Below are 288,358 nucleotides of genomic sequence, written 5' to 3'. Positions count from 1 at the left end.
CCCAACCCCACCTCATTGGACACATTATCCCTAGGAGTGGATCTTGAACAGAGGGGAGAAAATACACTTGTGATGGAGGCCCCCCTGAACAGACCCCTCTTGCCATGGGACATCCCGACTAATCCTACACTCTTGCCTCCCGGAGCTGCGCATACTCCTGCCTGTTTCCAAGACCAAGTCCCCGGTCTCCTGCACTGACACTGTGAGCGCTTGATATTCTTCCAATAGGTCCCTCTCTTATTCAATTTAGACAGAGTTAACGTCTGTTGCTTAGGACCCAAGAATCCCAATTGGTATGTCAACCTGCTGTGGCCTTTAACGTGTAAGGCCTCCATACCTTGTCAGTTCTCCCTTTATGAGATATTATATCTGTATCTGAATGCTTACCATGGGTTAATAGACTTCTGAAATGAAGCTGATAGTTTTAATGACTTTTGACATATTTGAGTCATTGATTACATTTTGATAGGGTGAGCCAAAGGTAACACCAAAATTTTATTTATACAGTAATATTTGAATAAATCATCAGAATCACTTTTCCCTGAGTTGAATTTCTCATGTTTGGGGGGAAGGGGCCTGGGAGACGGTAAGGTTAAGGTGGAGAAATGGTATGTAAGTGAGCTTTTGCGAAGGTTAGCATTAACAGGCATTGGGTGCTTTCAGCTTTGCTATAGATTATAAAGCTATTAATGACTTGCGTAAATGAGAAGGAAACTACAAATTACTTTATGGTTAGGAAATTTCAGAAGACTTATGGTACTGACTTTCACTGACACCATGTAATAAGAGAAAAAGCAAGGTGATTTAAGATGAAAATTGATTTACATAAATGTTCATCGTGGCCTTTTCATTATCATGGAAAAGGACGATTGATGTATTACTCATATTTTGATGTTTACAAGCCCATGTGAACATTAAACTTTCACATAATACAAAAAAGGGTTGTGACAAATTGGATTTCAAGCCAGAGTGGTTGAAGTTTCAGTCCCAAAGATCAACTGAGCCAAGACTTGTAGAGGTGTTTGGAGCAAAGGAGATGTTTATTCAGTTAACTAACTCAACACACAGCGATTGTGCCAGCTCTGTTCCTGCTGCCGTGGTGTTTGTTAGGCACACAGGTTCACAACATGGCCCTATAGAAGCAAAAAGGATACCGTCTAAATGAAGACACAAAGGTTCACATTTCAGAACAGTAAATCATAGACACCAAGACAGACTTATGTACGAGAGCAGGGACGCTCAAAGGAGAGGCTGCTCAGTTTTTCAAGTGGAAGGTGGGGGAGCATCCAGGAAGGAAGTGTGTATGTGTACACGTGCACATGTGTGTGTGTGATAATTCGTGATAATTTCAGAGAGAGCTCACACCATAGGGAAAGTTTGTGAGATGAGATACAGGCAGGCAGTTTCAATTCCCCAAAATACTTATACCAATTTAACACTCTGACCACTAGAGGATGCGTTTGCATGGGCAGTGTCAACGTTTTGGTAATGTCAGATTTTTTTCCCCCCACTATTATCAAGCTGGTGGGTCACACAGCTATTCTATTGAGGTTTTAACATGTATTTCCCTGGTCGATTAATGAGATTGAACATTTTTCGTATGTTTATTGACCATCTGGATTTCCTCTTGCGGAGAGCTGCCTACTTGGGCGGGTATTTTGCCAATTTTCTAGTTGTGTTGTCTTTCATTATATTGATTTGCAGGAGTACTTCTAACACTCTAGATACTAGTCTTCTTCAGTTATCTGTTTTGCAGATATTTTTCTCAAATTTATGGCTTGAAATGGATCTGTTAAAAATGCCTACCAGATCTTGTCATGTCCTTGTTTAAAGATTTCCAGTGGCTCCCAATCGCAATTAGCTGTAGAATCTGAACTCTCATGATCCTCAAGGCCCTCTATGATCTAGTCCCTGTCTACTCTTTACCCTTATCTCCTTCCTCCCTAAGCGCCAGCAACACTGGCCTTCTTTTTGTTCTTGGTTACGTGTGTGAGATAGACTTGAGCTCCTTCTCTGGCACAGCTTTGGACAAGTGCCAGTCCCTGGCAGAAGCCCACTTGTACCTCTGCAGCCCTGCAGGAAGTTAGCAAGTCCCAGCTACAAGGCCCACAACAGCAGCTCGGACAAAAATGCTTTCTTGCAGTTTTGTAATACCAGGAAAAATCATCTCAACCACAAAAGAGGAAGATAGAAACTGATTTGGGTAATGTCTATTGTTAAAGCTTGTATCCAATGGAAAATTAACAGCTTATGCAGTAGACTAAATGTCACTGATAAGGGGAATTATAAACAAACAAACAACCTGATCCAAAAATGGGCAGAAGACCTGAACAAGCAATTCTCCAGTCTCCAGTCTCTTAAAGACATATGAATGGCCAATAGACATATGAAAAAATGCTCAAAATCACTAATTATCAGAGAAATGCAAATCAAAACTACCATGAGGTATCACCTCACACCAGCCAGGATGGCCATCATTCAATAGTCCACAAATGATAAGTGCTGGAGAGGCTGTGGAGAGAAAGGAACCCTCCTACACTGCTGGTGGGAATGCAGTTTGGTGCAGCCATTGTGGAAAACAGTGTGAAGATTCCTCAAAAAACTAAAAATAGACTTATGATATGATCCAGAAATCTTACTCCTGGGCATATATCCAGAGGGAACTATAATTCAAAAAGATACACATTTATAGCAGCACTATATACAATAGCCAAGACATGGAAACAACTTAAATGTCCATTGATAGATCACTGGAAAAAGAAGTTGTGATATATTTATACAATGGAATACTACTCTGCCATAAAAAATGCCATTTGCAGCAACATGGATGGACCCAGAGATCGTCATTCTAAGTGAAGTAAGCCAAAAAGAGAAAGAAAAATACCACATGATATCACTCATATGTGGAATCTAAAAAAAAAAAAAAAAAGAGGATACTACGAACTCATCTACAAAACACAAACAGACTCTCAGACTTAGCAAACAATCTTATGGTTAATGGAGAAAGGCAGGGAGAGGGGATAAATTTGGGAGTATGAGATTTACAAATGTTAGCCACTATATATAAAAGCAGATTTTTAAAAAAGTTTCTTCTGTATAGCACAGGGAACTATGCTCAATATCTTGTAATAACCTTTAATGGAAAAAAATATGAAAATGAACATATGTATGTATACACATGACTGGGACGTTGTGCTGTACATGAGAGATTGACACATTGTAACTGACTGTACTTCAGTTAAAAAATAAATAAATAAAAAGCACATGTGAATTGTTAAATAATTATGATAAATAAAATAAAATGGCTTCTAGCCTAAAAAAAAAAAATATGGGAAGTCGAAGTGGAAGCCCTTCAGATGAGGCGATGTCCCACCGACCGCTGGCAGGTCTGTTGGAGGCCAGAGGTGCAGAGTGGCTTGAAGCCTGCATTCCTGGGAAAGAAACATCAATGGGGAATATCACACCTGAAAATATAGAGTGTTTCTCTATCTTTCATCAGAAGTTCAGAAATTTAGCTCTATATCCCTTGTTAAAAATAAATTGTGATCCAGACGTAGAGAACAAACTTATGGTTACCAGGGGATGAAAGGGGTGGGAGGGATAAATTGGGAATTCAATATTTGCACCTCCTGGGGAGTGATGGAAATGTTAGGTACCTTGATCGTGGTGGTGGTTTCATGGGCGTATACATCTATCAAAATTCATCTAATTGTACAACTGAAATATGTGTAGTTTACTGTATAGGAATCATATAGTAATAAAGGTGTTTAAAAAATAAATAATTGAAAGAGAGGTAACAAGACCTACCTGACAAACACTAATAAAAACAAAACTCAGCATCTATAATAATATCAGAAACCAATAGCCTTTAATACTGAAGCAGTATTTAAATTAAGAGGATCACATCATGTTGATAAAAGGTCCAATTCACCAGGATGACATATTTATGCTTAACTTGTATGTACCTACTAAAGTGATCTCAATATACATTAAGCAAAAACTGAGTTTAAAAAAATGAACTGTGATTAAGTTCTGCTAGGAGAATTCTCCACTCAGTCTGACCCAGTGAGTCAAACAGTTCTTGCAACTTATACCAAGTTTATTTTAGTCTTAGGGCATTTGTATTTACTGTTCTTTTTAAAAATAACAGCTTTGTAAGAGTGGGAGAGGGAAGCAAGGAAAGCCACTGTGGAAAACAGTATGGAGATTCCTCAAAAGACTAGGAATAGACTTAACATAGGACCCAGGAATCCCACTCTTGGGCATATATCCAGAAGGAACCCTACTTCAAAAAGACACCTGCACCCCAATGTTCACAGCAGCACTATTTACAATAGCCAAGACATGGAAACAGCCTAAATGTCCATCGACAGATGACTGGATAAAGAAGATGTGGTATATTTATATGATGGAATACTATTCAGCCACAAAAACCGGCAACATAACGCCATTTGCAGCAACATGGATGTTCCTGGAAAATGTCATTCTAAGTGAAGTAAGCCAGAAAGAGAAAGAAAAATATCGTAAGAGATCGCTCATATGTGGAATCTAAAAATAAAACAAAACATAAATACAAAATAGAAACAGACTCATAGACATAGAATACAAACTTGTGGTTGCCAAGGGGGCGGGGGGTGGGAAGGGACAGACTGGGATTTTAAAATGCAGAATAGATAAACAAGATTATACTGTACAGCACAGGGAAATATATACAAGATCTTGTGGTAGCTCAGCAAAAAAAAATGTGACAATGAATATATATATATGTTCATGTATAACTGAAAAATTGTGCTCTATGTTAGAATTTGACACAACATTGTAAAATGACTATAACTCAATTAAAAAATGTAAAAAAAACAGTTTTGTGATATCATTCATATAGCATGTAATTCACCCATTTAAAGTATGGAATTTAATAGGCTTTAATATATTCAGAGTTGTACAACCATCACCACAATCAATTTTAGAACATCCTCATCACCCCGAGAAGGAACCCTGTACCCATAAGCAGTGCATTGCCCTTTATATGCCTAAATGCTAACCTCCAGTTTTCATAAGACTGACAACTTCTTGATGAATAAAATGTCACCATCTCTAGGGAGGCCACCTTGCGGCCACTTTAATTATTCCCTGACTCTCTGTGGAAGGCAGTGTTTGTTGCTTACAGTATTTCCCTGTCCGCTCCTCTTCTCTGTTAACAGAACCCGGATTTTGTTTGGGTATCGGGTGGCCATAGGCTGCAGAGGCAGTGAGACCCATTCCCAGCCCAGGCAATAAAGTGACTGATTTAAGCCAAAGATGGTGTCTTATTTCCCTTTGCAATAACTGGGTTAGTCATGGTATGTGCTGTAATACTGAGGGCTCTGCTGGGAGTTCTTCTAGGCAAGTATTCTGTGCTCTTAGAGAGGGAGATGCAAGAGAGGGTAGGATACAGCTCAGCAGTAGAGCGCATGCTTAGCACGTGCAGGGTCCCGGGTTCAATCCCCAGTACCTCCATTGAATAAATAAATAAACCTAATCACCTCCCCTTAAAAAAAAAATCCCCTCCCCCAAAAAAGAAAGAAAAGGAGATATGAGAAAAAGCAGGTCCGTTTTCCCTGCCTCCCGCCACCTTAATGCAAGAACACATTGCTGAGACGCACAGAGCCATCTTACAAGCGTGAGAGGAAAACTCGAGAGGATCCCAGAGATGCTGAGCTGTCACAACATCATGGAGCCAGTGAGGTACCGGCCTTGGAACCATCCTAATCCGACTTCTCATATGAGATAAAAACCTTAAAGTTAAAGCCATTTTGAATGGGATTTTCAGCCAAATCTAACCTACCTAATAATCTGTTACATCACCCTCTTTTATTTTCCTCTTAACGCTTAACAGGCTCCATGATATTTTGTTTATTGTTTGTCTCCATCAATTAGAACGTAAGCTCCTTGAGATCAGGGACCTTCTCCTGTTTGCGGCTGTTCCCAAAGCACCTTAGGTAGCGCCTGGTAGCTAGTTAATAACCACTAATTATTAGTTGAAAATGAATGAATGAACAACAGCTTGATTTCTCTCTTTCCCTTACTTCCAGTCCTTCAGCAAGTCTCTTGGTTCAGCCTTCAAAATACACCCAACTTGGACTACTCTGACCATCCCTGGGGCTGTCACCAGTGCGTGTGCAGGTCAGAAGTGTTGTCTCACCCTCCTGTTCACCTGGTAAACTCTCTACTCTTCCTCTTTTCATTGACCCTACTCTACCGTGAGCGATGCAGGGCGTTGGGCTGTCCGTGTGACCCGGCAGTCTAGTGGGGGAGGTGGGAGAGGAATGCTATGACCCAGGTCATTACTGTGTGACGAGTAGGGGAGGCAGAGGTGGGTGTGGTGGTCTGGGCGCAGGGAGACCTCGAGCCCCCACTCCAGGTGCACAGACGACTAGGCAAGGAGCAAGGAGCCAGTCCTCCACACTCTGCATCGTGGTGGAGGCTGGGGTTAGGCCAGGGGATCAGGAAGGCTTCCTCTGTGTACATGAGGAGAGGCCAGGCAAACCTTTGCATCTGTTCTTCCCCTCAAATAATATTCAAGACAAAAATAATCTCTCTGTCCAGAGGGACTATACCTTGTCATGCTGTTTCTCTCATGTATTTAGGGAAGGACCAGCCAGCTCCATTTGACAGACAGGGAAACTGAGATTCAGCGAGGAGAAGCCATTTCCCCAGGGTCATTCATCAGTCAAGAGCAATTCACATTACAGCTCACTGAGCACCCAGCCCAGAAGCTCCCCAGAATAGGGGCTCAATACACAGGAGTTTCTAACCCCGCCCCCTTTCTGGCTCCTCTGAGAGGCCCTCCTGTTAGAGACGAAGAATCTGAGAGGAAGAGTGACTTGCAAGGAACAACAGAGCAGACAGGCTGACCTGCCCCAGAACTCTGATTCTAATCATAATAACTGCCAATACTTACGGAGCTCTTCCTGTGCGCTAAATCCTGTTCAAAGCCCGTTACACACAGTATCTTTCTCCATCTCACAGAACCCTGTAAACTTAAACAACACAAGTCCACAATCCCTTATCTGTAATTTGGAAACAATAACAAAAAATCTCTGAAACTTTTCCTTTATTTGCAGCCCAAACTCTTTTGGTGGCAAAACTTGTCTTGAACAGATGTGAGGCCATTTCAATTATTTAAAATTTTTTATTTAGTAATTTTACAAATCAGGAAAAGGCACGGATAAGCCATTCTTTTATTAGTTTTCTATTGCAGTGTAACAATATTACTACAAAGTTAATGACTTAAACCAACACACATTTACTATCTCCAAGTTTCTGTTGGTCAGGAGTCCGAGCAGGGCTCAGCTTGGTCCTCTGCTTAGGGTCTCACCAGGCTTTAATCAAGGTGTCAGCTGGGGCTGCAGTCTCAACTGAGTTCGAATGGGGAAGGATCCACTTCTAAGCTTACATGTGTTTTTGGCAGAATTCAGTACCTTAAGGTAGTGGGACTGAGGGCTTAACTTGTTTTTGTTTTTGGTTTTTGGTTTTTTGGTTTTGGTTTTTTTTTTAATTTCTGCCTATCAGCCAGAGGTTGCCCACATATTTGCTATGTGGGGTCCTCTAATATGACCATTTGCTTCCTGAAAGCCAGTGAGAAAGGAGTGGGGTAAGACTGAGACAGATTCCAGCAAGATGGGTGCTACGATCCTACGTAACATAATCACATAATCATGTACATTTGATCACATACGTCCTTTTATCTGTGCCTTATTCTTTCAGTTAGAAGCAAGTCACAGGTCCTGCCCACACTTGCAGGGATAGCAGGATCACATAAGGGAGTGAACCCATTATATCTTGCAATGCAGAAACATTATGCCCTAGAACCCTAGGAGGGTGTCTCATAATATCTGGTCCTGTTAGAGCAGGCAGAGAGCTAGATATGAGCAGAGAAAGGGGGACACAGACCAAATGGCAGGAATTGGGCAGAAAGGAGGGGCATGAGCCAAATGCAGAAAACCCTACATCATGTAGGCACTAGGGGTCCCTAGGCAGAGAAAGAAAAGCAGGAACCTTTGGGCTGATAAGGGGCCACACCATTTGAGATGATGAGTGGCCTGGAGACCAACAAAGAAAGGTAAGAAAAGGCAGGAATTTCCAGTGTCTGAATGGAATCGTTTGCTTATTATGCCCTCATTTCAATAAAATTAGCCTTGCAGATTAGAAGTACCCATCATGCACCTTTTCCAATCCAAACTAAATAAGGACAAAAATCCCTCCCTCCTCACTTTGGGAAGGTGGAGTTGGGATGAAAATCAGGGAATACGACCCCAAACCCTTCTCTCCCCAATGAATGTTCCGCCCATTCATTTTTACACCCTATGTAACCAACTTGCCAAAGAAATTCAGGACAGCTGCTCACCTGAGCCTGCCCACTCTCCCCTTGAGACTGTACTGTCCATCCTTTAATAAATCCTCACTTTGCTTTTTTTAACCACTACGTCTTGTCTTTGAACTCTTTCTGGGACGGGACAAGAACCTGAAACACCGGTTACATCCACCGGCAACAGTACATGCACCATGATATCTTTCCAAAATCCTGAAATTTTTGAATTCTGAGACATGTGTTTTGGATAAGGTACTATATTACTATCACCATTTTACAAGTGAAGAAATTGAATTACTAAGGAGTTAAGTGACTCATATCTAAGGAAAACTCACTTCTGATTTTCTCCTCTGCTCTCAGTACTAAACTAGTACATAACGTCACTTCTGACACCAGCTGTGTGAGCTGTCCACGCATCAAGCAGTTCTGTGACACCAGCTGAGTGTCCCACGATGAAACTCAGTTCTGACACTGTTCACTTGGAGACAGCATCATTCCCAAGGGTTCAGTCCCACAAGACTGCCTTCCCTCCCTTCACCCCCACCAGGTAACAATCACGAGTCCTGGTTGTCACCAGGGCTTCTGCCCTTCCAGCTATAAATTGGAGGTTCTCACGACCCCTTCCCGGGATTCCTTTAACTTGCCTAAGTGGCTCACGGAACTCAGGAAAACATTTTACTTACTAGACTACCTGTTTGTTATAAACGGTTATAACTCAGGAACAGCCAATGGAAGAGATACATAGAGTATGTTTTAGGGGGAAGAGGCACTGAGCTTCCAAGCTCTCTCTGGATGTGCCACCCTCCCCAAATCTCCTTGGGTTCACCAGCCTGGAAGCATTAGCCATTGATGATTGATTCAACCATTGGCCCCTTTCCCCTCCCCAGAGACTGCAGGGGAGGGGAATGAAATTTCCAACCCTCTAATTAAGTGGTTGTTTCCCCTGGCCGCCAGCCCTCATCGGTAGGAGCTTTCCAAAAGTAACGTAAACTCAGGTATGGTTGAAACAGCTTCATTATGAATAACAAGATGCTTCTTTTGCTTTTAAGTCTTTGGAGCTATTTCAGGAACAAAGACACTCTTAACAAAAATACTCCCATTGACCTTACTGCTTAGGAAATTCCAAGGGTTTTTAGGAGCTCTGTGCCAGAAACAGAACAAATATATTTCATGTTATATATCACAATATCACACTCACCTTAGGCCAGAATAAGGGTTCAGATACTAAGTTCAGAGCCCAAGCTCTTAGCCACGTGCAGGCTCTACTGCTCTGAGATGTGGGAGTCTATGATGAAGAGATTCCAAGAGCTGTCACTGCCATGACAGCAACCCAGGATTGAAGGCTTCAGATCCCCAGGCACTGAGGTCCTGTAGAAACGTATGCTGCCTGTCACCAACAATAACACCACCACCACCACCACCACCACCACCAGAACTGCTGTTCTTTTTCCCTGGAGGGCACGTCTCACCTCTCGTAAGGGGGCTGAGGATACCAGGTGGGGGCTTGGGAGAGGTGTAGACTTTGGAGAAACCACCACCAGACTCAGCTCCGTCCAAGACCTGCTGTGATTCACTCACTCCCCACAGCTTCCTCCGTTCTTCACACTGTAGCCCAAGCGGTATCCATCCCCTTCTTTAAAGCTTGAGCGTTTTCCATTTCCTTTTGAATATAACATGCAGACTCACACGAGCAAACAAGAAACCACGCGGATTCAGTCCTTTGATCACCAAGGTTTTACCTGATCTGTCCTCTGGCTCTTGCAGTCTAATCTCCTACTATCCTGCACGCCATTCAGGCACCCTGATCTCCTTCAGTCCTTCAAACTTTACTAAGCACATTTTTTTTTTCTTCAGAGCATCAACCAAAAAAAAAAATTACGCAGAAGGCTGCAAATAAGAAAAGAGTTTATTTGGGGTCTTAAGAATGGCATTTTGAGAGACACAGATTCAAGTGACCTGGAAGGAGAGTTCTAGGAAGAGGAAGATTCAGGAGCTTATAAAGACAAAAAGCCACAAGGCTGTTAAAAGTTGCCTGGCAAGATTTGTGATTGATTCTGACGTGAGTCAGAAAATATTTGTCCTTAGGAGCAACAAGTTGTTTCAGGAGAGGGGTCCCATAAGACTGTCACAAGTTATTTTAGGGTAAGGGTCTGATAAGTATCTCAAGTTTCTGGAAGGCGTTAAACTTCATCAGGTCAAAAGCTCAGATTGCATCCACGGTGAGTCATGCATAAGCCACACTTCTTTAATGGCCCTCTGGCTCCATTTTAGAGCGCTCTCTTAGCAATACCGACTCCATTTTGATTTTCCTTTCACAAGAGTCTTCCTCTTCCCTCTGTCCCCAGATCGCTGCATGGTGAGCTCCTTTTTATAGTTCAGGTCTAAAGTACAAAACAACTAAACAGGGAAACAATTAGATTGAGGTATAGCTCAGTGGCAGAAACAAGGTCCTGGGTTCAATCCCAAGTACCTCCATTTAAAAAATAAATAACAAAACTTAATTACCTTCCCCTCAAAACAAGAAAAAACCAAAAAACTACACACACACAAAAAGATTGAGGTTGGCTCTCATGCCATGACAGCCTATGTAAGCCAATCAAAATCTAAGTTTGTAAATGCCTCAAGGTTATGATATCAAAACACTAAAGATAAGCAATCACAAATTGCCAACTGGGCTTTAAGCTACAGCCAATCAAACAATTTCCTTCTTTGTGTCCTCACTTTCTCAATATAAGTCTTTCCTCCCAAATCCTATCAGGAGAGCACTCCTAAGTACTTCTGATTCGGTGCTACTCAATTGCAATCAATTTTTGCTCAGATAGCCTCTCAAAAGTTTTAAGATGCTAACATTTGTTTTTTAATAGGTTTCAGCAAAAATGTCACAGCCTCAGAGAGGCCTCCCATAACCAAAGGTCAACCCGCTCTCTTCATCTCTCCCACTCTCCCGCATCCCTCTCTCCCCTCCCCTATCTTGTTCTGAACAGTCCTTATCTCACACATCGCTTGTTTGTGGGAAATCCAGTCTCCAAGAGGACATGTTTGTTTACTGATCTATGCTCCCTGACACATAGTAGGTATCAAATATTTGCTTGTTTTAGTATTTTATTTATTTATTGTTGTATTATTCAATTTTTTATTTTGGCAGTGGGGAGGTAATTAGGTTTATTTATTTTTATAGGAAGTACTGGGCATTGAACCCAGGACTTCTTGCATGCGAAGCATGTGCTCTACCACTTGAGCTATACCTGCCCCCTCAAATATTAGTTTGAATGAGTGTAATTAATGGATTTTAAAAGTCAGACCATCTGACAAAAGTACCGAGCATTTGCTCCCATTGTAAGTGACCAATAAATGTGAGTTAGGAATCCTATAACTTTGTTAAAATGAAAATAACAGGTGAAGCTAACTAGGAAAAGACAAGGCTTAGCTCTTATTGCGCTGGCTCTCCATCCTGATCACGGACAGCTGTTATCCCTCTCACTGTTATAAACCTCTAATAATTATTATTTTGGCTCAGACTAAGCTATTATTCTTATTAATTTTCAAAATGTTCACGATATTTAATTACTTTATCTAAAAATCAATGGTGTGTTTAAGAACTGGATATCTTCCACTCTGTCCTTCTCTGCTCTGGGCTCTAACAGACTGACCTTATAAACCACATAAATTGGGCTCCCTCGACCTCTGACTTCTGGTTGGGTGGAAGCCTTAACGGCACCAGCAGGAGATCAAAAGTGGGGGTGGAGAACGGGTTGGAGTGTTTATTCTTTCAGCTCCCTCCTGGCTGCGTTGTCACAGACTGGCTGTGTTCCTCACCGACCCAAAGGCCATGGCTCCTTTTGGGTGGCCTCACCTATGTCCATTCTCTCCAGGTTGTGGTAGCAGCTTCCTCCAGGCCCTTTCAGGACTGGGAGAGTCCTGACTCCCTTCCTGCTATTGCCAGTCCTAAGGCATTGAAACATCCTTGCCTCTGCTTTCCCTTAGCTGTGCTTAAGCCTTTGTAAACAGCCTCTTTATTATTAATACCTCCTCACTACCCTGTTTGAGCTTGCCCAGTTGTTTCCTGCCTTTGAGCCTAAGTCATAAACTGTATGCCTCAAACTCATGAGAATTTGAAAGGCACGGATCCACAGCCTAGAAGCAAACTGAATCAAGGGTCCAGCTAATGGAACATTTTGACAGTGCCCAAGAACTCACGATCATGGGCACTGTTGTTTCCAATCTGGAGTATGATATAAAATGAGATATAAAAAGAAATTAAATAAAAAGAGCACATATTTTCACACTGGTATAAATTAAGGACACTCATACTGAGAAATAACCTGTACACAGTAGGATAATAAAGTAGTGATTCACGTGGCTTACCTTTATTCTGTTTGCCATTAGCTCCTTTCAAAGTTATAACCTAAAGATCAGGTTTAGAAAATGTATCAGACAAGGGACTGGCTACATTTTAGTCTTATTTTTGCCGTTTTTCTGCCCAGAAGTCTTGAGAAATTGGAGATGTGGTCAAGTTGGCAGAGTAGAGAAACCCTGAGCTTGCATCCTCCCACGGGCACACCAAAATCACAACTGTTTATAGAGCAACTATCTAAGAGAACCTGGAAACGAGCAGAAAAGATTTGCCGCAACCAAAACATAAAGAAGAAACCACAGTGAGATGGGTAGGAGGAGTAGAGACGCAGTGTAGTCAAAACTCACATCCCGGGGTGGGCAACTCACAAGTGGGAGGGTAATCACAGTTTCAGAGGTTCCTCCCAAGGAGTGGGGGGTTGAGTCCCACATCAGGCTTCCCAGCCCACGGGTCCTACGCCAAGAAGGTAAGCCCCCAGAACATCTGGCTTTGAAGGCCAGTGGGGCTTGCTTATGGAAGACCCAGAGGGCTGTAGGAGACAGACTACACTCTTAGAGGGAGCATGCAAAATCCCTCATGCTCCAAGAGCCAGCACAGAGGTAGTAATTTGCAAGAAGCCTGGGTCAAACCCACTTGCCGATCTTGGAGAGCCTCCTGGGGAGGTAGGAGGCAACTGTGGCTCCTACTGGAGACACAGACACTGGTGGCAGCCATTTTTGTAAGCTCATTCTGCCATGAGGACAATGCTGCTGACAAGCACCATTTTAGAGTCTTCCCTCCAGCCTATTAGCGCTGGGGCTTACCTGCCCACCAGTGGGCAGGCACCTGTCCTGGATCCCTCCCCATCTCCAGACCCAGCCCCTGTCACCAGTGGGCCAAAGAAACTCCCATAAGACTGTCAGCTGACTTTTCAAGCAGAACCTTTTGCAGGCCAGAAAGGAATAGCATGATATATTCAAAGTGATGAAAGGAAAAAAATCTACAACCAAGAATATTCTACCTGGCAAGGTATCTATCATTCAGATTTGAAAGAGAAATCAGTAATTTTTAGACAAGCAAAAGCTAAAAAAATTCAGCACCACTAAACTGGTTTTATAAGAGATGTTAAAGGGACTTTGCTAAGCAGGAAGTAGAAGAGCACAGCTAGAAATGGGAAAACTACGCAAAGGAAAAAAAAGTCTCGCTAGTAAAGGCAAACATACAGTAAAGTTAATAGATTAACCACTTATAAAGCTAGTAGAAAGGTTAAAAGACAAAAGCAGTAAGAGCAGCTATACCCACAATAAGTAGCTAATGGATACACAAAACAAAAAGATGTCAAATATGATGTTAGAAACAGTCAACGTTGAGGGGAGGAGTCAAAATGCAAGACTGTTAGAAGGCATTCACACTTAAGAGATCATCAACTTAAAATAAACAAATAAATAAATAAATAAATATATATATATATAAATACACACACACATACATACATACATACACACAAACACATACATACACTTGTTTTCCCTCTTGGTAACCACAGACCAAAAACATACAAATACACACTCAAACAAAGAGAAAGGAATCCAGACATAACTAACACTAAGGATAGTCATCAGACCATAAGGAAAGAGAGCAAATGAAAGGGGAAAAAGAACTATAAAAACAATAGAAAACAATAAACAAAATGGCAACGAGTACATACCTATTAATAATGAAATGTAAATGACTAAATGCTTCAATTGAAAGACACAGGGTGGCTCAATGGATACGAAAACTAGACCCATTTATACGCTGCCTCCAAGAGACTCACTTCAGGTCTAACTACACACACAGACTCAACGTGAGGGGATGGAAAAGGTATTCCATGTAAAAGGAAAGGAAAAGAAGGCCCGGGTAACAATACAATATCAGACAAAATACACTTAAAAAAAAGACTGTACCAAAAGACAAAGAAGGATATTATATAATGATAAAGGAATCAATCCAACAAGATAATAATTGTAAATATATGCTCCCAACTTAGGAGCACCTAAATATATAAAGCAACTATTAACAAATATAAAGGGAGAAATTGACAGCATCACAATAGCAAGACTTTATTATTTTTTCTTCCAATTTTATTGAGACATGATTGACATACAGCACTGTATAAGTTTAAGGTGTACGGCATAATGATTTGACTTACATTATGAAATGATTACCACAATAAGTTTAGTGAACAGCTATCATTTCATGAGATACAATAGTCAAGAAATAGAAAAAATTTTTCCTTATGATGAAAACTCTTAAAATTTACTCTCAAGACAACTTTCATATATAACATTCAGCAGTGATAATTCTACTTATCATGTGGTACTTTACAACCCTGGTAGTTATTTACCTTGTACCTGGAAGTTTGTACCATTTAAATGCCTTCATCTAATTCTTCCTCCCCACCCACTGTCTTTGGTAACCACAAATTTGATCTCTTTTTCTATGAGTTTGTTTTTGAAGTATAATTGACTTACAACACTATGTTAGTTCCTGTTACACAACATAGTGATTCAGTATTTCTATATATTTCAAAATGAGCACCATGACATATTTACTACTTACCACCATACAAAGATGTTATTCAATTATTAACTATATTCCCCACAATGTACACTTCATACCAATGACTCATTTATTTCATAACTAGAAACTTGTACCTCACATACTTCTCTTCTCCTCCCTTCTGTGGCTATGACTCTGTTTCATTTTGTTATATTTTTTCATTTGTTTTGGTTTTTAGATTCCACATATAAATGAAATTATACTATATTTCTTTCTCTGTCTGGCTTAATTTCATTTAGCACAATATCCTGTAAATTCATCTATGTTGTCCCAAATGACAATATATATTTTTTCCCAGTGGAAATACTGGGGATTGAATCCAGGACCTCACAATTGCTAAGCATGTGCTGTACCACTGAGCTATATACCCACCCTCCCGAGATTTCTGTACTTTTTATACCACATCTTTATCCATTCATCTATTGATAAGCACTTAGATTGCTTCCATACCTTGGCTGCTGTAAATAATGCTGCAGTAAACATAAGGGTGTATATATATTTTTTGATCTAGTGTTTTTGTTCTCTTTGGATAAACACCTAGGAGTGGGATTGTTGGGTTATATGCTAGTTCTGTTTTTAATTTTTTGAGGAATCTCTTTAGTCTTTTCCATAGTGGCTGAAACAATTTACATTCCCACCAATAGTGCATGAGGGTTCTTTTTTCTCCACATCCTCACCAACCCTTATCTTTGGTTAATACCATTCTGACAGGTGTGAGGTGATTTTGATTTGTATTTCCCTGATAATTAGAGATGTTGAGCATCTTTTCATGTATCTGTTGGTCATCTATGTGTCTTCTTTGGAAAAATATCTGTTCATGTCCTCTGCTCATTTTTTAATTGGCTTTTTTTGTTTTTTTGCTGTTGAGTTGTATGAGTTTTGTATATTTTAGATATTAATCCCTCATTGCATGTATTATTCACAAATATCTTTATATTTAGTAAGTGGCCTTTTCGTTTCATTGATAGTTTCTTTTGCTATGCAAAAGCTTTTTAGTTTTATGTAGTCCCATTTGTTTATTTTTGCTTTTATTTCCCTTGCCTGAGGGGATGTACTCCGCAAAATATTGCTAAGACCAATGGCCAAGTGCATACTGCTTATGTTTTCTTCCAGGATTTTTATGGTTTCAGGTCTCACACTTAAGTCTTTAATCTATTTTGAGTTATTTTTGTATATGGTGTGAGGAAGGCATCCAGTTGGATTCTTTTGCTTGTAGCTCCTAACTATGGGCTTAAGAACCCAGCTCTACAGCCCAATTGCTTGGCTTCAAATCCCAGCTTTACTACCGATAAGCCATGTGGACTTGGCATGTTTCTTAATCTCTTTAGGCCTCTGTTTCCTCATCTGGAAGATGGATGATAATGTTAACAATACCTACCAATCAGGGTTACTTTGAGGATTATATGAGTTAGAACTAGTGAAATCCTGAGTGCAAGGCATGCCTCTGACCACCCTATAAACATTCACAGTTGTCACTGACACTGTTAAAAGAACATTTTCCAGACACAACTTACTGATAAGTAGGCTTTTATTCAGCAATTCATGAATGGGCAGCATCTAATCTAGCAGACAGAAAGGAGCCCCAAAGAGCCATACAAGGCAAGAAATGTTTACAGACCAAAGCAAGGAGAAATAAGGAAGTTATACTGGGCATCTGATTGGTTAAAGCAGGGTTACATCTATTATACGGAGCAAAGCAAAATCCTGGAGCCAGGTCAAGTACCTTGTGCTGAGCAGGAAAGTGTTGACTGCCTGGCCTAAGTCTTCTGTTCTGGGGAGAGCAAAGCATAGCAACTTAGTTAATCTCTGCTTTGCAGGTGTGGGCTTAGTATAAATGACTCAATCTTGGGCCTAGTCTGGCCACTCTAACAATAGCCAACTGAAGTGATACGGGGTTGGTAATAGACAGTGATGTATATGTTATACTGAATTGAAAATTAATATTAGAAGAGCAATTGCTATTTGAATCCAAATATAAGCAGTATGGCTTAAGAATGAGGAACCTAACTCATAGTCAATTCTTGTATTTTCAGATATGACATGTAAAGATGATTTGAACAACTTATTGCCATCTACATGTTCTCACTGACCCAAGATTCACGTACATATAGCATGAGATATACTTAACCATTTTATATATAGATATATATACTTATATTTTTATACACACACTAGGAATTAATAGCATGATTTAAGGAAAGTAATATTGCTTATATGCTTACGTAACCTACCCAGAGGAACAAACAATATAAAGTTTTCTTTGTATGATAGTGAGGGAAGGAAATGGAGGAGGGTCTAAGCTAGAGGAAACTACAGCAAAGCGAACACACAAGCAAAGAGGCAAGAGAGGGAAAATGACATCTTGCCCTTTGCCCAGCCCTGGCCACAAATCACTGATCATGTGCCAGAAAAGACTTCTGTTCCTAGTAACCTTGCATTCCAAGATAAACCACGAATAACTGTAACCTCCTAAAAGCCTTGACAAACAGGAAGTCCTAGAAGCTTTGCCTCCCAAGATAAGCCACAAAAACAAGAACATCCTGTTTCCCTTACCAAAGACAGGGACATCTTGTTCTTGTCCAATCTGAGCTGTCAACTGCCGTATCTGAACTTATCATCGGAGCTGTAAATTCCTCTTAGTCTTTCTGATGAGCCACTAGTTCTGAAAGCCTGGTTCCCTAGCACTGCTTGTAAAAATCTCTCCCTGTGTTCACATTTGTCTCTGAATTTTATTTTGACAAGAGTTCCTGAATCATCAGTAGTTAGAACTGATTTTCTCGGGACGTCCTGAGGCTGGATGCACTGAGAGCCAGCTTGGGGGATAGGCCACTTATGCAGCTGCACGGGCCCCACCCTGGCTTAATGCTCTGCCATCACCATCGTGAAATGCTTAATCCCTTTTCTCTTGCTGGTCCTGGATGCCATAAGCCTCTCTCCTGAGCACTCAAAGGTAGAAGAAGCATGGTCTTTGGAGTCTGACACATCTTTTATTTGGGAAAGCTCTCTTTCCTCCATAAAAATAGCAGGATACTTCAGACTTATCTGACGATGACAGGAGCTCACGTAAGTATTTTATCATGCTGGACAGCTGGTAAATAGGTCCATAAATGGTAGGTCTGAATTGCCCCATTTTACCTTCTTTGAAGCAGAGCTCGATAGCCTTAGACAATCCACTTTTCTTCTCAGCCTGAGTCTAAATAGAAGCGCAATTCATCTGATCAAGTATTTGTGAGTAAGAGTTGGGCTATTTAAGTGTTCTTTTCCTCATCCCCCATTCATTCCTCTCATTATAAACAGGCTATGTCCTCCACCACCACCTCAGTGACCCTCAATGACCTCGTTGTTGCTAAATTATTGTCAAGCATTATCTCAGTTGACCTCTCTGCAGCCTGTAACAATTTTGATCATGTTTATCTTCTGAAGCACCCAGTTTTTTCCCTTCCTCTCTGGCTGCTCCTTCTCAGTGTCAATTGCCAGCCAATTGCTATTCCTGAGCTCTCTCTCCAAAGAATTGTTGCTCTCACTCTATATACATCCATCAGGTGAGCTCATCTATTCCTGTATCTTTAATTTCCATCTATACGCTGGTAACTTCTATGAATATATAAGAAACAGAAACCCCAAGTCCACTAATTTTATCAACAACAAAGGGGATTAACTGAATGATGTAACAGAAAGTAGCGTGGAAATCAATTTCTAGGCCCAAGATGGAGCTGCTCCTGCCCGGGGTGCCATGTCAGCAAACCCAAACTTTGATAATTTTCTTGTTCCTATAAATGCTCTGCTTGACCACAAGTGCAGTATATCCAACCAGCCAATCCCCAACTGCCAAGAATCTGTAATGATTTCCTTGTTCTCAGATATGCAACCCCAGGCAATCAACTTAAGCCAAATACTCTCTCCTTATTCCCCGACTGAACTGCTAGCCTTATAAGGAAATCCCTGACCTCCTAGTCTTCCTCACTGCTGCTTCAGACACTAAGATTCCCTCTTACCCAAACATCCCTCAGGGAGAGTGCTGCACTGCTTGTGAGGCAGTGTATCCCCCCAATCCATAGATTGTTTCCCCTTGAATAAAAGGACATCACACTCGTTGCTAGATTGTTTTATTTTTGTCATTTGACAGTAGAGAGGAGCGGTGGTATTCAGGCATGGTTTGATCAGGACTCTGGCTGTTCTGTGATTCTCTTACACTGTTTTCTTACTTCATTTCATTCAGAAGGATAATGCTGAGAACAGTGTTGCTTCATAAAGCACTGTAATAAATTTGATGAAACTTCTTTCCCAGGAATCTGCAGAAAAACGTTTCTTGCTTATTGGCCCTGAATGAGTCACATGCCCATTCTTGAGCCCATCTCTGTGGCTGAAGGAATATTCTGATTTCTTGATTAGTCTAGGCCTGTTGACCCTTGAATCAATCACCGCAGTAATCACTGATAAGCCTTAATCCAGACCCACCTCTGAAGAAGGGGTCAGTTCCTAAACCACATCACTGCTATAGAGTAAGGGAGGAATGAGATGAGAATGTTAAAGCAACCACAACAGACATCAGACTTACCTTATTCAACAGGTAAGTTGAATTAATACATTTACATTTACAATAAGTATCTGAATACATTTACGATAAGTATCTTAATACATTTACAATAAGTATCTGAGAGGCTGGTTTGTAAATACTTGCAGTCCTAAAATCTGCAGGAAATGACTGTAAAAATAGTTCTAAGAACTGTGATACCATGAGGGTTTAAACATCTTTGACCTTTAAAACTACTGGCTAGAAATAGCTAGAACTTTGTTATCCTACGTTTTTATATAATTGACATTTTTGTAAAAAAAAAAAAACTGTTGTGAAATCTTCTTTTGATTATCTAGAAGAACATAGGCACTCAAAGCTAAACAGTTCATGATACTGGGGCAGTGACTTGCATTTTTCTGATCTTGAAGAACCAAGTAATCAATGGGAAGACCTAGACAGTCAGCTGCGCAGCACTCAGACTTGGCGGCACTCGACAGACAGGAAGGACCATGAAGACCTTCCCTTATCTGATCTGCCAAGGTCTTCCAAGACCTAAACAACTTCCAGAGCAGCAGAGAATCAGAGGATTCTTCCCCCAAATTACTCAAGTCGTAAGTAAATACATGTACTATCACTGCTGTTCAATCTCTCCTTTAAAAGCAAACCAGCATAATTTCCAGATCTATAGCTCCAAGCCTGTATTTTTCCATAGACACTTCAAAATTCACATGTCCAAAATTTAATGCCCCCCCTCTTCAAAAGACCCCTCTAATTCTCTCAGCTCATTAAGTGGCACCACCGTATGCCACAATTCTCCAAACCCAAAGCCTAGAAGCTAGCCTTGAGTCTTCTCTTTCGTCCACCCCAATTCCAACCAATCTCTAAATCCTACTGTTGGCTCTCCCTCCATTACCTCTTGAATCTGTCCACCCAGTCGACTGCTATTACTTTAGGCTATTATCAAAGACTCCTGTCTGGTCTCCAAGCCTCCACCGCTGATCTCTACAATTCATTTACCACTTAACAGCTAGAGGTCTTTCTAAAACTCATCCTTCCTATGCATGTCCTGTCCTTGCTTCAAACCCATCTATGACTCTGCACAAAGTACTACAGACAAAGCCCAAGGTGTTTAACACAAGCCATCATGCCCCATTTAGCTTTTTAGATCAGAAGGCACACTGCCACAGCCACCCAAATTCAGCCCACTGCCTGTTTTTTGTACAGTTTGCAGTTTAAGGTGTTTACGTTTTTTAATGGTCAAAAAAAATCATATGATGATCTTTCAGGACACTGAAAACTATATGAAATTCACACTTCAGTGTCCATAAAGTTTTATTGGAACACAGCCCCACCCCACCACCCCATTCGTACCATCTACGGCTCCTCTTGAGCTACAAGTTGAGTAGCTGTGACCAAGCAAGGATGAAACCGAGTTCCCCCGCAGAGTTTATGATTAACTGCTCTTATCCTAAACTTTATTCCCTTTCTTGTCCAGCCCCTCTTCCCTTCAGGATTGAGGAGTATCAAAAAGGGGTGACTGAAACAAAGCAAGACCCTGCAGGGTCTTCCTGGGTACAAGCCCCTCATGTCTCCTATTTCTTACGTGGCATTCCCCAAGTTCCAAACAGCAGTCTCAAGCATTTAATGATTAGAACAATAGCCACAGGGCTCCCTAGTTCCTCCTGAAAGGCTACAGATAACAATCCAGTGTACAGCTTTGAATTATTCTGCAAAAACTAAGATCCCTACCTGGGAGAGGATGTTGACTACCTGCTGAACATAAGCACTTAGACACCAGAAGGTTGATGATTCACTAAACATCACCCTGTTACCTCACCATCAACCAATCACAGAAACGTCCACAAGCTGATCACACACACTGTGACCGTCACCCCTAATGCTGCCTTTAAGAACCTTTGCCTGAAAGCCATCGGGAGAGGTTCTGTCTATTTGAGCATCAGTTTGCCTGTTCTCCTTGCCTGGCGCCCTGCAATTTCCTTCACCACAAGCCAGTGTCAGTAGACTGGCTTGGCTTCCAGTAGGGTGAGGGGACCCTAGTTCAGTAACAAGGATGTCCCACGAAATCTAAAATATTTACTATCTGGCCTTTTACTGGAAAAGTCTGCCATCTCCTGCTCTGCATCCGCTTCTCACCTCTCTCCACTGTAGCCATTCTGAACTATTTGCAGTCCCTAACAAACCAGGCTTTTCTCTCTGACCTGCTCCTTCAGCCCCTCCATGGGTGTTCCCGTAACTCCGTCTTAGCATTTAACAGTTATTCTGATTGTCCTTTTATTCGTCTCGCTCAAGCGTTCACCACAGAATCCTCAGCACCCAACACAATCCCTGCCCTCTTCCAGTGCTTGGTAAACGTGTGCTGATAAAACGAGCAGCAACCTGAAGAGATGAAAAAGACTCAGTTCCAACTTTCAAGAGTTTTCAAAAGGGAGAAAGACATAGACGACAAATTACTTTACAACAAGAATGAAAGCACACACCAAAAAGTAGCAAGGCCCCAAGGAGAGAGAATTCCACCTGGGGAAAGGTGTCCCTTCTTTAGAAACCTTTCTGATTGAACAAGAGCCCCTTCCCCGCCGTGAAGAAATTCTTACTGAGCCTCTCTGGAGACACGTAGTGTCCTCATCTGGCAAATACGGATATGTAATTCCGAGTTCACAGGATTAAAGGAACAAGGCTAACTACTGAGAGCACGTAGCTCAGCGTGTGCATCACAGAAAGTGCGCGGTAAACGGCAGTCATTCCCGGCTCCTCTAAACGCTCCGGCCGACGGTCATGGAGCGTGTACCCAGGGGGCCTCGGGTGTGCACCGCCAAACGCACGGCCCGGCATCGAACCAGCGCGGTGGCGAGAGCGGCGGGCGCGCGGCAACGCGCGGCCGGAGGGTGCCGGGCTCGGCCGCGCGCCGGGCGGGCCGGGCCGCGGGCCGCGGGCCGCTGGGACAACGACTCCCGCCGCAGAGCCCGGGGCTCCTCTCCGCCTCGTCGCCCCGCCTTCCCTGTGCCGTCGCGAGCGCCGCGGCGCGCGGCCGCCGGAAGGGGCGGGTGACGTCACGGTGACGTTGCGCGGGGGCGGGGTTGCCGGGCGGTCTCTGTCGGCCAGGCTCGCACGGCCCCGCCACGGCGGAAGAGGCTCCCGAGGGCGGCCGCCATGCCCTGCCCGCAGCGGGTCAGTCAGCTGCTGGATCTGTGAGTCCGCCCCGCCCGCCTCCCCTTTGCCCCGCCCCGGCACCGCGGCGCCCGCCGCCCCGCGCCGTTCCCCTTCCCCGCCCCCTTCCCGCCTCCCGACCGCTGAGCAGGCCCCGCGGTTGTTCGCGTTCCCGGGTCCCGCAGGTGGTGTCGGCTCCTCGTTGAGGACAGTCCTGTTCAGTGGGCTGCGGGCAGGCTCGCCCCGCTGTTCCCTGCCCGCAGATGGGGTCCGAACCCGTAGTCAGCCTTGACAGCTCCGCGCCCGAGCGCTTGCTGGCAGCGGCCTGTCTCTGACGGGAGCTGAAAGCCTTGGTCAAAACAAAACAAAACACTAGATGGGGCTGTCAGAAGCCTTCAGCCAAGTTCCACCCAGTTACTGTAACGGGAGTAGATACCGATTGTTTGACCCAGCGCTCAACTCCCTGAGTGCGCTTGCTGAGTTCAGCTCCCGGCTCTGCCATTAACCAGCTGTGCAACCATGGGAGAGTAACTTGACCTCTCTGTGCCCGAGTTCTTAATCTACAAAATGAGTGTAATAACGGTAGCTGTCTCATGGCGTTGTAGTGAGGAATAAATTTAGCATGTTTAAATACTTAGAAGCCTGCCTAGTATTAAAAGAGATTTCAGAGAGCTTTACTTGTCATGAATATTTTATTGAGGGAGAAACGAGAAGCACAGTGATCTTGAAGAAGTCGCCTCACCGTTACAATGGTTATTACAGTGGGCGTTTACAGATGGCAGGGGACTTGTTAAAAGTGATTATGTTATGCTGTTTTAAGAAGACGACTTCAGTTGAGGCATTTGCAAGAAATAACCTGTTAGGTTTCATTTATGTTCATGAAATAGACTATATTTGGTTTCACTTACGTGGCCTAATTGGTTTGGTCTACTTGGAGATTTTCAAGCATCGTCTCCACTTTATTTTATTTTTTTAAAACTCCCCCTCTTTTGATCATTCAGCAAGCTGAATGTAAACCAATATAGTGTTACTCTGGCTACCACCTTTGATGTGGTCTTTGGGATGGATGGTCACATAATTAATAGCTGTTGTTGACAGTTGCATAGTCACCCTAGATGTGGGCAGTGGATCACTGAGGTCTTCTGGTTGTCTAATCCTAATGGATAATATTTGACGTGTGAGTGGCTGCTGAAAGGCATTTAAAAATCTTGAGGGGATACAGCGCACTAGGGAGGTTAATATGCTGACTGTGGGGAGAATAATAGCCAAGGACTGAAAAATTCTTCAGAGCATAGATTTGCAAGAGCCTTGACTTAACCAATTGAATAATCAAGGGAAGAAACGTTGCCTATTTGATGAAAGATTGGCATCTAATCTTTAAGATTTTTTTGATTTATTAACATAGAAACGACTTTTTTTTTTTTTTTTGCCAGTTACAGTACATGCCCCTCAGTCTTGGGTGGTTTGGGTGTCTAAGGCAATGCAATTGTCTAATGTAACTCTGGTTAGAGAATATATAGATTCTTGCTGTAATTGTAGAAATTTTGCAGAGGATAAGGTCTCTCCTAATGAGATTTAAGTTCAGTCTTTTGTTCACGTCTTTTCCAATAAATTAAGTGTCTAGGTTCTGATGTGTGGGGCACATTGTCTTCTTTGGGAAGCAGATCCCAGAAAACTTTTTGGACCTGGTGAAAATAAGCCTTTTAATATTGCGTTAGTGCCTTACGGTACTGAACCATGTCATGATGACTTAGGATAAATAGGAGGAAGTCTTATTTTAGGAGGCGGTGTTGTAGGTAAGTGTCCATCTAGGTAGGCTTCTACATGGTGTGAGCAATCAGGTACTTAAGAAGCATTTCTATGGAAACAAAAGAAAGACAAAGTTTAATAGTTGGAGCAAATTATAAAGGCAGTTTTTGAGTCTAGAGAACCAGCCGGTCAAGAAAATTTCTGGACTTGAGCACTAATGTTTAGATGGTGGAATAAGATGGCCGTTTCAAACTGATAGATTTTCCTGGTTTGCAGTTTGAATGTGTTTGTTGATGTCATCAGGTGTTCTGGGGAGCTCTCTGAGTGGCCCGCACACAAGTAGTTATGAAGGGTTTTTTTGTCTATACATGACCTGTTATGGTGATTTCTCTGAAGTTGTATCAAGACCTACCTACAGCTTTAGCTTGTAGGGTTTGGGGAAAAGGTAATTTTAGTTTTTATTTCAGGTCAGAAGGCTGGGAGAAAACTGGAGATACTAGATTGGAGAGTCATAGCCAGATATTGGAGAAGACTCACAGAGTTCAGGATCCAATCCAGTTTACAGAAAGATACAGAATCTCAAAGGCAATGAACAGGATTAGACTCTGATTATGGGTATGCCAAAGTTTTCTGTTTAAACATAATTTTTTGTTCTGTAGTCACCTCATTTTTACCAAAGATAATCAGAATGGCTAATTCGTTTGTAAAACAACTCTATAACTTTAGTCTTTTAAACTTGGCTTATTTACGTAAGTGCAATAAGAATAGTGATTTTATGCACATCCTCAAATATGATATTCCAGTCAAAGCTCTGGTTGTTTTCCAGGGGGTTTTATTGGCTCCATAAAGTCAACCTTAAATCCTTAAAACTGATAATAAGAAAATTCAGATTAGATCTTTAAAAGCCTCTTTATGCTAAGAAGCCAAGCAAAGGACTCGTCCAGTATGTCGTGTAATAAGGAGAACTGATTGTTACTGAATTTGTGCAAATATCTATATTGCCATGAAAATAAGAATACTTGTTAAGAGGGGTTTGTTGGTTTGTTTGGTTGTTTAATTCTGAAGGGATCAGATAAGGAGAAAAAGATACATGTTTCTTTTTTGTTAACAAAAGTATACTACTTCAAGTTGTTGTAAGTTATAAATAGCTTAACAGAAAAGAGGTTCTTTAAATCTGGAAAACAGACATTAAAGAACCAACAGTGTTTCAAACGAAGTCATAAAAATCATAATTATCTTCATCAGTTCATTTGGTCCCATGTAGTTAATTCTTGTTTTGCTTGATCTTGGGTTAGCAGTTTTATGAATTAAATAGTTTCTCCATTAGAGTTCTCCATCCTTACTCAGTTTGAAGTGGTATGATCTTAAAGTTATCAGATGCCTTTATTATAGAGTGCTTGTCAGGATCTTTTCCATGAATCTCCATAAAGACAAAGCATTTTGGCCTGTAGATGATTGTAAATGCTTTCAGAGAAGAATTAAGAGTAAAACAGTAACTGGCTGTGAATGACAAAAGATTTTTAATAGCCATCATTAAAGATCTGGTGAGAGTTCACTATAAAAAAAAATGATGCAGTTGACAGGTAAATTTGATTATTTCTGTGACACAATATTATAAGATAATAACTAGAATAGTAACTGATAACATTATACCAAGATATGTCAGATTTCTAGGAATTTCATGTAATTTCTGAAACACTTATATCAATAATATATATCCATACAAATATAACCTATGAGAGGTAAAACATCACCTTTATTTGACGATGCTTCCCATGCAATTTAACGTATTAAGAAAGAGCCTAGTTGGTTTAAACATCCTCCTTTCCTTCTGAAGGTTTTACAGTACACTTGTGATCATTAACCAGTTTTTTTCTATTTTACTTAAATGGCCAGTTGAGACAAACAATTCTGAGACCGTTCTTCCACCATTAAGAATGGGATGGCAGGTATTGGGGATAATATTCATTTAGCCTTTTGAGCTTTCTGTTCTTGTCCACTGCTTTGAGAACACCCACAGCAGATCACAGAAAGCTTTTTGGACCTGGTGCAAATAAGCCTTTTAATATTGCGTTAGTGCCTTACAATATTGAACCATGTCACGATTACTTACCACAGGATAAACAGAGGGATGTCTTATTTTAGGAGGCAGTGTTGTAGGTAAGTTTCCACCTAGGAAGGTTTCTGTATGGTGTGAACAGTCAGGTCTTATGTCACGGACAGCAAAATGGCCCAGAGGAGTATAGTGCTTAATGACAAAAGAGGAAACAATAACACATTAAGAAAAATTATCCAAGACTTGGAATTAAAACAAAAAGATGACCGTATGACCTTCATTGTCATACAAGGGTGTTGTCTCCCATGTAAAGGTCCATATTTGCCTTTAGAATAGTATTTTCTAATGTTTAGGGACAAGTTATGGTCAGACTGACAGTTGGTCAGCAAGTTATTTCTGGGTTACCTTGGTTTCTATTACCTTAGTAACAGGATAGCTTGATCCAGAATAGCAGTGAACCGTTTTACTGAGTGCACTGTTTAGTCCAGAGGATGGGGCTTCTCCAGGAGGGAAACTGCTCAGCTTACATCCTTGACTAAGCTCCTGATCCCCTTACTGACTAGCACTTGGAGTAGCCCTGCCACAGAGAATCCTCTGGATCTGAGATATGGCGAAGAGTTTTGAATAAAGGAACCAAGGAAAGACAAAAGTAAAAAAATACTCCCAAGTTTTTAGCTTCATTGACCAGGAGAATGCTGGTATCATTAGATAATTGTGGGGGAGTAAATGTCCTATCAGGAAAATTAATCAGAACATCCAGTTGAAATATCAAGTAGGCTGTTAGAAATACATATTTTTAAAAATTATTATACAATTTCTGTAAACTAACAACAACAGTTCACCCACTTCTCCCCTTTTCCACAGTGCCTCTACCAATTTACATTCCCACCAGCAGTGCACAGGAATTTCCTTTCCCCACATCCTCCCCAGTGCTTGTTATTTGTTGTCTTTTTGATAATGGCCATTCTGGCTGGTGTGAGGTGATTTATCATTATAGTTTTGATTTGTATTTCCCTGATTTGTGATGTTGAGCATCTTTTCATGTACCTGTTGGCCATCTGTATGTCTATTTTGGAAAAATACAATATTTAATCTGAAAGAGATATCAAGGATTAAGTCTAAGATTAGGAGTAAATACCTTGTAGATGGTGGAGGAAGCCATGGTTAAGTTTAAGGGAAAGGATATAGAGTGAGGAAGAGGAGGCCAAAGACTAAATTTTACACAACGCTGACATTAGAAGCAGGCCATTTTGCCCAAAGCCATTGCTTTTTTAGATTAATTCATCATATAACTTACTGGCTAAATATTAATAGGTTGTTTCTTTTAACTATAAAATTTGGAGCAATTCATACTGGATAAGATATCTACCTCTTTCCTCACCACAGTTTTTTTGTTTTGTTTTGTTTTGTTTTGTTTTTGTTTTGTTTTGTTTTTTACAGCTTTTAAAGATTTGTTAAGTTTTAACTGACCAATTTTTCATTTTTTCTTGAGAACTGAGACCACCTGTGTCAACCTTTAGGCTTGAGAACTGAGATTACTTATGTTAATATAACTTTTTGTTCTAGAAAGTGTTTGCAGTCAGTTTATGTAAATAAACATTAGTTTGTTAGAATAAATATTTCATTGTTCAGTCAAGCATTATGTTTATCAGGATAGATTGTCCATAAGCCTGACGTCAAGACCCTGTGTCCATCAGTGAGACTGCTGGGCCACAGATTCTGCCTAACCCTGACCCACTCCCATCCTGGGGGGGAAGAACTTTCTTAAACTGCTTGGGCTACTCCCCAAATCCTGAGGGTGCTCTTCCCCAGCTTTCCCCTACGGAGACATCATCAAAGCCCTGGTAAACTTTTGCAGCAGCAGATTTTTGAAACTTGCTTTGTTTGACCAACAGGCTTTTTGAATGGTCTTTATGAGCCTTTTAATAATTCTCATAGCAGCATTTTAAGAAATATTTGTTTCTGTCTCAGCTCCCTGCTAGTGCTGCTGGAGGGAACTGGAGCAGAAAGAGGACACCCTTTACTGTGTGGAACACATGGCACAGCCTGAGCTCAGAGAAGAGGCCAAGAACAAGATGAAAAAGTCTTAACAGGAGAGGGAGGGGGGAGACAAAAGGTTGGTATTGTGGAAAAAAGGAAACATTTAAAATATAGCTAAAATCTGCAGAAAGGGAAATATTAGGGGAGTGACTGCAGAATTTGACTTGACTCTTCCTTAAGCTAATACGTGTTTTAGCTTTGTCCTGTTTCATGGCTGCTGGTAGAAGACCAAAGCCTTGGGTGAGAGACACAAAGGATTTTATTACTCATTGTACAGCAGGCAGCGTGAGCAGTAGCATGTTGATAATACTTCCTCTTGACCTCCACGCAGCAGCAACACAGAAGGCCCAGATGGTTGCCTGCACAAACAGTGGGTTGGATTACAGGAGAGAAACACTGGATTTGGGGACTCTCCATTTCGTAGCAAGCGGTAAACAACTTCTCTGTCCCGGAGGGAGACATCACTTTACCCCGCAGTGCTGCTCCTTGTAAACACAACCCTGAGAGGGGCCCACATCAAGCTTATCAGGGTCTCGTATCCTTGTCAGTCCCAGCGAGATGGGTAGGATCATGAAAAGCCCATAGAAGACTGCTTTTCCCAACATTTCACCACCTTGGCTTCTGACAGATTATCACCTGAGTATGCCAGTCCTTCACCACACTGAGTAATCTAATCAGCAGAGGCTAAGACCAGATGTATTCAATTTGTGTCATTCAGTGATCAACTAAGGTATTAATAGTGCTCAGAAAGGAGGATGAGGGCAACCTACCGTGTTGACTTCAGTTGTGCTTCCAGGGTCCCAGGCTCAAGCAACTATGAGTACATCCCAGGGGAGGCCAGCAGGCCTCCTTTCAGACAGCCAGGATGTAGTGTCAGCCTGGGATAGTCTCTATTATGACCCGTACAAGGAAATTTAAGCTTACCTGTTAATCTCTGGTGGTGGTGTCAGTGACTGCAGGGACAGTAGGTGAGCCGAATGGAAATCCCCACCCCGACCGAGAGATATTCCACGGCCTGTTCTTCTTTACATACAAGCACATGAAACAAAGAGACACAGGTCACTTTAGTTTAGATTTATGGTTAGACTTGATTTGGATTACCATGACATTGTTTTGCCTGTATCACATGGGCAAGTGTCACTGAGTAGTTGCAGCCTTGATTTTTACACATAAAATGGCCCACAATCACTTGGACATCAAGAGTAACATGCATTTATATCTCTAATGTTGAAACAGAGTTGTGCCGGTCCATGTCTTGATACCCTCATGAAGAGACGCTAGGCAAAGGAGAATAGTTCAGGGCCTTCCATATCCACGTGAATTTTCTGTTACCGTAACACAGGGACAGCAAGGAGAAACCCAGCGGAGGTCGGATTATCAGCTGCAGCTGCTGCTTGCCTCACCCAGGTGGACCATACAGTTGTTCTGCCAAGGTGCAGCGCTGGATCTAGAGGACGAAGGGAGCACTGATTCCTCCCCTTCCTGAAGCACTTCCCGGGGTCTAAAGTGTTCTTCCCTAGGTCCTGGAATTACTGCTGTCCCTTACGGTCACAAAATTGGTGTGTCCCATACTGGCACATATGACTTCACTTTTTTCCAATCATCTCCTACTCACAGAGGTCAAGTGCAGAAAGAACAAGGGTCTTTTTACAACATTTATAGAGATTCATCATATTTCCCACCTTGGTGGATAGGGCTACTATAGTGTGCTCAACCAAGTGGTCGTTTATCTTCGTAGGACAGAGGTTGGCAAGATTTTTATGTAAAGGGCTGAAGAGAAGTATTTTCAGCTTTATAAGTCTCTGTCACAGTTACTCAACTCTCCCATTGTAGAGCAAAAGCAGCCATATACAATATGTAATGAAGAAACAGTCATGGCTATGATCCAGTAAAACTTTATTTACAAAAACAGGCAGCAGGCCAGATTCAGCCCTTGGCTTATAGTATGCTGACCCCTGATCTAGAACCAATTCAGTCCAGAAGGAGAATCCAGGTGACGAAACCAGAATTAAGTTTGAATTCTGTAAGCTCCTTTTTGGCTAAGCTGCCACCCAGGTGCACCAACCAGGCTGGCTTGGGGTCGCTGTTAGGGAAAAGAAGAATGCACTATGCTCAGGAATTGTCAAAGTGGAATCCTCAAATTTCAGGATAGGTCAAGGTAGCCCTCCACCCCTTTCATCCTGATCATTATCTGCTAAGGTTACCAAGAGGATGTGAACTCTTTCAGTGTATGCTTGCATTTAGTGACCAAGCTGCCTCACTTAGATGTGTGGGACCCGGAGAAGGTAAAGTCAGAAATCTCTTTAGTTGACTCTTTTAAAAGGCCATTTACCTCTTGGAGCCAGGAGCCTGAGGATGATAAGGGATGTGAAATGGCCATTGAATACTTAACTATTGGTCCAGTGTTGAGTGGACCTTTGCGATAAAAGACATCACATTGTCAGACTGTAAGCAGTCTAAAAGGCCAAAAACATAACAAGTGTATGTTATGGCCAGCGTAGCTGACGCTGGTTGCTGAGACTGGAATAGTGACCCCATAACCTGAAAAGGTGTCAACAACAGTTAAGGCATCAACGGAGGCCCCAAGACAGGTGGTCAAAGGCTCAATATAGTCCACTTGTCAGGAGTAAGAGGGGACTTGCAGTGTGGCCTATTTTGCTAGAAGACAAACAGGTGAACTTTTGAAGGAAGCACAAGGCTGGCGTGCAGCGGCAGCTTTAAAATCAGACACACGTAATGCCTACTTTCCCAGGCCGTGGTGGTGGATGTGTTGCTGTGTTCACTGTGATGTTGGATTCTCAGTAGCAACGGCAGGGATCTGGGTGTTGCATACTTAACAGCATGATTCAAGCCCATTCTATTAGGGAATGAGCCATTGCCATGTCTGTCTACTTGTCAGCTGTAATTTGTTTCTACAGTTCGCAGTCCTAAAGAGGGATATCTTTAATCTGCCAATCTGCGGTCTTCCAAATGGCAGACCAGGTTGCTAGGCAACTGGCTACAGTCCAAGAGTCAGTAACAATATAATGTGCCTTAATCTTAGGAGTACTGTCCATTGTCTAAACTGCAAACTGCCTATAAGTTCTACATAATAAACATTTTCAGCTTTGCAGGCCGTACAGTCTCCCTCACAACTACTTAGCTCTGACATTGTAGTGTGAAAGCAACCATAGACAGTGCGTAAATAAACAAACATGGCTGAATTCCAAAAAATTGTATTTATAAAAGCAGGTAACAGGTCAGATTTGGCCCATAGGCCATAGTTTTCTGACCCCTGACTTTCATTTACCCAGAAACTGCCTTTTAGAGGAGCTAGATGTTGGACTTAGCAAAGACTTAAAAGAAACTACTATAAACATGTTCAAAGAACTAAAGGAAGCCATACTTTAAAGAAATAAAGGGGAAAACAGCTTGGAAGTTCCTCAAAAAGTTAAACATAGAATCACCATATTACCCAGCAATTCCACTCCTGGGTATGTACCCAGCAGAATTGAAACAGGGTACTTGAACAAACACTTGTACCCAGATGTTCATAGCAATACTATTCACAACAGCCAGAAGGTGGAAGCAACCAAAATGAATCAATGAATCAATAAACAAAATATGGTGTATCCATACAGTGAAACAGCATTCAGCCATAGAAAGGAGTAAAGTACTGCTCCATGCTACAACAGAAATGAACCTCAGAAACATTATGCTAAGTGGAAGAAGCCAGACACAAAAGTCCACATTTATATGCATTCATTTATATGGAGATACCTGAAACAGAAAATTCCATACCTAGAGAAAGCAAATTGGTAGTTGCCAGGTATTGTAGGGGAGAGAGGATTGGAGACTGATTCTTTAATAAGTGTGGGTTTCCTTTTGGGCTAATGAAAATCTTTTATGACTAGATAGAGGTGGTGGTTGCATAATGTTGTGAATGTACAAAATGCCACTGAATTTTAATGCCATTCTTTAAATGATTAGTTTATATTATGTGAATTTCACCTCAATTTCAAAAAAAAGAAAATAAAGGGAATATTCTGCAACATATTCACAATGAAAGTTCAAACCATTACGCTGAGCATATGCATACACTATGAGCCAGGAGTTTCACTCCTAGATTGAAACACAGGCACATGTGCACCAAAAGACATGTCCAAGAATATTCATATTAATATTCATAATGAAAAAAATCATAAACCACCACACTGTACATCAGCAGTAGAATAGATAAATAAATTGTTCAAACAGTGAAATATTATGCAGCAATGAAAATGGACATGAACAAACTGAAACTGAAAATGAACAACCTGTAGCTATCTGCAGCAAGGTAGATGAATCTCACAAACATGTTAGCAAAAGAAGACAGAAACAGGTGGTGGAGCAACTGTAAAGCCAGACTGAATAGAATCTAAAGTGAGACACATCCACAGAGATAGAGATATTACTTAAGGGTAAAAGGAATATTCCACAAAAAGATAAACTGATCATGAATTTGCAACTAACACCATAGTCATATAAAAGAAACACTGTCACAGTTACAAGGACAATTGACCAATTCAGTCATGGTAGGAAGCTTAACACAGTACATTTTATAAATGCAAAAACAATATGTTCTTTATGGGTATATACTTTAGTATTAAAAGTGTAATAAAATCATGGACAGAAACTATTTTTAAAACTTCATGGTAGTAGTTGCCTCTGCAAAGGGAGATAAAGAGAGTAAACCTGAATAGGTAGACAAAGGAGGCCTTAATTTTATCTGAAAGGCTTTATATCTAAAGAAAGATATCTGACACAATGTGATAAAACAAATTTTAAAATTCTAGGTTTTGCGTACATTGACTTAAACTATTTTATTTTTCTATATTTTGGAAAATTTTCATTATAAAATAATGTACATAAACTAGCAAAAACTAGTAGAAATGAAAATTTGATTTCAGTCTATGAGTATTGTAAACTAACAATTCTATAGATTTAGTAGAAAAAATAAGAACACAAGAATTAGATAAATACTATCAATAAACAGTCATTTACACATATTTCTGTGCACATACATATGCCTACAAAGAGACAGCATATATAGGCATGCATACATAATACACAGAGAACATTACTTCTCTCACATAGAAGATATACATTCTCTGAATATTTATGGAGCATATACAAAATCAGTCATGTATTCGGCCACAAAAACAGCTCTTACAAATTTGAGTAAAAACATAGCAAAATAGGGTAAGGATATGAATAGACAATTTAAAGAAAAGAATATCCAGATAGCAAGTTTATGAAAAGATACTAAATTTACTACTTAATGGAGAAATACAAATTAAAGTAATAATGAAATACCACTTTTCCCCCATGAGATCTTCCAACATTTAAGAGTAGCTAGATCTTAAAAACAGTGCTGAGTGAAAAACTAAACAAATCTATGACAAATACCATATACATAAATTAGAAATACATGCATAATCATCAAGTAAAAGAGACACATACAACAAAAGGATACACATTAGACCTTAGAATCATCTCCTGCAGTGATGGGGGATGCGATTGGGAAATGGACATAATGGAAATAAATGGAAAAATAAATGAAATGAACGATCATATGTATTGCTTGAGGGATGTAGAGGAAAAGGAACCTTCCCACATCACTGATGGAAATGTGAAGAAAACAACCTGACAATGTATGTTAACATATCCTAGAAACAGTGGAAAACTCATCAATAGGGGGTAACTAAATGAGTCATCCACACTGTGAAATACTGTATAGCCATTAACAGAGGATTAAAACTACCCTGGATGCTTTGAAGAATTTCATAAGATATTATTGAATGAGATAGAATGTGGAAAAGTGAGGATACAATGATGCCAGTCTAGGAAACAGTGATCTCCGCCCACCCCCAACCTAACCCTTTAAATGTGTGTGTGAGTATATACATACATATGTGAGTAAATGTTTGTGTGTGTACAGCACAGAGGGAAAATAAGGAAAGAACATACACTGAAACAGTGTGAAAAACCAAATTAACGGAAGAGGGAGGGGGGTAGGAGAGAGAAAGCAGGGGCAACCAAAAGAGGAAAAGAAAAAATAAGATTGCACTGAACCAGGGGGGAGGGGGTGGGAAGGGACAGACTGGGAGTTCGAAATTTCTAGATACTGACAGGCATATGTAGAGTAGACAAACAAGATTATACTATATAGCACAGGGAATTATATACAAGATCTTGTGGTAGCGCACAGAGAAAAAAATGTGACAATGAATATATGTATGTTCACGTATAACTGAAAAATTGTGCTCTATGCTGGAAATTGATACAACATTGTCAACTGACTATAACTCAATAAAAAAAAGATTGCACTGAAAAAATTCAAGTGTATGACCATATTTATTTATGAATATAAAATTGTATATATGTGGGGGTATTCGTAGGCAGAAATTCAGTAAGATTTGTACTTGTTTAAAGTATGAGTTTCTCACATAGTTGGAATTTCAGGCCACACGTGAGATATGTAGGTCATACGAGTCTTGGTGGTTGCCTGCTTTGATAACTCTACTTTATGCATATATAATCCTGGCACTGTTTGTTATCTCTGTGAGTTGTACTGTTTGTGGAATCTTTGTGGTTATAGTTCTTTCTTGAGTGATTTCAATACCTGCATAATTTTTAAGAAAAATAGTGAAAGCAAGTTTGTTGGATTAACAAATAAAACCTGTAAATTAGTAGGCCCTGGTTTAATGTCTGCTTAGGAGTATGTGACTGAAATCTTGGCGGTAGCTGTGTCTTAGGAATTAGAGAGACTAACTTAGGAAAATACTTTTTTCTTTTTTGTCATTTAGAATGCATTTTAGTAAATGAGATATGCTGAGAAAAAGTTGTAGAGGAGAAGTAACTTGTCCATAACTGAGCACTAGACTAGGCTTTTGAATCTTACCAAGCTAAGTTGTAAATATTCATATAAAATGTACACCCAGTTTATGAAAGGGTTGAGTGCTAACAAATAGCGTTAAATAAATACTAGGAATCGGTACCTGTTCAGTGTGATTGACTGTGTTGTCTTTTGTATTTCAGATGCCTTTGGTGCTTCATGAAGAATATTTCCAGATATATCACAGACATCAAGCCTTTGCCACCCAACATAAAAGACAGACTGATCAAAATAATGAGCGTGCAGGGGCAGATAACAGATTCAAATATAAGTGAGGTAAGGCCATATGCTAATAACTACTGTGAAGCAGGCATATTTTACCGTTTAGATATGGTTTCAGATTTTTGGAACAATAGTTTGTAATAGGATTAGTGATCATTTCAAAGTATAATAAAGCATTGGGGGTCTTTTTTTTCTCCAGATAACTAAAATGTCCATGTGTAATGGCTTCTAAAATATCTTCTCCAACCATTCTTTCAGTTATTTCCCTTGTCTTCATGGTACCAGCACCTGTGATCTCCAGTACTTTCAAAAAGTTTTAAACTTTTTGATAAAAATAATACCCTTGGGGAAAGGGTAGAGCTTAGTGGTAGAGCACAAGCTTAGCATTCATGGGGTCCTGGGTTCAATCCCCAGTACCTCCATTAAAAATAAATAAATAAAACTAATTACCACATACTCCCCCAAAAATTATCCTTAATAAAGCTGGGAAAAAACCTGCAATGCAGGGTGAATAAACAAACGGAAAAAAAAAAAATCACAGTAAGAAATATATATGTTACATCGTGATTCTAGGACATAGATCGCACCTGTGTGTAACAACACTGTGTGCAGTACACTTGGATAGTTTCTATTTTATTCTAGTATGTCTTATTTCATTAAAAAAATGTTGATCATGGCCTACTAGATTGATTTTATCCTTTCATATATAACAGTCAGTTAAAAATCACTCTTCTAACCTCTTCTCATTCTTTAGGATAGCTCACTCCAGCTAATTTATACTTAACTCCCCTTCCCTACAACTCAGCTAAAATGAACTATTCTGTAAAACAGTAACTATAGTAAAGGCCTCCAATCTGAATTAAAATCCCGTTTTTGCCACTCTTTCTGACATTGAACCTCAGTTCTCTTAACTGTAAAATGGGTTTGTGGCTGTCATCACTCACTGCCTACAGAGACTGGAGGTACTTACTGCTGACTTTACTACATATTCTGCCCACAGTCTGTGATCAGAAGGAGGCAGGCTTTCGTGATAACGCTCCACGTACATCTACAGAGGTCACTTCACATTGTGATTGTGCTTCAATGTGCCATTTAAATTTCCTCTGTGTTAAAGGCATGTGCCTTTAGTGGTTTATTTTCTTCATGTTAGCTTGCATTTGAACAGACACATTTTAGTGTTGTCATCTGCCTGGCTCTGTGGAGGCAGATAGAACAGTATCTCCAGGCTCTCACTGTTGATGGTTCAGTGGGTGCATATGATACATGTGTGGCTCACAGATGAAACACTATGATGCTGCAGAAAACGTGATTTTCTTCACTTCCCCACATCCCTGTAGCCTATTTTTCTACTTAAATTTTTCTTTTATGGCAATCCTGAACATTCATTTAAACCTAATTTTACCTGAATTAAAAAGGGCTAAGGGGGTAAATGAGATAAAAACAAAAGCATTATTTCCCGTGCTGTTCTCCTTTTAATCCCCATCCTTATGAAAGTCCTGATTATGAAACTATTTAAAAGGTCAGGTCTAACATCCTTTGAAAAGTCACACACATCTTTGGATGGCTCTTTTTGGAATATTTCATAGATCTTTTTACAGTCTCTGGGTGGGGAAGGCCTTTTTGAACATGACACCAAAGTTAGAAACGAAGAAGAAAAAGCTGTATGGATGAAAATATAAACTTCTTTATGACAAGAAGGAAAAAAAAAAGGAACAAAGTCAAGTAGCAAACTAGAAAAAATATTTGCAGTATGAATGAAATTCTGTGGGTATTTTAATTTGACAGTGTACAGAATGCCTGCAAACCAGTAAGAAAAATCAAAACAAACAAATAATAAAACAGAAGAATCAGGAAATACTCAAAAGCAAAAATATAAATCACCAATAACATGTAAAATGATATTTAACCTCATTAGTAATCAAAGTCACAGTTTGTCTTTCAGTTTAGCAGAGACTTAAAAAATAATGATACCCAGTGTGGCAATAAAGTCACTTTTATCCCCTGCTGTGAGAGTGTAAATTGATTAAAAAAACCTTTTTAGGAGGACAGTTTGGCGTTAATTATCAAAAGTCCTAAAAATTTGCTTACCACTGATTCAAAACTTTTACTGCTGGTATTTTTTTTCCAGCTTTATTGAGATATAAGTGACATATAACATTGTGTAAGTTTAAGGTGTACAACACAGGGTGACAATTTGATACATATATGTTGTGAAATGGTTACCACCGTAGGGTGAGTTAACACCTCCATCACCTCACATAATTACCATTTACTTCTGATATTAATCTCAGGAAAATAATAATTTAAAAAGCACAGAAGAATGCTCATCACAATATTATCACAATATTACTGATAATAATAAAAATAGTTGTTACATATAGCATATTATAAGCAAGGCACCTTTACTTCTCACAAAAGATTATCCTTGTTTTACTGAGGATAGTGAGGCACAAAAAGAAAGCAGAGCTTGATCACAACCACGGGGTTCAAGGTCAGGCAGCCTGCCTCCAGAGTACATGTTCTTACACTCTAATACTATGGTGCCTCTTAAAATCAGTCTGAATGTCCAACTTAGTGTTTGCCAGTGTAGGGTGCACTTAGTAAGTTATGGTGCATGCATAAAATGGATCTGTATGCAGCCACAATTATTTTTATAAAAAATGCTCATTTACAAGCATATGTGGTCTGATCCCATTTTCCTTCAGATGTTTTTTAAAAAACTCAAAACACATCAAAACGAGTATTATGTTTGTCTCTGGGTGTTGGTATTATGGATAATTTTAGTTATAGTAGTTAAAAGCATTGCCTTTGGAATTAGAAAGACCTGGTTTCCAGTCCTGGCTTTGTTCCTTTTTTCGCCGTGTACTTTTTATTGCTTCTTAAGCTCTGGATGCCTCAACTCCATCATTTATGAAACAGCAATTACCAGTCTGTCAGGGGTGTGTGCATGTCAGAGAGACAGAGAGAGAATATTAAATGATACAGTGTATGTAACACAGTTAGGACGCTTCATGATAAGTGCTCAATACATAGAAATAATTATTCTTATCATTTTTATAATTTTTCTATGCTGTCTGAATGTTTTATACTAATAATATATCACTTTCATATTCAGAAAAGTTAAGCCATTTCTATTTTGGAAAAAAATAATGCAAAAGGAGAAGGAATAAAGAAGGAGGTATACTCAATGGTAGAGTGCATGCTTAGCGTGCACAAGGTCCTGGGTTCAATCCCCAGTACCTCTGTTAAAATAAATAATAATAAATAAATAAACCTAATTACCTCCCTCCTCCAAAAAAAAAAAAAGGAAAGAAAGAAACCAAAAGAAGAAGAAAAATACCCCCAGAAAGAGAGCTCAGGATGCTTTGTAATTGATCTGCTATTTGTTGCCATCAGGTAAACATTCAATAATGCTGGGTTTGTTGTACTGTCTCCCAAAAATACAGATAAAGGAGGGAAATGTTCTAGACAAGCATTTGGTATATCAGTGATTGAAGACTCGTAGCCACTGAGCAAAGAGGCAGGTAGCCAGAATCTCTGATAACAGTGGGAACTACTGGCAGAGGATAAGCACCCGCTGCTACCTTGGTTCTGCTTCCAGGCCTGGCGGTTGCTCATTCTGGAGCGGCTGTCTCCGCAGCGCTGCGCGTCCCAGGAAGGGCCCGGGGCACGCTGGAAGCTGCACCTCCAGTGGAAGCAGGCTTGGTGTTTTCCTGCTGTGTGTAACTGTGTCCACACAGATGCGTTTCTGCATTCTTTGCTGTATTTTCCATCCGCCACTTGTCTGTTACGACCATCAAAAGACTGAATATGGAATGAACGTCTATATTTATAGGAAAAATTGATTTTTCAAAATCATGTATTTATTACAGATTTTACATCCTGAAGTCCAGTCTCTGGATCTGCGGAGCTGTGATGTTTCAGATACTGCTCTCCTGCACCTGTGTAACTGCAGAAAACTGAAGAAATTAAATTTAAATGCCTCGAAAGGAAACAGAATTTCCGTAACTTCAAAAGGTGTGTTTATTAACAGTAAATGAATTGGTAGAGTACTATTCACCATCTGGCATAATTTTGGAGTAAATAAGGGGAAAACATGTCAAAAGAGAGTATGAAGATGTGAAAGAAATAGAAACAATGTTAATAAAAATATTCAAACTAAGCTAAAGAATCCAAACTAAATTTCTTGTTTATAACCAACGCCGAAAGTTAAGAATACATTGATTAAGTCACTACCTTGTATTTTAAACATATTTAAAAGAAACATGGATGGATACCTCTATATTTTAAATATTTTGCCTAGTATAATGAAACAAGAAATGACCAATTCATATTTTATTAAGGCTTTCTTGATGCAATATTACAACAGAAAATTAAATTATCATCAGATTAAATTTACTAGGCACTCTCCTATCCCTCTGTACAATACATGGTTTTTTATAGCGAGACAAAAACTGCATTTTTCAGTGTGATTGTTACATGAATTAGTGGAATTTTACTTTTTTCAATGTAGGATTGTTTTCTTTTTCTTCAGTATAAGAAAGAGGGGGTTATTGGGCTAACTAGGTTTCTGGAAAATTTTGTGGGTAGCTGGCTCTGTTTCTCAGTCAGCTTGCTTAGCAAGTTAGGATGTTCATAATATTGCCAAATAAGCTTAAGTTTTTAAATGTTTACACAAATATTGACTTCCTAAAAAGAATTTTCATGCTGGATAGTAATGAATAAAATAATAGTTCTTTCTTAAGATTTTGAAAAACAATAAAAATGGCCTACACATGAATTTACCATCTTCCATTTTGTGTCGTTTGCCTGTGAAAAAGCTGTAGTGTCTGTCCGTGGCTGAAGGGCCCGGGGTCCCTGAGGTGCCCTTTTATTTATGTGGCAAACTCTCACGTACCCACCACCAATGTGCGTTTCCCCCATTTAATTGGATTTAAGGGCTTCTCTTTTCTTGAGCCTTGGTGAAATGTAAGATTGGTCCAGGCTAGCAGTGAAGGAACATGGTGGCAGAAAAAGCAGAGTCAAAGAGGGAAGAGGGAACGCAGGTGTGAGTCCTAAGGATAAGGATGCTATTTGGGCCATTTAACTTTTGATTTCTTTTCGGAGTCTACAAGAAAATTAGCTTTATTATTTTAAAACTTTTAACAGGAAGGAGACTCACCTGCTATTTAATTTACCTAATATGGTTCTGAATGACTTTTGGCTGTTTTCTAAAAGCAAATCTAAATTATAAATAAGATTTGCCATTAACTGCAGATACTCTGAAGAATACACTACAGACTTTGTAGGGAATTCCTGAAACATTCCAAAAGAGTTTTAAATAAGGATAACATCACTGGAAACTAAGCATATCCCCACAGATGACGACTTTGAAAAAGGCTAACATACAATCGGATGTATCAGGCGTGGGGATTGCTAACGTGAAGATCAGTCACAGTTCTTGTATATGGACACGTGTAGCTCATTAATACAGAATCATGCTTTCCCTCAGGAATAAAAGCTGTGGCTTCGTCTTGCTCATACCTGCATGAAGCGTCTTTGAAAAGATGCTGCAAAGTCACTGACGAGGGAGTCCTTGCCCTCGCTCTCAATTGCCGGCTGCTGAAGATCATTGATTTGGGTGGCTGCTTGTGCATTACTGATGTGTCCTTACAGGCGCTGGGAGAAAACTGTGCATTTTTGCAGTGTGTTGATTTTTCAGCGACTCAGGTAAATGAAACACAGGCTTGAAATGTAGAGAACCTATGCATTTGCCCAGTGTGTTTCCATGACTCATCAGAATATAATTAATTCTTCCTGTTATTAGTGAAACTGATGACCACTTCGTGTTTTGGTAGTTAAATAACTGCAGTGTAATTTGGCACATTCCCCTCAATTATTCTAGTAAGGGTGCAAGGTATGTGTGGCTAAAACATGTTTGCTAAATGGGAGGCAATAAGACCATTATCTAAACGATTAATAAATTTTAGAAAATTTTGCTTCGATCATTTCCATTTACTTGCTATGTTCCTTTTTCCCTTTTCTTAGGTATCTGACAATGGTGTGGTTGCACTTGTTAGTGGACCTTGTGCCAAGAAATTAGAGGTAATTTTAGAACATCTGTAAAGATGATGCCAAATGAATTTTTATATTATCCTCAGAAATTCTTTCTCAAACCTAGCCGACAACCAGTGCCTTATTATCAATTAGGTATTTGCATGGGCCTTTTTTTTTTTTTTTGCTTCTACGTCTTTATTCCCACAGTAAAAAAAAAAAAAAAAAAAAAAAAAACTGGTAAAGTCAGATTAAGTCTGCTTTATAATAAAATGCATTTTACTTTCAGTAAAAGTTCTTATTTTCCAGAAGTTTTAGCTTCTAATACATTTAAGCAGTCTTATTACGGATGATGATAGTGAAAATTTATCAGTGCAAACTGACATTGTTTCAAATGTTCATGTCTGATATTTTTATCAGGGGTGCTTATTCTCTCGCCGTTGTATTTTTCTGGATCCTGGAAGGGATCCAGAATATACCACTGTGGCATAAAAATTATTTTGAGTGAAGATGTGTGAGAATCAACGGATGGGAAAAAAAAGGCTTTATCTGAAACCCTACCTTTCCCATCTGCCTAAAAACAGACTTCCAAAAGGATTCAACTGCCTTAAACCCCATTTAAGGAAGATTTCCCATATGTGGGGGGATCACTTCTGTCACTGGAGAAGTCAGATGAAAATTGCACTAAACAAACACTGTCACAAGATTGTCGTACCTCCCAGCTCCTGTCCTGACAGTTTTGTCTTCCCAAACAGCCATTTGCTTTTCTGCAAGTGTCCTTTCTCCCCCTTCACTTCCCTGTTAGGATGGTATATAAACTCTAAATTCTAGCCTTTTCTTTGAGCTACTTTCTTTGTGAGCTTTCATGTGAATAAACTTTGTCTTTTCTCTTGCTAATCTTTTGTGAGTTTAATTCAAAGACTTTTAAAGACAAACATAAGAGGATAGAGAGGTTTTTCCTCCCCAGCAGCCACATTGTGCAGCCATTTAAAAAGATCTTAAATTAGTGTTCAGCCCTTTGTATTCAGTGACTGACGTGGCTCCTGTGTAACCTGTTTCTGAATATACATATTAAGAAGCCTTCTGTCCCAAGCTTTTGGCTTGTTTCTTTCCCAGTTTACAGTGTTTTGTTTTTACTTTCAATATAGCTGTGCTTTTCAACAATAAGTCACATCAAATCCTCTTTGGAAGTAAGCAGGCTATACATGAGTTATAAATGTCAGTAATCACTATTGCAATAGAATGGGTGGTGCCACATTTTTGCCAAAATATTTCTACTTGACTTACTGCCCAAGAAGATTTTTCTGTGATATTTATATATCTGTATCCTGCTAGCATGTATGTATTTGTATGTGTGTGTATAAAATAGCATATATGTTTTTACAAATCTTTTAATTAAGAAATTACCATTTCTTAATACAAAGTTCCAAATCCGAAATTGCATCAAACTATAGGGGCAATAAACTCTGCCGTAATTTCTTCTCTCTTAAATACTAACATTTGTTGAGCACTTGCTGTAGTCTGGCCTCCGTGCTGTTGCCTCGTGCTCGTTAGGCTATTTAATTCTTACAACAGTATTCTCCTGTAATCACCATCGTTTTTAACAAAGCTCTCAGATAACCTAGCTTATCACTTCCTAATAAAGCCAAGGAAATTAGTTGTTACGCAGCGGTGGGAAATACACCTACGCATTTACTTCAGCATTATGAAACTAGGAGGACCCACTTAAGATCCAATAACTTAGGACGTAGGAAAAGGTCCAGTAACCAATGCATTCGTGATTGTTGGTGCCATATCATGGAATTTTTCATTTTATGAATTTTCCAAAGTTTATTTCTATAAGTACAGAAACATTGTAATGGAAATCTTTCTAAAATTTGTTAGAACTTAATTCCCTCCTTAAATGAAGTAGAGTGAATATATTTTAACCTTTGACTCATAGCATCATTGTGACCACAATTCCTGACTGAAATTGAAATATAAATGAATTTATCTCTTTAACTGATTCTTCTCTTTTGGGTGATATGTATCTCTACCGTTTATCACATACCCTGTTTTAATCTGGTACTTTTAATTTGTTCGATTCTGGGAAATTAAATTACCAATGTTGCTAAATTATTTATAACTTGAAAAATAAATTTGATTAAATCCCTCCTAAAGGTTGACATTTAGTACAGATGTATGTTACAGCATTTAATGAATGTCAGGATTGCCTCTGAAATCTTTGTTAGTCTGAGTTCCCAGTGAGCACAGACCTTTTTGTGCATCATTTTGTCATCATTTTATCTGCAGGTTTACTGCAGTCCAGATACATGGTAGTCACTCAGTAAATGTTATCAGATTCTTAACTTTATATTATAGTCATTTTATAATTTTCTGCAGTCTTCATGATTAAACATTTAATTTGCTGTATAAAACTATTTTTTACTAAAAGAATATTTATTATCTGCTATATTCTAGGCAGTAGCTTATCAGAGAACAAAATCTGTCCATGTTATATATCATTTTTTCCTTTAATCATTTTTCTAGTGTTGGTAATTCAGATTATTTACAGCTTTTAGCTATTAGAAATAATCATATGTTGGGACATATCAAATTTTTCTTCCATTGCTATGATGAACTCCCAAAAACGAAACAACTGGGTCAATAGGTATGAATATTTTTAATGGTCCTAAATGCATGATGCTGAATTGTTTCCCATAAAGGTTACATTGTGAATTTGCAATTTTTGCCAGGATCCCAATTTGCCAGAATTGAATATTTTCTCTTTTTTTTAAATGCTTTTCAAATTCAGTATATTTTAAATGGAACCTGAGTTGAACATGGTTCCTTCCATCTGTTCTCAATTGTATTTCATTGTCTGTAGCTTTTGCCAATTTATATCATAGGATGCCTCTTCCAGTTTATAATAAGGATGCTTTTTGCCTCAATTTTTATGAATTTTCAACATATTCAGGTTTCCTTTATTTCTAAGATATGATTGATCATAATATGTACACCAGCATAACATCAGCATTTCAGGAGAAAAGAAATACTGCTACCATAAACATACACATCAATTATTAGCTAATTTTACTTCCAGAATCATTAAAATGTTTTTATTGTGGTCAACTGTACATAAAATTTACCATTTTAACCATTTTAATGTGCAGTTCAGTAGAATTATGTACATTCACATCACTGTGCAGCCATCACCGTTACCTATCTCCAGAATTTTTCATCTTTCCAAATTGAAACTCTTTATCCATTACATGATAACTTCCCATCACCCTTTCCCCCAGCTTCTGGCAACCTCTGTTCTACTTTCCGTCTTTATAAATTTGCCTGTTACAGTCACACTTTGTGTATGTATCTGTTCATCCATCAATATGTTTCCACATTTGGCTATTGTGAATACTGCTGCTGTGAACATAGGTACACAAGTATCTGTCCAGGTCCCTGCTTCCAGCTCTTTTGGGTGTATCCCTAGAAGTGAGGTAGCTAGATCGTGTGCTAATTCTAGGTATGATTGTTTGAGGAACTGCCATACTGTTTCCATGGCAGCTGTATCCTTTTACATTCTCACCAGCAAAGCAAGATGCTTCCGAATTAGAACACCAAGCAAAAGATAATACATTTCAAATATATGGAAAAGCATAGGAAATAATATGATAGAGACCTGTGGACCAATCACTTGAATTTTAACACTTTCTGCAGTTACTCTAGTTCTTTTTTAAAATTAGTACGTCGTATCTAAAGCTCCTCCCCTCACGTATTTCTCCATCTTCCTTCAGAGGTGACCACTATTCCAGATTCCTTTGTATCTTTCCTTCCATGCTTAGATACTTCATCTCTCTATGTATATATGTGTGTGTGTGCGCGTGTGTGTATCTCCATAAACAAGATATAATATTCTATGTTTTTAAATTGTACATAATAATGTCATAATGTATGTATTGTTTTACAGTTACTTTTTTAATTCAAAATTATATTTAAAATTTTTTTCAAGCATATTGAGGTATAATTTACATACACTAAAATTCACCTATTTTAACTGTATAGTTTGATGAATTTTGCTAATTGTTCCACAGCCTTGTAACCACTACCGCAATTAAGTATAGAACATTTCCGTCACCCTAAAAAGTCCTCTCATCTCTTTGCAGTAAGTCCCCTGCCATGGCCCTCCCCCTGCAAGCAACCACTGATTTTGTCAATATAGTTTTGCCCTTTCTAGAATTTTATATGAATGAAATCATGTGCTATATTGCCTTCTGGGTTTTTTGTTTGTTTGTTTTTTGTTTTTTACTTTTTTATTTTGCTTCCTTCACTTGGCATAATGTTTTTGAGATTCACCCATGTTGTTACATGTGTTAATACTTCATTTCTTTTTTTTTTGCTAAGTAGTGTTCCATAGTCTGAATATGACACAGTTTGTTCATACATTCACCATCTGATGGATATTTGGGTTGTAACAGTTTTAGACTGTTATGAATACTGTTATGGACATTTGCATATCAGTCTTTGTGTAGATATATGTTCTCATTTTGTGGGGGTGAATACCTAGACTGGAAATGCTGGGTCAGAAGCACGCACAAGTATATGTTGAGCTTTATAAGATGCTACCATTACTGTTTTCTAAAGTGTCTGAGCTAACGTTATGTTTAAGAGTTATATCTATTAATAAAAGTAGATATTTTTCATTGTAACTGTTCTATTACGTTACATTAATGAATCGCCATTTATTTACCCAATCTCCATTTCTTTACTATACAAATAACATTTCAGGGGGCATATTTATAAATTACTTCCTTGCGTACATGTACAAGGTTTTTTTCTCTATATAGTGGATATCTGCAGATGGAATTGCTGGGTTCTGGGGCAAACTCACTGTCAGCTTTAATAGATATTTCCAGATTACTTTATAAAATGGTTGGGCATTTAACTTTTAAGGTTGCAATACCTTCAAATTACTACAGACTTACATTGGGCCTTTCTACAGAGTTTTTCATACAAGTAGATATTTGGTTTCTCTGCTATCAGAGTACAGAATTTCCCAAGCTTTTTCATACTGTAATTATTGTCCTGTTTTTTTTTCTTTCGCTGCACTTTATGTTTAAACAGGAGATTCATATGGGACACTGTGTGAATCTGACTGACGAGGCGGTAGAAGCTGTCCTGACCTGCTGCCCGCAGATCTGCATATTGCTCTTCCACGGATGCCCCTTGATAACAGGTTAGTTGTTAGGCTGTTTGGGTTCAAGTCCGGATTTCATTTTTAATAACTGTGACTTTGAGTTAATAACTTAACCCATTCCATTATTCCGTGTCCTTATCCAAAATGGATGAAATGACAGCACCCTGCCTCGTAAGCTTGGTCATGATGAGTATCTGACAACACTTTACATGGTGCCCAGCACATAGTAAGGGCCCAGTAATTGTTAGTCATGAAGATTGTGGTGATGATGGTGGTGGTGGTGGTGGTGGTGGTGATGATGGTGATGATGGTGATGATGGTGGTGGTGGTGGTGGTAGTGGTGATGGTGGTGGTGGTGGTGATGGTGATGATGGTGATGATGGTGATGATGGTGGTGGTGGTGGTGATGGTGATGATGGTGATGATGGTGATGATGGTGGTGGTGGTGGTGATGGCAAGTGCTCAGTAAATGTTCACCACAATGAGGATGACGACGGTGGCAGTGGTAGTGGTCATGACATTAAACAAGATGCTTTATGTAGTCAAGTTTGTAATACTACATCAATCCGATATGCTAAGTGACCTGTTAGTTGTCATCTCATCAAGCTGTAGCTTGAGAGACTGAGATTCAGAATAATTTGGACTCTTAGGCTACATGTGGTTCTTCCCTAAAGGAGAACAAAGCAGTCACAGCCCTTCTGGCCTGTATGAGAGCCGCAAGCCCCCTTTCACATGACCCCGGTGACAGGTCGCACACCGCAGCATCACCTGGATCTTACTCTAAGTCGGTGCTCACGTCCAGCCCTTCCACCTCATCTCTCTAATTACAGTCACTGTCCTAGAAGTCCTTTTGACAGCTTCTGTTTTCCCTTATGTTTGGACTACCAGTCTAAACCACGCCTGTAATGGGCTGTATTTGGTTATCAGTGACATCCATGATGAAGACTGAATCTTATTTTAGGCAGACATTTCTCAGAGCACTAAAGCCAGAAGAGGCATTAGAAACTCTTAACAGTGGGTACCTCTAGGGAAGGTTGCGGAGAGACAAGAGAAAGAAAAAGCCTTCACTACATACCCTTTTGTACCTTTTGAATTTTGTATCATGTGAATGATTTTACCTATTAAAAATTAATAATCATAATTTTTAAAAAGTAATTTAGAACCAGAAAAATTCATGGGCCTAAGGACAGGGAATTGGTACATGTAAACACTATTCTAGGGGTCATGAGAAGGTAGGCAGAGGCCCTCTGGTCATCAGAAAAAGCAGAAAATTACATTGTAACAAGTGGGCTGTCACTGTAAGGTGGAGGAGACCACAAAATGTGAAATGTAATAACGGCAACATTTGGTAATAGAGCTTTTCAGAATAACAACTAAAAGTGTATAAATCTACTCACTGGGCTATGTGTACATTTAATCAATACATTAAACAAGAAGATGTACTCAGAAAGTGACTCCATTTTCCTCTCACTGTTTCAATTACAAATCTGCTCTAAAGGGGCTGATTTTTCCCAAAACCAATGAAAATCTCAGACATATGTTGTTGACTTATCATTCTCAGATAGTTAAAAAAAAAAAGTCTTGTCATTTCATTTCAGTCGTTAAAATGTCTTTGACCCACGTAATACTCTAAACAAGCTCACATTACAGGTTTTCGCTCCTCCCGCCGGCCCCAGTTTGCCAGGGGTGGGTGAGGGGACATCGTTAGTTTCCCTGCTGACCACTTCATGCTTCTCCTCTTCCTTCCCCAGCTTCCCCACCGTGGTTTCTGACCCACTGGTGTCGGTGCAGGGTAGGACGGTAGTGGGCAGGAGGGGAGATAGGGAAAGAAAAGTCTTACTTGACCACAGCACCCTGGGCTCTGTGGGTGAGCTGACCCTGATCCGTACTCTCCCCACGGGGGGGGGGGGGAGGGGGCACCTTTCATATTCTCCAGGGTCCACCCTCTCCCACTCCTCTCACCATTGGGTTTCTCTCTTTATCTTCAGTTCTCTTGATTGAAGCAAATGTGTCCTCTGGCTCGTAGCTAGCTAGCGTTTTGTCTTCCTCTGCCCCCAGGCATCTGGCCACACACCTTCAGTCTCTTTCTGTTGAGATCTCCGAACTCACCCAGGTTGCTCTCATAAGCAGAACATAAGGCAACCCGTGCCAGTCCACATCTGTCCACAGAAAACCCGTGCTTTAGACAGTGAGATGGCAGGTGTTTCTTATCTTCAGTCCTCTCTCTAGCTTCATGGACTCTTACCACAGCCCTGGGTTTTAGTTGTCTTAGGTGTGGGTCTGATGCTCATGTGCTGTGTCTCCCCCAGGCGCCAGGGGGCACACCGGATTCTCCAGCCGGTCTCCTGAGAGCCCTCTCACTAGGCTTCAGGGGAAGAGCAGGCACCTGCAGCCCTCTTCCTAGAATTCAAATCACAACTGTCTTCAAAGAAATCCTTTCTTCAATTTCCAGTTCTCCATCTCTTCCCACTTTAACATTTCTGTGTCTTTGGTTGAGGCACCACGGATTCCCAAATCAGTTTTCAGCGAACCATTTGCAAGTCATGTATAGGTGGTCTGGTATCTCATTTTGGAATGAGAGGGTGGCTGTTATCTCCAGTCCTGAAACCTTAGCTGAAAAGTCCTATTTTAACATTCCATTTGTCTCAGGAAAACTTGGCTACATAACATGTTATAAAATCAGCAAAGGCTTGATTACCTTTCTGGTTACCATTTGGAAATAAATTTGCATTTTCCCTCTACTTTTCATAGAAGTCAGGACAGAGTGTACACAGTCACCCAAAAAAACTTACTATTAGGCAGACTGCTTAAAACAGTTATCAGAGGCCCTGTAGATAATGAAATCTTTAGAAGGTACAACCAAAAATTTATTTGAGTACAAGATTAATATTAAAATGCTTAAATGTGCCTGTGTCAGTGTAGAAATGACTGACATTGCTTTCTTAAAAAAAATTAAAAAGTAAAAAATAAATAAAAAAAGAAATGACTGACAAATACCAGTTTTCAAGTCTGGAAAACATGTTGCAGTGGTTAATCTGATTTTTAAAGCAGAAGACTTTTGAGATAAAATTATATAATTATTGAGATCACTGGTAACCAAAGATACATTAATAGCTGGTGAATTCAAGAGAAATGCCTGTCTGGTATGACCATAGACACTAGGAAAGCTTAATCCTACTAAATTTTTCCCCATCCACGTAATGACTCAAAATACTGAATTTACCAATTACCTTGCTGCAGAGCAACCACATGACACGTAACTCCCCTCTTCAGTCTTAGCTTACTCTCTTTCTGAGTAGTGTCCCTTCCCAGCTGACCAACGCACACGCACACCCCCTTTGAAAGGTCTTACCCTTGGAAGTTCTCCTGTTGAGAGGGACTCTCCTCCCGTGCAAACCTATCAAAGCGCTGCCCGCGTAAATCTCATTGTGTGCTACTGCCGCCTTGTGGTCATACCGTTTTCCTTGATCTGCTCCATGATCCTTGATCTCACTAACTGCAGCTGCATGGTGTGGTATTCCAGACGACACTAAGGGTATAGCATAAAACAAAAAATGTTTATATGTCCAGAAAGCTGGGTAAATGTAATATACCACTATAATGAATGTTAATACATCAAAGGCTGAGAAATACTATAGCTAAGAAACAACTTTTTAAATCCAAGTGCCAGGGAGGAAGAAATTTCCCTCTGCCCCTCTAGGTCCTTCTGGCTGGTCTAAGAATTAAGTTGACATGGGACAGAGTAACAGAAGAAAGTCAAACAAAGTTTAATGATATGTGTACGCGGGAGAGACCCGGAAGAACTGAGTCACTCACCGAAGTGGCCGGAACTCTCACCCTACATTCCCCCCTCGGCAGCTAAAGACAAAAGAGGATGTTGGGGACAGTGGTTTGGGACTTCAGAAGGGAGGAAGGAAATTCACATGAAGATGGAAAAGCAGATGTTTGGTACACAAATATTTGTTGAGCCCCGTGGAGGCAGTGGGACGCAGAGGTGCTCTGATCCCTAGGTCCTGCTGAGTTTCCAGCTCCACACCTGGCCCATTTTCTTTGCAGACGCTCTCTGATGATAGCTCTATTCCTGGAAAAGGCCCTCACTCCATAGACAGTGAGGGGCAAGGTCAGAGTTTCTTCTTTTGAGTCTTGATTGTTTTCAGCTGAAAATAATCCACATGCCAAAGAGACAATTTAGGGTGGCAAATTTTGCTCCCATACGGAAGCATTTCCCGATTTTTTTTCTTAGCACAGAATAATTATATATTATTTTTTGATCCCTGCTCTCACAGAATAGGAGGTGAGTTACTGAAATGTTTGCTCATTGTGACATGGTTTTTAATAATAGTGCTTAGATTAAAACAAAATCTCCAGATAGAGTGAAACGGGCCCCCACCCCCAGCCCCCTGCCGTCGCTCCAGAACACGGAGTGACGTAGCTTTCATGGGCCTCAGCTTTCCCTCACACATAATTGCCAGTCATGAAATCAGGAGACCTGATAATGAGACCAGTTCATACACAAGGCTTTTATCAATAAAGGTTCTCAAGGAGCAAAAAGCTGAAGTTTTTCAGTTACTCAGGTCATCTCTGCTCATCCTCCTTTCCCGTCAGCATGCCATGGTATATTTTTGCTACCATCATTGAAGGAAAATAAAGTGGGCTCATATATTTACCTTAAATTTAATTTTAATTTCTTTTTTCTACAAAGAAGACAAATGCCTTTTTTTTTTTTTTGCCTGATAAATGAAAGTTCTTTCTCTTTTCATGGCACCTTAATGTTTTCTCTTACGTATTCATGTGATTGCTCACATCTGACTTGATAAGACAATATAATTTATATTCAATAAAAGTGTATATATACATATATATATATCCAATTGTTTGTGCAATTCTAATATTGTGTTAAACTCAAAGCAACCTGACCCCCCAATTGTCAGTGTCCACTGTAGTTACCCATCAGATTCCCTGAATAGTAGGTTTATCTTCACTGTATTTCTAAGTTTTTATAACATTTCTTAATATTACCATCAGAATATAAACAGAACTCCACATTATAAAGTAGGTCTTGAAACTGTTAGAAGCACTCTGATTTTATCTCTGCAGAAGAAACAAAAAAACTGTATTGTAAATTATAGACACTATGGAAACAGCAAAAGAATTTTTAAATGAATTAAATTATTTTAAATTCCATTATGTCTGCAAAGATTTTCAGTAATTTCAACTCACCCAGTTTCATTAGTCTACAATGGCCATGCGTTTCCGTTTCTAATCACTGCGTACACACATTTCACCGTATTCGCAGGCGTGGACGTTTAGATTTTAGGAGAGCAGCAAAGCAGCTAGGCAGCAAACACTAGAGCCTTTATGTTTACACTGAAAGGCAGGAAAACCCAACAGGAAATCTGCCGCTTTTGATTGCACTGACTTGAATTTTAGTGATATCTGAGGATTTGTTTCAGCTTGATTACTTTACAAGTTCTTTACTTAAATTCCTGAATAATAAATATGTCAAGATTTACCACAAAGAGCCAAGCAGTTTGCTCCAGAGTTTCCCTGTAATTTAAAAGCTGATTACTTGCTTGAAGGACAGCTCCTTTTTTAATTTCATATTTCATTTTCTAAGTCCTATATTATTTCCTCCTCATCATTTATCCATCCATTACTAGTCCAGCAGGACAGAGCTGCTTTTTGCCAGCCACTGTCGTGAGGCATCAGAACCTTGATTACTGTTTGTAAAAATGTGCCCAGCCTCCCTTTTTTCACTGTGTACTCTGTGAAAATGTCTAAATTACATTTTCCTTGATCATTTGCAAAAATTAGCTTGTTAATTTCTATTTCACATAGTTTCTTCTTTTTCTTGGGGCTTCAAGGTTTAATGCAGGACCAAGGAAGGAGGACAGGTGACTGATGCTTGAAAAACCTGAACTCCTGGATGGTTTTTAGGGAAAAGCTTAGATGAAATTTGGGGTGAGGGCTGCAGGGTGTGTGACTTTCTTCTGATTGGTTGGTGGTGAGATTTCAGGGCAGCCTTCCAGGAATCTTGTGCTCAGCCTAAAGTTACCATCCTCCACCTGGGTGGGGGGGCCTTACTTCCTGCAGAAGAGCTCAAAGGTGTTGTTAAATATATTCTGTTCCTTGAGGAGGAGCCAGGACCCTGCCCCGAGGCTGCACTGTTGCTTCTTGACTGTTCTCCCTTGTCTGCACTCCCTCCCTTCCCTGATCAGCAGCTGTTTTAATCTGCCCCTGGGAACTCAGGGAAGGTCAAGGAGGCTGAATGAAGCCTATTTCTTACAAGCAGGAAACGGGGCACACAGGAAGGATTTGTACCAGGGAAGACCCTGCAGGGTTCTGCTCTGTTTCAGTGGTAAGTTTCCTCAGAAGTCACGTATACAAACTCCCTTGTTTTAAAGATAAAGGAACGAAGATACAGTGAATTTAGGTGGCTTGCCCCACATCTTAGAAGTAGTTAATAGTAGAACCGGAAGTAAAAACCTAAGTCACCTAACCCACAATCTCTACTCCTTTCCCCAATAGAGCAATTTCCTAAGGCTCTTGTGCCAAGTAGATTAACTATTAGTAAAATGGGGGGGGGGGGGGGATATAGGAGAGTGACATCAAGCATCAGCGGTGTGATTGGTGTAAATTATCTTTTGACTCTTTTTCAGTCCTTAGTCTCTGTTTTGATGAGTGGCAGAATAAGCCACCCCAGAATCTGCCTCTCTAGCCTAAGGATTCTTTTAAGCTAATTATTTTTGGGAAACAGCAGACAATGGAGAAGCTCAGAAAACAGAGCAGAAGTTACCCTCTTGTAAGGAAAGCTGACATTTAGAAAGGAAATCTCCGTTTGTAAGGTGTCTCCTTCAGTCAGTATCTTCCTCTATGTACTGACAGGGATGACTAAATCATAAGAGAATCTTACCAGCGGAGAAGGCACTGATTTAAATCCGTGTGGCAAATCTTACTATTTCCAAACCAAACTCAGGTCCACTCAAGTGACACATGGCAAAGCCAGCCTGTCAACCCCAGGTTGTGTAGGGAAGTGCAGGGTGGTGAGTAAGGAGAACAGACAGCTACGCGGTGCCAGCTGGTGCCTGATGAGCCCCGTGACCCCCAAACTGCCAACCCTTAGGCATCTGCCTGCTCCTCTTCAGAAGATAAAGTGCATTCTTCCCTGACACGCATTTACCTCAGCGGAATTAACCGCCCTGAAAAATGGGCAGCCTCCCTGGAGCGCAGGCCGGCTTGTCCCAGCCCACGTCTCCTCCTTACCAGAGTCATACATCCACTACGTTGGTTGTCTCAGTCCATGTCTTCATCTTATTGGGGTCATAGATCCAACTATACTCCCATGTACCAGAGCCCCTTACCGCATTTGTAGCCAGTCAGACATCTGTTCCATCCCTTTGTGTTCACAGCCCCTTCCCCAATAAAATACCCTGCCCGTCCACCCCAGCGCTCACACAGGCACCTCTGGCCCACTGTTGAATCTATCAAACTTTTCCTTTGTTTCTTAAACTTTCCTGTGTCTTTAGTAAATTCTTTTCCCACCTGGGACACCCACTCATGATGTCCCCCAACAGGCTGTGCTCAAAAAACCCTAACGTCCCGGAAGGCTTTCAGGCAGAGGCAGCATTAGGAGTGCGGGTTGCAGGGTGTGTGATTAGCTCGTGGACATTTTTCTGGTTGGTTGGTGGTGAAGGAATAGGGTGATGTGTAGGGGAATCTGAATCATCAATCTTCTGGTTCCAGCCTCTTGGGGTCTGTGTGCTTGTGTTCAGCATGTAGTCAGCATCCTCCACTGAGCGGGGGGCGGGTCCTAGTGTCTGCAGAACCTCTCAGAGGTATGTGTCAGATTGTTACCTCTGTCCCTTCGGGAGGAGCTAGGAGTCTGTGACTGTCCTTCAAGCTGTTTTTACTTTTCTTGTTCAACCACTTTCCTTTGTTTCTGCATTTTTCTAATTTTCTACTTTTCTAATCATTAGCTGTTTGAGTCTGCTCTTTGGAATTCAGGGAAGGCCTAGGAGATGGAAGTTTTTTCTGCAAGTAAGAAATAGGGGACACGGAGGGGCTTGTACCCAGGAGGGCCCCATAGGGTCCTGCTTGGTTTCATTACCCTCGTTTATTGTGCTTTTCCTGGTAACTTCCCATAACTGGTCTCCCCACAACCCCAACGTCTTTCCTGTGTCTTTAGCCAAAGATGGTATTTAAAGTAGTGGCTTGAGCCATCTCAAGGAGTTTACTCATTTTCCCAGGGTGTCTCCCACGTATACATGAGGTATACTTAATAAAACTTGTTTTTCTTTTGTTCATATGTCTTTTGCTATAGAGGATCACAGCCAAGAACTCAGAAGAGTAAAAAGAAAATTCTTTTTCCCTCCTCCACAGTTGCTACAGTGTTCTGGCAAGGGATCATGAAATACTTAGAGACGCCACAGTTTCTCCCTATAGCATAATAAACTCACAGGCATTTAATATTCCTAGTATTGAAACTCACTGCCCTAAATGGGAAAAAGATGCTTGAGGAGATTTGGAGTAATGTAATGCTGCCATCTAGCATCCAAAAATTTTAATTGCATAAAAAATATACTATTTGCTCACAATTGGAGGGAAAAGTATCTTCCTATTTATGTGCAATAATAAATTCCTACAAGAGTGACACAAATATAGTCAGAAAACAAATATTTACATATTATACTTGATAACATATTCATAACTAGTAAAAATGCCAAAATAATCCTAAAAACATCAACTAAAATGAAACTAGAAATTACATATTTCCAATTTTGTTCTTTTTCAAAACTGTATTGTCCCTTGAATTCCCATGTAAATATTAGGATTATTTTGTTAATTTCTTTTCTTTTTAAATCTTAGCTGGGACTGTGCTAGTGATTGCATTGAATCTGTAGATCAGTTTCGGGAGTATTGCCATCTTACGTCTTCTGATCAATGAACATGGTTAATTTGTTTCAACAATATTTTATAGTTCTCAGAGTATAAGTTTTTCACTTCTTTTGTTAAATTTATTCCTAAGTATTTTATTCTTCTTTATGGTAATGTATATGAAATTACTGTCTTAATTTCACTTTTGGATTGTTCACTGTATAGAAATACATTCATTTTTGTCTATTAGTCTTGTACCCTGCGACCTTGCTGAATTTATTAGTTCTAATTTTTAGTGGATTCCTTAGGAAATTCTGTATATCATATTACCTAATCTACAAATAAAGAGCTTTACTTTTTCCTTTCCAACATGAATGCCTTTTCTTTTCCTTCCCTAATTTCCACGGCTGCAACCTCTAGTGCAGTGTTGCATAGAAGTGGCAAAGCAGAAATCCTTTTCTTTCTTCCTGATCTTAGAGGGAAATATCTGGGCTTTCCCCATTAAGGATGATGTGAGCCGTGGGTTTTTCAGAGTTGCCTTTTATCAGGGTGAGGCAGTTCCCTTCTATTTCCAGCTTGTTGAATGTTTTTATTGTGAGTGTTAGATTTTGTCAAATGCCTTTTCTGTGCCCATGTTCTAATACTCGGAACCTGTGAATAAAATAGGAAGGTTACTGTGGGTTATCCAGGTGGGCCCAATGTAATCATAAGGGTCCTTAAAAGTAGAAGAGGGAGACAGAGGGAGAACCATAGAGATGGCAGGATGCAAGGGATTCTGTCTGATGTTGCTCACTTTGAATATGGAGGAGTCCAGGGGATGAGGTGGTCTCTAGGAGCTGGAAAAGTGAAGGAGGTGGATTCTCCCCTAGAGCTTCCAAAAAAGACTGCTAACCTCCTAATACCTGATGTTATCCTAGCAAGGCCCATTTTGGAATTCTGACCTCCAAAACTATGGCAAAAAATTTGTATTGTTTTAAGCCATTAAGGTTGTGGTTATTTGTTACAGCAGCAAGAGGAAACTAATACAGTGTATTACATTAGTTGATGTTTAGATGTTAAACTAAACTTGCATTCCTGGGATATGCATATAATCCTTTTTCTGTTGCTAGATTTGGTTTGCTAGTGTTTTATTGAGGATTTTTGAGTACATATTCATAAGAGATAATGGTCTGTTGTTTTGTGTGTGTGTGTGATATCTCTGTCTGGTTTTGGTGTCAGGGTAATACTGGCCTCATAAGAAGAAGGTGGACAGTGTTCCCCACTCTTCTATTAGAATAGCCATTCCCGCTTTGTTATAGTTGCTATTTACATGATACATCTTTGTCCATCCTTTTACTTTCAACCTATTTGAAACCCATCCTTGGTCTAGAGTTCCTGTATAATAGACTTCCTCTCTAACAACTGATGATATTTTTATGACAATGAAAGCTGCATTTGTTATATTCGTAGCTGCTGTTTTTAAAATTAGCTACTGATGTAAACCTTTGTTTTCACAACTATAATAACTTCTTGTTTCTATATTCTCTCTGGTTCTCTTTCTGGCACTAAGCCTTGGTATTTTGGCTTGTTTTTGTTTTACATAAAATAAAATTTAGTAACCATATGTTAGGCCTACTTTTTTCTTCCTACTGGTCTACCAAATCTTTTAAGTCTAAGAATCACTACACTAGAAATTTTCTAAGACTGGGTTAGAGATACGTTGTACATACAACATAGGTTGTATCTCCGGAACAAGTTTGTTAAACTCCTGAATAATTTTCAAAGTAATAAAATTTTAGGAGTACCTTTGTTTTAACGTATTTTACTCATTTAATTCAATTTTTTAAAGACATTGTAAAACTGACTTTACGAAAGATATGTAAACCATATTAAAATCTCTATTATATGTTGTGAATACTGAAACCCATCTAAATATCCAGTCATACAGACTGGTTAAATTGCAATGAATTCATATAATCGTTATCTATTAAAAATCATGTTTTATAAAAGCATTATATGACATGGAAAAATGTTCAACTGCAGGTCAAGTTGTCCTGTTCTGGTAACTGCTCTCCCCACTAACCTTTCTGGACACGATGCCGCTGCCCAAGGTGTTTCAACACACCCGTCGGCTTTCTTTAATCACTTCTTTGTAAATAGTCACTTCATTAAACCCTGTTCGGACACCCACTTCAGTATGTCATCTACTTCCTGCCAGGACCCTGAGACAGTTTATACACAAGTTAATGGTGAAATTAACCACTGGAAATGGTAAAATTACACCATTGACCTGTTATTCTCTGGTTGGTGAAATTAGGATAAAATTAGAGAGAAAACAGTAAGTGCCTGTTTAAACTGTTGCTATGATATGTGCACTGCAGTGAACAATAGGGATGGTTACCATCAAATAAATGTATTTATAGTTGTATGCTATTTTTTATATATCATCTCATTTAATCCTTTAAACAACCCTATGATATATCATCATCATTCCCCGTTTTACACACAAGGACACAATAAATATCTTTGATGACTGTGAATTAATATATCGTCATTGTTGTCTTTTGTAGATCATTCGCGGGAAGTCTTGGAGCAGTTAGTCGGCCCAAACAAGCTAAAGCAAGTGACGTGGACTGTTTACTGATTCTCACGGAAGCTTATCAAAGCTGTGCCCTTCACCCTGCTTTCCCAGGGAGCAGTGGTCTTTGAGGCTGGCTTTCCAGTGATATGATTTATGCCTTGACATTAACCAGACTCTTCAGCATTTGAATCCTGCTGTTATTCTGTGTTTGCTTGATGAGTGATTGTCCTTGAAACTTAGTCCTAGCGTGCCCTCTGATGTGCTGGGGGATGGTCCTGTGTTTGTTTCTTAAATAACAAAGTTTTAAATTACCTGTTTTCCCTGGGGATTCATTCTACCTAGATATTTGAGCTGTTACAAGAGAAATTGACCAATATGGATAAACAATAGGAGAATTCTAAGTAAAGAAACTTCTGTAAGCATGAATACCTTCCTAGCTTCCGGATACTACCTTCTGAAGTATTTAAATGTCTGTTGGCCAAAAGCAAAGCTGAACATCAGGCCTGTGAATTCGCCATGGAATTTACTATGTCGGTGAAACAAGAAGCATAATGGTTCACTGTGGTAACTGAGGACACCACGTACCTCGGTCTTCAAGCGCCGGGGTGCTCCTGGGCCCTTGCCTAGCCGCTTGTTATGCTGCGTTTTCCGGCTGCTCTTCCCAAACGCGTGCTGTTCGTCTGTGAACTTTCTTCCTTAAAAGCTGCGTTCAAGAATGTGTAAGAATGAGTAAATGCAAACCATCATCACGAAGCTTGTATCCTGAAGCTCCACTGGTTTCACACTGTGAAATAAACAGCCCGGGGCTCAGTTTTCCAGTGAAATGTACTACTGTCTGTAATCCCCAAATCCTCGGACGCTTCCTGTGCTTACACCGCCCCGACGGTCAGCAGATTCCCTGGGCCGTGAGCCTGTGTCAGGGGGCTTTCTTAAAGATTTCCTATTTCAGCTCCGATGTAGTGAAGAACAGGGAAAATACGGGATGGTAGACTTGCTTGTACATGTTTAGAGGAAGAGTTTCCATATTTAGCTCTTGTTTCTTGTCCTTACTATTAATTACCTTGTAAGTGTGATACGTTTATAGCATGGATGTACATCCTGCCACTGCAAGGGTGGTATGTGTGTATATGTGCGTAAAATGGGGAAGGTCTTCCACGCGTGGAATTTTTGCTAAAGACAAATTCAGTAAGATTTATTATTGAACACCCAACCATGTCAATAGCTTTTTCCCCTTTTGGGGAAACTGATTTCAAGATCTAATGTGTCAGACTTTTAGGATCTATAAAGGCTTTATCATCCTGAAGCAGTCTGCAGCCTGATTTTCTAAAAAATATTTCTCGTTCCATTAGCTATTTCTTACCACGCTGTTTAAAATTTTTATTCCCCCGCCCTATCTTACCTATCCCTGTCACCCTTGCCTTTTTCTGTTTCCCTTTTCCATCAGTCACCATCTGACATGTTTTATTTTTTACTTCTTATGTCTCCCCACCCTAGAATGTGAGCCTCATGAAGACAGAATTTCTTTCTTTTTCTTTTTTTTTCCACTGGTACATCTCCAATGCCTAGAACAGTGTCTGGTACAAATAAAGAACCCAAATATTTGTTGAATGAATAGACAAAATAAATAAAGGATAAAATAAATAAATAAAATATGCAGATGTCCAGTTTCTAATCTGACGTGTGCAGAGGAAGTCAGCACTCCTGTCCTCACGAGATAAAAGCTGAACAAGCTGAAAATCACGAAGCAGTGCAGTATTATTTGAAAGTAGACTTGGATTAGTTGTAAATATATACTGCAAACACTAGGACAACCACTAAAAAAATGTCTTTTAATAAATACAGTTGATAGCCTAAGGGAGGAGAGAAGATGGAATCACATAAAATGCTCAATTAAAATCGGAAAACGCAGAAAAAAAGGAACACAAAAAAGAAACCAAGTACAAGGGCAGTGAGTAGGGAACAATTATAAACTTGGTGGACATTAATCCAACTACATCAGTAACCTCTTTAACTGTGAACAGTCTCAATCCAAACCTGCTTGTTAAGCTGTGACGTCATTTCAAGGCTCACCATTATATAAATATGGATGGTTTTTAAATATTTTAAGTAATATTTGGATATCTCAAAGACCTTCTTGTACCCTCCTTATACATCGAGAGGAAAACAGAAACAGGGTGATAGATATTTAAAATTAAATCCAGTCTTTGCCTCATCAAGTTGACTTCCACAGTTCTCCAAAGTGTAACTGGCTCTACTTTCCTCTTCCTTATCTTGCTGAGGACAACACTCAGCAGAACACCCTGAGCTTTCACAGAACACGTCGACAAAAACCCCTTCTCTCAAATGCCATCCAGCGCCACTGCAGCCTGTAGTTTCTATTAATTTTAACTAAAGCTGAATCAAAATTGTGAGTTTATAAGTTTTAAGCCCCAGTAGACCAATGGAAATTAGATTCAGCAAGAGCTGACTCACTGGGTTGTAGTAAACTTTGACGTCCAAAGTTCAAGAACCCTGAGTAAGTAAATTCCGAGGTCCACTGTGACCCCAGCTCCAAAACTCCCATCCACCTTTCTTACTTCCCTGTCTACGCAACGACTGGCCCTTTACTGGTGCCCTCTCAGAAGGTAACCACTGGTACCAGGGCCTCATCTTCCCAGGGATATCCTATGTTTACTGCCAGGAAATGCACACACATTCATATGTGCGCGCATGTGTCCTTTTTACATAAGTAGTGGTGCACTGTGCATGTTCTTCTTCATGTTGTTTCTCATTTACGTCCTCATGTCCTTATTGATACATGAGATCCTGACCCCGGGACACGCAGTGGTGGCATCACCAATTTCTAGCTGACCTCAGTAAACCGTAAAAAAGGCATCATAAGGTTTCACAGTACTGAGTGTGTAGGAAATTCTAACCCTGTATTTTTATCCATGTTCCTGAACTGGGGCCCTAGTAGGTACTAATCCTGTATGAGGCACTTTGTACTTTCATTTAATACAATAACCCTTCAAGGTGCGGTTCATTAAAATTTATTACTGTTTTATGAAGAAATTAAAGCTCAGAGAGCCTACCAACCCCAAATCCCAACTGGAAAGTGACAGCAGCCTGACTCCGAAGCCATGTGCTCCATGCCACACTAACTGCATCTCTGACCTTTACAGGTGATTTTTCAAAAAATACAGTATTCTTCTGTATTTTATTTAACTCAAAGACACATCATCATTAGTGTAACCCAAAGATACACTCTGCTACAATATCTGATTCCTCTCTGCTACTTAAATCACATGTTGTCATTATTGGGCTTTGCCTTCTGTAATTACATTACACTACAGCAGTAGAACTAGAAAAAAAAATACTACAGAGAGAGATTTCTGTATTTGGCATAACACAGAACAAGTCTGCATGACAAAGGCTGACAGAACAAGACCTGCCATTTAACACTGAACATGCGTTCTTTGAACTGGAGCTCCTTCGAGGGTTAAACCCAGACGTAGCTGCATCCACACTGCAAGTAACCTCGATGATGTCCCCCCAGAGAACGTCCCACTCAGCAGGCTCAAGGCTGAAACTCCCACACCGTGCTCGTCGTCAGGCCATTGTTTTCCCGCCTCGTGGGCTCTGGGAGCGGATACTCCACCACCTTGTGCAGCTGGTGCTGAATGCCGTGGCCGCTGAACTGGGGTCGCCTGGGGTCGCCAATCAGGACTCGAGTTCTTTGGGCCCGAAAGCAGTTCTTCAGCCACTGATGCAGGCTGTCTGCCAGGTCTTCATCATAAAACATATCTCCAAGCACGACAAGGTCCCACTTACCTTGTTTCAAATCCAGAATGTTTTTGGTTAAAATGGGAAAAGGATTCAGTCGGTTCAGTTCACAATTTAGTGTAATAGCCATTCCTGCAACTTGAAAAAAAGAAAAAAGAAATTACATAGTGAATTGGTATTGGTATGTGCTAGGCTGTTTTAATTCACTGTTGATTAAATAATTTAGAAACTCTCCTTTTTCTTTCCCTTTCTGTTGAAAGTTGTTTTTTTAGATAAAGAAGCCTAAAGTATATGGCAACGTAAGCTATTACCTACAATTCTCAAATACATGAATACCCTGAAAACAAACAATACGAAACATCTGGAAATGTTGAGGTTTTAAGGAACATTTGCTGATCTTGGCACAGCTTTCTAGGAGACAGGGAAACAAGCCTTGGGCTTGAGCAGGATGGCAGGTTAGAGCTGAGAGCCTCTGAGGCTCTCGAGGGCTAGGTCCTCAGTGAAAGGGAAGACCAGAATAAACTCAGATAACGTTGCTCTAACGGAACAAAATCACCCCCAAAGACACAGGCCTCTCCTCCCTTGGGTTTTGGTCAAATAAATACTACCACATATTTCAGGGAAGTCCTAGCCCAGAAATCCAGGCAGTGCTCCCAGGCTGGCATCACTTTGGGATATCTGACAGACACAAAGTCCTCCCGTGAAAAAATGCACCATCAACTCAGGCCCCACAGATAACGTCCCACTCAGTAAGTTCACTATGTCAGATTACAAAATACACACGGAAACAGGCCATCATGTTGAGGCACCTGTAAATATTAATCCTGTAAGAAAAAAAGAGACGTGCTTTAGATATTTTAAAATACGAAATCCTTACTAGGGTCTATGTCATTGGCCAAGATCCTTAAAGCTCCACTCATCTTAGCAGCAATAGCCGTGGCTCCACAGCCACTCCCAACATCTAACACGGATTTCCCTCTGACGACACCAGGATTATCCAGAAGATACCTAAATTAGAAAGAAAAGGGAAAGCATTATCTAAGAGGGATGGGAGAAGGTCAGGAAGCGGTGTCCCACATGTTTTCTTTGGATTGACTGGACAAAGAAAGAGTGGAGCTTAGCAGAAGAATTTGGCCCAGCATTGGCAAGTCTGGCCCGACCAGACTGACACAATGTCAATCTTAAGAGCTGGGCCGAGGGGGCAGAGAGAGGACCTGGTCATTTTGGTCTTTGTCTTGAGCGGGTTTGAAGAGCCGTTCCCTACGACCGACCACTTCTGCTCTTCAAGTCAACTGTTGAAAAAAGGATTGAGCACTTGCTGTGATCCAGAAACCACCAAGCACCAAGAATACAGACTGGCCGAATGCTGCTGGAGCCAGGATTCAGTAAGCCGGATCCAAAAGCCCTCGTCTCCTTTTGACCGTTCATCACAGGGCGGCTTTCCCCACGGCTTGAGGCATGTTATAATGAACTCACCGGTAAGGTGCCATCGAAGTCCAGTTCAGCCAAAGAATCTGGACCAGGGCTAAGTAGTTACCAAACAAATGAAGATGAATGGGAAAATACTGAAATAATAAATGCCACCGACCCTTGACCTCGGTGTTGGAATAATAATGAAGGGCAGGAAGTATGGCCCAGTGAGGATGTAGCGCCCTGTCTTAAAGGGACAGCTGCTACCCACGGTGAGCTGTTGCCACACAGAAATGCGATGTTATCAGAGATTCTTGTTTTTCAAATCAAAGTAAACTTTCATGTGAAATCCCTCGAGTATTAAATGTTAGCAACTACTTTTTTATTTATTTTTTTAGAGGAGGTACTGGGGATTGAACCCAGGACCTTGTGCATGCTGGGCATGCGCTCTACCCCTTGAGCTGTACCCTCCCCTTAGCAACTGATTTTTTTTTTTAAAGTTTACAAGTAAAGGCCAAACAAAACACATTTGTGGATCACCAGTTTGTGACCTCTGATTCAGACAGTCTCTTAAGGAATTTGACTGCATTTATATTTGGAGTTGATAAACAGTAACTTTCACAGACGTCACTTAAGATGTTATTTCAAAAATATGATGTAAGTAAATAAAGTTTGAAATTTTGGCAACACAACAACCAGAAAATTGGGATTGATACTACCCGGAAAGCTTTCCAGTCCTCAGGGTTCTCCAAAAAGCTCTATGATCACATTTATTTTTTTGTATTTAAAATTATACACTCTGAATTCTATTAGACCCCACCATTCCTGTGAAAGAGAAGTCCTTATCCTTTTCATTTCACAGCTCTGTAACCTCAAGGCATACACAGATTAAATACTCTACCAATCTAAGAGCAAAGACTAGACTGAAACGCTCAACATTCTTGCCTTTGTTTCAGCAGCTGCATTTTAATAGAAAGCATAGTGTGAATGTGTGAGAAAATGTCCTTAAAAAACGACCTTTGCAGTATGGAGCGTCGGAAAGGGGGGACCTTAAAAACGCAGATGCAAGTCCAGAGTTCACCTGCGATGTCAATAAACCACTGCAGAACAGGGAATCCTTGAGCAGCCCAGGGACTCACATCCCTTGTTCTTTGAGAGATTGGAAAGAAGCAATGATGGAGGAACTGTGAGTTTTAAGGAGCAAGATTTACAGGATTAAACCAGGAGAGCCGAAGGACTGGGGCTGTTTAGGCTCCACCAAGGAACTCTGCATTAGGAACCACGGATCTGAGAACGGTGTGAGATTTCTGGATCAACAGCTGCCCAGGGTCTTAGCGGACCCAGGATTTCTCTTGGGGAGAGAACTATATTTGGGGAAAGATCTTGATGAGCTTGGAGTAGAAGGTAAAACTATGCAATGAAGCAACCCCCAACTATTCTTAAACTGCTCTAAATTAAGAAAACAATTCTGGGTTCAGCTCTGGTTTTTTGAGAGGAGCAGGGAGGATGTGGAGCTGGAAGGAGCTGAAGAGAGAAAGGATGTGAGGATATCCCTAAAGGCCCAGCTTCACTTAGGGCCGTACCTAGACAGGGCTTGGCCTCCTGGCCAGTAGATTGCCCAGTAAGGATCGCTGTGGGGCCACAGGTCAGCTCTCTCCCACCAGAACTTGCATCTGGGGGTCAAAAGCCGCAACTGGATTTCAGGGGTGAGGCTGCCACTGCTGGTGACTTCAGTGTTCTCCTCCAGGAAAGCTTTCATCTCAGGGTCCAAAAAGCTTCCAGTTCCTCTCCAGGGGCAGTGGCCCCAGGGGAACAAGGGAAGACCACTGCTTCTCACAGCCTTCTGAAGGGCACCACGGCAGTTCACGGGAAAGGGTGCGAATGCTCTCCAACCTGGGCTCAAAGCCATCGGTCCTGCCCTTAGCGCAGGCTTGTTGGTGTCGCTGTTGATAAGAGTTGCTCCTCGTGGGGAAAGAATAAGGGTCTGGCTGCCAAACTGAGCTCAACTGGAATCTCCGGACCCCTAAAAACAGAAATGATACTGAAAATTCCAAGGCCCACCGACACCTCGAAATCCTATTACATGGTAAGAAAATATAGTGTTAGCTCTCTGGCAGATGATTCACAAGTGCATTGGTGCATTAACTTAGGAAAATCCAACCTTTTCAAAGATGCCTTTTCACAACAGAATCCTTTTAATAATTTAGAACAATAAACATACAAGCATTTGATTGTGAAAGACTCCCTCAGGAACATGCCTGTCACAAAAAATAAGGTATACCTTTAAGTGCATTTAATAAATCACCTACTTTTAAGTAGGCACTGCGTTTGGCAACTGTGAACAAAATAAACAAAAGTCCCATCTTCAGGAAGCTTGGATTCTAGTGGTGGAACAGAGCAATTAACAGGACAAACATGGTTCTTACCTTTATGAAGTCTAGCCAAAGAGCTCTGCAGGTTATCAAAATGTAACTGTCTGTGGGCAGAGATATACAAATGATACTGACTACGTTCTATTTCAATTAAAATAGTCCTAGCATAAAAGCAGTGTCATTAAGATTCAGATTTTTTTCCTTAAAAAAAAAAACAACTATGGATTTAATTGTAATAAAAAAAAAAAAAACCAACTCCCAAATCTCTTTCTGTAAATCAGTTGAGTCATCTTTATCAAACCTGGACTGAAAGGCTAGTTCTAATAAAGAGACTTTGATAAGATTAAGTAAGAATGAGGAACAGTAGTTTAAACACATTACATACCCAGTTGTTTGGGACCTCTGATCGGTTCTGCATAAGTGTTTTAAATAGTCTTATGTCCACGCAAGTATTTAAGAGTAGGGGTCCCAAGCACAAACGCCAGGAGAGTAGGGGCCAGACTGGTGATGCACGCTGGTCATTAGGTAACAGACAGGCTGTGGCAAACTGGAAACTGTTTCAAACCTAGTCCAAAGGGGTCAGCAAACTGCTGCCAGGCAGGGGCATCTCGCCAGATCTTCCAATTTCACAAGATAATCCAAATATTTACACATAAACTCCCACTTTTAAACACGGGCAATTAATTAAAATATCAAGACACATGGCAGGCCAAAATGGTTGTCCGGCTACTAGTCTGTGAACTCAGAAGAGACCTTCATTGGGTGTTCAATTAGCCCACATTTATGCCCCTGCAATCCCAGGGACTCGAACAGCCTGACCTCACTGGCCTAACTCTGTTAGGAAGGATTGCCCTTGAATTGTACAAGCCTAAGTTTTAAAAAGCGAGCAGGGCAAATAAGAGATGCCTTTGACTTTGGACACAGTGTCTTCCAGGCCGATGCCGCCCCCTCCCACGCCAGCACCAGCGCAGCATCCGTTTAGGAATATGCGATTATGTGGCGGACCCTTGGCACGTGGGTTAACTGGTAAGGAGAGAAGACGCCCTTAAAGGGGGCAAGTTCCAAACGTGTTAGCACGTTATTTCCCACCAGGGAGGAGGGAGCACTCAGTCTTAAAGGGGCAGGCACAGCCCTCCTTCCCTCCTTACCCGGCTGCGCGAACACCGCCCTGGGCAGCTAAGCACAGGGCACGCCTCTCACTCGCTTTTGCGTCTCTTTCCGAGCCTCCTCTACGACCGCTCCCGGGGGTCGGGCTTCCCCCGGGGAGGATGCGCCCGCGCCCGCGCCCGCGCCACCCCGCTCCGCCCTCCTTCCCGGCGGCGCTTCCCCCGTCACCGCGCTTCTTAAAGGGACAGGAAGTGCGAAACCCGAGGGCGCCCTGACCTCACTTCGGAGATAGGAATGTCAAATTCGGATTTCTAAAATAACCACTCTGAAACCGTGGAGCGTCTGGTTTGTGCCGATCACACTAATAGGCATAGAGTGGTGAGCAAAACAGACACAGTATATGACGCTTTACATACAACCGAGATTAAGTCCTAATATGACCTCCCTCATAATGTTCATACACGTACGACGTAAATCTTGAGGGATACCCATATGTCCATCTTCCAACCCCTCAACACGTTCCAAAATTAACTCACCATCGTACCTTACAACAATTAAGACCTGCTCTGTCGTGCCAAAGGCAGTGGGGGGTGGGGGTGGGGGTGACCCAAACTTAGAAATAGGCAAACACGTTTCTGCATCGGAGTTTGCAGTTCGAGAAATGAACTGGCAGCCACCTCTTCAAAAGTAGAGCTGGTGGCTTGCGTTGTCTGCTTCTGTCCCTGTAAACTGGAACCTCTAGAAACCACTACAGGAGAATGAAACTTTGTTACTGCAATTAACAGCCCCAGAGGCATCCTTATCGTTTGCTTCTTTGATGAACGGCTGTATTTATTTCGGATTGATGGGCTAAGCACTTTGTTTTTCAGAATATTCTGCCCTAGATTTCGTCTGTAAGAATACATGTGTTTCTATGATGAATAAAACCATATTCATTAACTTATTGGCTTTTTTTTTTAAAATTAGCAGCTGAGGTAAACCTTTTTCTCAACTATACTGTCTCAATAACACTGTCTGATTCGCGTGCTAGCAATGATTCTTAGTGGGTGTTCACGATCAATTTGTCTAAGAGCTGTTGTTTGTAACCAGCTTCTGTATCCTCCCCCAGTCGTCGTTTTTAAATTGATCTGCTGCCTTCCATTCCTCCTGCCAGTGCCTTAGTTCCGCCTTGTAATGGCCTGCCTGAATTCCTGTAGCTGGTCTCTCTGCGATCCTGTCTTCCTCTACACCATTCTCTACAGCGCAGCTTAAATGTTTTCTTCTGAAACGTTCATTCTCTAGTCCAGAAAACATCTCACATTCCTCTAGGATATGGTAAGCCGGATAAGCCATGAGAAACAGACCTGAATTTTCTTTTTTATTGTTGTTTGTTGATGTGTTTTTTTTTTTTCTTTTTAGTTGAAAGAAAGAATGGTCTCACTTTTATCACAATGGACCCAAATGCAACCAAGCAAGCTCATCAACTCCCTGATAACAATTGAGCTATCATCCGCCCTTGTGATTTCGGCCTCTAAGTGTCTGCCTACTTTTTGGTACACAGAGCCGTTTCTCTGGTAATGACTGGACTCTCTTGCAGGTGCAAGTTAAAATTATCCCATACTCAAATGCCTTTAAGGGTTTTGGGGACAGATATTTAATCATACTTATCAGCTGTGTGACCTTGGGCACGCTGCTAAACCTTCCTGATGACAGGGGTCAGGACAGGCCCCTGAGGCACAGGAATGTGCTGAGCGAAAGGGATTTGAGTTCCTGAAATCCCTTATCTGCCTAAAGCAGAGTCTCCCAAAAGAACTCAATTGTCATAAACCCCCACCTGTAGCAACTGTAATCATCTTGGAATTGAGACCTGGTCGCCACACCCAAACAGCCAGTGTCCCAAGGCCATCATATCTCCTATCTATTCTCCTAAAGGACCATTTATCTTTCCAAAAAGTCCTTCCCCTAAGGGCCCTTTCTCCCCTTCCCCATCCCCTAGGATGGAATAAAATGTATGTTTTTTAAAGCAGGACAAGAAAATTTCAGCAGAACATATTCCCGGCCCACCAGGGCCCTTCCTGCATCTGAGTTATACAGTAACCAGACCTCCTCAAAGGCAGGAATGTCTGCTCAACCATAAAGATCGTTTTTCCCTTCTTCTGACGCCAGTAATGTAACTCCTTAGCAGATAACATTCTTTTCCTAACTCTGCAAGGGGTTACAGTGACCTGCTACTCCCTTTGTCCCGTGTAGGTCTGGACTGTGTATCTCTGGTGAACTCTATGTAAGATATCAATGTGTCATTTTGATGAACGATCCTTTGTCTCAAAAATGTATATAACTGTGCTTTCGACTTCCAACCAGTAGAGCAGTCCTCAAGAGTTTTCTGAAAGGCTGTCTACAGGTTTATAATCCTCAGATTGGCACAGAAAAAAGTCTGTATTTTTTCTTTAGGTCTACTATTGATTAATTTTTCTTCAACGCCTACTACGTGAGGTATATAAGCACAAAGTTTTAACCCCCCCACTGTGAGTTAGCATCACTGAATCCTCCTCTGTGTGTGTGTGTGTGTGTGCTGTGTGTGTAAACTCTGGTGTTTTTCTCCTGTTAATCTGCCTTTTGTCAGTTTAACTTGCAGGTCCCAGTTACTGCACTTAAGAGGGTGAAGGAAAGCTCTTCCTCCCCTGCACTATCAGAGTTTTCACCTGTTAGATAATGATGGCAATAATAATAATGCATTTGGAGGATTTGAAGAGATAAAGGCAAAGATCTTAGCACAGTTCCTGGAATATTATAAATGCTGTGATTGTCACTGTTGGAACTATGGTGTTAGGACTGGTAAGACACAAGACTGGAGGATGAAGATCAGGTTTTCAGCTAAGAGTGAGGGGATCAGATTGGAGTTTTACAAGACAGTTTTAAGCTGCAGGTATCAAACAGAGGTAGGACCGAAGACAAGGAGACCACCAGTTGAAGGATGCTATGGTAACCAAGCAAGCTCTAACAAGGGCATGGAAAGAACTGAACACATCTGAATGTGATCCAGGAAAAGCCATTAGCAAGACTTGGAGACTAATAAAATATGCTTGCTTAACCACAATGAGAGACAATCTAAGGGCACTATGTGGTCTTTTTTCTTCATCACCTTGACCTTTGCTGTTAATCACTATGCTATCTGATCAAATTCTTCCTTGCTTGATATCCTCCCTGGCTCCCCAGGCCTTCAATATCAGCCAAATTCCTGACCACATCTTCCCAGGCTCTCAGTAATCAGTTCCTACCTGCCTTGTTTCAAAACCCTCCTCTCTCTGCTACAATTTGCTTTTCTGCCACAGGCCCTTGTCCTCTCACAGCATGCCTTGCTTAAGACAGAAAGCTGCCACCATGACCACACATCCACCCCTCCTCCTCACTGTCCTGAACCACCTCTTTGTCCTCCAGAACACGGCTCAGGGTCAAGGCCCTCTCAGAAGCCTTCCCCAGCGCACACACGGACCTTGACATTTTCTTAGCTTCCTATGTGTATATCCAACAGGAATACCACGCAGGATTGTCTTTGCTGGGCTCCTCTACTGGACTTAGAGGCAAACCATCTCATTCTTCTTTGATCTTCTGCCACAGTTAAGACACTCAATAAATTCTATTAAACGAAAGAAAAATCAGATAAAGGAGGAAATAAACAAATATTACATATCAGTGTCTCATTCCTCAATTTTATCCGTAACAGCTTTATTGAGGTATCCTTGACATACAGTAAACTTCATATATTTGAAGTGTACAATTTGATGTTTTGCTCTCTGTAAACACTCGAGAGACTGTAACCAAAATCAGGAGACTGAACATATTCAGTGCCCTGTGTTATCCCTCCCTCCTGGCCTTCCCCATGTCCCCTCCATCCCCAAGTGGCCACTGACCTGCTTCCTGTCACTATAGATTAGTTTGCATTTTCTAGATTTTTATATAAATGTAATTATACAGTATGTACTCTTTTTTCTTTCTTTCACTCAACATGATGATTTTGAGATTCATCCATGTCATTATGCATCAATTATTCACTCTTTTTCTTTGCTGTGTGGTTTTCCATTGTGTGTGCATATATAATGCATTTATCCATTTATCTATTGATGGATCTCTGGGGATTTTGTTTGTTTGCTATTATAAATAAAGCTGCTATCAGCATCTGTGTACAAGTCTTTGTTTACATATACGCTTTCTTTTCCACTAGGCAAGTACTTAGGAGTGGAATGGCTGGATCCCATGGCGCCGTGATTAACAGCAAACTTTCCAAAACGGTTGTCATTTCACATTCCCAGCATCAGTGTGTGAGAATTCCAGTTCCTCCGTCTGGTGAGAAAAACAACTTTCTTTTTCTGAGTTGCTGCTGAGGCATTTTATAGTATGATAACCCTACTCACACCCAGAGTCTGAACACTTTGGGAAAAACTAGGGGCTGCCCGCAGTAAGTTCTGGTTTTGTTTGTCCGAGGGCACCTTTTAAAATAACCGTTTAGAGTTAAGCCTGCCGAAAGTTAGTGACCTCGGCCCGGGCACCCTGTAAGTAAAGGTGCTTGCCACCTGCTCTCCAGCTCCTGCTTGCCGGTGACCTGGGACAGAGGACTGCCCTTCCCCCAGTTCATTGTGCCCCCTTGCTTCTGGGATCTGTAAGAAATAATAAATCTTGTGACTCTACTTCTTTTGTGCAGTTGTATTGAAACTGCGCCTTCAAAAAGAAAAATCCAAAATAAAAAAATAATAATAAAACAAAAACAAAAACGTAAATGGGGGGAGGGTACAGCTGAGTGGTAGTGGGTGTACTTAGCATGCACAAGGTCCAAGGTTCAATCCCCAGTCTCCCCATTAAAAAAACACAAACTAATACGAAATAAATAAAGCTAAGTTAAATGTCGAAAAAAAAAAAGAAACTGCACCTTCAATTAAAATGACTCCCACAAAGTGAGAACTTGGATGTCGAGGGAGCTACCTGCTGACCCCATGTGGGTGTCTTGTGCCCCTTCATTCATCAAGTCATAATCAACACATTCTTTTTTTAAAATATATTTTTATTGAATTACAGTCAGTTTACAATGTTGTATCAATTTCCGGTGTACAGCACAATACTTCACATAGGAACATACATACATTCATTCTCATATTCTTTTTCACCATAGGTGACTACAAGATATCAATACGGTTCCCTGTGCTGTGCAGTGTGACCTTGTTGTTTATCTGTTTCATATATATTAGTCAGTATCTGCAAATCTCAAACTCCCAGTTTATCCCTTCCCACCCCCTTCCCCTCCAACCCCGGTAACCATAAGTTTGTTTTCTATGTCTGAGTTTGTTTCTGTTTTGTAAATAAGTTCGTTTGTCTTATTATTATTATTCTTTTTAGATTCCACATATAAGTGATATCATATGGTATTTTTCTTTCTCTTTCTGGCTCACTTCACTTAGAATGACGAGCTCCAGGTTCATCCATGTTGCTGCAAATGGCATTATTTTACTCTTTTGTATGGCTGAGTAGTGTTCCATTGTATAACTATACCGCAGCTTCTTTATCCAGTAATAGACATATTCTTAATTCAATACACCAGCTCCGGCTCCTCAACACACTCCACACCCTCACCAACACTTACTATTGTCTTTCTGATTAAAGCCATGCTAGTAGGTATGAAATGTATCCCATTGTGGTTCTAACTTGTATTTCCTCAATGACTAACAATGAGCATCTTTTCATGTGTTTGCCATCCATACATCTTCTATTCAAAGTACGTCTCATTTTAAATCCAAATTGTTGCATTGTTTTCCTGATCTTTCGTAATTTGGGTACATTAAAAACAGGTGCATAGGTCTTTCCTCAGGGCTGGGAGAATGATTCATAAAGCTAACGGCATTATCTGGAATAAAGAGAGAAAAATAACCTCTCTTGCTGTTTTTTGGAGAATGTTATTTTAAATATAACATATAATTTGCAAACGTTTATAAATATAAATTCTAAATAAATTTGTAAATATATTTCTAATAAAATACATACCTCACTTTAGTTTTAAAAGCAGCCTCAAGATGCAGACAACATAAATTAAATTGTACTCAAGCGTGATTTGCCTCTGCAATCCCAGAATGTGTTTCTCCCCAGACTTTTTCTTTTTTTCTTTGAAGTATAGTCAGCTTACGATGTGTCAATTTCTGGTGTACAGCGTAATGTTTCAGTCATACATATAAATACATATATTTGTTTTCATATTCTTTTTCATTATAGATGACTACAAGATACTGAGTATAGTTCCCTGTTCTCCCCAGGCTTTGGAATGAAGTTTGAAGTGTTGGATTTTCTAGAACTTTGGCTTCTTTCCACCTCTTTTCTCCACCACATGGCCCTGGCGCTGGGAACGTGTAGGCTTCCTCTTTTCAGTTCCTTATCTGCATTGCAGTTGCTGCTTCTTCGTTTGGTCACTAGGTAAGCTTTTAAACACTGGTCACTGAGTCACAGCCAAACATCCCGACATCTGGCCCTTTAAGATCAATGTGTTGTAAAAGGGCTGAGCCCTCACAGCGAAGTGAAGTCCTCAGCCAACTAAAGCCATAGTGCCACCTAGTGGTCACTTAACCACGGCCCCGTGTGTCTGAGCTAAAATGGTAAAAACAGAAAAGAGCAAAGATTCTCACCCACGATTTGACCACACATGCTGGCATGCCTGCTGTAACATGTGGCAGAAACACTTACCACTGATAATATTTAGGGCCTAAAGGTTACGAAAGATTTGGTATCTCCCGTGACACATTCCCTGTCTCTATCTCTCTCACACACACACCCACACACACACACACCCAAAGGCGAATCCACCAGCGAATCCTGTAGGCTCTGCTTTCAAAATAAACCCAGAATCTGACCACCTTCCCCACCTGCACTCCTTCCCTCTGGTGCCAGTCACTACCGCCTCTAAGCTGGATCATTGTGAGGTTCTCCTAAGTAACCCCTCAATTTCCACCCTTGCTCCCTGCAAATCAGGTCACGTCTTTGCCCCACTGGAAACCCCCCAACACCTCCCCTTCCCACCTCATCCAGCCTAGCCCCTGCCCTGCCTCCCACGCCTACCACTTTCCCCCTCTTGACGACTTTTCAAATATACTGGACCATCTTTTTTTCTTTTTTTTTTTTTTTTTGGATATTTTGTGATTTATTGAGCCCATAGTGAAGTGCTTACTAACACGTGATTTACAGTATAATAATTAGCATGTAGTTTTCTTTTTTTTAATTTTTTTTCCAGGGAAATATAATTAGGTTTTATTTGTTAATGGCAGTACTGGGGATTGAACCCAGGACCTCGTGCTCGCTGAGAATGCACTCTACCACTCAGCTATACCCATCCCCAGTTAGCATATAGTTTTCAACGTTCCAATGGACTTTTGCCGTAATTGTTTCTAACACCTTCACTGTGTTATGGTTCCTCTTGATGTTATGCGAACATGTCTCTCTGTTTCCTGCTTCAGGGTCTTTGCACTTGCTACACCGCCAGACTAGGGATGGTCTTCCCTGCAGCGTGTAAACAACTAACCCCTCATCGCCTTGATTTCATCAAATGCTTTTTCTGCATCAACTAAAATGACCGTGTGCGTTTTTCCCCTTCCTTCTCTTCATGTGGTGTGTTGCACTGGTCCGTTTTTGTATATTGAATCATCCTTGCCTTCCAGAGATAAACCCCACTTAGCATGATGTGTAATTCTTCTAATATGTTGCTGAATTTGGATTTTCTAGTATTTTGTTGAGGGTTTTTACCCCTCATTTCCTTTAAGTCTTTGCTCAAATGCTACCATCTCCCTGAGGTCTCACCACTCTATTTAAAACTGCAAAAAGTTTCCCAGCTTTGTCTGTCTTCGTAGATACTCATCACTTATTTTGCTTATTGAATTCTCATGAGGACAGGGACTTGCCATGATGACAGAGACTCGTTTCCTTTTCCCCTTTTTCCTAATTGAGGTCTAAGTCACATACACTGAAGTCACAAATCTCAAGTGAACAGTTTGATGAGCATTTTGACAAAAGTAAGACACATAACCCACCACCTGTCGAAATACAGAACAGTCCCGTTGCCCCAGAAGGTTCCCTCCTGCCCCTTCTCAGTCAATCTCACAACCCCCCAGCCACCTCTAGGCCAGCAGCGTGCTGGCGTCTCTCACCACGGGCTGGCTTCACCTGTTCTAGAGTTTCTTATGAATGGAATTACACAGGCTGTGCTCTTTTGTATCTGGTTTCTTTTGCTCAGCATTTTTTTGAGATGCAGCCGCATTGTTGCTCGTACCGGTCCTTCGCTCCTCTTCCCTGTCGCACAGCATCCCCCTGTGCGACATACTTCGGTGTGTTTACCTCTTTTCCTGACTATTGACATTTTGGTTGTCTCCAGTTTGAGGCCGTTATTAATAAAGCTATAAAACTGCTATGAACATTTCTGTAGAACTCTTCTTGTGGGCGTATGTTTTCCTTTCTCTTGGGCAAACGCCTCGGAGTGCAATCACTGGGCAATAGGGCAGGTGTATGTTGAATTGGACAAGAAACTACCACATGGGTTTTTGAAGTGGTTGTAAAGTTGTAAGATTCCCACCAGCTGGGCATACGAACTCCAGGCCATGGACGGTGGTGTCACCATTTCAACTTCAGCCATTCTGCTGCGCGTGCGGTGGTGTCTCATCATGGTTTTTAACTTGCATTTCCCTATAACATTTCCACGTGCCTATTGAAGACTAGGATTTTGTCCGTTTTGTTTATTGCTTATCTCGTGCACACCCGTGCAAGGTGGGGCCCATATTAGATCAACGAATATTTGTTGAATGAATGAATGAATGATTTACTCTAAGAAATAAACAAATTAGAGTGGATTCAGGGTCGTTATTCCTTGATGACAACCCAGAAAACATTCTCTCTGACTCGGATGCTGAAATCTTTCTTGAGTGGGAGAGAAAAGAGAGCCCAGCCTAGTTTGCTAGGAATGATTTTCAACTCACAGCTCTTTTTCCCCATTATTTCCCACAGCATTTTCCCATTGCTGATCAAGCTGATCAGACTGGGGGTAGGTAATTGAGGTAATATTTGATAGACCCATGAACGATCATCACATTGCTAGTCATGGTAATTAAAACTTGCCACGGTGCTTTAGTTCCCTAAAAATTTGTTTAAGATTTTTTCAAAAATTTTATGCCCACAGGGCTGTGTGGTACTTTCGAACATCATCAGACTTTCATAGATTGAGGAGGAAAAAATGTGAGAGCTTTAAATAAAATGTATGCAACAGTTTGATTGGAAATTATCCTTGAGTTTTCATTTAATGTGCTCCGAGCTTTCACATAAACTATTATCTAATTTAATAAAGAAAAATCAGGCTGGGAATAGCGGTATTAGCTCTAAGGATCTCCGTGGTTAGAATTTCTAACGGTAACAGGGAAAACTTTGTTTCAGTGGAAAGCTATGCATTGTTTAGCCTACAGCCTCTTGGCCATCCTATCCTGATTCTCTGGGAACTATTGTTCAACTTTGTAAATTGTAGACAGCTAGTAACAATCCTAAATAAATCTTAAGCTCAGACATGCAAATCTTGTCCTGTCCAACTGCTTTCTCTCCTGCTCTACAGAAAAAGAACCAAGTTTTGCCTCCATTTGCAGATTCATTTCAATATTCCTGCTCCATGAATCCCTCTGTTGGCATCGCCTTTGAATTGGTTGTAACAGCTTCCCCGGGTCAAAAGAAACTTCAGAGAGCTTTACTGGATGTGATTATTTTATTGAGCGAGAAACTGTTGACAAACCGGGAGACTTCAAAACCGAAAGCAGTAAGCAGCTCGCTTTCAGCAATTACAGCTCAGTTCATAAAGCCTGAATGGAAGGCACTGTCTTCTGTTGTGATCGGTCAGCAGACACATATTCTGGTCCCGCAGTGACGTCACACAAGCTTATCTGTTTGCAGCTGATGGACTAGGGAGCAGCAAGGTCACGCCGATGTGAAGAAAGCTTACGTTTTTAAGGTCAGAGGCAGTATTTTGGGAAATCAGGACAATTGAAGTTTTATTTAGGGGACTAGGGGTGATTGACTTAGGGTCCACTCAAACTGTGGCCTCCGTTATAGTTTTTTTTTTTAACTTTTTTTATTGAGTTATAGTCATTTTACAACGTTGTGTCAAATTCCAGTGTAGAGCACAATTTTTCAGTTATACATGAACACACATATTCATTGTCACATTTTTTTCGCTGTGAGCTACTGCAAGATCTTGTATATATTTCCCTGTGCTGTACAGTATAATCTTGTTTATCTATTCTACATTTTGAAATCCCCGTCTGTCCACAGTTTTTTTTTTAATACCAGTTTCCTCATTAGTGAGCTTTTTAAGTATCCAACACATGTTCATTTTACTTATCTGTATGGGAGTAATGATTTTGCCCTCTTGAGGAAAATCATCCTTTAATTAAATAATTGGTTGATCAACTTAAAAATTAGCTAACCATATAAGAAGGCTGGTAATTAAGTCCTAACTTTGGGAATCTGGTCCACGTAGGTGCATCCTGAGTAACTGGGATCTGGCTTAGTGTAACCAGGAGTAGTTTGGCTGTTTCTTCCCCCCAACACTGACCAAGCGGATCAGATTGGGGACAGATAATTGAGGTAATATTTGATCAGAAACTTGGTCTTCAATAGACATGGTTCTTATGTCTTTTAAAAGCAAAAGTTGTCTGGGACAGACTAGCTTTAGAATATGTTATTTATTATCGATTTATTTAATTAAAGTGTAGCCAGTTTACGATGCTCATCAGTTTCTGGTGTACAGCACAATGCTTCAGTCATCCATATACATACGTATATAGAATATATTTTCTATGCTTCAAAATATATTTTAAATGTGGCTTATGACAGGAGCTATTCTTAAAAACGAACACAATGCTATCTTTTTCCAACAATTTCATACTGAGAGGCTGAATATGTCAAGGGACAATGACCAGCCTGTGTGACAGCAGAACTCTGACCCTCAGACGCCAAACCACTGCCTCTGAAGCCATTAGCCCGATATGATGAGACGAGGTCAGTGACTGCCAGCTTCCCTGTATTTGCCCCACTTCCAAGTCAGGATCAATTAGGCAAAGCCAAATATGCTCCTCAAACCCATCTCGTAAAATGCCGTGCTTCTCGTCAGCCCACCTCCTCCTTCCTGGTGCCACCAGCCTCCGTCACAGCTAGCCCAGAGACGTCCCACTCCCCTATGGGCCCCTGCCAAACATGAGCACTGGAGGCTGCCTCCCTTGCTGGAGCAAACTCTGAATACACAGCCTTTGTTCTCATCGGAGGCCCTTCACTCATTTCCGCAACATAGTACACTTACTTAGACAACCAGGAAACATCGAAGGGCTTATTGTCGGCCCAGAGGAAACACTCAGAAAACCAGACTACTCGTTCCTCCTGGAGATCAGAAAGGATCTCTGTGCTTCAACATCTTTGTCTATAAAACAAGATAGCGGAAAGTACCTGAGTCACAGGGTCGTGGTGAGCATTAAATGAGTCAATGCATATAAGCTTCTTTATTTTTATTTTTGGGGGAGGTAATTAGGTTCATTTATTTTTTTAATGGTGGTAGTAGGGATTGAACCCAGGACCTTGTATGTGCTAAGCACACATTCTACCACCGAGCTATATCCTCCCCCCACCATATAAGCTTCTTAAAAGCAGAGCCTGGAATATAGAAAGCACTCAATAAATAATTATAATAATTATTATTATTTAAATTAACAATAAATGTATCCTTGCTTGAGTCAAATAAGCTAGAATTTTTATTAACTTAGCATAGGAAGTCGTGTTCGTTATTTCAGGAGTGGGAATACGAAGATCTTTGCACAGAAACATTGTAATAGATTATGCTTGGTTCCCAGGCCCTCACACAAAAGACTCTCTAAGCCATGTTATCCCTTAAGGCTGTCATGTTTGCAGTTTAAAAACAAATTTAAAACCATTCTGTCATAATAATAGAAAGTAACCCAAAAAAAGATTTAAAAATACAATCGGTAACTTTGTATTTATCTTGAAAGTTGACACTTGAAGAAAAACAGGGTCGATTTTTAAATGGGTGAAAAAGTATATGGAAATTTCTGACAAGATGAAAAGAAACATCTGAGAGCTTTTAGAAGCTAACAGTAAGTTTTTAGAAAGTATTCTTTCATTCAGGACTTAGATGGCTTTTTTTTCCCCCAGCCACTGCGAGCGGTGATTTTGTACCTGTAGGTGGGATTAAAAGAAAAAAGGACAAAAGGTTTTCCTTAAAACAATGCGTGTACATATGGAAGAAAAAAACCGTTTGGAATGGAATTAATTCACTTTGAGAAAAAAAGAGCAGGATAAAGTCTCCAAAAAGGAAAAGAAAATATAACAGTCCTTGACTTTCATACTTCCAACCCCTGCACGTTACACACCTGCACTTAACATGGTGAAGAGCGGTGGGCAGCAAGTGGGGGACATGGGCCCTCGTTCAGAGGTGCCTGTCAGCCAGCAGTACAGGCTGGCATCTTTGTCTGACACTGTTTGCCCTTGTGACTTAATACCTAACTGTGTTCCCTTATTTTAATTTAAAAAATGAGAGCAAATTAAAAACTAAAGACAACAGGTAGACCACATTAAAATAAAACAATTGAGCAGAGGTGGCTCTCAGCGCAACACATCCTAAATCTCAAATGTCCACTGATCTAACTGCGCAGGAAAAGAAGAAAATTAAGAGTATGTGCCGACTATTAGAAATATTTGAAGAGTGTGAAATAAAATTAAAAATTTGATTATCCATTTTAGTCCTCTAGAAATGAAAACTCCCATCACACGCAAAAGCATATAGACTACATAAGTCCAACTTTTTTACTTTGGATTTTCAGTAATGCTGTACGCAGGTCCAAGAGTGAGGAGACCGCCTCACGAAACGAGGCAGCGGTTTTGTGGCAGGTGGTTCCCGCGGCGGCCACCAGGGGGCACCACGAGCTCGGTCATAACCGCGCGGCTCGGGGAGCTGCAGGTGAAGGAGGGCTGTTCGCAGTGCGGTTCAAGAAGGAAAAAACGACCTGCCCTTTAATGCATTCACTCAGTCGGGCTTTTACAGATTAGTGATCGTAACTGAGACTGCCAGATATGCAGGCTGTAATTAGGTTTTTGCCGTGTCACCAACATCCTGCGTAGCAGTACTTTTAAATGCCGTCTTCAGGGTCACGGACCGACTTCTCTGTTCTCTGAAGGGCCTGTAAATGACTCCGGTTCCAACAAGACCCCGGGAGCTTTTATCTGCTGGACTAGATTATCTTATCTCTTTGAACTCTGAACACCAAATCTAAGTAAGACTCTGACCTCAGATTTTTAAAAGTCTTTATAAGTCTTTAAATGAGATAAACTATTACACTTGCATTTATCTGTACTATTTGTCAGGACAGAGTCAGATTCCAAACTAAAACAATCCCCCGTCAAGACAGCGGCAGCTCCGCTCTGCTCCCGCGGCTCCGCTCCCGGGAAGACACGTGGCGTCCGGCAGGACGGGGGCAGGCCTCCCTTCTCTTGCACCAGTGCAGTCCAGCGTGCTTTTCCCTTCCAGCTGTTTCCTCTTGCTGACAGGCTGCTTATTTTAAGGCCTAAGTTACTCTAAACCATTTAAAAGACAACTGGGCTGCATGAGAACCTTTGGCTGGGAAGCCTTGCCGGCTGCTGAAAGGGTCTTCCTGGGAAGCAGAAAGCTGGTGGGGACCTCACATTCAGGGTCTGGTCCTCCTTGCCACAGCCCAAAAAACAGCTTCGTAGGACACAGAGATGGGGGTGACACTACCATGTTCCCGAGAGACTCTTGCACACAGAACAGTCAACTGCAATTTATTAAAATCATAATGAACCAATAGGACTTCCGAGCACTGATGGTGGCACATGGTTTAGTAGAAAGAGATCTTGAGTTATTGAGATTGTTTCAACAGATGGTAGCCTGGTCCGTTAAATGTGGGGTTTGTGTGTTGATTTCTCAGTGGGTACATTATTTCCAAGTGTGGGGGCTGCATTTTCCTGCAGTGTTGCATACATATGACAAGGTGACTGTGCCTTATTCAGTAGTCACTTGCCACCTTTATACCCACATGGTGCCCTCCCCGTATTGAGGTGATCCTCCACTCTGATGAAGAGTAAGGAAGATCACAGCATGAAAGCAAGATAGGATGGGCTATGCTGGGTAACAAATAACCCCTGAAATCTCAGGGGCTGAACAGTATACAAATTTGTCTCTCGTTCGTGCTGGTGTTCCTGGTCAGAGGGTTCACCAGGCAGCCGTTCTCTAAGCAGCAAATTCAGGGATGGGTATCTCTCCCATCATGTCCCGCTGCCATCCTGGAATCTTCATTCCGGCTGTGCGGATGGAGAGACCGCCAGACTGAAAGGTTGTGAGGAAGTTTTATGTAGGGTTGCTGAGAAATGTCGTCTTTCTCTGGGCTCAAAATGAAAATGAAATGGTTTGGTGAACACATGGAATCAGCCCTGCCATGATCATTAATCATTTCTAACAAAGGAACTTTCTGCAAATATCAATTTCATCTTTCCAGTTCAATTGCACCTTCTTGGATTCTGTAAAATTTCTAATAACAGGGAGAAATTAGATAAAACTTGTGCATCCTTGTGAATTTACCACCCATATAACCTATATAAGCATTTTAATCTACATAAGATTTCACTAAACCTGGAAGAATAGTCTTTTTTTTTTTTTGTCCTTTTTTAATTGAAGTAAAGTCAGTTTACAATGTTGTGTCAATTTCTGGTGTACAACACAATGCTTCAGTCATACATGAATATACATATATTCGTTTTCATATTCTTTTTCACTGTAAGCTACTATAAGATACCGAATATATTTCCCTGTGCTATACAGTATAAACTTGCTTATCTATTTCACATATACCAGTCAGTATCTGCAAATCTCGAATTCCCAATTTATCCCTTCCAACTATCTTCCCCTCTGGTAACCAACCATAAGTTTGTTTTCTACATCTGTGAGCCTGTTTCTGTTTTGTAAGTAAGTTCACTTGTCCTTTTATCTTTTTTTTTTTTTTTTTAGATTCCACATGTGAGTGATATCATATGGCATTTTTCTTTCTCTTTCTGGCTGGAAGAATATTCTAATGATAAACCACTCTCTGTAGATGGAAAGCACTGAACGTACTCCCCTGCACCCCGCCATTCCTAACTTCAGAGTTCACACCGTGTTACAATCAGGACCTACAACCATTTGCTTCCCCACAGTTGCAAAAGCTTAACCCTCCCAAACACAACAAAGAACATTAAACTAGAGTCATGTTTCCAAATTCCTGGCAGATTTTAATCTTTGGGAATTCAGGATGAGATGTGAGAATTCCCAAGAATTCCAGAAACCATAAATTTTTCCTACTCCTTAATCCTGATTGAGGTATCCAAAACAAACTAAAAATCATTTGAATAGGAATAGGAATTCATTTATCAATGAATTACTTGTGGAGTTTTAAAAGTGAGGTAGAGATACAAACAGTCCTTGTTAGAAATGTTAGAAAACATCACATCATATAACAAAAATACCTGTCATTTCATTAATACAGGTTTTGCATTTTCTACAATAACCTGAAAGTATCTAAAAGAAATACATAGGAATCTGATAAAAATCATATTGATTTTTTATCATAGGAGAGGATCACCTTAGGAAATAGCTAAAACAGTGTCAAAGAAAACTGCATTAATGTGCTCCAATCACATTGTCTTAGAAATCTCTTGTGCTGTAGTCATAACGGAAGTTAGAACATGACAAGTCCAGCCGTTTTCATTCCCTGGTTGCTGGATAGAATCGTTACCATCACTGTCTGCTGCAGTCATATCATGTCTATTTAAGTTTCCACATCATAAACTTATATTCATGTGGCCGAAAAAGTTCCAGAAACGTGCTGCTGTCATATTTTCATTTGGGCCACAGCCATGTGCTAACGGACAACATGTTGTATTCTAGGTAATAAAAAAAAGTCACAACAAAAATAAATGTTTTAATTTAGAGCCCATGTTCGGTACTCATCAAGAATTTTCTGTGACTTTTTTTTTCTAAATGAAGTATAGTCAGTTTACAATGTGTCAATTTCTGGTGTGCAGCATAATAGTTCAGTCAGACATATAAATGCATATATTCCTTTTCATATTCTTTTTCATTATAAGTTACTACAAGATATCAAATATAGTTCCCTGTGCTATACAGTATGAACTTGTTGTTTATCTATTTTATATATAGTAGTTAGTATCTGCAAATCTCAAACTCTCAATTTATCCCTTCCCACCCCTTTCCTCCCCTGGTAACTGTAAGTTTGTTTACTATGTCTAAGAATCTCTTTCTGTTTTGTAAATAAATTCATTTGTCTTTTTTTTAGATTCCACATATGAGCGATCTCATATGATATTTTTCTCTTTCTCGCTTACTCCACTTAGAATGATGAGCTCCAGGTCCATCCATGTTGCTACAAATGGCATTATTTTATTCTTTTTAATGGCTGAGTAGTATTCCATTGTATAAATATATCACAACTTCTTTATCCAGTCATCTGTCGGTAGACATTTAGGTTGTTCCCATTTCTTGGCTATTGTAAATAGTGCTGCTGTGAACATTCAGGTGTACGTATCTTTTCAAATTAAAGTTCCCTCTGGATATATGCCCAGGAGTGGGATTGCTAGATCATATCGTAAGTCTATGTTTAGTTTTTTGAGGACTCTCCATACTGTTTTCCACAGTGGCTGCACCAAATTCTGTGACTTTTGTGATTCGTGTTTGGGAATATTAGTAAGGACAATAATTTAATTTATCCTTCATTTCAAGTGTGTACACTTTGGGAGGAGGGGCTATGGCTGAGCTGCTTCTGGAGTTCCTATTCCCACCCAGAGAGCCTAACTGTACCGCCCGAGGCCTCTGTGGACCCCTCTCCTCGGTTTTCAGGTGTATTAAGAAAGCACAGGGACACGTAATGGCTGAGGCATGGGGTAACCCAGCTGGCGAAATTGAGTTGAAGATAATTGAGAGACCTCTTCAGTGTGGTAAACCATTCACACTGCCCCAAAGGAAACAAAGCCTTTTCCGGAGTCTGGGGGATGCGGGAGGGAGCTTGGGGAGAGGATAAGAAGAGAGAAGAAGGAGGAGGGCCAAGCAGAAAGGGGCAAGCAACCCTGGGAGGGGTCTTTGAGGATCCAGCCTAGGTAGAAGCTCCTGCGATTACAAGACACAACCACCAGGTGGCGCAAAGGAGCGCATCCTAACCAGGCCCTTAGCGGGCTGCCTACCGGCTTGTGTGAAAGCCGCCCGCCCACCGGGTTCGCACCTGCACACAAATAACGCACGGGTGACGATGAACACCGGGGGACTGCGCCGCATTTAGACAAGAGGGGATTAGGAGGGACTGGCAATAGGATTTGGGTTTCCGCTGGGTGATTTGGGGGAAGTTTCAGCAGAGTGAAGATTGCTGTGGATTGGGTGCTGTCAGAAAGTGGGCGTCACTTGGTGACTAAGCCGAGTATCTCAGTCATTTTTATCGAAGAGGTGGCGGGATCGGGATCGGCTAACACTGTCGGCGATGCAGAAGCAGCAGGAGCTCGTGTTAGCCGGAACGGAGCGGGGGTGGGGCGGGGCTGTTGGGTCGTCTCTGTGGTTCACACGGTTGTCCGGGCCCGTGCTAAGGGCATGGCTGCAGAGGGGTCTCGGCCTCACTCCGCAGCTGGTCTCGGGAGGCAGGGCCGGCCTGTGAAACGGCTTGTGATCCGTAGGTGTTAAGCCAGTTCCCAGCCGTGGGTGCCAGGCGGGTTCCCAGCTGACAGCTGCCGGGACGCCTTTTTTTCTTTTTCACGGGCTCCCTGTCCACAAGGGTGCAAGCTGTCAGAAGGCGCATCCCAGGACGTCATCCCTCAGGAAAGCCCATGGCGTGGCTGCTAAGCGCCTGAACGGGGGCCTGGGGCCGGCCTGACCTTGCCTCCCAGCCCTGCCGTCCACTGGCTGTGGGGCCCTGGGTTCGTTATTCAACTTCTTTGTGCCTGTTTCCTCATTTGTAAAAGAGAGCTAAAAATAGTACCTACCTCTTCTGGAAATTGGGACAATTAAATGAGATAACGTACATAAAGCATTTAAAACAATGCCTAACGCATGATAAGCATTTGACTTAGACGAATCTACCCCATTCACCATTTGTCAGAGTTCACAATGCGCAATGCATTCTGGAAACCCATTCCAGAGGCTGAAGAATCGAACAATATTCAGCTTATAGGAAACATCTACTATCAGAAGATGCTCATTAAGGAAGCTGATGGGTTGTCGTCCGTTCCTGGTTTGTCCAAAATACACATATTCCAGACTTAGTAAGGAGAGACTTGTATTCAGAAGGATTAGTGCAAGGGGGCGGGGAACTATTGCCGGGAGGCAAGGCTGTGACCATGCGGCCCGCAAGCATCTGAGAGTTAGGCAGAAAGATCTTCCTCTGCTACAGAGAGGAACAAGCAAGGCTTGGAAGAGCGGACTTGGGGAAGTGAGATGAAAGTGCGGCGTGATGGGATGGTAGATCAGGGAATGTTTGACTCCGAGGCCAGCCCATTCTCAGAAGCTGAGGGTGGGCCAAAGTTCAAGGGCCTGGAGGAAGGAGAGAGGCTTCACCAGAGTTTGGTTAACAGCATTTTGGTGTGTTGATCAGTGGGGACAAGCGGTCCAGCTAATCATTTACAAGGCAAAGAAGAGGAATTGTGAGGGTCTGTGTCTCCCTGGTCACAGGTGAGCAAGGGGGCATCTCTGAGTCTTATCTAAGTCATAGGGGCAAGCACGGGTCTTTGCATTAAGCAAAGGCTCTTGGGGGGATTTCTTAAACCTCACTTTTCAGGATCACAGGACTCAGGTAAAATTCAGCCCTGTCAGGTTGCAAATGACGTGTTTCCTATTTCTCAAACTGCTGTGTTTCAGATAAAGGATGAAAGCTGGGCTTTGATATGACCTGAGAGATCCTGGATCCTTACATATAGAAGCACAGGTCTGTAAGGCAGAGGGGCTGAGGATGGGCTGGTTTCTTTGCAAAGTCCTCAGCAAACTGGACTGTTTAGAACATACGTATGACATTGTGTAACTCATATGGGTCTTGCATTTCTTCTGATCTACCAGTGGATCAATAAGAAAGAACACTTAATACGAGGCCACATCAGCACAAGTGCTGAAATCACACTTCAGCTGAACCGTGTCGAGGGCCCAGCTCTCTTGGCAAGTGCTTTGGGGAGTCTGAGCCTTGAAACCTGCTCGGCCCACACCCCCTGCAGAGTGCCCTCTGCCCTGTGATCCTGAATGTCTTCCAGCGCCACCAACTTCTCTTCCCCAGTAAGGATCCAACTGTTCCGCAGGTGTGTCAGGGCTTTCCAGACCAACTTGCACCTAGAACACCTCCCCTCTCATTCCTTCCTCTCCTTCCACTGCCTCTGGTTCTGCAGTGACACGGCTTGAGGGCTGCTCTGTTATCCGGGCAGTCTTGTGACTCCAGCAATTTGCGGTGCCTCCCGGAAGCCAGCCTGGACACGCAGGGACCCTGAGAGGCGACCTGGCTCCCCACGCCTGCCCCACCCCTCGGGGAACATTTTTTTACGCCTTCCTGCCAGGTCCTGAGCGGTCAGGCTTTGAGTTACTTTCCCTTCCAAGAGCCAAGGGAATAAAGCTGTCAAATATAAGCTGATGATTTGAACTCATTCTGTGGATTTATGAAAGTGCTGAAAATCCAAGTGGGGCGTGAGGAGCGCCAGCCTGACGACTGCAGCTGGGAAGTGGGTGCCGTGGTCTCGGCACCCACCGCCACCCACACCCCCCCGCGCCCCTTCCTCTTTCCTGACGGGATGCCTCCCCCCTCCTCCTGCCAATGCCCTCTCCCCTTCTGGAAAACAAAACCGAACACTGCCTGCCCTGAGAGAAAGGATGTGAATCAGAGGATCCTGTAAACCAGGAGGAACTTTACCGAGTTGTCTGGTCCAGCTGTGTCTGTTGGGAAAATACTTACCATTCCACGTTTGGAAAGCTGGCTCTGGCCCTTTTGCTTTACATCTAGGAAGGTTCTGGTTAGGTATCTTCCTAGGAGTGGACCAAGGAAATTTTCATCTGTTGGTCTCATTCCTTCCTCCCTCCAAGGGATGCTTCTTTTTGGTGGGGGGAGGGGTTAAGTTAATTAATTTAGCTTTTGGGGGTAGTGGAGGAGGTAATTCGGTTTATTTATTTAATTTATTTTTAATGGAGGTACTGGGGATTGAACCCAGGACCTTGTGCATGCTAAGCATGTGCTCTACCGCCGAGCCATACCTCCCTCGGCAACCTGGATGCTGCTGCTTCTGTTATAAAACTGTGTTTTGTGGCACCACAAAGGAGAAGTGACAAAGCATTTAGAAGTATCCTCGCATCCAGTGCACTGAAAGATTGCTGAGGCAGGGTGGACCGCGGGTGTAGAAACAACACTCTTAGAGGGAGGTGTTGATTAACTAGAGGGGTGGGGGTGAGCCGAGTATTAGTCAAAGGAGGTTCCAAGCTGCTGCTGCTCGCAGTGATACCGGACTGTCCGCAGAGAAGTCCCGCACAGGAGGAGGAGCAGGCAGGCGGATGCGATGATCCGCAGCTACATCCTGAGCAGAGCACCCTCTTCCCGGCCCCGCTCTCAAGTCCCTCTGCCCCCAAAGGTGCTGACTCAGTGCCAGGGGTGGAACCTGTGGCCCAGCCCGAGCCAATCAGCACAGCCTCGTCCCCCAGGCCATCGTGGCTGGTTCACAAATGGGCGCAAGATCCCAGATGGTCCAGCCGTTGAATGCCAGGACTTGTGCTCAGCTCCCTGGATGAAGCTCTTTCCCTTCCTTGACCTTGAACCTAGGAGGCTGTGAGGCTGGAGCCCGAGAACAGGACCGGCACACGGAGGCAGGAGGAGCCGGCTAAGAAACAGGGAAATCTGTCTCTCCTTCACATTGTCTGAGCCCTGAGTCAGGCCCTTCCCTGAAACCGGCCCTTGATTCCACGCGCTGATGAAGCCCCGTTCGTGTGCATCCAGGCGGAGCTAGCACCCGTCACGGGACGCTCAGAGTGCCACCCAACAGCGTCACTGCACCGAACGCTGAGTAGGCCTGGAATGAGTGTATGACTCGAGCATGTTTGTGTCTTTAAGGCATCACGCAGGTGTGCACACACCCTCGGTCCTCTCTGGTTCCTTTCTTCACATGAGTTCAAAGAGCTTCATGTGTTTAAGTTCAAAGCAGGTGAATGGTAGGTGTTAGCTTCGCTTGAAGATGAGCCAGACGTGAGGAGGGGGAAATAAGAAAGAAGGAAGCAAACTAGAGATGCGAGGCTGAGGAAGCGGAGGGGGGCTTCCTCAGCGAGCGGCCACCCCCTCAGAAGAGAGGGGAAGTGAAATCCCCCTCAAGGAGCCAGGGGCTTCGGCTCTGCCTTAGCTGGAGAGACTCAGGAACAGTTACAGAGAACAAAATCCTTCCGGGACTCACACCGTGAAAAGCATGGAGACATCTGAAGGCACTGCTAATTGTATAAGCTGTTTCAATTCTGTTAGAAATGCTTTTGCCAGCATTTAGGGAAAAAAAAATTTTATCTTTGAACCCATGTTTTAAATTCCTATTACTAGCTACCTATTGCAAAACATAGGGCTTAATACAATCATTTATTTTGTTTGGTTTGTGTGGGGGGGGGGAGATAATTACGTTTATTTATTTATTTTTTATGGCGGTACCGTGGATGCACCCGGGACCTCGTACATGCTAGGCACACGCTCTGTCACTGAGCTATATCCTCCATTTATTTTGCATGTGGTTTTGTGGAAAAGGAATTTGAGAAGGAACCTGCTGGGCAGTCTGTCTGCGTGGCTTCATATGGGGCAGTGAGGTCAAGGTGATACACTTCGCTCACACGTCCGATGTTTCAACGCCGCTGGGTTTTCTTGCTGCCTGCCTCACGCCTCAGACCCCAGGGCTTCTTCGTGTGGCTTGGGCTTCTCATGGCATCGTGGTCTCAAGATAGTTGCACTTTCAAGAAGCAGGAAATAGATGTTATCAGGCCAATTAAGGGCTATACCTGAAACAGGTGCAGTGTCATTAGTGCCGCATTCTATTGGTCAAAGCAGCCACAGAGGCTGTCCGGGTGCCAGGGGGGCGTGTCAAGTTCTTGATGAGATTGGGAGATATTTCATGGCCATCTTTAGAACATACATTCTGCCACAATCCATAATCTTCTTAGGAACTTGTTGCATGGAAATAATGCCAAAGAAGATATAAAAACAGAGAAGTTCATCACAACTTTTGTAGGAAAAAACCCCCAAAACAGTGGAAACAATCTTCATGTCTGCCAATAGATAAATGTCTAAACTGTCACACACAGACTGACAGGAATAAAAAGCCATGATAACTGAGAAACTCATGACACAACGTGAACAAGTGTTGCTATAAAAGGAGAAAATGTAAAATTAAAAAGCACTCGCACTATGCTGATAATTAGGTAAAAACCTGCAGACATCTGGACTGAGTCCGGAAGGAAATACGTAGAAATGAATATAAATGCATCGAGGAGATAAGATTCGGCATGACGTCCGTTTTCCTCTTTATTGTTACAGCTTCGCAAAAAATGAAAATTAGAAGAAGGGAATTAAAGCTTTAACTATCAGTGCTCAGTACCTGGCAGGCATGTGGACTGAAGGAATGAAGGAAAGACACAGGGAACCACAATTCTCCCCTAGTTCACTCAGATTCAGATAAACTGTCAGGTCAGAGGGTCCACAGATATTTTCATTTATAATTAACTTTCTGCTGTGACCTCTCATCTTCGGGATGCTGATTGTCATGGAAGCAATAATTATTACATTAGTCTTGTTATGTTCCTAAGGCTGTTCATGATACGACTGAAAAAGCTTTAAGTTACTGTGACATGTAAACAGAAGGTGATATTTTAATCTTTTTCATGACGACTCCATCATATCAAGGGTTTTTTAAATTGTCAGGGGCAGTTTGGCCCAGGAATTTATCCTACGATGCCCTCGTGAGAACTAGGTTGCCTCTCGCCCCACATCCTGTTTGCTGGGTGGCGCCATGTTTTGTAGATAAGCAGGCTATGGAGTCTGGAACAATCCATGCTAATCAAGCTGCAAGTGGAATTTCTGGAGTGGCCCTGAATTTGACCTGGGTCTCGGAGACCAGGGACCAGCCCTCCTGGGACTGAGACGCTCACAGCTGTAGACGACCTCCGGCCCTTCACGGTCAAATCCAACCTTTGTGCGGGCATTGCTTTCCGATACTACTTTAACTTGCCGGTCGCTAGTGTGTCTTTTTTTTTTTTTTTTTCTTTTTGAAGGCCTTTTTAAAGAGTTATTGAGGAGAGTGCAAGAAGTACAATAAAGGTCAAAGTCTTAAGAAAGTCTGATTAAAAAATTGCAAAACCAAATTACAAAAAACCCCACCAACTGTCTGATTAGTTGGCATGACCACTAGCTGTGTTGAAATAGTTAATAATTAGAGCAAAGTTGGAAAAGGGGAGGGTTTACTTTGATTTAGCGCACTTACCTTTTGGCAAGTTAACAAAATAAAACTTATCCACTGGTTGATAAATGTAATTACTGGTGTTCTTAGAATTAACACTTCAGTGCTCTTTTTTTTTTTCTTCTGAAATTGGTGTTTTACTTAACAAATGCTAATCTGCCAGTCATTATGTGGCATTCTCCTGTACTTTGCAGGTGTTAACTAACTTCATTTTCAAGAACCCATAATGCAGGTACTGTTATCACCATTTTCATTTTACAGAAGAGGAGACTGAAGCGCGAGAAGATTAAGAGACTTGCGCAAGATCGCCAGCAATAAGCATCCAGTTAGGACTCAACCCCACACGGCCGGCTCCGGAGTCCTCCATTACTGTGCTGTGCAGCCTGGATAAGGATCCCAGTAGAATTACTTGTTAACAAACACAGCTGCGAAGAGTTTAATAAAATATTTCCATGTCTAGGTGTGTGCTTTTTGATCAAATTGCAGCAAAGGCTCCTGTACTCAAAATAATTCGTCAGCTTTCTCTTGCTCACGCAGCTGTGCATTAGGAAAGATGCTGTAATTTACAGTACAACCGAGCACTTCGGAGGACTTCCTGCCTTTCCAGTCACCAGATACTCATAATAAGAACAGGTAGAATATCCCATGTCTTTCTTTGCATGGTGTGCTTGTCAGTTTCACAGGCTACACCCCCCCCCTCCACCCCGTGAAACACTCCTCCTGGTATACGGCCTTTATGGGGTCCCTTGAACCTGGCTGGCCTTGCTGGCCCTATTGATCAATGGAACATGGCAGAAGTGATGCTGGGCTAATTGCAGGCTTAAGTCTTGAAAGGGTAGGAGCTTCCACTCTTTTGCTCTTGGGAGCCCTGACCTGCCATGTAAGGAACCCAACTACCTTGTTGCAGAGAAGACATGAAGAGGCCACGTGGCCAGGGAGGAGCAGGCCCAGCTGAGCCCAGCGCCCAGTCATTCTGGCTGCTGATGGCTGATGCAGGAGTGACTACTGGCAAAAAGCAGTGGGAAAATCACGCAGCTGAGCCCAGCCAAAGGAATCACTGCGTTCTGGGGTAGTTTGTTACTACAGCAATAGGTCACTGAAACATCGGGTGCCTTCGCCTTTTATTAATGCACTTACTCCAAAATATTTATTGAATCTCCACTGTGTGCCAGCTCTAGGAACTGGATATCGTGGTGACAATGAACAATTAAACAAACAAGTAAACGCCTTCTAAGGAAGCTGGCTTTCGAGTAGAGATCTGAGTGATGGGAAGGAGCCAACTGGACAAAGCTAGGAAGAAGCAAGTTCCAGAGATGGTGTAGAGATGCAGTCAAAGAAGCAGGCGGGTTCCAGGTCCTGGAGGGGCTTGGATTTTCTTCCATGTGTCACGGGAAACCCTCGGAATGTTTTATAAAATGGAATGATACTCTCTAATGTGGGGTCTGGAAAAGATGACTCTGGCAGCTGTGTGGAATCAAAGCTCCAGGGGCACCAGGCGGGCTCGGAGAAACTGGGTAGGCAACCCGTGCAACTGTCCAGGCAGCAGGCAGTCTTGTCAGCTTAGGGATTCCTCCTAAAGTTAAACACAGAGTTGCCGTACGACCCAGCAGTTTAACTCCTTGGTATAGACCCAGGAAAACTGAAAACACATGTTCACACAAAAACTTGCACACTGATGCTCACAGCAACATTGTTAATAGCCAGAAAGTGCAAACAACCCAAATGTCCGTCAGCTGATGAACAGATAAAATGCAGTCTATCCCTGCAACAGAATATCGCTAAGCCATGCAAGCAAGTGAAGTACTGATAACATGCTACACAAGAACTTAGAAAATATTATGCTAAATAAAAGAAAAAGCCAGACGGAGAAGACCATATAAAGTCTGACTCGGTTTTTATGATGTGCCCAGAATTGGCAAATCCATAGAAAAAGAAGGTGGATGGGTGGTTACCAGGGGCTGGTCTGAAGGGCAATGGGTAATGACTGCTAATGGAGTGATGGAGGTGCTCTGGAATTAGATAGTCGTGATGACTGCATGACTTTGCAAATATGCTGAAAACCACTGAACTGCAGATCTTAAAGGGGTGACGTTTACGGTATGTAACTTATAGCTCTATTTTTTAAATTGTTACAAAGTTCTTGGGGAGCCCTGCAGATCCCTGAGACATTCTAGTGGGTCTGCAAGGTCAAAAAAGTATTTTCGTAGTAACACATTACTTGCCTCTCTTAGTCTCATTCTTTTGTGAGTATATAGTAGAATTTTCCAGAGTCTACATGACATGATATTGTAGCAGGTTGAATACAGAAGTAGATATGAAAACACAATCTTTTTTTCTCTTTTTTAAAGCCAGACATTAAAGAGATTGGCAGAAAGGTAAAACAATGACAGTCTTCTCACTAAATTTTTTTGGGAAAATATATCTCCTTAAAAATATATATTACTTATATTAACATGATATGGATTTATTTTTAATGGATAAATTAATATTTTAAACTTGTTTCAGCTCTGATTTCTAATACAAATAACAAATAGTAATAAATATTAGTATAAGCCAGAAAAACAAAGGTCTTTGGCATCCACAACACTAGTTTCCAAGAATATAAAGGGACGCTGAGACCAAAAAGTTTGAAGATTGCTGAACTACGGTGATAGCAATGGAGGTGGTACAGAGAGGGTGGATTGAAGATGGATCTGAAGGCTGACCCCATTGCTGGGGGTTCACGTTAGCGGTGAGGGAAAGAAAAGGGTCAAGAAGGGCTTCTGGTGGGGAGAGGTTATAGCTCAGTGGGTTCAATCCCCATAAATTTTTTAAAATTTAAAATTTAAATTTTAAATAAATAAATAAATAAAATTTAAAATTTAAACATAAATAAATAAAATAAACCTAATATCCTCTCCAAAATATAAAAAAATTTTTAATTAAAAAATTAAATTAAATTAAAAATAAACTTAATTACCTCCCTCCCAAAAAAAGAGAATGGCTTCTGGTCTGGGGCTAAGCAAATGTGGACGGTGGTGTCACGAGCTGAAATGGGGAAAAATGTGCAAGGAGGAGGCTTGGCAGAGAAAACCAGGGTCTGTGTCAGAAATACAGACGTTTGGACATTGAAGGATGACCTCGTTCAATTCTCCCTCCAGTCTGATGAGTTAGATATGATTATTCTCTCCATTTTGCCGATGAAGACATTGTTACTCGGAGGGAAGACGGGAAATGGATCCTGATCTGAGCCAGGTCTGACTCTCCAATCCACGCTTACCTCAGTCATCCTAACTAAATTCACTTAAACTCCCAAACAGGAGGAAACAATAAAGGGATTTAGGTAAAAGTGATACTTAAAAGTTGTAACAACCAGTTTGGTGCCCTGTGGAGGCTGTGGTTCCCACAAGTAGTGACAGAGGTTTTCCACAGGAGGGCACAAGGTGAGGGGACCCAATGGGCATCTAGCATCGTCCTCGGGGTGCCGGCAGAGTGGCCCCGCAGAGCCCAGGCCTGCCCAGCTCGGGGCCAGAGACGCCAAAGTCTGGGCTGAGGGGACAAGGAGGTGGAAGCACTGGGGTAGGTTCTCACCTTTCAAGAAGAACTTGAATATTTTTCACAGAGTACACCAACAGCAGTGTAAAGCCAGCAGAAAGTCAGCCATGACATTAGGAAAGAGGATATTAAAATATTTCTCCTTCCATTCTGGATTCAGAGAAATTATTTTCAAAAGTAGAGAGGTTAGGTTTCAGTCTTACTCTGTTTCTTGTCTTGCAAATAATCAACCAACCGACCTATCAGATATGAGTAAAATTACAGTCCTTGGATGAAATCAACCAACCAACCAATCTATCAAATGTGGGAATGTGATTTATAAGATATATTCATTTTAAAATAATTTCAACACAACAAAACAAGAAATGGAAATACTTAAACTCAAAATTCAAGTTCCTGCAAGTTCAACCTGAAAAAAAAATTGTATTACCACTATTATCTAAACAAGGTGACTATCAGTAAGACTTTTAACATTACTGACTCTATTTGATTTGATGTTAAGGTCTTTATTTTCTTATGTTTGAAACTGGCATTAAGATTGTGCTTTCAGGCCTCTCTCCCCCTTGTCTTCGGAGATGGCCAGCACTCTGTCTATGGAGTGTATACCTAATTCTGCTTTAACCTGAGCATCCAGCCCCCACACCTCATGCCCTTTCTCTTGCCTTCTGAAACAGCCTGCACTCTATGGAGTATGTATCTGTCTAAGTAAATCTACCTTTACTCAACTGCGGCTTGCACTTGAATTCTTTCCTACAAGAAGCCAAGGACTCACAGTTGGCAGGGCACGCCCCAGGGGCTCAGCCTCGATGTGACCCTTCTCATGCCTTGCATCTGTTTCTCCTGCATCATCTCTCTGGTGCCCAACGTGGGGCATTTAATTAAAGAAATGGGGCTCTAAGGGCATAATCTCCATCCGCCTATTGGGCTACAGCTCCCCTCTCTTCCGAGGGTGGCAGGGGGGTTCTCTGCGCCGTGCAGATTCAAGTAGCCTTAGGAGGCGGCTGGCGCTGCCTGCAGGATCTGGCAGAGACCAGCTCTCTAGCCGTGGAGGAGCCCGCCACCGAGCCCAAGGCTTTTCTCCCCTCGATCATTTCTCATGCTCCTTTACTGCTCTATCTCTTTGGACTCGAGAAGATGCACCCAGGCAACGCTTGGACGTCCAAACTAAGACCACGTGGCAAGTACCTGACAGCCTGATTGGGTGAGCTAACCCACTGTGGCTCCTTGAGCCCAGTTCCTCCTCTCTACTCGGTCTTAGTCTCAGCCCGGTTGTGGGACGCCAGAACTGCGAAGGGGACCCAAATTAGGGGATTCCAGAAATTCCTCTTTAAAACTTTGCAGCCTGGCCCTCCCCGAGTGCCCTTGGGGCTTATAGCCTCATTGCATAGCCGGGAGTCCCAGGCAGGCGGGCACTCCCTTTGCGGATTGGGGGTTTTACACCCTTAAGCAGGAGTCTCTGGTGAGCGCTCCCTTCACAAGCTGTGGGTTTTTGCACCCCTCCTGGGGTCGCAGTTTCATTACACCCCTGAGTGGGATTCGCAGACGGGTACCCCCTCATGGGGCCCATGGACCTCTGGTCTAGGAACATCTTGGCTGCACACCTTCCCTCCTTGCCCTGGATTTCTCTTATATCCTCCTCTGCCCTGACTCCTTAGACTGTCTGCTGATACCTGAGACTCGCTGTCATGCTCTGGCCCTGCCCTTCAGCTCTATTTGTCTACCCTCCTTCTTTTGCAAAAGGCAATCCACTTAGCTGACACAGGGCCTAGGTCTCCTCCCTCCCTCTTGAAAGGATTAGGCCCTGGGACTATGGTCACTTTTTCGCCCACTGGGTCACTGAATTACAAAGGGAAGGTAAATGGGGAAAGCCCCGTGTGTCCAAGTGTTCCTGACCTGATTCCAAGGCCCAGGTTTAAGGAGTGCCTGCCAGGGGTGCCTGGCTTACGCTCCCCTCAGTGTCTTGCCCCACACGAGCCTGATGATTTAAATGACCACTTATGGGTCCACGTCCCTGAGGTTCACAACTGGGAAACTTTACCTCTCAGGACTCTGAGTTTTCCCAGTGATCTACCCCTAACACACTTTCTGGGCGGCTGGGGTCCCCAGGCCCCCATGAATCCCCTCATGGATCTGGCATTTGGAGTATTTAAACAGTAGAGACAGGGTTAAAGAGGCAAAAAGGATTCAGGGACAACAATGAAAGGCATCACTCTTAGCGGCAGCCCTAACCCCTGCCCCACCTTAGGGTTACCCTCGCTTGCGAAGACCCATGGAGAGGACAGGATCCAGGACACTTGGATCAGAGCCACTGTCTTGCCGAGAAGGGACCTGATTTAAGTGGAGCCAGGAGGGCCATTGCAAGGACAAATGCCCCATGTTTGGGGAAAGTCCACCAGGACCCTACCCGATATGCAAATGAAAAGGCCACAGGAAGCAGGCTGCTCCAGGTTCCAAAGGGGGCTTAGGGCTCCCAAACCAATGATGGCCGAGGTGGTCAAAGACTGATGGGGCCCGGGACCCTCCCTGGCTCCCAAAGGACACCTGGTCATTTTTCCAGATGAGCTTCGGGTAACCCTTGATGTGGCAGGCAGGAAAGTTATTTTCTTACTAAATATGGGGGCTGCCTACTCTGTGCTGACTGACTTCCCTGGACCCTTGTCCTCTCAATCCTGTGTAATAACGGGGATCAATAGAAGGTCCTAAACCACGTGCTTACTACGAAATTTATTTTTGTGCATCAATTTCTGCTGGTGCCTGAGTGCCCCATCCCCTTCGTTGGGAAGGGACTTGCTCACTAAATTCCAGGCAATAATCCAGTTTGGAGACCCTTACATGCAAGACATCCACCAAAGAAAATGTCTGCTCTTGGCTTTGGGAGCCTGCCTCAGTCTTAAGCCAGAAGAGGTCTCCCTTCCACCCCATATTGTTTCTCAAGTGAACCCTGCTGTCTGGGAAACTGAGGTCCATGATAGAGCTACTACTGTCAGGCTATCATTAGAAATGAGACCATGTGGGGCTGCAGGCCAGCCTCTTTAGATCAAAGGTTGAATTGAGAGCCATAATTTAAAAACTTCTCAAACCCAAAAAGGATTCTCAAAGATGTTTGTAAATAGATACCCAAGTGGGAGGCCATACGTTGGACTAAACTGGCCACGGCTGATGTTCAGAGCCTGATAGAAATTTTGGGAGGAAGCCTTCTGAGGAAAAACGGAACTGTCTTTATTTTACAAATCTAGTCTTTACAGGATCAAAGGTGTGGCTCCAGAAATAACACAAAGCCCACCAATAATTGTACAGCTCCCCAAACCTCCCCTACTTACCTTAAGAGACTTGTAAGTATTAAAGAAAGTTGTTTTTTGGTTTTTTGTTTCTGTTCTCCCTCTGGCTTTAAGGAAACAAAGTCTTTCTAGGAAAAACTTGCCTTCCTATACCTTTGAGATACAAATATTCTACCTTGTCTTCTCCAGAAACTCTGACCTCATCATCTTTTTAAAATGCAAATTTCAAAAAAGGGGGAATAAAAAATTTGGAATTAAAATTTTAAGGACAAATAGAAATTTTGTTCCTTTTTTTCATGAATATTAGTAAAAAGGTTTAGCTGTTTAGACAGGCAACTTTGATTTGTTCTATCTGCCAGAAACCCAATTTAGATCCAACCTCTTTTGCAGCTGATGGGTTTTACATTGTTATATCTGATTTATGGCTAAAATTTTGAAATGAAAACTGTAAGGTCTCTGTTTTGTTTGTTTATATGTCATAGATCTATGGTACTGGCAAAATTAAATGGTGAAAGAACACTATTTAATTGGCTTAAAGGAAATTAAATGTGTATATAAATACTCAAAAATATAAAGAAAACTGGCCAAAATGAATTTCACATTCACATTATCTAAAAAGAATTCAGTACTAGTGTTGGCATTGAAGCTAGCTTAAACTTGTCGGTTTAATATAAACATGTCTTTAGAGCCATCAGTGTTAAGTATAATACTTCTGTTGTACCTAGGTCACTAAAGGTCAAATAAGACCTTATTGTATCTGTTACAAATTTGTCAGAAGGGAAGTAGCTCAATATAAAAAACTTTAAAGAAAAAAAAAGTAAACAAAATAAGAGCTTTGAGGTAAACTCTGTAGGACTAGTTACGTCTTGGAAATGTCTACCTAAAATTGTCTCTCCAAATGTTGGTACTTGAAACTTAAAACTAAGTTAAAAAAACCTCACTGACTATCTAATGTCATTTATAAAATATTAAAACATTAATTGCTGGGCAGGTCTAAGTTTACCTACCTTTGCCTTCTTAGGAAAAAAAACCCCAAAAACTGAAGAAACTAAAGCATAAGTTTCCAATCAGGGAACGCTGATATGACAACCAAGTCACAATTGCTTGCTTCTTGGTTTTTGCCAGAGATTTAAGGTTTTTAAGGCTTAAAATTAAAATGTATGTAATGCAAGCTACTAAAATGATAAGGAAAATATTTCAGTATGCTAAAAAAAGTAAAATGTGTGTTTTCAGTAAAAGGTTTGTGGAAAAATATTAGAATAGTTTCATACGTGATCAGGATTTTCTAACATTGAATTAAATTTAATTAGGTAAAAAATTTTGTTATTAAAAATAGGTTGATACAAGACTGGAGTTTGATTCTCTGAAATTCTGCTTTTGATAACAGATTGTGTGTGATTCTTTCAGTGATCTGTATCTGCTTTTAAAATCTTTGGCTAAGTAAGTAAGTATTTAACAAATTCTAGAAGTTGTAGCTCCAGCTAACTTTGAGATGCTTTAAAGGAACCCTGAGTCATCTTAGATATTAAATTAACTAGGATTATTTGGTACGTTAAGTTAATTAGTCATAATTTTAGTAATTGCAAACAAGTCTATTTATCGATTACAGGTGTTCAAGCCTTTTAACTCTTTTGTCATTATAGGCAGTTGAACTGCTGTTACAAAGGTGCTTCACCTTTAAGAAGATTCATCGGAAGTCTACAGAAACAGGTTACAACAGTTGTATGTCAGGTGATGGCCATGCGAGGATTCCAGCACATACTGCCCTCTGACGCAAAAACAAAAAGCTCTCCCACCCCTGGGGCCCTGAGAATAGGCACTCAGAGATTTTTACTCCCTGATGTGCAGGGTCAACGCCCCTACTCAGCCCTGAAATAGTTTTGTAAGACAGACTGTGCCCACTCTGCACCTCCATGAGATTATGAGAGTAAAACCTGTGGGAGGGGGGTGGATGAGACAGGAGGGAAGGGGGCAGGGCATGGTCATTCAAGGAATGACACAGCAATTAACACCAGGATGGTGGAAGATTCAACTCCCAGGAGGCCTTGAGGCTCAAGACAGCTGGAGATTTGACTTCCAGTAGACCTTGAGCCTCATTATACACTCATTGTCATATATTAACATGATAAATGACACTCCCACAGGTGCCATGAGAGGTTTGAGGCTTACCATAAAAGGTTAAAGAGTGGGTGTGGGGGGGTCAATTCCTGGGAATCCCAGCCCCTTCCCCAAGGTAGTTGGAATGGTCCTCCCATTTGTTGTCATGTGAAGCTACCGAGCCCATAAAAACTGGCCACACCAGACCTTACCGCCTCTCGCTCCCTCGTCTTCAGAGACGGCCCACTCTCTGTCTGTGGAACGTGTACCTACTTTTACTTTAACCTGAGCTCCCAATTCCCACACTCATGGCCTTTGTCTTGCCTTCTGGAACAGCCTGCACTCTATGTAGTATATGTAGCTCTCTAAATAAATCTATCTTTACTCAAAAAAAAAAAAAAAAAAAAAAAAAGACTGCGCTTTTAAAAAAGAGTCAATCTCTTAAATATACATATTACAGAATTTTCTGGTGAGATGACATGACATCTGACCGTTGATTTCCAATAATCTAGTGTAGTGGGGATGGGGACAGTGGGGTTATAAATGAAACAAGATTGGCCATATATTGATAAATGTTGGACCCAGGTAGTCAATACATGGGCGCGCATTATTCCACTCTTTCTACTTTGTATACGTTTGGAAATTGCTATAATAAAAAGTTTGAGTTCAATATTTATCCAATGTTTGGAGAGTGCAGTTGTTCAGAAAAAGGACACACAGGACACAAGACTAAATTGTTTTCTATATTTCACTTGCTTTAGGTCTTTTTTATTTTTTTTCTTAAACGGATTCTGTGAAATTGTGCATTTGAACACGAATATAAAAAGCAGTGTGTATTTATCTACAGTCTTTACAGAAGCTTCTGGGTACCTCCTATACACTTCCAATTATAGCAATGAAAGTAAATAATCCCCCCTAATTTGGTCTTAACACTCAGCTGCTGTCACATTAATTGCTACCTTTGTGTAGCTGCTGCCCGCCTGTAGCCAGAGATAACATTTTAAAATACATTACTAGACAAGACAGACATTTTAGTGTCTAAATTCAGACGTTAACTTAGCAAGTTTTCCATTTTTCAGTAATTAACTTTTTTAGGTTAAAGATTTAAAATCCTGTCATTGACTTTGTTCTTTATTACGATCTGGGCATATTTTGCCTTAGAGGACTCTCCAGAATTCACTTTTACCCCCTTCTTCAATCACCTTTATTTTTAAATATTTTTAGAAATTTGCAACTCTCACATTTTTGAAGTATCTGAAACAACTAAAATTGTCTAATATCTGCCTTGTGTGTATGTGTGTTTGGCATCAAAAGAAAACGTTTTTATTTTGACTGCATATATTTAGAAATGCTACATGACAAACACTATCTTAAAACAAGGAAGATGAAGAAGAAATTACAAAACAGGAGATGGTGGTTGCAAAATCTCAAAATTTTCTAATCAATGAATTTAGCACTGAACTACTCTTAGGAATTTAGCACAAACTATAAATTAAGGATAAGGTTATAGAAATAATATGTAGTTTGAATGGGGTGTCTTGCTTAAGTTTTTTCAGTTTCTTTTTTTCCCATTTTTACCATTTTTTTTGTTTGGTTTTGGTTTTTTGTTTTTTGGTTTTTTTTTTGCGCTTAGGTTTTCAAACCAACCAAAATTTATTCAGGTCAATATCCAGCAGTTACTTCTACATTGTAAACAGTAGCCAAATGTACAGAGAATTCTCATTGTCTCGAACATCTCTACCAGGACAAATTTAGAGGATGCCTTAGGTCATAGTGGGCATTCAATTTCAACCAAAATACAACACTATAGACAGTAGTCCTAGGGGTTTCAATGGGGAAATTAGTTAATTACGAGATCCACGTTTAAATGCGGCTACCATTGGGTTATAACGCTCTACTAGCTGGAGTCGCTGACTGTGGCACCGATGTGGAACCAGGACAAACTAGGGAGAGCTGGGTGGGGGAGTCCTCCCCAGACGCGCGTGCGGACGTGGTGTGGTGGTTGCGGGGGTCAGAGCCGGGCGCTGGGAGCTGAGTCATCCCTGCAGGTGGCCCCGGAGCCCTGAGCCCTCAAGGGGACTCCCTCCTCCTTGCTAGGAGCCCGATGCCCGATGCCCCCCACCTCCGGCCCCCGGGAGCGGCGGGCGGGGCAGCGGGAGCTCCAGAGCCCCGCGGGAAGGGCCCGGGGTCTCCCTGGACCTGCGGCGCCTGCCTGTGGCGCTGGTGGCCCTCCCTGAGCTCCTGGAGCTTTCTCTCCACCCCCACCGCCGCCATCCAGCTCGCCTGGGCTCTCTTCTCAAGGAAGAGGATCTCCTTCAGGTGACGGGGAGGGTTTTCCTCCAGGTGCTGGCCCAGGGCCTCGGCCATCTCCTCATAGGTGCTGCGGATCTGCTGCGTGGAGGCCACCTGTCCACTGGCGGCGGCCAGTTTCCTCTCCAGCTCTGAGCAGCGCGCTTCCTCCTCGCGCCACTTCTCCTGAAGCTGCGTTAAGTGACCCACGTGGACTCTGGGCAGCAGCATCTGGAGCCTCTGGCGCGGCTACCGGATGTCACTGTGGAGCTGGGCGTTCTCCCACCGCAGACCTGCCTCCCCGGCCGGCAGACTGGCTGTTTGTCCCACGAGCTCTTCACTCATCCACTTTTCTTCCCCCAATTGTCTGGCTCTTCCTTGAGGCTCCAGCTCAGGACCTGGACGGGACACTCCGTTGTCACCCTGGACCCGCATCAGGTCACCTTCTGGACCGAGGGACCGATGGGGGGCCCTGTGCTGCCCCCGCTGGCCTCTAGCGCTGCCGTCTTCCCCCCTCCCCCCAGCAATGTCCCAGGGGCCCAGGCGGGGGTGGGGGGGGTGGGGGGGGCGGGGAGGCCCTCAGCAGGCGCTCAGCCAGGGACTCCAGCTGGCTGACCTTGTCCTGCAGGGCCCACTCCCTTCGGCGTTTGCCTCCTCCAGCCTTTCTTTCTCCTCCTTCTTCTCCTGGACTCACTGCTTCCAGGTTGCGATTTCCCGGGCCAGCAGCTCTGGCCTTTCTGGAACAAGAGGCATTCCTTCAGGTCCTCCCTTCCTCTCCGCTGGGGCTGCTCCCCCGTGCTCTCTGGTGCCTGGAGGCTGGGTGTCTCAGCGGTCACTTGGGAGCGCTAAGGAGGTGGGCTCCTCCGAGCCTTTTCTAAAAAGTCCGCAGTGCCCTGGGAGGATGACCTGCTCAGGCTGGTGCTCAGAGCTGACACACACACACACAGTTTGTAAGAGTGGAGGACTGGCCTCCCCGCCGGGCGGCCTGCCGGCTCCCTCAGCCTGGGTCATGGGTCCAGCTGTCTTAGCCTCTTGTCCAGGGGCTTCATTGCTGGAAGAGCACCCCTCGCCTGGAATCTTCTCACTTTGGGAAGTGTGCCATCTCTTTATTATCAAGAGCAGCCCTGCCGCACACACCAGGGTCCCCCAGGGAAAGAGAAAGGTCAGGCTTTCCCAAACCAGCAGCAGAGCACCCCACAGGTGCTCCACCATCAGCGGAGAATGTGGGCCTGGGGGCAGGGAGCAGGCCCTCCATGGCTTCCAGGGCCCCACAGCTCTGCCTCTGAGGCCAGGTCCTCTTGGCCACAACTGACCACTCAGAACCCTGCGGGTGTTCCATCTCCAGGTATAAACAGGTCCCTGAAGATGGGGGCTGACCAAATTTGGGCCAAGGGAGGGGAGGCCAGCCAGGTTCCAGGAAATGGTTCCCCCAACTTGGCTCTGGAGTTAGAGTGATGTCCCTTCTCCAGGCACTGGGGGAGAGGGAAGGGCTGATCCCAGCCTGGAGCTGGGCCACTCTGGCCCCCGCCTGGCCCCACAGGAAACCCAGGGGGTCAGAGAAGGGCCAGGCCAGGACCTTATCTGTGCACAAGGCAGGTCAGAGCCAAGTGGGGGGGCCCTGTCCCTGGGTGGGGGCCAGTTCTCCTGAGTGAAGGCAGAACTCATTTTTTTACCCAACAATGTTGAAAAGGTAGCTCCCCAATATTTTAACATTTCTAGTTACAAATTATATATATAATAAATATATCTCCCTATTTAGGGATATAGAATCTTAAGCTATAAGAATATCTTAAGATATTCTTGGGGGAAGGGTAGAGTAGAGTGCATGCTTAGCATGTGTAAGGTTCTAGGTTCAATCCCCAGTACCTCCTCTAAGAATAAATAAATATGTAAACTTAATTACCTCCCCCCAACACACAAAAAAAGGATAGATAAACTTAAAAAAAAAAGGATATTCTTACCACCAACCCCACCCCCCACCCCCACCCCGGATGACCATGTGAAGACATAACTTGAACATGGCTGTCTGCAAACCAGGAAATGGGCTCTCCCCAGATGCCTAATCTGCTGGTACCTTGATCTTGGCTCTCTCAGCCTTCAGAACTGTGAGAAGTAAATTTCTGTTGTTTAAACCTCCCAGTCTATGATAATCTGCAGATGTAGCCTGAACTGAGGCAAGGAGTTTGGTGTTTTATAAGCCTAGAGAGCAATCTTGTGAAGTGATAAAAAGTTAGGCAAACTTAGCTCTTAACTAAATTTAAGGACAAAACAGCTAAAGACAAAGTTGAAGTTATTTTATCCATTTCAAACCATGAAGAAATGGGAGTATCTATAAATTTAAAATGTGTTGTTTCATGCTTCTGGCTCCTCGCTACTAGATAATGCTCCTTCCTCCTCTTAGTTAATAACATGCATATCTAAAATTAAGCCTCTTGTGTTGCCTTGGATTCTGTTACTTTAAATAGGCACCCGCCAGATTATAATTTTTACTTGTTTGAAGATTGTTGGAGTCTGATATTAATTTCTTTCCTGCCAAATAAATCACAATGGGCAAGCTGGAAGTCAGAAACAATTATTCAGGATAGTACAATTAAATTGGCTTTTCTCCCGGCATCTTTCTTGTTACCTTTAATTATCACTGGAGCCTGAAGTTCAAGGAAATAGTCATAGGAGAAGAATTCTTAAAAAAAAAAAAAAATAGAGAGAGAGAGACCATAGTTTTCCTAAAACATTTTAGGTACTTTCCACAGTATATTCCAAAAACTATTATGTAACGTAAAACTGCTCCCTAGAAATGATGGAGGGGGTTATACACTTGAAGGGTAACAGATGCTTAGAAGCAACTAAGGTGAATAAACATCCTGAAATTTCTTCCTATGATTTCAAGCCTAATTCAATGATGAGATTATGTCTAAATTGCTAAGCTTAAAATAATTGCCTCATGAATAGTCATATTGATTATGACTGAAAAACACAGAGGGTCTGTGTTCTATTTTTAGTTTAGATGTATGCTCTCTGTTGAGGAAGCTGAGGGATGCATTTAGTCAATTTTCTGAAAGAATAAACTGATGTGTGGATGTGAGGAAAGAGAAAACATTTCCTGACCTCCATAAGCTCTCAGCCACACAAGCCGGAGAGAAAAGACTTATGTATCTGAATTAATTAATACTGCAATACTAAATTGTATGGGGCTAATTACAAGTGCCTCTGAATTCAGAGTGGGAGAGAACAGATGAGTGAGGTTTCTGTGATTTAATAAAAAGAGGCAATAGAAATTGTATGTGAGGTCTGGGACTGAGACCTCAGGTTTAAATTCTGGCATGTGGTAAGGGTCTAAAGATGCTGGATCCAAAATATACCCAAATCAAGATCAGTAGTTTTATTTAGTGGGCTCTTCAGTTCTGTGCTTTCAACCGTGATTTTTATGGTTGAAACTGAGGAAGATGACAAATTTATAACATGGAATTGAGTTCATCACTGAATAGCCAAATTAAATGTTTTTGATGACTGCAATTTATATGTACATAAACATATATACTTTGCTACATTTTGACATTTTATAGTTACTTATATTTTAAAAAATTTTTATTGAAGTGTAGTTGATTTACAATGTTAGTTTCAGATGTTATAGTTAACATATTCTTTTTTATTTTTTATTCTTTTTAGTTAACTTATATTCTCAAGACTATTTTGGATCTTATGTGCAATATTATAAATCTATAGGACATTTTGATATGTCACTAGAATGCTGCCTGGCATATAGTAGGCACTCAATAAGAATTGTTGAATAATAAATGAATTATCAACATTCATACTCCATCATGCATGCATGTACATAAATGCATATATGAATATATCTATAGTTATTCAAATCAGTCTTAAAATAAGTCAATAAAACAGTTACAAGTTTGAGTTATTTATATAAGAATAACTATAATTCACAATGTTGGTAGTCTTTTCTTACAGAAAAATACACATATGCACTTAAAAAGGAAAGGTTTTTGAATTACAAAAAAATTGATGCTTTTGTAAAATTTTTTTAGCAATTTATAAATTTCACGTTTAGAGTGATGAAAAATAAAGTGGAAGCCTTTCATATTTTTAAGTACAAACATGTATATATGGTTTGTTTTTAATACAAATAGGATCATATTATATATTTTTCTTTCATGATTTTTTTATTCAACTGTATATTAGATAAATTTTTTCCATCAGTGAAGCCTCATTCTTAGCATTATATCACATAGATATATCAGAATTTATATAACTATTTCCTTTTTATAGAAATAAGGTTGTTTCCATTTTTTTAATATAATGAACAATGTTTCAGGGAATATCATTGTACATGTATCCTTTGCTTGTCTATTTTGTAGGAGAGATTCTGAGAAGCAGAATTGATGAACCAAAATTTACCAGTGTTCTAAGTTTTGATGGCAAATCTGCATCTTAATCACTATTCTTACATTCTCAGTCTTGGTTTAGTGAGAAGGAACCCATCCAAACAAGGAAACTATGCCCTACAGATGACTGCTAAGTTACCTTCCTCATCCTACGGGCCCTGATTCTCAGTGGGGAGCCTGCCCTAGCTGCCAAAGTCTCTGGTGGCTGATCATTGTCACCTCCTTAAGCAGAGACAGCTCTGGGATTTTCCCCAGATCATAGAATTATATGTTCTTTCCTTCTAGATTTCGAATATGCATTTTTCTTAAATTGGGAGAGATCTATCACCGTCCTTATCTTGGGAGCATACTTTTAGCTGCAAGTAAAAGAAAATAACTCAAACTGGCTGAAACAATACAAGGAACGTATTGGCTCACAGTAACTGACAAATTCGATACTGGGCAGACCTCTTGTGTGATGTGATCCGGAGTTTAGGATATAATCTGCTTTTCAGGGTTTCTTGTGGCTCTGCCCTCCACGGTACATCGGCTTCATCCTGGGCCTGGCTTTCCTTGTAGGACTATCAACAATTCTGCATACTTCCTTCATTACATCCAAGATGAGAAGAGGGTGTTCCTTCCTCCGACCATTGAATGAAGATCCCGAGCCTCACACTAATTAGACCAGCTTAGGACAACTGTCCGTCTCTGAATGATTAACCCTTAAGAGGGAGGTAGGGTCACAAAGCCTCGTCCTAGAGGTAGCAGTAAGGCCAATCCCACCCAAACATCAGTGCTACACAATACAGGGAGGGGAATGGATTCTGGTTAAACAAACACTCCTTAGGGAGGAACCTCTTTTCCTCTTGCAGCCTGTTTCCCTACGGAGGGAAGTCTACTACTGTAACACTCATGGTCCCTCCTTTACCCCTTGCTTACTATTCTCCTAAATGGTGGGTAGCTAAGTCTGATACTCACGATCCTCAATTCTCCACTGAACGCAGCTAATCTAATTAAAGGTTGCAAGTGTTGAAGATTCAGCGATTTTCTTCCTACCTGGAGTTACATGAGACTAGGGCACTAGGGTAAATGTAGATGCTCTACAGGCTCAAAAATTCCCTTCTGTGTGTCTGACCTGGGGGAAGATTTTTGAACACAAAATGCAATTTACCAATAGTTGAAAAAAAAATAAGCTTATGATTTTTTAATATAGTTTTGCTATTGCTTCAAGACATAGATAAGGTACAATTAGCTATTATAGGTTTATGTATTTATATTTATACAGAGATCTTGAAAACATATACAGGATTACAGCTTCCCTTCTCTTTCGAATTTGGGGCTGGGTGGGTGTCTATAGTGGGCTTTATACCTTTTTGTCTGGGGTAGCCTGAAGGGTTTGCCTGATCCTTTCTACTGATAGTCTCCAGGCCAAATCACACACATATGTGCACTTTTGCTACAAGTGCCAGAATCCCAATTTAAATTAGCTTAGGTGAAAAAATTCAAACTCATGATGAGAATAGAGGATGCTTGCTCCGTTTGTCGTCTCTGTCCTGAGTGTCAGCCTCATTCTTCTCTCTCCCTGCAGGCTGTCTCTCTTCACACAACAGAAGCATGACCACTGCTATCTCCTGAGGTTTTCAGCTTACAGCGTTGGCCTCCTGCAAAGACACCACCTCAACTCCCTGGGTCCCAGGTCCAAGACCACCCGGAAATTGCTTATTGGTCCAGCTCGGGCTGCAAGCCTTTTTCTAGACCAATCAACTGTTTTGGGAGGAGGGAGAGGTGTGTGTGTGTGAAGTTGTATCATATCATTGTAGCTGCTTGGAGAACAATTTGGATGGAATGAAAGGAAGGGCGTTCTCAGAAGTAAGAGGCAATCCTGAGAAAACAAGTACACGTGGATCTACTACACTATTATTGGGGAAAAAGTGTGAAAGAATAGGACTAGATGGTGAACAGGAGCTAATGCTGGGTATTTTATGTGCAGTAAAGGAAGAAAAGAAGGTCTGGAGATTTCATTGAGAGCATAAGGAAACATTCATGTGAAACCTTAGATAAGACAAACAGACATACTCAAAATGCTGACAAATGTTATGACTTATTTACTTTCAAATTCAGTAAAAAAAAATAGATGAAACAAAAATCGCAAAGAGAAAACCTCCCCCAAACAAAAAACTAGGTGATGGGCATATAGGTGTTCATTATTCTAGTCTTTCTGCATGTTTGAAAATGTTCATTATAAAAAGAAAAAAAAAAAGAACCAAATTCTGAAGTGGATCTCTGAGAAGAATTCGTAAGCGGCACAGAAGGGAAAGATTAATTAACTCAAGTGAAGCGATTGCACAGATTTATAGACATCAGAACTGAAAAAGGCCTTAAGATATCCTGCAATCCAGACTTGTAGACTTTGCTCCTGGTCCTGGTTTGGGTAAGTCACTGAAATTCGGTGGGACTTAAAACATTGCAAAATCAAAGTGCTGGCTTAGCTGATTTCAAATATTCTGTGTTCAACTCACTGAGACCTAGCTAAGACTAGCTATCAGTTATTACAAAGGTAGGTAGAAGAGTCTAAGAGAGTCACCCCCACTGGCCTGGCATTCAAAGCTCTTCATGCTCTGACTTCAACTGAACTACTGTCCTCTACATACGTTTATACCCCAGTCATTTCTTCTGTGTCTGGAATGTTTTCCTTTTCATCTCTTCCTGAGGAACTCGTCTTCCTCTTGCAAGGTCATCTCAAATATTACTACTTTCACGATCTCTTACTGGATTCTCTAAGAAAATTGGACCCTCACTTTGGTATTTTAATTATTTTTGGAAAATATTTTCCTTCCTACTAGGCTGTGCCCTCCTGATGAAGAGGGACCATGTCTATTAGTTTCATATTCTCAAAACATTAGCATCATGACTTACATAAAAGAGATTTTTGATAATATTGGACTTGTTGTAAAAGGTAGAAACAGACTGATGCAAAATTGTGAGTTGGCTGTTTTGCTACCAAGCTCTTACTGGCGTAAACTAATCCTTTTTTGAAATTTTTTTTTTACCAGTGAGTTATAGTCAGTTTACAATGTTGTGTCAATTTCTGGTGTACAGCACAGTTCTTCAGTCATACATGAATATACATATATTTATTTTCATATTTTTTTGCCTTGTATTGTTTGTTTTATGAAGGGGAGGTAATTAGGTTTCTTCATTAATTTCTGCTTGGAGGAGGTACTGGGGATTGAACCCAGGATCTCTTGGGTGCCGAGCATGTGCTCTACCGCTTGCGCTATACTCTTCCCCCAAACGAACCCTTTTTTGGAAACTAATGCTGAGGAATATGATTACTGATTTTCCAAATAACTTTTTGTTATGGTAAGATTTTCTCAGAAAGCTAAAACCCTGGCAGAAGGAAATACCACTCAAGATTCTCTTTTGTTGGACTTGTGATTATTTGATTTTGTGCTATTTAGAGGTTAAAGTTGGGATGATTGTTTCCACTGCAGGTTCCCAGTCAGGCAGCTTATGTACAGTGGAATGACAGCGGAATGGAAGGCAATTCTCTAAGTATTTGAGCAATGATCTGCTGCCTCTGAAGGGCTCTCTGGTAAAACCTCCAACAGAGGGCATGATTTACGCTTGGGAAGGCTGAGCCTTGCCAGGGTCTGCTGCCTGCAGGATGCACAGGAATGAGGACCTGACTGTGCACTGTTACCCTAGTGGCACATCATATGGTGACTCTGACTACTGGTAAAATGTGGTCCAATGATCAGCTGGGGCTCTGAATAGTTACTTTAGCAATTCCCTTCTCACTTGGTTGTATGTGTGGATGGCACAGTGGAGGTGAAGGATGGTACAGACAAGGGTTGTCTTAGCATGGCAATGGGCATATGATCTCTCCCCTCCTCAACACAATTTAAATATTTTGGAAGATTTCTTTTAAGTCATTTTTGTTCACTGAGCTAATTCATTTCTATGTCATTATTTTAGAGGAAAACATGTATGCAATGATACATAGTTAATTCCTGTTTATCCTTTCAACTTCTGTTTGATTGCAGCTTAATGTGAAATATACCTACGCAGTGCCATTCTGAAGCGGTAATTAGGAACATACCCAGGTATTTTCAAATTAGACTTTAATCTTGTAATGTGTGACTCTTCTCTTGAAAGCTTTAGGGAAGATTTTAGAGATTTTGTCTATTTTGAGGAAATGTACATAACACAATTGAATGCATTCTGTTTGGGCTTCTTTCTATTTTTTCATCTTAAAAACACTAAATGTAGGGCTTACAAGCTCCTAAGTCAGTTACTTTTCTTTTCTTTTCTTTTTTTCATTGTAGTCAGTTTACAATGTTGTGTCAATTTCTAGTGTACAGTGTAATAGTTCAGTTATACATACATATATTCATTTTCATAATCTTTTTCATTATAGGTTATTACAACATATTGAATATAGTTCTCTATGCTCTACAGCAGACACTTGTTGTTTATCTGAGGTAAGCCTTCAGCTGAACAGGGACACCGCAAACAGCCCACTCTCTTAGAAAGCACCTAAGTCAGTTACTTTTCAAAGGAACAAAAAGTGAAATGTCCCTTGGCTAGGGCAAACAGTAAATGAGTTTTCTGCTGTGCTTTGTTTTATTAGTCTAGAATCTAACATTCTGTAAGGAGCCACCACCAAAGATGAGGGAAACACGTACACATCCTGTCACTCCCTCTCCTCATTAGTGTAATTGTTTTACACATTTCAGTGCTCTATGAGAAAAAGCAGTAATTGTAATAATAGCAAATTAGCATATGTTCATAAATATGTTACTAGATATCAGAGTTTCTGAGTTTTCCTAGTAGCATCAACAATTTGTTACTACCTGGATAACCATCCTTCTTTCGTTTACTCAAGAAATATAAATTGAGGGACTAGGTGGGACCAGGGTTCTGTTAGATGCTAGAAATAGGATGAACCAAGAGTGTGACTCCAGCTCGGTGGAGCTCACAATTCAGCTAAGAAGACAGACAAAGAAGAAGTCCTCATAAAAGTTTTGAGGGAAAAGTGCAGGGTGCAATGGGAGATAAAGGTCAATTACCCAGGCTGCGGCTCACTATGACTTTTTTTTTTTTTTTTTGATTCTTGTTACAATTCAAACTTGAAAGTGAGGATGCAAGATATAGTAAATATCTTACAGGAAGCTCATTAGTCAGTCAAATAATTGAGGTTCGTTCTCTCAGTCCATCTGCCTGGAAGGATTGCTTGTGTGTCCACCAGAGGTGTTCAAGATGCACCCTCCTCCCCGCCCCCTTACGCCCAAATCCGGAAAGAAGAGAGTAGGGAGTGGTGTGGAAGGGATGACAACGTGGAGGGGGGATGGATTCATTTTTTCACCTTTCAAAGGAGTAGGAACTAGTTGGTGAGCTCGTTCTTGAAGAAAGGTCAGAGGAAAGAGCAGGGTAAGAAAGCCTTGTGAAGAGCAGAGTTCAGGGTCTAATTCCTGTTGCCTTATCATCCTCCAGTTGTACCTGCAGGGAGAGCTGATAACGTCAAATGAGTTCAGAGCTGGGGAACTGGAGCGCCTTGGCTTCTTTACGCTGACCTGGAAAATGTCAGGATAAATTACGGAATGGATTGTTTAGGGGAGGTTGGCAATTGTAGTCCTTTTAGAAGTCTCAAAGCTTTGTGGATATTGAGGGGTTTTGTTTTGGTTTTTGTCCCTCCTCACTATTGAGTTGGCGCCAATTCACTGAGGAAGGATGGCTTGTAAATGGGGCTGAGAGCTGAGGGGAAGGAGTCAAGGACTAGGATCTTACAATGAGATAGGCATCTGCACTTGTTACAGTTCAAAATATGCTGATGGTCCAGACCGTTGTGGGAAATAATTTCAGAGCGGCCGTTAACCTTCCCCCAAACTGCATTTCTTTCTTCCGTCCTTTCTTTTTTCTTTCTTCTTTTTTGTTTAAATTAGGGTAGGTAGCATCCAGTTTAGAAGACAGAATCCCGCTCTGCAGCTAAGCCTCTCGCTGGGTGGCGCAGGCCCGGAGGCGTGTGTGTGGGGTCGCCCCTGCGCCGCAGTCCCGGCCGCCGGGCACGGATCCCGCCCGCGCCCCTCGCTCCCTCCGACCCGCTGGGCGCTCGTGCGCGCGCGCACCGCCGAAACGCGCGCCCCCGCCCCCCGCGAGCGCGCGCCCGCCCTCCCCGCGCTCCCACAGCCCGAGCGCCGCTCAGCTGACCGGCGGGCGCCAGACGCCGCGGCTCCCAGCTCGCGAGCGCAGCTGCGGCGGCGCGGGCCCCTCACGGCGACACTCCCCCCTGCGCGCCCCTCCCCCACGCGGCACCGGGATCCCGACCGGCTGGGCGCGAGCCCGCGGCCGCTGCCCCGGCGCCGAGCGAGGAGCGAGGCTGCGGCGACCAGCGGCGGCTGCGCGGCCATGGGCGCACCCGGGTCGCCCTAGGACGGGCGCGCAGAGACCGGAGCCGGAGCGGCAGCCTCGGCAGCGGGCCCTCCCGGGCGGCGGCGGCGGCGGCGGCGGCGGCGGCGGCGGCGGCGGCGGCGGCGGCTGCTGGAGCAGCGCGGCCGGGATGAGCGGGAGCGGCGCGGCGCCCGGCCCGGGCTCGGGCTCCTCCCCGGCCGCCTGCCGCTTCGCGCACTACTTCGTGCTGTGCGGGATCGACGCGGACAGCGGGCTGGAGCCCGACGAGCTGGCGGGTAAGGCCGGGCTGCGGTGGCGCGGGGCTCCCCTCAGGGACGCGGGGGGCGCTGCGGGGACGCGCGGGAGGCGGGGTGCGGGCTCCAGACAAAGTCAGCTCCTGGCGGCGCCCGCTCTCCGGCCGGCGGGGCTCTCGGGCGGAGATTTAATGACATTGTTATTTATTCTGCGTGCAGGGTGCGCTGCTGAGCCCGCGGGCGGCCGCCGGAGGCTGCCGCCTGGCGGGCGCGGGGTTATTAATAACGGGCGCGGGGGCAGGGGCGGGGGCGGCCCCGAGGGCACGGCCCCCGCCCGGCGCGCCGGCCCCCTCGCCCGCAGCTGCCGGCGGAGGCGGCCCGTGAGTCACCGGGCGCGTTAACTCCCGGCCTCGCTGCGCTCCCGCCGCTCCCGCCCCCCCCACCCTCCGCCCGGGCCGCTAAGTTTCAGCCCCGGCACGTGACGCGGCGCCCCCGGCCCCCTCGGGGAGGGGGCGTCGGAGACCGCGGGGTCCGCGCCCACCCAGGCGGCGGTGGCCGGCTGGGCGGGCGCCGGGCGGGAGGCTGGTTGGACTTCATCCTTGACTGTCGCCGGGCTGCGCCGCCGCCCGCCTCGGGTTCTGCGATGACGGTCGAGTCACCTTTTGGAATCCTGTCGATTTGGCAGTGTCACGGGAGCAGGCGAGGATCTTTGAACGCTCGGGACCGGGCACGACGCTTTGTTGGCGCTGCCTGCGCTGCCCCCGAGTTTAAGTAGTTGGATATTTCCCCTCGGTTGGGTGCGCCGTGTGTTGCTGCCTGGGTTTTCCCGGAGGGGCTTCGGTCCGTGCTCTTGACTCATTTGATGGCGCAGTGCGGGGCTGAGCTGGGGAACCGACGCTGCAAAGAGGGGGCCGCTCAAGGATGGTGGTGGAGGGGGCGGGGGCGGGCGCGCAGTGTCGGGAGGAGGCCCCGAGAAACCCCTGATTTTATTTTTCACGCATTTTCTTTCTCCTTGCCTTCTTGGGATCTGAACCTGGATTTTTTTTTTTATGGGTGAGACAAGTGACATCTACCGCTTGAACTTTATCTGTGTCACTTGTAAACACTTAGGTCATAGCCTTTCGGAACAGCTTCTTTTGGACATAGCATTCTTTCTTGATTGCACCAATGTGTATTTTTTTTTCCTTTCCTTTTTGGAGGTGGGGCACTGGGAAGAATGTGTTAAATAATAGTCAATAAACAACAACCGTTCAGCTTTAAGATACAGTACCCATCAGCCCACCTCTTAGCTAAGTGAGTATCTTAAGTCAGCCGCACAGCAAAACATTTTCAACAAAACCTGTGAATCTGTTTTTTTTGGAAGAGAGGGATGAGTACTGGGTTTTTCTGTATGTGTAATTATATAATCATACTGTTTTTTTCAGTTAAGATTTCATGTACATAATAAGAATGGCTATGTGAAGGGTCAATGAAGTTAAAAAATGTTTGCAGAGAGATTTGGGAACATTCCTTTTTTGGGATTGGTGAAGGGATTATTTTATTTTTCTAGAATTCCTTTTTCCTTAAACATTTCCCTAACCATTTGTGGCACTGGGTCACTTGGAGACCTTCTGTCAGTGGCGACCGATGACAGGGAAAAGCCTGTATTTTTTTTTTTTTCTTTTTCGTCTCATCTATCTGCCTAGTAAAGCTGGAACAACACCTGTAGGTGTGGCCTGGGACTCTTTGGGCATAGTGTAAATGGCTTTAACAAAATTAAACAGTAGAACATTTTTAATGCATTTTTTAGACGCAAACTGGCTTATTTTGCAATGCAGTGTGTGTGTGGGTGATTGTTTGGGACTTCTGCTCATACTTGGTGTTTTGAGGTAACAGTATCGCCTGATAATACTTAATTAAATCATTCATTCATTCATTCAGTAGATAGTTTTGGAAGCCTTTGGATGTAGATTGTGTCCTAGGCACTGGAAACAGCTGTAAACAAAGCAGTCAAAAATCCCTGCCATCATAGAGCTTCCATTCTAGTGTAAACAAGTCATAAAAATATATAGCTTGCCAGAGGTTGAAAAGTGCTGTGAGGAAAAATAAAGCAGGGAAATGCGGGTAGAACAGTGCTGGCAGAATGGTGGGATTGGTGGGGTTATGATTTTAATAAGATGGCTAGGAAAGACCTCACTGATAAGGTAATATTTGAACAGAACCCTAAAGCAGGTGAGGAAGCAAGCCATGTGGATGGTCTCAGGGGACAGCATTGCAGGCGGAGGAAACAGGACATACAAAGCCCTGGGGTGGGAGAGTACCTTGTTTTGCAGGTAACAGCAAGTGAGGGGGAGATTGGCAGATACAATCATTGAGAAAGGGTAGGGGAGATTCTCTGGGGCCTCATAGACAATTGTGAGACTTCTACTGAAAACTGCTGAAAGGTTTTGAGTAACGTAATGATGAGATCTGATATATCCTCTAAAAAGATGGCTGTGGTTGCCAGGTTGACTAGGCTATATTGGGGCGAGAATAGAGAGACCAGATAGGAGGCTCTTTTTCACTATTTGAGGTGAGAGTTGGTGGCTTGAACCAAGGCAGTAGCAGTGGTTAGAAGCTTGATCTATTTTGAAGGGAGAGACAGCAGGACTTGGTGATGGGTTGGATATGGTATTCACATTCAAAGAAAGTGATGGAAGATGACTTCAAGCTTTTCTGTGTAAACAATGATAAGCATCTCAGTTTACTGAAATTGGCAGACTGATGGAGAAGTTGGCTGGAGAAGATGAGTTCAGCTTTGGACGTGTTAAGTTTGAGGTGCCCATTAGACATTCAGATGGAGATAATCAAGTAGGCAAGACATCTCTCAGGGGTGTAAATTGATTTTTAGATACAAATTGGAAGCCATGAAATTGGGTGACATCACCCAGGGAGTGAGTGTAGATAGAAAAGAGAAAAAGGCTCAAGGATTGAGTCCTTGAGGGATTCCAACATTCAGAGGTGGGGAGGATGAGGAGAAAACCCAGGAGATTAACAAGTGTGCTCATTGAGAAGAGAGGAAAACAAGAGAATGTTGTATCATATTTCCAACTAATAGTCTTCTTAACTTTGTCCACAGAGCTACATTTGGGGATCCGGAAACAAGGCTAATGAGTTAGGCAAATTAATCAGAAGGTTGTTTCTGTTTTGACGCATTAATTTCAAAATTAATGATAGTTAAGTTTCTGTTTTACTTCTTTAGAACTGATCTATTTTTATCACAGTTTCTTACCAAGTTGTCACCTTGCCGGTAGGTCTTAATTGTCTTCTGTTAAAGCAATTGGTAGAATTGATGTTTATTGACCTTTTTCTTAACATATGCATATTCCTAGAATTCACACTCTGCAGGTGGTGGGACATTGGTATCAAAATGAGAACACAGACTGTCTGATGAAGTAAGAGACAGACTGAGACCTTATGGGAAATGAGACTTTGTGATAAAGTTACCAGGGCTTTAGAGTGTTTTTTAGATGCTTCTCCAGTAAGGCCCTGCTTTACCAGCAATGGTAGACTTCTTTCATTTCAAATAGGTCTTTGAAGTATATATAAATTTAAAAATATTTTCAAATGGAGGACCTAGAAATTTGATGGAGATGTCTCCACATGCTGATACACCGGTGTTGTCTATTGGCCTTCCTCTACCACATCTTAGCCGTTGTGCTGCTAAGTATGTTCTCCTACTCACTGTGTGTTTTCAAGATGCACTTTATCCATAAACAGAAGTATCCCCATAAACAGAAGTAGCCCTTAAATGTTAAAGCAGAAATATATAAATTTCCTTTAATGTTAAAGATATGAAACGGTTTCAAACTGATTATTTCGTAAAGGAGAAAGGAGATATAAACAGAAGTAAGCCATTGGAATTAGTTGATGTGAATGGATGCCGGTGACATTTTGAAATTTTCCTTTTTGCCTCTCATTTCCTTTAAGCCCTAGTTGTAGGAATTAATATGGATTGATTTACAGCAACAAATCTTTCAGGCAATGGAAAAATAAAGGATGTAATTAGAGCTTTATTTAAGTGACATAAATATGCAAGCTCCCCAAAGGGGAGAGTGATCTTTACCTCCTTCTTTCCTTATAGTCCTTGGTGTTTAATAAGTGGATGAATACAGAGTTTACTGCACAGACCTTTGTTTGGAGATCTTCCTTGGTGCCTCCAGCTATTTATTTTTAGCTTGGATTGGTTTCCAAAAGAGCTTAGAGGCAGTGGAGACCATGGTCTAAAGTCACATGTAAAGCTTGGTTGAGACTGAGGGTGCCATGCCAAGATAGTGCTGGAAGGGGCCGTAGACTTCATTAACAGTGAAGATACCAAAGTCGAGAGATTTAAGGGCCGTCTCAGAGGTCACATTGGACCAACGCAGACACTGGACGAGCCTGGCTGCTCGAGTACTCGATGCTCCATAGTTATTTTACTTAAGCTCAGAAAAAAGATGCACTTGTTTGAGTTCAGCAAGCATTTCGGGCTTGCCCTTAATCTAGACTGAATGTCACAGTCAAGACTGTGCTAAAGCAGGTGTTTCAGAAACCATGGCCAGGTGTCCAGGCGTGGCTGGGGTAGGGGCTGCCCTGACCTGGCCACCTTTGGTAGTGCCTCAGTCGTTAGCTTTGTTGGCATCCCTGGGCTGCAGTAGATGATGTTTGGGAGTTTGGAAGCTCTGGCCTGCTGACTCGGGGGCTGGGGAAGGAATAATACAAGGATCAGCCTCCATTCTGAGGGGCCAGAGAAGTTTCAAGGTCTAGTTGCTGTGGTATAGTGATAATTTGATTTTAAAACTCCGCTGGGGAAAAACTCTTTATAGGGAAATTGGCCTAACAGGGAGGGCAGCTGGGCTCCCGTGGTGACCCCAGGGCTTAGGCATCTGCTTGGTGGGTAAATGCAGAATATGCCAGCATTAGGGAGCTCAGAAGCCCAGAGAAGGTGGGGAGGATAGACAGTGAGGGGAGGAGGGAAGGATGGAAGTGTCTTTGGAGGAGGAGAAAATAGGAGAAAGGGAAAGAAAGGGGATGGGAAGAGGGAGAGGAGGCCGGAGGATCAGAGTGCACGTAAGTGATGCCCACTGCTGAGGTGTGAGGCCGATGGTGCTCAGATGCCTGCGTTTATCCCTTGGTTTGTATTTCCACTGCTGGTCACAGATACTATGGGAGTAATACAAATAAATGTCTGGAATACAGTGCATTGTTAGTCATATTCTCCATGAAACTCCATATGGAAGGAAACACTTTCCTCTTATATAATTTATCAGCAGGTAGAGGCAGTTCCTACAGGAGGTACTTAAATCAACTATACTTCAGGTTTTTTTAAAAAGGTGCTTTAAGGAGACATGTGCCCCATGTCCAGATCCTTAACCTTTTTTTTTAAGCATTTGTGCTGCTGAAGCGAGAACAAGATCCGTGGGCATTTTTGATTGATAACGACCTAAGTTTTGTTTGTGATAAAGCCATAAGTAGCCATTACACTTTGGATTAATTATTCAATGTTGAATGCTTAGCAGTGTGTCAGGTTGAGGAGTATGTAGCTGACAGTCACTGTTCTGAAGGAATCCACAATGAAGCAGCAGTAATGAAATAGCCAGCATTTATTCAGTACTTTATGTGTGCCGAGCACTGTGCTAAATGGTGCATAATTATTACCTCATTTAATCCTGACAACAACTGTAGGAGGTGGCTCTATTTTCTCTATTTTATAGATGAGGAAACTGAGGCTAGATAGAGGGTTTAAGAACGCTACCTAAGTTCCTATAAGAAGTGAGAAACCTGGGTCAAAAGTCTATGTGACATGACCCATCCATGCCAATAACCACTACATTTGCTGTCTCCTTAGCAGCATACACTGCGTTGTGCAGATGATAAATCCGCAGTGGAGGGACCCTACACGGATAACCTTGTGATCAAATGGGATTATCTTTTAACCCCTCTATACAGGAAAGCTATTAAGAGGGAGATGACTGGTCTTTATGACCTCACGTGGGTTGTCTCTTCTTAAATGGCAACAGTGATGCAGCGGCTTGCTTGCTTTCATTCATTCATCAAAAAATTAGAAGAGTATGTATTTCATGTTACTTTTGCTGTTATTAATGAATATTTATAATGATATTAGTATGTAAATATAAGGCATTTACTACATAAATAAAAGTGCCACGTTCAAAAAAATTTTTAAAGCTTTTTGTTGCTAGGGTTTTATCATCTACCTTTCTTAGCATAAATTACTTGTTCTTAGTTAAGTTCACAGTGTTTAAAAAGAATGTTGGTTGCTTGTGGAACCATGGCTGGCGGGGCAGTCAGTGCAGTTGTTAGAGCTTCCTGGCCCCTAGGCTCAGACGGAAGGGGTGAGGGTGCTGGCTGAGGTCTCTCCTTAAGGGTATTTATGAATTCCATTCATGAGGGCTCCACCCTCATGACCTAAGCACTTCCCAGAGGCCTCCCATCCAGATACCATCACATTGGGGATTAAATTTCAACATGGGGATTTTAGCGGGGGCACAAATAGTCTCTTCACCCTGGTTGGCAGAGTTATTCACGATCTGCTCTGTGCCTGCCTTTCCTACCTTTCCTGTTACGTTGGTTTTCTTGTGTTTTTTATGTGTGTGTGTGTGTGTGCGTGTAGGTTCTTAAACACAGTGAACTTCTTGTCTCATGGCCTGTTCATCTACTGTTCTCTGCCTTGAATCCTTTTCCCTTAGGCCAGCATCGTCTATTATAACTGTAATATGAAACACATTTGTAGTTTTAAATTTTCTACTAGCCACGTTTAAAAAGGTAAACAAGTGATATTAATTTTAATGATGTGTTTTACTTATATATCTAGGATATTGTTTCAACATATAATCAACATAAAAATTGTTAATGAGATAATTTCACATTTTTTTTCTTCAAAGAAAAAATATCTTCAAGATCCAGTGTGTATTTTCTGCTTACAGCACATTTCAGTCTGGACTAGCCACATTTCAGGGTTTTGGTGGCCACATGTGACAAGTGGCTACCCTGTTGGCACTGGAGCTCTGCATCTTTGCAAGATTGGCTTTTCCTTGTTCAGATCTTTGTACAAGTGTTACCTCCTCAGAGCGTCTTGCTAGACCACCTTGTATAAAGTAGTGTCCTTCCTCGGGCTGCCTGCCGCCCCCTGCGGTCGCCCTGCTTTATTTTCCTCACAGCACTTACTGGTACCTGACAGTGTGTTGTAAATGCATTTGCTGGCTTTTCCTTTTTAATGTCAGTCTTCCCCATTAGATTGTTGGCTCCTAGAGAGCAGGACCTTGTCCCTCTTGTTTAGTACTGTACACCCTGCGACTGAAATAGTGCCTGGCCCAAACAGATTGTTTGAATAAATGAAAGATAATTTGAGATGGGCAAATATAGGACATTTCCTTTCGTTACCAACAATAAAAGTTAGTATAATTGGTGTATGTGTGGGTTTTCTTTTTTTAATTGAAGTATAGTCAGTTTACAATGTTGCATCAGTTTCTCGTTCGTGTACAGCATAATAGTGCAGTCATACATACATCTATTTGTTTTCATATTCTTTCTCATTGTAGGTTCCTGCAGAATATTGAATATAGTTCCCTGTGCTATACAGTGTAAACTTGTTTATGTGTGTTGTTTTTAATCTGTGAAGTGGAAAGTAGAGTTCTTTTTTAAAAGGTAGGCTTGAAATTGATGAAGAAGCAATAGAATGGATGAATAATTAATTTTAAAAAAGATATATGTCAGCTTTGTGGAAAACTGCTAAAATTTCTTATGTCTATAATGTTTATTAGCCTATTCCTCCCCTCTTGAAATAAGCTATGTAAATAGATAAATAAAATTAATAATCTTTTTTTTTTAAACACCAATTTTATGCAAGCAATCATACAGGTACCAGCAAGGCTTTGATTTTTTTTTTTTTAAGCAGACAACATGTCTTATTTATTTATAAACTAGTGCGATGCCATGGGCACATAAATGGTGGGTAGTGTTCATGAAGTTTCAGAAGGTAGCTTCAGATGTGGATTTAGAGGAATATCTTAGGAAGTTGCATTCAGTTTCCTTCTTTGTGGGCATCCACAGCACTTTTGGGCATGGTCAGCCACGACAGTTCTCTTTGTTTTATAAAGTTTAATCCTTTGTATTTTTCCCCATTTGTACTTTGTCTTTATTGTACCTTGTATGATATTCTGTTCTGCCTGAGGCTTGATTTTTTAAGATGGCTTCATCTAATAATCTCTTAGCCAGAGATTCCAAAAATTTTCAGTATGAGACTGTCTTCCACATTACTTTTTAAACAGAATACAAAGATAGCTGTTTTAGTGTGAGCAGCTAAGAAATGAGAATTCTAGGAATAGAAATGGAAGTATTTTATGTGCTGCTGAGACAGTACATTATAAGGCTAGAAAACTAGGAAACACTTGCCTTCTCCTTCATTCCTGTGCCTTTCCCAAGAATCGATGATTTTTACTGACTTTACTCTAAATTAAATATTGTGATTATTTTAATTAACATGGATTTCTTGAGTTAATACCTTTTATTTTTCTTTTATAAACTTGTATACATCACTGGTGCAGAAAGCTAATTTTCAAATAATGCTTTTTAAAAACAACTTTCCAAGATATATGCTAGCACTATTACGTCAAAAGTAACTCCAGGAAATCACCTTTATATGATGAAGCTATGAAAATAGCTAACATTTATTGGGTCATGAACTGTGATTGGTGATTTATAAACATTATATTTAATCCTCACAATAACTTTTTAAAAAAATGTTATTTATTTGTTTTTTGGGGGGAAGGAGGTAATTAGGTTTATTTATTTATTGTGTTTAGAGGAGGTACTGGGAATTGAACCAAGGACCTTGTGCATGCTAAACACGTGCTCTGCCACTTAAGCTGTACCCTTCCCCAATCGTCACAATAACTTGAAGGTATTACTCTCATCACTTTACAGGTGAAGAGGCTGAGAATCAGTGAGTTGTTACTCAAAGTCACAGAGACAATGAAGGCCAAGGCTGGAATTGCATCCCAGTGACTCTCTCTCACCATGCCGTGCTGCCCTTCCATGTCCTCCAGACCAGCTGTCCTCAGCTGCTGGGGGGTGACACATTAGTGGGCCTGCCAGTTGTGAGCTGGGTCATAAAGTAATTATTAACAGTGGTTGAAGTACTGAGGTTGTAAATGATACGTATGTTTAAGTAAGTGGAGTGAATTCAAGGTCTTCCCTCTAGTGAGGTCACTCTTACTGCCATTCCTATGTGCTTTTTTTTTGGGTGGGAGAGGAAGAAGCGGCACTGTACGCAGCAGATTAGTAACTGTGGAGAGCCCCGCACGCAGTGGGAAAGCTGCCTCGTTGATGCTCCTGCTGAGCTAGTTCCTGATGAGCTGTCAGTACTTTCAGATTCATATTCTCTTAGGAAGACTGTTGCAAAAGGAGTCTGTTTGCTTCCCTTCCCTGTAGATTAAAAAAACAAATTTGTTCCAAGTCCAAGGACACACTTAGGAGTATGTTTTTACAGCACTCAACGCTGATCTGGATTGTTTCTAAATACTCTTATCAGTTATAAAATGTGATGGTCTTTAGGAAAGAGCTTTTAAACTGTAGAAAACAATAAAAAATACGAGGTAGAACTGTAATTTTAGGGAATTTAAGTTCAATCCTGCTGTGGACTAACAGGCCGAATCCTTAGATACAGCTTGTGGACCTCTAGGTTTTAAGCTGTGAAACTTAGTTGAAAGATAGCTTAAGTACTTGGTTTTCTAGATCCCAGAAGCCTTGTGATGAAAATCTATCTGTTTGGCATAATTTTCTCCTGCCCAGACTTAGAGAATCCAGGCTTTGAAGATCATGTTTTGTCACCCTTTCTGTCTTCCTCTTTTCTGCCACCCTCCTACTGTCATTTATTTAACACAGAAAATTATTGTCTAGTTTGAGGGAACATTCATGTAGCAGTGATGTCTAAGTTAAGTTCCCAGGAGCCTGGCCCAAGTTTGCTCATAGACCAGAGTTTTGTACCTTTTTTTCCCCTAGTGCCTTCTTCAGAGATCACCCTTACTTTCACCTTAGGCCTCATGAAACCACCTCCTGTTGCTCTTTTGGTCGTCTTTTCCCCTATAACAACCTGGAGAAGAAGAAATTTTTTTTTAGCAAAAATTTTCAATGTCTTAATTATTGTTAATAATCTCATAGTGAAGAAATTCAAAGGTTCAACTGAGTATTTCTGTTACCTCCATCCCCAGCAGAAGGAGTGAAGGATTTCTTATTTCCCACAGCTTTTTTAGGTTTCATGCTTTCTGTTTCTAGAATCCCTTCTGTTTCCTTCCTTTTCCATCTCTCATAGTCCTTTGGGAAAACAGGGACAATCTGCCAGATCAACAATATTCTTTTTATATATTAAAGTTACATTATTTTTTTCTCTTGTCGATCAGGACTGAAATAGCAGGGCCAGATTGTCTCCCCCCCAGGCAGATGAGACATGAACTGTTTTGAGGGGAGCGAGCATCCCATGCTCTTATATAACTCTCTGACATGGGAGTCGTCCCTGTCGTAAGAATCAGCACCAGCATATCAGCTGGAATTCCATGAGAATGAGATACTGACTTTAATAAGAATGGTTGGAGCAGTAGGAATTCAGGACTGATTACAGGTTTAAAGCCTGCAGATGGTTCACTTCTGGGACCACAGCGTTTTGTTTTATTTTCTTCACTTTAAGTTTAACGCTAATTTTGAAGGAAATTTAAATGGCTGGGGTAACAAGATAACAGATTGTTTAAAAATGTTTCCCCATCTCCTGTCTCAAGGGTATTCTTTTTCTTAATAAATAAACTTTTGTCCGGATTTCAAAATATTCTGGCTCAGCTCCAGGGAAATGGGCTTTGAGACTTGACTCCGTTTGCTTTGTGTCATTGTTCACGAGAACAATGACTGTGATTTCACAGTTTTTAAAACACAAGCATTGGTATGACTGAGGTGGTTATGCCAAAGTGGGTTATTTTGTTTAGCTGTTCTCACTCCTGTCTGGCAGCGCGTATCTTCCATTGGCAGCCCTGGCTCCAGTTTGATTTTAAATACATACATGGAAGCCGTGTGGGCTCCAATGTAGAATCTTGTGTGTTCCTCATAGGGAAGGGCCGACAGGCCTTGTTTACTGTGAACCCCTTGTAAACCGTCTCGTCCCTGGTGGAAAGGGCCAGCGGGGAGAGAGTTAAAGTCTGCGTGTGTGGCAGGTGGAAGGTGGTGGAAAACAGAAAATTAAAACCACACCTGTTATTCCAAAATCCCCATTTCCTGATCTCCCCTTACCCTTTTCTGTATGGAACACAGATTTTATGGTTAGAGTGTGAGAAATGGCACAGAGCTATCCAGACGAAGACCCTAGACCCTGGAGCCTCCCCCCCCCCCCCGATTTCACTGTGCTAGAGGGGTCATTTCAGAGCCACCTGTACAAATGTCACCCCTGCTGGAAGTTTAAGAGAATATTCTGTTCACTCTTCCCTGGAATGAAATCTCTAGATAAGAGTCAAAATGTAGCTTTTTGTGAATGTAGCCATAAGACTGAGAAGTGCATATATTTTGTTGAATCATTAGCGGGCAGAGGCCTCGATGTGAAATGTCTGTTGACGTGTATGCACATTTAGTATTTATTTCTGTGCCCCAGTGAACTCTGTTAAATAGATCAGGTGACAGCTTTTATGCGAAAGTCAGTCTTTGAGGGACAGCTGAAGCATTGGTGTGTTACGTGAGTGAGAGAGACTGGTGTTTTTTTTCAATCTAGGGGAAAGAAGTAACTTCTTAAATTCCTTACTCTTAAAAATAAATTCTTTCATAAAATTTAGATTTGCTTTGGGACTTAAAGGAAATGCTTGTATTACTTTAGCGAGCATGACTGGATAGTTTTTGAAGGACTTCTGAAATAATGAGATACAGCCTCTTCTCAAGGGTGGGAACTGTTTTGCACCCTGTCCCCCTGGTCCCTGACCTCTGCCTTTTGACCCTGCTGCTTTGTTATGAGATTATGGGCCTTTGAGCTTTTCTCCAGTTGACCCAGGTTTCCTTACACAGCAACATAAAGCTTTAAGCTTCCTTAAAACATGTTCTTAGAATTGAGGAGAACATTCACATTTAATTGTGGGCAGGAGTTTTGTAAATGATTTTTTCTTTAAAAAATCAGTTTTTTCTGTCCAGGGTGTGTGTATATTTTCTAATAGGAACTTTAAAGTTTTGTGGGTGTGTGTATGACTAAACATGTTTTTTCCTTTGGAGTAAAGTGTCACAAAGTAATGGTGCTTACTTAGGGAGAGACTTAAAATTCGAGCTTTCTAGGATAAGGGAACCCAAGAGAGTCCCAACTGTTTGCTCCACATTGTCTCTTTAGGTACGAGAAGTTAAAAGTCTGTATTCAGAGGGTGTTTTGCAAGAGCAACCAACAAATGGAATGTTTTCAGAGAGAGTCAATTCTTTAACCTGCTTATCTTACAATAAACACTTTTTAGACACCTTACCAGCTGCCCAAAATAGAGTGGGAAGAAAATCAGGGGCAGACGAAAGGAGAGGAACACATTTAGTTTTGCTTCTTATTTGTAGTTTTGTTTTTGAAAGAGGGTAAAATTAGTATCAAAAATAAAGTCTCGTGGATTACTTATATATTTTATTATTGTTTTGCATACTGTCTTCAAGTTTATCCAGAAAACTAAGTATTTGCTGTATTTCAGACATTTAGTAGGACTTTCTGAGGAGTGTCTGTTTTACACTGTCAGACAGGTTTATAATAATGAAGCTTTTGGACTTTGGTTTACAGGGTACTTTCCCGCTATTGAATATTCCATAAGAAGTGTGCATAAATAAAATAATTGACTCGAAATAATAGAAGGCAATAAATGCTTTTTAAAAAAATATGTGGCTTTTAAACTATAAAAGTATCATATGCTCAGTTTAAAAACTGAAGGATACAAGATTATATTAAAGAAAAAAATCATCTGTTATCCCAAAGGGATGGAATTTAAAATGAAAGTAGAAGTTCTGATTTCTGGTCACTAGTTAGAAGCCAGAGTGACCATTTTCCTGAGGTTAAGTGAGCTGGGCAGTAGTCTGGGAAACACAGTAAGATTTTCTTTTGTCCAAGTAATTGCCACTGATTGAGGATAAGACAGCTGTGGAGATCTCCGTGAAGAACTGTTGGCTGAAAGAGTGAATGAATAAATAAAATGGAGTTGTCTACCTCAGGTGTTTACTTTGAGGGATAGGAGTTAAATGCTTAATACTTGTTACACATGTGTTTCTAAACCCGAATCCTCTAGATGATCAGTAATTAAAGTGAAATGGGAAAAGAAAGAGTAGTTTTGAATCTTAGGAGTTTAACACCAAAATAACATTGAAATTTTTTTTTCTATTATGGAAAAAGGAAAGCATTGGTGACAAATGAGATGGGAAGACAGGAGAGACTGGTAAGCGAAAAAGGCAGTTCAGTGACAAATGAGATAAACTCTTGATCTCCATCTTACTGGGAATCCAATTTATTCATAGTCACATAGGAGAATGGAAATGCATTTAGATGGCATAATAAACCTCTGATGGAAAATCTGATTGTCTCCTGGGAGAGTATTTTAGGGAGGCTGAGTCTAGGAGCCCCAGCAGATCTGACACTTGTCCCTGGCAGCTCCCTTCCTGTGTCCCTCGAGGGGCTGTGTAAACATTCCAGGAGCAGGGCTGGCACTGGCTGCAGAGTGCCAACAGTTTCCCTTTTCATGTGGCGGGGTAATAAGAACAGGGACAATCTTTTGATTGTCTTGCAGTGTTTTGGCTGTTGGTGTCTTTAGATCCTTTCTGTAAATTGCTTTCCTCCTAAAAGACACTTTCCTCCTAAAAGAGTTTCATTTGTTTAAACCAACCAACCAAAAACCTTATGATACCAAAGAAGGGATGTTTGTCATAGTAACTGGAAAAACTTACACAAGAACAGATGTGCTTTTCATTTCCCTTGAACCTGTCAATTTACTGCCATGAATATAACTTCTGTTAGTCATGACAGTGCATTCTAACAATTCTTTGAGTAAATGAGGCAAAACACTTTTTCCGAAAAAAAAAAAAAAAGTGTTTTAAAGGGGGTGGGCGGGCAGGGAGTGAGGACTCTAGTTAGTTCTTATTTGGAGAGTTATTACTTGCATTTTTGTTTCTGTTTAGTTTTTTTTATTTTTTTTTTTAGCATGGATTGATTGAGGTGAATTTTAGTTGCTCTAAGTACTGTGACTAGCAGTGGTTCTTTAAAAAGTTTTTTGAGAATATTAACACGTTCACAAAGGGAAGTAGAGGAGCAAGCCAGGGGGAAGTGGGATTTATTTATGCCTAGGTCTCTGCTCCCATTTTTTGTTTCTAGAGTTGGATGTATACTTCAGACACTTAAAAGAGATACGTAGACTGGGTTCCTTTAAGCATTTCATGAAGTAGAGATGAGTTGAACCTGGCTTTTGGACGATTTTTCTGTCAGTTAGAATACTTGTGATTATAGGTGATAGAGGACCTAAGAAATGAAGGAATTTGGCTGGTTTACACGTAGCAGTTTTCTGGGGCAGGGCTGATCAGGTATAGTTTAAACAGAGCTCTCGCTCCGGTTCACAGCAGTTCTTTACCGTCCATCTCTCCCCAGTGCTGACTTCCGTTCAGTTTGGCTTCCTTCACATTTGCACATCACACTTTCCCTAGAGGAGATTTGACTTTCCTCTTCCACTCCCCACTCATGCCTGAAACAAGAATCTGGATCTTTGCTGTGACCAGGTCACAATTCCACGAGGCCATCCTTGAACCACTGTTGTGGCCAAGGAAAATGGGGTTACACTGGCTGTTCAGAGACCAGTTTGGGATGCAGACCACAGGGCTGCCTCACAATGGAGGGTGGGGGAGTGGGTACTGGAAAGCGGCCTCTCCGAATGCGTGACTGTGAAGACAGGACAGAGCCCCTCCGAGGTCTCGAGCACGGGAATGGCGCGCTCCAGGCTGTGCTCTGGGGATACCACTCTGGATGCGTGGTGTAGGATGAAATCAAACTGGGAAGAGCCTACAAGTGGGGAGACCAAGTAAGAGATTGTTCTCCAAAACAAACGGGAGGGGAAGGGCCTGAATTAGGATAGCGGCAGTGGGAGTAAAGAAGCCAGGATGGGTACAAGAGGTGGATAGACATTGGATGAACTGAACTTAGCAACTTTAGTGTATGTGAGGTCAAAGGGGAGATGGGATGCACAGGACTGAGATTTTCGGCCCAGGCAACAAGAATATATGATAGTGTCACTCAGAAGGAAGGAACACAGGAGGAAATAAGTTTCAGAGGATGGAGGTGAGTTCAGTTTTGAATTTGTGGTAGTGATGGTGCTGATAGGCCTTTTTTTTCCTTTCTAGCAGGAAAGACTAAAACCCCTTTCTCCACATCTTACTGTAACAGTAGTGATTAACTATGTTAAAGCACGTGTGTGCGAGCAGGTAGTGAAACTGGAGCTCGGATTCAAGGCTTCCCAGAATTCAGTGATCTTCCCATAATGCCACACTTACCTCTTTTACAACACATGCAATTCTTTCTCCCCCTTTTCCCTCCCTCTCTCCTTTCCTTTCTCCCTTCCTTTTACTTTTAAGGGAACCAAGAACATGTGCATGTTAATTTAAGTCTGTGTTTTTAAACATGAAATATAAAAATAACCATAATTAAAAATATGGAAACTGTCCGTTACACAAGCTGAGAAACTTGTTTTTGAATTGGGATAATTTGTTGGGCATTAATTAGGAAATAATTTATGTTTCTTCTGCAGTGCTTCAGTTTGTAGTCAGAGTGCACACTTTTCGTGGCAGGCTTTAGTAGAGCATTTAGCGTGCGTCTGTATGCTTCAGCTATGAGGCAGCGAACCATATGCTCCATAAACTCTTTGGCATTTGTACAGCAAACAACTGCCTAACCAGTCTGACTGTCTGCACGTGCTTGCCGTGGGTTCTCGGCACGCCCACCCAGAAAGCTGAGGTCCTCTGGTACTGCTCCAGGACTGTGCCTGCCCGTTGGCTGAAAACACGTGTACAGTGCACACTGTAGTGGGATGTAACTGTTCAGGAAACAGTTAGCTACTACCTTCATTAACATAATCGATTGAATTAAACCTCAGGCACTTTGGTGAGATTAAACGCCTTAAAGGTGTTGCTGAAACTCTCCTTTAGACATTAAAAGACAGTCCCTAGAATTGTGTCCTTTTTTTTTTTTTAACTGACAGCGAATTCTCTCCATTATTTTTAAAATTCATGTGGTATCATTTTTCAGAAGATAAAAAAATACTATTTAAAAAAATGTGTCCCATTCCTTTCCCCAGCCATCCAGTTCCTCTCCCCGGCCACAACCAGTTACCACTTCCTTGTGCGTATGTCAGAGGTACTCTCTGTGTTCCATGACACGTTTCTTATAAATCTCAGAGCATACTCTTACTTTGATCTTTGATAGAATTCTCTTACCCATGTTACTGCCCTTTTACCTCACTTTATTTCATAATATTAATGATAAAGCTATTGCTCAAGTTGTATTTTTTATTGCATATAGCACGTCAGGTACAAACCCAGTTTGCAGTTGGCAGTCACATTCAGATATGTTAAATGAATCTTCTGAGTTGGCATTGCTAGTGATAGAACCAGAAGAGAGAGTCTCCTGGGTCCAAATTCAGGCCCTTTTCCCTGCAGAGGAACTTAACCATTCTCAAGTGTAGAAGAGTCCACCCCTTTAATCTGATGGAAAGCAGGGCACTTATACTTAAAAAGAGCAATAATAAACCCATTCAACTTAAATCACATTCTGAATGAAAACAAGACAAACTTTGGGCCATTTTACACATGAGAGTTACAGATTTTGTCGGTTACCCTCCTGTTTTAGGAATAGATTATCTACACGTGCGAGCATACCTTACCTTATTGTGCTTCCCTTTACTGCGTTTTTTTACCCTGCGCCCAGCAAGTCTTTCGCTCACTTTGTGTCTCTGTGTCACATTTAGTAATTCTTGAAATATTTCAGACTTTTTCATTATTATTATATGCGTTTTGGTTGATCTGTGATCAGTGATCTTTGATGTTACTATTGTAATTGTTTCCAGGGCGCCACGAACCAAGCCCATATAAGATGGAACTTAATGGATAAATGTTGTGTGTTCTGGCTGCTCTCCCGACTGGCTGTTCCATGTCTCTCTCTCTCCTGGGGCCTCCCTACTTCTTGAGACACAACAATATTGAAATTAGGCCGGTTAAAACCCTATGATGGTCCTTAAGCATTCACGGGAAAGGAAGAGTCACACCTCTCCTGCTTTAAATCAAAAGCTAGGAGTGATTAAGCTTAGTGAGGAAGGCGTGTCAAAAACCGAAAGGCAGAAAGCTAGGCCTGTGGAGCCAAACAGTTGGCCAAGTTGTGAGTACAAAGGAAGAGTTCTTGAGGGAAATTATAAGTGCTGCTCCAGTGAACGCATGATTGGTAAGAAAGCAAAGCAGCCTTATTGCTGACATGGAGAATGTTGTAGTGGTCCGGATAGAAGATCAGACCAGCCACGATGCTCCCTCAGGCCAAAGCCTAACCCAGAGCAAGGCCTAACTCTCTTCAGTTCCATGGAGGCTGAGAGAGGTGAGGAAGCTGCAAGAGGTAAGGTGGAAGCCAACAGGGGTTGGCTCATGGGGCTTAAGGAAAGTAGCTGTTTCCATAACACAGAAGTGAAGGAGCAGGTGCTGACGGGCAAGCGTCAGCCGCGTAGCCAGAAGCTCTGGCTCAGCTTGTCGGTGAAGGTGGCCACACTGAACAGCAGATTTGCAGTGTAGAGGAAATGCCCTTCTATTGGAAGAAGATGCCATGTAGGACTTTCATAGTTAGAGAGAAGTCAGTGTCTAGCTTCAAAGGATGGCATGACTCTTGTTAGTGACTAACACAGCTGGTGACTTGAAATTGAAACTAGTACTCATTTACATTCTGAAAGTCCTAGGACTCTTAAGAATTGTGCTAAATTTACTCTGCCTGTGCCCTCTAAGTGGAACAACAAAGCCTGGGTGACAGCACATCGGTTTACAGCATAGTTTACTGAATATTTTAAGTCTATTGTTGAGACCTGCTCAGAAAAAAAGATTCCTTTTACAATATTACTGCTCATTGACAATGCACCTGGTCACCCAAGGGCTCTGATGGAGATGGACAGTAAGATTAATGTTGTTTTCATGTCTGCTAACACAGCATCCATTCTGTAGCCCATGGATCAAGGAGTCATTTTGACATTCAAGTCTTCTTTTTTAAGAAATTATTATATATATTATGTGTTATCATTATAAGACTATAGCTGCCATAAGTAGCAATTCTTCTGCTGGATCTGGATAAAGTCAACTGAAAAACTTTCTGGAGAGGATTCACCATTCTAGACGCCAGTAAGAACATTTGTAATTCATGGAAAGAGATCAGAATATCAACATTCACAGGAATTTGAAAGAAGTTGATTCCAACGCTCATGGATGACTTGATGTGGTAGAAATAGCAAGAGGACTTGAATTAGAAGTGGAGCCTGAAGATGTGCCTGAACTGCTGCAATCTCATGATGAAACTTGAAGGGATGAGGAGCTGCTTCTTACGGAAGAGCAAAGAAGGTGGTTTCTGGAGATGAAATCTGCTCCTGGGGAAGATGCTGTGAAGACTGTTGAAATGACAACAAAGGAGTTAGAATGTTACATCAACTTAGTTGATAATGCAGCAGGGTTTGAGAGGAGTGACTCCAATTTTGAAAGTATTCCGCTGTGGGTAAAACGTAATCAAACAGCGTTGCACGCTACCAAGAAACTGTTCACGATTCGGCAGACTTCATTGTTGTTTTATTTAAAGAAATTGCCACAGCCACCCCAAGCTTCAGCAACCACAGTCAGCAGTCATCCACATTGAGGGAAGACCCTCCACCGAAGCAGAAAGCAAAAGATTCTGAGGACTCAGATGATGCATACCGTTTTTTTTTAGCAATAAAGTATTTTTATTTTTAAAATTTTCTATCTTTATATACTTTTTAGCGGTTACTTTCCATTTATAGTTATTACAAAATATTGGCTATATCCCCCATGTTGTATAATACATTCTTAAGCCTATCTTACACCCAGTAGTTTAAACTTCCCACTCCCTTGTCCCTATATTGTTCCCCACCCCCACACTCTGGTTCTCTCTGTATGTGTGAGTCTCCTGCTTTTTTTGATATTCACTAGTTTGTTGTAGTTTTTAGATGCCACATATAAGTGATACCATGCAGTAACTGTCTTTCTCTGTCTTATTTCACTTAGCGTAATGCCCTCTAAGTCCATCCATGTTGCCACAAATGGCAAGATTTCATTCTTATTTATGGCTGAGTAGTAGTTTAGATATAGATATAGATGTAGATACCATATGTTCTTTGTCATTCATCTGTTGATGGGCACTTAGGTTGCTTCCATGTCTTGGCAATTGTAAATAATGCTGCTGTGAACATTGGGGTGCATGTATCTTTTCAAATTAGTGTTTTTGTTTTGGATATATACCCAGCAGTGGAATTGCTGGGTCATATGGTAGTTCTATTTTTAGTTCTTTGAAAAACCTCCGTACTGTTTTCCACAGTGGCTGCACCAATTTACATTCCCACCAACAGTGTACGAGGATTCCCTTTTCTCTGCATCCTCACCAACATTTGTTGTTTGTAGACTTTTTGATGATAGCCATTCTGACAGGTGTGAGGATATCTCCTTGTGCTTTTGGTTTGCATTTCCCTGATGATTAGCAGTATTGGCCATCTTTTGGTGTGTCTGTTGGCCATCTGCATTTCCTCTTTGGAAAAATGTCTTTCAGTTCTTCTGCCCATTTTTAATCAGGTTTTTTTTTTTTTTTTGATGTTGAGTTGTGTGAGCTGTTTATATATGTTGGATATTGATCTCTTGTCCGTCATATCATTTGCAAATCTTTTCTTCCATTCAGTAGGTTTTCTTTTCATTTTGTCTGTGGTTTCCTTTGCTGTGCAAAAGCTTTTAAGTTTAATTAGGTACCATTTATTTATTTTTGCTTTTATTTCCTTTACTTCAGGTGATGGATCTAAAAAAATATTGCTGTGGTTTATGTCAAAGAGTGTTCTATATTTTTCTCCAGGAGTTTTATAGTATTTGGTCTTACCTTTATGTCTTTAATCCATTTTGAGCTTATTTTCGTATATGGTGTTAGAGAGTGTTCTAACTTCATTCTTTTACATGTAGCTGTCCAGTTTTCTCAGTACCACTTATTGAACGGACTGTCTTTTCTCTGTGGTATATATTCTTGCCCCCTTTGTTATAGATTAATTGACCATAAGTGTGTGGGTTTATTTTTGGGTTTTCTATCCTGTTCCATTGATCTATGTCTGTTTTTGTGCCAGTACCATGCTGTTTTGATTACTGTAGCTCTGTAGTATAGCCTGAAGCCAGGGAGCGTGATTCCTCTAGCTCCGTTCTTCTTTCTCAAGGTTGTTTTGACTATTTGGGGTCTTTTGTGTTTCCATCCAAATTTTAAAATTACTGGGTGTAGTTTTGTGAAAAATGCCGTTGGTATTTTGACAGGAATTGCATTGAATCTGTAGATTTACTTGGGTAGTATGGTCATTTTAACAACATTGATTCTTCCAGCAATAAAGTGTTTTTAAATTAAGGAATATACTTTTTAAAATTTAGGCATAATGCTATTGTAAACTTAGTGGACAATATATAGGATAGTGTAGACGTAACTTTTATATATGGTGGGAAACCAAAACATCTGTATGATCACTTCAATGTGATATTACCTTTATTGCTGCTGGTCTGGAACTGAACCCACAGTATCCCTGAGATACATGCCTGTAATTGACTAAAGGCACCCACTTAAGCAAGGCATATACGTTGGTAAAAAGGGCTCAACAACATGAATGTAAAAGGACTCAACAGATATAGTCCTTTCGGGGGGGGGTTAGTTAGGTTTGTTTGTTTGTTTATTTATTTATTTATTTTATGGAGGAACTGGGGGTTGAACCCAGGACCTTGTGCATGCTAGGCATGCGCTCTACCACTGAGCTGTACCCTCCCCCCCTTTCTTTTTAATAGGTAGTTGAAAATCATCAACAAGTGTAACTGTACGTGTTGCATTAGTGAAAATTTTACTTAAAAAAAACCTATTATCTAAAGAAGTACAGAGCATATGTTTTGGTTTAATTAACCTTTTTCTTTGGTAAGATACTGTTCTACAAATTATGTGACATCACCTTGACTTTATGGAGTCTTGGTATGCTAAGTGGAAGTTTTGATTGATTATGGTAGTTAAGTAGGAAATTATCCAGTGTAGGGTATGTTTTGTTTTGTCTGCTTAGAAAAACAAACAAACAAGAAAACCTCTTTAGTATGAAAAGTTTCAAATATGTGTAAAAGAGAATAGTATAATGAACCTTCACGTGCCCGTCAACTTACCAGCTCACTGCCATGCTATTTCATCTTCATCTGCCTCCCTCTTTACTCCTACCTACCACTACGGAATTACTTTGAAACAAATACCAGATTTTATGTCATTACTACCATAATATTGTAGACTATTCCTCTAAAGATAAGTACTCTTTTATGGACACTTTAATGAGTTTTGATTTTCTGTTTAATCTTCTGATCCCAGTTATAAGCAAATTATGTAAGAATAAACAGTGTGAAATGTCTTATTAACCAAATTCAATAATTAAATCAAGAAGTACATTTTGTATGTGCTTTTAACATTTTTAAAGTTATGTTGACATAGATTTTATGAAAGTAGGTAATTATTAAAAGCATCAGTGTTATTCCAGCTTAGAAATTTAGACCTTTTTTGCTCGTCTTCTTCCACTTTTTTTTTTGAGGTATTATATTGAGGTATAAAATTTACAGTATTATATGTGTTTCAGGTGTATGACATAGTGAGTCACAAGTTTTAAAGATTATGTCCCATTTACAGTTATTATAACATACTGGGCATATATCTTGTGCTGTATAGTAAAAGACTCTTTTAACACCTTCTTACAAGCAAGCTGTCAGTAGGGCTGCTTAATTGTATTAGTTAACTTACTGTGGAACAAATTATCCTAAAATTTAGCGCTGAAAACAAGTGTTGATTGTATTGCACACCTTCTGAGGGTCAAGAATTCCAGGAGCCGCTTAGCTAGGTGGGTCTGGCTCAGGCTTTTCTCTTACAAGGTTGCAGTCAAGCTGCTGGCAGGGGCTGCAGTCACCGCAGGGCCCAGGCCAACTGCTTCTAAACTCATTTGTGCGGCTGTTAGCAGGTCTCTTGTTTCTCACCACTTGGGCTTCATGTAGGCTGCCTGTATGTCCTAATTAAACGGCTGCTGGCTTCCCTCAGAGCAAGTGATGAGAGAGAGACAGACAGACAGACAAACGGGTGGAGAGGTGGGTGGCCCATGATGGACTCTGCAGTTTTCTGTAAGATAATTTCAGAAGTGGCATACCATCATTTTTGCCTTGTGTTCCTGGACCCACAGTCCAGGCCTGGGTCTCTGTGCGAGCGGACTTGACAAGGTTGTGCGTGTCGAAGGGCAGAGATCTCTGAGCCGTCTTGCAGGCTGGCTGCCACAGTGATTCTGGCGATAGGAAAGCTTTTAAATCTCTGATATAGGTAGGACTTAAAACCTTCAGCAATGACTTTAAATAGAGTATGTCCAGGCTGCGGTAGTGTGCGGGAATTGGAAGCAGTCTGTATTTGAAGGGAATGATAGTACCTGCTGTTGCCGCGGCAGGGTTTGAGTGTGGGCTCTGAAGCGGGTTGTCTCTGCCAGTGACTTAAATTCTCTTTGCCTCGTAGTATTAGTTCTCTAACTTCTCTTGGGATTTGCTGATCAGGTGCTTTGGAACAGTGCCTGGCACATAGTGCGCACTCGAATGCTATTTGTAATTTTAATTTTTATTGTTAAAGGGAGCTGAGTGAGCTCAGCGCTTCTGTGTCGGGACCGCAGGGCGGGACGCTGGGAGGCGAGTCGGGAGGGGGCGGGGCCGGCGTGCTCGGGAGGGACTGCCCCCCCCCCCCCCCCCCGCGCGCCCAGGCGGAGCTGGTCTGTGCTGGTGTCTGCGAACCCTTGGCGATGAGTGTCTACTTCGTTTAGAAAAGAGTGGTTAGCTTTTGTAGCACTTCCTTTGTCCATTTTTGCTTCAGTCATAACACCTGGACTCACGCTTCAGCCTCAGCAGTACGGGACTCACAGATGTTCTTCTCTTTCCTTTAAAATTAAAAAAAAAATCCCACTTTGAAAGAGAAACAGTGGTGGTATTGCTCTTTAAAAAAAGAAAAGAGAAAGGAAAATGAAAAAAGAAAGAATGTAAAGGGTGATAGTGGAAGGGAACTGAAAAGTGCTTGATAAATTATGTAAGGAAGCATTTGGCTTTGGTCAGAAATTGAGTTGTTAGCCAGCTGCAAGCAAACCCATCTGGCACACTTTTTCATTATTCTTCTGAAATATTCATGGGCTCCAACAGTCCCTGCCTTGTTTCCATTAAATCCTCGCATATTCTCGTCTTCAGTAGCCAATCTGGAGTCGCACTGGGGTCGCCCTGGTTTTGTTTCCTTGTTGCTGTGGATGTAATCAATAAAGAATAGAAATTCAAGGGAAAGTTTGTGTATACTCCAATTCTCTTGAAAAATAAGCTGTGAAACAAATTAAATAATGTAGGACTTGAGCAAAGTAATCACTATGGTTCATTATGCTTAAAAATATCTGTGATACTCTGAGGATCTCTGAATTATGAATCTCTTTTGATCACTGGGCAGTACCCTTCATTTTCATTAAAGAAATTTTATTTTTGATTTAGAGAACATGTGATTAGTATGGCAAACTTAAAAGACTTTATTTCTAAGAGACATTTGCATGTTATTAATTTCTCAGATCTCTTGAAATAATTTAGAGTGCAGATAAGAGAGATGAAAAGGAATCCTTATATTTTAAAGTTAACTTTGTTATTGAGGTATAGTTGATTTTCAGTATTAGTTTCAGGTATACAACATAGTGATTCAGTATTTCTATATATTATTCTCCATTTAAAGTTGTTACAAATTAATGGCTCTATTTCCCTGTGCTGTATACTGTATCTTTGTTGCTTATCTATTTTATACATCATAGTTTGTATCTCTTAATCCCAAACCTTTATCTTGCCCCTTCCCCCTTCTCTCTCCCCACTGGTAACCACTAGTTTGTTCTATCAGTGACTCTGTTTCTGTTTTGTTATATATACTTGTTTGTTTTATTTTTTAGATTCCACAGATAAATTATAATAACATAGAATATGTTTTCATCTGACTAAGCATAATACTCTAGATTCATCCATGTTGTCACAGATGGCAAATTTTCATTCTTTTTTTATGGTTGAGTAATATTTCTGTGTGTGTTTGTGTGTGTGTGTGACATCATCTTTATTCATTCATGTGTTGATAGGTTTCTTCCATATCTTGGTTATTGTAAATAATGCTACTATGAACACTGGGATGTGTATATCTTTTCAAATCAGTGTTTTTTTGTTTTTTTTTGCTTTTTTGGATATATACCCAGGAATGAAATTGCTGAGTCATATAGTAGTTCTGTTTTTAATTTTTTGAGGAACTTCCATAGTTTTCCCACAGTGACTGCCCCAGTTTACATTCTTACCAACAGTATACCCTTTTCCCTTTTCTCCACATTCTTTACATTTGTTGTCTTTGTCTTTTTTTTGACAACAGCTATTCTGACAGGTGTGGGGTGATGTCTCATTGTGGTTTTAATTTGTATCTCCCTGATGGTTAATAATGTTTGGCATCTTTTCATGTACCTGTTGGCTATCTGTGTCTGGAAAAATGTCAGTTCAGTTATTCTGCCCATTTTTAAATTGCGTTTTGGGGGGGTTGTTAGTTTTTTTGTTTTTTGTCTTTTTGCTATTGTAAGAGGTTTTTTTTAAAAAAAAAAATTTGTGTATGTATATATTTTGGACATTAGCCCCTTATCAGATGCATGACTTGTATATATTTTCTCCCATTCAGTAGCTCACTTTTTTATTTTGTTGATGGTTTCTTTTGCTGTGCAGAAGATTTTTGGTACAGTATAGTCCCACTTACTTTTTGCTGCTTTTGCTTTTGGTGTTATATTTAAAAAAACATTACCAAGACCTATGTCAGGGAGCTTACTGCCTATGTTTTCTTCTGGGAGTTTTATGGTTTCAGGTCTAATGTTCAAGTCTTTAATCCACTTGAGTTACTTTTTGTGTATGGTGTGAGATAGTGATTGAATTTTATGCTTTTGCATGTGGCTGTCCAGTTTTCCCAACATGATTTATTGACAAGACTGTCCTTTCCCCATTGTATATTCTTGGCTCCTTTGCTGTAAGTTAATTGACCCTTTATGTGTGAATTTGTTTCTGTGCACTCTGTTCTGTTCCATTGATCTATATGTCTTTTTAAATGTTGTTCCCATACTGTTTTATTTACTATAGTTTCACAGAATAGTTTGAAATCAAGGTATGTGATGCCTCCAGCTTTGTTCTTCAGTCTCAAGATTGCTTTTGCTATTCAGATTTTTTTTTTGTGGTTCTGTACACATTTTAGAGTTATTTGTTTTATTTCTTTGAAAAATACCATTGGAATTTTGATAGAGATTGCATTGTTGAGTTTGTAGGTTGCTTTAGGTAGTAATCACATTTTAACAGTGTTTATCCTTCCAATCCATAAGCGTGGAATTCATGTCCATTTATGTCATCTTTAGTTTCCTTCATTAATACCTTGAAGTTTTGTGTATACAGGTCTTCCACTTTGTTGTTCTTTTTGATGCAGGTGCAGATGGGATCGTATTCTTTATTTCTCTCTGACAGTTTGTTATTAGTGTGTGGAACTGCAGAAAATTTGGGATATTGGTTCTGTATCCTTCAACTTTACTGAGTTTGTTTATTAGTTCTAAGAGAATTTTGATGGAGTCCTCAGGGTTTTCTATACATACCTACTTCTTTTTTAAGAAGAAGCTTTGCCACTATTTAGGAATGTCTTCAACATTCAAATACGATTTTCTTCCGTTAGCTACCTGTTTTACATGGGAAAAAATCCTCGTATGTATTTTTAAGGGAGGATGGCAGTTTGTGTTCATACCAACTGCTGAGATTTTACCTAGTTGAGTGATAGAGTAAGATTTTAAAAAGAGTGGGGTCAGTCCTTTCATTTTTGTAGATTAATGTTGTGACAGCAGTGTTGAGAAATAGGGGCTGTGTACATCACAGATTTGTATGGTATGGATTTTAATGTTTGTCTAATCTTCCCTTGGTTTCTCTTCTTTTAGCTTTGCTCCTTTGTCGCTCTGATCTTGCAAGATGAAACATAATGGCTTTATTGGGGTCAATGCTTCCCAGAAACCTGGCTGGCTTTGCTGGTCAGTAGGACCCATTTGCCACCTTTTAAACAAAGGATTTGAAGGCCTTGCAGGCTGCCCACCTGTCTTAGGAAGCTTTGTGCAGCTAACGTGCACAAAGAAGTTTCACTTAGAGACAGAAGGAAGCCTCTTCTACATAAGTATTTAGAATTTGTGGGAAAAGTTTCTAGGCAAATACATAAAGTGGCATTTAGTTTTGTGCTATATTCCAAGTCACCTGCTTTTGTTTCCATGCGTTAGGAAGAGATGAGTTGGACAGAATTGGAGGTCTTGTCACTGAAGTAATTCAACTAAAGTTATTGGAGAGCAGCTTTTTTAGAGTAGAAAGGAATTAGTTGCTTTTATCTATTATTTTCATTCATTTTATTTTTCCTGTAAAATTGCTGTTGTTACCTGGATCATGTACAACTACAAGCTATTTATTTCTTTAAAATTGGATTTGTCCTTCAGGGAGTGATTCTGTAGTATAAAGTGTGTGTACTCTTTACCTGGGGATACTTAATTTGCCATTTTTATTTGTTAGGTAGACTTCTGGGCCTAACGAGGTGGGGCTGGCCACATGTGTTAACATTATTTCTAAGCATATCTTTCTGCCTCCCAGACTTGAAGCTACTTGAGGAAAGCAGTTTAGCATAGCAGTTAAGTGCCTGGGTACTGCAGTTTAAAGTGCCCGAGAGTAAATCCCAGCTCTGTCGCTTGCTAGTTTTGCCTCTTAAATTTTCTAAGCTTTACTTTATCATCTCTAAAACAGAGACATATTTAACCAGTAAAGTTGTTGGATTAATGAATGAGCTAATACGCAGTGTCTGGGGTACAAAGGAAATAATAAATATAACCTATTTTTCACCTTTATAATCCCTCAGCACCAAATATAGTGCCATGCACACAATAGATGCTCAGTGTACATTTGTTGAATGGGAAAGTTTCCAGAATGTATAGTCACTGTCAATATAATTGGTGAATACGTTTAAAAGAAAAAAATGCTCACGTGTTTGATATTTGTACCTCATTTTGGCTGTAGTCAGTGCACTGAAGGCAGTATCAGCTCCTGTCACAGGCCTGACACATTAGAATTAATTGTTGATTTTTCACTTGCCCTTGAAGTGGCACGTTTTTCTGTTTGTCACTTTATGGTATGCTAAACAGATTGGAGCTTTAGGTGTCCTTTTTGAAAACAAACTCTAAATTCAGCAAGTTAGATGATGGCTAATCAGATTTCAAAATGATGATGAGAATTTTTTGTTTGTTTTTGAAGCTGAGCATGTCAGGTGAGCCTCTTTTCATAAAGACAAACTGTTACAGGTATACGGAGCAGAAATTTTTATTTAATTTATTTGCATATACCTGGCATTGGGATATATTTCACGGCTGTTTGTCTTTTGCCATGTGTGGGTAAGGAGTTGGCTTTGGTTGTCTAGTGACTTCAAGGAGCCCTAAGGAGCCTGGAGGAGTAAACAGCAGGATGAATCACGGGAGAGAAGGGCCAGAAGCGTCAGATCATGAAGGGCCTTATATCATTAAAAGGACTTCTAACCCTGAGATAAAGAGCCATGGCAGGGTTTGAACAGAAGAGAGACCTCTGACTTAGTTTTAAAAGGATCATTCTGGGAGCTGTAGGAAGACTGTAGATTCAAGGCTGAAAGCAGGGAGCTCTGTTGGAAAGCCTGATCTAGTTAAGGGATGGTGGCAGCTCAGGATACTTGGGGAGATATGATCAGTTTCTGGGTATACTGGGAAGATTAAAGCAATAGGATTTCATTACCAAATGGTGAGGTATGAGAGAAGGGGAGGAATCCAGAACAATGCCAAAGGTTTTGACTGGAGCAGCCTGAAAAGTGGAGCTGCTGCCAGCTTCAGTGGGGAAGACTGGGTTGCATAGGTTGAAGGAGGCACGGTGCAGATCAGGAATTCATTTCTGGACATAATGAGTTTGAGATGCTTATTAGATATCTTGGTCAAGTGTGCTGTTAAATGTATGAGTTTGGAGTTAGAAAAGACTGAGCTGGAATTATAAATTATGCATGCATTTAAATCCTCGAGACTGGACAAGGTTTCCAAGGGAGAGAATTGTAGACAGAGAAGAAAGGGGGAGAAGATAGCTCATGGGCGAGACTGGATCAGTAAGCACATTTAGAACATTTTAGGGAAGAATCATGAGTAGCTTTTAAAGGATAGAATAGTAAATAAGGATGGCAGCTGTAGTCAGAGTATCTCTTTTTTCTTTCCCCTTTTCCTCTTACAAAATTCTTAAAATTCTTTGGTAGTAAGCGCAAGGTCAGAGTGAACACACAGCTGACCCTCTTCCTAGTGGATTAACATCTTTTAATTGTGTTCTTTTCACTATTTCATTGATGTTCTTAACTCCTTGATTAAACTTCAAGTATTTAATTGCTCAACAGATATTAATAAATCCTGTCAGAGTCTTACATTTCCATTATACTTTCATTAAGCTGAGCAGTGAAACAGAATGTAGGTGGAGTATCGTCACTACTGACTGCTAACAAAATATAGGCAGGATATCCTCACTGCTGTAATTAATATATTAACATTATAAATTTTGAAAATGACCAGTTGTTGGACATAGTAGGGTTTAGAATTTTTTTCTTGTGCTTTAACTCCTTGCCTGAGATAATGCCAAAGTATTTGTGTTTTAACAAGTTTGTATGCTTAAGTAGTACATCCCACTGAATGATAGAAAGTAGCTGATCTAGCTGACGGAAAATTCTTACCGATACTTTCAGTTAGTTGAATGGAGCCGATTCTGAGCTATAATGTGGCTTAGGAGACCATATCCTTTCTTCTCTCTTCCGTTCGGTGGCCCAGCTCTTGAGCTTGCCTTTGGCTTTGTTGAGGAGAAGTGGCTTACAGTTTGCCATCAGTTCATTTCCTCTACTAGTGAAAAGGTTCAGTGAGAGCAACTTGGAGACGGATCATCTTCCCTTCCCTCAGCAATAAGGATTGTCTGTCGTTACTGGGATGGTAGAGAGTTTGCTTTTCATTTTTCACCTGTCATTAAAACTTCTTTTGCAAATGACATATTTACCACTGAATGAGGCATGGGTGGTGATGGGATGACTGATATGTGAAAGGACAGGTATATTTGTTTTTTCCTCCACACAGAAAATGCTTCAACAGTGCTGGTTAAGTTGGCAGTTGAGTCTTAAATCACTCCGAATGAGGGATGAAATTATGTTAGTTGCATTTGTTAATAAAAATCAATATCAAACTATATTCATGGGGTTTCTAGTTTAAAGAACCAGAGTTTCAAGTCCTAAAATGAACTTTCAATTGCTAAATGGATGTGTAGTCAATTCTTTGTCATTAGATTGATTGGTTTGGGGGTTTTATTACTGTAATTAAGACAGTCCTTTCGGGGGAGGGAAACAAAGGGGAGTTGATTGAGAGAACTGTGCAAAATGTGTTTTTCTCAATCAGTCCGGATATTTTTCTTGCTTTATTTGTGGAGTCATTGGTTCAGAGAAGTTTTAATAAAATGCCCAATTTTCTTTGCAAAGTCAGAATAAACCTTGAGAGTAAAAACTTGTGACACTCGGATACCGATTAAAGACTAGGAAAGGGAGTTGTTTGGATCTAGCATGTAAAATTAGGAGTTCTCGGGAAAACTTTCTGTTTGACCCTGGAAGTCTGTAAGTCTCCATAGATCTAAGAGCTGGGGTTCAGTTTTCTTATTTTGCTGTTCCTTCAGTTTCAGTGCAGTCATCTTTGACGAGAACTCATGTCACTGTGAAGCACTAACATTGCAAGTGCCTTTTGTTCCAAGCCCAGGAAAGAGAAAAAAAAGGAGGGACAGGGGAGCTCTGATGCATACTGATACATCATACTCGAGGAAATTTAGAACTGCCCTCTGTGAGCAACTGCTGAAAATAACAGTAAAACTTTGCGATAAACTTCCATATTACTTTAGAATGGGCTCAGTGTCTGAGGATGGCCGGAGTCACATTATCGTGACAGCGAGCTCCTAAGACTGGTCTGCGTGGTTGGTTTTGCTTGGTGGGGGTGGTGGACCCAAGAGCAGCTTTCCCTGTGCTGCTGCGCTGCGGTGGAAGTGGTGAGCATCTCTCAGGTTGCACAGTGTTCCCACCAACAGCTCTTTTCTCATTTCTCCTTTTCCCTGTCCTCTGAAAGACCTGAAGGGGAGTAGACAGGTTGGGAGGGTTTTTTTTGCTTTTATCATTTCTTCCATTACTAAACTTCCTTATTTACCCTAAGCCTTGAATTTGTACTTCTACTTTTTGCCTTAAAAAAAAATGAATATAATTGTATTTTTAAGCTGATTGTGAATTTATTATACATGATTTTGTAGAAAACTCAAGCAGTACTGGAAAATTTAAAGGAAGTAAAAATGAACAGCAGCTCAACTATTGAGAGGTAACTACTAATACAGTTTATGGGACTTCAAATCACTACTTTCTATACATGAAGATACAACATATAATAAGTAATTTATATTTATTTAATATTAATATGTATGATTTAAATGTTTTATTTAATATATTTTAATAATTACAATATGATTTCACAATATACAAACACAATCTTAACCTTTTAAAACTCAATAATATGTTTCGGAGGTGATTTTTTGTTTTTGGAGGTGATTTCATTTTTTGGGCCGGGCCTGAGGTTCTACGTTTGGAGCTACAATATCCTTTTAATAGCAGAATATCATGTACTTTATGTTGCAACCTTATTTATTTACATATTGTCTTCCAGTAGGTTCTCAGTTATTTTGAAATCTTTATTTATAAACAGTATTGCACAGAACTTCCTAATAGGAAGATCTCTGCGCACATTTTAAATTATTTGTTCAGGTCACGTTCCTGAGGCGGACCTGCTGGGTCCAGCGGCATACGTATTTTATTTTTTAAAGCATGTTGCCAAACTGCCCTCCATGAAGGCTGTACTGGCTGACTCTACCAGTATTCTTGAAGGAATATAACTGATTTTGACACTTTTTTTTTTATCCTCCACTGTTTATTTTGTTGAATAAAACACACCCCACTGAAAGTTTCAGAATCCCTTTATTCTGTAAATGGTAGCTTTCTTCATAGTGTCCTGCAAAGCTGCTCGAATTTCCAGGTGTCATAAAGTTCCCTTCTGAAAATTGAGTGGCCTCACAGAAGCCAATATGACCAAAAAGATTAAAAAAAAAAAACACAGATACCATAATTAAAGTAGGATTTGCCTTTTAAAATAATTTTAATAATCTTAGTAATCACTTTAATACTGTGAATCTTCATTCACAATTTTACTTAAAAATTCTAATTTCTTTTCTTCGAATCAAGGGGAAAAGGCAGTGCCTTTTAAGTGTAACAAGGAGACTTGGTTATCATTGCTGATGGGAATGGATGGTCCATTTTAACTCATTTCTGAACTTTCTTACTGAAGCCACAGTTAGAAAATGAGCTTGGTTTTCTGTTCTGTGCTCATTGGGCCTGGACTGTAAGGCACAAGTGTTCAGCTGTGCCCAATAATATATTCTCTGCATGAGGAGATTACAGTGTTGACCTTTGGAAAAATACGTAGCCATTAATTAATTAAATTGGTCCCCTTGAAGGCACTCTTGCTGAGAAGGTCTATCCTTTTACCCAAAGAAAAAAGAGGTTTGATTAATTTGTAGATTCTACTACAGCATATTATATAGTATTTGGGGAAATGTCAGGCTCTCATGAATTTTAAAAAAAATTATTATATGGGAAATTCACTTACTTGTTAATTGAATTAGTTTTCAGAAGGATGTGAAAGCCTCAGAGGGTCTTGTAATGGGAATCAGGTTTGTTAAGAGACAGTATGTCATGTAAGGAAAAAAACCCGGACTCAGACTCAGGTACTCTGGGTTTTACTCCTGTTGGGAGACTCACTTGCCTGCTCTAGGCCTCCGTTTTCTCAGCTGAACAGAGTTGGTTCAGCTGCTCTTGGCAGACTTTAATGCACATGCCTGTCCCCGGGGGACAGAGACTGGTTAAGTAGGTCTGGGCCAGGCCTGAGGTTCTGCGTTTGGAATGAGCTCCTGGGTGATACCAGTGCTGCTGGCCCAAGTACCACAGTTTGAATGCCCAGGAATTAGATGATATCTGTGTTTCCTTCTAGCTCCAAAAGTCTGATTCTAACTGAAGCTGTACTAGACATTAAGCTTAATATCTTAACATTTAAAATATTTTTTAATATTGTTAGGTTTAAGTGAAAAATTAAGTGTCTTTACAAACTTTTAAGTTTGCTAGCTAGAAATTTTCTTTTGATCTTTTGTAAGATTTGTTTCAAACTATTGTTTAAAGTATCCAATATTCATTCCCTCCCTTACAAAGTTTGGGGGCGGGGAATAGACAAAATAAGAATAGCAAAATATTGAATGTTGAAGCTGGGTGATGGGTACATAAGGGTTCGTTATACTTTTCCCTTGTGCTCTATCCTTCGATGAATGTTTGAAAATGTATTTAAGAAAAAAAAAGAGGTCAACTAATCTTCGACAAAGGAGGCAAGAATATACAATGAAATAAAGACAGTCTCTTCAGCAAATGGTGTTGGGAAGACTGGACAGCAGCATGTAAAGCAGTGAAGCTAGAACACTCCCTTACACCATACACAAAAATAAACTCAAAATGGATCAAAGATTTAAACATAAGACAAGATACAATAAACCTCCTAGAGGAAAATATAGGCAAAACAGTATCTGGCATACATCTCAAAAATGTTCTCCTAGAACGGTCTACTCAAGCAATAGAAATAAAAGCAAGAATAAACAAATGGGACCTAATGAAACTCACAAGCTTCTGCACAGCAAAGGAAACCATAAGTAAAACAAAACGACAACCTACCGAATGGGAGAAAAGTTTTGCAAATGAAACCGACAAAGGCTTGATCTCCAGAGTATATGAGCAGCTAATACAACTTAATAAGAAAAAAATAAACAGCCCAATCCAAAAATGGACAGAAGACCTAAACAAGCAATTCTCCAAGGAAGACATACAAATGATCAATAGGCACATGAAAAAATGCTCAATATCACTAATTATCAGAGAAATGCAAATCAAAACTACAATGAGGTATCACCTCACACCAGTCAGAATAGCCATCATTCAAAAATCCACAAATGACAAATGCTGGAGAGGCTGTGGGGAAAAGGGAACCCTCCTTCACTGCTGGTGGGAATGCAATTTGGTGCAGCCACTGTGGAAAACAGTATGGAGATTCCTCAAAAGACTAGGAATAGACTTACCATATGACCCAGGAATCCCGCTCCTGGGCATATATCCAGAAGGAACCCTACTTCAGGATGACACCTGCACCCCAATGTTCATAGCAGCATTATTTACAATAGCCAAGACATGGAGACAGCCTAAATGTCCATCAACAGATGACTGGGTAAAGAAGATGTGGTATATTTCTACAATGGAATACTACTCAGCCATAAAAACCGACAACATAACGCCATTTGCAGCAACATGGATGCTCCTGGAGAATGTCATTCTAAGTGAAGTAAGCCAGAAAGAGAAAGAAAAATACCATGTGAGATCGCTCATATGTGGAATCTAAAAAAAACAAACACAAAGCATAAATACAAAACAGAAATAGACTCACAGACATAGAATACAAACTTGTGGTTGCCAAGGGGGCGGGGGGTGGGAAGAGATAGACGGGGATTTCAAAATTGTAGAATAGATAAACAAAATTATACTGTATAGCACAGGGAAATATATACAAGATCTTATGGTAGCTCACAGAGAAAAAAATGTGACAATATATATATGTTCATGTATAACTGAAAAATTGTGCTCTACACTGGAATTTGACACAAAATTGTAAAATGATTATAAATCAATAAAAAATGTTAAAAAGAAAAAAGAAAGAAAAGTAAAGCACAAAAATAAATGAGTTTGCCAGGGTCAGACTGACGTTATATATGTGTACGTACGTATAGCTTCAGGCGCTGGTTCCTCAGTGCTGACTGGTTTGATGGGGAGCAGCGTGGCAGTGACCTGAGAGCAACCTCTGAAGGAAAGAGGCACAGTGGCTAATGAAGCACGTTTGCTGGAAAGAGAAGCTCAGAGCTGCCATTCTCTGTGTGCGAGTCTCAGGCTGTTTGTTTCTGTTAAACATTGCAAATGTGTCTCTGCCAACTAAACTTGAATGTGTTAGTGTGATATTTTTGGAAATTCACATTGCAAACTGTAAACTCAAAATAGATTTTGGTTGCTGTTGTTGAATGTGTCAATCAAATATTGACATTTTTAATAGGATGAAAGATACTTAAATTAGTATACAGGAAGTACACATTCAATAAATGTTTTCCCCTATTCCAGGGGCTTTTAAGATGTGGGATTGTAATGTTGCTTTTAAATCTAGAATGGTTTTATACTCTGAGCAATAAAAACTTGATTTCCACAAAGTGTGTATTTTTTAGGGAGGAGTTGAAAATGAAATGAAGAAAGAATATAAGAGAGCTTTGTTTTCGTAATTATTTGGGGAAACGATCAGAAAGTGGTTTTAGAATGATACCCTGTTTAGGAAGTAACGTTTTGATATGGGATAAACAAATTAACTCTAATATAAAGCTAACTTATCTAGGTTTGTTACTATGTAGGTCATATATATAATTTATAATTTGAGAGTAAATATTTTAAAAGCACAAATTAATGCTAAGCTATTAACAAAAACTGTAAAACAAAAATAAAAGATTTTAGAAGTATAAACGCCAGCCACAACCATTGTCAGCATTTCACTATATTTCCTTTCTGGTTTTAATGTGATTTTGTATAGTTTTTCTCCTACATAAAACATCCTTTTATCTTGTTTTTTCACTGAACATTGTAAAATATGCACTTTTCATTATTACATAGTTTTTTATACATACAACCTGAGTAAAGTAACTGTGTCAGGTCTGGCTGAAGACCTTCGTGGCCCCCAATGGGGAGTCTAGAAGGATCTTTCTGTGTTGATTTGTTTTTAGGCTAGGTCTAGGTTGTCTGTTATGGTGAGTGAAATGGAGACAGGAAGTCATATACTGTTGGAGAGATCTAGGCAGTTGCAGGGTCCATTTGATATTTGAGTTTTGAACTGACTGAGATTCTTACATTCATCCCCGAAAGAATGTAGTCCAGACCAGTGACAGCTCCGATGCCAGGATTCAGGACTTTGGAGACTTGTGAGGGAAGTCACACTTCTAACTCAGGATAATTAGGATGTGATACTGGTAGTTCTTGTCAGTCCAGGGAGTTCAAGTCTCAGCAAAAGGACAAAGCAAAACAAAAAATACGTATATACATACATGGATTAAGTGAGCTAATACAAATAAAGTGCTAAGATCAGTTCTTACCTCATAGAGTGTAAATGTTAGGTATTGTGAAAAGAACTGAAGAGACTTCAAGTCGACTTCTACGTTTAATATTAAAAGTAGTAGGTGCTTTTTAACAAGAAAGTGTGGATGTCTTTGAACACTGAATAAGCTGAACCAAGTTGAAAATAATGATTAAACCTGTTTCTGCCTCTCCTTCACTTTCATGGTTTACCCATTTTACGGAGGACCTTCCTCGGTTTTACCTATTTCTCTAATTTAAAAGCCTTTTTTAGATGCCTGGATTAAAATGGGAGGTGAATCTTGGCTGATTATTAGGAGCACGGGGAATTAGTTAATACCCTCACTGGTAACTGAGAGTAGCAACTTAAATTTCAGGTCCCAGGCTTATGTTCCTATAAGGTTTAAAGTTTTCAGAAGTAAATGTACTTGTTCTTTTAACGAAATTTCATCACGTCTGAATAGGATTTGAACCTGACACATTTCCTTTATCAAAGTAATTGCTTTTAAAGGTGTGTATTCTGTTTTCAAAATTCAGTAATTTTTCAATTCTGACACATTCAATTTGTGGTTTATTTTGATTTCCAGATCTTTAGCAGTGTTAATTTTCAAACCTGAAAGTCTTAAACTATATTGAGATCATGGACCTCATTGAAAATGTAATAAAATGTTTGAACCTTCTTTCTAGAAAAAGGTTTGTATGTTCAAAATGTTGTATACAATGTGAGACTTTACACAGATATTCTGAAACTTACCCATATATTGTTTTAAAATTAAAAACTGTTGCTCCTTCTTAGCTGTATTACTAGTCTGTTTCCATTTAGTTAGTGTCTCATTTCATTGTATTCAATTTCATTAAAATTGAAGTACAATTTTATAGTGTTTATTTGCATAACACAGAAGTTCTAGACCCTCTGCTTGGAATCAGTAATAAAATTGAGGAGGAGCAGTGGTGCTAACTGGGTTTTTGGAGGGTGCAGAATTCAAAGCAATGACTGCTGATAAGGCAGACACAGCTTGCTTGTCTTATACACTATATATGTGTATATGCACACACACTTTGTTTTACTTTTTAAAATGTAGTGTAAGAGATTCTAAATAAAAGTTGACATAATTTTGTATGGGACATTTTTAAAAGATATTTTCTTAAGTGATGGTTTTTAATTTTTTTTTTTAGTAGGACTTGGAATGCTATATAGCAGTATATATTGTAAATTTTGGGGGAACCAGAAAATATTCCAAGACATTTAAGTAATCTGGGCTTCCTTCAGTGGATCTGGTTTCCTTAAAGAAATGCTAATAGCTCCGTCGAACCTTAGGATGACTGAGGCTATAAAATTTTCTTTAGTTCTTTTCTGCCCTGGTGTGTACCGCTTAGTGGTTTTATAGGTGCTGTCACAACCTTCTCCCTTGGTGATCTAGTCCAGTATCGTGACTTTAATATGATGCTATATTAGCACTCTATTGATTAAATTGATTAAATGTTTAATTTGTGTCTCTAGCTCAGACTTTCATCCTGAAATCCAGACTTAGCTGCCTTTTTAATGTCCCCATTTTGAATTAGCATCTCAAAATCAATATGTCCAAAACTAGAATTCTGTTATTTCCCCTAAAATGTAATTTTCCCCTTCTCAGTTAATGATAAGTCAAACCATCTCTCAAAAGCCCTGGAGTCATTCTTGATTCCTCTTTCTCTCATACTCCACACTCTGTTTAGTCCATCAGTAACTGTTGCCTCAGTCTTCAAAATATATCCAGAATTGAACCACATTTCACTAACTCCACTGCTGCCGCCTTGGTTAGAGATACTGTCATCTCTTGCCTGGATTACAGTTTCTGCAGTCTTTTGCTTCTTCCTTTGCCCAGTCTAATGTATACTTAAAATTGTTTTCCCTGCAAATTCTTATTTTGAAAAATATCAAATCTACAGAAAATTTGAAAGAATAGTACAATAAACACCCATTAATCCTTCCTGCTGGATTCACTTGTTGGTAACATTTTGCTACATTTGCATATTATCTGATACGTGTTCTCTCTTTCTCTCCATATATATATATAGCAAAAACATATACTTTCAAATTATGTTTTTGCTATACAATTTGAAAGTAAGTTACATGTATTATGACAGTTCATCAGTTCATATGATTCTTTCAACATATAACCCCTGAGAACAAAGATATAATCCTGTAACTGCAATCCTAATATCACACCTAAGAAAATTAATGTTAATTCAGTATCATCTAATGTCTAAGAAATGTCTTTTATGCCTTTCCCTTCTGTAGTAGGCTGAATAATAGCCCTCTAAAATATCAGATCCTAATTCCTGGAACCTAAATGTTACCTTATTTGGAAAAAGTCTTTTTGCAGATTTGATTAAATTCAGGATTTTGAGAGGGAGAGATTATCCTGGATTGTGGACACTTTCACATGTGTCCCTATAAGAGGGAAGCAGAGAGAGATTTCAAACACACACACACACACACACGATGTAAAGACAGACAGACACACACACACACACGCACACGATGTGAAGACAGAAGCAGATATTGCAGTGATAACAGCCAATAAGCCGGGGCATGGCAGCGGCCACCAGAAGCAAGGAGCAGATTTTCCTCTCGGGCCCCCAGAGGGAGTGCGGTCCTGCCGCAGCTTGCTTTCAGCCCAGTCATACTGCTGTCTGGATTCCGGCCTACAAGCACCACAAGGCAGAAATCTGTGTGTTTTGCTCACAGATTCATCCTGTGATCTTATGTTCCTAGCAGGTACATAATACTTGTTGAATAAACATGAAAGAGCTTTAGGTCAATGTTTGTAACTTCACTTTACTCCACAATAGAGAGTCTGCCTAAAAAAACAATAACAAAACACCTTATTTTGAAATAACTTCCGACTTGCAGAAGAGTTTCTGAGGCAGTGCAGGGTTTCTGTACACCCTTCACCCAGCTTTCCAGTTGTTAACATCCCGCATAACATGGTACATTTATTAAAACTTAAGAAATTAACATTAGGATAATGCTACTAACTAAACTCTACTTGTATTTCACTGATTTTTTCCACTACTCTCCTCTTTCTGTTCCTCTGGCCACTCCAGGAAGCACGCATTGCATTTGGTATGTCTCTTTAGTGCGCTCTAATCTATGGAGAGACTGATTAGAAAAGACTGTACTCTTTCCCAGGAATACTACCTGTACAAATTACCGTAAAACACTGCAACTTATGCATCATTTGAACAAGTGGCTATTTTGAGGGATAGAAAGATAGTAAAACTCAGGAGCACCAGAATATGTAGCCACAGGGCATCGTTGAACTCAAGGCAAGAGGATTGTGCGATTTGACAGTATTTTCTGTGTTCGATGCAGAGTATATATATATATATGTGTGTGTTTAGTGCATTCTCTTCTGCCATCAAAACTTCCCACCCCATCCATGTTATCATTTTAAGAGGTGAATCCTAGAATGGCACTTAACCATTTGTAACTTTTTAATAGGTAAATTTGACTCAATATATTTAACTTCTTTCATATAATCTGCCTGCGTCACTCTTTGAGGGTAATTAATTCTGTTGTACAGTAAAGGTATATTGAATATCTATTCTGTGTAATGCACTGCGTTAAGTCTTGGGAAAATGAGTGCAAAAAATAAATTTTTTACCATTCAGAAGCTTGAGTTCTAATATAGGTAATATATAACTAATAATAATAACTGGTTTGACAGTGTAGAGGAAATTATTTTTGCTGGGTAAGGAAGAAATAGGGGAGGGTCATATTTGAACTTGCCCTTAATTAAAACACGCTTAGATTTTTAAAAACAGCTTAATTGAGATGTAATTCACATAGCCTACATATACCAAACATACTATTTAAAGCAAACAATTCAGTGGCTTTTTAGTATATTCACAGAGTTATGAAGCTGTAAGCACAAATCAGCTTTAGAACATTTTCATGATCCTAAAAAGAAACCCCGTATCTGTGTTGACTCCCTGTTTTCCCCTCCTCTCAGCTCCTGGCAACTGCAAATCTACTTTCTATCTCTATGGATTTGCCTATTTGGACATTTCATATAAATGAAATTATACAATATATATCTGACTTCTAGCATAATATTTTCAAAGTTTATCATGTTATAGTACATATCAATACTTCATTCCTTTATATTGCCAAATATTATTCCATTGTACTGGAAATGCTGTATTTTTTTTTTTTCTGTTCATCAGTTAATGGATATTTGGCTGTGTCTCCTTTCTGGCTACTATGAATAATGCTGCTGTGAATATCATGTGGACGTATATTTTCAGTAATCTTGGGTTGATGAGATTGGGGATGGAATTGCTGGGTTGAGGAGCTGTCAGACTATTTTCTAAGGCAGCTGTACCATTTTACATTCCCACCAGCAGTGTATGAGGATTCCAGTTTCTCCACATCCTAGCCAACATGTGTTCCTGGTTTTTAATTTTTTTTTTACTTTAGCCTAATCCTACTGAGTGTGAAGTAGCATCTCGTTGAGGTTTCGATTTGCATTTTCCTAATGACGAATGATGCTGAGTATCTTTTCATATGCTTATTGGCCATTTGTAGATCTTCTTTTGAGGTATATAATTTTAATAGATGAAGAAAGGAGAAGGGAAGGGAGCATTTCAGCCTAAGAAAATAGGGACAAAGGGCTGAGAAATCAGTAAAACCAGAGAGTAGGGTCTCTAGAGGAAGAGAGTGAGAGAGGACTGGAAAATTCAGAGATGCTTGGGTCTCTAAGTTTATTTTCTGATGAGTCAGGTCACACTGTCCTCTGCTTGTCTTAAGCTTACATTGCTCGAATTTCAAGGATATTCCTTCTTTTGTAAATGTCAGAGAGTGTTGTGGCTAGCTCATTTGATTGACTCATCCAACCTTAAATAAATTATTGAGAGCCTACTTCAGTCCAGTCATTCCAGGCCTCAGTTAGTGAGAGGGGGTGCATCACTGAGCAAAAACAGGCAAGGTCCTTGCTTTTCATGGAGTTTACTTTCTAGCAGGGGTGATTTTTGTAATCAATAAAAAACTGCCTGTTAGAGACTGCCTTTATCCAGCATTTCTAGGCTCGGTAAACAAATCCAGGTCTGCTGTGTTCATGCTGGTGCTGATTTTGTTGGCTTGGGTCACAGCCCCTTTCAGCTTTCACCTTTTCAGACCTAAGTTTTCATCTTTAATCATCCCTTATGCAGCAGCATCCTGAAATTCCTGTCGGCTTCCTTGTTTCTCTTTTTGGGACTGTTGCAGTTGAAATTTTTTTCAGCTGTAGTTGATACCAATTAATCAGAAAGTCTGTTGAAATATAAAGGAAAATTACATGAATATCTTAAATATTTTCTCTTAAAACATACATATGTGTATTTCATAAATGTTTTGTTGTAGGACCAAAGGCCTTCTTTTGAATAAGGATCTGCTGACTATAATTTTTTGTGCTGTTTCTTACATAAACCCCACATGTAATGAATCATCTATGATTTTTAATTTCTATTTCTTTACAGTAGAGTGAGAATTCAAAACCATTTCAAAGAAATCTGAATGTGAAATCCTACTAGATTTTAATGATTTTACACTCTAGACCAGTATTTCTTTACCTAATTAGACAGCTTTGTTATATTTTAGTAACTTACCTATGTACATATTCAGCTTCATTTTCATAGGAATTACCAGTCTTTTCACAGTCATACTTCCAGGTTTACTTAATAATTAAATTTTGAGTTCAGTATCATGCACAACTGCAGAAAACAGATTGGGAATGGCTGTGGCAAGCACATTCAGGTACAGAAGGCAGACGTGCTACTGGCCATGAGCGTTTTTGGTTGCTGTGAACATCACCATTGTGCTTTACAGGAGAAACAGTGTTAGTTCAGTTGAGGTAACTGATTAAGGAGAATTGGTTAAGATGGCTGCTTCCATATGCCCCAAGTTAAGTGCTCTTCAGTGCTGTCTTCAAGCACTCTGTAGAGACCTTTTATAAACTTCATTCACTGCTCTAGAGTCATCTACTTGTTCGTTTTATGGGATTTCATAGTCATTGAGGGCAAGGGTATACCCTCTTGTTATATTTACAGTTCCTAGTATATTCTTGACATGTAATTATATATTCACTTTAAAAAAAATTGACTGCAAGCTCAGTATAACCAATAATATGACAAGGCTGTCAAAAAAAAAAAAAAAGTTGTGTGACTCCTAGGTTGCATTAGTTGTATGTAGTGTTCAGAATAGGTCCACTTTGTTCATATTGTTTTGAACTAGGGTGATAGATTTTAAGATACGTATTGACTAACTTGAGCACGTTCCTCAAAATGTTAATTCAGTGAGACTGAGACCATGTCTATTTCACTCTGTTTCTCTGGTACCTACAACATAGGATATTAATGCCTGGCAAACCACAGGTATTCAGTGCCTTTTAAAATTTTTTAAATTACCGAATCCAGGGAATAGAGAATAGATTGGTGATGTTTCTTTATTGTTTTTTGAGGGATGGTAAGATGAATAGGGTGTGCTTCCTTAGAAGAGAAATTACTGAATATATCAACCAGTTCTTAAAATTTGAGGCTTGATCATGCAGCAGAAAATATGGACCTCAGTAGATCTACAGACCTGAGCTAGGATTAGAGAGTGTAAGGTATAGGAAAGCAGATTGCATCTTAAAAACTTTTTTCTAAGTATCAGGACTTAAAAAAAAAAAGAATGTATTACTTCATGTGATCACTGGAACAGAAGTTTAACAACTTACTTCAGGGATGTAAAAAAATAAATTTTGTGTGAAATGTGAGATTGGTTTATCTGGACCTAATACAGGCCCTGTGATCTTGTTTCAATCTTCTATGGCATTAATTTCCTTTATCAGTCATTTGTCTTCTAAGTTAAATAGGTCTTATGGTCTTAAGGAGAAACAAATGACTTGTTTCCCCATTTAATTTTTAAGTTTTTACTGTGTCTTATTACAGTAAAAAGAATTTTTAGTGGTATTCATGTCATCCAGAAATCGTGATGGATTGGCATCTGAAAATCAGATTTTGAATAGTCCCAGTTGTCTGCTTTATTAGTGTTACAGATGGTTGTGTGAATTAATCTGGCATCAGATTGCTGGTGATACCATAACGTTTGTTAATTTGATGGGTGCAGTAGTCAGTGCGCTTCTCCATATAATATGTGATGAATCTGCATATTAAATGAGTAAGTTCTCTGAGATAGTACTACAGAAGTCTGGATTTTTTTTTCTTTTGAACTTGCATATTTTAGAAAATAGTAAAGCAATGAATGGAAATACAAATTTCTGTGAGGGAGAACTAGTTTGGCAGGAGAAAGACAGTACATTTTATGTCAAATGAAGAATCTGAAGTGGTAGTGATAGCCATCTACCCAGATCGAAATGTGGATTTTTTTTTTCATTTTTGCAGCCTCATAGCACTGTTAACACTTAGCAGAGTATCTTCTTCATATAAACTATCCAATAAATATTTGTTAAGAGTTTGGAAAATCCAGGAGAGAAACAAGATGGCAGAGTAGAAGGACGCTTGTAGCTCCCCTTCTCCCACAAATACATCAAAACTCACATCTGCGGACCCACTCAGCCAACCAGAGCACCTGCCAAACTCCAACAGAACATTGCCCTCTTCGAAAGACAAAGACGCCAAAAATCTGGTAGGAAAAAAGAAAGAAGAGAAAGCAAAACAGTGCGGACCGATCCCACGGGGAGGGAGCGGCAAAGGAGGACTGGTGCTCGTTTGCTGGGTCTTCCTTCTCCAACGGAGAGGCTCAGGTCTGCCCCGAGCACCCCTTGACTGACAGAACTGAGTTAAACAGGCACAAAGGGTCCCCGTGACACCCAACCCGAGACGCGAGCCAGCAGTTGGGGCCGGGGCAGGCAGCCTGAGCCGGGCAGAGGACTGGGGCGGCTGCACTGAGACAGCCCTGGGGGACTGTAGGGGGCTGCGCGCCATGGCTGGGAGGGGATACGGAGCAGAACAACCTTGGTCCTCCATAAATTGCAAAAAAAACAAAGCAACACAGCTGGTGTGCCCTGGGGGGAGGGGTGCCATAGCCTTTGTCTCCTCAGACCCACGGCACCGTTACTGGCACTTCTCGCAAGAAGAGAGGTGGGGAGCAGCCACAGCCGCCATATTCTCTTGTGCACAGTGCCCGGCCGGGGGTCGAATCCGCATCAGGGGCTCCGCAACCTCCTAGGCAGGACTGAGACTTGTTTACAGCTAGAGGCAGATAGGATCTTTCTACCCCAGTACCTCAGAGAACTTGCGCCACCAAGACAAACGAGCTGAGATTTGGCACAGAGCAGGGGTGGGGCTGTTCCGTGGTCTTCCCCAAGCTCGCCTTTGGAGTGCCGACCTGAGACGGAGTGGGCAGCTGCACAGAGCAGCGGAGCGACTGGCGCCGGGAGAGGTCGGGCAGCAACCCGCCTTACTGGCAGGAACGCAGCACCTGAGCACGGTGCTGGGAGGGGGCTCAATACGCCCACCTGCCTCCCCTGAGTGCAGCATCTGACTGCGGCATCAGGAGGGGGAGTGACCCGCCCATCCACTGGGTAAGAGCTCAGCACCTGACCCAGTGTTGGGAGGGGGGGTGATCTGCTAGCCGACAGCTGCTGGGAGCAGCACAGACGAGGGCACCAACAGAGGGCCTCTGGAAACAGCAAGCTGAGTTCACGAAACAGTGCGAAGACACAAAGACCTCTCGATAAAATCACTAAGAGCGCACTGTCTCTGGGAGAACTAAATAACTGATACTCCTTAAGCCACAGTGCCAGAGAGATATGAGCAATATGAAGAAGCAGAGGAACCACTCCCAATTAAAAGATCAAGAGAAATCCCCTGAAAGCACGATCAAGGAAAAAGACATTGATGGCCTACTAGATCAAGATTTCAAAAAAGGAGTAGTCAAAGTACTGAAGGAACTAAAAGAAATAGTGTTTAGAGATATAAAATATGTCAAAAATGAAATAGAAGCTATAAAGAAGAACCAAGTAGAATTAGTAAACTCATTTGCTGAGATGAGAGCTGACCTAAAGGCTGTACAAAGCAGGATAGAAAATGCAGAGGAACGAATAAGTGACCTAGAAGACAGGACAACAGAAAGCACCCAATCAGAACAGCTGAGAGAAAAACAAATAAAAAACAATGAAAACAATATAAGGGACCTATGGGATAATATAAAGTGTGCCAATCTACGCACAATAGGGGTTCCAGAAGGGGACGAAAGAACAAAGGGGATTGAAAAGGTCTTTGAAGAAATCATGACTGAAAACTTCCTAAACCTAAAGGAATCGGACGGATATCCAAGTATAGGAGGCTCAGAGGGTCCCAAAAAGGATGAACCCAAACAGACCCACACCAAGACATAGCATAATCAAGATGGCCAGAGTCAAGGATAAAGAAATGATCCTAAAGGCAGCAAGAGAAAAACAAAGAATGAGTTACAAGGGAGCCGCCATAAGGCTCTCAGCTGATTTCTCTATACAAACTTTACAGGCCAGAAGGGAGTGGCAAGATATATTCAAAGTCCTGAAAGAAAAAAAAGATGCAGCCTAGGATACTCTACCCAGCAAGGCTATCCTTTAGAACAGAAGAAGAGATAAAGAATTTCACAGACAAGCAAAAACTTAGAGTTTAGCAACACTAAACCCATGCTAAAAGGAATATTGACAGGTCTACTCTAAGTAGAAAAGAAGCAGGATGCTACAAAAATGAGAAACTCGTAACTGGAAAGGAGATAACTGTCGTGAATTACAAAAAGAATAAACACAAAACTGTAAATGAAGACAACTAAATCATTAAGGGGAGGGGAGGGTATAGCTCAGTGGCAGAGCGTGTGCCCCTCATGCTGTGAGGTCCTGGGTTCAATCCCCACTATACCTCCCTCAAAAAGTATAAATAAATAAATAAACCTAATTACCTCCCCCCATCAAAAATAAACCTAAGAAAAGAAAGAGTGGGAGAGGGAAGCAAGGAAAGCCATTACAGAAAACAGTATGGAGATTCCTCAAAAGATTAGGAATAGACTTACCATTTGACCCAGGAATCCTGCTCCTGGGCTTATATCCAGAAGGAACCCTACTTCAAAATGACACCTGCACCCCAATGTTCATAGCAGCACTGTTTACAATAGCCAAGACATGGAAACAGCCTAAATGTCCATTGACAGATGACTGAATAAAGAAGCTGTGGTATATTTATACAATGGAATACTATTCAGCCATAAAAACTGACAACATAACACCATTTGCAGCAACATGGATGTTCCTGGAGAATGTCATTCTAAGTGAAGTAAGCCAGAAAGAGAAAGAAAAATACCATAGGAGATCGCTCATATGTGGAATCTAAAAGAACAAAAAACAAAAAAACAAAACATAAATACAAAACAGAAACAGACTCATAGACATAGAATACAAACTTGTGGTTGCAAAGAGGGTGGGAGGTGGGAAGGGACAGACTGGGATTTTAAAATGCAGAATAGATAAACAAGATTATACTGTATAGCACATGGAAATATATACAAGATCTTGTGGTAGCTCATAGCGAAAAAAATGTGACAATGAATATATATATGTTCATGTATAACTGAAAAATTGTGCTCTACACTGGAATGTGATACAACATTGTAAAATGACTATTACTCAATCAAAAAATGTAAAAAAAATAAAAATAATAAATAAATAAATAAAAATTAAAAAGAAATTTAAAAGTTTGGAAAATCCCTTGAGTCTTCAAAAAACCAGTCACACATTTGAGGAATTTTTTCTTGTTCTACAGAAAGTTAATAAACCAAGAATATTTGGGTCCAAATATGAAAGTTATTAAATTATATTGTTAATTTATTCTTATGTAGGGGAGGGTGTAGCTCAAGTGGTAGAGCACATGCTTAGCGTGCACAAGGTCCTGGGTTTGATCCCTAGTACCTTCTCTAAAAATAAATAAACCTAATTACCTCCTCCTCCAAAAATAAAAAAATAGTAATTTATTCTTAACGTCCACAGGGCTTAATTAATGATGCTCTATTCATTTATTCCAAACTTATGATACATAGCTATAAAAATAATTTTCCTTTTTGCCTAACTTCCAAAAAACTTACTTCCTCTGCTTTCTTCAGATGGACTTCTTCCAGTTTTGCTGTAAAGGCAGTTGTGGGGTATTCCTTTTTGAACTGTACCCATTCCCTTGATGTCGACAATAATACTTTTCACATGTATGTGAAAGATTCACATATATTCACATGTATGTGGCCAAAGGAACAAGTCTATGTTTTCTAAAAGGCCTGGAGAACATGTAGCGGGTACCTCTGCTGTTGCCCTTTGTATTGGTCATGTTTACGATTTACTGGAAGATGGTGGTTCCAACTGACAGAACCTTAGATTAGTTCTTGAACATCACATGGAATCTTTTGTTGGGTTTCTTTCACTCAACGAAGTGTCACTGAGATTTATCCATGTTGCTGTGTGCATCGTGGTTTATTGCTTTTTATTACTGAGTTGTTTTCCATTGAATGTGTGTATACGACAGTTTGTATATCCTTTTGCTTGTTGGTGGACATTTGAGTTGTTTCCAGTTTTTTGCTGTTGTGAGTAAAGCTGACATTCTTGTACAAATAATTTTGTGGATATATGCTTTCTTAGGAGTAGAACTGTCAGTGTGTGGGCTAGGTATAAAACTCCCCAACAGTTTTCTAAAGAGGTTTCTTTACCATTTTATACTCCCACTAACAAGGCATGAGTTCCAGTTGGTCAAGATCCTCATCGACACTTGGTATTGGCATTGTAAAGCTTTTAAATTTTGATCATTCTAGTGGGTGTGAGGTGGTGTCTCATTGTGGTTTTAATGTGTCTCTTACCTGGTGACTAAAGATGCTGAGCATTTTTTCATTTGCTTATTGGCTTTTTGTATGTATCATAGTTATTCCCTTGTTCGGATGTTTTGTTCATTCTTTAAAAATGGGTTGTTTGTCTTTTATTACTATTATACTTTATATACCTCAAACTTTTTTCAGTGTGTTGTGTCATGTCTAAAACAAAGTTAGTAGGGATGATATATTATTGTCCTGATTGTGATTTTAAAGCTGATGCTTCAAAGCTTTCCTATCATCATCATCATTTTTTAATTGAAGTATAGTTGATTTACAGTGTTGTTAGCTCCTGGTGTACAGCAAAATCATTCCGTTGTACAAATATATGCATATATATATATACACACACACACACTTTCTCATTATAGGCCATCACAAGATGTTGAATATAGTTCCCTGTGCTATACAGTAAGACCCTGTTGTTTAAGTATTTTATATATAGTAGCTTGTATCTGCTAATTCCAAATTCCTAGTTTATCTCTCCCCTCCTTTCCCCTTTGATAACCGTAAGTTTGTTGTCTATGTCTGTGAGTCTTTCTGTTTTGTAAGTAAGTTCATTTGTATCATACTTTAGATTCCACATGTAAGTGATATCGTGTGGTATTTGTCTTCATCTGTCTTTTTAAATTATTGATTATAAGAATTCTTACATATACTGGTGACCAATCCTTTGTCAGATATAAGGACTTCTGGTTTTGAAAATTAGAAAAATATTCAGTTTAAAGGTTTCGAGATCCTTTGGGGATCAAAGTCATTTTATTATTGGCAAAAATTCAATTCCATTTCTAAACCTAGGGTTCTAGAAGAAAATTAGTTAGGGAGTATGTGGGATTTTCTGTTATCTATTGCTGTGTGACAAACTATTCTACCACTGATTTGTTATTTATGACACCCTTGGTCAGCTAGGCAGGTCTCTGTTTCACATGGGGTCATTGATCTGGGTGGATGTCCAGCATGGCTTCTCTCATGTGACTTGGGTGGCTGTAATGGCTAGTGGCCAGGTGGGCCTCTCCCATTTCTGCATGTCAGTTCTCATTTTTATTCAGTAGTTTAGCCCAAGTTTCTTTGTGTGATGGCTAGATTCTAAGAGAGAAAAAGCGGGAGCTGTCAGGACACTTTAGGACTGGGCCCAGAACTGGCACAGTGGCACTTCAGTCACGCTCACAGGACCCGCCCAGATTCAAGATGGGGAAGGTGGAAGAGGCAGCGTGCACACATACAGGGAAGGGGAGAATTTTTGGTGGCCATCTTTTTGGTGACATTTTATTACAGTGGAGATGTTTAGAATTTCCTAATAAAAGATGATTTCATTAAATATATAATTTGTAAGTTATTCCTATATTTATTTTTCAGTATCTTTCTAGTTCTTTTTTTATTCCGTGTGTTTGTTTATCCCTCACTGCATACATTCTGCTACCAGTATTTCTAAGACACAACTCAAAATTGGAGATGATTAAAAAAAAAGGCTCAGTAGTTTTCACTTAAAAGACAACGGGAGGTTTGCTGAGCTGTTACAGTTGTTAATTGGGATTCGTTTCCTTTAATATGCTAGAAAGGATGTTATGATGTCACTTCACTGATGAACAGAATGAGTCTAATCACATCCTGGGAGCCAAGTATTCTGACCTTATAATCTCTTGTCTTGGAGCCCCTCACATCAGTCTTAGGGTTCAAGATCTAACCCCAGAGAAAATGACAGGGCCAAGTGTGTCCTGTGCACACAGTGAAGGGAGGTAGGATGGCTGTGGTAATCCTGCAGTATTTTTCTTGTTATATACTTTTTCGTTTTCAGAAATTGAGATAAAATTCCCATGGCATAAAGTTAACCATTGGCCATCTTAAAGTGTACGATTTAGTGGCATTTAGTATATTCACAATGTTACATGTCTCCTCATGTACTTTTTAAAGGAATGGTTTATTTTCAGGGAAATGAAGAAAATAAAATTATGGCAAAACGCACTACATAAGCTGTCCAAATATTAGCTCACAAAGAACGCTTCTTTGGTGGAGTGGATTAAGAGATGCGCTGGGGCCACTGCATTCCCACTGCAGTGCCAGTGTCCGGTCAGCAGCAGCGTGGCCCGAGCATTCTCCTCGCCTCCTGCCAGCCCCCCAGGTCCTCCAGAAGTGCAAGACTAGGTCAGTTTTACCTTGCCCTCCCCCTCCTGGAGATGGCGAGCGGTCTCAGGGAACTGCCACATTGGTCCCCTCATCCCAGGGCTTGGGGGCTTCACAGACCCGTTCCATGTCTGAGAGCAGCTCTTCCCCTGGGAGCAGGGACTGTGGGCCTGCGCTAACCTCTCCTGGTGCCTTTCTATGCCTGCAGAATGACGGCACACAGGTTGTCCTGAGGGCTGAGGCCTCTGCAGTAGACTTGAAATTGTAGGCTACTTACCGGCCCTGCTCCCCCACCCCTTCCAAAGTGGAAAGGTATTTAGTTATTTTTGTCGTTGTTGCTTTACTGGGATCAGGTATGAACTGAACAGATGTAGTAAGTCATTAGAGATCTAAAGATGTTGTAAAAATTTTGCTATAGTCTCCCTTACATACCTACAATAGTCTCAAGAATTAACTGTCACCCACCTTGACCTAAAAAGGGGTGGAGGGATGGGGGAAGCAGGAGACCTATCCGTGAGGAAAGAGAAATACTTTGGCCAGAAGAACTGATCATTCCAACAGCCATCTTAATGATGAGACTGGCGTAGGCTGGAATACAGCAAGAGGGTTAAAGGGAGAGAACCTCCTTAGGTGGTGGTGTCCCAGCGATTTTTTTTTAAGAATATGTTGGAAAAGCAGTGCTGGGGATTATTGGGCAGACCAGGAATAATGTTTGTAACCTTACTAATTAAAATTTAATACCGGTCATAACTTACTTGATATTTCCTTCATCTATGAAATGGAGACCTGCCTAACTCCCTGAGGAAAGTACATTTAGGGCTGCTGAGTACAACAAATTTCAGTTCCCAATAAGGCCATGATATCTTAATAAGTTTTTGGAAGTAATTTGACCCTGATTTCAGCTTTAATGATCACAGTAGAGCCAGACTCTCATAAGATTTGACTCCAAATGCACAGCATGATGGATGCAGAGGAAGGGAGCTGAGAGGGGTGCATCTGATGTTCCCTGGCGGGAAGTGGGGAGCCGTCCCCTGCGAACGTGTCACTGAACTGGGAGCAGATTTCTAAGTTGGCAGAGGTTGAGGGGAGGATGTCTCGTGTCGAGTGGAAGTATTTGGAAAGGCAGAAATGGGGTAAGAATGAGATGGCAGGTACTTTACCGTAGCTAACGTGGGACAGAAGAGGAAGAGTCACAAGTAGGGCTGGAGAGGTGTCAGGGGCCAGATAGAAGTTCGCAGTATAAGCTAAGGAATTTGGATCTTTATTCAGCCTTAAAGGGCCGCTGAAGGATTTTGAGCAGAGGATTGTAATGATCAGACTAGCACGTTAGACTATTGAGATCATTTTGGCAACAGTGTAGAGGCCAGATTGACAAGGAGGCCAGTTAGGAGTCTCCCAGTGCTCTGGGCAAGAGACCCTGATACCTAAACTAAGGCAACCCTTATGATGAATTGAAAGAGAGACCAACTTCAGTAATGGAATGCTGTGCTGCTGAGTACGGGAGCCACTTGGCCACACTGGCTACTGAGCATTTGAAAGTTGACTGTTCCAAAATGCTATGTGCTGCAGGTGCAAATACACAGCAGATCTCAAAGACTTGGTATCTCAGTAAAATGTGAATTGATTAAAAGTTGAAGCAATATTTTGAATACATTGGGTTAAATAAAATATATCATCACAATTAACTTTTTTCCTGTTTTTTTTTTTTTTTACTATTTTAAGACTGGCTACTAGAAAATTTTAAATTACATATGTGGCTCGCGTTATATTTTTACTTTTTTCATTGCTGACTGAATTTATTTCAGTTCAGTTGCTTGCCTAACTTATGCTAGCTGTTTGATTAGAAAGTAGTTGATTTTAATTCATAGTAGGTGTCTGTAAACTGTGATAATGTAAAATTGTTTTCATATATTTAGGAAATAAGGTTGATAAGTTCTGTAAGACTGTATTTTTATTAATAAATTAATTTTATTTTTATTAATAAGACTTTCAACGCAGAGTATCTGCAGGAAGCTGGCTTTTGCAGATGAGGTCAGAATGCATTTTGAAATCCATAGTTGGATAACATTTATTCACTCTTCTGCAAATAAATTATTTCTGCAATGAAGTACCAAAGCTGGTGCATGGATGAGACTGGTCTAGAGAAGAAGTTTATTTGAAAAACATTTTTTGAGACTTTTTAGGTGTTGTCTGAACACTCTAGAATTTTTTTTTTTTTTGCCATGTTCCAATTGACAAAGGCCAAGAAATGTCCTCACAGGTAACAGACACTCCTAGCAAACAGGGATGACTGTTGTATCAAAAACACTGTCTACTGGTGGGTACAGAGTTTCTTTTTGAAGTGATGGAATGTTGTAGAATTAGATAATGGTGATGGTTGTACAAGTCAATGAATAAACCCCAAACCATGGAATTGTATACTTTAAAAGGGTGAATGTGAGGGTATATGAAATATATCTCAGTAAAGCTGTTATAAAAAAAACCCTCAGTCTTTACATGCGCATCTGTTGCAGTTACTTATTTCCTAGTCATTTAATGAGAATTATGTGAGCAGACACAGAAAAAGCAACCATATGTTCAAAAATTATCTGTGATCAGACAAAAATGGTCTGCCCCTTTTTGGCTTCTGTACCAACCCCACAGATCTGGTGGTATGTTCGGAAGCCTAGCAGCCTTCTTTGGTGGGTACTTGTGAAGTTATTAAGCAGTGTTTATCTAGCTTAAAGGGTTGAAAGATTGAGTATACTTCATTCTCATTCATATTCTAGTACAAAATGAATGTGATACACTGAGAGGTGTAGACTGAATCCAGCGCATGAGTAGAAAAAAATAATACTCCAATATTTGATCATTTGATGTTGAGGAATTCTTAAAGGTTTTAGACTAAGTTGGAGTTGGTTTATATCTATTCTGGATCTCAGGCACGTCTCCTGTTTCTTTTTTCTCGGCTCATCCTGTGGAGAACCATGCCATCTAACTCACTAGGTACCCAGAGGACAGCCATGCAGTGCTTTCAGCCACAGAGACTGGCAAAGGATGCATTTACTGTTTCTTTCCCATTTGCTACCATCTGAAGCAAGATTTTCTGGCTAGTCACCGAGCACCGATCATCCCAGAAAGGAAGAACTACACTGGATTTGGTGCATCTCTCTTCTCTCCATATCCTCTTTCCAAGTCAACTCGACAGAAGTGCCAAGGCACAGAAGGAGGCTGAGCCCTGGTTTATCTGTCAGAAGCAGAGCTCCTCGCGTAGATTTGTACACAGCTGCTGCGCTTGTTCTAATCCCTTCCCTGAGCAGCCTTGTTACCGCGGCCTCGCTCCAGGGCCGCTCAGCAACCCTTCTGACACAGGTTTAATGCTGATTAGTCCCCAAACAATTCTAGGGCAGAGCTCCCTGCCAGGATGAAGAGTGAACAGAATTGGTTTGCACACAGGCCAGCTGCAGTTGCTGCGGCTGGAGTCTGCCAAGTGCGGACCGTTTTCTTGTTTGCCAAGATGAGGTTAAATTAGCACAGCGTGAAGCAAAATGGGTAAAAAAGAGAAGAGAAAAAATTGAAAACTGGCTATGCTAGTTGAGTAGGATGCAGTGAGTGTGGAATTCAGGTGATTTTTAGTTTGAACAGGTAAGGTGGTATACTGTACTAAAAGCTGACTAAAAGTCACTCAAAAGATTCGCTTACTCTAAGTGATGAAGGGCATAGATGGGCTGTATAGTCTTTTAAAGACTATTCAAGTCTAGCATGTTATGAATTACTCATTTCCGAAGAAGTTATTTTCTAAAAATTTTGCAGAGCCATCTCTGGTAGACGGACCTGCAGCCTGGATGAGGAAGTGAGATGAACTATGTCATGAGAGCCCTGAACCCAAGAGGTCTCTGACTTCCAGAGCCACAGTTTATCGGGTCCTTTCCCCTTCCTTTCGTGCAGAGCCAGCCCAGAGATCCTCTCCTGGGAACCCAGGCTTCTCACCCCAGTCTCAAGGCCAAGTTGAGAGAAGGACCCCCTCCTTCCCCCCACAGGGGCAGAGTAATTAGCTGAGGGTCAGAAGGAGAGATACAGGAAGAGGAAAGAAAAGGCAAATACAGAGAAGCCAGTATGAGACAGAAAGGCACAGTGACGTCTCCTCTGACTCCCAGGCTGTGTGTTTTGCCCCCTAGTCCTGCATCAACTGAGAATTTGAGAGCTCCCGATCCTCTCCCCGCTCTGACTGTCCCAGATCCCTGTCCTGGGTCATTAGGTATTTTACCCCTGCTAGTTTAGAGCTGGGAGATGGGGAGACTTTACCACCTTATAACATTGTTTCTATGGGAAATGAACTGTCTGAATACAACCATTAATGAGATTAAGGCTATCAGACTGCAGCTTGTGTGGTTAGAGATCCTTCTTTCCCAACTGTGCACTTCTTTTTAAAATTAATTAATTATTTATTTTAAGTTTTTATGTGTGTGTGTATATATATATATATATATATGTGTGTGTGTGTGTGTGTGTGTGTGTGTGTATGCTGAAAGAAAACTTTGTGGCAGACAGCAAGTATAAAAGTTGGTTAATTTGAGAGCACAGTACATAACGGTGAACAATTAGTAATTTCTGCGTGGCTGGAGTACAGAATACAAAGGATATGGAAAATCCTGCAGAAAGAGTTAAGATATAAGCAGTCAAGATTGTGAAAATTTTGAAGCTTTATTAAGGAATTCGAGATTTAACCTTAGGATAATGAAGCTCTGTTGGAGGGTTTTGAAGAGTAGTAATACCAGATTTGTATTTAGAAAGATTTTTTGGCTGCATCATGGAGTTGGTGAGGGGTAAGCCTGGAGGCAGAACAGTGATGACATTTATAATAGTTCAGGTGGGAGATGGCATTGGATTGGACTAGAGCAGTGACAGTGGGGATGGAGAGAACTGGGTAGGTTTATTGGCTGTGGGTAATAAGAGTCAAAGATGACCCTAGCTGTCCGGCTTGAGCCACTGGGTGGATAGTCACACCACTCACTGAGCTAGAGAAATGACCACTTAGGACTTCAGGAGTGAGTCCCAGGTGGCTGTACCGCTTTGCATTACCACCAGCAGCTTATGAGAGTTCTGTCTCTTTGCGCACTCGTCAGCATTGGTATAGTCAGTTTTGTCAACCTCAGACATTCTGATAGGCGTGCAGAGGTTGGGGTGCAATTTTCATAGTTGGTCTTTTAGTCCTACCGTCATACTTTTTTACATCTGACTAAACAGAAGCATTAGCTTTCTCCTGATGTTTCTCTTCAAATTAGCATTAAAAAAAGAATGTTTGCTTTTTCCCATATGAATAACTGTTAAAAAATGTTTAAATAGCTCTTCACTTATTACATTAAAATACAGTTCCTTATCTCTTTGCTTTCTTATTACTAATAGCTTTTAAGCTACATACTATTGGTGTTAAGCTATGTTCCGTTGATATTGTCTCACGTTCGATTGCTTTTGTTTAAGTTTTTTTATTCTCGTTTTCCATTCTTCAAAGTCATTTTTGCTTTTATGTTTGTTTGTGTTTCTTTGTTCATAAAGCTTTTTTTGTTTCTGTTACATTATGTAGTTTTGTACCAATGGCTAGAAGCAGATCGTCATGGCAAGAGCCAAGATGCTGCAAATACGACTTCAGGTAAAAATAAAAACAAAATTTGAGGTGTTAGAAATTATTATTTTAATTCACCCCAAGCCTATCACAATTGTTTCTTTATTCAGTTTTTTTAGGCAAAAAAAAAAAAAATAGGTATTATATTTCTGTTCTGTCATTTGCATCTTAATTTTTGTAAAGACCTCATTTACATCAAAGCCTTGAAAAAAATTATTCATTAGTCTTTAAGCTCTCTTGGCAGATATGTCCTATTTTCTTGGGAGAAAAGGCTTAATTGTAGCTTCAGTTTAGTAGGAGGTTACTTGGCAATATTATTTGGAATTAAGTCTACATGTAGTTGTCATGGGAAATATTAATATTTGCACAAACTCATAATCCTTGTTTATTTCAGGATAATGTTTAAAAGGCAGATTTTAAGTTAAGTAAAGGATATTATATAATTTCCATTTCCTGGGAATCCATATTCTTAGGCTGATTCAGTTTTCTTGCTAAGTCCCAGCAGTAAATTACAAGTTAGAGGTTTATAAAATGTGAGTTCAAAATGCAAAGATTAGGTTGTTCCCCTGTCTCACATCTCCGAAAGGCATCTCCAAGATTCTCTTTTTTGACTGGTACTGGTAGAAGTAGCTGCATCCACTCACTGCTAAATCCTTAACAGTGTTATCAGAATTTCTACTTAGTTCTTCTCTAAATTTTCTTCAAAATAATATTTGCCAAGACAGCTGTGTATATAGCAATGATCTTCCCCCCTTTTAAAGCAGCCTAATAAGTGGTGGTGGCGGTGGCGGTGGTGGTGATGATGATGGTGGTGGCTCTGTTTTTCTTTTGTTAGATTTATATTTCTGTTTCGTGGGTTTTTGTCTTTGTGAAATCCTTTCTCTGTGGAGGTGGTTTCCCTTCTCTCTCTCCTGGTTGATTCGTTGTGCCTCAGGAGGGTGCGGTGTTCTGTAGTTAACAGAACCATTGTGTTGAAAATGGCACTGTCATGACTTTCCTGACTTACCTTCTGTCCCATTAATAACTTGATATATGAATGAAGATAACGTTACTATTTTAAGCAAACGCAGGCAGGAATTCACTAAAAGGTAAGTGTTGCAGGGAGTTATATCCTGCGTCATGTGCTATTTCTTCTGCCCCTGCAGTATTTCACGTTTCACTTACATTTATGAATGATAGAGTAACCATTTTTGGTATCCGAGGGTGGGCGAAGAGGAGTGTCTTGATGGCTGGGTGTAATCTGAGGATATCCTGCTGCTGTGTCACTAGCACAGTATGCAGCATAAACCTTAGAACCAGGAGAGAATGTCTGTTTTGCTTTTTCCTTTGACTTAAAGTGAAGTGAGAAGTAACCTATTTTTTTTTAACGAAGAAATGAATAATCTAAAAATTCTTAGTATTGCATGAGAATCTAGTATCAACTTAAAGATACCATTTACCTTTCCTGAAATCTACCATGCTGAACTCGGACTCCTTTCATCAGATACAGTGACCCATGGATTGTTTCACATTTTCCATTGACTTTTCAATGTTCATATGTTCATATGCCCTAGAAGCATGGTGCAGAAATTGATAGGCTTTCCTTAGAGGGGGGTGCCTTTGACAGTTTCTCTTCTAGAAGTGGAAGCTCTGTACTCGATCTGATTCTTAGAAGATGAGAGTATGGGGTAGAAAGATAAAGGGATGAAGTGCTTTCCTGAAGAAGTAAGGGGAATCCAAAGGAAAATGATCATTGGCCAAGGACTTAAATTAGAAGTAATAGGTTAGCTGCTGCAGCAAATCTATTTAAATTACGTGCTTTCATTCAGAAAAGCTCCTGTGTATTTTATATTGCAGTCTCCAGCAAGATTTTGCATTGTGACTTTTCCCTTCTTCTGTGATCTGTTAAATTTTGCACTGAAAGGTGTTTTAGTACCCATCCTTTGTATTTTTCCCAGAGATGGGAACTGAGTTAACTAGATGTCAAAGTGTGACTCATGAGTTGCTCTATGATATTTTCACTTGCACAAATACCAGTAAGTGGCATTTATCTCTTAATACAGCAGCTCGTGTTTTGCACTTGATTAGAATTTAAAAAGTAGAAAAAACAGCAGAGAGAATGATATTGCTCCTAAGATCTTCTTCTTTTTATTTAACATTTTTTATTGAGTTATAGTCATTTTACAATGTTGTATCAAATTCCAGGGTAGAGCACAGTTTTTCAGTTATACATGAACATACATGTATTGTCACATTTTTTTTTTCGCTGTGAGCTACCACAAGATCTTGTACTCCTAAGATCTTTCTAATTTCTCAATCTCAGCCTTTTGACACTGAGAATTTAAGATCCAGCCACAATAAAATATTTTATGAAAGTAAGGCATTTGGGGGTAACAGATCTCATGGGAGTTAATTTAGTCAAGGAGATAAGGAACTGAATTGACAGTTATTACTGGATTTTCTTACATATAATCATCAGAAAAAAAAGCCTACTTTTACCTTTCCAGAATTTTAACAGGTGGGGGACGAATTTGACTTAGAATAGCTTGTTTCTTTTCAGAGGTTAGTGTGTTTAATGTGTTCTGTCTACTAAACAAGGCAACTCGATAATGATGTCTCTGGTTCCGTTAATTCTATTATTTGTAAAAGCATGGAGCTGCAGTCACGTTTAACAGAGATTGTTGTGGGAATTCAAGCAAAGTTGCCTCCTTTGGGCACTGCAGCATTGGGTCTACTATCCATGTACAAAATTTGGGGATCTCAAGAAGTACAGTTAGCTGAATTCAGGATGTTTCTTTAGTGAATTAAATGTTTTTAAATAGATTTTTTTAATCACCGCATACTGAAATGAGGACAGTAATTAGGTTACAGCACGGATTGGTTTAGCACACCTTGATTTTTAGTATCATTTGTCTAGCCAGGATTTTAAAGTTCAGATTCTGAAATTTTAAATGCGTATCTCTTATTAACAGTTCCTGTCCGGTTGTCCACTGAAATATAATAGCTCAGACTGTTAGAGATAGAAATGGAATCAGGTTTCAACATTATCAATCAGTTTGTCTACAAAATAAAAATAAAACTATGACGTGCTTTTGAGAACGTTCTAGATATTAACTAATTATTAATTATCTGTTGTAGGTGAAAATTTTGACCAGAGTCCTTTGAGAAGAACATTCAAATCCAAAGTTCTGGCCCACTACCCTCAGAATATAGAATGGAACCCTTTTGATCAAGATGCAGTAAACATGGTATGTGTTTACTCTTTTCCTCTTCAGCCTACGTTTTATTTTACAGTGACAGTAGTGACTATATTTTGAACTTCTACATTATTTCATTTAACTCTTTAAACATTTTTATAAGGTAATATTATCCTCATTTTACAGATGCAGAAAGTGAAGCTCAGAGAGGCTAAGCAACTTGCTTGTGGTACCCAGAGCTCATAAGTGTACACGACAGACCCTCAAAGCCCATTTTCTTTCCCTGCTATTAAGCTGTGTGGTGAATTTGTGCTAATTAGTACACAGATCCTTTGATAAACAGTGATGTTATTTTGTTTGCCTGGAGAGGAGGAGCCTGGTGGAAGGAGCATGGTTACAGGTTTCATGTTTCAAGGCCTGTTGTATGATGGGGCTGTGCTTTATCATGCTCACAGAGGTGAGAAAGGACCTTCAGTGCATCATTTAGACATTAGTAGGAATTTGTTTATAAGGAATTTGAAATGTAATGAGTTACCAGTGGTGATTGTAAGTCCCTTTAGAGGTTCTTAGAAATGACAGTAGATCAGGTCATTTAGGAAGGATCATGCTTAGAAGCCTGAATAATATTTTGTACCTCCATGTACTCTGTGATTACAAAAATGAGGGGGCCTCAAAGTGAGCAGGTCAGAGGTCAGGCATGGCAGGCACAGAAAGGATTAAAGGTGGACTGAGACACTGGTACGTGAGGCTCTTTTTGAGTGTTTTAAAGGTAGAGCCACAAGGCCCCATTATGGTGTGATACTAAGGGAAGAAAATTAATACGCAGTAGACGCCTGCTGGATACTTCCTGTATGTTACTTTCACATCCATGCTTACGTGTGCCCAGTGAGAATTCTTACCCACGTTTTACAGAGGTGAAGGTACTTGCCCAGAGTTGTACAGGAAGTCCCAGAGGTTAAATATGGATCATGTTTACTCTCTAGCTTTTTTCCCAAGTGCATGCTGCCTTCCCCAAGAAGACTATATAATCTGGTTTTGGCCTGTGCCGGAATGATACAAGTCACATTAGACCCTGTGTGATGTTCTGTATCACAGCAAACCCGCTGCAGTCTGGGCATGCTCCAAGGGGGGAGTATCATGGTACTTCCTGTGAGAGCGGATGCCTAAGGCACTTGGCTCTTAGACTTTGATTCTTTGCAGAGCACAGTGTAGTTATTTTTTCTAAACTGTTACCCAATGTGCAACAATATACCCCAAATAATCAGAGATGCCGTTTTCCGGGAAGTTAGCCCTGTGGGGCCCAGCCTCGTACTTTGGATACGAAGTAGAACACAGCCGTCAGGTACGTTGGTGAGAGTTGGAGGAGCCGCCAGCAAGCTTCTGACTAAAATAGTCAGCACATAGCAGTGACAAAAAATAATTTATCAGCTGCTTATGCCAGCAAATTTATGGAAAGATATTAAAGAGAAGAGGATCTAAATGAAGCAATGGGAAAATGGAGAAGAATGTAAATAGATTATAAAACTTAATCTTATTTAATTAGTAAGATATTTCAAAGTATAAATTGTCCTGTGAGGAATCAGAATGGTGTGCAAAACTAGATTCTTACTACAATATGAATCCATAGTCATTTGGAACAAAATGCCATATTTGATATATTTTATCTCTTTTAATCATTTGGATGGATTAATAGTAAGCTATCTGTGATAGCTTTTGCCTCTTTCTGCATAACATTCATACTTAAAGCTTCCTTGATCTGTCTTTGATATTTTCTTTACCTGTTGTCTGTGAGTTATTTTGTACGAGCAGAAAGTTTCCCTCCGAGGAATAAACACGCAGGCTTGTGTTTTGACGCTTAAGCACCATACAGCATTTTATTTATTGCTGCAAATCTAAACAGCTTTGCTTAGTACTCCTTGAAAATCTCTGAAAAGCATCCCGTTAAACTAGTCTGCATTTGGGTCATAGATTTACTGCCCTTAATTTCCTCTTTGATTTATTAGTAAGTGCATTTGTATGAAGCTATAATTTATTCCCACCTAAAGGTATAAGGCTTTGTCCTTGCCTTTAGAAAAACCCTATTCCAGTAAGTTACCACCTTCTGTAATGTCAGTCATTCCTCTAACAAAGTGGAACTTTGAATAAGGTTCATTAATTTCACACAAATGAAGTACCCCAAAGCAATGCAATTTGTTAAATAAAAAAAATTCTTGTGTATGAGCGCAATGCACATGTATTAGAACATAGATATGTGACATTAGAAATTGTTTCTGAATTAATTACTTTTACATCTCTTTTGGTTGTGGATTCAGAAATTTTTGTGGGGAAAAAAATGGAAGTATCATAAAACAGAACAGAACAACAATCATAAACTTACCACCCAGAACTAACACATGTCAACATTTGACAAAGTTGCTTCAGATCCATACCTTTCCTCTTAAAATCAACAAAGCATTGCACATGGAGCTGAAGCTCCCCTGTCTCCCTCCACCCCGATTTCAGATTCCTTTAAGGAAATCTGCATATTGGCATCCATGACTGTCTATGTAAGTAAGGTTCTGGTAGAGATCCTTCAGAATGTAGTGAATCTAGGATAACTTGTTAGGAAGAAAATATAGTCAGTATCTTTTTAAGCAAGTTCTGTGAAGTCTAGAGTTTCTAGTTTGGTCATATGTCCTAAATGAAACATCTGATATATGTTATTTCAGGTAATTACAAGCATAATAACTATTATATAGCTCTTTATAATCTATAAAACCCAGAGTTTACAGTTTACTGTTTACTTCGATCACAGAGAAGGGTGGAGTGGAATGATGACCAGAGAGTAAAACATAAAAGACTGGCTGAAAAAAACCTGTTCAGATTCATCTTGCAAAACTCAGAGGAAAAAGAGCACCGTATACTTATTACAAACTAAGCAAGTGTTTGAATTTGAAATGGGTGACCCTCAGTTACATCCACAGAGTTGATATTAGAATGAAAGTAAGCCCTCGTTTTGCCCCAGCTGTAAGTTCGTGCCTCACAGTAAAACCTAGGAAAGGGGCTTCGATCCAGCTGTTCCTGAGAGAGCCTGTTTGTTTTGTTAGCATCGTAGATAGACTGTTAACACTGGCATCTCAAACCCAGCATTTCCAAAACTGAACCCACCGTCTTCCCACCAGTCTTGGTCAGAGTGGTGCAGCCATCTTCCTGGCTGCCTAAGCCAAAAATCTAGCATCATCCTTGAAGGTTCCCACCTTCTCCCCCTCTCCCATAAGCAGTCAGTTATCTGTCTTCTCTCTGCTTCTGCTCACCCGCCTTAGGCCAAAGCACCAGGCGTGCCCCCGGACTCCTGCAGTGACTGTCTAACTGGTCTCCTCTCCTGCCCTGTCCGTTCTTCACTCTGGAGCTTCTGCTTCTGCATTTGCCTCACTCCCTAGGGGGCTCTTCCACTTGCCCTCCTCCTGGTGAATTCTTCATGTTGACCCTCTGGGTTTCACTTTAAACATGTCCTCAGAGGGGCCGTCCCTGACCATCACCCTCCATCCCTCCATCACCCTTCCAACATTCAGTCAGGTCCCCGTAGGTTCTCTTGGCACCTTGTACCTTTGTGTAGCACTATCATATTTGGAATGAATTGATTAATTATGTAGCGTCTCCTGCTATAATGTAAGTACCATTAGGACAGGAACACTCTCTCATGCATTGCATATCCCTAGCTTTGCACATGGCAGAGGTTCGAATCATTGATAAATGAGGGAATGTATGCTTGCTTACAGGACTTCCCTGTCCCATCTTTGTGTATTCAGGTGTCACCTCCACTGCACAACCATCTGTAAAGCAGGAATTGTTAGATGTTCTCTCTTCTCTATTCCTGCAGCACCTTGAACACACTCTTTAGCAGTAGTGATCACATTATATTGTAAGTGTTGGCTTATCTCTCTCTCTTTCTATTTGGCTGTGAGCTCCCTAAAATACGGGACTATTTTCTTATTTGTCTTTTGAATTACCAAGATCTAATACAACAAATGATGTAAAATAAATGTTTATTAAAAAAGAAGGAAGGAAGGGTAAACTGAGCAACTCATTGGAAGGTTTTTGAATACCTTTTGTTTGTATAGTAAGAGAGAAGGAATGGGAGTCATAGATAGAACTATAGAAAATAGAAAAAAGAGTTGTTAAAATTCTAGCCAGACTGCCTGAAAGAGCCCAGAGAGGTAATAAGGACATTTGGTCTCTCAAGTCAGGAGTCAGGAGATGTACACAGCGTTATGGGCTCACTTTGCTAGCGTAATCTGATTGCCAGCGACAATCTGATCAGCAGTGACCACTCTAAATTTTTAGCTGTTGTGGGAGAGTCCGATGGGGAGAGGATTGTTAGCAAACAACAGTATTAAGGGATAACAAGATGTCGTTGAATGCCATGGTGAGCACGTCTTGATTTATAGCTTAAGATTATAAAAATAAACTTCAATGCATGCGATTCTCACTTTTAAAAATGAAAAAACAATAGCATTTTCCAATTTATGGTTCCTGGATTAGAAATAGAATTCTTACTTTTTTTGATTTGTAGGAAGAGAATTTAAGAATTCTTACATCTGTTATCTGTAGCATAGAAAGTTATTCTTCATGTTGAGCACAACTTTTGGCAAGCTCTTCCTGTAAATGTTTGAATGCGTGCTAAAGAAAGCTACAGACCCTTAAGGGAATATTTGGCAGGTGTTCAAAAACAGTTTGAGCTGTAATTTTGTGGTTTATGATGTCAGGAACGCCTGTCAATTAAACTAAGTCTTTATGTTGACTTTGGAGGTCACTGTCTCTGTAGTGCCTGCTTGATGTAAAAAGAGAACTAAAGGCTGGGTCAGGAGGTGAGCTCTGTCTGATCCTGTACCTCAAGCTGTAGTTTCTGATTTTCTTGTTCATTCATTCATTCATTCATTCATTCAACAAACACTTAGTGTGCCTTGCACTGTGCTATGCAAATTTGAGCTTAGCCTGGAGCAAGACTATTCAAATCATCCTTCCTGCAGCCTTCATTGATTATAGGAAGTATGTCAGATGAGTTTTCATTCATAATATCAGCAGAAGATCTTATTGACTTGTTCTGATGAAAGCAGCCTTAATGTGAAGGCATAATTTTGCAAATCCCCTGCCATAGCCTTTTATTCCCAAGATTAGGAAGAAGCAGGTTTTGTCCTTAGCAAATCCAGGCATTCATGGATTTATCATAAGATAAATCTATATTTTATTCTGCCCAAATATACACAGTAATTTAATTCTTGTCAACATGCATATATAATAACAATTAAGTAAAGCTACCTTCACTCTTTCCGAGTCTCATATTAAGTGATATGAAATATAAAGTCGTTTTCATTGGGTTACTTATGCTGAGCTTCACAGTTTTTGCTTTTCAGCTTTATCAACATTGATTATGGCCCCAAATAGTATATTGTTCCACGTGTGGTCCTCTTGAACGGTTAGGGCTGTTACTAGTCCTTGCATAGTTTGCAATCTAGAGCTCAAACAAAACTAGAGAATCCACTAATGTTTGTCAGTATACATATGTTTACTTGTGGTGCAAGATTTTAGTTGCTTCATTCAATACAGACTTTCTAGAGAAGTGACATTTCAATGGCAATTACAGGATGAAAACACCATTTTTTACAGAAAGGTACAGGAAGGTAATATTCACATGGAGACTTGCAGGAAGTAAAGGAGTTTTTTGGTATCTGTAGCCACATGACAGACCATCCCAATGTTACTTAAGTTGTGTGAAACACAGACTGGCAGGTTTTTCCACAAAGGACCAGAGAGTGAATAGTTGAGCGTTGTGGGCCTTACAGTTTCTGTCGCAGTGAAGGGCAAAAGCAGCCATGGCCAGTGCTTAAACGGATGGGCATGATTGGGGGAGGACAGCTCAGTGGTAGAGTGCATGCTTAGCACGCACAAGGTCCTAGGTTCAATTCCTAGTACTTCATCAAATAAATAAACTTAATTACCTCCCCCCTCCAAAAAAAAAAAGGATGGGCGTGATTGTGTTCCAATAAAATTTTATTTGCAAAAGCATGTGGCAGATTGGCTTTGGCCTAGGGACTGTAGTCTCTGAATTTAAAACAGCAAAATTATTATTTTGCTTACAGACCTGCAATTTGTGTGGAGTTTACGGGGGAGCCCCACTCTGCTCTGTGAGGTGTCAGGGTGGTGCAGAAGCTGAGGACTGGGAGCTCTGCGGCCCGCTCACGCAGGGCCTGTCTTCTGGGCTAGAAACGTAGCTGGGGCTGCCTCTGTGGTCCCACCACGTGGTGGGTCTAGGACAGCAGCTTCAGGTTAGCCAGACCTCTTACATGCTGGCTCAGGGTTCTCAGGGTGTGTGACCAGAGGGGCACGGGGAGGCTGTATTGCCTTTTTTTATAAAGCCTTGCCTCAAAAGTCACTCACTGTCACTTGCTACTTCTGTTGCATTTTTCTTGACGAGGCCAGGGCTGGGCAGGATCATGGCCCTTAGGTCAAATACAGTTGACTGCCCATTTTATAAATAAAGTCTTACTGGAACAAAGTCATGCTCATTCCTCATGTTGTCAGTGGCTGCTTTCATGCCACAGTGGTAGAGCCGAGCGGAGTAGTTGTGACTAAGACTGGCTGGCCGGAGATGTTTATCGCCTGATGCTTCACAAAGCAGACCTGCGGGGCCCGGGTGTAGGCGCTGTGAGCAGGCCCCCAGCTTCTCGGTGGGAGAGTGGCAAGGTTCTGGAAGAGCACGTGACACTAGAAATTTTTTTGAAGCCATTTTTTAAGAAAATACAGCCTGCCACTGGGAATGAACTGTGTGGGTCGAGGAAGCTAGTTCCAGCCAGGAGGAAGAGCGGATTGCAGCAAGAGGTTGATAGGTGTGCTCGCAGAACAGCAGTGTGGCCGGCGGTGCTGGAGCAGAGCTGAAGAGCAGCGGGGGATGCGGGCAGAGAAGTTGCTGGGGCCACGTCAGGGGGTGCCTCCCAGGGACCTTTCAGGGTAACGATTTCAGCTGTTAGCAAAATGAAAGACCACAGGAGGGTTTTGGGAAGAATGGCAAGATCTAACATACATTTTAAGGATGACTTTGGCTACCATACGGGGGAGCAGATACAGGCGACAAGGACAAAGGCAGGGAGACTGGTTAGGAGGATAGTAGTAGTCATCCAGGCGAGAGAAGAATGTGGCTTAGATTAGAGTAGTAAGAGTTGTAAGATAGGAAGAAGTCATTTGCTTCTGAATGTGTTTTTGAAAGTAGAACTGATGATCTTTGTTGATGGACTGGATGATGCGGTGAGAGAGAGGAGCACCAGAGAAAACTCTAAGACTCGGAGCAGCCCTTCTACCTCCTTGGAACCCCTGTGAAAGCCACCACCCTTGCATGCCTGAAGGCTCATGTCTTAAGAGGCACATCTGTTTCTGTAAAAGCCCTTCAGAGGCTTCCCCTTGTCCTCCTCAGACGCCTGGCATGACTCACCGGGGCCCTTCACAGTCTCATCTCTAATGTCTCCTGCGCTCTCTCTCACGGCCCCCACCACGAATGGGTTTCAGTCCCTCCAGACTGCGTATTCCCTCTTCTGGGCTTTTGCACGTGTCCCCTCTGCCTTCTCCTTATCTCACGAGCACCTGTACTTATCCTCAGGTTTCCACTTGGACGTCCTTTATTTTGCCCCCAGTAGCTCCCTCCTTTCTCATTTATGTCCCCCTGCTGTGTCTTTCCCGCAGCAGCCTGTATTCACTCTGTCACAGCACTTCCCCTACTTTATGATTTTTAATCATCCGTCATCCTTACCGGACTGGAAGCTCCAGGGGAGCGGGAGCTGTGTCTCTCTCACCATTATCCCACCGTCACAGGGCCTCGCTCAGAAAGACACTTAGTAAGTGCTTGTTCACGGTTTGGAGGAAGGACATGTAACTTTTAAAGTGAATTACAGTTTCTTGGTAATCTGGATTTGGGAGAACTTCTAAATTTTACTCCTGATCAACTGTTAAATCTGGAAGAAAAAAAAAGAAAAAGAAAAATGTAATATAGTAATGTATGGTAAAATTATTTCTAGGCAGAAAGCATATTGTAATACTAAAGGAGAAAGAAATAGTAAGAAAATTAATAATGATTATGAATTACAAGTTCTGTTTTCCTTAGTCCATTTCAAGTTTTCTGTAATTTATTTTATTTCTTTTATTTAAAGTGTTTGAAGGAATCAATTCTAATTTCTTATGCCTTTTAAGTACCTTAAATATAGCATTTTTAACTCTTCATGTAATTATGTAATTTTATTGCCAAGTTTGACTCAATCCTGGGTAGTTCCCAAGACCAAAGGCATAATCTCTACTGGAAATAATCTAAAATGTCTTGTTTCTACTCTGCTGCTACAGTCAATAAAAAGTCATTCCAATTTTCAAAGTTTATTTTTCTGATAGAGTATCATATCGTTCAAAATAGCAAAAATGATGCTAATTTTATTATTCTGTGTTTAACTTTTTTCCATTTATCAAATGAGCCTTCACCTGTTTACATATTCCTCTGAAACATTATCATTACTCCCAAAATAGTCCTTAAATATGAAATATTTATAAAGTGCCCTTGCATATTTTGTCTTCAAGTCATCGATGCAGCAAATGTCACGGATAAAGAGACTGAGACTTAGAGACGTTAGGTGACTTGCCGGAGGTCCCAGGCCCAGGTGGAGGCTCGCAGACATTTCTTTCTGGTCTGAAGTTGTTTGTGTGCGCGTTCTGATGCTTGTGCTCTCTTTCCCCTCCAGCTATGCATGCCTAAAGGGCTGTCTTTCAGAACACAAACTGACAATAAAGATCCCCAGTTCCACTCATTTATAATCACCCGGGAAGACGGTTCTCGCACCTACGGTTTCGTTCTCACCTTCTATGAAGAAGTCACAAGCAAGCAGATCTGCACGGCGATGCAGACGCTGTACCAGATGCACAACGCGGAGCACTACAGCAGCGTGTACGCCTCGTCGTCCTGCAGCATGGACTCGCTGGCCAGCAGCGCTGACGAGGGCGACACCACTTCCCTTTTGAAACTCCAGCGATACAACTCCTATGACATCAGCAGAGACACCCTGTATGTTTCCAAAAGTATCTGTTTGATCACACCACTGCCTTTCATGCAGGCCTGCAAGAAATTCCTTATCCAGCTCTACAAGGCCGTTACCTCACAGCAGCCACCACCCCTGCCGCTGGAGAGCTACATCCATAATATTCTCTACGAGGTGCCCCTTCCACCTCCAGGGAGATCGCTGAAGTTTTACGGTGTTTATGAACCCATCATCTGCCAGAGGCCGGGGCCCAGTGAGCTCCCCCTCTCCGATTACCCTCTGCGGGAGGCCTTTGAGCTCCTGGGGCTGGAGAACCTGGTGCAGGTGTTCACCTGTGTTCTCTTAGAGATGCAGATCCTTCTCTACTCACAAGGTAGGTCTGCCCTAGACTTGAGGTCTCCCCACAGCAGGTACTTATGCTCCAGCTACTGTATTTCCACGGGGTATATTATTCAAACCAAGTAATTCGTGGTCAGAAGTCTGTTCTGTTCTGTGTGAAAGGAGTGGGTTTGGGCAGGACCAGAGGCTGAGGGGTTACTTCTCTTTGGGCGGCAGTGGCTGTGGAGGGAAAAGGGAAGGAATATAAAAGCGTTGACTTGGATAACTTGAGTGTGTCTATTTTTTAATGGAAAAAGCCATTTTTTCCCCTGATAATACATAATCATCATAAACAAAACATTTGTTTTTATAGTGAAACTGAGAGAATCCTCTACCTACCAGGAACATGTAGACTTCTTATTTTTTTTACAGATTAGTAAAGGTTCACATCAAAACTCAGCTGATATTGGAAAGGGACACACAGAATGTTGACTCTGCAGCTCCCTAAGGCAGTTGGCTTTGGATCTCTGCCTGCGGGTAATTTCACGTTTAGTGGGAGAAGGGGCACAGACAGGCGTGTGGAACAGGCACGATTCTCCGAGGTCCAGCAGTCCCACTAAAGTTACGTAGTAGGGCTTTTCTGTTTGTTTTTTAATCCCAGAAGGAAATGATCTTTGTGATATTTTTCATTCAAAATTATCCCAAAACACCCTTAAGAAACCAACACAATTTGAGTTTTATTTTACTAGCGCATCCACTGTGACTCACGTTGAGTCTAGACTGGAGTACTGGTTCCAGCCTGAAAACGAGTTTGCAGAGCAGATAGAGATGTCTTAATGGACAGTGGATTGAAGGACAATGTAAAACGGTACCTGTGCACTGATGGGTCGTTTGAGAAATGTGGCGCTGATATTTGGGCTAGTGTTCTGCTACCTTGCGTTTAGGCTGGCAGAATAGTGCGGTCTCCTGACTGCTGCTGTCAGGCTGTGTTACCAGTTTCCTTTTTTTTTTTTTTCTATTTTAAATTATAAATGGGGCTGAGCCAAGCAGGCTGTATTTGTACTTCCCCATCTTGTGTGTGTGTTGACACTGTTTGTGTGTTGACAGCCCTTCACGAGGTTGTATTTTCTTCAGTTTATCCTACATAATGTTGTCTGATAATGTGTTCCAGCGTCTCAGTTTTGTTGTTAGGAGTTCTTGTCTAATGACTAATCTAAATTCTTTCCTAAATTCTCACTCTCACTTTCCCTCGCTTTCTTAGTGCAGGTTATTACCTGCAGGTCGCTCTTTTGTATCTGAAATATTTAACTTTAAGTAATTCTCTTTTCCTTTCCATGTCTTTCTTTCTTGCTTTTTTCCCTGAAGTGGGTAGGGGTCAGAGAGTTGCTGGGAGGGGCAGGGGCCTGGAGGTTAATAACCCTCAGGTGTAACAGCTTATTAGTAAAAATAATTTTAGATCCTACATTTACAAGGGATCTTTCTGGTCATTGAGTTCTGTTTCCTTATGTTCTGCCTAGAGAAGCAATTTGGGCCAGAAAGAATATTGGTGTTTGGAGTGGTAACAGTCATGAGTTCACATCTCTGTTCTGTCACTTACTAACTGTAGCCATGAACAAGTTAGTAATTTTCCTGAGTGTCAGTTCATCTTTCCGGGGGTAACAGATTTTTTCCTTCCTCTCTCACTGATTTATTGTGAAAGTTAAATAAGAAAGCCTGCACACGGTACTTAGGGCACCATTGCTGACTGAATGACAGCCCATGTTGTTGTGATTGTGATTTGCTTTATTAGTCCTACATTAGCCCTCTGTAAGTTATGCAGATCTTAAGTTGTGAGGGTCCAGCATATTACCGCGTTTAAAGTATAACCTTGTTAAACAGTCAAGGCATTTGTTTCAGGGTTGAGAACGTAATACATGTTCTCTGACACTAAATGTCATGCTTTTTAAAGGAAAAAAACCCCTTCATTATCACACTTCCTGTTTTAAGTAGCACTGTATGTCTCACTGCTTGGTCTGTCCTGAGCTGTTTTATCTTTCTGCTCCGTTTGATTAGCTTATCCCATTTGGTTTATGGAGTCTGTTGAAAAGTTAGAGTTAATTAACATCTACCTACTTATTTCAGTTTCAAGTTAATGAGTATTTATGAGCATGTTTTGTACTCACATGAGTAGTTTTTGGTAACTTGGTCTTATGCCAAGAACAAGAGTGAATCCTGAGATTGCAGAACGCTACATATGTTTTCTTAAGTGTCATACAAAAAAAAAAAAAAAAAAAAAAGCGCCCCATGAAGTAATTTTCTAACCATTCATGGAAATCACTTTATATTAGGAATTATACTACTAAAATGCCTTATGCACTTTGGATTTTCTCCCCCTACATTTAATCCTCTCATCAGTGAGTTACTACGGGCCATGCTTTTATGAAGGAGGAAATGGAGGCTCAGGGAAGCTTAGTAACATACACAGGATCACACAGCTATTAGGTAATGGGGTAGAGCTGAGAACAGGCTTGGATCAGTCTTTCTCCAGAGCAACCACATGTTAACACACGTGGACAGCACAGTTATCCACATGTTAACTGTAGAGGGCACTGCACTTAACCTCTCCTTGTCTGTCTCAATATTTATTTTTAAATTATAAATTCACCTCTGAAGGTCTTTTGTAAAGGTACCATGTTAAATAATTGTAGAGTATCTGTGTAAATGCAGATTTTAACAGTGACAACATCTCTTCTGTTAGAAAAAGACATTTCATTTAAATGACTGAAATAAGAGAGCTGTTATGTTGATTTGTACTCTGGTGCCCTTCTTCATTTTTCCTGACTGTGTTCAGGGGTTTTAATAACATCTGATATTTCATTTTTTGTTCACTGATGCCATAAAATTTAAAAACATTTGCCTTGAACAATTACCATGAAAACCCAAAGCGAATCAAAATAGTTGAATTTCAGTGATAAAAATGTCCTTCTAAACTGATTAAAAATTCTGGTCCACAGCCCATTTAAAGCGATCCAATCTGTTATTCAGAGAATGTGTACATCACAGTCACTTTGCAGTGGTAACTAGCTAGAAATTTTAAGTAGAGAATGAACCCAAGAGGTAAAGGCTCTTTTCTAGGACCCCAGGTCAGAAAAGAACACTGTTCTTTTGCCGCCGAGAAATACCTGGAGCAAGACAGTGGGAGTATTGGAGTCTGATCATCTGTTCAAAGGAATAGGGGAGGAATAAAAGAGAGGAATTTAAACACCAGCCTCTGACTGTTGGTACCAGTAATTAAAGTCTCAGGAATATTTTGGGGCCTTGCTTACCTCCTTTGTTCACAATGGAAATAAGCAGTTACCCACAGCCCACGCTGCACACCTGCCTGTGGGCCTTCACAGTACTCCTTGCCTTCCTCTCCCTCTGCAAGTTGTGCATGAATTAACCTTGTCAGAAGGCAGGAGCTGCTTGAAGTTTTCTTGAAGAAGTTGGAAACCTAAACACAGGTTGCTAGTCATGCTAACACAGGTTGCTAAACATTCTAACTTGTTGGTTATGGAATTTATAAATTATAAAAGCAAATTTGATATTTTGATGGCAGAAGGTGGGTTCCCATGACCTGACCTATATCCTAAGAGCGTTAGAAATTGAACAGCTTAGGCCAGTGTTTTTATACTACTAGTTTTATTTTGTGATAAGCAAAAACTTAAATATTAAGACATATTTCTTAACAAGCTTTCATTATATATTCAAGACACGGATCCTTGGTCAGTTATATGAGTGGCACCTCTCTCCTTCCAATTTGTGGCCCTTTGTTTCCTTTTAGGGGTCTTTTGATGAATTAAGATACTCTTAATATTCATAAATTCCAATTTACTGATCTTTTAACTGATGACTGAACTTTCTATTCTATTTAAAAAATCCTTCTCTATTCTGAGTACATAAAAATAGTCTGCATTTTTTTCCTAAATGTTTTAAAGTTACATTTACTATTTAAGGCCTTTGTCTGCAAGAAATTGATTTTTGTTTATGTTGTGAGGAAGAGATCAAATTTAGTATTTTGGAAATATCTGTAACTGGTTGTTCTAGCACGAGGGACTGAATAGACCACTCTCCCTCCCTCTGATCTGCAGGCCATTTCTGTCATGGAAGTTCCTGTATGTGAAGGTCCTTTATGTATTTCGGGGCTTTCCATTTCTTCTGCCAATTTTTCTGTCCCTGTAGTAAACCATGCTGTTGTGTGATTATTAAAGCTTTAAAGTAATGGTTTCTTATAGGGCAGTTCTCTTCACCACCTTCTTCTTATTAAAATTTCATTGAATCCAGTTTTGGGACAATTAACATATTTAGAATATTGAGTCTCCCTTTCATGAAAGTGAAATATCTCTGCATTTATAAGGTCTTTCTTTAACGTCTCTCAGTATAGTTTTGTAACAGTAAAGTAGATGGTAATGTGCAAATAATGACGGTTTTGTTTGTTCTCCTCCAGTCCTTGTCACCTTTCTTTCTCTTCCTTGCCATGCAGTACTAACGAGGCTCTCCCGTGCAACAGAGAACGGAGTGGACAACAGCAGGCATCTTTGTCTTTTTCCTGATGTTAAAAGGAATCCTTTTAATGTTTCAGTACTAAGTATAACATTTGCTCCAGTTCTCGGTAAATACCTTGTTACCAGGTTAAAGGAGTTTCCTTTTATTCCTAGTTTGTTCAGAGTTTTAAAAAAATCATGAATGCATGTTGTATTTTATTGAATGCTCTTTTTGCATCAAGTCAGATTGTGTTTTTCTCCTTTTAAATCACTTAATAAGGTGAAAAGTCTTCATTCCTCCCTGTTATTCCTGAGACAAGCCTGAGTTGGTCGTGGTGTATTACTGCCTTCCTGGGATGTTTAGTTTGCTTACATTTTGCTTAGAAGTTCTACATCTATGTTTTTATTGATTTGGCTTATAATTTTTGTTCCTTGTACCTCTTGCCTGGTTTTTGGTATTAAGATTATTCTAGCTTCATAGAATGAATTGGAAAGTATTCTATTTTTTTCTGGGAGATGAAGTAGAAGAGGATTGATTTAAGGTCGTAATTATTTGGTCTGTAACTATTTGAGGTAACTCGTCTGTAAACTGTTTGGCCTTGTTGGGAAGATCTTAAGTACCAGTTCAGTGTCTTTAATGGTTTATTTCGGATTGTTCTTTCTCCTCCCACTTCTCCCTCCCATTCCTCCCCTGTCATCGTTCTCATCACTGTCATCAGCATTAGCTGGAGACAGAGATCACATATTTTTTATTATCCCACAGGCCGCCCCCTGGTCTTTGACCATGATCCCTTACAATAGCGAAAGAACCCCAGCAGTTCAACGCTGCTGGCACATTACTTGTCCCGTTCAGTCATTACCGGTTAGTTCAGTGTATCATCCTGTTGTATGAAAATGTCTCCCAGGGCAAGGCCACTGAGGTTTGCAGGCTTCCATTCCCTCTTGTCAGGGTCCAAAAGCAGCAATATATAGCTTCCCCCTTTCAAGGCTTCTGGTATAATTGAGCTGAGAGGCAATGTCATCTTTTGCTCTGAGCCCCTTTCAAGGTGTTAATGTAATATTGGATTTCTCTTATTACATAATCACTTATTCATTTCTTTATCCTTAGCCACTGTTCCTCTTTCTTTCCATTTATACCCAGACTTCCCCTCCTTTGGAAGGGACGTTGGGTCTGGCCGTGGTGCTGGTTCAGATTGCAGGCAGCAATGCCAGTGTAGCAGGTATCTGCCCCTCAGTCCACTAGCATTCATACCGGGCTCAGGTTCCGAAGTACAGAGCTGCTGGGCTGTTCTGCCTCACTGTTCACCCCAGTTTTGCTGGATGGGGTGAAGGCACAGTCCACCCCATCGGGCTCTTAGGAATTCTGAAATAGAGATTTAAAAATAGAGTTTCAGTTTCTTGGGACTCATCCCTGCTCCTGGCACTTGTAACTGTAGTCCTGGTCCTCCGTCAAGTAGGAGAAAGACAGCTGAATTGATGTAGGGAAGAAAATAAAAAGTGTACTGACATACCAGCATCCTTCCTCCTTGGGAAGAAGTGTAATCATGCCAGCATCCATCTCTATTCCCCTTTCCCTGGACCCACCGGAAGAGCAGAAGTATCTGTCTAGTGGGGACCCGCCCTCGGGGCCCCAATGTTGAGTGTGAGCACACGCTCATGAAGGCGTGTAAGTCAGCCCTGTGTGCCTTTGTGTCACCCATTTGAGACAACAGATGTTTCAACTGCCTCTTGTAATTCTCTATTGAACCATCACTATGAGGATGACAAGCAACGTCGTGTGTCCATCTGATGTGGCATCTCTTCTCCCACTACCGGACACCATATGCCATGAGTGTGTTGTGTCCCTTAACCTGAAGATGCGCGACTTGGCGGCCCACAGTGGTAGGGTACCTTCCGTTCCAGGCCTCTGGTAGTATTTTAAGCATTTGCATCTCCTGCCTCGTATGCAAAGCCCAGTGCGAAGGTCTGTTCCTGGTAGGGCCCATTCACAGCCCCCCAGCCGGGGCTGCTGGCATCTCTCCAGGGCAGCCTCCTTGCCTGCTGCATGTCTACAGTAGGGCGTTCCCCCTTGGGGGGTCCTCCCCACAGCCGTCTACAGCCTCTGTCTCTCTTGCTGGCAGACAAAACAATTCTTGTTGGCAGTTTGTGCCTCAGAGCATGTAAAGGTGTTGTGTCTAGATTCAGCCCATCTCCGCATTCCTGCAGCGCCCCCGTGTCCACTCGTTTCATGGACCCAAGTGCACTTCACAGGAGTGCACGAAAAAGGAGTCCACTTGGTGGTTACAGTCACTTCCCAAACCTGGAAGGGGGTTCTTCTGTCGGGCATCAACACACTCTATTTTAATGTGGCCCGTAAATTCCCAGGGTGATTTCCATATGACTGCACTCCATACAGGCATGCTGCTAATAGTCCAGTTTTCCACTATCCCTGAGTCCATAAAAACCCAAGCGTATGGTCTTTTCCCATGGTTCAGTGCCTCCCTCACTGCTAGAGCAGCACACAGGTCAGCCCACCGAGCCCATCTGGGTTTACCTTTTTTGATCAGAGTGGTCGCCGTTCACCTTGGAACTGTCATCCATAAACCAAGCAGCTCTTTGTTGGTCAGTTGACAGGAGTCTAGACTGTCCAAGTGACAGTAGATTCTGGCAGCTCCTCACTGAGTTCCAGAGTCAGTCCTCTGGGAAAAGAGGCTCCTGGTGGTATCTCCTCCTCGCCTTCTCCTTGTAACAAGATCTTGTGTAAACAGTGTCCATTTTGTCAGGGAGCTCTTCTGTGCACTGCCTTCTTCATTAGAGTGTCTTTCTGACATCACCCAAGACATCATGGGTTTCTTGGGTGTCAGAGTTATTTTATGTCTTTCAGTGATAGGGGCAGTTTAGACTAACGTCCGATGGCAGGCTAGGAATGGCCTCTAAAATGGAAATTCTCTAGGCCAGCATCCCAGTGGTTGTCACTGAGAGGCGCTCACAGGCTTTTGCTGTAGCCCCAGTCTGTGCGCCACATAGAGCTTTGTACAGTCTGTTGTACAGGCGCCAGCTTCTGGTCTACAACGCAGCGTGGGCTCGAGCAGTCTTACTCCCGTTTAGCGTGTCCAGTTAACATCAAGGGCCGTTGACATGCCTTCTGTTTTACTTCGGGGGGGGTTCCCCATTTAGACATACTATTTATTCCCATAAACCATTCGGGTAAGCCTGTTTAAACATTCCAGTTTTCACCCAAACTTCCACCTTAATCCAGTCAGTCTTAACATTTCTGATTTTCTCTCAGTCTGTGCGTAGCCTGTGTTAAGACTTCACCAGCAGGTTTTGGTGTCACAGAGCATGAGGCCCCATCCAAGTGAAGGAGTCCAGAAAGCTCTCTTCTCCGCCCCTTGACCATTTTAGCCAGCAGCTGGTTGAGCGAAGAGACCCTGGTCCTTCTGGCAGTCTTTATCTTGATGAATCTGCCTGACCGCTGCCCCAGGTGATTTCAGGTCTGGTTTCTCATAATCATTGCTTTTCCTGTGTCTTAAATTTCTCCAAACTGGGTAAATAGGCCCTTAAATGTAGGGGGATCAGCAGGAGCCCCTTTGATCCACCCAGTCTCAGATAGTGCTGCGTTAAGACCTTTGTTTCATCCCCATCAGTGTCCGTTTTATGCGTCCCATTTCTTAATAACCATCCAGATGTCCATCCTGCTAGGATGGGTCCCTTGACACTCTCCTTTCTTTTTCCTCTTTTCCACCCCTATCAATATTTGCTTTATTCACCCAGTTCCTTAATAGCTGTTTAAAAATTTCCACCCTGCCGAGACCAGTCTCTTGACTCTTTCCTCTGCCTCCCCACATTTGCTTTTTAATTAATATAATGTCTTTATTAACATCTGTTAAAATTCATGAGGGGAAGCTGAGACTGGCTTCTCTGACTGTAGGGTTACGTGGGTTGCTGATGCAAGAGGGGCCCACGGTACTTACCATGACCTGGGGATTGGCCTCTTTGGTTGTGAATATCCCGATTATCATAATGCCAGCCCCACAAGGCTTGCATATGAACACTGTCAGTGCCTTCACCTGGGGTGTCCCGCTTAACTTTTATAGGGGAAGTCGGGCAGTCCCCCTTCTTAGTGTAAACAGACTTTACAGGAGCTTTTGTCCAGTGCACCGGGCTGGCTGTTCCCTCGGGAACAACCCGCTGTGTGTCTGGATCATGAAGAGCCATCTGTGATTGTCCCGTAGCTGTGGGTCCTGCCACTCTGCAGCATTTAACAGTGGAGATCCTGCTCCTAAATTTCTCTGTTGGTCCTTGTTAGTAAAGCTTCCTCAGAATACCAGTTTACCAAACGAGACAGCTCCTTCATACTGAGCGCCCGGTCTCGGTAGTTTCTTGGTTTTGCCCTTCCCACACGCCACGTGGACTTTGGTGTGCTTTGTTGTCCCCGAATAGTTTTTCCCTTTGGAGGCAGCTCTGAAGCCAGTTGGCCCAGCATCAGAGTCTGACCCAGCACCCTCTTAACTTCATTTTAGCTATTACAGGTAACAGTAATCAAGGGATTGTCTATTTCACTGTTTCTCATTGGTTTGCATTTCTTTACGCATCTATCGAAACAACTCCCCAGGAGTTGGATCCATCAATAAAGTCCATCGATAACTTTTACCTTCAGTAGCTTATCTCAGCATAGCTGCTGCTCTACACCATGGCTGACCGTACAGCCACCAAGGAATCAAAGGTTCCTCATCCCCTGCCCTTTGATCCTTTCTCTTCCTAAACCACATGCTTCTATGAGGCTGGGTCATTCTGTTGAATCCTATGTTTTCCGACACCAAATGAGAGCTTCTTTCCTCCCAGACACCTGTCAGATCTGATACCGACGATTCAGTCCACTCCTGACACTAACTGCCTGGAGTTAACATCGGATTCCACAGGCTTCTGGGCTTGGTTTATGCAAGACTGCCCTCACTTCACACACCAGCCACAAGCAGGGTGCCAGGCTACTCCCCACAGCGCCCTTTCAGGCTCCATGATTCGCTGAAACGACTCACCGAGCTCAGGAAAGCACTGTACCTGTTGTCACCATTTACTATAAAGGAAGCAACTCAGGAACAGTCAAGTGGAAGACACGTTTAGGAGGAGGTATGTGGGGGGGATACAGAGCTCCCATGCCCCTCCAGGCACAGCTCCCTCCCAGCACCTCAGCATGTTCACCAACCTAGAAATGCCTGTTTCTTCTTGTATCAGTTTTTGTTCATTTCTGTTTTCTCTAGGAGTAATTTTCTTAACTTTCAGATTATTGACATAAAGTCTTAATACTTCCTTCTTAATCTCTACTGTATGTCGTTTGTCCCCCTTTTCTTCCCTAATACTTTTATTTGTGCCTTCTCTCTTTTTCTCTTTATTTTTTTTCCATAAAATGTGTCAATTATATTATTCTTTTTAAAGAACTAACTTTTACCTTTGTTTATACTCTATTGTATCCTTTGTTTTCTGTTTTATTAATTTCTGCTTTTGTTTCTTACTTCCTTTGGGCTCATTATTTGACACCCTACCTTCACCCCCAAATATTAGCATTTGAGTCTTGTGTTAGTTGCATCCCACAAGTCTTGGTATCTGATATTTTCATTATTCAGTTCTAAGAATTAAACATTTTTTATTTATTTTGACTATTTGTTTTGCTTTTCTTCCTCTTTTTTTTCTTTTTTGCCTTCTTTTGAAATAATTGAAATGTTTTCTCTCATTTCCTTTTTTTTTTTCCATTTAATTGGTGTAGATGACATTTGCTCTGTTTCTCTTTCTTAATGGTAAATTTTGAGATTTTTAACATGAACAGTTAGTCGTATTAATCAGAATCTTTAAAATACAGATACTCTAAAAATGCTTTGATGCCAATCACCCCCATCATGGCTTACTTACTACAGTTGGTCAGAATTTTGATGTTCCTAAGATTAGGTATTTTTCTTTTATATGCTTGATTTGTTTAAACTGACTCATAATTGCCATTTTTTGAAAATTCACTTTTCATTTTGAACCTTAGATATTTCTTCTGGGATCAGTCTCCTCCTTCCTGAAGTATATCCTTAGAAGTTCCTTAAATGAGGTGGCATTCTCTATTAGATTTTGTTCATCTGACAGTGTTTTTATTTTGTCCTTGTTTTTAAAAGATGGTTTCATTGGATATTAAATTGTAGGTTATAAGTTTTTTCCCTCCACTATCTGTCAGCACATTGTGTTCTACTGTCTTCTGGTTTCTCCTGTAGCCATTGAGAAGTCATCTGTCACAACCTTCCTGATTGTCCTTCCTTGACCAGAAGTCTTTTTTCCGTCTGGCTGTATGTATGATTTTCTGTTTGTCTTTGGTGTCCTGAATTTTGACTGTGATTTATCTAGATGAGAGTTTCTTTATTTGTGCTGCTTGTGATTCATTGTGTTTCCTGAAACTTAGGGTTAATATATTTCACCAGTTTTGGAAAATTCTCAGCCATCTTTCTATATTTTACTTCCATCTGTCTTTTTTTTTTTTTATCCTCCTGAAACTTTAATTAAATGTATTAATCTGTCTTATCAGTCATCCATATCTCTCAACCTTTTTTTCTGTCTCTTTGTCCCTATGCTTTATGCTGGTTGATTTATCTCCCAGCTTATTAATTCTCTTTTTACCCATGTTTAATCCAGTTAACCCTTCCTTTGATGTTTTAATTTCAGTGGTCCTATAAATAGTCTTACTCCTAATTCTTCCTTTAATTTCTTTAAACGTATTAACATACATATTTTATATTCTTTCTCAGATAAATTTAGTATCTCATGAGTTGAGAATTGAGGGTTTATTCCTTCAAGAAGGGTTTGTATTTTCTTTCACCAGGCACCCGAAGTCACTGGCAACACAGGTTTGTTTTAAATTAAAAGTCTCACCTTAGTCTTTCTTTGGGCCACACAGATGGCACGAGAGCCCCAAACATCCCTGAGAACTAGCCAGTAGATACGAGTTTGCAGGGATGCTTTTTTTCTCCCTTCTGCCCAGGATCAGGGCCAGGACAGACAACTTTCTTTCCCTGGCAGTACAGATTTTTTTGTTGTACCATTTTGTTTTTGTTTTTTCGTTTCTTGATCTCTTTTCCCTGAGGTTGTTGCCCTTTTTGGTTCTAGCTTTATACAAGAGGATCTACCATCTGAATTCCAGCCCTTCTTGGACTTTGTTCCTCAACATACACAAAAGTAAAACCGAAGCTCCAGTAAAACGCCCCAGAGACAGCCAGACTCTTCTGCTTTATGACACTGGACTCCTGTTGCCATTTTGTTCCTGGCCTCCCATGACTTCCCTTATTTTCTTTAAATTCATATAATCACATATTGTGTGTTTTACAGTTTTTTTTTTTAATTTAAAAAATTTTTAAATTGAAGTCTAGTCAGTTTACAATTTGTCAATTTCTGGCATACAGCATAATGTTTCAGTCACACATACACATACATATATTCATTTTCATGTTCTTTTTCATTATAGGTTACTACAGGATATTGAATATAGTTCCTTTACAGTTATTTAGCATTTTTAGGTTAGTTTAGGAGCCCTAGTCCACAACACTGCCATAAATAGAACTTTTTAAAAAAGATCACTAAACTAAAATTAAAATGAACAGATTGGTTGTGACAGTTATTGTAGAGTATAACAACTGCTAGGCATGTTACTGTAACTATTAAAAATGTAAAATAGGAAAACAATCCAGATCTTTTTTCTCTTTTACCGACTATATTTAACCACCATTAAGTAATTTCAGTACATAGTATGTACGTAAATACTATGTTTTTGTTTTAACCTCTGTTGAAGCAGTAAGAGATACTGTTTTCACAGGTCCTTATGAGTGTTAGAAAATTATATCTTTATGAATGTATAGATATGCATATATTTATATGGAACTATATTTTTATTTAAAATTATAAATTAAGTAAGACCTGTTAATATAGAAAACAATTCTCAGTGAATATATAGTTCATTACCTATTTTGCAAGCCTATTTGACTTTGAAACATATGTATACTTTTTAAAAACATCATCTTATGTTAAATAAAAAATTCTTCTGAGGGAGAGAGTATAACTCAAGTGGTAGAGTGTATGTTTAGCATACACAGGGTCCTGGGTTCAATCCTTTAAAAGTAAATAATATGGAAGTAAACCCAATTACCTCCCCCTCCAAAAGAAAAATAAAACAAAACAAAAAATAAATTAAAAAAAAAATCCTTTTCAAGTCAGATTCAAATTATTTGTTCTCATAGATTATCCATTCTGGGATGATTACTCTTTGCACAGATTATTTCCATATATATTAGATTCAGCAAGTTTTAAAATTGTGGTAAGAAAAAAAGCATAAAATTTACCATCTTAACTATTGCTTAGTGAAAAGTTCGGTAGCATTAACTATATTCACTGTTGTGCAGCCAATCCCCAGAGCTTTTTCATCTTGCAAAACTGAAACTCTCTACCCAGTAAACCCACTCCTCTCAGCCCCTTCCTGACAACCGCCATTGTGGGTCTAATTCTATGAATTGACTAGATACCTCATGTAAGCGGAATTATACGATGTTTATCTTTTCGTGACTGGCTTATTTCACTTAGCATAATGGCCTGAAGGTTCACCCATGTTGTAGCAGGTGTTAGGATTTCCTTCCTTTTTAAGACTCAGTAAAACATTCCATTGTGTACATATACCACATTTTGTTTATCCACTCACGCATTGATGGACAAAAGGTTGCTTCCACCTTTTGACTCCTGTGAATAATGGTACTCCAGAGATGTGCAAGTTTGTCTCCAGGACCCTCCTTTCAGTTCTTTTGGGCATGTATGCAGAAGTGGGATTTTAGCAAGTTTTTAGTACCTGACTGCTTCCTGATGCTACCAAACATATGTTGGTTTTCCGTGTTAATAATATAGATCCGCTTTTAATGGCTTCATATTAAATTATATAACTGGCCATAAATCTAGCCCTTTTGTTATATCCTTAGGGTATTACAGACAATGTACTGGTTATACATGACACTTTATACATATGCATCCATGTACATATGTTTTTGTATATTTATGTGATAAATTGCTGAGTTAGATTCTGTGTTTAATTAGGTCTTTAATAGATATTGCCAAGTGGAAAGCCCTACCAATTTACGCTACCTTTATAAAGCAATGCATGAGAATATCGTTTCCTCCACACCTTTGCTATGATTTTCTTTTTTAATCTTTGTCAATCTGATAAGCAAATGTAGCTCACTTTTCACCCATCATTGAGGGTGATTTTTTAAATATTTTTTTTTGGTCAAAATAAAGTTTATTATGAAAACAGGTTGGCATGAGGACAGAAAAGTACATTTAGGTTGGCTCAAGTGAAGTTGTGCAGCTCCTTCAAAGACATTGGTGACATACTCACCGAGGCAAGAGTCAGGTTCTCTGTTGTTAGGGCATCCTTGGCAATACCTGAGATGAATTTCTGGAGCTAAGGAGATGAGCTGAATTATGCCTGGGTCCAAGGCCTCAAAGCCAGCCTAGCTCAGTTAGTAACCAGTCAGTGACTTCTGGCTGCATCAGGATGTTCAGCAGGGCTGTGCTGGACACCGCCGTCCTCACACCTCCACTGGCAGTGCTGCGCGGTGCGTGAACCCCATTAGGCGTGGCCTTTTCCTGGGGCATTGCACCACCAGCCAGCACTGGACCTGCCCCGTGTCACTCAGCCATCTCCTTAGCCTGCAGTGTGTGTCCTATGCCCCCAGACACAGCTCAGCCCCAGGCCCCTTGATTGCCCTGTGGGGCTGACCTGATTCTCCACAGTGATGCTGGTGGACAGGGCCCAAGACCAGGGCATGAGACGCTGGCAGCCAGGCCATCTCACAGTCTGTGCCTGTGCCACTGTCAGGCAAGCTTTTGAGGGTACGTTTTATCGTATAACATAATCAAGTGTAACAGCCTTAGACGTTAACATATTCACTTCTCAGTACACATGTGTTGACCCCTCACTGTGTAGTAGGCCCTGTACCAAGTGCCGGAAATGCTGAGATTTCCAAGTATAGTCATTGCTTTCCAGCAGACGATGGTTGGTCGGGGAGAGAGGGGAGACACACAAACAGGTAATTATAATAGAATTTTGATAGTTTTAGTGAGATGTGTAATTGCTGTGATGGAAACAGAGACGGGGCACTGTGGAAGCACGTGGAAGGGACTCCACATAAAAAAGCTCTCCGAAGGCACTGTTGCCTAAGGAGAAAGTGGAACTTAGCCAGGTGCTGCAAGGGTAAGGGACATTCTGGGCAGGGAAAACGGTGTACAGAGGCACAGGGACCTGTGAAAACATGTCACATTCAGTGAATGAATTGCAAGCAGATGATTTGGCTGTATTTGCGGTAGTAAGAAAGGGCCAAATTACGAAAAGCCTCATATGCCATGCTGAGGCCTGTCTTAAATGTGAAGGTAACTTATTTTACACAATCATCACTTTGAGTACCAAAGAAAAAGGAATTTTCCTAAACTATTTGAATTTTTAAAAGCGTGCTTAAAAAAGAAAGCTACCTTTTATTTCTCGATTCAGTTAAAAAGAATTGTCTTGTTACTGCTAAGTAACTGCATGATGAAAAAGTGTGTGGCATTTTGGCCAATCTTGAGAAAGCAGGACTGGAAAGGAGCGCAGACACAGAGCTCCCCCAGCAAGTGGGCAGAGTTGTGGCGAAGGGAGAACGGGCCGTGTGGCTCCGTCTTTCAGTGTCTAGTAGAAGAGGGGAAAACATGTAACCTATTTTCACTTCCCATGCAAAGTTTTCCATAATCAAAGCAAGAAAATAGCCCAAGAAGCTAGTTGCCATTACTTAAAGAATTTGTGGGTTTTTTGTTTTCTTTTTTTTTTGAGATGGAACATTTTCCCCATCAACAGTAAATAAGGTAGCCAAGCTGCTAGGGATTTGATTTGATTTGACTGCTTAAGATCCTCTGCCTTTCAGCATGGATCCAATCTGGAGACAGATGAAACCATACAGTAAACAGAGGAATGTAATAGGAAGAATTATTAGGGACAGGAACTATAAAGACATGAAGGAAACTATAAAGGGTACCCTAGGAAGGACAGACTTGGAAGGGGGCCCGTTTCCCAAGGCTGAGGTTCATATGTCATTGAAGAAAGTGTGGTTGCAGCTCATTGGCTGGTGGAAGTCAGTGGGTTGCCTGGGCCAGAGCAGAGCTGATGCTCGGTCACTGGGCAAGCAGAAGACAAACCTCGCAGGTACACGTGTGCTGTGGCTGGCGAGCAGGCACACAGGAGTTGTCAGGGAGCCGCTGGGACTGAGATCGGAGTGTGCGGTGTGTGTGTTGGAGGGCCCAGTCCCTGAGACCGCCCACTCTGGCATGTGGCCGGGGGAGTGTACCCTGAGATGTCTTCCTGTATCCGCCCCACTCATCAGCCGTGCAGCAGGAGCAAGAACACCCCAAACACTGCGCGTTGCCCTCTGCGCTCCACCCCCGGGAACAGGCGCCCCTCCCTCCTGCGGCGTCTCTCCAGCGTCCTCTGCTGGCAGACCTTAACGGTGTGCGCACTTTAGCAGAGCATGCGTAGGGTCCAGTCCACTTCCTAGACCACCTACGGGGTGAATTTGGACCTCACTGACATAGGATCTGACTGCGTAAAACCCCGAGCCTTTCACCTGCATCTGGCTTGTAATTGAGAAAGAAAAAAGCAGCCTCTGACACCCAGGAGCTTAGCTAGCCCTCACAGCGAGGCCTCCCTGTCGCTGCAGCTGGACGGGCTGCTCACAGCTGAGCCATGCTGTTCTCCTGTGGATCATGAATGGCCTCACAGGTCCATGCACTCCAAGCAGGGTCACGGTGTAGCCCGCAAAGTACCAACCAGCCGCCTCCTAAATTAGTAACTGCCTCCTCACTTCCTTACCAGTTACAGCTTTCTGACCTCCCCATACATCAGATTTATTGAGGTACCCAGTCATAGAATTGCCCTGATTTCTGACAGCATCCAGTCCAAAGCAAATCTTCACTTTCACACTTGCCCAAAATTATCCAAACAAAGCCCAAATCCTATAATAGGCCCTCTCCAAACCCTCTTGTAAGTCGTCCCACCGTTCCCTGGGTGCAGGCTCTCTCTCTCTGCACTAGTAATAAACCCAGCTTGTTCAAATTCAGGTGTGTTCCTGGGGTTCCTGACCGAAGAGCATTGGCAGGATAAATAATTATCAAGTATTTCTTAATCAAATGAATCTTCTCACTCCTTTTTCTTATGAAATTATTCTCAAGTCAGGTATTTTCAAGTTGGAGGTGGGTAAGGAATTGGAGGAAGACTATCCCTCTACTTTAAATTATTTACTATTATGTGGTTTTTTTCCCCTCCCATTTAGTGTTGTAAAAACTGTAATTCTTTTTTAAAATCTAGTTTTTAGTTTAGTTTTGTTTTTTAAGAAACTGTGTCAGAAACATTGACCTTTTATTAAGGAAGTGATTGTCCTAGAAAATTAATCTTTAATTAACAGTACTACCCCCCTCAAAGAAAACCCTGATAATAGTTTATTTTATGGAATTTTATTTAATTCCATAGAAACCTCCAGTAAAACTAATATCTGTTTTTAAAATTTAGCAAATATAGACAAGAGCAGTCAAGTTATATCTGTGCTGACACATCTACATAGAGTACACACTGTACATTTTGAATACAGTCAAGTCATGAAATATTCAAATGAAATTACGTTTTTCTTTCTTTCTCTTATTTTCAACGAGCTGTGTTCCTTGGAGTGAAACGTGGAATTCGGCTTTCTCGTGGGCTGACGTTGTGTTTTCATTCTCTAGTCAACTTCCATAAAGCTGTGGAAACTTCCTGAGAGTCCTTTCCCACTCTGAAGGACCTGTGTCATATTTCGCCGTTAAAGTCTCTACATTTTTAATATAGAGGAGGGGAAAAAAAATTAAAGTGATTTTTTTTTTTTTCTAAACAGTAGTTCTGATCCTTATAAGGTCTACTTATCCGTAGTTGGAATGAGTCATTTGGTAACAATTCTCTGTGTAATGAACAGTATCTATGGCTTAGTAAATAGGTATTTGAGTTTTGTTTATAATGTGCCTGGGCATGCACATAACTAACTGAATACATGGATATCCAGGAAATGTGATTTTTGAGTGAATAGCTTCTTGTTTGAGTAGTTACCCTTTTCTTCTACTGAAAAATTTGGGGTTCTTTAATCTCATGTGGGCAAAATCTAATCAAGTCTGTTGAAGTTGTGGATACCCACCAAAATCATATAGTCTTATCCCACTAATTTATTTATTTATTCAAAACTATTTTTGAGCATCTGTTATGTGCCAAATACTGTGCTAAGTGCTGAGGTTACAACAATAAAAACGAGGCCAGTCCTTGAGTAAAATGGATGGCCACACAGCAGAATCTTAAGGACACTTCCCTGGATTCGGTCTTTTTATAGAATCTTAAGTATGTGCCCTCCTCCTTTTTTTCATGCATTTTGTTTTAGGACTCTGTTGCAATAAGAAAAGTGTTAACACTCAGTAGCGTCTGTAAATTTTGGTCAGCCCTGGCTATGAGCTAGGCCCTTTGCTTTGTGGGCAAAGTAAGATAAAACAGATAGCATTCTGCCCTCAGGGAGCCCACAGTGGAGGAGAGAGCCCTTGAGGCAAGCGCCCGTAACGGGTCCTGTCCTAGTGCAGAGCTGCGGTTAATTCTGACCATGCCGCGGGTTCTAAACCTGGGGCGTTGGACAGGTTTCAGGGCTTTCGGGTCAGCTCCCCATCCTCAGCCCGCTTTGATGAAAGCGCCCCCTCTCCCGCGGCTCGGACACCTGCCTGACCGCTAGCAGAGCGGTAGGTAGCTGATGACCTGCTCTTTTTCACCATCCCTCCTGTCCCTCACCCCCTCAGCTGCACATGTACCAGCTGCCTTGGCCCGGATTCTTCTCTGGGCCTCTGCTGGTCTCATGTGTGTGTCCGTGTCTTCCCCCATGTCCTGTATCCCCGCATCCCCACCTCAGCTCTTTGGGTCAGCTCTTTGCATTCGTGTGACTGAGCCCATCCCCCAAGCCGCCTGGTATTTGTTTTTTAGAAGTGTTCCTGTAAACAGGTTTTCATCTAAAATTCAAGTCTTATTAATGAGTCAAATAAAGAAAATTTTAAGTACACTTGGGCTGTAGATAGCTGATGATTCATGACCAAAATCCCATTGTTAAAAAAAAAAAATCCCATTGTAGACTATTAAAGGCAGTCATTAACAAATTACAAAACAACACAAGAAAAAAATTTTAATTGACAACATCCTATTTTTGATTGTCAGATGTTCTTTGAGTTTGATGCAAACCAAGTAGCATTGGTTCGTTTCCCTTAACCTTGGGATTAACATATACATACTACTGTATATAATACAGACAAATAACAAGGACCTGCTGTACAGCTCAGGGAACCATATCTGATACCTTGTACTAGCCTATAATGCAAAAGAATCTGAAAAAGAATATATATATGTGTGTATGTGTGTGTGTATATATGTATGTATGTGTAACAGGATCACTTTGCTGTACACCTGAAACTAACACAACATTGTACGTTAACTCTACTTCAATTAAAAAGTTAATTAAAAAATAAGTAAAAATAAAAAATAAAAAGACTCCCCTGACGTCTTTCTCCCTCAGATTTTACTGTATTTGTACACAGTAAATTCTGTGAATTATTACAATTCCACGATACTGTTCTCTTTAATTCTCAAATCCAAAAGAATTCTAAAAACCAAACATTCTTTTTGTAACTCATTTATTGGCAAAATCAGAACTGAGCCAAAGTGACCCTATTTAAATTCTCTGGTTATCTGCCCTACTGGGACATTCATATAGTTTGCTGCAGAAATATTAATGTGTTTGACTACTGGGTGCTGGCCTGGATATTTCAAGTATGTGATTTATGCACAATATTATTACCTTTCTAAATTTAAAGAAAAAAAATCTGAATTCTGAAGTATGTCTGCCTGCAGGGTTTTAAACGGGGACTATAGACATACGTATGTAGAAGTTTCCATGGCAGAGTGGTTTAAGAGGGCACTTTATTTGTGATGGATGTTAACCGTACTTGTTGTAATCACTTTGCAGTATGTACGTGTGTCAGATCACCCTGTTGTACACCTAACTAATTCAGTATTATATGTCAATTACATTTCAATAAAACTGGAGGGGGAAAAGAGGCCACTTTAATATTTTGGACAGTTTTGAGTTTTGATAAGTTAGTTATGTAAACAAAATACAACAACAACGAAAAACAACCTTTAATTCTCTGGTAGCTTTCACTTTGTCCCTAGATTTGAGTTGGAGGTTAGGGAGTGTGAGTATCAATGCATGTGTCTGTTGATTCCTCATACCCACAAAGTGAAGGCTAAAATAAATAGAGTCAGTATAACTGTAGGCTGTAGCCTTGAGTATTTATACAAGAAAAAGCCTCTGAATTGAGGATTGTGTAAATATGCATGTATACAAAAAGTGATCAGTAGCAGTATTCTTACACATTTTCAGTGGGAGAAGTGCCAAGAGCAATTTTACTAGTTTTTGTTCCCTTCACTTTTTAAGGGAACGTAAGTTTACACACCAGTGTTTTCAGAAGCAAAGAGTTTGATGGTGAGTTTGATTCCTCACCTACCCATGCCCGCTTACAACCATTCAAATGAAACCATTTAGCTCTTTAATTGTGTGGGGATAGAGCTGACCTCTTTTCTGCCTGGTCATAAACATTTGATTTATTTATGAGCCCAGGAATCATGTTCTGGAAGTTGATATTCTCAAGCTGAATGCAGTGACTACGTTTTGACTTGGAATCTTCCCCTCTGGTTTTCTTTGTTGTTGTTGTTCTGTGCAGATTATCAGCGCCTGATGACGGTGGCCGAAGGCATCACCACACTTCTGTTCCCATTTCAGTGGCAGCATGTTTATGTGCCCATCCTGCCTGCTTCTCTGCTGCATTTTCTTGACGCTCCTGTCCCTTATCTGATGGGCCTTCAGTCAAAAGAAGGAACTGACCGTTCTAAGCTAGAACTTCCTCAAGAGGTAAAACTTACGATGAATCATGAAACGTTTGCTGTTTGCCGATTTAGGTCAGGGCTGCTTCTGTTAGATAGCATTGTCACTGTCCAACTGAGTCTCTGGCTGTTCCGAATCTCCAAGTAGGTGTCGGGCAGCGGCTCAGCCGCAGAACGTGATCCTGACTCCTAATGGTTATGGTCATTCATTAAACATGGCTCAGAGCAGGACAGTGGCCAGTTTTCACAGCCATAAATTTGTGAAGATGGAGCAATAGATGAGTATTATCAAGTTGCTTTATTCTCACTACATTTCATTTCTTTTCTCCTATTCATGTTAAAATTTTGCTTTTAAGTGGTACAGCCCAGCTTTAACATCCTTTAAATTCATTGTATTAATTGAGTTGAATTTGATTCTTGACCTCTGAAATGAGAAGTATCCTGTTTCAGCAAGATAGGGATCATGGAAATATTAAATACCTTAGTAGCTTTTGTAAGTAGTGGTAAGGCTAGTTACCAACTTTCTCTAAATGTCAGCTTGGCTAGGTTGTTGAGATAAAAATTCTAACCCTTAGCTTTTAGGCCACCTTAAATTGACTATTTTTTGTTTTGGTTTGGTTTGGTTTTTTGACCTTCGGTAGCCCCGGTTTATTAAAGCACGTGCCTAGCAGTCTTCTCCTGTGCCTTCTGTATGTTGTTTGTTCAAATGCTGTTTCAGAAGAAAATGAACAGGAATTCCTGAAAGCATTTTGAATCTAATTTTTAGCTGTTGTTGATGGTACTCGGAACCGAAATGTAAAGCCATTGAATGAACTATTGATGAGAGCGCCAGTGGCCTGTTGAAAACGTAGCATGGTTAATTGCACTATAGTATTAACCACTTAATTAGCACCTTTCTTAATAAAATCTTTCATGCTGTGCTTCACTTTTATTTGTTCTTATTTCCCATAGAGATTCTCATTTTAATAAGTGAATTTAAAATAACACAGTGAGCCACAGCCATTACACCCAGTAAATGATTCCTGTAATCATCCATTGCTTGCTTTATTCTAATGAATATTTCCCTACCAAAATTAACATTTTTGTTCAGGGGTAAATAGCTTGATTCAGATCATATAAAATACACATGCAAACTGTCTTGCTCTTTTTGAGCGTGTGAACATTCTCTGCTTCTGTCTGCCTCCTGCACCTCTTTTTTCTAATACCTCAGCTCTCATGTTTTCTCTTTTATTAATCTGAGTATCTTGTTGGTTCAAAGAAGTAAGTCCTTTAAATTTTCAGGGAAAAAGGAATAGACTAGCCAAATGCATTTTGTTTTAAAGACTTAAACAGTGACATGTTTTAGTTTCCTGTTGAGTATCTGATCTCTATTTGTATGTTAATTAAATGACATTTGCTTGGATGCATAAATATTACCTTCCCATTTTTTACACGAGTAGTGATTGTTGGGAATTTCTGAATGCCACCTTGACGTATTTGCTGTCAGGGAATCTTTCTGTCTCTAGGTCTGTGTGTATCCTCTGACTCTGAAGATAAACAAACTTAAAAATTCTGAAAGCTCTTAGAGCAATGTCTGTGATTTTCTAATTTTTCATTCACTAAATCAACATCGTTTAATAAATATATATACTCATCTGTTCCTAGAGTAGAATAGTACAAAGCAACCTGCATTAGCTGTGAAAACAGCAGTGCTTCTGCACAGAAAGCATACATCGGTGCCTGACTGTCAGAAGAAAAGGCTAACAGCGCGTCACTTTGCTCTGGCGTCATTTTACAATGAGATAATCTACTCCACATAATTTGGGGGAGGAAGTGGTTATAAAAATAGCCATTTAAAAAAAATGACTAGTAATACTCACCCCCACCACTGTCCCTAAAAGCAGTAAAATAAAATAGTAGCTAAAAATAGTGAGAGAGGGTTTCTTAGAATCGTTGTGAAAATGGTAAGTTCATGAAATGATTATTTTAACAAGGCATGATTTTAGTTGTTAGCTTTACTACCATTAGACTTACAATTAACCACCCCCTCACTTGCTCCATGATTGCAAAATGACAGGCACAGGTAGCCATTTGTTACACGGTTTTGGGAAGGGGGGTGAGCGTGATGGTGGAAGGGTATCGCCCCAAGGACTGGTTGCACAGACTGATACACCTCACCTCCTACCATTCTTGCTCTCTTTACAGCAAATGGTGGACGAAAAAATCAAGAGAGAAAGTGAAACAATTGCTTTTGCTACTTTTTGTCATGTTTTACTCTAAAATGCTATGGAAACATTACGTATTGTCCTCTGGCCTCCCCCTCTGCCAGCTTAGCTTCAGCTGTTGAGAAACCAGAACCCTCCCCAGACGTAGAGAGCTGCCCTGGTCTCACATTCTGGATTCTTCTTCCTCTTGCCAGCATTTTTAAGGTTCCACAAATGACCATTTCTCCGAGCCTTATTCATTCATTCAGCAAATGGTTGTCTCACACACCACTGGGAGACGTCTAGATAAAGAAATCACATTTAACAGCTGATTTCTCCTTTCCAAAATAAGACATTTACAAATATCAGTAACACAGCCTGAAAAAAAAAGTTAGTAAGAGGAATGAAAGAACTAAGAATATATACAGAGGAACTCAAAAAATGCCTCTAGCATAGGGACACGTAAGAAGGCTTCATCGCAGGAGAAATGATTAAGTGTCACATCTTTGCTCCCTTGCTTTTGAGGGAATGTTTGTTTTGCTTTGGAGTGATTACATATTATGAAGGCTTCTGGGCAGTGTTGATCAGTAAAAATATAGAACTCTTTAGTCCTAAAACAACATAAGATTGAGATGTTGAGTATATTTTTCATTCTTGAGCTTTTAAAAATATTTTTTTAATTGAATGATATTAAAAGCAAGAAAGTGCCTTATCAGAATACCCTATTGTATAGAGTTCTTATCTGTTTTAGGAAAAGGGCTTTTGGGGGTTTTCTTCAATAAATTTTTATAACACAAGTTCACAGTTCCTATTTCTACATTTTGATAATCAAAGCCCCAGTTGGGGCCCTTCCAGGCCAACATAGGAGGGCAGGAGAGACTGGTGGGAACAGGATGACAGGCGGGTAGCTGTGGTGCTGGAACACCCGCCTCGCTCTGCATTTTCTGTGCAGCCGTGATGACATGAGCGTAACAAGCTTTGAAATTTCCCCAAATGTATCATTTCCTCTTTTCACAGGGGGAGGAGACGGGTAAGGGGTAGCAGGAAGGCATTAACGAAGGAGGCAGTACCAAATGTAAGTGGTGCGAGGTTGCTGGTTAACATTTAGATGAGCAAGTTAAGGAATTTTTTTCTTCTGTTTTTAAAGATATTGAATCATCCATTTGAATTATGGTGACCTAGTTTCTCCCTTTAAGCCTTTCAATATATTCTAGTTTCTAGCGACTGTGAAAACATATATAAAGATGTGGGTTTAAATAAAGCTGTAAGTAGCACTACTGTCTTCAGCAAGATGTGACTTGCTCTTAACTTTATTTAGAGAAAACCACTGACATTGGCGATGAGGCATAATGGAGGGAAAAAATCCCTTAAAGCTGCTAGAACAGGTGTCAGGAAGTCACCTACCTACTTGGGCCCCAGCTTCTTCATCTGCAGGGCTAAAAGTTTGGATTCAAAGGCTATTTTAGGCTTGAAGGATCACTGCTGATTCTCTGGTTTTGGATGGGGGAGAACCTTGGGTTTTTTCCAAGCTTAACTTGGAACTTTGCTCTAGTTCTTGCTCATCGGCACCGAATCTAAAGAACAGGGATCAAGAGAAGAGTAATGGGCCCCGTTGTCTGCCCTCCTCTGCTCACCTCACCTTGGCCTTCAGGCTCGGAGAGCAGTGTGACTTCTCTCCTTGCTGACCTGGCGGGTACGGCTGGGGAGTGGGGAGACCAGGAACCCGGGGGTGAGGCTTCCTGTTCTGCTGTCTTCACCCCATGCCTTATGCTCAGCTACCAGAGCAGTCAGGGTCAGTTCTGTGCGGTGGGCGACCTTTGCCCTGACAACCTTGTTCCAGTTAAGACGCCATGAACAGTAAAGGTAAAATACTGTTTTTGAGTATATACTATAATCAGGTACCCGAGGGATAATCAGAATTTTATCTAGGTACTTAGTCTCTTGAATTTTCTGTATCTACTTGGAAGATATTTAAAAGTCTTTTTAGGGTGTGGGTGATAGCTCTGTGGTAGAGCACGTGTTTAGCATGCATGGGGTCCTGAGTTTAATCCCCATTATCGCCATTAAAAAAATAAATGAATGAATGAATAAATAAGTAAATTATTAATTAATTAAAAATACAATAAAAATTTAAAAACTATTTTTATTCAAAATCTAGAGAATAAGCAATCTCAAAAAAAGTTTTCTCTTATATCTGCCTCTTCTTTTCTTTGACTCAAAAATATTCAAGTGAACTCTTAATTATCCAAGGGTTAATCATTTTATCGTTCTCAAAGCACTGGCCTCCACCACTGTTCTCTGCTTCCTACTGTTTGTCTAATGACTTCTGAAAGGCTTTTACTGTCTGAGAGGTTGAAGCTGATGGTGGATAAAGTAAAAATGTGTGGCTTTTCTGTGAACTGGACTGCTCTTTGCCAGTTTCATTGCATTTTGAGGTACTATAGCTATTAAGTTTTAGCAGTGATTGTTAATTCTTAATTATAAATGATGCTAGAGCAGCGGAATGGCATAGGAAGTTCAAGCTCGGTGAGCATTTTATTTTACCTCGTGCCTTTGAATCTGCACTTTGACCTTTTAGGAAGGGACTCCATATATTACAGAATCATGTCCAGATTACAATAAACTGATGAGAACCAGGGAAAATTATTCCTATATATTAAATATGTATGTATAATAGATTTCCTCACTTAGGGAGAAATGCTGGCAACAGAGATTTATTTTTAAAGAATATAATACTCTTACCCTTGAGAAGGTTAAGGTAGAAGGCAGCACAACCTGTGACTTTGTTTATAATAGTGGGCAAGAATATTTTAGAACATAAGATTCTGTTACTTTAAAACCTTTGTGTTTCTTTCTTTCTTTTTTTTTTTTTTCGCTTTCAGGCGAATTTGTGTTTTGTGGATATTGACAACCATTTTATTGAGTTGCCTGAGGAATTCCCGCAGTTCCCCAATAAAGTGGATTTTATCCAGGAACTGTCTGAAGTTCTTCTTCAGTTCGGGATCCCCCCTGAGGGCAGCCTGCACTGCAGTGAGAGCGCCACCAAGCTGAAGAACCTGGTCCTCAAAGACCTGGTCAACGACAAGAAGAATGGCAACGTCCCCGCGAGTAGCATCAGCGTGTACGAGCTGCTGAGGGGCAACGAGACCATCGCCCGCCTCCAGGCCCTGGCCCAGAGGACCGGTGTCGCCGTGGGGCAGGTGGACCTCTCGGCCTCTCTGGGTGAGAAAGAAAAGGACGTGAAACTGCAGTGCGAGGAGGCAGAGCTGAGGGACTACCAGCTCAACGTGCAGCTCCGAGAGGTCTTTGCCAACCGCTTCACGCAGATGTTTGCAGATTATGAAGCGTTTGTGATCCAGACCGCCCAGGACATGGAGTCGTGGCTGACCAACCGGGAGCAGATGCAGAACTTTGACAAAGTAAAAGAACCAGAGTTTCCCTTCCTACGGCTCTTAGTGGGCTGCATGTTGCAGATTTTGTTAACTTCTTTTTAGTACAGATTTTTTCCTCTCCCTTCCCATTAAGAACTTTTCTTGTGGGGAGGGAAGTAGCTCAGTGGTGGGACCCATGCTTAGCATGCGTGAGGTCCTGAGTTCAATCTCCAGTACCTCTATTAAACCCCTCCCCCCAAAAAAGCTTTTCTTTACTAGTATTTAATACTAAATTTAAAAATTTCACAGGAAAATAAACTAGTTCCTTAAGTTTCTCACTGAATTATGTATTAACTTGCCTTTAACCTCATTTTAAGATTTTCTGTACTTTGAAGATGCTTGAATTATAGAAACTCTTAAATTTCACATGTCTTTCAAATCTGTTAACACAGTCTGACCTTGTAAGAGATTTCTTTACCCATAGTTTAGGATCAAGTCTAGTTAAATGAGGCTAATTTCTTTTCTAATAAATCCTTATTCTTATATTTTGTCTTTGTCCTATAATGAAATCACAACCTGTCCATGTAAAGATAACAGTTTAGTTTTAAAAGGTAAATTTTTATCTCATTTTAGGATCAAAAGAGAAAGAAAATGAATAAATTAGATTTTATGACTTTAAGGCTCTGTGCCAAAGTTTTTGGAATGGGAAGGCAGAAAATGACACCATCTTTTGGTTGTCCTGCTGAACTTGAAGCTTCTTTCTAAGGTCTGCTGTGGAGTATTCTTCTGCCAGTTTCCTTGACATATTCACCATATTTTCGTTCAAATAGAAGCACTTAAGGGTGTGCACTAACTCCTTCAGGTCTCTAGGGGATAGTTCAGTCCCTTGCTTCTGTGAATGCCGAGGCATGATACTGCTGTTGGAATGAATCATGGCTTTTTGCTAAGTGGTATCTTTGTGTCATGGAAGACGTCTCAGAAGGGCTGATATGTTCTAGGAGTCTAATCTACAATCTTGGAGTATCTGACAAATAAATGTTAATGAAATATTTTTGTGAAGGTAGGCAGTATAAAAGATTATTTTCTGATGTCGTGAGATTTTTTTTAGATGAGTTATATAAACTGCATTGAACAGTTAAGTTCTGATGCACTTTATGTTTGAGAAAACGTATTTAATTCAGAAGCCTGCAGTCTGCTCTGAGGTTCCTTTCTTGTTGAGCTCAACCGTTTTCCCACATTGTTTTCCTGGCCAGCTTGGAGCTAATCTGTGTATACTCAGGATTTATCCTTGGAGCAATTCAAATTCTTATCTAAATCGAGCACTGGTACTTTCTTCTTTCTTAATCTTTATGTAGCTTCAAACTATAAATTGAATTCTTTTTATATAACCCCTAGAGAAATGAAAGCTTTGTGTTGGATTCCAGAAGGCTTCTAATCATCTCATTTTTCACTAGGACAATTTACAGGACTACCGCGTACTCGTCCTGGAGACAAGTCTTTGCTGACCTAAGTGTTGTAGCCCACAAGGACCTGAATAGCAAAAGCCAGACATTTGGTCCATTTAGGAAGAAAGGCTGTTTGCTGTATGAAAAGTAAAATTGATATTTATCTGTAAAATATCTTTTGAAGAGGTGAACTGATTTCCGGAAACTACTGTGAACCTTTCTGTGGCTCTTTGGGTTTATGTAGCTGCATCTGAACTATGGAGGCACTTAAATTGAATGAATGGATTTCAGTAAGGAGCTTTTTAAAGGCTTCCTAAATTTTAGAATGAAAAGTGAATATGCTAGGAGGGAGCTAATGAGTATTAAGGGGAGTAGCCTTGTATCAGAACTTCCCCTTCCCCTTTCCCCTCTGGCTTCCCCTCACCGCACCTTCTCAAAAGGGTGGGAAGCAGAACCAGCCCAGCAGCTGAAACAGTGATCCGAATTTCAGGTACTGTCACACTGTGACTAGAATCCCTCTACACACATGGACCTGAAGAACCAAAGGCAAAAAAAGAAACCTTTGAATCAGAGCCTGATTACAGTTTACCAGACTGTTCCAGGCAGCAGACAAGCTGGTACCAGGAACATGTGGCTGGTGGTACATGTTTCCCAAAGGCTTTGCTTGCTTTGGATGGTTTTTCAGGCAACGCTTTTTTTAGTTGTTAAGGCCCAGACTATTCTGTCAGCACAGATCTGGATGAAGTGTGATCTTGGATTAACACTCATCCATCAGTCTCTAATTGTGGGGGCCTAAGAAGAACTTGAAGAACAAAAAGACTTCACCCATAAGCACAAAGTCCATGTTGTTGGTGTTTTAAGGTTACTGCTGATGTGTATATGGATATGTCACTGTTGAATCAGTCAGTCATTTACTGCCTTGTAACGTGAAGGTATTTGGCAGAGGCTGGGGACAGAGAGAAGAAATTACAGCTCACTGGGGAAAGGGGTCAAATTTAACGGTAAGCGAAGAGGATGATTGACGATCATGTAGCAACTGATCCACCGTCTCTCATTAATGGTGCCCTCTTTTCTACATAATGGCCGTGAGGACCAGAATGTAAATCGGTTTTGAAAGGTAGGATCAGTGCTAAAGACCTAAGTGACCTAAATTCTATGAATTTAGAAGAAAGGAAAGGAAAGCAGATTTTTAAATTTTTAAAGCTTCCGTTTTGTGTGTTATAAGACGAAAAAGGAATGATGACAGCAACAGATAATTGTTGGATTTATCACGCAGTCCTGAGATGGTCTCATTGCACTAATAATCTCCTAATTATCTCATTACAGGCTTCCTTTCTGTCTGACCAGCCTGAGCCTTACCTGCCATTTCTTTCACGCTTCATTGAAACACAGATGTTTGCCACCTTTATTGATAATAAAATCATGTCTCAGTGGGAAGAGAAAGATCCTTTGCTTCGAGTCTTTGACTCTCGGATCGAGAAGATAAGACTGTATAACGTAAGGGCCCCCACCTTGAGGACGTCTATGTATCAGAAGTGCGGCACTTTAAAAGAAGCAGGTACATTTGTCGTGCCTTTTGAGATTAACTGGAAAGCCATGATCATTTCTCTTGACGCTCTGTTGGCCTGATAAAGCACAGAATTAACCCCCAGTCTTAGACTTCATGGTTGATCCTTGTACTGTATCCGGAGATGCTTTCTGTAGTTTTTGTTCCCTTCTCTTCTGTGAGCTGATGTCTGTCTGTCTTCTGCTTCACATTCCTCTTCCCTCAGAAGAAGAAAAACAATACAGTTGAAGCAGCTGAATGGAATATAACTATAAGGTTGCTGTGATTTTTGTCTTATTCTCTTTACTGCCTTAATGGAAAAAGGTTCATTTCTGTCTTGCTGTTTATTTTGCTTTTTTGCTTATTTACCTCTTCTCTCTTCATCCAAGGAAAGAGAAGTATTAACCTCAAGTAGTCAATTTGAATTGCTGCCTAATTTGCATGACCAAAACAGTATATTTACTTTAGTGGTGCCATTCATTAAAAAGCTTCATTAATTGAAATTAAATCTCTAGATTCTTGTATTCAAATTAGAGGCTCCCCACCCCCTGACACTAGTTTCTCCCTCTGAGAATTATGAGTCTTGGCCAATCTTGTCCGGCAGTGCAAGAGTCCATTACATAAATAATCATGTTAATAGTCAGTGTTTCCTGAGTACCTGCTCTGTGCTGGACAACATCCCAGCTGTCTCGTGTGCATTTTTGCATTTGACCTTAATAATGAGGGGGTGTGGACACGGTTTATTGTTTGTTTCGCAACTGTCTTCATCTTACGGTTGAGCAGACAGAGAGGTCACTTGCTTGTGGTTCCATTGCTAGTGGCCGGTGGGGGCCTTTGTTATTGTTGTGACGTGATGCCCTGCACGGGGAAGGCCTGCTCGCACCCTGCGGACCCCTGGCAGGTGCTGTGACCTATGCTTGTAGATGAATTGAAACCCTGCAGGGGCGCATGGTGCCCGGACCTGCCCTGGGCATGTATAAACTTAGTGTCTAGCCCTGAAAAAAAAGAGTTTCAACCCGGATTTGACTGATTCTAGCACCTGAAGTCTTACTACCATGTCAGCTGTTCCTGCAATCAACATGTGAAATGTACCAATCCACACTGTCTTTACACACTTACACCTGGTTCCCAGCTCTTTGCCAGATAAACTGGTATCTGTCCCTTGAGAGCCCTTTCTTTCCCTCCAAATGTAGGAGCTATTTGAAAGCAATTTTTTGTCTGGAGCAAAAAGAGGCAGCAAATGTGGGTTTTCTTTTCTCTGCCCGTGTTGCTTGCCTTTCTCACTTTATTGTACGCAGATCAGATTACAGGAGCGGCGATGCTGTAGACGTAGCGTATTTTAGGGAAAGAAGTACATAAGTGCTACCACGTGTGCTGCCTTAGAGGTCTCTGATACTTGCTGAAACATCGTCGTGTCGTGCCCCAGCTGTGAGGGTAGGTCCTGGAGCCCCTTCGGGAAGTGACAGTTGCCTCTGTGTTTTGGAAATTGAGGGAGCAGAGAGAATGAAATTGGCTGCGCCTGTTCGGAGAATAGTATGACTTTCAGTGCTTTGATAGCCATGTAAATAGTATAATGTCTTGTTGAGCAAATTTTATTCCTCCCTTCCTGACAGAATTTTTTAAATGGAGCTAAGCACTGATTGCTCTATTTGCATCCTTCTAGAAAATCTTTTCAATTAAAACAGATTTTCTGTCAGCCCCTCAGAGTTTGGTACTCCTGCTGTCATCACAGAAATTATATAATACTCTTGAAAATGTACCATTATAGATGAAACATATGAAAAAGACAGTAGGCTAAATTAGGAATAGTCCCCCTGGAACTTACTCTGTCAAAGACTTCTTTAAGAAGTGAAGGGAGGCAGTTGGCTGTGACTGTGCGTGTCCCCCGTAAACCGTGAGGTGGTTTCTTTTATCGGGTAAAATTGTCTCCTCCCCACCCCTCACCCCCAACAAAAACTACAGAGATTGGGATTTTGTTGTTGACATTGGGTTTGATTGTGTATCACTTCTTTTGTCCTTCATTGTTTTGCTTTTGTTTCTGTTTTGCCTCCAACTAAGACGACTTTTGACTTGCAGGTGCGCTGCGCAGACAGAGGCGCTCTGCCGCTGGCCTTGTTGCCCCAGAACCCCATGATTTCTGTGCAGAAAGACCACAAGTTGATAGTAACGCAGAGCTTTTTATTTTTTTATTCCCTACCGGTCACAGAAAATGAGTTTTGGCACAAACCCTTGAAAGTCTAACAACAGGCCCATGAGCTCTAAAAGCAGGCATTTAGTAATTTCTGAATGTTCGGGGTTCACTGTTGGTACAATCGCTGAAAGTAGCATTGCATCGTGCTCCCTGTGGCGGTCCTATAAACCCTAGATTGCTAATTGTGTATCATGATTTTTGTTTTTCACAAAGCTTCCTAACTGAAAGAGAGTAACTCAGTATCAGAAGGATTTCTCTGTCATTTTAAATCCAGTGGAAAAACTGAAGCTCCTTTCCCCCCTTTTTGCTTTTGTGAGGACAGAAGCACTCATTGGCAGAAGTGGAATTTTGTCTTTTTCATGGAACATAAAATTGTGGTATTTCATGGAATATAAAATTGGCAGGGACTTTAGAGAATTGCATGCTATGTATGAATCTAAGGATGATTTGCCTAAACCATCTGTTAACTTTGTTTCATGTTAGGAAGCATTGAGAGTATAGATACGGTTTTGGAGAGTCAGGGGGCATCACTGAAAATTAAATACCATTTCACATTAAAACATGGCATCCTTTTGCCCAGCCAAGAACATATGGACTGTGATTCAAGAGAAGTTACTAGTTACACATTAAAAATAAAATGAAATTCAAAAAAGTTTTGGATAAATTCATGTGAGTTATGAAGAAACATTATGGAAACTTAAAGTAGATGTCTAACATTTTGAAGTTTAAAGTTGTAGAGGGTGCTAGTGCCTTCTGCACACATCCCTTAATGCTGCAGACACAAACAACCGGCCGGGGGCACATCCATCTCATGTAAGATGGTGTTAAGCAGATTCTTTTGACAGGAGTGGAGTATGTCACGGCCAGATCCCTCACCTCCCAAAAAAGAATCTTTTTTAGAACACATATGGGGATAACCAACAGTATTTAATCTGCCGGTATCAGATGGGGCAAAATAAACTGACCCTCTGAAATAGTTACAAAAATACCTTTTTGCTTCTCTGAAACCCCGAGATTGGCAGTCCCTGCAGCGTGCCCTGTTCATCAAACAACCACACTTCCTGTGGCTTCTTCCCTGTGGTAATCGTCTCTAGGCAGGAGATGCGAGGCTAGTCTTGCTTCACAAGTATTATATTTTCTCCTGAAAATTCAATTGATAAAAACACTTAAAATCAGATTTTAATTTTTTTAACCAGAGAGATTGTTCACTGTTTTCCTGGGTCTCTGAAACATCTTTTAACTTTAAGTGGTTTTAAAATAGAAGAGTAATTCCTACCTTTTATCTCTGGCCTGTTTTATTCTTCAAAAGGCAGTTTCTTATCCTCTGGACATTTTCTAAATGCCTACTTATTTTGTTTTTCTCTGCGTTACCCCTTTCGATCTAATAAACACTCCTAAATGACTCCTGCTAATGAGAATGTGACTGTTGCTGACAGTGAGGTAATAACCTTTACACAGTCCCTTGTTTTACAAATGGAGAATCATGAATATTTAATGGGTCTTTGCACAAAGAAATAAAGTAACATATGGCTACAATGCTTGCTTTTTCCTTCCCTTCACTTGTCTTTTAGCTCAAGGAGAGTATTTTATTGGCCATCATTTTTTAAATGTACTGAGAACCACATTTTCATTAAGAATACTGAATTTCTCACTTAAGGGAAACTGTTTCACTAAATTATAGATTTTTCTTTAACCCCACTGTCTTGCTTTTAACAAATGCAGAAAATACCAGGAAAATTAATTGTCTAGTATTTACTTAAAATTAACCTTTTTATACATATGTTGTACTGATTCCTGATGAGCTTTTGTAAAAATCTATTTCAGACTATCAGAAGGATTGAGTTTCTTGCCACTGCATGAGTGGAGGAAGCTAAACTTTTTAAGGTTTAGCCAGTGAAATGTCTCTAATGTGTTATAAATTTAATTTATAGCGCAATCAATTGAACAGCGACTGATGAAAATGGATCACACTGCAATCCACCCACATCTACTCGACATGAAAATTGGTCAAGGCAAATATGAGCAAGGATTCTTTCCAAAGTTACAGTCTGATGTCTTGGCAACAGGACCAACCAATAATAAGTAAGCACGTTCTTCACTTGAGTGGGTGGTGGAAGGAACAGAGGAAGGGTGCCGTGCTCTGCGCCTCTCACGGGGTGTGTGTAACCGCTGAACATTTTATCAATCTCATTACTTTCTTCAAAGACCAAATTAATCCATTTGAAATATTAATTGACACTCTACAAATATTTGACTTTAAATTCCATCGTGTAAGAAAATCCATAGAATAGATTTTTTTTTCTAAGTAACGTGCACTTGGGAATGGTTTCACTGTAAATAACTGTGTCTGATTATAATGCTTACACTGAATTAGAAAATTTGTACTTTCACTGCCTCTGTGTTAGCTTCCTGGGACTGCTGCAACAGAGCACTGTGAACTTGGTGGCTTAAAATACCAGGAATTTATTCTTTCACAGTTCTGGAGGCTGGGAAGTCCAAAATCAAGGTGCTGGCAGGGCTATGCTCCCTTCAAGGCCTCCAGGAGAGGCCTTGCCTCTTCCACCTTCTGGTAGCCCCAGGCGTTCTTTGGCTTATAGTAGCTTAACTCCAGTGTCTGCCTCTGACTACACATGGCTACCATCCCTCTATGTCTGTGTCCACAATTCTCTCTTCTTTAAGGACACCAGTTATGTTGGATTAGGGCCCACGCCAACGACCTCATCTTAATTTGATTACATCTGCAAAGACCCTGTTTCCAAGTAAGGTCACGTTCACAGGTTAAGGCTTCAGCATATCTTTTAGGGACTTGCAGTTCAGCCCATGGCACCATCTTTGTACTTTTAAGTATGAAGTACAGAAATTACAAAACAACCAAAAATAAAAAGGTGTCAACCCTATCATTCTTTATGGTAGATGATTTCATTCAGAAAATATCTGAATATGTTTAAAATTGAAAACAGTTATTCGGGCCTAGGGGAATTCTTGATTTTAGGTGAATTCAGGTGTTTTATTAACAAGTTGATAATAAAGAAGGATTTTACAAAAAAAAAAAAGAACTGTTAAGAGAGTATTAACGAATGGGGAATATGGTAAGTTGGAAAAAAGGCTTTAGACTAGAAATTGGCGGTTGGGGAATTTCGTTCATTCCTGACCACTGACCAGCTTGGGATCTTTGGACAAGTCGGAATCACTTGCCTCTTTCCTCATCTGAAAACACTCTTAACATTTTACAGCATCTGTGATCTTACTAAAGAGGCTCAGAGAAGGAAAAAAGGGAAAAGCCAGTCAGTGGCGAAGAAGTGGAATAGAAAACCCATTAGAGACTGGGCGCACGACGTGGAAGTGGCATTCAGCCACCAGAACTGTCAGAAGGCAAGCAGAGACTCAGCAAGGGGAACAGGGCAGTTGGGCTTGTGCCTTTTAACCTAAGTGGCCGAAGCTGAAGTATAATCTGCAGGTTCTTGAAAGGTCGCTTAAAAATATGTTTTTGTTCTGATGATCTGCTGAGCTGTATGTTGCAAAATTTTTGGTCCTTCTTTACTTCCCAAGACACATCATGATTTTATTGGTCAGGAAAAAAGAAAGCATAGTAAATTATCATATAGGATGGTAACACTTGGTGTAATTTAATAAGCACTGTACTAAGCTAAATATTTGCTATTTGTAGTTTCTTGGGGTGCATATATATATATGATAATATTTGTATATCCTTGTGTTTGCACTATTAATGTCCTGTTTTTAATAATCTGAAAGGAATGAAACCTTTACCGTTTTCCCAGCTGAAGGTGTTTCTTTAAATATGTTTCTGAAATGTGCCAGAATTATTGATTCATTTAGGCTCTCCATGTGAGAAAACTACGTGATAGCAAACACAGCAAAGGAAAACAAACGGTGGGTGTGAATTAAGGAAAGCAGTTATAGTGCTATGTATGCAGTAATATATTCCATGGCTGTTTCTTTTCCTCTGGAGCCTTGGACAGGCGTACCTTGGAGATACTGGGGGTTTGGTTCCAGACTACCACAGTAAATATCACAACAAAGCAAGAATGTTTTGGTTTCCTAGGGCATGTATAAGTTATATTTACACTATGCTATTGTGTGTTCAGTGTGCAGTAGCATTATGTCTGAAAAAAACACAAATATATGTATCTTAATTAAAAATACTTCATTGCTAAAAAAATGCTAGCCATCATCTGACCACACGGGGTTGCCACAGACTTTGAAACTGTAAAAAATACAGTATTTTCAAAGTCCAGTAAAACAAGTTATGGTTGTATTTATCATTATAAACATCCACCCCCCTTTCAGATCTCAGTCAAAAAATTTGGAAGCCTTCATCACTACTTTATTTATAGTAATTATTATCCACCTTTGTAGATGTGGAGGTCGCACTGCTCATGTTACTAAGCTGGTCTGCACTGGCTTCTGTGTCGACTGCCTTCAATCCATCAGTCACTGGTCCTTATTACAAGCACATCCCTATATATCAAACATGTATTGTTTTACCCATTTTATGAATGAGGCTCAGAGACAGTCAGCAACGTGTTTCAGGGTCACGTAGTAGAAGTGGTCAAACCTAGGTATGCTGGTCCGGGGGCCCAGGCGCTTAACCATTATCCTCGTATACTGCGTGGCTCTGTCACTGTAATACAGAGGTGACTCGTGTCTTTGTTACTTTTGGAGTTGGATGTTTTGCTTTGGTAGCCCCCAAGAAATTTTGAATAACCTAAAATATTGAGCATAAGGGAGTTTAGCAACAGCTTGTCTTACTGATCTAATGAGGTGTTTCAGAATGAAAAGAGCCCTCAGGTGCCTCCCTTTGGGCTCACACTGGGCTGTTAAGAAGGGTGGACCCAAAAGGAGATAGACTAATAGTACTCTGAGAAGCAAGATACATTCCCAGGCACTATATTCCCTCTTGAAGAGCCACATGAAGCAAGGATTGGGATCCAACAGCCTAACCTGAAGTGATGCCCTTGTCATATGTTGGTAGGAGTCTGAGCTTGGGTTCGTGGCAGAGTTAGGATGAGAACCCAGGTGTCTTACTCCTGGAAGCATGTTCATTCATAAAGACTGGGGGGGGTCTGGAATATCTTCAGTGCCAGCATCCTTTTACGTATTTGGAAAGGGAGCACTGTGCAGTAAAGTAAATGAGTTGTGGATTTGTTAAAAAAAAAACAACAAACTTTATTTGATTGAACTCTTTTATTTAAATAGGTTGTTTCAACTTTAACGAAGACAGCGAAGGAGGAGGATTCACTAGAAAGGTGGAAAAGTTATGTGTTCAGAATGAAATCTTGCCCTCCTGTAGATGGTGCAGCTGTTTATACTAAACTCTTAGGGAGGAAGGTCGTAGGGAGATTTTAATATGCTGCTTACGAGGACAGAAGTGAATAGCTAATGGCCAAAAATTTTACCTTGCTTACTTTAACTTGCAGGGTTTCACCCTCTGTTGAAGAGCTATCCTTGCTTTTATAAACACTGAACTCAAAATGTGCTAAGAAATATTGACCAGTATGGGGATTCAGACTTTCCAGAAGACTGTCCTAGATACAGTGTTCTGTTTTTGAGAAGTGGATGAGAGTTTTTCACCAGAATAGACTAGTCATCAGTTTATTCATTTTTTCTTATGTTTGTAAAATATCCTGATTTTTCACCTCACTTGGATATGAGTAGACTATTCATTTAAATAGTTTTTATTTCCTTTTGGTAGCATTAGAATGCTCATTCATTCATTTGGCAAATATTTACGGAAGCCCTACCATACGTGAGGCACTGTCTTGTTCATTGGGAGTTGATGAATGAAATAACAAAAATCCCTTTTTTTGGTTTAATTTGAAACAAACAAAAACTTAATGTGTAAAGTAAGTAATCTGTCAGAAAGTGGTAAGTTTTGTGAGGAAAAATAAAGCAGGGAAAGAAAGTCAGGAGTGCTTAGGAGGGAAGATTTTAATTTTAAAATCTTACTGCCATATTTTATTGCTTTTAATCATACATATAATTTCAAGTTTTCCCATTTCCACACAGAACCCCAAGCATTATATTTTCAGATAGGTTGTAGTCTGAAAGAGAAAAGATCTCAAAACTAATTTCAGGGTAAAGGGATTTATGATCCTGCCTGTGCACATGGTTGATCAGCTGTTAGAATTTCATATGCTGCTTACAAAGCAAAAGCAAAGAAGCAATCTTTAGTATTTCAACAATTGTGATCACCTTTGGTAAAATCATGCTTAGTGAAGAAGTTTAATGGTGCAAAGGATAAATTATTTATTTAACATAGACCAGGAATGTGTGGACTTGATAGTAATTTTCTCAAGCAGATGCTCATTTCCCTGTTTTGAAAATAAAATGAAACCGGGCATTTTGTTTCACAGACTGAGTTGCTAGTTACATCATGTAAGTTAATATCTATCCTTGTCTTTTGTGCTTTCCACTTTCGCTGCCAAGAGAAAGCAGCCCTGTGTATTCATCCTATTTCTTTCCTTTATTCCTTATATAAGTTTGTTAGCTGGTGTTTATAATCACCATATTCACATTTTTACTGCTTATTTGAATCTCTCTGCCCAGTAAGCCTGATTTTTTAAATCCCTGAACAAATTTCACTATCTTACACCGACAGTTTTTTGCAGGGCTGTTTCCAAGGCCTCCGGGTCTTTGTACGTTGTGTCATTTATATTTGACTCTTCCTCTTTACTGATTATGTAAGTTCATCAACTGGTGTTTGTATTTTGCTTCAGAATTGTTAAAGAAAAGAAACATTCATGACACTTGTTGAAGATGGTAAGACAGAATTTATTCAAGGAAGCGGGGGCAGGGGGCGCCTTTATTCAAGGTGTAGGGACCATTGCAGTGGGGTCTTGCAGAAGAGGGAGAGATTGGAGTCCAGTCTGAGTACTGCACGGGCAAGTGGGAATTTATCACCAAGGAGCAGAGTGGAGTCAGTGGATAGAAATCACTAAGAGGAAGCATCATGGGTAAGAGGAGAGTCTGACCAAACTGACTAACAGGATTCTTGCCAAAGGCAGGCCTGGGTGATCAGACATCCCCTGGGGGATGGTGGCGAGTCTAAAACCTTATCAGATACCCAGAATGATCATATAACAAGAGGGAAGATGGTTTCTGCTAAAATGTCTTAGCAATGTTCTCAGTAAAGCTAGATTTTACAAAGAAATGCACAGATGAGCTTAGGAAAGGTCAGGAGTCTTGACTAAAGTTTGGTCAAGCAAGGAATCTTTGTCAGTGTCTTGATATGCTTTTTTTCTGGGTCTTCCTTTTCAGGCACCTCAGCTCTCTGAATCCTTTTTACAGTCTCATACTGATCTTTTGCTATAGGGACATTTCCAGGGGTGCTACCTCAAAGATCCATCACTAGATCTTTACACACTTTTTTCTCTGATACAAATGTATTCTTTTTTTTTTAAACTATTTTAAGAGGGCTACCTTCCTTTGCTACCATTTTTATCATATTCATTTAAATAGCAGACTGAAATGAGATGATTCATCAGTTTGAAACCAAAGGCATGTGTAAGTTATTTTAAAAGCAACAAAAGAAGCAGCATTCCTGTTTTAGGCTTTCGTAAGTTAGATACTTCATTAATAAAAAAATTAAAAATAGCATATTGTCAGTAATGCAGTACTGACTGGCAAAAGTCTGAATTCATTTCTTAACTTGTGTATAGCTCTGTGCTGTCAAGGATATACTCCAGAGTAAATATTCCTGGAATAGTGCAATGAATTACACAGTCATAGGGATGGTAAGTCAAGACCTGAGAAATCTTTTTAAATAGTTTGATATATGAGTAAAACACAGATGGGACACTCTTTGACATAAATCATAGTAGTATTTTTTGGCTCTGTCTCCTAAAAGAAAGGAAATAAAAGCAAAAATAAACAAACGGGACCTAATTAAACAAAATAGCTTTTGCATAGCAAAAGAAGCCATCAACAAAACAAAAAGATAACTTACTGAATGGGAAAAAATATTTGCAAATGATACGACCAATAAGGAGTTTAATAGCCAAAATATATAAACAGCTCATACAACTCAACGTCAGAAAAATAAACAACCTACTTAAAAAATGGGCAGAAGACCGGAATAGACATTTTTCCAAAGAAGACATACAGATTGCCAACAGGCACATGAAAAGACGCTCAGCATCGTTAATCATCAGATAAATGCAAATTAAAACCACAGTGAAGTACCACCTTACACTTGTCGAAATGGCTGCCATCAAAAAGACTGAATAAATGTTGGTGAGGGAGTGGAGAAAGGGGATCCCTCATACACTATTGGTGGGAATGTAAATCAGGGCGGTCATCATGGAAGACAGTATGAAGTTCCTCAAAAAACTAAAAATAGAACTGTCATATGACCCAGCAGTTCCACTTCTGGGTATTTAGCTGAAAAAAAAAACCCCACTAATTTGAAAAGATATATGCACCCCAGTGTTCATAGCAGCATTATTTACAATTGCCAAGATACAGAAATAGGAAGCAACCTAAGTGTCCATCAGAAGATGAATGGATAAAGAAGATATGAGATATATATAAGTACACATATAAAAATATATTTATGTACATACATACACACAATGGAATATTACTCAGCCATAAAAAAGAGTGAAATCTTGCCATTTGCAACAACATGAATGTACTTGGAGTGTATCATGTTAAGTGAAATAAGTCAGAGAAAGACAAAAACCATATGATATCAGTTATACGTGGATTATGAAAAAATAAAACAAATTAGTGAATGTAAAAAAACAAAAACAGACTCAAAGATATAGAGAACTAGTGGTTACCAGTGGGGATTAAGAAGTACAAACTATTATGTATAAAATAAATACATTGCAGCACAGGGAATGTAGCCAGCATTTTATAATAACTATGAATGGAATATAACCTTTCAAAATTGTGAATCTGAATCACTTTTGTTGGACACCTGAAACCTATGTAATATTGTACGTCAACTATACCTCAGTTTAAAAAAATAAAAGTAAAACCACTCATAATGCCATCACCATGAGATGTTAATATTTGGTGTCATGCCCTTCTGTTGTATCATTGTGTAGATCCTGGCATGTGTTTATGTCCAGTTGTTGGTTTTTTTTTTTTTTTACAAAATTAGGAAATTGTTTTTACAATGTTGTGTCTTGCTTTTTCATTCATTATTTTATCATGAACACACTTTCACGTTATTGATAGTCCTAGTAACTCAATTTTTTAAAATGACTATATGATCTTTCGTTGTATAGCACCCCCTACTGTTGAACATTTAGGTTGTTTTGAGCACATTTACTTGATTCTCAGTAACTGTCGGTTTTAAGATTTGCTATTCAAAAGCTTTTTGAAAAAAGTATGCATTAAACGTGTATGGCATAGAAGATTCATCCTAGTTTCAGGAGCATTTAAAAGCCAAAATGGTGAGTCTTTAGAATAAAAGAAACACAGAATTGGTTATTGCATATATGCTGTGATGAACATCTATAAACCTAAATGTTAGATTGTATCTTTGATTACATTTATTTAGGGTATATTTATAGAGTAAGATGGCTGGCAGACATGATGCCAGCTCCTCAGGAGTTTGTATTAGAGAGGATTGTACACAAAATAGAGATAAGTACTATAGCACACTGAGGTAGGTGCTATAATTGGAGTGTGTAAGAGGGGTAGCTAATTTAGATTTGGAGGGATCATAGGACACTGTCTGTGGCCTCTGAAGCTGTCTGAAAGATGAACAGAAGTGGGCGAGATCTTCATCTTCAAAGGCTCGAAAGTGAGAGAGCTTATCCCCGAACACTGAGGTTGCTGAAGGTAACGAGTTTTAAGGTAGGAAGAGTGATCAGCAGAGAGCGTAAGCTCAGAATTGAGTAATAGCCATCGGATTGGCAGTTAGGGCTCTGAATGGCTTCATTAAGAGCATTTTCAGGGAAAGAAGCTGATTTGAGATAAAGATTCAAAGATAAGTAAGTAGAAGCCTTACCCCTCAACTTTTCTTAAGAATCTTGTATGAGAAGAGTAAAGAAGCAGATTTACGTGCAGCTAGACAGTGTCAAGGGAGAGGCCGGCGTACTTGCAAGCTGAAGGGCAAAACTTAGTTGAGAGGGGAATGGAGATGGGGCACAGGAAGTGACCGAGTGGAGCAGGTCAGGGACCCTGGTGGAAGAAACAGTCTTGAGTTGCGGCCAATATACTTTATACTTGAGGGTTAGAAGAAAGATGAGGGGGTCAGTGTGTGCGCATCATTTAAGTAAAGGGCAGGAAGAGGGAGGCAGGGCTGGGTCATAGTTGAGTGGAGGCACTTGAGGATCAAGTGAAAGACTTGGAATAGTCTTTGAGGGGGATTGAGGGGGTGTTGAGAAAAGGCAGGTAAAGTGATTCATGGTAGTCAGTCACGAGGGAAATCAAGAACTAATGGACGTGGATGTGAGAAAGGGAAGGGACAGGGTTCTCTCCATCCAGGGTTTGGGGCTCTGTTGGGCGGGGAAGGTGGAAAGGGGTGGGTCATTACAGAGGATACGGTGCAGTTTTTAACCTCAGTTTTAAAAGAGCATTGATTTGTGGTGATAGTTGGACATCTCTATGAATATACCAGAACCCGCTGAATTGGATGCTTTAAATGGGTGAATTTGGTATCTGGATTACGTCTCAATAAAGCTGTTACATATATGTTTTTTAAAGAATTGATTGAAAATAAATATTGTTGGTCTTTGGGTTTGAACAGCACATTCTTTCTGTTTTGAAGGTGAGTGATGATCATACTTTTTTTCGCCGGGTGGTTTGTTTTAACCTACACCTTCTGCCTTTTCAGCCGCTGGGTAAGTCGGAGCGCCACCGCACAGCGCAGGAAGGACCGCCTTCGCCAACATTCCGAGCACGTCGGGCTGGACAACGAGCTGAGGGAGGTAAGTGGGCTGCCTCCCCTGATGCCTTCATGCGAGAGCTGTGAGCTAGGCTTCCTCAGCCCGGCAGGTGTCATTGTGTAGATTCTTTTGTGTTCTTCTAAAAATGTCGTTCAGTTATATTTTAAAATAGTAATCCTCTTGTACTGACTTACAGCTGAAAATACCCTTTCTTCCACTTTTGTAATTTTAATACATCTTAAGACTCTAAAACAAGTCTCCCTGTGTACCATGAGTAAAAACTAAGCTTAGGATAAATTTTTGGTCAGTGTTTCCTCTGGGGAAAAAAAATTTATAAGAAGCGTAGACTTTCTAATTTTCAAGTATAATTTAAACTTTGTAAGTAAAGATGTATTTGCCTGTGCTTTGTCCTTGGCTTGCTGACACCATTTCTTAAAGTGCTTTTAAATTGTTTTAAAGTAAGATCCATGTGCTTTATTTGTACTACTTGGGAATAGTTACATATTTGAATGATGGTAAATAATTTTAAATTATTTCTTGTGATCAAAAGCAAATGCAATCAGAAGATCTGTTAACTCTTTTCTAAACTCAAATGGGTAGAAATAAAGCAGAAACATCATTCCAAATACATACTGCTTTTTGTGGATGTGTTCATACATGTATGATTTTTAAACATTTTTTGAGAGCTGAGGCATAGCCTGTCTACTGCTTTTCTTTGAGCTACTGTAATTCGTTTCTCCCTTCCCTCCTGCTGTGACTTTATCATATGCATGCCTGTTTTGCTTGTCTCTTTCTCCCCATCCTTTTCTTTTTTGCTTTTCTGTCATTGGCACCTCTCCATCCTCTTAGCCTTCCGGGGAGCTTGTGGTCTGTCAGAACTCCATGGCGTTCTGGGAGTGGGATCAGGGCCCACCTCCTCCTGCACGACTTCCTAAAAAATCCTTCTCTGAGTGCTGCCTGGTATGTTCTCTGCCTGAAGGTGCTTTGCAGATGTTCCTGAATCTTGTCTTTGGTGTTCCTTGAATTATCCACATGCGTGATACACGTAGCTCTAGAATGCCTCACATCACCTCGTGACGTGAACTCTTGGCTCTCCACTGCCTTCTGTGATTGGTACCTTCTCGTGGTGGTGTGTGCTAACAAGAGTAATTCTATCCTGTTGGCAGGTAAAACCGATCATCTGAATCCCTAATCAGTGATATTTTGTGGGGGTGGGGGCAGTAGGGGGACTAGATTTAGCATATTGTTTTTCTTCCAGATGGGGAATATATTAAATATTCAAATTTTCTTTTATTTAAGCATTTTGCAAAAATGTAGAAGTGACTCACTTTCAAACAGCTTTCCTCTTGCTGGGTTTTATCTCCACAGTGTTTTAACTTACCCTCCCTTATCCTGGTCTGTATTGTACATGGTCAGAAAATCAAATCATCAATATAGGATTTTAATGCTAAGAGGAGCATTTGAGGTAACTGTCCAACTTGACATGATTTAACTGAAATCCAGGAGGCTTGTCCACAGGTAAATGGACACACAGAGGCAAGGCTAGGCCCACAGGCCAGGCCTCCTGCCTCCAGGCAGGAACTCTTCCCCGTAACCCTGCACACTGTCCTGCCCTGAACAGCTGCTCACCCGAGGGCCAGAGTAACAGGACTCCTGACTGTCTTTTTTCCCCGTTGTGACACATTAGCCTAAACTTACTTAACTCTGCAGTGGTCTTCTCCTCACAAGCTCAGCGCCAGGTAGGGGGGTAGGGTGTTTATTAGAGAATTCACAGAAGGCCTGTACTGAGGAGCAGTTAGTTCCATGTTTATTGAATAATACAATATATCTCATACACTGTTGCTACTGGTTTGGTTTTTTTGGCTAGAAATGAAGAAGAGCATAGTGGAAATCTCAGAAGAAACCCTGGGTGACTTCCCTTTGTAGGGAAATGGACTTTATTATAAAAGCACTTCTTGTGAAAGGTTTCTCTTTTTTCTCCATTTTTCATCCTAAAATACACCTTTTCCCCCAAAGAAAATCGCATGTTTGTCATCAGCTGTTTGCTGTAAAGGCACTGCTCTGCTTCACAGTGTGCAGGGGCAGCCTCACCTCGGGCTGTGAGGAGGGGTCTCACGCCACCCCCACATCCGTTCTGTGCACGTCCGTGGACTGTGGCTCACTCTGTGGCTTCAACAGCGATGCTCAGAAGGCGACGTCACACACGGCCCTGTGGAGTTCACTGTTGGTTAATACCGTGCCCGCCCCACGTGTGCTGGGTGGACGGGGGAATATGGCCACTCAGTGGACAGCCCTTTTCTCTTGCTTTCATTTATAAAAAAAAGAACATAAACTTTAAACATAAAAATTTTAATGCAATTATTGGTTTTTTAAAATCTAATTATTCCGAGGGGGAGGGAATAACTCAGTGGTAGAGTGCGTGCTTAGCATGCACGAGGTCCTGGGTTCACGCCCCAGGACCTCCATTAATTAATTAATTAATTAAATCTAATTATCACCGCCCCCCCCAATTTTTTTTAAACCTACTTATTCATTTATTTCAGAGAAAGGAGAAATACTAGAGGCTTCTTCCTAGCCGCCTGCCGTCAGGTCACGTGTTCCTCACTTCTTTCTTTCTAGCCAGTGTGTTTCGTCCTAAGCCAAGTTTGATACCGATCCCTTCTTGAGAACTGAGTCTTACGGTGGTTCTCTCTGCGTTGGCACAAGTCCTAAAGCTGGAGGAATTGCGGCCAGGGGAGAAACAGAATGCTTTTAACATTTAACAGTTAACCAGCCTTTTTATCTCTGATTTGTAGTGTTCTAAATAGCCTTAGTACCAACCTGAAAAGGTAGGAAATGCAGGTGTTAACAATCTCCCATAGGATCTCTGTCTTATGTCTTAGGTTTGGTTTTTCTGAAACTTCTCATTTCCTGCTTTTATTTATTTGAAAACCGCCCTTCAGGACGTTTCGCTAGACCTTGTCACACTTCATTTCCCCAGTGGTGATAGTGGACTCTCGTCTTCTCTCCTTTATTGACCCCCTAAAAAAAAATTTGAAGCAGAAGGAAGTATGCACAACTGTTATGGCAACTGAATGCTTGCAGAGTTCATTTAATTTTTAAATCTGTCCTTAAAATAATTGCACTGGAAAGGAGACAGATTAGTTGCTGCTGCCTTTCGTCAGGAGGGCTGGGAAGGAGAAGGTAAATGGATCGGTTGAATCCCTAATTGGCAGGGTTTTTAACAAATTGTACCAGATTTAGCAGGTTATTTTTCTTCCAAAGGGGAAATATATTAAATGTGCAAACTCCCTTTTATTTAAAGAATGCAAAGAATTTTACACATCTTTCTTTTATGACATCAAATTCTCCCCTTAGCATAGTAAAGATAGATTTTTCACATATGTGTCTGTGGGAGGACGTGCTGGCTTACAGTCTCTCTTTCTCCAACAAACTGCTGGTTTTACTATATAATTTAGAGCAATTATTCTCTAAATACGGCCCTGAGACACTTAGACCTTTCGGAGACTCTGCCCTGGGGTCCTAATGCAAACATAAGGTGTCTAGATACGCTTTTGCAGGTGCCGTAGGTAGGAGGCACGGCAGCTGTCCTGCGCTAATTACGTGTAGTCATGTTTTTCCTGGAAGTTTGCTAACCAGAGCTCAGCAGCAGTGGACTGGGTGTCTGTGGTCCTCTCTGAGCCATCAGTGTCTCCTAAAATAGTATGACATTTCCACTTTCTCTTGATTGTGGAACATGACAAGGGTGGGGGATGTAGCAAACACGTCTCGGAAACAAGCCATCTTCCTGCATTTGGAGCTTGTGGTCGTTTTCAGAGTGATCTCATAGCCTTTCTTGTGAGGTATGTGGGCACGTTTCATGCTGCTTTTATAAATAAGCAAACACGTCTGAGGTCATGAGATTAACTGCAACCGTTCTCCAGAGCTCCTGATTTTACTGTTGTGACTTGATTAGAGCAAAGGATGGGGTTGGAGAACACTGCCTACAAGGCAAGAGGCACGCTCAAGTTTCTTGGTCTGTGAGGCGATGAGTGGAGGAAACCAGTGGTCTGAGCATCACTGGGTTCCTGGAGAAGCTTGGGTTTGTTATCCAGACACCCCTGTTTTTCCATCCCAGCCGTGATCCTGACAACCACCCCCTTGAGGATCCCCAATAAAAAGACTAAACTAGATGAAACCCCATCTCATTTTGAGTGAGTTTTGACTTGGCGTGGTTTCCGTCCCCCTCGGTGTCACAGGGCTGACAGCAGAGGGGGTGCGAGTGCCCTCTGCCTTCCCGTGCGCTAAACCTGGAACTGCTGTTGCACAGATACACTCACGGCCTTTTTTGCATCTTGTTCCTGCACTTGTTTGTAAGGGTTAAGTAGGTCAGAAGAATGCTTGATGTTTATGCATTAAAAATACTCTTTTAATTTTTAGAAATACATGCAAGAGGCACGAAGTTTAGGAAAAAGCCTAAGACAACCCAAACTGTCAGACCTCTCTCCTGCAGTGATTGCACAGACCAACTGGAAATTTGTAGAAGGCTTATTAAAAGAATGTAGAATGAAGGTACGTATTGCTCACCGATGCAGGACCGCGTCCTTTCACAGTCACTCCGTGTGTGAAGCTGAGATGAGCTGAGCCAGCCCTGACCTGAGCCTGTAGCTTGCCTCGAAGTACGTTCTTCCTGGAGCGTGGCCCTCCGTGGCTGCACCATTGCCCCTGCAGTCGGTGACGCGGGAGCCCGCCACAGGTTTCCTCACCTTTCAGCCGTCGCTGTCTGCCTCTCCAGCATAAACAAATGCTAAGCCAGTCAGAAGTGTCAGGGACATTGTCACCTTATGTGAAAGACAACACATTTTTTGTTTGTGTCTCTTTGTGCACACGTGTAGACCCTTACCTGTGCACATACGCGTGTGTGTGTACCCAGAAGGAAGGCCTCTTAGCTGTGTTACAGGTTTGTCTGGATTACACACGAGTCTGCTCTTAGACATCTTTGTTTATCAGAGGTAACAGGACATACTGACAAAACTCAGAGCATCATTTTAGCCAATAGTTTCATTCATTTGACAGTGGTTTCTTGAGTACCTTCTCTGTGTGTTCAGTAAATGCGCTGTTTGAGCATCAGCATGCAGCGCTGAACCAGGCAGAGAGGCCCTTGCGTTGCCTAAAGGAACTAGGTTCTCTCTCTCTTTACATTTTGTAAGGGCAGCTAAGTCCGTTGTACCTTAACTTACTTGAAACTGATTTCCATTTCCTTTGCACGTTCGGTGCATACTCGTAGCAGAGAAGAGATAAAAGAGAAAAAGAGGAAGGAAAGAAAGAGGTCTGCTTCCCTCACAAGTGGGAGAATGCTGAAACAATTCAGAGCTGCCCCCTTGTATTGTGATTTTTGCCTAAGCGTGAATATCTTTAATTTGCTGAGATGAAGGGCGAGTGGTTGTGGCAGGATGGGGTTTCAGGTTCTTACGGTACATTTTCTGCATCTGGTGTAATTCCCCTGTATCTCTCACATTAGTAATCTGAAAATTGATGTACGTAAGCATGTACATGGGGATATTTTAAAACCGCATCAGAGTCTCTCTAGTGAGCCTCTATTTCTGTGACAAAATAGTAGAAGTATACAATGATATTCCAGTTAGTCGACCACAGAGTTAAGACCTTTTCCCTGGGTGATTCAGCCTCTGCAGTTGGAAGTATAATGAAGGGAACCCAGGCCTCCTGGTCCAGGAGTTGACTTGGCTTTGGCCTCACTGCTGGGCGGGTAGCACTTATGACCACACGTGATGTTTTCAGACAAAACGCATGTTGGTGGAGAAGATGGGACACGAAGCAGTGGAGCTGGGCCATGGAGAAGCGAACATAACCGGCCTGGAGGAGAACACCCTGATCGCCAGCCTCTGTGACCTCCTGGAAAGGATATGGAGCCACGGTTTGCAGGTCAAGCAGGTAACAGCCTCAAGGGGCCCTTGGGAGCCCAGTTAAGGAAAGTAACAAAGAGAAAAAGACACCATCCAAATTAAAGGCTACACTCCTTTGTCGCAGGATGACTGGAAATACGCCACAGGTATTTTCATTCCAGAAAAAGAAAGCAGAACCCATGATTAGCAGGCAGTTCGGGGCTCTTACCTGGTAAACAGGAAAGGATAAAACAGCACCCTCCCTGCAGAGGCTGTCCCCTGTCGATTCCATTAAGCGTCTGCTTTCGTCACCGTTTGGGGAAGAAACCCATTAGCGGGAATTAACAGTTCTTTGCCGTTTGAAGTTACCTGGTTATTCACAGTGGAAAAATCAGGCGATTTCTTCGCTTTTGTGCTTCTAGTCTCTCTTTCCGTTCTTTTTTTTTTTTTTTTTTTTTATCCTATTGTGTGCATGTGACTTTCTTCCTCCCCTTTTCTCTTTCTCCTCTTGCCCCAGTGTTCTCCCCTCGTGGCTACTGCATATATCCAGGCATATTTGCGGACCCGAATATGTCCTGTGCTGCTAGACCCTTTAACTCCACGGTTACTAGCGTGGCCAGCGTAGACAGCCCGGGTTACATACCGCTAAGTGATGGCTGAGCTGAGGTCGGGCGTCTCCGTGCCGGCGCTTCTGGCTTTAGCTTAGCTGCCCTTCTCAGGCTGTTGCCAGTCTTCTCAGGGAGGCAGAGGATGACCCTCACTACACATGGCCTGAGATGCTCAGAATGCCACACAGCTCGGAATGGGTGAACTTGGGTGCCCCAACTTCAAAATAGCCATTTCAGTTGTGAACAGTTTTGGTGAGAAGTTATTTTCTGATGAATTATTTCTTATAAAATGAAAAAATGTGCATACCTTGTACTTTCAGGGGAAGTCGGCTTTGTGGTCACATTTAATTCAGTTTCAGGACAGAGAAGAGAAACAGGAGCACCTTGCAGAATCGCCAGGTGAGAATTCATGGGCTTGATTGTTTCCACATCTCTGGCAGCAATGGACCACGTGAAGAATCAGTACCTCCTGGCTTTGCCTCCACCTCGTCTCTCACGTTGAAAGTCGCCCCGTCTTGCCAGTAGTGGGGTAAAGCAGAAGGAGCAATATTATTCCCTAGCTTTGAGACCTGGGGAAAGTTCCTTGATCTCTCTGACCTACAGCTTCCTCTTCCCCAAGATAGGGAAGCCAATATTAGCCATGCCGAGGCTGTGAAGTTGATCGAGTCAGAAAACATTCGAAAACCCCAGTGAAGTGTAAAGAATCCTACAAGTGGTGTTCCTTACTCTCATCAGTACAAGGCTGTGCTGTACACTGATTTTTTTTTTCTTAAATAAAAGTTTATCACACCATTAATAATCTTTCAGGGGAGAAAACATACACGTGTGTCTCCAAAATCTTCAGAAATCAGATTTTTTTTTTCCTTCAGTTTATAACAAGACATCATGCTAGTGTGGCATGATTCTTTAGCCAGTTAGAGTTTTATAGGTTTCCTAGATGGTCTGCCTGTTGTATATTTTTCATAACAAGGAGCTTGTTTTTCTTTATGCAAAATAATCATCTATTTCACAGAAAGTAGAAGTAACAGTGGAAAGCTAGTAGAGAGAAATGTTTTATACTGAATCAGCTATTTGGGAACAGTTTCTAAAATTATGGATGACTTTAAACATTGAAAAATATTTTTTAAAAATTAAGTTAAAAAAAACCGTCACAAGCCGACTGCCTTCTAAAGAAATAAAGCATTAAGTGTAATTGAAGCACCCTATTTCTATTCCCCTCACTGCCCCTAGAGGGCAGCACTACCCTAAGTGTGGTGTTTATGGTTGGAAACCTAGTTTTTCAATGTATCCACTGAGACAGCTAAGAATACGAATTTGATGCTAGATTACCCAGGAGCCCCTCTAAATAGAATGTCAAGGTTCTTATGTCCCAGGATGTAACTGTACTTATGAAGATTGAGATCAAGTTTAAAAGCATCCTCTAGTGTCCACCTCCTTTCTCTCTTTCTCTGTTGAAAAACTAACAATGCATTGGTGTATCTCCTGAAACTTACCACTGTCATTTACTTGTGTTTGTTGAGAATTTAGCTGTTTAAATCTTAAGACCATAACTAAAGTAGCCCGCCCTAATTAGAACAAATAAATTCCTAGGAAGAAATAACAGTTCGTAGGATGAAATGTTGGAAAGCCAGGCTCAGTTAAGCAGGGAGGTAGAAGCATTTGACTCTGTGCCAGATTGGCACGTGAGAATGTCCAGCTGTTAGAGTAGCTACCAGGCAGCACCAGCAAGTCCATGGCTTTGAATGGTCAAATGTTGGGCGGTGAAGCTAGAGACCAGAGACCCAGCCATTTGCAGGGCCCTTCGATCAGTCAGTAGTGGCACCAGTGAAACTCGAAGTCAAGGCTCAGAAGTATGGAACGTGTCAAAGCCTCATGCAGTCACTGTGCTGCACTGGCAAATAACGAAGGGCCAGAGATCTAAGAACAAACACGAGCTAAACAGTTGTAGATCCTGAGGAGGATTAACGTAAGCTGTGTAGCTTTTGAAATCAAATGTATTGTCTGTTTGGAGGGGTGGATTTGATAAATATTGCTCTAACACTTCTGATGATTCAGCCTATGGAGCTAGGACTTAAAAATATGACAGTGTGAAATGTATATGAAAACATCAGTTTAAAAATAAAGTAGTTCATTATTGAGAAACAATGTGTTCTAATTACACGGAAATTAGCAGTTCATTGGCTTTCATGATTTTAAATCTGGGTGTTTGGTTTCTTCCCCAAAAAATGCTTTTTGTTTGCCAAAGCTTCTCAGCCTCCTAATTACCAGCAGTAAACAGTCTGCATCTTCATACTAAGGAAAGTGCCTCCGTCCTTAGAGATTCACGGAGGGTTTGAACGCAGCTCTTATTAGCATTGAACCAGGATGAGATTAGATGATAGATTGTTGTTTCAGAAGTGGCACTAAACAGGAATCAGACATTTTAAGGGTTGCAGAGGAAGCGAAAAGGTCTATCTTAGCAAGAGGACCATAGCAGGGTAGACTGTCTTTAATTGTTTTAATAGATTTTATTTTTAGAGCAGTTTTAGGTTCATAGCAATATTGAGCAGACGGTACAGACATTTCCCCTATACCCTCTGCCCCCACACGTGCGTAGCCTCCCTCGTTATCCTCTTCCTCCACCAGAGCAGTCCATTCAGTGGATGAACCGCACGGACAGATACCACCCTAAGCCCATAGTTTACATGAGGGTCCACTGTTGGTGTGTTGTGCGTACTGTGGGTTTAGACAAATGTATGTTACTGACATGGAGCCACCATTACAGGATCACACAGAACCGCTTCACTGCCCTAATAATCATGTGTTCCACCTGTTCGTCCCTCCCTCTCCCCTCCCCTGGGGCAACCACTGATCTGCTTACTGTCTCCATAGTTTTGCCTTATCCGGAATCTCATACAGTTCAAGTCCTACAGTATGTGGCCTTTTCAGGTTGGCTTCTTTCACTTGCTGATACGCACTGAAGTTTCCCCTATGTCTTTTAAAACTGTCTTGATTTTGATCTAATCAGATTTTGGCCACGTCAGCATGCCTGGCAGTTAGAAGTCCTATTAGAGACGGGATCTCAGAATGTGGTTGATTCTAGAAAGAGGACTCTTCCTGACACATCACCCCAAAATTTCTACCTTTAAAAATGTTGACCAGCCTAGACAAAGTGTTGTTCTCAAACCTTGCATCCTCAGACGAGGTTCCACTAAACTTTAAATGGAATTTTTCAAACAGCTGGCAGGGGTGGGGTAGGGTGCAGAGGGAGTGGAAGCCCTGCTTTCAAGTGGTGGTTCTGGATCTAGCCAGGAATTTGCAGTCACTTTTCAAACATCTTATCTTCATCAGAAGTTTTCTTTTAATAACGTACTGGCCAATAGACTATAGATGGTTTTATAAAAATAATACATGGATCCCCTGCCTCTGAAAACTTGTCCATGCAGTATCTCTGATTCAGGCAACTGTACCAAGGGAATTCCTGTGGCTAAGTGGTAAATCCATGAGTGTTTGTATTGAAGGAGAAAGTGGCCTATCACATTTGAGTATAGCGAATTAAGAAATACTATAGAAATATACATTTAAATAGTTCATAAAATTTCCTTGTGGCCAGAGTAGACTTCATGGAGACTTTCTTAGATTGTAGATCTATGTGTGAAAAGTATGGCCTCACTCCTTAACCCCTGATCTGCACTTTGTTCACAGTTTTCTAACCTTTCCTCCAAACTTAATAATGACCTACAAAAAAATGGATTTCCTGGGGCTGCCATTATAGAGGACCGCAAGCTGGGTGACTCAAACAACACATGCTGTTGCAGACGTGCTGGGGGTTAGGACTTCAGCCTCTTTTTGTTGACAGCTGGTTCAGTGTTATCATCCAACTGTCCCATCGGCAGATTTTTCATAAATCTGTGTCTCCAGCCCTAGTTCCCAGACATCCGTAGCCCACTGGGACCTCAAACTCAGCACATCCCAAAACAAGCTCTTTATCTTGGCACCTCTCCCTCTTCCTGTCCCCGTCAGGCTTTCTCCCTTCTTCTCTCTGTTTTCCTTAATGACATGAATACCTTTGTCTCAGTCAAACTATAAGCCAGAAAGCATCCTTAAGATAACAACCCACTGGACATGACAGCAGAACACTCTGCCCCTTTTAATTAATGGATATGATTGGGCAGGTTTCTCTTTGAGCCTCAGTTTCTTCATTTGCAAAATTGAGATTAAAAAAATTTAAAAGAAAGTTATAATTATGGGATAGTATATATTAAAACAGTTTATATTCATACTTAGTATCAACAGTGTGTCTGGGGGGAGGGAATATTCAGAAAAGATTTCAGAGGCAAAATTAAAGCTTAAATTCATTTTAGTTGTGGTTTTTTGTTTTTGTTTTTGTTTTGAGAACTTAACTTTGAGCCAGTCACTTTGCTGTTTGAATAAGGTAGGTACCGTGACTGGCCCCAGTTTTCAGCTGAGAAAACAGACCATAGAAAAGTTAAATGACAGTGTGCTTTTAAGTTCTTTCGGGGTTTGAGAAAGCCACGTTCTTCAACGTTAACATTAAGTGCTATTCTTAATCTAAAGTGATAACTAGGCTATAAACAGGGAGAAAGATGCCGAAGCGACAAAGGATACACTGAAGACTTCAACAGACTGCACGGAGACGTGGAAGTACATCGCGTGTTTAAGGAGCATTGATCAGCGGAGGGTGGCTGGAATACAGGATTCCAAAAGAGGATTCCCAGAGTGTGCTTAGACCTGTGGCCACGCTCACTGGGGATGCTCCGCGTCTTTAAACGTCAGACTCCTCCTTTATGAAGTCTCCTGCCTGTTCTCTGCCCCCTGAGGCGTGATTCCTTCTTATTGTCCTGTTTCCCTTTAACCAAGTCGCTGATGTTGGCCTCAGCTCCTTTCTCCTGCCTCGTGGTCTTGTTCTTTTTCTCTTCTCAACCACTTGTGTGGCCGCCTTTCATGCTAATCGTCTGGGGTGTCGCGGCATTCTCCGAGGTATTTCCCCTTCTCCCCAAAAAGAGGAGTGTTCTTTCACTAATGACACTCACCTGGTGATCGGCTCAGAGAGGAGGGTGAACACAGCACAATCCCCTGCCACGTGTCAGCCCAGCTCCTTTCACCAGGTGCAAAAACGTGCAGATCCTAGTCCACCGAGGGGTCCCCTGTCTGTCTGCCCTCAGTGCCGGCTTCATGTGTGTTTGTGTTCCAGTATCGTATCCTGGCCCCCCAAAGCAGAATGGATCTGAAGACTGAGAAAATGCAGGTTTAATACACAGCAAAAGCCCACATCCTAAATCCTCGTTGTGTTGATATATTTACCAAGTGTGATGTTGCGATTTAGCTTTCATTTACAGATAGGAAAATGGAAATAAAAAGGCACACACACACACACACACACACACACACAAGAAATAAAAGGGCACAAAACTCCGTGGCATCTCATTTAAAGTGGCACTGAGCACTCCAGCAACAACATGTTAGCCAATAATTGATTGCTTGGCCGTTGCTATATAAGAGAAAAATCTCTCCTCCTTTTATAAATGTTAACTGTTCAAGCTTCGTAAGCGCATGACTCATGGACATTACACTTCCAAACATCCGTTTAGATTACTCACTGCACGTACTGTGGTTGGGATTCTGAACCTTGAAGTAGAAACTTACCAGACTGAAGCATCCAAACCCTTAGCTTTTCCTTTATAAACATTCTTTCAGAGTAGAGGGGAAATTGTATGATGTTCATGAGCCCAGAAATGATGCATGTGCTTCATAGGTTAATTTACAGACACTGCTTTCATGTAATTATTCAGAGCTATTAGAGTGATAGCTTTAGAAAATGACTGGCCTTTCTGGCCAGAATGTGCACACATTATCTTATTTGGTAAGTGGGCTTTTATGACTCATTTAAAATTTTCAAATAGAGCCCTGGACCAACTAGAAAGGAAAGGACTGGTTTACTGTATTGATAAAGCAGGAACATTTCGGGGAACAGAGTTGAGCTTTTCTGTCTTTAAAATGTGTTCATATCAAAGTAATTTCAGAGTATTTATTTATGGAATGTGAATCATGCAGATTTTTTTTTTAAGTCCTTACTGTTCTTTTTCTAATACTTTGCTGATATTTTTCTAGTTGCCCTTGGACCAGAAAGAAGAAAATCTGACTCAGGAGTCATGTTGCCAACACTCAGGGTCTCTCTTATCCAGGACATGAGGTATTTGTTACATGTGCTAGCATATGGTGATAACTTTGAAATATTTATGGCTTTCTTTTAAGTGGCTCAAATAATTGTGGCTGTGGTATTTCTTGCTTATGTATTCTAAAGAAAACTTTTTTAATAATCTTGTTTATTTTACTTTTATACTATTATATTTTTTCCTGACATTAAATCCAAAGGCAGAATGCCACTGTGAAGAGTTTTAAAGCATCCCTAAGTTATTTTTATAATTTCTTTTGTTCCATTTTTTAAAATCTCCTTAAATTCCTGCTGCCCAAGATACAGACCGAAAAATCTGCAAATGATGGCAGGTTACTTAGCAGAAAAAATACTGTTGGGTAGATTTAGTTTGAAGCAAATGCAGATCTGAGAATTATCACCAGTCATTCTGGTGTTAGAAATCATTAGACGGCATCAAAATACCTACAACAGATTTACTGAATGAGGAAGGCAGGGCTTTTTTCTTTTAAACATTTTGAGTACAATACTTAGTCAGCTCTTAAAATGCGTGGGTTTAAAGTGAAAGTTACACATTTTTAACACTTGAAACTTCTGTGCTGGGCTTTATGAATATCAGTTACTGGTGTTTATCTGATTTGTCGGACGCTTACCACTGAAAAGCGTAGCTTTTTACGAGCGGCATCATAGTACAGCAGTGACACGTCCTGGCTTCACACTAGCTGTGTGGTCTTTGGCACTTTGGGTAACTTCTCTTTGCGTCAGTTTTTCCATGTCTCAGAGAATAAAACAGTTATCTGTCTCATGAGAATTAAATGAGTTAGTCCATCACAGTCAAAAGTTTCAAGAAGCACTGGGCTCCTAGTAAGAGTCTGGAAAATGTTGGGTTTGGCATCTGAGTCTGTGACTGTTCTTAGGTCTTAAATGCCCTGTTCCTTGACAGGTGGCATGTAGTTGCCCTCATGTGGCTTATGGCTCCTTTTGATGGTCAGCATGAGATGAGTAGTTGTAACTATGAGGGGAAAACGGGCTCCAGCTCTCTTAATGGAAACACAAAACCACACGAGTTCTTGGTGGCCATCACTCTAAGGTGATGATTGTTAAAAGCTTTTCAGCGGTGACCTCGGGCCAGACTACTGAAGCCTAACTAGGACATGGTCACATCACACAAAGCTGCCCTGCTCCTTCCCGCTCCCTGCGTGCTTCCTTTTGTCTCCTTCATGCTGCTGGCTGTTTGTGGGGGGGTGAACTCCCTTCACTTTGTAAGAGGCAGTACAGTGCGCTGGTCACGCCCTCAGGCTGTGGAACTGGCCCACAAGGGTTGATACTTTAGCTCTGCCACTTACTAGTTCCTGTAAAATGGGGATGAGTAGTGTTCTCTCAAATTTTGGGTGGAAATATTCAATGAATTAATAAATATAAAGCCCCCCAAATAGGCCTGGAAATAAATGTATGTATATGAACTCATGCATACACATACATCTGTATTTATCTCTGTTTCTGTGTTTACTTACATGTGTATATGTATTTTTATCCACGTACACACCATCACATTTTTAAACCGTAAGCTCACAATGCCATCTCTGATTCAGTGCAGTACCACGAGGATCACTCTCGCTTTCTTCCTTATTTGTAATTTTTTTCCCTCCAACCGTGAGAAACCTGGCTCTCATTATCTGCAATGTGTTCAGTTATTTGCACACCCTGTAAGGTAGTGTCAGGATTGCTACCCCACGGGCCTCCTGTGAGGAACGAGGGTCAGTACTGAGCACGGTGTTGTGCCCAGCTTCAGTTTTCTTTGTCATTAACCTCTTCAGTATCCAGTCAAAGTACTGCTCTCCACAAGTTAGATTGGTTCTTTTTTTCTCCTGTCCCCTCCATGTGGCTTTATTATTCACTTATAATAGTGTTAGGTTTATTTGTTAGTTTGTGTTTCATTTTGGGTTCCCTCCACATCCTGATGATTTTTTTTTTAATTTTTAAAAATTCTTTTTAATTTTTTATTTATTTTTGTGGGCGGAGGTAATTAGGTTTATTTACTTATTTATGTTTAGAGGAGGTACTGGGTTCAATTCCCAGTACCCAGTACCTCGTGCATGCTAAGCATGTGCTCTACCACTTGAGCTATACCCTCCCCCCTCCCCCCAGGGGTTTTTGTCTTGGGTTTTGTTTATGTACAGTAAAATTCATTCTCTCCTGGCGTGTGGTTCTGTACGTTTTCACAGACACACAGTCGTGATACAGAACAGTTCCGTGGCCCCGCCGTGCTGCTCCTTCTGCATCAGCCCCCCTCCCCGTTTCCCGCCCTTGGCAATCACTCGTGTTTGCAAGCTCTTTCCACTGAGAGGGCCTAGAAGCAGTGATACCCCAGTAACAGTGAGCACACCTAGTTTCTGCATTTTATAGTATTTTACAATATTTTTGTAAGTCAAATTATTTTTTTAATATATAAATTTTTATTAATACATAACATTAATATATTAATAGCAACATCTTAATATATAAACACTTTTATATATAAATTTATATATATAAGCTGTCTACTCCCACATAGCTATAATAATAACAGCCCTGAAACATTTCCTTTGTACCAGGCCTGGTTATATATAGACACAATGTTTTTTTAACCAAGCCTCCTACAAAGTTAAAGTATCAAAGTTCTTATTATTATAGCCATGCGGGGGTGGACGGCTTGCTGTCTAGGGCTGTGATTCTTGGTAGAGCTGTCTGTCACCTATTCTGCTGAATGTGAGATCAGAAGGCTGTGACCTCTCTAGTCTAAGCCCCTAGAACGTCTCACCTAGATGGCATCGTGGTCCGCACAGTTCAGTGCTTGCCCTTCTCTAACGCACCCTCCCCACGGGTGACATGGTGATTCTAGAATAAAGTGCAGATCACTTGCCCTGACTGGCAGAGGCTGCTTGATCTGACCCCTGTCTAACCGCAGCGTTAATTCCTGTCACTCTCCTTGCCACTTCCTTGTTCCCTCCGGCACACCAGGCTTGTTTCCTGCCTTCTTTACCTGTTCCTTTCCCCGTAGAATCTCCACAGCCCAGGCTCCTCCTTGTCATTTGCATCTTAGTTGCGATATCACTTCCTCCAAGAAGCCATCCCTGACCACCTGGTCTAAAACAGCCACCCAGTCACTCTCTTTCAAATTCCCCTGTTTTAATTCTTCCTATAATAGCACTTATTTGCTTATTGGTTTGTCTAGTGCTATTCATAAGCTTCATGAGAGAAGGGAGTCTTATCTAACATGTGGAACTGTTGAATTGCTAGTAAGTGTTAAGAGAGACTGGCACGTAATTGTTGTTCAACTAATAACTGTTGAATGAAGAATTGGCCATATTTTAAGCTATGTGTGTGTGTGTGTTTATCTAACATTTTTATATATATCCTTATAGCCAAACTGCTGTTGAATTATATCGGTTACAGTTTTGAAGGTTTAGAAAAGTGTTGATGGCTGAGATACTTTTTACTGATCAGCTTAGAGTGTGGAGGAAACTTGAGAAGCCATGTTGCTTAGCTTCTTCCTTTTATAGATGTGGAAAGTTAGGTGCAGGCAGAGTAAGTCTAAAACCATACAGCCAGTTAACAGCAGAAATGAAACGAGAACTAAGGTTTCCTGTGATAGTTCAGGTCTCTTCCTAACTAGACGCAGGTTCTCAGCCTTTGCCATGTCACCAGAAAAAATGCCAGATGCGACGACGCACAGACAAGTCGCCAGTAGTGCATGGTGCACGTCAGCCTGCATGTACTGCAGTGTCACTTTGGAGAATCTGTATTTGTTCAACTTGTTAATCTGTCTTTGTTAAGTTGAGGATACTCAACTTAAAAATTGATGTCCTGTGACTTCTCACTTAAGTGTTACTGTGGCTTTCAATTTTCAGACTTTTTGTGAAAGAGACCTCTGAGGACCCTAAAGTGATGTTTTGGCCAAATGATGGGTGCTTTTAATAAAACTTGATTGGTTGACTGCTTTCAAAAGGTGTTCAGTGAGGTAGAAAGGCATTGCCGAGAAGAGACAAGCCGACTTCCTAGGGGTTTTCCCTATTATAGAAAATTTCAAACATACAGCAAAGTCAGAAGATTTTATAGTGAAATGCATCCATATACCCACAGCCTAGATTCTACCACTGACATTTTTCTATGGCTTTTTAAAAAACTGAGATGTATACATATATATGTATATGTATATCACATAGAATTTATATATCATATATATATATCACATAAAATTTGCCATTTTAACCATTTTTATGTATACGATCAGCGGCATTAAGTACATTCGCATTGTAATGCAACCATACCAGTGTCCATCTCCAGATCCGATGATCATTCCAAACTGAGACTGTGCCCATAAAACAGTAGCTCCTCAAGCCCCTGGCAGCCACTATTCTGTTTTTGGTTACTATGAACTTGACCATTCTAGGTACCTTCGCATAAGCAGAATTGTGCCTTTTGCGTCTAGTTCGTTTCACTCAGCGTGTTTTTGAAGTTCATCCATGTTACAGCATGTATCAGAATTCCCTTCCCTTGTAAGGCTGAGTAGGATTTCAGTGTATGTGTATACATTTTGCTTGTCAGTTCATCCACCAGTGGACATCGGGGTGGTTTCCACTTTTTGGCTGCTGTGAAAAGTACTTCTATGAACGTGAACATATAGACATCTTTTTGAGCCCCTGCTTTCAGTTCTTTGGGGTATGTACGCAGAAGTGGAATTGCTTGATCGTATAGTAAATCTATGTTTAGTCTTTTGAGAAACCATCATACTGTTTTCCACAGTGGCTGCCACCATTTTTCCCACAAGCAGTACACAAGGGCTCCAGTTTCTTCACATCCTCCCAACACTTGTTGTTTTCTGCTCTTTTTGACAGTAGCCATCCTGCTGGGTCTGAGCTCCCAGTTTCTTGCGGCTGCAGAGCAGCGCTCTTTCCAGGTCTTCGTAGACCTTGTGCTGGAGTCATCAGCTTTATCAGATCGGAAACCAAATCATTAGTAAAAAACTGTAATGAGACGCTAAGATAGTCCTACTAACCAAGAGACTTACCTCAAATGCCTGAGAAAGATGGGGAGGTAACAGGCTGGACTTGGGTCATCTGTCCGTTCTTGTCCAGTCGTCTGTGACCAGGTTAGGGCGTGGTCACAGGAAGCCAGTGAAACCAGTTCATTATTTCCTTACCCAGAGGACTTGATTATTTCTTCACTGACGCAGGCAGGCTCTGCCTGGAAGCTAGATCATAATCAGAAGGCTGCTGGTGTCCTCAGGAGCAGAGATGTGGAAGCTGACCACTCAGCTCCACGCCACTGGTCCTCACGCTCAGGGGGCTGAGGGCATCTCGGGAAAGCCCCGCGGAAACATTCTGCCTCTTCAAGATGACTTTCTACATATGGCTATTCTTATTCATGATATGTCTGCCCCTCAGCCCACAGGCTTATTTCTGTTCCCAGGTACTTCTTTGTGATCCCTAATCTCTACCTAGTTGATGTGGATGTTTTTCCTTAGAGAAAACACCCAGGTGTAATATTCTAAAGTTTGATTTCTTTCAATATGAACAATTAAACAAAACTTGTTTCCTCAAGATTAGATGGCACAGATCTTCTTTTTTTTTTTTTTTGATGGGTTTGTTTTCTGTCCATTTTTTAAATTAAAAACAATTTTAATAGACTTTATTCCTTTAGAGCAGTTTCAGGTTCACAACAGAACTGAGCAGAAAATACAGAGAGCCTGCACACAGCCCTCCCCACCCACACATACATACTCCCCTCCCCTCAGCATCCCTCGTCAGTGTGGCATGTTTGGTACAATCGATGAACCAACATGGGCACGTTATTATCAACCACAGTCCATAGTTTACGCTAGGGTTTAGGAGGCATTAATCTTTGAGTTCGTGCTCTCTGTTGGGCACATGCCTCTGTCAGTACCTTCTGTCTCCCAAATTTCTCTCTTGAGGCAAAGACATTGGCAGTTTGGAGACTTCTGAGTCCTCATAGTTGCCAGGAGTCTTGGTACCAGATTGCTCAACAGCTGGCATGAGTCCAGGACAGACACATCTACAGGCTGTCCCCGTGTCTTGGTATCTCTGACAGCTCCCTGGACCTTCATAGATGCCAAGTATCACCAAGCTGCCAGTTCTAGAAGGATTTTTTTCTTTCAAACAGAAAGGCTTGGGACAGTGAATAATTGTATAGATTATCTACATATAAAAGAGGAGTATTATCATGCTGTTACCATCAGTATCAGTTTCTTTCCAGAGTAGCTGTGTATGTATCATCTAGCTATTCAGACAGACCTTTATTCTCGAGGACTTTTTTGGGGGGTTGGGGAGGAGATTAGGTTTATTTTTTTATCTTTTAAAATGGAGGTACTGAACCCAAGACCTCACGCATGCTAAGCGTGCTCTACCCTGGGCTATACCCTACACTGGGCTATACCCTACACTGGGCTATACCCTGGGCTATACACTCTACACTGGGCCATACCCTCCCCCCAGACCTTTATTCGTAATAACAAAATGTAATTAATGATCAGGGGCATAAAACATTACATGGTGGGGGAAATTGTGTAAATATGGAAACAAATGAACAGAATGAGTGGATTTTAGAAATATGCTATTTACATACAGAAATGAGAATAAATTACTTGAGGGTAAATTAACTAATCACCTTACCTTTTAATAAAAATGTGTGCGTATGTGCTTGTGAGCATCTGGCTCTTATTCTATGCTAAAGTAAGTGATCATGATTGATTTTGTTACCCTGGGTAGGAATATTTTGAGGAGTTTCTATGACTATGGAGTGTGAGCTGAAATTGAAATTGGCTAATTCCTTAATTTCTCTAGTAAATATTATTGGGCTTCATTGGTGATACACTGAAGTAAGCACCAGTTCTGGACTCAGAAAACACGAATTCAAAGATAGTGGCAGCCATTCTTAGAGATCCTTTGGTTTTAGGGCACGGAAGCCCATTCAAAGTAGTTTCAGCAGAAAGGAGGATTTACTGGAACTGTATGAGGGCATTTTCCAGAATCCAGGCACTGGGGACTGTGGCCGGATTGGAAGCAGCCTTGTCCCGGGTCGCTCTCTCCATCTCACTAGAAGCAAATTCCCTGCTTTTCCCTTCACGTCTGCTGCTTCTCCTCCCTCTCCCTCTTTCCCTCCTTTTCTCCTTTACTGTGCACATGCTCACGCAAGCCCTAGCCTTAACATCCTTTCTTATTTTTAAGCATTCACCAAAAACTAACTTGGTTTTCCAGTGTACTAATTCCCGGTTTCTGAGAGAAAATCTGACTGACCCAGCTTAGATCAGGCAAGTGCTGCTCGTGCACTGAGTTCTAGCTGAGGGATTAGGAGCACGGGACCGTCAGTCGTGGTGACACCTGCAGTCGCGTCTCCTGGGTCTTCTGGGTCTTCTGGGTCTATAGAAGGAGAGCGTCTCCAAGAATGTGAGTACCAGGAAGCAGTGATGGTAGAAAAAGGGTGGCATCTCTTAAATAATATGTACTATTTCTGTGACCTTGGGTGGGACACTTAGTCTCAGTGAACCTGTATTCTTATTTTTTAAGTGAAATAAATGATGGCCTCCCTTTCACTATTTATTGTGACAGTCAGGTAAGACAAACTATATGAAACTTAGCAAACTTGGTAGCCGGGTTAGAAACAAATCAAATCAGTAAGTTACTTAAACCATACCGTGTGTGCTTTTCTGAGAATTAACAGGATCTGTTTTAGAAGTAACACTTGTATAGTACTGTGCTGAATACCATTATAATTACCTATAATAAATTATTCCAATTAAAAATAGGTTCAAATGGTATAACTACATGGAAAATTTTTAATAGACTTAGATTAAAGTTTAATAGCACAACACATTTAAATTGTTTCAAAGCATAAAATTAGATACAGAGTTGCAAAGCAACAGTTTTTTGAGTTCTCATGTATGCTGGGCCCCCTAGGGTACACAGAAGGATGCAAGGCTTCTGAGAAGTACTGGGCTCCTTGTTCTCAGGGCGCTTTCGTCAAGCTGAGAAAAGTGTACACCAAGGGAAAATGATAAAAGTAATAGCACATGACACATGCAAATAAGATTAGAATTTCAGAAATATGTGAGGTCAAGGATAGTGGGGCCTTGAACGCAAGGCTGAGCAGTTCATGCTCTACCCTGTGAGCTCTTGAAGGTTCTGCAACAAAGGAGAATTATATTAAGAGGCAGTCTTTTAGGCAGAGTAATTTCCCTGGTGCCCATGAACAAGGGGCTTGAGAAGAGTCTAGTGGCCTCATCTCCCGACTCCAGTGCCTTCTGCCAAAAAAAAAAAGTACAAATAATTTTATGATGAGAATTGCTGATAGCCACCTAAATACAATGTTTCACTTTGTGTTTTCCAATTCTCCCCATTTTCCTTCGACATGCATTGTTTTTTGAATTATCATTATTTCCCACTTTGTCATTCTTCACCTACCATGTCTCCAGATACTTGTTTAAGGCCAACATAAAACTAATTCTACTAGATTTTACTGTTTTAGAGTAAGACTAATATTTAGGGGGAGATGATACAAAGTAAGCACTTACCAAACCTCAGACTGATTTTCAGTGGCTGCGCTGAATCCAGTTGGTATTCCTGGATCACGGGAGCGCTAACCTGGCGCTGCATTCACGGCGGGGCTGGCGTCGGAGGGGTGGAGGGTGTAAATAAACACTGCGGTACTTTAAGTGGTGACTGCCTGAGCATTTCCCCCTTGCTGCTTTGAGTCAGCTGTGTCACATTGGGGCAGTGTCAGCCGGCTTGAGGAGCGGCCAGTGCTAGGCTCACTCCCAAGGTGCCCGCGTGGGTGGTCCAGCGCCCCCAGTGCCACCGCCACCAGAGCCAGGGTCTGAGCGGGGCTTGCCTGACCCCACTTTTCTCCACCTATGACCATGTGTAATGGTATCAGCCCTTTAAAGGTAAAATTAAGTCTGTCAGAATGTCTGACATTCTTAGAGGTGAGGTCGGCTAACACAAAAATGGCAACACAGTTTTCTTTCATCTCCTCATTCTGACTTGTTCTGAAGCCCCCTCTTTATGCCTCACCTGTTTGATGTGATAATGCTTTACATGCATTCTGTTTATCACGAGCGTTTGATCAGACGGGAGAGAGGCTGCCCCAGACCCAAGCCCCAGCCGAGCCGCAGGCAGCCTCGATCAGCCCGCTAGGGGAGGGTCCCTGACCAGGCTGCCTGTTAGGGCGGGGTTGACCTGAGCAGGAGACCTCTGCGAGGGGGCAGGGCTGCAGAGGCATGGCCTACAAATGGGGTCGGGGTGGGTGGGGCGTGCCCCCACTATGGAAGTGGAGCCCTTCTGCCCCCGCCCGCGAGAAAGCCGCACTAGCAGCGGGGTGGGGCCGGGGATGGGGACGCAGGCACACAGTGCCGAGCTGCACATTGACTCACGAGGCATCTCACGAGGCATCTGGGACACGGAACAGCGGCAGCAGAGACAAGAGGTGATCCAGCAGCCGGTGCAGAGAGCATCATGGCAGAGCAGGTGTGTCTGAGCCGGACCCAGGTATGTGGGATCCTGCGGGAAGAGCCGTACCAAAGCGATGCCGTCCATCAGTCTGATACACACACGTCATCATCATGGGCGCGTCCAGCACCCTGGCCTGGTGGTTATTCCGGGATGGCCTTCTGCCGGAGGATGCCTTCATACTGGGCTCTGCCCGCTCCCACCTCACAGTGGCCGACATCCACAAGCGGAGCGAGCTACCCGAGAGGGGAAGCCCAAGCTGGGAGAGTTCTTGGCCTGCAGCTCCTACGTGGCCGGCCAGTGCGATGCTGCGGCCTCCTGCGAGCGTCTCAGCAGCCACATAATTGCCCTCCAGCAGGGTCCACAGGCCAGCCGCCTCTTCTGCCTGTCCTTGCCCCCCGCAGTCTGTGAAGCCATCACCAAGAACATCCCTGAGACCTGCATGAGTCCCTTAGGCTGGAACCGTGTCAGTGTGGAGAAGCCGTCTGGGAGGGACCTGCAGAGTTCCAGCCGGCTGTCCAGCCACATTACCTCCCTGTTTCGGGAGGACCAAATCTACCACATGGAGCACCAACTGGGCAAGGTGATGGTCCAGAACCTCATGGTGCTGAGGTTTGCAAGCAGGATCTTCAGCCCCATCTGGAATCGTGACAGCATCGCCTGCGTCATCCTCACCTTCAAGGAGCCCTTCGACACTGAAGGCCAGGGGGGCTACTTCGATGAATTTGGGATCATCTGGGACGTGATGCAGAATCATGCCTGCAGGTGCTGTGTCTGGTGACCATGGAGAAGCCCGCCTCTGCTGACTCAGGTGACATCTCTGAAGAGAAGGTCAGGGTGTTGAAACACATCTCCAGAGGCGCAGGCGAGCAATGTGGTCTTGGGCCAGTATTTGGGGAACCCTAGTGGAGAAGGTGAGGCTACCAAAGGGTACCTGGATGACCCCATGGTGCCCCGTGGGTCCACAGCTGCCACCTCTGCGGCTGTCGTCCTTCATGTGGGGAACGAGAGGTGGAACGGGGTGCCCTTGATCCTGCGCTGTGGCAGAGCCATGAACAAGCACGAGGCCGAGGTGCGTCTGCAGTTCCGGGACGTGGCGGGTGACATCTTCCAGCAGGAGCGCAAGCGCAGCGAGCTGGCAGTCTGCGTGCAGCCTGACGAGGCCGTGCACGCCAGGACGGTGACCGGGAAGCCCAGCACGTTCTTCAGCCCCAAGGAGTCGGAGCTGGACCTGACCTGCAGCAACAGATACCAGGAGTGAAGCTCCCCGATGCGTGTGAGCGCCCCATCCTGGACGTGTGCTGTGGGAGCCGGTGCACTTTGTGCGCAGCGACGAGCTCCGCCGGCCTGGTGCATCTTCACGCCGCTGCTACACCGGACCGACCAGGAGAAGCCCCGGGCTGTCCCCTGCGTGTACAGCAGCCGCGGCCCCGCAGAGGGCTTCCAGTATGAGCTGAACCCCCACAAGCTCTGAGCCCTCAGCGCCTGGCCCCCACCCCAACCCCTCTTGGCTCGGCCTCTCTGCCCTGCCCACCATATGACCCCTACTTAGGGAGGATGTCAGAAGCATAAATCTCAGCCTCACCTTCTCGGCCCGTCTCAGGCCACCCCGCCCTGCTGCTGCCCCGAGCCCAGCTACATTCCTCACCACTGAGCACCCAAGACTCGTGCTGTGACCGTCCGTGGCTGCGTGGCTGCCACAGGACTGAGACTCGAACAGAGGGAAGGTGAAGAGTGGCTCTGCCATCCACCCTGGCTCCTTCCAGAGTTCTGGAGTCCAGGAGGACAGGGAGGGGAAGGCCTCAGTGGGCCAGTGGCCAGCACACACCCCTGTGGCTGTGGGCAAGCCCCTCAGAACTCGGGAGGAAGGGGCCGGGCGGGTCTGCAGCAGCCTCAGTGCCACCTGACATTCCTGGTCACCCACTGGAAGGGACCTCCGGGCTGCCCAGCAAACCCCCATGTCTTGGGTTCCTCAAATGATCCCCATCCCACTGGAAAAGTAGAAGCAGCAGGTGGGATGCCCCACCCCAGTCCCCTGCAATAAAGTCTACAAACAAGGGGGAAAAAAGAGTGTTTGATCGTATATCAGCACCCTGGACGGAGGGCCTGCATCTTTACATCCAGGGATTTAGACAGAGGGAGGGAGGGAGAAGAAAAAGGAGAGGTGGAAAAAGAAAGAAAGAAAGGATGTGTGTGTGTGTGTGTGTGTGACAACATGGGCGGACCTAGAGGCATTATCCTAAGTGAAATAAGCCAGACAAGCACGGCGTGATTTCACTTTTATGTGGAGTCTGAAAAACAAAGCTAATGAACAAACACAATCAAATAGAAACAGTCATAAATACAGAGAACAAACAGGTGATTGCTGGAGGGGAGGGGGTTGGGAGACAGAGAAGTGAGGGAGATTAAGAGCTACTAACTTTCAGTTACAAAATAAATCAGTCACAGGTATGAAATGTACAATGTGAGGAATGTAGTCAATAACTATGTAATATCTTTGGTGACAGATAACAACTGAGACTTACTGTGGTGATCATTTCGGAATGTATGGAAATATCGAATCACTATTTTGTGTAGCAGGAACTAAGTGTTGTGGGTCAATTACACTTCAAAAACAAACAAACTCATAGAAAAAGAGATCAGATTTGTGGCTACCAGAGACGGAAGTTGGGGAGGTGGGGTGAGGGGGAATTGTATGAAGGCTGTCAAAAGGTACAGACTTCTAGTTTTAAGGTAAATAAGTAGTAGAGGTGTAATATACACGATGATAAAGCTAAAACTGCCGTATATTATAATTGAAGGTTGTTAAGAGAGTAAATGCTGAGAGTTCTTACCACAAGGGAAAAAATGTCTATTTCTTTAATGTTGCATCTGCATGAGATGATGGATGTTCACTAAACCTATTGTGATCATCATTTCATGATGCATATAAGTCAAATCATTATGTCGTGTACCTTAAACTTACACAATGCTGTATGTCAGTTATATCAGTAAAACGGTGGGGGGAGGATATGTGTGTATTTTACAGGGAGGATATTCTTTATTCTGAATGCTTGGACTCATCAGAGAAAAGGGTTCGTTGCACAATGTATTACAGCTCGGATGAGTCATTCTGCACATGAAAAAAAATCAAAGGACGGGGTCATGGGTCCCGGAAACAGAGGCTTTTCAGTGACTCCCTGTCGTGGGTCTGTGATCACGCTGTTCCTTATGCTTGCCCTTCCTGCCCAGCCCTCCTTTCCCCTTAGGAGGGGAAACATTCAGGAAGATAAATTCAGGCCCGCTGGGTATGGCATCGACTTCTCACAGAATGCTGGTTTCTGCGAATGTATAACATTCATTTGGAGGTTGACTGCACAGTTTTTCTGTGGCCTCACAATTTCCTAAGTCTTTCAAATGTTTAAGAATTTTGAACTGATCAGTGCAGTACAGCTTGTCTCCTGATGCCATAGAAAGTGAGATTTCCTATTTTCCACATGTTGTCGTGGCCTAGGGTGGTAGCAGGTATTAGGCAAACTATAGAACAGTTATTTTGTACTGCTTTCATTTTCTTGATGGTCAGGAATAACCACGTGCCAGTCACAGGTACCTACAAGCCTGAAACGAGAACATGATAAAACCCGGAAGAGTAAACGAATGTTAAACGCTTTATGTGAGGGTGTTGCCTGTGCACTTGTGTTGTGATGGTCATTCTGATGTGGGACTGATTTCATGGTTCAGATGGAACACCTGAAGGTTTAATCAGCATAAATTGTGTGTTGCTGTTGCTTCCTCTAAGCATAAGATAGCCTTTCTGTGCACAGCACTGTAACTCCCTCAGTTCTTGGCCAGTTAGAGGTTAGCCTTAGGATTTACATCTTTGCTGTTCTGCTGTTCTCTAGGCATGTTCAGAACATGAGTGAGATCAAGACTGATGTCGGACGAGCGCGGGCTTGGATCAGGTTGTCCTTAGAGAAGAAGCTCCTGTCCCAGCACCTGAAGCAGCTGCTCTCTGACCAGCTGCTCACGAAGTAAGGGGCTGCCTCCGGGGGCGTGTCTGTTTCCCTGACCTGTGTGCTTACACACAGACCGCACAGGCTGGCCTGCCGGCTGTTTCAGCATGCATTCCTGACTCCTGTGCACATGTACTCTTTCTTTCCAACAGGCACATGCTTCAGAAACTCCTGTGTCGTGACCTCATGTTTGATTATATATCTAGGAGGGTACAGATTTCACAGCCAAGGGCCAGATTGCACCACTCCAATCAGAAAAAAAAGAAAGCTAAATAGTCCCACACGCTGATAGTAACATCCAAAAGATGGATTGAATTTATGTCAACCTTATATTGTAAACACCACAACAAAACTGGAGTAGCAAAAAAGAAAAAAAAAGTCCACAGTAAAGGGCTTCTCTGAGAGTCTTGAGTCTTACCGATACCTGCATTTAGTAGTTTAGAGCCAGGAAATCAATCAAGTGCATCTTAGTGCGTTGTTAACTGTTTTGATAGCTCCTCTTTACCCCAACAAGAAACCTGGGCTGAAATGCATCATCCAGGTACTAAGTACATTAGAGCTAATTTGAAGGCTGAGGACTTTGGGTTCCTTCCCTAGAGCAGAGGTACGCAGAGAATGCAGCAGAGTCCCCACACATGACAGTCTGTTGGAATCCCACCATGGTAACTCAATTCTTTTCATGATTTCGCATTTGTACATATCGCCGTTGGGTTACTGACCCCCGGAACATTTTTAGGATGAGTCTTAATGTCCAAAGAGTGGGTTTGCTGAAGAGTACATGTGAAGTGTAGTCTGTGAACCTGGCCTTGTTCTCCTAAAACTGAGTGCTCTCCCCACACCTTACCCCGCCCATAAGTCATTTTCCTTTTGTGGCCAAAGTACAAAGAAGAAAATGATAGTCATTTAAAGTCCTACTTCACGAAGGTGACTGCTGAGTATTTCACACGTTTTCTTCTATGCGTGTTCCCTTAGTTAAGATTATACTATATTTGCAAATATTTAGCTTAATATTGTATCATAAACATGTTCTAGATCATAAGGGTTTATTTAACCTCTGAAATTGGAACGCCTGTGTTCAAATACTGCCTTTACTATTCGTTGTTTGAATGGCCATAGGCAGGATACTTAACATCACTGCATCTGTTTTCCTCATCTGTAAAAGGAGGATGCTAACAGACTTACCTCACACGTGGTCACGAGGATTAAATATATTAATAAGTATAAAATACTTGGGGAAACCCGTGAATGTAAACGCGTAACGAAAACTGCTTATTTTGGGGAGTAGTAGTTGTGTAATTGTTAAAACTCTTCATAAACTTTATTTTTAACGGGTGTACCGTAATATATTTTTACTTTTACAAATAATATCCAGGTGGACATTGTGAGTAAATCTTTGCCCACGTTTCATATTATATCCTTAGGACTGAGTCCTAAAAGTAAAATTAATGAGTCAAAGGGTGTGATTGGTTTAAAATAATTGTTACCAACAAATTGCTTTCCTGAAGTTTTCAGTTTCACTTTCTACTGTTTGTTGCCTCCCTTGACCCCCACAGCTCCATCAGCGCTGGGTATCACCGTTAAATCTTTATTACTTTGATAGTGGGTCACGGGAGGCTTTTTCGTTAATTACCAAGTAGGTTAAAAATGTATTGTTACCTGTACGTTCATTTTTGTGAATTGCCTGTTCTTCCTGGATTAAAGTTTCTACCTGTAGTTTGTCTAAGTGGTGGTGTTTACTTTTAGCGGAAGCCATAATGAAAAATCTGTTATTTTGTGCTTGTCTTACCCTTTCCTAGGAAGCTTTATAAACGTTATGCTTTTCTGCGTTGTGAAGAAGAAAGAGAGCAGTTTCTTTACCATCTTCTTTCCCTCAATGCTGTGGACTACTTCTGCTTCACCAGCGTGTTCACCACTATCAGTAAGTCTGGAGAATTGACTCTGAAGTGAAGAGTTGCTCAGATGACTCATGGAATGTGAGTTTGTATTTTTAAAGTGAGACATGCCATAGCACAGTGAGACACTGTGCCACCCCAGTCCCCACCCTCCCCAGACCTCCTCAGGAGTGAAGGCTGTATCCCAGCGCCAGAAGTGCTGCAGAAAGACGGGTCCTCGTCCGTCAGCACCTGCAGGGAGTGTCTCACCAAAGAACACTACCTTGCCTGAGGCTGGCCCTCCTGCCAGAGCCCGCCCGCATCCCCGGCTGATCTACCGGCTGTCCCGGAGCTCACTGTGGGCTCAGCTGAGGGCTCGCAGCGTCAGACTCGGCATCTGCCCCAGCGCATCCCGCTTTCTTCCTCACATGTTAACCCCAGGAGCAGCATTCTGCACGCTGATTTCTCAGAGTCTGCTTCCCAGGGAACCCAGTCTGCAGTGGGAAATGGGATGGAGCAGTGTTTTATCAAATATTCCAATATCTTATCTGAAACACATAAATTCAAAGAATCAGCATATGATAATGATAAACTTGCAGAACTGAACTTCATTGAACTTTGATGATTCGGACTTTAGGATCTTGCTGGTTGTTGTAGGTTTATAGAGAGAGGAAACGCTGATTGGAGGTGTGTTTTTGTTAAACTGAATTGCAGCATTTATTCTTTTCACCACTACTAATTCTTATTTGCAGTGGGTCCCCTTCCCCACTTCTGCGAATTTTGACTTGGATCAGTTAGGAGTTGTGCTCAGCTGCAAATATCAGAAACTTGGAAAACAATGGTTTAAACCAGGTAGTTTTATTTTTCTTACGCAATGAGGAGTCTTGAAGTAGGCGGTCCCCAGCATCATCTCAGACCCAGGCTCTTCGACAGTTACCAGTGTGTGGTGATTGCTTCTGGGTCACAAGATGGCTTTTCTTGGTCCACCTTCCAGCCCAAAGAAGGAAGGCATGCCAAGGCAGAACAGTCAGAATCTGTGCCAGAAAAACATAGTTTTTCTGAAAAATATCACTGATTTTTCACTGGACAGAATTGTGTAGGTTTTGGCCTTCTAAGTCTCTGAAGGAGGCAGAGAAGGAAAAACAGAGTTGGAATGGCTATTGGGCAGACCTGAAATATCTGTCTATCTAATGTTAGTTTATTAGAAGCTGAGGTGTGCTGTACAGTTTTGAAAGAGAAGAAATAGCAGAGTTAGGAATCCTGAGGCCGCCCCATATCTGCAGACTGCTCTCCATCTGAGTAACTCTTCCAGTCAGAGGAATTGAAACACTTCGTGAAAGAAATATCCTGGGTTCAGTAATATTAGTCCTTTTCTACTTTACGAAATCACTGTTGTGCATCTGTGGGCCCTTTGCAGCCGCAGAACCGCTGACCCTAAACAGGCCTTTTTCTGCAGCTTTTCTAATCCTGTCAGTGAAAGAAATGAGAGAGGTCTTTGGTGCCTAAAATAATGTCTTGCACGAACCTCTTCTGCTTTCAGTTTCAGAAACCATTTGATTCCCATGATTACTAAACCATGAAAGTGTGGCCTCCCCTCAGACATTTTCCTTCCCTTCAGCCAAAATAAAAGGACAGAAAGGGAGGTTTTTTCACCCAATGGAAAGAAAGTCGTACGTGTGAAGTTAGGGAGATGAGCCATTTGTCCTGTGCCTTTTGCGCCTCTGAGATCGCACTGAAACACGAGCTCACACTGTGAGGCTGTATCTGAGCACCTTGCCTGGTGAGTGTACCTGGGAGCTCTTACAAGGAGAGCTGCTTATAGCCGTCTCGTGACTGAATGAGCAGAAATCCCGAGAACACCAACCAAAATATTGATTCCCCCTTGCTTTAAAAAAAAGAAAAACATGGCTCTGAAGGATAAAGATGCGCTCATGTGTTTGCAGCATCCCCATTTTTTAAAGGAAAATGGAGGTTTGTGTAATGCCTAACTGGTTTCCACCTTTGAGCCAAGGACGGTGGTGGGACAGCGACATCTAGTGGTGTGCCTGTTGAAGAGCCTTCGGAAGGAGAGTTCACACACATCCCTCTCCGCATCCTGATTCTTTCTCTGGGGCTCCTCTCGCTCATGAGTCACCTTAATAGCTTTCCAAGTTGCGGTTCATGTTAACGTCCAGACTGGAGCTGCCCTTGTTTGTTATTCTTGGCTTTGCATATTGAGCTGTAAAAAATGGGAAAGTTCTGAAGTGTAGAGCTTTAAAGCGTTGCCCAGAAAACCAGTAATGAGAGGAGACTGTCCAAGAAGTCGGCTACCCCCTTTTTTTAATATGAAACCATGCCAGTTGCCATACTCATTTATACTAAATTTGGGGACAAAATTAATTCAAACATTAAAGCAATGAAAATACTGTACAGCACAGTCAGTGTTTATGCCCTCAGGTTTTCTGGTGCTGATGCCTGAGATTGTTTATAAATGTGGTGGTGCTAAGCATGCCGTGCACACACGGTGATATATACGCCGTGGAAACCACCAGAGGTATTGGGACCTGGGCTTATTATAAACTGGACCCCCTCTTTCTAGACGGGGAGGTTACGATTTCATCTTTTTGTTTAAGAACATCTGGACAGATCATTAAAAAGCAAATTACCCACGAAAGCCACCAGAGTTCTTAACATATATTTGTTTTGTTATCAAGAGGATTTTATTGTAATTTTGCCTTAATTTCAGCGTTTTTCTTTCAGTGATCCCATATAGAGCAGTGATCATTCCCATCAAAAAGCTGAGCAACGCGATCATCACGTCGAACCCCTGGATCTGTGTGTCAGGAGAACTGGGAGACACAGGAGTGATGCAGATTCCCAAAAACCTCCTCGAAATGACCTTTGAAGTAGGTTCAGCTGATGCCTTTCTTTGTGCAAATTTTTATACATGGCTCTACACAGCGATGCCAGTTTCACATTTTCATTTTTCCATGACTCAAATGATATAAAGGAGTAATTAAGCATACAGGATCATTTCGGGGATTTTTTTATACCTAAAGTTGTCCAGAACACGTTAATTTGTTTTATATTTTTATTGTTATTATTTTAATTGTTTATTGGATCTGTTTTTCTACTTGGAATGATGGACTTTTGGGCTTTGCCAGGTCCTTTTCCATAATTCCTGGTGCCTAGCACAGAACCTGCCAAGTAGGGAACATTCAAATAAATGTTTTCCCCAGCCTTGTTCTCTCCCAGACTGTAAATTTGCCCTGCCTGAACCTCGACAGAGGACAGGCGACAGCTATTCATGCTTTTGGCATTTAGACCACACAGTGACATTTATAAAGTGATTTTGTAAAAAAATGCCTTTCACTATGGTAGTCAGTCTTCAGGTCTTACCTGGTGAAGTATTCCTGTGCTTTTGAGCCCACATGTGGGTTGATTCTGGCGTGCAAGGAGAGGACAAATACTTGCCCTTGTTTTAGGAGGGAAGTGGTACTAACTGAATGTCCTACTCTCATGTTCCATGGGGTCTATGAATAGCAGTTTCCACGCAGAGTCATCGCACTGCCCGAGAGCTTATTTTGGTGATGTCTGTCCAGTGGGCTTACAGCCTTCTGTGTGTAAAAGATTAAAATCCTTGACTTTCCTTTGACTACCAAGTATGGTACATAAATTGCATTGTAAGTTCCATCATTGTTGTTCCCCAACTCTCACATCTGCCTCTTTCCATCTCTGCTGCCACAACTAATTCAGAACGCCATCCTCCCCTCCCTAGATGGCTGTGAGGCCTTCTCACCGTGATGCAGAGAAGCGAGGGGCTTTGAGAACTCATAGCTCGGGTGCTCCCAGCCATACATAGTCAGCTGGGGTCTGTGATCTTTTATCAGGATTTAAAAATCAGGATTTATTTGACATTTATTTTCACTATTCCTGTTCCCATCACTCTTTTTTGTACTTGTCCACAGAGGGTCAGGAAACACCTTGATAACTATGCTTCTTTTTTTTTTTTACAATAGCTTCAAAGACTTCTAGATGAGGCGTGAGGTCAGTTCTGCCTTAGTATTTTATTAGAAGCAGAAAAATAGTCATGTTGATGATTTTTTTTTATCTATAATTGTTTTTCTGACCTCTCTGTAACTAAATCTAAGTAGCATTGTTTTCCCACTTCTTGAAACTCTTCTCATCCTTTAAAGGCACAAGTCACTGACTGATGTTTCTGGGTTCCATAGTTAGAAATTATTGTTCCTTTCCCAGTGTATCCTAGCACCTGTTACATCTCTAGTCTGGGACGTTGTGCAGGCCCCCTCATTTGATAGTTAATTGTATGTCTCATCTCATTAGAAGGGATATAGTAAATGTGAATATTTTTCTCTAGTGCACAGCAGAACACCTTATGCAGAGTGGGTCCTCTATATTTGTTAAATTGGATAGAACCACGGGGCCACTGCTAAAGCTGAGAGGTAGCGGGGAAGGGTCAGGTATGAGTAACCTGTGGTCCTGTCCCTGCAGTGCCAGAACCTGGGGAAGCTGACTACTGTTCAGATTGGTCACGATAACTCAGGACTGTTGGCCAAATGGCTAGTGGATTGTGTCATGGTCAGAAACGAAATCACAGGACATACGTACAGGTAAGCAGATGTCTGGGGAGCTCAGAATTCTTTAAGACTCTTTAGAAAAGGTTTGAGAATTGTTTTCATTCTAAAGCTTTGCCACTGCTTTCTGAATTTTAGTTTAGTTTTTGGGGTGCTTTTGTTTTTGTCTGTGTAGTAACAACATTTTGTCATTTTGTTACAAATACAAAATTGCCCAAAAACTACTTTAAGGAAAACTGATTGTTTTTGCTGCTAATGCTTAGTTCACAAATGTTGAAAAAGATGGATGTAACTCTGACAGAAAAAAAGAAGCCTAAAATAAGGTTGGTAAGAGGAAAGTTTCCTTCACACGCTCCCGATTTCAGCCAGCACCCCTCTTTGGGAACAGTCTCCTCTTGTCTCCTGTAACTTAACTCCTACATTAATCTCTAGTTAGAAGATAATCTTACTAGAACTAACCACAGAATTTTAATATACATGAGGTATGAGAAAACAGTGAAGAATTATTTTAACTTGTTAAAATAACAACTTATGGCTATATTAAGAGAGAATGTCTCTTTTTTTTAAGATTCATACTGAAATGATTAGAAGTAAAATGTCCTGATGTGTGTAATTTACTTTATTTTGGAGGCGGGGGGAGGTAATTAGGTTTGTTTGTTTATTTTTAGAGCAGGTGCTGGGGATTGAACCCAGGACCTCGTGCGTGCTGAGCGTGGGCTCTACCACCTGAGCTACACCCTCCCCCCATGTGTGTAATTTACTTCAAAATACTTTTAACAAAAAATAAAAATGAAGCATATGGCAGAATATTAGGAATATGGGTATCTGTTCTACTATTCTATATATTTTTTTTTAGGTTTTTTTGTGGGGGTAATTAGGTTTATTTATTTATTTACTTTTTTAAGAGGACTGGGGATTGAACCCGGGACCTCGTGCATGCTAAGCGTGCGCTCTACCACTTTGAGCTATACCTTCCCCCCCTTTCTATATGTTTGAAAGTTTTCATAACGAAAAAAAAAAAAAAAAACAACCCGCAGGCTCTGAAATGATGGCCTTCACCCATGGTGCCATTTTAAAATTTCTGGTTAAATCTAGGAAGGTATTGGTGATTCCAAAGTTTGCTCCTGTCTTGCCAGGTTCCCATGCGGGCGGTGGCTGGGGAAAGGCATCGATGATGGGAGCCTGGAGAGAATTCTCATCGGGGAGCTGATGGCATCCGCACCAGACGAGGATCTGGTGAAGCAGTGCCGGACTCCGCCGCAGCAGAAGTCACCCACCACGGCCAGGAGACTAAGCGTCACCTCGCTGACAGGGAGAGCCACCAGTAAATCTGTTTTCTCATTTTCCTGTGTGTCTCACAGGTTGCAGGCATCTTGTGGCCATTTCTCGGGAATCTGAATTATAGTAAGGAGATTAGAAGGAAGAAAGCTGAGGAAAATTAATTTGGGAGAAGGGACTTTAACAGTGGGGAAAGAAAAAAGGGGAAAAAAATAAGGCAAGACATTAACAAAAAATTAAAAGCCTGAAGAATTTAGGTGCTAAAATCCAAAGCAAACTCCATGCTCTGTTTTATTTAAGCTTTGGAAGTTTGAATAAGTGATATTTTGCTTGAAACTTAAAGGAGAAATAAAGACAGTTACATATGCCAGTACTTTCACATCTAGTTAGACAGAACCCTTTATTCTAAGAGGAATTCTAAAAATTCCTCTCCCCACCCCACCCCCCGACTTCCTGTAGAAGTGATAAAACAAAACACTGCAAAAAAAAAAAAAAGTGAATTCTGTGTTTAGGATACTATATTCACACGCTATTTTTTAATAGTACAGTGAACTTCTAATTTATACTAATGTGGTCTTTATTCGGCTGAATAATGTCTCTTAAGGGTATCAGATTTTAATCCCTGAAATCCCTAAATGTGACGTGATTTAGAAAACGGATCTTTGCAAATATAATTAAACCAAGGATCTTGAGATGGGGAGATCATCCTGGATTATCCAGGTGGGCCCTACATGCAGTCACATGTATTCTTAGAAGAGGGATGCAAAAGGGAGTTAGACGCACAGAGAAGACAACAGACGGATGGAGGTGGAGACTGGAGTGATGCGGCCACAAGCCAAAGCCGAAGCCAAGGTGTGCTGGGGCGCCCGGAGCTTGACGAGGCAAGGAGCAGCTCTTCCGTTGAGCCTCCAGGGGAAGTGCAGCCCTGCCCACACCTTGATTTCTGCCCCATGATATCCATTACTGACTTCTGGCCTCCAGAACTCTGGGAGAATAAATATCTGCTTTTCTAAGTCAGCAAACTTGTGGTAATCCACTGTAGGAACCACAAAAAAACTAGTAAGAGACAGTATGATCTAGTGAAAAATCCCAGAAGGTTATCAGTGAAGTGGTTTTATTTCACCTTACAAGCAATAACCATAAGTAGGTCATGCAGGTACCTGAGAGGCCTTAGTTTGCCAACAAAGCAGTTTCCTTACATGTTGTTATTCCATATCCATTTGTTGGTGCATGGTGATATATTAACTATTAAAATGATGTAGTCTACAAGTCTCTCTTATTCTTTCTCAAATTATTCCCTTTATTCCTAATTCCTTTCTGCCTTCACAAGTAAGCTTCCCACCACACACTAGAACAGCTAAAATTTAAAAGACTGATAAATATGAAAAGGAATATATATATACATGTATGACTGAAACCTTGTGCTGTTTCACCAGAAATAGACACAACATTGTAAACTGACTATATTTCGATTAAAAAAGAGGAAAGAATTGATTCTAAAAGACTGATAATACCAAATATGGGTGAGGCTAGAGAACAGTGGAATGCCCCTACTCTGCCAGTGGGAATGCAACAGAAAAACAGTTTGGTAATTTTTTATAAAGATATACGTAGACTGACCATCCAGTTGACCCTGCAGTCCCACTCTAGATAGGTACCCAAGAGAAATGGACACGCATGTCCATCCTGAGACTCGGACTCAGGGGTTCCTAGCAGCTGCAGTCCTAATAACCAAAGTGGAAGCAGCACCGGTGTCCCCCAGCTGGTGAGGAGAGAAGCAGGTTGTGGTGTATCTAGTCAATGGGGTACTACTCAGCAGTGCTGGTTTTTTAATAATTCCTTTTAATTCTTCTTTTTTAAAATTGAAGTACAGTCAGTTTACAATGTTGTGTCAGTAGCTGGTGGACAGCATAATAGTTCAGTCATACATATACATACATACATTCATTTCCATATTCTTTTTCATTATAGGTGACTACAAGATATTGAATATAGCTCCCTGTGCTGTACAGTAGAAACTTGTTGTTTATCTATCTTGTGTATAGTAGTTAGTATCTGTAAATCTCAAATTCCCAATTTATCCCTTCCCACCCCTTCCCCCACTGGTAGCCATAAGTTTGTTTTCTATGTCTGTGAGTCTGCTTCTGTTTTATAAATTAGTTAATCTGTCTTTTTTTTAGATTCCATGTATAAGTGATATCCTGTGGTATATTTCTTTCTCTTTCTGGCTTTCTTCATTTAAAATGACAATTTCCAGGTCTGTCCATATGGCTGCAAATGGCATTATTTTATTTTTTTATGGCTGAGTAGTATTCCATTGTATAAATATACCACAACTTCTTTATCCAGTCATCTGTCAATGGACATTTAGGTTGTTTCCGTGTCCTGGCTATTGTAACTAGTTTCAGCAGTGCTGTTGATTCATCTAAAAACATGGATGAATCTCAGAAGCATTATGCCAAGTGAGAGAAAGCAGACACAAAGGACCAGATACTGTAGGATTCTATCTATATTAAATTCTAGAGAGACAGTATAGTAATGATGGAGAACAGATCAGCAGTTGCCAGGGGTTGAGAGCTGGAGAAGGGGAGTGACTGACTGAAAAGGGGTGCTGGGGAACCTTCTGGGTTGATGGAAATTTTTTATGTTGATTGTGGTAGTGGTAACATGTCTGTACATCTGCCAAAATTCATCAAATTACACACTTAGAGTCAGTGAATTTATTGTATGTAATACTTTAATTATGCTGATTTAAAATTAAAAAGTAGATTTCAGTTCCATCCTTTCAAATTTTTACAACTTCTGAATCAGTTCAGTTTCATGGGATATTAATGTTTCAAGAGGCCTTATCCTCCATTTTCGGTCATATATTCATTACTTAATAAGCAGAAAACCTTAAATAATATGAAACTCAAGATGGGTAACTTGGAATTTTTTCACAGTGTGTGTGTGCAAGGTGATATTTAAAGAACTAAACATTTTAAATCAGCTTCCAAATACTGCTGATGAGTTCAGGGTTCTTTTGAAATGAATAAAAACTTTCAAAATAGATCTTCATGTTTAAAAGAGAAAATGTTCAGAGAAAGGTGAAAGTAAAAAAAAAAAAAAAATTACTCGGAGCTGAAGAGGACACAGTATCAGTCCTACAATCATAAGAGGTTTCCATTTTAACAATTTTTATTCATGTAGAAAAAACATACTTGAGTTTTACCTGAAAGTGTTTTCTGCAAGAAACCCTCCAGCAGTATGAATTCAAAGATTCTTAAATTCTAGAATGGACAGTTTATCTTTTATAGTGTGACATACAAGTTTGATTTAAAAGTTAATCACTGCAAGAAAATCCCAAATGTTTAAATCTTCTCATCACTGGATGATACCTATGTACCACCTTTTTTCTTTTCCTCCTTTCTCTTTCTTTTTTAAAATCATTCTTGGGGTTTGGGAGGCAGAGGTGCTTTAGATTCCGTTCAGACAGCCCACCCAGCTCTCCCCCAGGAGCGGGGCCTCGGGGAGCAAGTGCTGGCCGGGAGGGTGCGGCGGCGCCCAGGGGGGCTGACTAGCCAGAAAGAAGCAGCCCTGGGCTTCCGGCAGGGTGTCCCCACGTACCTGGCATCTTCCCTTTACTGTAAACACAACTGCAGAACAGATTCCAGGTGAGATGTGCAGAGCTCCAGAAGTCTTGGTCTGTGCCCACTAAGGGACTTGGAGGTGGCAGGAGAAGGGGGTACCTGAGGAATGGTGCTATGGGGCCCGCCTCACTCCTTAGATCTGGGGACTTGCTAGCACTTGGTGACAGGCACCATTCCCAGTAATTTATACCTAATAATCTCATTCACTTTTCTCAGTGGCCCATGAGGCGTGTATTTTCCTGGTTTCAGGTGGAAGAAACTCAAACTCAGAAGAAGTTAGACATGTGACCAAGGGTATGGATCGCAAGTGGTGGGGCTGGGACTGGAATGCTGGGATCTGGATTCTTTGCCAGTGTACCTGTCACTTGGCCAGACTGGCTGAGGCAGTCTGAGTGGGGCCGCTGACAGGCCGGCCTGCTCTGGTGGAGTGTTTTCTGCACCGGCAGGCACAGCTGATGTCCGGCAGTGCTTCGGTTTATTTCCTGGCCATGAGAACTCAGTCACCATTCACTATTTTTCAGAACCAAATGCTGGACAGATCCAGGAAGGCATTGGAGAAGCTGTGAACAATATTGTGAAACATTTTCACAAACCTGAAAAAGAGGTATGATGGGCTGTGAAACAATATGGTGGGATTTGTAAAGCTGCTTTTATACGTGATACAGAAGGCAATAAAGGGTGCTTTAATTTTCATTTGTAAGCTTCCTAATAGCTGCAAAAATCTGCTTCATAGCTACCCTTAGCATTTGTTCCTCTAGTGTTTTCTTTTTCTTTTAAACTGGGGGGGGGTGGGTAATTAGATATGTTTGTGTATTTAGTTAGTTATTTTAGTGGAGGCACTGGGGGTTGAACCCAGGACCTCGTGCATGCTAAGCACGCGCTCTACCACTGAGCTACACCTGCCCCCTTGTAGTGTTTTTCTTAATCACGGACGCAGGAGCTTACCTCCGGCACTGCGTGTTCCGCCCCACAGAGAGGAAGCCTCACCGTGCTGCTCTGTGGGGAGAGTGGCCTGGTCGCAGCTCTGGAGCAGGTCTTCCACCACGGCTTCAAATCGGCTCGCATCTTTCACAAGAACGTCTTCATCTGGGACTTCATAGGTAAATTAAAGCAGGTGTACTTTGTTATCAGGTCATCGAAATGCTTCTTGGAAAATTAAAGACCCAGGAATTTGAGTGAGTGAGGGTTAGTGGTAAGGGTGTGTGTTTTTAAAAGTAAATATCAAATAAGCAGTATCGTGCTTTTCATTCAATCAGCAAATATGTGTGTGTCCACAGTGTTCTAAACACTATTCCAGATGCTCAAAATACACATCCAGGTAAACATAAAACACAAAGATTCCCATTGTTGGCAGACTTATAGTCTGGTAGGGACAAACACACAAAAACATAGCAAGTACGCAGTTCATCTAATATGTTGGAAAGTCACCGTTGATCAGAGGAAAAATAGAGCAAGGAGAAGGGGAACGGAGTGGGAGTGGGGCGTTTGTAGGCTTTGTTGACAAGGTAACATTTGATCGAAGACTTTAAGGAAGTGAGCCTCCTGAAAAAGGGAAGGAGGGCACTCGGGGCAGCCCCGGCAGGGACCCAGGGTGGGAGCGTGCTTGGCCTTCCACAAAGTAGGAAGGAGGTGAGCACGACGAACAGCGTGCGGGAGAGAGAGGGGAGTTTACCGCCGGAGCCGGGCTGTGGAGTGCTTCTGGCCCTTTGGAAGCCCTCTGGTCTTCATCCTGAATGGAATGGGAAGTCATTGGAAGGCTTGGAGCCAAGGAGTGATATGATATAATTTATGTTTTAATAGGAATACTTTATGTCCATGCTGTCCGATAGGGTACCCACTAGCCACGTGTGGCTATTTAAATTGACTTCCTCTAAATTAAACTTAAAATTCACTTCCTTAGTCACACCGGCCCTGCGAGTGGCCATAGACGTGGCCCTTGCAGATGGAGAACATTTCCATCATCACGGAGAGCTCAGCCGGCACGTGCTGCTCTAGCTCGCTAAACTTTGTGCTCTTTATTTTGGTATGCAGCTCGTCCACCATCCCCACTTTCTTTAACAAGAGTGATTATTACCATTTTGTGTTTTGTAAATAAGGCCTAGATGAAGTAGTTGATTTTTATCCAATTTAGAATTCTTAGGCAAAGGAAGGAAGGTTGACAAAGCTAGGCTCCCTGGGGGTGGGGGGGTGAGGTTGGTTTTGGGGGGAGGTTGCGGGAGTTTTTTTGGAATACCTAGAATCTTATTGCTCCTGCTTCCAGTATGTGTATACACAGCCCTTCATCAGATTTACTGAATCCGTTCCATTTCGAGGATTTTGTTGCAAAGTGTTAGCCAGCCATTCTGTAGCTAGAACAGAGGGCACCATCTCAGTGGCTACCATGTCTCCTGCTCACTCCTAGAAGGCTCCAGTCTGAACAGACAGGTCCATGTTTATTTTTTTCTTTGCTGTAAGTTGCCACTTCTTGAAGGTATTCAAAAGAGAGTAAACTTTCCAGCCCTCTGGAATGCAGTCTAGACTGGAAAGTAAGCTCCGGGAAGCGTACTGTTCTACCATGAAACATGGGCCTCTAGAATTTATTGTGAAACCAGTGATAAAGGAGTGGGAAAGGTTTTGGTTTCAGGACTGGCCATAAGGCAAAACGTCCTTAGTGTTTCCATAGTAAACTAAGTGATTCATCTTTCCGTATATGAAGTACTGATGTGTCTTGTGCTGTGATTCTGACTTCCTTCCCCAGAGAGAGCAGTCGCTTACTTTGAAACCACTGACCAGATTCTAGACAATGAAGATGATGTCCTCATTCAGAAATCATCCTGGAAAACCTTCTGCCACTATGTGAATGCGATTAACACTGCCCCCAGGAGCATTGGGAAGGACGGCAAATTCCAGACTCTAGTTTGCCTTGGAACACGGTATAAAGCCAGTGCTTGACGTTCTTTGTCGTGTGTTGAACAGACGTTTAGAAGGGATGGTACCCGATCACGCCTCTTCCAGGCTCTCCCGTGGGTTTCTTTCATTCCACGTTTAATGAGACACTGTTCATTGGGTACTTGCTATGTGTGGGGCACTTTGCTAAGTACTTTAGGTACATTATCTCCTTTATTCCTCCTGTCTCTTCACCACCGCCACTACATGAAGTGGCAAGGGATAGCCCCATTGTATGGATGAGAAAATAGAAGAGGCACAGGTACACTAACAGACTTTCTCAAGGTCACACAGCTAGAAAGAGGCAGAGCCAAGACTGATACCCAGTCTCACGCCGGAGCCCAGAGCTCTGAACCATGACAAAGCACCGGCACCGGAGGAAGGCACATAGGTAATAGGTAGACTGGTAGATAATTAGACACACCAGCACATACACAAGTGTATTTACTATAGACAGCTTGTATAGTGTGGGAAGGCCACCACATTGCTTGAAATTAATGACATTGTGGAATTCTTACTATCTAAATAATTCTTAGTATGGAAAGCTTTCTTTAAGACAATTTCCTACCCCTTTTTTTTAAAGATGGCACAGGAGCTGTACAATCCATTCATTTTAAAACAGCTCTCAGAATGGTAAGAAACACACAGACCTTCAGAAGATTTTTTTTTAAGTTATCTGTGCAGTGTTTGTTTTCTTCTAAACCCCTGGTTCCCCAGCGAGAGGTTTGCGGCGGCCTGGTGGCGGCTGCCCGTGCCGCGGCGGCGTGGTGAGAGGGGCGCAGTGAGGATGTCTTAGCTGCCTAGTGACAGAAAACTGGTGTCAGTGTAACCAGGAGACACCGAAGACTGAGATTGTCTTCCTGAACAACTGGTTTTTCGAACTAAGTTTGGTATTTCTTCTTAGTAAAAGGGGCCCAATTTCAGCTGTGCTGTGTACCGTTCCTTTTGAACATGATCCTTATCTCCTTTTATCTCTTTACAGTTCTGATTTATTAGAGCAGTGCAGCCCCTCTTTGGGCTTATAAAATCTGCTTAATGCTTTTCTGCTTTGATTTGGTTCCTTACCTTGTTATGTTGCGTAAGTTTTTTTTTAAAAATGCTAGTCCCTACAATGTAATGGAGTCTTCCTTCCCAAAAGGTCAGTATACTTTGGCATGCCTTGCCACAGATGTCTGAATAACATCCCTGTAAAAAAAGGAGTACAAAATGACATTCTGCGTCTTTTTTCAGAGTGGTGGAGTCAGAATAGAGAATTTCGTCAGTGCATGTAAATCTTTATGCCCAGCTTGTCCCAACCCTGGCGAGCTTCCCCGTTAGCTCACACTGTCTCATTGCTGTGTCTTCATAACCGGTGATTATCCAGCTCCTCGACTTTGCCTTCCTCTCTGGTGACCTCAGAGCGTGGCTAGACTTGCCCCGTCCGGCCCCCCAGCTCCCCGCTGAAAGCCCCAGGGTGTGTGCCTGGTTGTGCAGCGTGGGCAGCCGCACTCAGGACGCTCGGGTCTGTTTGGGTTGCAGGGACCGGCTGCTGCCACAGTGGATCCCGTTGTTGGCCGAGTGCCCTGCCATCACCCGAATGTACGAGGAGAGCGCCCTCCTGAGGGACCGCATGACAGTCAACTCCCTCATCCGCATCCTGCAGACCATCCAGGACTTCACCATAGTCTTAGAAGGCTCACTCATCAAAGGAGTGGACGTGTAGCCCGATTAGCCAGAACCTCTCAGTCCAGATCCCTCGTTCCTGAACCTTCCCCAGCCGTGGGGACCGAGTTGGACTTGTCTGATGAGGCAGTGAGTCATTGCAGGGGGCAACACACCGCATCCCCCAATCTGACCAGTCCTCCCACTGCAGACAAGGCGAAGTGCTGTATTGTAGTTCATTTGAACCTGGAATTTAGTATAAAATAGAGTATTTTCATGTGTTAGATGTCTGTAAATACGCTCTCTTCTCTAAGAAATTCTATTACTCTGATAAGATACTTTTCTTAGGTTGAATATTCCTGTGACTTAAAACAAGTAGCTTAAGAGTATTGGGAGCTGCGGGGGGGAGAGTGGTGCTAGTCAGGAAGAAGCCAGTAAACGTGTAAATAGAGTGCAACCCAGTGGGGCTCTTTTTCCCTCCAGGTACCACAAGGAACCCAGAACGTATTTTGTTGTGTCGCAGCCGCCCGCCTGTCCCGGCGTCTGCACCTTTGTATTGTGAATGTAAACAGCTTTACCCACCGTATGGGGTAGCGGGCCTCACTTGTATCGCTCAAGTTTCAGATGGTTTCACACACTTGAAGTGAGTCACTTCTCCAGTCTTTTGGAAAATTTTCCATTTCCATTTTCAGATTTTTTTTCACAAGATGAAGGTATAATTCAAATACTTTAAACACTGGGCCCCAGGAGCTTGGCTTGAACTGGACCGAGAACACACAAAGCCCTGAGAAGTGTGTTAAATTGTGGGATTATAACTTCTTTACACTTCTGGAAAGATTAGCCTGGGCGAACTTCATTCTTGGCATTTTTATTCTTGTTATTTGAGGTCCTTTGGGGAGATGTGAGTTTTCAGAGTGTTGGCCACATGGTCCTAAGGACTGCAAGCAGCAGTCTGATTCTGCCATTTTAATTTGGCCACCTCCACTCTGGAGCAGCCCAGTACCTCGTAAGGACGACCACAGCCCCGCCTTTGTTAGGTCCCACTCGGCCGGCTCCCTCCACCCCCGCCCCCCGTGCCCATCCCCCCTCAGGAAGTGGAAAGAATGTCTAAGAAGGAGGCGGGCTCTGCGTGGCCTGGAATGTTTTTGTGAAAGTATTTGTTGACCATGATAATGCAAATAAGAGAAGAAGAGGGCGAGAACGGACCCTTCCCGGGTGTCTCAGGGCCGGCCCTTCGTAAGCAGGGCCGACAGCGTAAAGCCGCTGGCCGGGAAGGTGGAAGCCGGTGCGGCGCGGGCTGGCCAGAGGGGAGCAAAACTGGAGGCAGCGGTTTCGAAAGACCAAGCGTGGTGACTTTCCCATTTGGTGTTTTAGAAGGAAGTGAAATGAACGTGGTGGCAGCTCTTTACCTTTAGTCTTCATCTCGCTGTCGGTCCCGTGAGTCTCATTGGGCATTTGCGCGTCGTCAGCAGCCAGATTGCCTCGGCAGAGTCCCGCACTTTATTCCCGGTTGTGGCCGAGAAGCAAAGCCATGGCCTCTCAGGGCCCTTGCGTGACCCGAGGGCCCTGGGCTTCAGCCAACAGTGTTGTTTCCCTTTTCTCCTGGAGGAGGAAACTAATGAGGCAAGTGCCTCCTTCCCTCTGTCAAACGGGTGTTCAGCCAAGGCGCACCCCCTTCAATGCCTGCCTGAGCACTTGAGGAGGGAAGGGCAGTGGAAGGCATGGGGGGGGGGGGTAAAGACGGTCCAGGTGACCAGCGTAGACCAGACATTTGTTTGCCTGCAGCAAAAGTATGTCTCCGGCGGTGCAGCTCTTCCAGGGACACGGGAAGTCTGTGGCTGGAGGCATCCGGAAGCTGTCACACCAGGCCCTTGCTGTTTCAGTGCTCAGAAACCAGAGCGTGATCCAGGCTGGGGTTTTGTTCTCACCACCTCTTCCACAAGGCCATGCTTCTGACCCGCGCTGGGCAAACAGGGATGGCGCAGGTTAGCAGGCTGGAGTTGAGTCGCGCAGCCTTGCCCTCTCACTTTACAGATGGGCACACTTGCGGATCAGAGAGATTGAATACTACCCCACCCCTGGTCAGTGACAACACAGGGTCTGGAATCCATGCTTTTTCATTACACCAGGCTGCGTGGGGCTGACCTCCAAGGCATTCATATGAATAGTCTTTCTACCCTTGCATTTTTATTCATCTGCATATACAGGTGAGGACGTAAGGATTAATATTGATGATAATGGATTCCCCTCAAGTTACAGAGAATTAGACCTGTTACAAAAACTGGGAGCAAAATTGGGTTGGGGGCCTGTGAATGAAACCATTACTTTAAAAAGTAAAACTTCCCACGGAGAGTCACACCTAAAAGTTTCATGCCTCTTTCTGTAGTCGGACCATAGCAGTGAGGTCGCGAATTTCAAAAGGAAGGGTCACACCAGCACTGACACATCCTCTGGGGTGCCAGGCCCCTGACAGGGTCACTTAGGGTTCCACGTGCGTGCCCGGTGATCCTGCCAGTGCTCCAAACGCCCGGGGACCACTGAGCTGCCTGAGGGACCCGCAGCCCATTCTTCTGAATATTGTCAGTGATGGTAAATGTTGGCCTCTCAGAAGAAATTTAACAACAACAAAAAAAGGCATTAGGATCCAAGCTGATGAAGGAACAGGATACTTAAGCAGAGTTTGAGTTCACGTAAGAAACGCAATTCTAATGAAGTAAGACTTAGTTCTTACATGGCTCTGAGCCAATACCAAAATATTTTGAGCAGGACAGTAGCAGAATCCTTAGAATAAATTTACATATAAATGTACGTAGCCTTCCAAACTGACTTTTGAAAATGATTCAGAGGTATATTTTCTGCTGTGTTTATTTTTTAAATTAATATGTTGTTTTATCATCATACCTCAAAGTTAAAGTACATAAAAATCAATTTTGTAATTGACTTTTTTCCCCCTCAGAATAAATTAAAAGTAATGCCTAGAATCATTAATTAGTATTTTCACATAATAATAACTTAAGAAGAAATTGTTTTAAAATTAAGTTGCCAGAAGTATTAACCTCTTGAAACATTTATTTTCCAAGTGTTTTTCTGCTAATCTCAACCTTGTGACACGGTGGCATTCCACCGATGTTGGTATTACGTGTGAGACCCTAGAGCTGGGCTCTGGTTGAGGGCTCATTAGCGCCTTAAAAATGACCAAGGCTCAGTGGAGTAGTATAAAGGAGGGTGGAGAGAATACAGTATAAACCAGGAGAAGACAGGACGCTGAGAACAAAGAGTAAGGCCGCCCAGCCTCCCCCATCCTCTTTCCCACTGGGGGCAAGAATTCGATGGAAGAAACCTAAAGCTGGCAAAAGTTTGTGATTTCTCTCTAAAATTTATTTTAAATAATTTCACACATTTTTGTACCTTTTTGTAACCCTGCTGTATTTACTTTAACATGGCTTTTTAAGAAATCGTTTAAATGAACTTCTGTCACACTGTATGAATGATACAGGGGAAATACTGAATTGCTCCTACTTCCTTTTTTGGCAATAAAGCACTGATGTATGCAAGTGTAAGTAAATGAGAGTAGACCGTACATGACACTGTGTGTGTGGTGTATAGCTGACACCTCTGAGATGCTCTGAAACGAGGCAACAGACCAGGACCTCGGATTCCCCAGGGAAGCATTTATTTGACAGCATTGGGCGTGTAGCTCTTAATAAGGAAATAGCTTCTTTCTGCTAAGAATTACGATTTTTTTTCAGTAGATTTTCATTTTGAGAACTGTGAGTATTTTCTCTGTGAGGTTTACAGAAACTAGCGTATCCTTTTCACTATTCAAAAGGACAATCTGAACCTTAGCTATTTATATTTCAGTATTAACACACCTTCATTGATTGAGAATGGAGTCTTGAGATCTTATCTCTACTTTTATAAAGTGAATCCTATTTCCAAGTCATGTCATTTGAAGTCTGTGTTTCTTATGTAAGTATTTGTTACATCACCATTTAGTGTAAGAGGAGACGGAAACAAACAATAAGCCACTAGGTCTCTTAATCCTGTTAGAATACATTTATAAATCTCTTGAATCAAACTGATTTCCAAGCTTTTTGAAGAGGGTGCCAATGGAATGTGATCAGAATAATCCAAGGACAGCCTCATCCTTCCAGATCTTACTAGACCTGATTGTCCTCTCAAGGACAAGATAAAGATTGCCTCCAGAAAGGTACCGCACTGAGCAATTAACAGCAGAGTGAAAAAAAAGTCAAAAAAATTTCTTCTCATTTGAAGGAATCCAAGGTATCCTTGGGTTATGTGGGAGGGAATAATGCTTGACTCAGTTATTTAAATCTATTTCTGTGGCTCCAGTCTTTATTTTGAATACCAGACAGATCTTGTTAACAGTAGAGAGGTAATGGTAAGAGTTCCTGTTGTCAATCAACTGAGGGTGTAAAACAAGTAGAAAAAATCCTCTGTGTTACACTTGAACCATGTATAAATGTATCTTGTGTATCTTTTTTTTAATGAGCATTTCTGCATTTAAATTATATTGTTTTTCTTTGTATTGTTAACAAAATGCATCAGAACTGGATTTTTTTTTCCTCATCCGAACATAATTAAAATTTAAAGAGTATTGTGATATCAAGCACTTTAACATACGTATCAGAGAAACTGAGGTGGGTTTTTCAGGTTTTGGAGTACATTTAAATATGACTTTTCATGCTTTGTTCTTTACAAATAAAACTGTGGGGTTGATACTTTGTTTTGTTTCATTATTATAGAATCTTACACTGAGTAGTTCATGGGCCAGTGACTCAGAAAGTGGAGCACTTACATGGGGAGAGAGAAAGCTACATAAAACCATTTGGAGCCAGCATAGCTCAGGGGGGTGGGAAGAGACAGACTGGGAGTTCAAACTGCAGAACAGATAAACAAGATTATACTGTACAGCACAGGGAAATATATATACAAGATCTTGTGGTAACTCAGCGAAAAAAAATGTGACAAGGAATATATATATATATATATATGTACATGTATAACATATATATATATATATGTACATGTATAACTGAAAAAACTGCGCTCTACACTGGAAATTGACACAACATTGTAAACTGACTATAACTCAATAAAAAAATGTTTAAAAGAAAAAAAAAGGAAACAGCATATACCTCAGTGGTAGAGCACATGCTTAGCATGCATGAGGTCCTACACTCGATCCCCAGTACCTCCGTCAAATATAAATAAGTAAATATAACTAATTACCTCATCTCTCCCCCCCAAAATTTTTAAAAATTAAAAAAAAACATACATAAAACCATTATGCAGTAGAAACAACCTGCTGGGCAACTGGTTATCCAGAAGGAGTTAAAAAAAAAAAATTGAACCCTACCTCATACTATACAGAAAACTCAATTCTTAAATGTAAAAGGCAAACAAAAATTTTAGAAGAAAATGTAGAATGTGTTTATGAACTTGGGAAAGGGAAGTATTTCTTAAACAAGACACTCAGAAATAACTAGCATTGTAGTCCACAGTAAAAAAGAGAAAGCAGATTCACTGATTCTGCACTGTATGTTAAGCGCTACTCGAGGTTGTGGGCATACAGCAATTTAAACACACACATCAAATTCCTGCTCCAAATCAAGAGACAGAAACCACATAGCAATTCAAAGAGAGATGGTTTAAAGAACTAAGAATTCTCCAGAGAAACAGAACCAACAGGATGTGTGTGTGTGTGTGTGTGTGTGTGTGTGTATTGGGAGAGATTCATCTTAAGGAATTGGCTCACACACTTGTGGAGCTTTGGTAAATCCAAAATCTGCAGCGTTGGCTGATGGGCTGGAGACTCAGGGAAAGAGTTGTAGTTCAAGTTCAAAAACAGCTGACTGGCAGGATTCCTTCTTGCTCAGAAGAGGTCAGTCTCTGCTCTAGTAAGATCTTCAACTGATTGGATGAGGCCCACCCATGTTATGGAGTGTAATCTGCTTTACCACCAACGTAAATGTTAATCTCATCCAAAAAACACCTTCACAGAAACATCCAGAAATGTGATTAAATTGCTGAGCACTACAGCCCAGCCAAGTTGACACGTAAAAAAGCCACAGACTACTGTAATAAGAAATGGAATGGTGGAATATTTGCTACTAAGCAATAAAAAGAACTCTAAAGAATACAAGACTAGCATACATAGGGAGCAGCCACTAACCCTAGGGCTGAGGCAAGGCAAACCCAAAAGAGCCCCCTCCCCCTTAGGCTGAGAGTCAGATTTAACAGAGAGGGCACAGCCATGGCCCACTGGAGGGCAAAGAAGTTTACTGAGCTGCTGTACCTGTGCACTTGTTTGGAATCTGCTCTCAGGTGCCAGGAAAACATCCTTGGGAGGTGGCATATCCCAGAACTTGCTGGGAAGCCACTAGACAGGGTGCCGGGGAAGCCGTCCATGGGAGAGGTGCTATGCCAGTAAAACTCACCCAGCTTCTGAGTACGACAAAAGTCAGGAGCTGTGTGCCGCAGGAGCCCACGGAGGGGAGCACAGCCGAACCAGGAAGAGAAGCACCCTCCTCCAGTGCCTCTCCGGTGCATTCTGTTGACAAAGGTGAACACTGTGCCAGCTGGCAAAGGAGAAACGGCAATGAGGGTCTGGCTCCATTGTTGCAGAGTAGGTAATAAAGAGTAGATTTGGAGCTGAGAGGTGATACATTGATAACTGCCCCAAACAGTATAGTTCCTTATATCCAGTTGAGGAGGAAACAAAGGAGGGGAGTGGGAAAATGCAGGAGGAAGGTGCAAAGATCGAGAGCAAATGTCTCCAAACTCTATGAGGCAATGGTTTAGAGGAGACAATGTCTGCCATGTTCGCTTGAACCTGGTCCAGATACATACAGTTTTCATCGCTGCCCTTTAAATTTTTTTTTTTAATTTTTTGAGAGTTTTTTTTTTTTAGGGGAGGGGAGTAATTAGTTTTAATATTTTTATTTATTTATTTTTTAACACAGGTATTGGTGGATGAACCCAGGAACTTGTGCATGCTAAGCATATGCTCTACCACTGAACTATACCCTCCCCTCCTTGCCCTTTAAACCGTTGAATGATTGCAGCTACTAAGGTCAGGAGGCTTTTACAGTCTTAAGAGAAAGACCTCAGTGGCAGCAATGAAGGTGGTGAAAAGTGTTGGGTACTGGGTATGTTTTGAAGCTAAAGCCAGAGAATTTCCTGATGGACTGAATGCAGGGGATGAGCAAAAGAAGAGTCAAAAATGACTCCAAGGATTTGGAGCTGAACAACTGGGAAAAGCGAAGCTAGAATTTCCACTAAACTGAGATAAGTAAGGATGTGGTGAGAATGGGCTTTGAAGATAGATCAGGAGTTCAGTTTTGGACATGTTAAATTTCAAACACTGATTAGACATCCAAGTGGAAATGGTCAACAGGAAATTGAGTGTCTGAGTCTGGATTCTGTGAGCGATTGGACTTCTGATATGAATTTGAGAGCTGCTTGGCATATATAGATGGAATTCAGTGTTACAACACTGGATGAAAACACAAAGTCTGTTGTTAAATAATCTCTCGAAACTTTAATTTTAATTCCACAATATGGATGTGGCATGATTTACTGTTTGACATTTAGATGACTCCCAGTGTTTCACTATTCTGAACAATTCTATAATGAACAAACGTCCTTGCTTTGTGAGAAATTAACGTTTTTGTAGTCAAAGGCAAATGTGGACAACTCCATGTGATTCAACCTAACATTTTTTATCATATTTTTAGTTCTTTATCCTGATGTGTGCTATACTTTGATTAAAATAGACACTGTAACCTAAATGGAGCAACTAATCTCTGGGCAGCAAAGCCTAAAAATAAATCAGTCTAGTCAGAGCCAGCGTGTGGGCCAGATGTTCCCTAGACTCCAATACAGCAGAACCCCAAGGTCTATCTTTCACCTACCCGTAACTTGTGTTCTTAAATGTTCCAAAACTTTTCCTTGATTTTTTACTTACATTCTGTTAAAAAAGAACAGAGCTTCAAAATGCACAGAAACAAAAATTGATGGAAACAATAAGAAATAGATAAAGTCTCAGTAATAGTAGTATAAAATACTCCTTTCTCAATAATTGATGGAGTAAATAGGAAATCAATAGAGACACAGAGGATTTGGACCAACTTGACCTAATTGATATTATTAGAATGCTTTTATCCAATAACAGCAGAATGCAAATTCTTCCCAAACAGACAAAGAATGTTTACCAAGATTGACCATATTAGGGGCCATAAAACAAGTGTCAGATTTTTAAAAATTCAACTCATGCAAAGTATGTTCTCTGGCCACAAGGGTCAAAAACTGAATCAAAAGTGAAAGTAGAAAGTATTTTGAACTGAATGAAAACAAAAAATATCAAAATTTGTGGGATGCATCTAAGGCAGCTTTTTTTAAATTTTATTTTTTGGTGGAGAGGTAATTAGATTTTTTCATTTATGTATTTTAATGGAGCTACTGGGGATTGAACTCAGGACCTCCTGCATGCTAAACTTGGGCTCTACCACTTGAGCTATATCCTCCCCCTCAATGCAGCTCTTAAAGAGAAGTTAGGAGCACTGATCAGCTACTATATTAGAAAAAGAGCCTCAACTCAATGATCTATTCTTCTACCTTTAGAAAGTTTAAAAAAAAAAAAAGAAGAAGAAAGATTAGAGCAGAGATAAGTGAAATAGAACACAGAAAAAAACCCCAATAAAATCAGAAGGTGATTCTTTGGAACTCAATAAAACTGATAAACCTCTAGCTGGATTGATTAGAAGGGGAAAAAGACACAAATCGCTACATCAGGAATGAAAGAGATGACATAAATACAGATTCTATGAATATTAAAAGGATAAAAAGGAATATTATGAATATCTTTTTGGCAATATGATTCACAGCTTAGATGAAATAGGTAAGTTTCTCAAAGACATTAACTAGAAAGTTTACTTAAGAAGGAATAGATAAACTAAACAGCCTATGTCTGTTTTAAAAAATTGAATTTGTTATTCAATTTGGATTGAATAGTTAACTTTCTCATAAGGAAAACTCCAGACCCAGAATTCCCTCCAGGTGAATTCTATCCAAAATTTAAGGAAGAAATAATGAAAATTCCATACCAACTCTTCAGAAAATTGAACAAGGATGTGTTACTTGCTAGGACTGCCATAACGAAGTACTAAGGTTAATTTCTTCACAATTCTGGAGGCTAGAAGTCCGAGACCAAGGTGTCAGTGGGACTGGTTTCTTCTGAGGCCTCTCTCCTCAGCTGGTCGATGGCCATCTTCTTGTTGTCTTCATATGGTCTTCTCTCAGTGCCCGTCTGTGTCCTAATTTCCTTTTCTTATAAAGATACCAATCATATTGGATTAGGGCCAACCCTAATGACTTCATTTTAACTTACTCTTTAAAGACTTTATCTCCAACTACAGTCACATTCTGAGGTACCGGAGGTTATGACTTTAACATATGAATTTTGAGAGGACATAATTCAGCCTCCAATTCCTGATACCAATACCAGACAAAGAACTTAGAAGAAACAAAAATACAGACCAACAAATTTAATGAACACTGATGCAAAAATTCTTAACAAAATGTTATCAATTCAAATGCAGTGATAAAAATTATGTCATGTTTAATTGGGGTCTATCAAGGAAAGCAAGGTTGTTTTAACATTCAAAAATTAAAAAGCAAGCAATATAATTCACCACACTTACAGACTAAAAAAATCTCAGTAGATGCAAAAAAATTTTTTGACAGATTCTAATATTCATTCATAGGTTAGAAAAAAACTCAGCAGACTTTCTCACCTCAGATATACTATGTTCATGGGTCAGAAATTACTGAAAGGCAGCTGCAAAAATCTTACAGCTAAAATCATCCTTTATGGAGAAAGACTGAGTGCTTCCCCCATAAGATCAAGAACAAGGCAAGAATATATGCTTTTAACACTGTACTACAGTTTCTAGCCAATGCAATAAGACATGAAGAAGAAAGGCATAAAGATTGGAAGGAAGAAGTAAAACTGTCTTTATTCACAGGCGACATGATTGGCCATGTAGAAAATCCTATGGAATTTACTAAAAAGTTAACTATCCTAATATGTGAGCTTAGCAAGGTTGCAGGATACAGAGTCAATGCACAGAAATCAGTTGACTTTCTGTATGCAATAGCATTGCAAGTCTGAAATACTTGGGGATAAGTTTGACCAAAAATGTGTAAGATTTGCTCACTGAAAAACCACTGAGGCAAATTAAAGAAGTCCTAAATACGTGGAGAAATATAGTGTGATCACAGGTCAGAAAATTCAATGTTATTAAGATGTGAATCCTCCCCAAATTGATCTATAGAGTCAATGCAATCCCATTCAAAATCCCAGCAGTCTTTTTTGTAGAGCTTAACAAATTAATCCTAAATGTGAATGGAAATGCAAAGGCCCTAGAAGAGCCTAAAGACTCTGAAAAAGATAAACAAGCTTGAGGATTAATATTACTTGACTTCAATACTTAAAGCTACAATGATTAACGCAGTGTGGGGAAACTGAGGTAAAAACAGACAAATAGGGCAACTGAACTGAATAAAGAGTCTGGTAATAGACCCACACATATGATCAATTGCTCAACAAAATTTCGAAGGTTATTAATTGTCAAAAAGGTTAGTCTTTTCGGTGAATAGTTCTGGAACAACTGAATAGCCACATGCAAAAGAAATGAAGTTTGATCCACACCTCACACCATATACAAAAAATTAACTCAAAATGGATCATAGATATAAATGGGAATCCTAAAATTAAAAAATTTTGAAAGAAAACACAGGGTAAATAACCTTGAGTTAGGCAAAGATTTCTTACATATGACAAAAGATACAGTCCATAAAAAAATGGATAAATTGGGTGTCATAAACATTAAGAATGTATATATGTTTTGTTTCAAGTTTCAGATATTTATTAACCAGTGTAAATCCCAACTCAACACACCAGCAGGATTTCACGCATGTAGAGGGGAAATAATTCCTGGTTGAGCATAAAATTGTTGGTTTCTGGAAGACCTTCATTCTAAGCAGCTTTGTAGTCAAGCATTTTGTTTAGAAGTCTGGACCCTCTTTCTTCAGTTTGCTGTAATATATATTCACTGAGTAGAACTTATGTTGATCATTGGGATCCAGTTTCTTCTGGGTTCTGGATGATTCTTTCTGATCCAACATATTGAACAATGCCAGACTCAAAACATACAGTGCTGCTCCAATACCTCGGGCTCCAATAAATACGAAGAGAGAAAGCAAGCTTGTATCTTCTTGGCCTAACCGAGGATCTAGTGGAGACTACTGGGGTAAAGGTCCCTGGTCTGAAAGGAGAGAACAGATCTCCAGGCCCCAGACTAAGTAGACTCTGCCAAAATGTACATTCTTTGAAAGATAAACTTAGAAGAATGCAAAGATAAGCAGCCGACTGGGAGAAAATATTAGCAAATCGTGTATCTGACAATATCCGCCATCTATAAAGAACTCTCAGAGTGCAATAAAATTGTTTCCCCACAACCAAAAACGGCAAATGATCTGAAAGGACACGTCACCAAAGAGGACGCATGGATATCAAAAAGCACACAAAAAGACGCTCAGCACCACTCGTTAGCTCAGAAATGCAAATTAAAATGAGATACAACCACAGGGAGCTGAGCAGGGCTCAAATCAAGAGAACTGACTGTATCAAATATTGGTGAGAGCAACTGGAGTTCTCACATTCTGCTGATGGGACTGTCAAATGGCACAGCTACTGTGGAAAAGAGTTTAACAGTTTCTTTAAAAGTCTGCCCTACACCGACCATATGATCCAGCCGTTCTACTCCTGGGTAATTAACTACTGAAGAGAAATAAAAGCACACGTCTACACCAAGAGTTGTACGTGAATGTTGATCACAGTTTTATTTGTAATAGCCAAAAACTGGAATCAGCCCAACCGGCACTGACAGATGAGTGGATAATTTGTGATTTTATCCATACAATGAAATACTGCTCAGGAATTAACAGGAGTAAACCACTGATGGATGCAACAAGCATAGATTTAAACTATTCTTAGTTTAAAAAGCAAGGCAGGGGGAGGGTATAGCTCAATGGTTAGAGTGCCCGCTCGGTACAAGGCCCTGGGTCCAATCCCCAGTACCTCCATTAAGATAACTAAGTAAATAAATAAAAACCTAATTCCCCTCCCCTCAAAAAAAAAAAAAAAAAAAAAAAAAAAAGCCAGGCAAAAAATGAATACATACTGTAAGATTCCATTTGTGTAAAATCAAACAGAACTACAAATAATCTGTAGTGTCTGACAGAAGAAAAATCAGTTGCTGCTTGGAGATGGGGGCTGGGAGGGTGAGGAGACAGAGAAACAAGGAAGCTTTGGGGGCGACAGATATATTCATAATCTTAATTGTGGTGATAGTTTCACAAGCATATACTCAAGTCAAAACTTATCAAAATTACTTAAAAGTGTGTAAAATTGGGGGAAGGGTATAGCTCAGTGGTAGAGCGCATGCCTAGCATACAGGAGGTCCTGGGTTCAATCCCCAGTACCTCTATCAAAGATTTAAACAAACAAAAAAAGTATGTAAAATTGGTTAAATGTCAATGACACCTCAAGTCTAAATAAAATTAAAAAAAAAAAAACTTAACTGGAAAGTTGAGAAGACACACACTGTAATTAAAATGGGGAGAAAAGGGAAAAATCCAAGAGGGGAGGGTATAGCTCAGTGGGTAGAGCACATGCTTAGCACGCACAAGGTCCTGGGTTCAATCCCCAGTACTGCCTCTAAAAATAAATAAACAAACCTAATTACTCCCCCACCAAAAAAAAGTGGGGGGAGGGATTCACTAACTTGATTTACCAATCATTCCCTTGCACCTCATTCTATAGGCTTCTTAGTACCATCACCTGCTTATCCACAAGCACTTCAGGCACCCTAAGATGCTGTACACCATATGCCAAGGACCCGAAGCCACTCAGATAAATCTGGACAAATCCAACAAGCACTCCGCATGAACCACAGGCACGTCACCGCAGACACAGCTTCAGAGAAAGCCAGTCTGCGGGCGCTTGTAGGTTTCCACGCATGCCACTGTGACTCTTTAAACTCCTTCCCTTAAAACCCTTGCTTGGCCGTGGCTATTAATCCCAAACTATTATATAACGATCCTACCCAAACCTAATCCAACCCGGCCCCACTTCCCCACGGAAGGTCTGCCTCAGACCCGTCTTCAAAACCTCAGTAAATATCCAGTCTCTGCCCTTTGCCCGCTGATCGGTTACTAAGACTCTGTCAAGGTAAAGGTCTCCCTTCCTGGGCAAGCAATAAACAGAATGTTTTGATGATCATTCAGGAAGCCAGTGTTCAACATTATTGATCTTCTGAGTTATTTTAGTAATCTTTGCCCATTCATTTTTAATGTGAGTTCTTGGGTTTGATGCATAGTTTGAAAACATCTTTGAGCTATTCTTTTGCTCCATATGATATAAATATTTTCTCACTTCCCTTTTAATTTGGTGTTTTCTGTTGCACAGAAGTTTTAAGCTTTCAATTGTTTAAAGTCACTAATCCGTTCCTAAAAATACAAGACAAAACAGCTTCTGGTGCCATATTACCTGGGTTCAAACCTCTACTTCTTATTAGCTGAAGACCCTTGTTTATCACTTAACTCTCTGTGACCCTGGCTTCCTCATCTGCCTCCCCATGGGAGTGTAAGCTCCCCAGAGAAGGCATTTTATTTTATTTTATTTTTTTATTTTGTGCAGGGGGGAGGCAATTAGATTTATGTATTTATTTGATTTTTCAGTGGAGGCACTGTGGATTGAACCGCGGACTTCGGGCATGCTAGGCATGCACTCTACCACCCTCCCCCAAAGAAGGCATTTTTGACTGTTTTGTTAACTGCTGGATCCCCAGCTCTGGGAACAGTCCCTGATGCATAGACAGAGCTTAGTAAATATTTATTAAATGAATGAATCTACAAAACCAGAACAGCAATCTTATTTATCTCATAAGGTTGTTAAAATCCTTGTAAATTTTGGTCTAGAACAATGCCTGGCACAGTCAGAGCACAAGAAATGTCAGCTGCCCCCCACCCCCTCCTGCCTCTTTCTAAAGTCTTACCTGAGTACCACCTCCCTTCCCTGTTGTGTGCACACATCAAGGCAGCCCGTCAGTGACCCGGTGATGAGTGCGCGGTTTGGTAAAAGAATTTACCAGCGATTAAGTATGGGAATAGAAAGGAGTTTTCTAGGGTGCGCTGTCATAGACAGCAGCGGGCCACACAGACGAGGGTCCCCATGTGAGCCCTGAGGGCTGGTTGTTGGGGTCTTCTATAAGGTCCAGTCTCAAGGTGCCTGATCGGCTTGTGCACAAGTTTCTGATTGGTTGCAGGTGAGGTAAGAAGTTTAGGGTCTGTTGTGGGGGGAGGTTTGTGACTCTGATAAGTTGGGCTGAAACAGGCCAGCCTCAACATTGTGAGATTAAGCATTACCTAGGGCTATTTGTCAGGGCAAACACGCCCAGGAAAGAATGTACTCTATCTGTTAAGGGATCACAGGTCGGCCTCTGAGAGCCCAGACGTGGCCGTCCTCTGGGAACTGGAAGGCTGTCAGTGGGCCCAACATTTCTGCCTCCCTCTTCCACTCACAGGATTTGCACCGCCTTAGTGACTCACTTGTCACTTGGCTTTCTTAACCTTTGGGCAGCTGTAAGCCCCTTGGAGAACCCAAGCAAAGCTAGGAGCACTCTCCCCGGAAAAACACACTTATGCACATGCCCGTAACCTTTTCTGTACAATTTCAAGGAGCTCACAGAACCCTGACCCTAGACCATCTTTTCAGATTCCTGAGTTAAATGGACGTTAATGTCAAAGACTTCTCACTTCGCAGCAGCAAACCTCAGCAGGTTACAAATAATTTCTCAGAGCAGTTTTTAACTGCAAAGGTCAAAGTCCAAACTGAGCTCCTCCGAGTTGCAAATCACTCTCTCCCTGAAGGATAGGACTGTTCCTTCCTGACCACCCTTTCAGAGCCGACCTTTCACCCTGATGGGGAAGGGCGGTGTGGGGAAGGGGGCTCTAAATGGAAGCAGGGGCTCCAGTGGAGGCTAAGATCATCTGCAAACTTCGGGAACCCTGTTTATTTATCTCAGTCTCCCAGCTGGCAATCAACAAACCCATATTACAGTGATGATCCGAGTTCCTGTCTCCTGCAGCAGGAAAGGGGGGTACAATGGGAGACCGTCCCACCCACCTTTCAGGAAAAGAGGAAGGCTGGCCAGTTGGACCTGGTGACCAGCCCTGCGGCTTCCTATGAATTCTGTAACCTTCCTCAGCCTCCGTTTTGCCTTAAGAAGGGGACTAGCAGAATGAGCTTCATACTTTTGTAAGTGATGTAAGTAAGTCGCCTAGGCACTGTTTTGCACCTAGAAGCACCCAGTGCTTGTCAGCTGTTATTTCTTACTATTAAAAAGCAACTCTAAGGAAGCACGTTGCCCGCTGGCCAAAGCCGCGGGCTTGGAGTCGACTCAGGGGGAAGGGGGCAGAGGGCAGGGAGCCGGCCTGGGGTGGGCCTGCGGCGCTTCCCAACTCCCCGGGAGCCGCCGGCCCTCCTGGCTTCTGCTACTTTCGCCCTCCTTCTAGCGAGATGGGCCTTCGCCTTTTTAAACTCCCGGACTCCGCGCGACAGAAATGCGCAGGTCCCCCGGGGGTCGCAGCCCCTGCCGCTCCTCCCTTCAGCCGCAGGCTACCCCACCCCCACCCCCCCAGACTGAGGACGGTTCTGCGCTGGAGTCTGAGAGGGTGGGACTCCCAGAACCTAAAGATGGGTCCAGCCCTTTCTTCCTTCACTCTGATTAGAAACAGTCCCAGAGGTGACGTGATTTGCCCGAAGTCGGGCGACTTCCTGGAACTGGAAACCAATCGGAAGCCTTGCACGTCGGCGCCCTTTCCGCTGCTATCAGGTTACCTTCGGAGCCCGCGGACCCGCTTCTGAAAAGGAATGACGAGGTCGCCGGGGGAGAGCCCCTGAAGGAGGAATTAGTCGCATTGGTAACAGCTAATGGCAGGGGATGAGGGAGTGCGCGCTGACGCCGTGTGCAGCCGGCTTCCCCCGCCCACCGCCGAACGTGAACAATTTTCAAATCGTTGTAGGAGATCATGAATTTTAGTGGGTGCGTCTTCCAGCGGGGGCTGGGAACTTACCTGTTTTGTTTACCCAGCTGAGTGCCTAAAGCAGAGTAGGGTGCTAATAAAATACCTGCCTCGTGGATGACTGTGAGGCCCCATATGCCCCATTCCGTCCTAGAGAAGTGGGGAGACTGGGGGAGCCAACCCCACCTGGGAGGCACTTAAGCCCTTCCCAGTTTTTCTCAATTATGGCTTTGTAATGAATATTCTTTGTTCATAAATCCTTGACTGCATCTCTTGATTATTTCCTTAGGATATTTTCCTAGAAGGGGGATTACTATGAAGGGCACGCAGATACTTAAAGCGCTGGCTTCACAGCCCCTCCCGCTGAGCAGGAATGAGTCAGCCTCCCAGCAGGCTGGCCCAGCCTGGGCATTAGCAGGCTTCATTTTATTTTGCACCCTCTCGATAAAACAAAAATAGTATTTTGTTTGCATCTCTTTGTCGACTAATTAGATGGAGGTGGAACAAATGTTAAAGAAACCATCTAAGAGAAATCCTGCGTGAGCCAGGAGGCCGTGAGGTGAGGCACATTCTGCCCAGTAAAGGGAAACCTAAGGGCACCTATTGTTTGGAGCCATTTGACCTGAAGTTGTCAACATCTGAGCCTTGCCACAGCGGCTTCCCCTGAGCCAGCGAGGGGGAGCTGTGACTTAGGAGTTTCCCTCTGTTTGTTATATTCGTTTCCTAATGAGCAGTTAATGTTATAAAACGAGTGAAAAACGAGGATACACTTTTTTAAATTGAAGTATAGTCAGTTACAATGTGTCAATTTCTGATGTGCAGCACAATGTCCCGGTCATGCATGTACATACATTCATTTTCATATTCTTTTTCAATAAAGCTTATTACAAGATATTGAATATAGTTCCCTGTTCTATACGGAAGAAATCTGGGGTCTTTTTTTTTATATATAGTGGTTAACATTTGCAAACTCCCAAATTTATCCCTTCCCATCCCCTTTCCCCGGAGTGTATTTATCTTTAAGGACAGCAAGAAAAGGTAGAAATGGGAAAACTGTTTCAACTTAAAGTCCTGGAGAAGGGGGAGGGGTGAGTGGTGAACTTTGAAAGATATTTCCAGAAGATAGGAGATAAGTCCCTGGGCGGGCGGGAAGGGGTGGTGGTGAGGTAGATGCTGCCAGTCTGGAGGGGCCCGAGGTGGCCTCTGGAGGCTTCGGACATGAGAGGCTGCTGTTTGGTTGTGGAGCTTAGAAGGCCAGGGTCCCCGAGGACCTGGAGGGGGCTTTTAATGGACTTTTGAGGCTCCGAGTTAAACTGCCAGGGACAAAGGAAAGTGGTAAGGAAGTGGTGGCAGAGGAGCAGCTGAGAAGGGAGCTTCCAGTTTTTCCCGGAGAAGAGGCGACAGTGAGCTGGGGAGGTTTCCCTGGCTTATGAAACAATGAGGCATTCTCACTCCATCAGAGCCAGGAGCTGGTCCCCAGCTCTGCAGATATCCACCCGGTTCTCCTACAAACCATACCCAGAAGGATAACTGGTTTACGAATGTTTACAGACAGTTTTATTTACTAATCTAGTTCTAATTTACTCTCAAGTAAGTTTATAGTCCTAATTACTATCATCAGCATTTTCTTGATAATAAACATACAGGATGTGTTTTATAGTTGTTGTTTTTTCACTTTGTGGGGGAGTTCATTTTCTTGACTGCTTTAAATTTCCTCCTAGCATCTTAAATTTAACAATCAGCTCACAGCTCAGCAATCTATGAATTTTTCTGCCACTTTAATTCTTCTTAAAAGGGCTTAAGCCAAATATGAACCAGTAGTTCTGAGAAGTTCAAATGAGTGATTTAAAAATCTTGTCACACTTCAAAATCTCTTGGTGGCTTTAAAAAAAGAAAATGACGGTTGTCCCTGTTTCCCTTCTGGGAGACTAGTTTTACAGGGCTGGGACTTACCCTGCAACTGGTATTTTTGAAAAGCCTTCCAGGTGATTCTTAAATTGTTGCTAAAAGACCAGTTTTGGAGAACTGATGTCTGAATGCTTATCTATTTTACTTGTTCTTTGATGGAATTTGGAAATGGCAGTTTTAACTATTATTTTTAAATAATGCCTTTTCGTACAAATCATAATTTCTCTAAACCTGTACCTTTTTAATTTTAATTGAAGTGTAGTCAGTTTGCAATGTGTCAATTTCTGGTGTACAGCATAATGCTTCAGCCATACATATACACACATATATTCATATTCTTTTTCATTATAGATTACTGCAAGATATTGAATATAGTTCCCTGTGCTATACAGTAGAAACTTGTTGTTTATCTATTTTATATACAATAGTTACTATCTGCAAATCTCGAGCTCCCAATTTATCCCTTCCCACCCCCTTTCCCCTCTGGTAACCGTAAGTTTGTTTTCTATGTCTGTGAGTCTGTTTCTATTTTGTTAATAAGTTAATTTGTCCTTTTTTAAGATTCCACATCTAAGTGATATCATATGTTTTTCTTTCTCTTTCTGGCTTAACTTATAAAAATATTAAATAACACTTTGCATTTCTGGAAAATATTCCTTTTCACCTCCCTCCCCACCCACCCCAGGCTTCAGCTTGCTGGGCTTTCCAGTCCTCACCTGACACTCTCACTACCCAGTGTTCTCTCTGGTTCCCGGAACTTCCTGGTTTTCTTCTCCGGCAGCATATTGTGGGCTTTCTTTCGTGACTGACAATTGGCTTTTCTTCCTGTACTGTCTTTCAAAGCGCTGTTGCTGCTCAGGGTGTCCTGGAAACTCTGGCAGCCATGTGATCCACTCCCACAGGTGGCATCTGGCTCCTTACGATTCTGTAATCTACATCTCTCATTGTTTCTCTGGGGAGCTCTCCCGATCTCCACATTTCACCTGCCTGCTGAGCATTACTCTTGGATGTCCCCCGAAGCACCTCAGACTCAATATTTCTCAAATATTAAACTCCTAGCCACGTGTGTCCTCTGTGTTTCATATCTCAGAGGCAAGCTATTCGAGCCAGAAGCCTGGGGGTGACCTATTCATCCATTTAAAGCCACTGTTCTAGGCACTGGGGAAACCAGAGACCCTGTTGAGCATGTGTTCTAGAAGGGGACAGCGACAATGAGCGGTCAGTCCCTAAACCTCCTGGATTCCTGCTCCTTCGTATCCCTGGACTCTTGTCTCTTCAGTCACTTAGTTCAGAATCCCCCTAATGGTCTCCCTTTTCTCTCCTGCCTCCTCCAATCCATTCTCCCCACAGCAGTGTGATCTTTCTAAAGACAGATCTTAAATTTCAGCCTCCAGCTTTAAACCCTCCATCCCTCCAGAATAAGGGCCACCTGCACAAATCTGGGTTAAAAGGTTTTACACCCTCTGGGCCCTGCTGGTCTCTCTACCACACGTCTCCACCCGGGCCAAACACTGAGTTCCCGCTGCAGCTCACCTCACTGGCCCCCCACGCACCCCTGCCTCCTAGTTTGCGGTGCCCTGAAGTGTGAGCTGGGTTTGCCGATGTGATTGTGGAGAATAGAATAAGGCAGAAGCGATTGGTCACTCCTGACACTTGGCTGCTTTCTAGGGGTGGGGGGTGGGGTGGGGTCTCCCTCCCAGTCCCCGGCTCTGCAGGAAGCCAGCTGCCCAGGTGGGACGCCCTGTGATGGCACCACGTGACAAGAACAGAGGGGAGGCCTCTAGCCCCCAGCCCAGGTGGAACCGACTCCTCTCAGCAACGCCACGAGGGATCTGGGAGCCAGGTCCTCACCGGTTGTTAAGCCTGATGACTGGGCAGCCTCAGGAGACAGCCTAACTGCCACCTCTCGGAAGTCCTTCCGCCGGGAGGCTCCGGCTCAGCCACGCCTGGATTCCTGAGCCAAAGAATCCGTGAGGTAATAAACGCTTGTTGTTTTAAGCAGCCCGGGTTTTGTTCGTTTGTTACACAGAAATAGGTAACTCTGGGTGCTTGCCCCTCCTCCACTCGAGTGTCCTTCCGAGTTCTGGTTTCCACCTGTCAGTCGCAGCACTTGGTCCTTAGTGACGGATGTGTCCCTGTCTCTGCAGGCAGGATGGGGAAATCTAGGAGAGAAGAAAGTCCCATTATTTTCCTCGTGGAGACTCTGAACCCCCGCCCTGCTCTGATTACAGCTGTGCGCGCCCGCAGTGTCGGTGACCGCGGCCCCGAAGCCCAGGCGCAGCCCCGGAAGAGGCTCGTGCAGCCAGAACCAAGCCGCCCCCCAGTCTCCCCGGGCGCAGCGGGAGCCCCCCACCCCGCCCCGGACACCCCGGACGCTGTGGGCGCCCTGCCCTCTGCTCCGGACGACAGTGGAGTCACTCCCTGCTCTCTCACACGCACCCTGGGGCTGCACTTTCGTGGGGTTTCTGAATGGCAGGCGGGGAGGCAGCGCCTCCCAGGACTGAGCCTCCAGCCTTTGGACTGCCCAGTGCCTCCAGCCAACCCAGCTGTCGTGGTGGCGAGTCCCCGCAAAAAGCAAAACTAAACAAAACGAAAAAAAACCACGAGCCCAGAGGGCTTCTTGCTGCTTTCATTTTCTGGTGACTAAATCCACCGGGCGCTCACCCCTAACCCTGAGATCGGAGCATGCTTCGTGGAGCCTGGGAGCACCCCTCACCCTCTCGGGACGGGGAACAGCACCGTCCCGCAGGCCCCTGCCCTTGGCTAGACCGTCTTCCCAGTGGCCCTTCTGTCATCCTGCAAGGCTGGCAACTCCCCCAGTCCCCACCCCCTACCCGCGCGGCCAAGCTGCCAGCGTTGCTTTTGTGCCCAAGCAGGATGAATGAATGTTTGAGACAGCCTGGCGATGAACACACCTGTCTAGTTAAGAATAAAGGCTTCTAACCAGCCTTGCACCCCTGGTGGGTGCTTCCCTCCCCGGCCCTACGCCGCAATCCCAGCAGCTTCCCTGCGGGCCCTCCCTCCTGCCGTGGCCTCCTGCTCCTGCTCTCTGTTGCTAAGAAGGCTGTGCCCATCGTCTGTGCTCAGGGCAGTGCGATCCCTGGAGGGACATGGGTTTGAGGGCACAGATCTGCCTTTAAGTCTGAGTTCTGCCATTTATGATATTTGATCCTGGTTATTTTCCCCGCCACCTAAGCCTCATCCTCTGATGGGGTCTGTTAATAAGCAGTTCCCCAACCCCCAATCTCAACTTCTGAGATTCAATTAAATAAACTGCAAATATGACGCCACATGGCATTGTAGTCGTAAGTGTTCTGTAACTGCTTCTTGTGTGTTTTAAAGGGGCCTTAACCATCCCTGGAATTTTTCCTTGGACATATATGAAGCTAAAGAAGATTTTTGGTGTCTAGCTGACGAAGTGCCACATCAGGTTTTTCGTTTGTGTTTTTTGGCAGGAGATGGAGTAGAAGGTTGAGGGGTTCGGGGACCGCTGTTTCACTGGGTTTTAATCTGACTCTTCCATCTGCGGTTCGGGGGCAATGCTGTAGAAACAGCTGCTCGAATGCCAGAGAAAGGGATGTGCCTGAACCTGCCGCTGACTCCCAGGTGGTAAAGTGTTTTTCGTGTTTGTTTTCAGGCCTCCGTGCCTGGGCTTGGCCCTGTCGCAGGTGAAAGGGAAGGGCCCCGTCACTGTCACCGAGAGCACGCAGAACATGGGGCGCACACAGTGCCTGCGTTCTGCCATTAGCAGCAGGTATACAGACTCAATTTCCAGATCAGTAAACATTTGACTTCAAGAATTAAGTGCTTCCAGGCGGGGGAGGGCATAGCTCAGTGGTAGACCACATACCTAGCATGCATGGAGGTCCTGGGTTCAATCCCCAGCACCTCCATGAATAAATTAAATAAATAAGTAAACCTAATTACCCCCTCCCGTGCAAAAAAAAAAAAAAAAAAGATTGCCTGCACCAACTTTCTTTTCATTACTCACAGTGGGTAGGATATCGAGTCAGGGACTTCAGTGGTCTTTTCAAATCAGTCCAGTTTATGTTCTAGTGTGTGTCTAGACTCCACACGTGATCACAAAAGGAGCCAGACACGTTGGGTTGAGATTTTTAGATATCTAAATCAACTTCTATACCCACAGAAAATTCATTGTAACAATTCAGCTTTTTCTCAACAATGTGAAAAATTACCATAGTTTAGTAAACTTAGGTTTAATCAACAATGGATCAAAATTGAGGTTTGAAGTCTCCATACTACTTCTTCAATAACTTAAACAGGAAGGAGAGGTATAAAAAGAGATTTTAACAGTGGGAGAGGTAATTTGGCATTTTTGTATAAAGTCAACACTTCAAGGAGTTCTCCAAGGGGCATCTACTTCCAGCAAGTCTCTAACAACTATGTCTGAGCTTGCTCTCCCCCAGAGCCCCTTCGAGTTGTTTGCCATTTAAAATGATAAATATTAGTCATCACCTATAATAACTGGTAAGGCACTTAAAGCAAAATAAAGATGTCAGGGAAGGAGGCTGACAGCGTTTGACTGGTTGCTCAGACTGGAATACATTACTTTATTTAGGTCATAATGCCCCGCTTTGAAGAGCCCCAAACTCCCTATTCTGGAGGCAATCACTCAGGCTCTTCACAGTGGGAGCTAACAGTAACTAAACTCCTAAGAGACTGATGTGTGAAACCAGCTGCCAACTTGTAGTTTCACAGAAATACAAAGCCAAGAGCAGATGGTCAGCCCCGTCTCCCTCATGGAATAGGTGTGAACAAGTTAAACCCGGGGTAACAGAAGCCAGAGACCAGGAGCTGGAGGTCAGGATCTTAGCGTCAGGAAGAGCCCTTCACTATTGTGATAGGTGCAAATTCAGGTTACAAAACAGTATGCACAGTGTAAGCCCAGCGTTGTTTAAAGGTAAAAATAAACCTGGAGAAACAGACATTGTCATGTTATAATAGCAGTTATAGTCTCTGGATCATGGCTTTGAGCAATTTTGCCTTTTCTTTTCCTTATCTCCACTTCAAATTTTTTCAACAGAGGTAAAAATGAGTTCCTTTTGAGGAAAGAAAATAAAGGATAAATTAAAAGTCCAACATTAGAGACTTTGTTAAGTAAATCGTGAAAATCTACGTGGAATGTCAGGCTGTCATTAAATATCCCGTTGTAGAAGAGTTTTTAATGCTTGAGGAAGTAGCAGTTTGTATTTATAAGGAGCTTACTACAGGGTAGGCGCCGTTGCGAGTGCTTCACGTGTCTGAACTCATTTAATTCTGTACCAAGCTTCCAAGGAAGCTGAGGCAGAGGAACGCCAAGA

The 288,358-nt window shown here is 41.5% G+C and overlaps 3 protein-coding genes, 4 long non-coding RNA genes and 1 pseudogene across 11 annotated transcripts; 4 read left to right on the top strand and 4 right to left on the bottom strand.

Annotated features, from left to right (window-relative positions):
• Nucleotides 1–19,373: 19,373 nt before the first annotated feature.
• Nucleotides 19,374–22,717, bottom strand: LOC116150321 (uncharacterized). Its single transcript, XR_004134009.2, has 2 exons — nucleotides 22,413–22,717; nucleotides 19,374–19,576 (listed from the first exon to the last, which is right to left on the bottom strand). It is a non-coding gene; the product is annotated as an uncharacterized LOC116150321 (long non-coding RNA).
• A 173-nt stretch (nucleotides 22,718–22,890) lies between these two features.
• Nucleotides 22,891–60,238, top strand: AMN1 (antagonist of mitotic exit network 1 homolog). 3 transcript variants are annotated; one of them, XM_031443840.2, is made up of 8 exons: nucleotides 22,894–23,006; nucleotides 28,742–28,886; nucleotides 35,870–36,002; nucleotides 39,821–39,965; nucleotides 41,440–41,657; nucleotides 41,976–42,032; nucleotides 47,082–47,193; nucleotides 58,578–60,238. In XM_031443840.2, exons 3-8 carry the CDS (start codon nucleotides 35,886–35,888, stop codon nucleotides 58,649–58,651), a joined length of 723 nt encoding a protein of 240 aa, XP_031299700.1. In that variant the 5' UTR covers nucleotides 22,894–23,006; nucleotides 28,742–28,886; nucleotides 35,870–35,885; the 3' UTR covers nucleotides 58,652–60,238. The 3 variants fall into 3 exon arrangements, with proteins under 3 accessions (XP_031299699.2, XP_031299698.2, XP_031299700.1); XM_031443839.2 differs by lacking the exon at nucleotides 28,742–28,886 and having other exon boundaries at nucleotides 22,891–22,986; XM_031443838.2 differs by lacking the exon at nucleotides 28,742–28,886 and having other exon boundaries at nucleotides 22,891–23,006.
• LOC135319324 (uncharacterized) lies at nucleotides 25,897–30,356 on the bottom strand. Its single transcript, XR_010377835.1, has 3 exons — nucleotides 29,735–30,356; nucleotides 26,828–26,962; nucleotides 25,897–26,214 (listed from the first exon to the last, which is right to left on the bottom strand). It is a non-coding gene; the product is annotated as an uncharacterized LOC135319324 (long non-coding RNA).
• Nucleotides 60,239–61,601: 1,363 nt separating the features above from the next.
• On the bottom strand, nucleotides 61,602–67,422 carry ETFBKMT (electron transfer flavoprotein subunit beta lysine methyltransferase). 2 transcript variants are annotated; one of them, XM_010998002.3, is made up of 4 exons: nucleotides 67,281–67,422; nucleotides 65,344–65,783; nucleotides 63,228–63,358; nucleotides 61,602–62,488 (listed from the first exon to the last, which is right to left on the bottom strand). In XM_010998002.3, the coding sequence occupies exons 2-4, from the start codon at nucleotides 65,667–65,669 to the stop codon at nucleotides 62,145–62,147; spliced, it is 801 nt and encodes a 266-aa protein (XP_010996304.1). In that variant the 5' UTR covers nucleotides 65,670–65,783; nucleotides 67,281–67,422; the 3' UTR covers nucleotides 61,602–62,144. The 2 variants fall into 2 exon arrangements, with proteins under 2 accessions (XP_010996304.1, XP_010996305.1); XM_010998003.3 differs by lacking the exon at nucleotides 67,281–67,422 and adding an exon at nucleotides 66,518–67,253.
• A 45,471-nt stretch (nucleotides 67,423–112,893) lies between these two features.
• DENND5B (DENN domain containing 5B) lies at nucleotides 112,894–269,698 on the top strand. 2 transcript variants are annotated; one of them, XM_031443841.2, is made up of 22 exons: nucleotides 112,894–113,034; nucleotides 168,223–168,288; nucleotides 171,379–171,488; nucleotides 180,191–180,857; nucleotides 201,142–201,329; nucleotides 206,367–206,903; nucleotides 209,627–209,858; nucleotides 213,969–214,119; nucleotides 222,848–222,941; nucleotides 227,319–227,450; nucleotides 228,678–228,830; nucleotides 229,710–229,788; nucleotides 235,501–235,582; nucleotides 248,928–249,056; nucleotides 250,835–250,956; nucleotides 253,649–253,794; nucleotides 255,401–255,519; nucleotides 256,620–256,807; nucleotides 260,912–260,994; nucleotides 261,364–261,490; nucleotides 263,128–263,302; nucleotides 264,834–269,698. In XM_031443841.2, exons 1-22 carry the CDS (start codon nucleotides 112,908–112,910, stop codon nucleotides 265,015–265,017), a joined length of 3,891 nt encoding a protein of 1,296 aa, XP_031299701.2. In that variant the 5' UTR covers nucleotides 112,894–112,907; the 3' UTR covers nucleotides 265,018–269,698. The 2 variants fall into 2 exon arrangements, with proteins under 2 accessions (XP_031299701.2, XP_031299702.2); XM_031443842.2 differs by lacking the exon at nucleotides 168,223–168,288.
• On the top strand, nucleotides 244,925–248,345 carry LOC105104328 (glucose-6-phosphate 1-dehydrogenase-like; annotated as a pseudogene).
• Nucleotides 260,848–266,500, bottom strand: LOC135319323 (uncharacterized). Its single transcript, XR_010377834.1, has 4 exons — nucleotides 266,366–266,500; nucleotides 264,381–265,202; nucleotides 261,336–261,536; nucleotides 260,848–260,983 (listed from the first exon to the last, which is right to left on the bottom strand). It is a non-coding gene; the product is annotated as an uncharacterized LOC135319323 (long non-coding RNA).
• A 10,285-nt stretch (nucleotides 269,699–279,983) lies between the features above and the next one.
• LOC135319285 (uncharacterized) lies at nucleotides 279,984–282,021 on the top strand. The gene is made up of 2 exons (XR_010377742.1): nucleotides 279,984–280,371; nucleotides 280,836–282,021. It is a non-coding gene; the product is annotated as an uncharacterized LOC135319285 (long non-coding RNA).
• The last annotated feature ends 6,337 nt before the right edge of the window (nucleotides 282,022–288,358 follow it).

This window comes from Camelus dromedarius, chromosome 25 (assembly GCF_036321535.1).
Source record: "Camelus dromedarius isolate mCamDro1 chromosome 25, mCamDro1.pat, whole genome shotgun sequence".
Classification (NCBI taxonomy): Eukaryota; Metazoa; Chordata; class Mammalia; order Artiodactyla; family Camelidae; genus Camelus; species Camelus dromedarius.
The sequence above is the reverse complement of the archived record's forward strand: the minus strand, read 5'-3'. Positions and strand labels throughout refer to the sequence as shown.

Bases quoted from the DNA above. Each gene is read 5' to 3' on its own strand.
- AMN1 (XM_031443838.2), top strand. From the start codon at position 22,969: ATGCCCTGCCCGCAGCGGGTCAGTCAGCTGCTGGATCT. The intron at 23,007-35,869 runs GTGAGTCCGCCC...TTTGTATTTCAG, and splicing joins GTCAGTCAGCTGCTGGATCT to ATGCCTTTGGTGCTTCATGA. The intron at 39,966-41,439 runs GTGTGTTTATTA...GCTTTCCCTCAG, and splicing joins AATTTCCGTAACTTCAAAAG to GAATAAAAGCTGTGGCTTCG.
- ETFBKMT (XM_010998002.3), bottom strand. From the start codon at position 65,669: ATGGCTTTGAGCCCAGGTTGGAGAGCATTCGCACCCTTTCCCGTGAAC. The intron at 63,359-65,343 runs GTACGGCCCTAA...TTTCTAATTTAG, and splicing joins GGAGGCCAAGCCCTGTCTAG to GTATCTTCTGGATAATCCTG. The intron at 62,489-63,227 runs GTAAGGATTTCG...CTTTTTTTCAAG, and splicing joins GGCCAATGACATAGACCCTA to TTGCAGGAATGGCTATTACA.
- DENND5B (XM_031443841.2), top strand. From the start codon at position 112,908: ATGAGCGGGAGCGGCGCGGCGCCCGGCCCGGGCTCGGGCTCCTCCCCG. The intron at 180,858-201,141 runs GTAGGTCTGCCC...TGTTCTGTGCAG, and splicing joins GATCCTTCTCTACTCACAAG to ATTATCAGCGCCTGATGACG. The intron at 201,330-206,366 runs GTAAAACTTACG...TTTCGCTTTCAG, and splicing joins AGCTAGAACTTCCTCAAGAG to GCGAATTTGTGTTTTGTGGA.